Source organism: Pseudophryne corroboree, chromosome 1, assembly GCF_028390025.1.
Source record: "Pseudophryne corroboree isolate aPseCor3 chromosome 1, aPseCor3.hap2, whole genome shotgun sequence".
In the NCBI taxonomy this organism is placed as follows: domain Eukaryota; kingdom Metazoa; phylum Chordata; class Amphibia; order Anura; family Myobatrachidae; genus Pseudophryne; species Pseudophryne corroboree.
Window position 1 is genome coordinate 1,010,779,581 of NC_086444.1, and position 288,358 is coordinate 1,011,067,938.

General features: G+C 46.1%; 2 protein-coding genes across 9 annotated transcripts in view; one reads left to right on the forward strand and one right to left on the reverse strand.

Moving 5' to 3' along the window:
• Positions 1 to 100,599: 100,599 nt before the first annotated feature.
• FBXO8 (F-box protein 8) lies at positions 100,600 to 231,855 on the reverse strand. Of its 4 annotated transcripts, none has more exons than XM_063920641.1 (6): positions 231,524 to 231,855; positions 152,216 to 152,529; positions 117,330 to 117,456; positions 115,203 to 115,321; positions 111,975 to 112,171; positions 100,600 to 101,224 (listed from the first exon to the last, which is right to left on the reverse strand). In XM_063920641.1, exons 2-6 carry the CDS (start codon positions 152,515 to 152,517, stop codon positions 101,037 to 101,039), a joined length of 933 nt encoding a protein of 310 aa, XP_063776711.1. In that variant the 5' UTR covers positions 152,518 to 152,529; positions 231,524 to 231,855; the 3' UTR covers positions 100,600 to 101,036. The 4 variants fall into 4 exon arrangements, with proteins under 4 accessions (XP_063776711.1, XP_063776712.1, XP_063776714.1 ...); XM_063920642.1 differs by having other exon boundaries at positions 152,216 to 152,526; positions 231,524 to 231,854; XM_063920644.1 differs by lacking the exon at positions 231,524 to 231,855 and adding an exon at positions 181,200 to 181,489 and having other exon boundaries at positions 152,216 to 152,526.
• Positions 231,856 to 279,475: 47,620 nt separating this feature from the next.
• The window catches only part of CEP44 (centrosomal protein 44), a 214,529-nt gene continuing 205,646 nt past the window's right edge, over positions 279,476 to 288,358 (forward strand). The window contains exon 1 of one of the 5 annotated variants that reach the window (XM_063920646.1): positions 279,476 to 279,774. The gene's annotated coding sequence lies outside the window, so the exon portion shown is untranslated. Of the gene's footprint in view, positions 279,775 to 279,929; positions 280,097 to 288,358 lie in introns of those variants that run through there. The other 4 variants (XM_063920645.1, XM_063920649.1, XM_063920648.1 and 1 more) reach the window with 4 other exon arrangements.

Sequence of the window (288,358 nt, forward strand, 5' to 3'; positions counted from 1 at the left end):
CACCCGATCACTTTGATCAATGACTAATGACTGGCCAGCTCTGGGAGCAAGATGGGCCTCGCCATCTAAGGGACCTGCATTTTACCTTAGGGAAGTAGGACTGACCCCATGTATGTGAAGCTACATCATTATGCCATCTGAGCCAGTCTGACTGGGGTGTCCTGCCAGCTATAAGCACCAATGTTCAATGCCGCATACTGCCTCTAATTCATAGACTGCTGTCTGTGAACTAGAGGCAGCTCACGGCTGGTGTAACTGGCAATGCCAAAGCCTGTGTGATCGAATGTTAAGCTGAGGAAAGCACAGGGTGATGGGGGTCCTCTCAAAGACAGAGCAGAGGTCGATGTATAACCCGAAGACCAACTAAGTCCTCCTGTAACCCACTGCCTCTCCCTATCACCCACTGACATGTGACATATTGTGAACTTGGGGAGGGGGTGGGAGGAGGACGTGGACCCAAAGCTTATTTTTGCACTAGGGCCCATCGTTCACATGTTCCATCTCTCCTTCTGTGTCATACAGAATCTACTGCTATAGAGGTAGGCTTTGTACCAGAGGAAGGGGGTATTGTAAAATGTTTGTGCTGTGTGTTTTACCCCACTGTCAAACATGAATAAATGTTGCTAAGTGCAGCCTTTTCTGAAGCCTGTGAGTGTCCTGGCTGTTTTTCTGCTACTGTTTGATGGATTTATGATGGAGGATACAGGTTCCTGCAGTGCAGGCTGTGAGATGACTTCAGTGTTTGATGTGGAAAGTGGAATATTTTTGTTACCTTGTATGTAGACCTGTGTAAAATGTGGACACCCACATGGTTAGCAAAACTGGTTATTTAGTCGCTGGCCCAAACAGCAGCATGACACAAGGCCCAGTCAGTGTGATCTCTTGTGGCCACACACATATGCAGATTGTAGGCAGCAGCTGATCTTATTGCTCTGAGGTATTTTGAATTTCATTGGGATGGAAGAAACCCAAAAGCAGCAATTTAAGGGCACAGTGAATTGTTGGAAGAAGAACAAAAACAGCAATTAAAGGCAAAGTGCAAACTTCTCTTTGACAGTATTGTGGCACGATTCACGTTTGTAAGTAAAGCAAAAAAGCACATAATTTTGTGTCTGGAACAAACCATGTTGCCATGCAAGGGGAGCAAATAATTTTTTTTTTCTGTGCAGGGTAAATACTGTCTGTTTTTGCATGTAGCCCACAAACATTAATGGCCCCATACACTAGTACGATAATGCCCGATTTCATCTGATTTCGACCTTTCGGGCCGATAAATCGGATGAAAAGAGGAAAATCTGATGTGTTTTACATCCGATCCGATGCGCGGTCCCGTGAGCATCGGATCGGAGCCCCTAGGTCGTTCAGGGCCCCATACACTACAACGAGGCTAAAGTCGGATGCAATTTCCCTTGAGCCACCCGGCAGCTTTCCGGGCGGCAGGATCGCATACGATACATCGTATGTGGCCCTCTTGCATACAATGTATCGTATGCGATCCTAGTCATGCCTGTGGGATCCGACATATCACGAGTGCAGCACTAACGATCTAAGGGCTCCGATCCGATGCTCACGAGACCGAGCATCGGATCGGATCGGATGTAAAACACATCCGATTTTCCACTTTTCATCCGATTTATCATCCCGAAAGGTCAAAATTGGATGAAATCGGGCATTATCGTTCTAGTGTATGGGGCCCGTAGTGCTGCACTCATGTCGGATCCCGCAGGCATGGCTGGGATCGCATACGATACATCGTATGCAAAAGGACCGCATACGATGTATCGTGTGCGATCCTGCTGCCCGGGAAGCTGCCGGGCGGTTCATGGGAAATCGCATCTGACTTTAGCCTCAGACATGTCGCTGTAGTGTATGGGGCCCTTTAGACAGATTTATTTATACACTGCAATTTAATACTAATTATATATGGCTGACTGTATGGTTAAATGGTGGCTGCACATCATTATGCTGTCACAATGATGGACCTATTTTTATGTGTATGCCTGGAGCTGTAGCCCAGTCCACTCCATTGTAAATCTGGAACTTGGTGGAGTGAGAGCACTACTTGCTTAGTACTCAGTAACATAAGTATATCTAAACCGGGTCCAGGGTGTGTGGTTCATATGGGTTCCTGGGACCAGGGAGACTTCAGACCACACCACACACCCTACACCTAAAGCATGCCTGGCCAACCTGTGGCCCCTGACCCCCACCCCCATGCCAATGTCACAACAATGCCCCCTAGGGGAACGGGAGAAAGAGAGAGAGAGGTCAGGCAGGCATGGTCGGACCGAACGAGGGGCCGGCCGCAGCAGCTGCATGACATCACACACAGCCGCTGCGGGCCGGGGAGCGATGAGTGGCTCCCTGCCAGCACGCTAAAGCTGCGCTGGTCGGGAGCTACTCTTGAAGTGCAAAGGCATCGCCGCTGTGCGATGCCTTTGCACTTCTGCGGGGAGGGGGGCAGCACTGACATGTGGGGCAGGATAGCCCTGTGCTAGGCGTCCCCCCGCATGTCAGTGTGAATGATCATAGCTGTGCTAAATTTAGCACAGCTACGATCATCTCGGAATGAGAGAGAGGGAGATAGTGTCAGGGAGGGAGAGAGATATTGTCAGAGAGAGAGAGAGACAGTGTCAGGTAGAGAGAGTTTGAGTTTCAGGGAAAGAGAGAGAGAGAGTATACGAGAGAGAGAGAAGGAGAGACAGTGTCAGAGAGAGAGAGAGTGTGCTGATTACAGCAGAGGTCTCAGATGGGGGTGGGCACTACACGGCAATAGGCCCTGCTCCCTAAATGCCCGTGAATTGCAGCACTGCTTTTCTCTGTTGTTGGGACGTGGAGTTGGCCAGGTAGGGCCCTCCCTCCTTGCAACACCCTCTGCACGGCTGCAGCCTGTGGGGGAGCAGAGGGGGGTGGATCTATCGACGGTGGTTGTATTCCCATGGGCAGGTGTGAAGGGAGAGCAGGCCTTGGAGGCAGTCCATGACAGCGTGCAGGGAAACTGCGGGCCCTTGAAGCAGCCAGGGCCCCATAGCAGCTGCACGCCCTGCACCCTGGGTAGTTACGCCACTGGTTATTACTTGTGCCAGCCCTTAGAAATAAAGTAAGTGCCGGAGACTGTGGAAACTTTTTGTTCTGCTTTTGGCTGTTGAATATTTCAAATCAGCGCAGCTAGTGGGAGTTACTGGATTAGCCTTGTCAGAAAAATGAGTGAGAAACTCGTACCTGTACAAGTGTTCAGTGAGTGTGGGCAATTTGGTTACAAAGTATGCAAAAAAAATGATCAGCATACAGTGCCTTGCTAAAGTACTCTCCCACTTTGCATTTTTCATGTTTTTTTGCCTCACAACCTGGAATTAAAATGGATTGTTTGAAGGTTTGCATCATTTTATTCACAGAACATGCCAACAACTTTGAAGATTTTTTTTTGTGTGATGTAAACAACAAATAGGACAAAGTAACAGAAAACTTCAGCGTGCACAACTATTCACCCCCCTAAAGTCAGAACTTTGTAGAGCCACCTTTTGTGGCAATTACAGCTGCAAGTCGCTTTGGATAAGCCTCTATGAGCATGCCACATCTAACCACTGGGATTTTTGCCCATTTTTTTAAGGCAAAACTACTCCAGCTCCTTCATGTTGGATGGTTTCCGCTAGTGGACAGCAATCTTCAAGTCTGACCACAGATTCTCAATTGAATTGAGATCTGGGCTTTGATTAGACCATTCCAACACATTTAAATGTTTCCCCTTAAATCACTCAAGTGTTGCTTTAGCAGTATGCTTTGGGTCATTGTCCTGCTGATATGTGAACCTCCATCCCAGTCTCGAATCACAGGCAGACTGAAATAGGTTTTGCTCAAGAATATCCCTGTATTTAGCGCCATCCATTTTTCCCTCAACTTGAAACAGTTTCCCAGTCCCTGCTGCTGAAAAACATCCCCATAGCATGATGCTGCCACCACCATGTTTCACTGTGGGGGTGGTGTTCTTAGTGTGATGGGATGTGTTGGGTTTACGCCAGACTTAGCGTTTTCATTGGTGGCCAAAAAAAGTTCAATTTTAGTCTCACCTGACTAGCGCACCTTCCTCCATACATTTGGGAAGTCGTCCACATGCCTTTTGGCAAATTCAAAACATGCCTTCTTATTTTTAACACTAAGTAATGTCTTTCATCTGGCCACTCTTCCATAAAGCCCAGCTTTATGGAGTGTACGGCTTATTGTGGTCACATGTGCAGATACACCAGTCTCTGCTGTGGAACTCTGCAGCTCCTTCAGGGTCTCTGTGCTGCCTCTCTGATTAATGCCCTCCTTGCCCAGTCTGTGAGTTTTGGTGGCAGGCCCTCACTTGGCAGGTTTGTTGTGGTACCATGTTCTTTCCATTTGGAGATGATGGATTTGATGGTGCTCCGGGGGATCATCAAAGATTTGGATATTTTTTTATAACCCAACCCTGACTTGTACTTCTCAAAAACTTTGTCTCTGACTTGTTTGGAGAGCTCCTTGGTCTTCATGGTGTGATGCCTCTTGTTTAGTGGTGTTGCAGCCTCTGGGAGCTTTCAGAAAAGTTGTGTTTATAGTGACAGGTCATGTGACACTTAGAGTGCACACAGGTGGACTTCATTTCACTAATTATGTGATTTCTGAAGGTAACTGGTTGCACCAGAACTTTTGAGGGGCTTCATAGCAAAGGGGGTGAATACATATGCACATGCCAATATTCAAATTTTTATTTAAAAAATAATAATTTTTCATATAAAATTTTCTCAGTTCACTTTACCAACTTAGACTATTTTGTGCATATCCATCACATAAAATTCAGATTAAAAAAATTATTAAATTACAGGTTGTAATTTAACAAAATAGATAAAAAGCCAAGGAAGGTGAATACTTTAACAAGGCACTGTATACTGTAATTCAGTTTGATACATATGTTGCAATAGGCATTACATCACAGAGTGAAATACAGTATTGAGTCCAAAAAGTCACATTCACATAAACAGTTATGAATCCTGTAGCAAGACTTAGCAGTAAGCAAAGAAGAGGTGCTTCTAAAATGTGTGATAATTGTACAATTTTATCCATACATGTCACAACACCTAGCACAGGGGATAGCAGTGCCGTAACTAGACATTTTTGCGCTGTGTGCAAGAAACAGCATTGGTGCCCCCCCCCCCCCCCATATATAAAACAGGGCCAGTGGGGCCACAGGCACGTGCAAAAAATGTAGGGGAGTGGCTTTGTGGGGAAGGGGCGTGGTCACAAAATAATAATTCAAGGGAAGACAGCGAGAGACAAGACGTGGGGGAGAGAACGAAAGATGAGACATGGAGGAGAAAGAGATGCATGGGGTAGACAGCAAGAGACGAGACGTGGGGGGAGAGCGAGAGACAAGACACGGCGAGAGCGAGAGAGACGAGATGCGGGGAAGAGCGAGAGAAGAGACATGGGGGAGAGCGCAAGAGAGAATAGATGTGGGGGAGAGAGTGAGAGAGACGAGACATGGAGAGAGCGAGAGAGATGAGAGAGATGACACGCGGGGGAGAGCGAGAGAGAGACACGAGACGCAGGGGAGAGCGAGAGAGACGAGATGCGGGGGAGAGCGAGAGCAACACGCGGGGGAGAGTGAGACGCGGGGGAGAGCGAGAGAGACGAGACGCGGGGGAGAGCGAGAAAGACGAGATTCCGGGTAGAGCGAGAAAGACGACACGCGGGGGAGAGCGGAAAGAGATGAGACGCGGGGGATAGCGAGATGTGGGGGAAAGTGAGCGACAAGATGTTGGGGGAGAGTGAGACATGGGGAAGTGAGTGAGATGTTGGGGGTAGAGAGTGAGGTGGGGAGAGAGATGGGGGTGGGGGAGAGAAAGGGACTAAGAGGGGGAGCACCACAGAAAAAAAAACTGCAATCTAAAATAACCCACATTTCAGTGTGTGACCGACCTGCAGCTTGGTGCTCTCATAGTCGCAGGCTCACAGCTCTTGCCTGTGTGGTGGAGGCAGAGCAGGTGTCGCAGCCGGCTTCCACGGCATTTTAGGTGCGAGGACGAGCCACCAGTGAAGCTGCCGTATGGCCATGGGACATGTACAGGATGACGGGGGGGGGGCGGTGGAATCCAGGACTGCGGGCCGGCTAGAGTAGCGCCAGAGTATGGGGTGTAGCTGCCGGGGAGCACAGGGTGGCGTCAGCAGCGTGCACTATACCAGCGGTTTCCAGAGTGTTATGAATAGCGCAGCGCGCCGCACACACTGGAGCTTCTAGCGCGCATATATCTGTAGCAGCAGGCCGGGAACAGGAGAGGGAACCAACGGGCGAGAGGCACTGGGGATCAGATAGAGATTGGGAAGGTGCTATTATACGTTACATTGCAGCAGGAACATACAGATCACAAACGTGGCCGGTTCCGCCCTCAGGACGCCTGCGCTGTGTGCGTTGCCCCTTCCGCACACACCTAGTTACGGCACTGGGGGATAGCCTATAGATACAGTATATATCCCGTGATTAGCTGTTTAGTTTAGAAAAAGTAGCTATGCACCTGCCAATGGGCTTGACAGAGAAAACACTCATTGCAACTTTAGGACACCATTGAAGAAATATAATCAAAATGATTGAAAATACATTACATACTGTAGCATAAAGGACCTTATGCACCCGTTAGCTCCTTGACATATAAATAGCTTTACATTAATACACTCCTGTGAAGTAAGACTGTTTTTGTGGACTAGTTGCAAAAATGAGATTTCATTTTCCTGAGTGAAATTGAAGAAATTAGATAGAAGTATGCATAGAGTAGAGTACATTTCCAATTAGCAAAATAACTTTGCATCAGATTAGCTCTTGTATTATACTTTTAATGGAATACAGTTTTCACCTTTCACATTTCTGCATTTGATCATGTGATGAATTTATATGAAGGTATATGAATATTATCTTCCATGGCCAAAATGGTATGCGGTTAACTTACTGGCTGTCGGGATCCCGGAAGTAAGGATACCGACACCAGAATCCTGACAGTTTGGGAAAGCCGGCGGTCGAAATACCAACCCAAGCCTGGTATTCCCACTCAGGTGATGGCGTGGGAAATATAATAGTGTCCAGGCCCAAAGCGTGGTGAGTGCAGTGATCTACCGGGATTCTGGCTATCGGGTTCCCTGCGTCAGTCTCCTGATCGCCGGGATCCCATAACGATCCCGGACAAAACAAATTCTGGAGTTTGCATCTTATTAGAGTTCACAAATCTCATGACTGCAGAAAATGTTGCGTTTAAATGAGTTCAGTGTGATGTTGGCAAACCTTTTACTGGCGATCTATCAATCCACACCCATTGATGTTGATTATGTAACTTTGTCTAATGGATTATGATGAATCTGACGCAGGCATAGATGGATCAGCATGGCCAGTGCTTGTGTGTTCGGTGCCCCCCTGCAAACTATAAATCTGTGCTCTCCCTACCACCTATGCTTTAGAATGGCACATTGCATACCGAAGACATGCGCCGCAAAAAAGGGATGAGATATCCCAAGGAAGGTGGGTGGCCACACAATAGTAATGCCATCTCAAATTACAACACAAAGTAGAACAATTTTATTCACAGTACACCAAACGTAGTGCCCCTGATTCATATTACACCACATAGTACTGACCCTTATTCACATTACGCCACACAGTTGTGCCCCTTATATACCCTATGCCACACAGCAGTGCCCCTTATATGCAATGCCTACAGTAGGAGTGCCCCATATACACGTAGTGCCTGGAGTAGTAGTGCCCCTTATACACAATTGACTCAGTAGTAGTGCTGCTTATACACATAGTGCCCACAGTAGTAGTGCCATTTATACTCATAATGCCCACAGTAGTAGTCCCCCTTACACATAATGCCCACAGTAATGCCACTTACACATTATGCCACCCAGACACAGCAGAGGTGGATCCAGAAAAAATGACATAGTGGGCACCATGATAGGGGAAGGGGAGAAGGTTAGTGGCACTTGGTACCAGAAAAGGGGCATGTACTCACTACAAGGGGCATGGCTGAGGGACATACACAGGGTGCCATACACAAGGTGACAGAGAGACATACACAGGGTGACATACACAAGGTGATAGAGAGACATACACAGGGTGACATACACAGGGTGACATACACAGGGTGACATAGGGACATACACAGGGTGACAGTGGCACATGCACAGGGTGACAGAGGGGCATACACATGGTGACAGTGGCACATATACACAGGGTGATAGAGGGACATATGCATGGGGTGACAGGGGGATAAATACATGGGGTGGCTGAGGGACAAACGCAAGGTGACAGAGGGACATATAAGTGGTGACAGACGGACAAACAGTACACATGGTGACAATGCATGTCCCCCTCCCCCCTCTAAATCCAATTTGGATAGCCCCCGTAGAATGTTTTTCCCTCACCCCATTAGCCACTGACCTGGCTGGCCACCACTGCAGTGTGTTTCCTGGCTGCACTGGGTCCCATGCTGTGTGTACTGGCTGGCTGGAGTAAAGTGTCATTGAAAGCAGGCAGCGTCTGTTGGGGCTCCAGCAAGGCACTGGGTCCTAGTGCCTGGTCGCTTTCTGACTCCCTTCCGGCAGGGCTACAGTAATTCACAGGTGCAGCCAGGAGGAGCGGAGACGGAGGGGGAAAGGGGGTTGGAGAGCCATGCTTCTTGACTGACGCAGCCCAGGGCCGTCTTTTCGTATGGGCTCAATGGGCTCTTGCCCAAGGGCCCCAGGAGTAAAAGGGCCTTAGGCTGATAGCTGAGGGTCCCCTCTTTCCAGGGGTACCAGATTTTTGAAAATCGGCCCTGGGGAACCGGAGATATCTGACTTCAAAGCAGTGGTCCCCATCCAAGCCTCTTAATTGCTCTTCCCAGCCAGATATCTCGAGTTCTGTCTGACTTAGAGTAGTTCTGAGGGTATACTCTAAAAGCTGTGACTCTCCCCATTCACTGGACACTGGCAGCTTGTCTCTACTATGCCCAGAACCAGAGATATCAGCCTTCCAGCAGCTGGTGCCTGCTCCAGCTCCACACGCCTGGTATGCAGTTTTATATTTTCGTTGGTGGATTGCTCTGGTTCCTGACCTCTGATCCCCAAGTCCCCAGTACCTCCTGAACGGTGTCCCCAGTACCTCCTGACAGGTGTCCCCAGTACCTCATGAAAGGTGTCCCCAGTACCTCCTGAAAGGTGTCCCCAGTATCTCCTGACAGGTGTCCCCAGTACCTCCTGAAAGGTGTCCCCAGTACCTCCTGAAAGGTGTCCCCAGTACCTCCTGACAGGTGTCCCCAGTACCTACTGAAAGGTGCCCCCAGTACCTCCTGAAAGGTGTCCCCAGTATCTCCTGACAGGTGTCCCCAGTACCTCATGAAAGGTGTCCCCAGTACCTCCTGAAAGGTGTCCCCAGTACCTCCTGAAAGGTGTCCCCAGTACCTCCTGAAAGGTGTCCCCAGTATCTCCTGAAAGATGTCCCCAGTATCTCCTGACAGGTGTCCCCAGTACCTCCTGAAAGGTGCCCCCAGTACCTCCTGAAAGGTGCCCCCAGTACCTCCTGAAAGGTGTCCCCAGTACCTCCTGAAAGGTGTCCCCAGTACCTCCTGAAAGGTGTCCCCAGTATCTCCTGACAGGTGTCCCCAGTACCTCCTGAAAGGTGTCCCCAGTACCTCCTAAAAGGTGCCCCCAGAACCTCCTGAAAGGTGTCCCCAGTACCTCCTGAAAGGTGTCCCCAGTATCTCCTGACAGGTGTCCCCAGTATCTCCTGACAGGTGTCCCCAGTACCTCCTGAAAGGTCTCCCCAGTACCTCCTGACAGGTGTCCCCAGTACCTCCTGAAAGGTGTCCCCAGTACCTCCTGAAAGGTGCCCCCAGTACCTCCTGAAAGGTGCCCCCAGTACCTCCTGAAAGGTGTCCCCAGTACCTCCTGAAAGGTGTCCCCAGTACCTCCTGAAAGGTGTCCCCAGTATCTCCTGACAGGTGTCCCCAGTACCTCCTGAAAGGTGTCCCCAGTACCTCCTGAAAGGTGTCCCCAGTATCTCCTGAAAGGTGTCCCCAGTACCTCCTGAAAGGTGGGACTCTCTAGTTTTTTTTTTTATCCCATTAAAGCTAAGAAATCTATTTCCAGGAACTGGAGATATTTGCAGTAAAGCAAGCTGCCATCACACAAGAAAATTATGAATATTAAGCCCACTCAAATATTGACCCCTCTCCTGTGTATTACACCCCCTACCACCCTGGAAGTCAAGTACTGCGGCCCCTTCATTCAGCACAATGCCCCTTCTACAGTTTAGCCCCATCTGTGCAGTAAAGGAGTAATTAGCAGAAATTATTTCTCCAATTCCTACATGCTGAGCGGAAGTTAGAACACCCCCTACCACCCGAGGGACATCACAGCTGCCGCTGATAGCACCCTCCACCCCTACCGCTGATGGGTGGGCAGGGGTCCCAGTGCATTGCTGTGCCCAGGGGCCCACACTGCTGTTAAGACGGCTCTGACGCAGCCGGCACCTCTGTCTGTCATAGAGTTTGACAGGCACAACTGCGGCTGACAGCACTACATGTCACCACAGACAGCGGCAGGGTAGCAGAGCAGGAAGAGAGCCTCTACAGGTCGGAGTCTCCCTGAATTGCATGTTCTTGCTGAGCGGTTAGTGCCGGGCCTGCCTGCAAACATATATACTGTATAGGGTGTAAAATCCAAACAGAAATTAGCGATGACACTCTGGATGCCAAGGTTTTTCATAGGTTGTACTTTCAGCAAATAAAATAAAGACACCAAAATATTTTAGAATATTGCAGTTTGCATTACATCATCGGTCTACAACTAATGTCCAATTTTCATTGTATAGATTTGAGTTGTTTTAGTGTTTTGTTTTTTTAATCCCAATCCCAGATTATAGTTTGGTAATCTTGAACTCTCGGGATCTGTAAATAATTTTGGGACTGGAATCCCTAGCTGTGAGACAATGTAAAACAAACTCCATTTGTGAACCAAATCTTTGATTTTACAAACACTATAAATGCATGACCAATAGGGTGATCTGGGGGACCATAAGTGAGAGACTGTACAGACTTCACCTCCCCTCATGGACCTCCAGTGTCCTTGCATTATACTACTGTACTGTAGTAGGTGTTGATGTACTTGCAGTCTACAGGTTCCTAAGAACCAGGTTTACGTATATAAGACTAATGCAGAATTTCTTACAGAGCGGCCGCAATTACAGTCGTACTGCATGCTGATCTGTATATATGTGCCCACATTACCCCTAGCCATCATCATTGCAGAATGCCCTTGCACCAGCCCCATACCTAGTGTATGAGTTCCATGTGAAATCAGACAGCAGTTTGTTGCATCCACTGTACACACCCTCAGTACACATGTGAATGTCCCATTTCCACTCAGTTATACCGATTGAGCCATAAGTAGAGATGTGACTGAGATACAGTACATATGACTGAATCCCCAGTAAGCATTCGCTCAGCTGTAGAGTATGGGCAGTGTGATAAATCCCAAATTCCTTGCACAAAATGGACCTGCATGAAACTCTGCATCACACCATGGGGGTCATTCCGAGTTGTTCGCTCGCAAGCTGCTTTTAGCAGCTTTGCACACGCTAAGCCGCCGCCTACTGGGAGTGAATCTTAGCTTATCAAAATTGCGAACGAAAGATTAGCAGAATTGCGAATAGACACTTCTTAGCAGTTTCTGAGTAGCTCCAGACTTACTCGGCATCTGCGATCAGTTCAGTGCTTGTCGTTCCTGGTTTGACGTCACAAACACACCCAGCGTTCGCCCAGACACTCCTCCGTTTCTCCAGCCACTCCTGCGTTTTTCCCAGAAACTGTAGCGTTTTTTCACACACACCCATAAAACGGCCAGTTTCCGCCCAGAAACACCCACTTCCTGTCAATCACATTACGATCACCAGAACGAAGAAAAAACCTTGTAATGCCGTGAGTAAAAAACCTAACTGCATAGCAAATTTACTTGGCGCAGTCGCACTGCGGACATTGCGCATGCGCATTAGCGACTAATCGCTCCGTTGCGAGAAAAAAATAACGAGCGAACAACTCGGAATGACCCCCCATGTGTATCTCCAACTCTGTGCCATTTGCATTCATTTATATAGTGTTTATTATATCGGGATGCGGTCAATATAACGCCTGTTGGGATCCCGGCGTCCAGCATCCCAACGCCGGAACCCTGACAGATGTGTAAATACCAATGGCCGGAACCCCGACAAAAGCCTGGTACTCCCCCTCTGGTGGTGGTCCACTTCACCACCCGAGAGGGGATAGAATAGTGTGGTGAGTGAAGCTCGCCACTGGGGCTAAATTATGGCGAGGGCAGCGAGCCCTAGAGGGGACTCGTTGTGCTCGCTGCCAGGATTCCGGCTGTCGGGATTCCGGAATCGGTCTCCTGACTGCAAGGATCCCATACCGAATCCCACTGCACTAATAGTAACGATTGACACTGGATGATATAATGGTTCCCGGCGGCCAGGATCCCAGTGGTCAGGAGACTCCCCGAGTGCTATCAATTGTTTACGTGCTACGTTTTCCATTTTTGTGACCAGGAGAGCAGCTCTATTTTCAGTAAACTAACTCAAAAAATGTTATGGTTTATTCAAAAAGCCATTTTACGGGTGTCAAAGTTTGTTTATTTGTCGAATGGGCTCTTAGCCAGAAAACAGTGAAATTTGTAGAAATCTAAAGTTTTTTTAAATCGATCTGCTAACATGTAGGCTGTACTCTGTATAAATACCATGTATGGAGAGGTACAATGAAAATCATGGAGATCCTTGTATTTCCACTTCTCTAATATATGACACTTGGATAATATAAATCAGGTAAAGGAAACACCATAAAATGACCCCTCTGTTACATAACACACTACTGGGCTGTTTACATCTACAGAGCCTCTTATAATCCACTAACATTAGTGCTAGGAAGCTAGACAAGCAAAGGATTTATAACACTTGCTAATATTTATGAGGGTCTTAGCTCTCTGACTACTAAGTCTGGAGCAAAGTTCAATCTTTGTTAATACAAAATCAGAAATGATGATCCTCTTTGTGCACTTAGGGTTTGGCCCAGTGACTATATCATTGTCAGTTGGTCTGTTGCCACGCAGCTTCACAGAAGTGCATGGAAATCGTGCATAGTACACCAACCCCACCTGGTTTCAGTATCATACATCAGTGGAAGAAATGTGGTGTCGGCGACAGAGCCTGTGTTCTCCTCAATAATAATCATGGATGACAATTTCCTTCATAGCAGCAGATGTATCAATTATCAGGCTTTTAGCCCGTACAGTATCATTTCTTATGCTTGCAAGTCACAAGGATAATAAATTATTTTTTCACCAGAATATATTAAAAATCCACACCTGGAGCAGCTGTTGCAAAAAAGCTGTCCCGACAAAATGTTTCAATTACTTTCAAAGTTGCTTTATTGTAGCAGTGAAAGTCATCCAATCACTGTGCATGCATCAATCACAGTCATCCAACCACTACACACACGCCAACCACAGTTTGGGCATTTGCAGGAAGACAGCGGTTGGACAGGTTAGCATTACTGCCTCACAACACTGAAGTCATGGGTTCAATTCCCACTATGGCCCTAACTGTGTGGTGTTTGTATATTCCACAAAAAAATGTTACAGATATTTGTATCTATTTTAGAACTGCTATGTTGGACACAACTTGAGAGCAGGGAAAAATGACAGATACAGTGGAGGGATCTGAAAAAAGATCCCCTTCGTGCTTTATTCTTTTACAAAGATGGATTTTGACAGCTCTAGACACTGTAATCTATCGCATTCAAACTCAGAAACATTCTTTTCAGATGTTCTTACATTTCAATAATATTGAAAGAACCATTGTGTTCTATTGTTACGGTAAGATTATGCAATAAATTGCTGGCATTTAGATAATGTAGAAGATACTTGCGATATCTCCTATGTTTCAGCATTAATGCATAGATGTGCTACAGTATATACAGTGCTTGTGCACTGCAAAATGCAATAAAGGAAGTCTGGAGTGATTAAGCCCCTACCAATACCAACTCTGTTATCTGTCAGAGTGATCCGATGGCAGGGGCAGATTGGTCATAGGGCTCACAAGGAAGGTTCCTGGTAGGCTGATGTGTCTGTGGGGCCTGTTTTGTGTGTTGTCATGTGGTCCCCACCCCACATGACAGGCGGCCCACCACACCCAGTACACTGCATTGTCCCCATTCATTCTGTTATTTTATCTCTGCAGGGGATCGGTATGATTTACCTACAATCAAAATAATTCCGGTCAAAATACATACAACAATTGACCTATGGTCAAAATACCGACATGGTCAAAATACCGACATTAAAGTTGTCGACATTGTCAAAATACCGACATTTAAAATATCGACATTTAAAATATTGACAGGTCAAAAAGTAGACACAAGTTTTTGAAAACAATTGGTGTGTATATCAACATAGGTCGACATGGACACCATATAACTACTGCGTCCCCTCTCATGGCGAGCGCTGCACTCAGCACACTATTATATTCCACGTATGAACAAGTCGGTTTCAATGAAAAAATCATGAAAAACTCATGACGATTTTTTGACATGTCGATATTTTAAATGTTGGTATTTTGATCATGTCAACATTTTTAATGTCGGTATTTTGACCATGTCTGTATTTTGACCTTGTTGGTATTTTGACCATCAGGATTTTGATTGTAGGTAAATTGACTGCATCCCCTTTGCAGTGTATCATCTCTGCCACCCAGTGATGCTGCCATGGCAGGGTCTGTTGCCTCATAGGGCCTGATTGTATGCAATTGCAGTCTTCCTTGCGTCTTTTGCTGCAGACCAGGGGCAGATTGAGAGCTAAAAGTGGCCCTGTAAAATTTTGTAGAAGTGGCTGGACATGGACAGCACAAGAGGTATAACATACAGTATAGTATGTTATGCCTCTTGTGCTGTCCATGTCCAGCCACTTCTACAGAATTTTACACACCCTGCCACGTTCCATCTTCAATGCTCTTACTGAGGGAAGGAGGTTTTTGCCCAAAATCTCACGATACATGGCCCCATTTATCCTCTCCTTAATACGGATCAGTCGTCCTGTCCTCTTTGCAGAAAAGCAGCCCCAAAGCATGATGTTTCCACCCCCATGCTTCACACTGGGTATGGTGTTCTTGGGATGCCATTCATCATTCTTCTCCCTCCAAACACGGCGAGTGGAGTTTATACCAAAAAGTTCGATTTTGCTCTCATCTAACCACATTAAATTCTCCCAATCCTCCTCTGGATCATCCAGATGGTCACTGGCAAATTTTAGATGGGCCTGGATATGTGCTGGTTTAAGCAGGGGGACCTTTCGGGCGCTGCATGATTTCAATCCATGACGATGTAGTGTGTTACTAATGGTAACCTTTGTGACTGTGGTCCCAGCTCTCTTGAGGTCATTGACCAGGTCCCCCATGTTGTTCTGGGCTGATTCCTCACCGTTCTCAAGATCATTGATACCCCACGAGGTGAGATCTTACATGGAGCCCCAGGTCACGGGAGATTGTCAATGATCTTGTATTTCTTCCATTTTTTAAAAACTGCACCAACAGTTGATCTCTTCTCACTAAGCTGCTTGCCTATTGTCGAGTAGCTCATCCCAGCCTTGTGCAGCTCTACAATTTTGTCCCTGGTTTCCATAGACAGCTCTCTGGTCTTGGCCATGGTGAAGAGGTAGCAGTCTGTCTGTTTGAGGGTGTGGACAGGTGTCTTTTATACAGATAACCAGTTCAAACAGGTGCCATTAATACAGGTAACGAGTGGAGGATAGAAGAGCTTCTTAAAGAAGAAGTAACAGGTCTGTGAGAGCCACAAATCTTGCTGCTTGGTAGGTGTCCAAATATTTATTTTCCACGAGAATATACAAGTAAATTGTTTAAAAATCATACAATCTGATTTCCTGTTTTTTTTTTTCAGATTCTGTCTCTCACAGATGAAGTGTACCTATGATGGAAATTACAGACCTCTCTCATCTTTTTAAGTGGGTCAGCTTGCACAATCGGTGGCTGTCCAAATACTTTTATGCCCCACTGTATTTGCACAAATGCATACCATATATAGTATATATCGTATAGTATATATACACACCTCTATGCTACCTCTGGTATGCACTGATATATAATATATACAGAATTATATACTTTACACCCATCTATATATATTCTATACATAAATAAATGACTGCCGACAAACATGGCAGCCAAGCACGAATGAATACACTATTGGAGAACATTATTGCCCTAAATTCCCATGTTTTATTTAGAAAAAAGCACCTATGTCCAATCGATCACTCACGTGTTTAATCTCGGACAAACACGGGTGAGACACAGAGCATAGTAAATTTACTCCAAAATGTTTACAACTCCTTTTAGTACATATGTGTATGGAGCCTCACTGTCACTGACAGGCTTGGAAAAGCGGATAGTAGAATCATTCAGTACAACTGGTGGCTCCAAAGGTTGGGCTACAATCCAGTCCAAAATTCAAATAGGGGAACAACACCAACTGCCACCCCATGCACTGCCAAACATCTCTGGCCGGCACTCACTGGCAGTTGGTGTGGCTTCCCTATTTGAATTTTGAACTGTGCTGCAGCCACAACTCTAGAGCTCCATTGACCCCTTCCTTTCCCTATGTCTAGCCGCAGTCATTTGGATGCCTCTGTGTATTTCTCAGTCTCCTCCTCCTGTTGCAGGTGCTGTAGCGGGTTACAACAGTGTGGCCAGGAGATTTACGCTGGCTCCAGGAATGGTGTGCCAGTCTTTTTTATTCTCTGCTGACAAAGGCACAGGTCGTGACAGCACGTGTTGGTGGAAACCTGCACCTGAATCCGCATATCCAAACCACTGACAGCACGGCGCTAGTACTTCAGGTGTAGTTACAGTCAAAGAATTGGGGTCACTACAATAGGGACACTAATGTATAGTGCAGTGGTTCCCAAACTTTATTGAATCACGGCGCCCTAGAGTATTATAATTTTTTTCACGGAACCCCTAGGCCAAACGTTTCTTATTGAGAAATTTAGAAAGAAATATTAAATTACTTTAAGTAAATTGTGTTTATATGTCATCCTTAGATTTAATTGTGTGGTGAAGGATAGGATTTGCTTCTGTTTGTCCACATATTTTATGATTGGCAGCTACCGGCACTGGTTTTGTCTATTACATTGACCATAAATAATTTGAATTGGTCATGGACCACCAATCCAGGGCACCCCTGCAAGTGACCTGAGGTACCCCAGGGTGCCACGGCACACAGTTTGAGAACCACTGGTATAGTGAATGGATGATGGAAGATGGAAGAGAAATTGCTTCCCCTCAGCTGGATATATTGAAGCAGTCTGTTGATAAATGCAGCACTGCTGCATTATACTGCAAGGAGAATGTGTCAGATTATTACCCACCACCCCTTCATCCTACACAACCTCAGCTTTCTGTTATGCTTGATAGATTCAGAAATAATTTCTGACAACTATTAATTTATTTATTTTTAAATCATATAGTGCATTTATATCATAAAGCTGCTATTTGTGAGCAAGTGTGGTAATATTTATTACATATACAGTACACACAAGTAACCAGGGAAACAATATTTAAAATGAGATGCAGAGATGCTGTGCTGGCATATTTCTCTAATATTCTTTTTCAATGATTAAATCCAAATGATACAGTTTCTTTTAGAAGATACTGTTGCCCTGGTTTTACTGATCATCATAGACTGTTTTAAGAAGGTTCAAAGCTCCAGCCACCGTCCATTTGTCATGTTCAGAAGAATATCAAGAAGGAATACAGGCTTTGTAGAACCAAGTAATATGTCTACATCAAAGGTCTGCAGAAGATTCAAACAACATTCTGTACATGCTGTTATCAGAAGGTTATAACCCAGGAGAACAAAGGCTGGAGCCCTAGTTCATCAAGGGCAGATGAAGGGTCAATGTTTAGCAAATAGGTAAGAAATAAGCAAATATTTCCCCCTTCCTTTTCTCTCTCTCTCTCTCAACTACATATATAGTGTGTGTGTGTATATATATATATATATATATATATATATATATATATATATATAAAAGAAAATTTATGTATAAGAAAGAAGAAATATTAAGAAATATTCTGTGCTACTGTTTACAATATTACAACATAATAATAATAATAATAATAATCTATTATTATTATTATTATTATTATTATTATTATTATTAGCAATAAAAAAACGTACACTAAGAGGGCACTGATAGTGTAGTAAGTAGAATAATATCCCATATACTGGAAATATGTCAAATAATATATGTGTACCTAAAATAAACTTGATTGTTTTTTGTGTGTTTTTGCAATGACCTTGATCCAACCAAATAGTCCTTGGTACTACATTGGGGTTGCTATATTTAAAAAATAAAAATCCTGGGTGTGTGACCAATTTTGGGAGTGTGGTCAAATCCATGGCATGGCCACGCCTCCTCTCCCCAAATAAAAGTTTTAAAAATACTATTTTAAAATATTTAAAAAATACACAGACACACTGTACCGCAACCCGGGAATGTCACTGTGTGCCCTCCTCCTCCTTTCCCAGTTCTGGGAGAAATGTTCCTTGCTGGTATACTGTAACTAACACAATGGGAAAAATAGGAATCCCTGACCACCAGCACAGCACACACTCCAGCTATTCTGTGCCTGTACATTCCTACTCCCCAGTGTTGTGCAGCTGTAATTTTCCCATATTCATCTGCCCCTCCTGAGCGGAGTGACTGGCTGCCCATCATCTATTTATGCCACACATAGCGAGGCTGAAGCAGTTGCGGGAGAGCTGGGCACCTTTTGTTCTGCAGGCATATGGGGAAAAGAGGCAAAGAATGAGGAAGTGCTGACATCAGAAATGATGGGGCTCTGGACTGCCCCCACCCCCGAACTCCCACCTCCTCGCTCTACTCATTGACCTGCCTCCTACTCTGGCCGTTGTTTTCAGTGTTCCTGGTGAAGTATCTGTGTTTTGGATCTGCCACTGGTTACAGCATCCATGGATAAACAGCACCAGTGGCATTTTGAATCTGGTGCAGGCCATGAGCCAATCAGAGCTGATGGACTGGCAGCCAATCGGGAGCAGCCACAGCGGCACTCACTGTTGATTGCAGGGTTAGCCCATCTTCAGCCAATACACCACAGCTGCCCCACCAGCCTTTCCCCTCTGAATCCCAGGACAAATGGGCTTCCTGAAAATTTTCAAGGTGCTGGGACGGACACCCAAAAAACAGTATGTTCCTGGGAAATCCAGGGCATATAGTATACCTATACTAGATCCACACAGCTTTTTGGCCTGTGACAATACCATTTCAACAGAAACAACCCATAGGCCACTGGGGGATATCCAATTAGCCCCAATAAAACATCGGAGACGAAATACTGATGTTTTTCACAATTTTCCCTATGTTTCACCGATATTTTTTTATAGGCTATCCTCATAGATTGCCTGTAAAAAAATGCCCTTTCTCCTGAAAACACACAGGTTCAGTGAAACAGGGCTATTTCCGTGGATTTTGGTTTCACCTGCCTTAGGCAGATGAAACAAAATCTCTGAGAAGCCGCGGCGTACTAGCAGTGTCTTATGTCCGCAGCAGGCTGGGTCTGCAGTGAGGGTGCCGAGGCCCGGGAGCCGGCACTCAGTAGAGCCGGAGCAGCGCCGGATCCCCATCTTCCCCTGACCCCGGCGGCGGTTATATGACAGGGGAGCCAGAGGCCAGCAATGCATCGGGAGCTGTCAGGAGTCGGCACCCGTGAAGCATCAGAAGCCCCAATAAACTGCTGCTCGTGCCGGGTTATTGGGGTTAATAGGTTAGCCCCCGACAGGACAATTAGCCCCAGTAAATTACCGGGCTAATTGGATATCCCCCATAGTTTAGTATTTTCGGATTGTGTTATTATAAAATTAATGGGTTTAAAAACTCTTAGAAACAGTAATTGTAGAAGTGCATGTAACAAAATCTAATTTGTGATACAATGGAAATGGCCACAAAGGTCTAGTCCAACAGGCCAACCAATCACCCGATGTGTTTCATTGCATTCACAACTTCCTCAGGGATATACTGCTACTAGGCATAGTCAGTTGCTCTGTGTGGTAAACATGTTTAGAAGTAATTTCCCTGGAGCATGCTCAGTACTTCTGCCCCTCCACGTAACTGTTGATGTGAGGAATGAGTTCCCTATGTAAGCATCTGAGTGATGTTTTCTATATCATTAGCTTGTGTCAGTCTTCCAGCATCTCACTAGTCTACATTTATTATTGATTATTTATGTATTATACTGGTTTGCGTGATGGAGGTAGGGATCCTATAGATTGTAAGCTTTATATCTGTCTGCTTTTACCCAGTTTTGTTCTATTACTGTTGTTCTAATTGTAAAGCACAACGGAATATGCATCAGTTTGTGCAGTCTCTGCTCAGCCTAGGACTTACTTAGCTGCTGTGAGTGTTTGCTGATGATCAGGGCCATAGCTGACGTCAGACACCCTCCCTGAAAATGCCTGAGCCCGCCTGCGTTTTTCCGGACACTCCTGTAAAACGGTCAGTTGCCACCTACAAGAAGGCCTCTTCCTGTCAATCACCTTGCAATCACCCGTGCGATCGCTTTTTTTGCACCATCTAATCGCTATGTCGTCCGGCGCATCGGTGCATTGAGGTGCATGCACAGTTCAGATCTGATCGCCCGCTATGAGAAAACGCACAGCAGCGATCAGGTCTGAATTACCCCATAAGTCCTCAAGTTACCCTAACAGTCCAGGTTTTAAAGATATCCATGCTTTTGCATATAAGAATGCGCAGCACATTTTATTAGGGTGTGCGGCGCTGGAGGGACATGTCTAGCACCGCCCATTGGGTGTGTCTCGCACCGCCTATCATGTGTGTCTATCACTACTGTACATAATTTAACGCCATCCTGAGATTAACTACGTTATGACTATGGTGGCATTCTCATAAAATAGGGTTTTTACGATCGCTATCCCCCACAGCCTCTAACTGGTTTTCGAAAAGTTTTACTGTGCGTATTTGCAGTGTCAGAGACTTAGGAGGAGGACTCCCCTGATGTTACTGGGATGTAACTTGCAGGGACAGCAGTTTTCGCTGCTGCTGTCCTTCCTCTGCCCCTCAGTAATTTCCTCAGCCCCTCATCAGTGTCCACAGCCACTCACAAGTGTCCACAGCACCATCCTCAGTCCTCTTTACCATCCTCAGCCCCATCTTCAGCCCTCACCACCTTCCTCAGCCCCTCATCCCCTTCCTCAGTACCTCATCACCTTCCTCAGCCCCTCATAAGCATTCGCAGTCCTCATCGGCATCCTCAGCAACTCATCAGCATCCACAGCCCTTCATAACCATCCACAGCACCTTCCTCATCACCTTCCTCAGCCCCTCACCACCTTCAGCCCATCTTCAGCCCATCTTCAGCCCTCATCACCTTCCGTAACCCCTTCCTCAGCCCTAATCACCTTCATTAGCATCCTCAGCACCTTCTTCAGCTCTCAGAATTTCTACAGCATCTACCACCCCTCATTAGCATCCACAGTGAGTGTACTTATGGCGACATTACCATCCTCTCCTGGCTCACCTCAGAGAATAGAGGTTAGATGGTGGTGCCAGGGCCACCTTTTCATATGGGCTCAAGGGGCACTTACCCATGGGTTCCAGGAGTATAACAGCACTAGGCTGATAGATGAGGGTCCCCTATTTCTAGGGGTACCAGAATTTTTAAAATCGGCCCTGGGAAACCGGAGATATTCGTCTTCAAAGCAGCGTTCCCCATCTGAGCCTGTTAATAGCTCTTCCCATCCAGATATTTTGGGTTCTGTCTGATTTAGAGCTGTGACTCTTTCCTTTCAGTGGACACTGGCAGCTTGTCTCTACTATGCTCACAAAAAGAATATCAGCCTTCCAACAGCTGGTCCCTGCTCCAGCTCCACTCGCCTTGTATGCAGTTTCAGATTTTCACTGGTGGATTGCTCTGGCTCCTGAACTCTAATCCTTAAATCCCCAGTGCCTCTTAAAAGATGGGAATTTAGTTTTTTATCCCATTGTAGGCCATTTCCAGGAACTGGAGATATCTGCAGTCAAGCAAGCTGCCCTCCCACCAGAAAATTATAAATATTAACACCCCCTACCACCATGGAAGTGATGTACTGGTGCCACTTCATTCAGCCCAATGCCCTATTCCACAGTTTAGTGTTCTCCCTCCCACACCATCTCACATCTGTGCAGTAAAAGAGTAATTAGCAGAAATTACTGCTCCAGGTCCTACATGCTGAGCAGAAAATAGAACACCCCTTACCACCCTGGAAGTCATGTACCAGACAGGGCCTCTTCATTCATCCCAATGACTCCTTCTACATGTTAGTATTCTCCCTCTCGCCCCATCTCCCACCACATGTGCAGTAAAAGAGTAATTAGCAGAAACTACTGTTCTTGGTCCTACATGCTGAGCAGAAGATAGGACAACCCCTACCACCTGTGGAACATCAAAGCTGCCGCTGATAGCACCACCCACCCCTACCACTGGAAGATGGGTAGGGTCCCCAGTGCATGGCTTTCCCAGGGGGCTAAACTGCAGTTAAGACAGCCCTGGGCAGTGCTGCTCCTCTCCGTATTTCTGGCCCAACATGACATCATGGCTCATACTGTTCTTCCCGCTGAGCAGGTCCACCGCTCGGCACTAGCCAATACTGTAACATCTTTATACTGCCTGCCGAGCAGAGCGCCAGGGTATAGACCAGAGCCAGATTATCATCTCATGGGGCCAAAGGAATGATATAGTTTCAAGGCCCCCACCACCATTGATCAACTCGCAGCTGAACGCAAAGCTTAAAAAGCACCTCCTCCGCTACAAATGGTAAAAATATATACACATCCAGCAGACTCAAACCTCTGAGTATACACCCATTTGGCTTTACACCATTTTTTATTTAAAAAATAAACTTTATATCCATGAAGTGACCCATCTGCAACTTTGAAGTCATTTATTGCACCACCGAAACCAACCAGTTACACATTTCCTTCACTACTGTATATGTCCCCTCTGCTTCTCTGTGTCCCATAGTGCCCTCTATCTGTGACCCCTTCTGCCTGCATCTCTGTACCTCTATCCATTTCCCCTCTGCCTCCCTGTGCCTCTATCTGTGACCTTGACCCTTTTTGCTTCCTCTACCTAAGGCTGCATACACACAGTGCATTTTTCCGTGCAATATGGACTATATAGTCCAAATCGCACGGAAATATAGTGCATATCGCACCGTGTGTATAAGCTTGCGATGCCGATGTGTGTTCCCACGGGATCGGCATTGCAAGAAAATATAGTGTGTGCAAGTGGGGACAATACCGACTATATGCATCCAGCCACAATATAGTCAGTATCGCTCAAAAGCCGTGTCTATGCAGCTTTACTGTGCATCTATATGTGCATAGTTTTGCCTCTCTGTGCCCTTTCTGCCTCTTTTGCTATTTTCATTTCCATAACCTCTGCCAGTTTTCTGCACTCTCCTGTCTTTAACTCCCTTTGTGGTGTCTCCCAGCCACAATGGCACCCCTAACTTGTTGGATGTAACTTTTAGTCTACTCACCTGCTTCAGTAGTGTCCACAGCCTGTTCAGCCTGTGCAGTGTTCAGTTCCCCAGTCTGTGGTGCTTCAGTTAGCAAATCCCAATCTCCCACTGGTCAGTTTGCGTACTGACGGTCTCCCGTGACTACAGGTGACCTGCTCCTCCCCCCTCTGTGCTGCCCAAGCAAGTCACATCACCTTGCCATTGAGCCACACTTGCTGGCAGTGGAACCCAGTGGCGGCAACTAACCTTTTTCTGACTCCCTTATACCATTGGCTCCAGAGCCCCAGCTCTGCCCACACACCCACTATCTCTCCTACTAGAGGAGTGCTGCAGATAGCTCCACCCAGCACTTCCCTTCTGTAAGCCCGGAGTCACTCTAATTTGTATTACATTTAAAAGGCACAGATGCTGTAATTAACTGACTCATGTACTAATAAGGTGTCCATTCATTATTGTAAGTAACCAGTAGCAACAACCTTATAACCCTAATGAAATAAACACAAAGACAACAACTGCTTGGATTAAAGGTCACAGCTTTTATTAATTATGACCAAATTAGAATTTCTAAAATGTGGCTAGGAAGATATTACACAATCAGCTCCAGCCAACCTAAAGTATACATAAGATGAGAGATGACAAAAACATCCCTCCTAAGGAAGTGCTGTGAAGGACTTATCTCCCCTTACCCTGGCACGTCCCAAGGGTCACCACAAGGTAACGCCCAGGTCCCCTTACCTAAGAAGGACACCTCGCCTAATTGTGAAGGAGTAAGTGCCCCACAGCAACCTCTTGTGTCACATGTGGCCACTGATCTGCCACTCTAAAATCACCATACTAACCAACTATTCCAAAAAAGAAAAATTTTCTTTAAGAAAAAGGCTCTCCTATTTGTCAGATAAGTGGTTAAGCAGGGATATCTTTAAACACTGGACTGTCAGGGTATCTTGAGAACCACTGTTCTAGACCACAATTTAAAACCATTCTTCAGATGTCAATGGTTTTTCATCAGAACTTGTATCGACCACTCAAGGACATCCACTTGAATGTTGATTCATTTCAAAGTTGCTTTGGTCCTGTGTGTGCAAAAGGTATAATTTAAGTTGGATAGAAATAGGTCTTACTGGTTTAGAAATTGTTGGGGGTTTAAATACCTGTATGGACCAACTTCCTCCTTATACAAAGAAACCCGTTGGTTTTGAAACGTGTTGGTAAGGAGGAATGGGAGCTCAGTGGACTCTTGCTGTGGTATCTTATCTTTCCGGGGACGCCTGTGGAAATATCATTTATGCGTTTTTTTGTCTGCTTGCATGTAGACAAAAGCCTTTGGTAAGAGTCCACTTGGACCCACTGTTTGAAGGATTTTTTATGGATGTTTTATTTATTAAATTTGATAAGACACTATTAGAAGCATTTCTTTTTCATATACATGTTTGGCTGATTGCTGGTGGATATCGAAGCTGGTACTGACCGCCCCCTTACAAATGTGCTAAAGTCTACATTATTGGTAGACCACCCGTGAGGGTAAGAGTTTATGTATTTGGATTCCATGAATTAAATAGCGGTGGAAACTACAGGGTTACACTATTGGTTCATTTCCTTCTCTTACATGTTACCTTTGAATCGTACTGGAGGATCACATTTGGATTAACTTGGAACCAGCAGTGGCCACTTTTACATATTTGAATGGTCTATATTTGGTAACATTTTTTCCACTGAAAGTATTTTGTGGGAATTTTATGTGTATAGCGTCTGATATACTCAGAGTTTTTCTGTAACAAAAAGTTTCCTGGAGATAAAGGGTGATATCTATTCACTGGGTGTGGGCTGCTTACATACACTAGCGCTAGTGGTTCTAACTAATATTTCCATACACTGGTATAATTTAAGCAATATTACCCTAAGCCAAAGGTTCCCAAACTCATTACAGTTCAGGTTTGATGGATAGCCATGATTGAGCACAAGTGGTTTAAGTAGTACCTCATTCAATATGATTTAATCATTTGGACTCAAGCATGGATAGCCTTAAAACCTGGACTGTAATGGCTGAGTCTGGGAAGCTGTGCCCTAAGCTTATTCCCCCCACCTCCTCAAAACACACTAACAATCCAGATTTTAAGGATAGCCATATTTGAACACATGTGACTTAGGGGCAGATGTATTGACCTGGAGAGGGCATAAGGAAGTGATAAACCAGTGATATGTGCAAGGTGATAAAGGCACCAGCCAATCAGAATCTGTTAATTTAAATCTTGGAGCTGATTGACTGGTGCCTTTATTACCTTGCACATATCACTGGTTTATCACTTCCTTATACCTTCTCCAGGTTAATACATCTGCCCCAATCTGCCCCTTAATTAGTACCTCAGTTATTTTGATTTGCCCATCTGTGCTCAAGCATGGCTATCACTAAAACCTGGACTGTTAGTGTGCCTTGAGTACCGAGGATGGGAAACACTGCTTTTGATGATAACTCTAGTTGAGTCAATGGTCTCACAGTACCTGAAGATGGAAGTTATATTCCTAGAATCATAAAACAGAGTATCTGTAACTAGCGCAAGAGTAAGACACTGGACATTAACACTGGAGAGCACCCCAGTGCCCCAAGTGGATCAAAGCAAACAGAATAACAAACAATGCAGTTGCAAGCATTTATTTCTTGAAAGTGAGATATTCAGAGCTACACCACATGGAAGTTCGCTATGGAGAAGCAGCTGAAGCGGGAAAGGCTGTGGAATACTACAAATAATCCAGGGAACAATCCAAATCCTGATGATGTGGCTAAGGCTATGGGAACCATAGTTCTGGCTGTATAGCAGCACATTTATTCCATAATTCACAGAAAAGTGTGAGCACTGAGCACATATGGATAGCCTTGGAAACAGCTTATGACGAAAAGGGTCTGGTGAAGAGGATAAATCTGAAGTGTGAATAAATGTAAAGAGATGAATGAGTGTATTGATAGGATATTATCCATAGATACGCAATTGACATCAGTAGGAGTCTAAGTGGGCAATGAGGAGGTAGCGATGGTAGTGCTGTAGAATTTAACAGCTCAGTTTGATTTTTTTAGTAGTAGCTTTAGTCAAGTGCGACTAAGATATCAATGGAGAACTAAACTGTTGCAATTCCAAAAATGCAAACTGGTTGAGACCAATGCAAATAGTTTTGTGCTACTCACAAGGGACACTAAGGGACACTACGCCTAAAAAGCCTAAGTTCCATGACCACTGGTCTTTTGCTTACCAGTTTTATTATTTAGTCTGATTTTATGTAAACTTCATAGATCTACAATGGACCAGTTGGGTAGGGTTGCATTTCAGTTCCTGCACATCCATAGCCTCTGGTTTCTCCTGTAGTTTCAACTGCGCAATTTTACAAGGTGTGGCCGAAAGATGGTGCTCAGTGGCTTATCCATCCATGTTTGGTTGCTTTAAGTATGCTGGTTAAACAGCATTGCACTCAATTTTTTAGAATAAGGTCAGCGAATTGTACAGCAGTGGTGGGTTCTTCCATTAACTCCATAACGCAGTTAGGTCAGTGGTAGTCATCAGTGCACAAGAGCTATTTAAGGGGGGGGGGATAAGTTACCTAGTTATTGGCACTTCCTGTAAGTTGTTTTGAGACCTTAAGCCTCCTGCAATGTGGGGGAATGACGCTTTTTCAATTTTTGCCCTCAAAGAGGATTTTGTGGTTTTCACCTTTAGCTGGGTCACACATTACCTATTATCCCCTTCCTTGGCTAGGTTATTTCATGTCTTATTTAATCGCTGATGTCAGGATCTTTTTTCAGAGGCTTAAATGGGACGTCATGTTGGGTGTGTCTTGTGGGTCACTCCTAAACTTATTGGACCAGTTGGCAGCTCATAAGGCCACCTTTTACCTTGGTTCCACTGAAGCACAATGGCTTGGCATGAGGGAGTTGAGATGGGGTGGTATTTTAGACTGCACCTGAATGGCAAAAGGAAAGTTTATGGCACTAATTAGTGATTCACTAAGCAGGGTAGGGGGTGACTTGGGTATGTATAAGGGCATTGCGCTTATCAGTGTTATAAAATGGGATCTACAGGTGCTCCCTGTCCATTGACCACAAGCAGTGTTAGCGTGGTCTGATATCATTTAGTGCAGGAAAACCACACACAGAAAAAAAACTCTGTCATAAAAGCGCACAAGAAAAATGCCCACATGGAAAAATGCACACATGGAAAATTAACCACATGGACAATTACTCACAGAAAAATTACCACATGGAAACACGCCCATGTGGAACATTGCTCACACTTCTCTATCAAAGACCGGACAGTAAAATTCCTATCCAAAAGTCATAAATTTGGACATTCCTACAAAGTATAGTCAATTGATTCTTCACAATTCAGGTGCAGATAATCCAGACAGAATTCTGGTTTCGGTGATAGAGATCTTATGATCGAATTGAACATAGAAACCATCTATGGAGAAAGCCCCTTTGATAAAGTGCCATATATGTTTTACTAGGTTGGGTATGGGATATTGGCAGTCAGGATGCCGGCGGTCAGAATACCGACACCAGCAACATTTCCCGTATGCCGTGATGTCAACTACATCCCGTTTTACCTACTGTACATATGGCACGCCAAGGTGGGAAATAAAAAAAAAAGGGTACATTTGAAGCATGGTGGAAAGTAGAGACACGCAAAGTTCTGCAAATTTCTATACTTTAATTATTTGCATATCCAAAACATACAGTCCTATGACATCATATGCATGCCCCTAAACTCACATACAGTGCTCTCCCTGGTACTGACGTCTAGAGCCATTTGACTAATAATAAATAATTATGATAAATATACAATATAAACATTAATATAAAATTATCTGCAAAGAGGGTACAAGAAACTACAGAGTAGTTTATAGAATGTAAAATCACTAAAACACAAATAATCTGACCTCTGCAACTTCCCAAATATGTCACAAGAGAGCATAAAAATAGACATATAGTAAAGGCCTGTATAAAATAAATAAATGAATAAATAAATAAATACAATAAAATTAATAACATGCCATGGATAATCAAGGATTTGAAAAAGAACATTGGTATCAAAGACAGATTATGTCAGTGGTTCCCAAACTTTTTTGAATCATGGCGCCCTAGAGTATCAGAATTTTTTCATGGCACTCCTAGGCCAAAAGTTTGTTATTGAGAAATTTAGAAATGAATATTAAATAAGTAAATTATGTTTATATGCCATCCTTATGTTCAATTGTGTGGTGAGGAACAAGAATTGCCTCTGTCTGTCCACATATTTTATGATTGGCAGCCACCAGCATTGGTTTTGCCTATTACATTGACCATAAATAATTTGAATTGGTCCTGAACTACCAACCCAAGGCACCTCTGCAAGTGCCCTGGTGCATCCCAGGTGCCATGGCACACAGTTTGAGAACCACTGGATTATTTAAAAGAGTAAATAAGGATGATTAATTTTAAAACATTGATAAATGAAGTGAAAAGGTTAAATTGATTAACCATAAACACTTGATCATGATCCTTAACAATATTTAAAGAAAATAAATTAAAACCTACTAAAATATACAATAATAATGGAAATCTGTTTGACAGAAAGAAAAATAGCCAAAATATAAAAAATTTCTTAACAATGCCTGACATTGCAATTCCAGTTGTTCCACAAGTACAGTCACTAGAATAAAATCAACATTTGATAAGTAAATAAATAAGCTAACAATAAATATAAACTGTCCACTGTTCTTTTAATAATACAGAGTTTCAGGAGTAAAGTCGGATACTGAATTTTAATATGTAAAGAAAAATATATGGTATGCACATGTGTCTACATACATCTTTGCTATATTCCACCATGTATGGCACGGTTTTGCATGTCATAGACTCAGTGATTTAGTCATGCCTTGTGATTTTTCTTAATTTGCTTCTTTAATATTATTATTATTATTATTATTATCCTTTATTTATATGGCGCCACAAGGGTTCCGCAGCGCCCAATTACAGAGTACATATGCACATAATCAAAACAGGAAAACAGTGACTTACAGTTGAAGACAATATAGGACAAGTACAGGGTAACTAAGCATAACTACACCAGTAAACATAGAGATAAGTTCCAGGTGGCCAAAAAACTGCGGGATCTGGGCAGTTGAGGATTATTAAAGTAAGAAACGTATAAGCACATGAGGGAAGAGGGAACATTGGTAAATATGTTACTTTATACATATTCTATTATGGCAAACACATTTTAAAATCCATACACTCGCTTCTCGTGAAAAACAGCTTAACCGTGTTTTGCAAGTTGTGCCATATTGAGCAAAAAAGCAAAGATGTACGTGGACACATCTGTAGCGCCGAGATCACTAGTGAGCATGTGTTGGAGCCAACTTGAGACTGTGTAGGACTATTGTGTGATGGGGTGGGAGACAATGGGCCTAATTCAGACATGTTCACTCGCTAGGGTTTTTTTGCAGTCTTTCGTTCGAATAGCCGCCGCCCATAGGGGAGTGTATGTTCGCTTTGCAAGTGTGCGAACGCATGTGTAGCAGAGCTGTACAAACAGATCTTGTGCAGTCTCTGAGTAGCCCAGGACTTACTCAGCCGCCTCGAACACTTCAGCCAGTCCGGGACCGGAATTGACATCAGACACCCGCCTTGCAAACACTGGGACACGCCTGCGTTTTTCCAACCACTCCCAGAAAACGATCAGCTGACACTCGCAAATGACTTCTTCCTGTCAATCTCCTTGCGAACGCCTGTGCGAATGGATTCTACACACAAACCCATCGCTGAGCGGCGATCCGCTTTGTACCCATGCGACGCGCCTGTGCATTGCAGGGCATACACATGTGCAGTTTAGACCTGATCGCAGGCTGTATGAAAACGCAGCCTATCGATCAGGTCCGAATTAGGCCCAATGTCTCATGCTTAACTCCAGAGACCTGCGATTACCTGCAATCTACAATGTGTTCCAGCATGTCTGCACCACTGTCCGTTTGCAACATACACTTCCGGCTAGCGAGCTGCATGAAACCCTGCTCAGTTCAAGCTATGCTCCATCACCAGTGTACATGTAACAGTGAGTACAGCTGTACCTGCTATTAATAAACCAACACCACTGGTTAAAGTTTCTAGGCTGTTCATAGTTGCAGTCATCAGCTGGTATATGCCTACATAACTGCTATATCAACACCTGCATGCATGAAATGAGAGGGGATACACAGGATGGAGTGAGGGACTGGTGGAGTGGGAGGCGGAGCCATATGCTGGGTGGAGTGGGAGGCGGAGCCATATGCTATGGCGGAGCCATACTAGCTTGGAATGACAACCCCTGTACACTATATAGAGCTGTAGCTCCACAGACAAAAAACAAACAAACCCAGGGATTTGGCCAGACTTCAAACTGTCTTATTTGGACCACATGGAGGATTTGTCAGAGAAACTATATGCAGGGTGTATATTTACTAAGCAGTAGATTATTAAAGCAGCCGCTTGACACTGGTTCTGGCTGCGGGAGTTAAATGTAAAACGCTTCTGGTTTACTTCAGGTTAAACCACCAACGAATTACCAAGATCAGGAGACAGATCCGACTACATTCTTTTTCCACACTGACTACACTGACATTATATAGGTCAGTGTGGTACAACATAATTTTTGGTAAATTGGACATACCTTACCACAGGGGCCTGCACTTTGTCACTGGTCTCCTCATCTCCATACATCACTGCATATTATATGGGGCCTAAAGTAAGTTCTCTAAACATAGAGAACCATCACATGCAGTCTACCACAGTATATGGTTAACTCTCTGTCTTCCAATGTGCCTGGCCCTAGAACCTACTGCACTGTATGTCCACAAAACCTGTATACTGAAATCTCTGGAAGTGCCTGATGTGTTTTAGGGGAGCCTCACAGCCTGGTGCTGTTATTGTGGGATGTTGTACAGAAATCACTGAAACTGAAGACTCTTGCTAGTATTACTGTGGTTAAAAGATGTTTAAATAAAAACATTACAGCAGCCTATAACTGCCTTCAATGATCTCTGTTTTTTTCCCTTTATTTTTTCCCATTCTTGCATCAGTGTATACAGTAACTAGACTCTGAGATACTTACTTGTCTGTTACTTTAACATCTTACTTTCCCTGGCTTATCTATTCCTCGTCTATGTAGTCTGGAACTCTTTTTAAGCTTACTGCACAATACTTTGCATTTAGAATCTACTTTAATCATACCTCCCAACTGTCCCAATTTTCGGTGTGGGGGCATACCTCCCAACTGTCCCAATTTCAGCAGGACAGTCCCGCTATTCAGACACTGCCCCGCTGTCCCTACCGCGGGTCGCAGTGTCCCGCGGGCTGGGGGGCAGTTGGGAGAACTAGTGATCACCGCTGCTCAGCTTTGCAAAGCAGCCGGTGATCACTGACTAGATGCCGTGCGCATGTGCGGGGAGAAGAGAAAGGGGCTGCCCAGCTGCTCGGGGAGCGCTGGGCATGCACCCAAAATAACAAAAACGGGGGTCATGGTGCGATGCCCAGCTCCATTTAGCGAGGCCCCACCCCCTTTATGACCGTAACTGCAGCACGGCATGTCCCGCTCTGGATGCAGCACAAGTTAGGAGGTATGGGGGGGCAGTTGGGAGGTCCTCGACTACACGCTGCTCAGCTGTAGAGCAGCATTGAATAGACGCTGTGCTGTCTATTTACTACAGTCAAGGTGACTGGGGGCATGCCAGCAGCTCACAGAGCGCTGGGCATGCCCCTAAAGTGATGCATAATAGGAGGCATGGCTTGTGATCACAGAAATCTCATGAGGCCACGCCCCTTTTCCGGAGCGTGCGAGTGTCCCTATTTGCTTATGAACAAAGTTGAGAGGTATGCCTTAGCTAATCTGTTGCACTATAACACCTTTACTTACAGGAACACTGAGCCCCCTATGTTATATTTGGTTCCATTTCTGAATGACTTCCTACTGTTTTGTGCATACCATATCGACTTTATTTTACCTGAATCAGAATTTTTTGTTATTTACTCTACCTATAGCAGCTATTCTTATTCTGTATTCAGTATACAGATTCCACAGCGCTTTACAGAGAGTATTTTGGTCATTCATTTCACTCACTACCAATCTATATACATACAACCAAAAGGGTCAATTTTTTTATTGGGAAGCCAATTCATGTTTTTAGATTGTGGGAAGAAGCCAGATTACCCAGAGGAAACCCATGCAAGCAAAGGGAGAATATAGAACCTCCACACATTTAGGGCCATGTTGGGAATTGAACTCAAGACATCAGTGCTCTGAGGTAGTAAATGCTAACCATTACATCAACCATGTTGCCAGTTACATTACTAAGGGCCTAATTCAGACCTGATTGCTGTGCTGCAAATTACACTGTCCTGCGATCAGATAAGCGCCGCACAGGGTGAGTGAAAATTCCCCCCGTGCAAGTGTGTGATTGCATGTGTACGCTGTGCGAAAATTCCCCTCAGTCAGCAGACAGCTGCAAAACCGTTCACACCACACTCACCATCTAATGTTTTTCCCATTCTGTGCAGTGTGTGCAGTCTGTGCATAGCTCAATACTTACTCCTCCAGTGCGAAGGAATCAGGTCTGAATCGGGCCCTAAGTGCTGAGATCACAGAGGCCTTGTTGAAGCCCATATAGTAGTAAGTACTGTGGTCACAGAGGTATTATTACAGCCTATATCATACTTGCCCAATCTCCCGGATTCTGCGGGAGACACCTGGCTTCTTGGGTATTCTCCCGCAGCCCCGGAAGAGTGGGCACCTCTCCCACATTCTGTCAACTTCTTAATGAAGTTGGCCGAACAGGGAGATAAATACAGATAAACAGTGGTCTTGGCGGGGCCTAATGATGCGATTATTTGCTGATCACGTCATTTTAGCTCTGACCCTATGCAAACATGGCCAAACTCACCATTGCCCCCATGGTTGAGGGGGCTGGGCCCTAATGACGCAATTAGCCCGCCCCGCCCCCATTGGTACCCACCTGCTTCTTCTCTCATGGCATCTCCCGGAGAGGAGATTAGTAATGTCGGCAACTATGGCCTATATACTGTACATTAGCAAATTCTAAGGTCACAAAGGCATAACATTAGTAAGCAGTAAAGTCACAGAGGCATTATAACAGCCTCTATAGCAGTATGTACAGATGTCAGAGAGACATTATTGAATACTATGCAGCAGTAAGTACGGATGTCACAGAGCTATTACTGCAAACTATGCAACAGTGATTACTGATATCACAGAGCTAATATTACAGCCTACAGTATACAGTATGACATTTGATGTCATAGAGGCATTATTTCAGCCTATACAATAGTAAGTACAGAGGTCACAGAGCTATTATTGCAGCATATACACCAGTAAGTACAGAGGTCACAGAGCTATTATTGTAGCGTATCCAGCAGTAAGTACTGAGGTCACAGAGACATTATTTCAGCCTATACACCAGTAAGTACAGAGGTCACAGAGCTATTATTGCAGCATATACAGTAGAGATGTGTACTTGAAATTTTTCGGGTTTTGGTTTTGGGTTCGGTTCCGCGGCCGTGTTTTGGGTTCGACCGCGTTTTGGCAAAACCTCACCAAATTTTTTTTGTCGGATTCGGGTGTGTTTTGGATTCGGGTGTTTTTTTAAAAAAACCCTAAAAAACAGCTTAAATCATAGAATTTGGGGGTCATTTTGATCCCAAAGTATTATTAACCTCAAAAACCATAATTTCCACTCATTTTCAGTCTATTCTGAACACCTCACAATATTATTTTTAGTCCTAAAATTTGCACCGAGGTCGCTGGATGACTAAGCTAAGCGACCCTAGTGGCCGACACAAACACCTGGCCCATCTAGGAGTGGCATTGCAGTGTCACGCAGGATGGCCCTTCCAAAAAACACTCCCCAAACAGCACATGACGCAAAGAAAAAAAGAGGCGCAATGAGGTAGCTGTGTGAGTAAGCTAAGCGACCCTAGTGGCCGACACAAACACCTGGCCCATCTAGGAGTGGCACTGCAGTGTCACGCAGGATGGCCCTTCCAAAAAACACTCCCCAAACAGCACATGACGCAAAGAAAAAAAGAGGCGCAATGAGGTAGCTGTGTGAGTAAGCTAAGCGACCCTAGTGGCCGACACAAACACCTGGCCCATCTAGGAGTGGCACTGCAGTGTCACGCAGGATGGCCCTTCCAAAAAAACACTCCCCAAACAGCACATGACGCAAAGAAAAAAAGAGGCGCAATGAGGTTGCTGTGTGAGTAAGCTAAGCGACCCTAGTGGCCGACACAAACACCTGGCCCATCTAGGAGTGGCACTGCAGTGTCACGCAAGATGGCCCTTCCAAAAAACACTCCCCAAACAGCACATGACGCAAAGAAAAAAAGAGGCGCAATGAGGTAGCTGTGTGAGTAAGCTAAGCGACCCTAGTGGCCGACACAAACACCTGGCCCATCTAGGAGTGGCACTGCAGTGTCACGCAGGATGGCCCTTCCAAAAAACACTCCCCAAACAGCACATGACGCAAAGAAAAAAAGAGGCGCAATGAGGTAGCTGTGTGAGTAAGCTAAGCGACCCTAGTGGCCGACACAAACACCTGGCCCATCTAGGAGTGGCACTGCAGTGTCACGCAGGATGGCCCTTCCAAAAAACACTCCCCAAACAGCACATGACGCAAAGAAAAATGAAAGAAAAAAGAGGTGCAAGATGGAATTGTCCTTGGGCCCTCCCACCCACCCTTATGTTGTATAAACAGGACATGCACACTTTAACCAACCCATCATTTCAGTGACAGGGTCTGCCACACGACTGTGACTGAAATGACGGGTTGGTTTGGACCCCCACCGAAAAAGAAGCAATTAATCTCTCCTTGCACAAACTGGCTCTACAGAGGCAAGATGTCCACCTCATCATCATCCTCCGATATATCACCGTGTACATCCCGCTCCTCACAGATTATCAATTCGTCCCCACTGGAATCCACCATCTCAGCTCCCTGTGTACTTTGTGGAGGCAATTGCTGCTGGTCAATGTCTCCACGGAGGAATTGATTATAATTCATTTTAATGAACATCATCTTCTCCACATTTTCTGGAAGTAACCTCATACGCCGATTGCTGACAAGGTGAGCGGCGGCACTAAACACTCTTTCGGAGTACACACTTGTGGGAGGGCAACTTAGGTAGAATAAAGCCAGTTTGTGCAAGGGCCTCCAAATTGCCTCTTTTTCCTGCCAGTATAAGTACGGACTGTCTGACGTGCCTACTTGGATGCGGTCACTCATATAATCCTCCACCATTCTTTCAATGGGGAGAGAATCATATGCAGTGCCAGTAGACGACATGGCCGTAATCGTTGGCAGGTCCTTCAGTCCGGACCAGATGTCAGCATCAGCAGTCGCTCCAGACTGCCCTGCATCACCGCCAGCGGGTGGGCTCGGAATTCTGAGCCTTTTCCTCGCACCCCCAGTTGCGGGAGAATGTGAAGGAGGAGATGTTGACAGGTCGCGTTCCGCTTGACTTGACAATTTTCTCACCAGCAGGTCTTTGAACCCCAGCAGACTTGTGTGTGCCGGAAAGAGAGATCCAAGGTAGGTTTTAAATCTAGGATCGAGCACGGTGGCCAAAATGTAGTGCTCTGATTTCAACAGATTGACCACCCGTGAATCCTTGTTAAGCGAATTAAGGGCTCCATCCACAAGTCCCACATGCCTAGCGGAATCGCTCTGTGTTAGCTCCTCCTTCAATGGGGTAAATTTACTAAGCTCCCGATTTTGACCGAGATGCCGTTTTTTCATCAAAGTGTCATCTCGGTAATTTACTAAGCACTAATCACGGCAGTGATGAGGGCATTCGTAATTTTTTGCAAGTTCAGGTAAAAAATTACGAATGAATACACCATCGGTCAAAACGCGGCTGTTTAAGTATGAATCTCGGTCATTTACTAAGAAGTGCAAAGCAAAAAAAGAACAAACACTGCCGTGAAAAATTACAACTCGTAAAAAAGTACTAAAAAAAAACAGACCTGCTTTTTTTATTCGTGATTGGATAGGCATGCACGGATCCATGAGATCCGTGCATGTATATCAGTGGGAAGGGGTGGGAAAGTGCTTATTTTTTCAAAAAAAATTGCGTGGGGTCCCCCCTCCTAAGCATAACCAGCCTCGGGCTCTTTGAGCCGATCCTGTTTGCAGAAATATGGGGGGGAAAATGACAGGGGTTCCCCCATATTTAAGCAACCAGCATCGGGCTCTGCGCCTGGTCCTGGTCCCAAAAATACGGGGGACAAAAAGAGTAGGGGTCCCCCGTATTTTTAAAACCAGCACCGGGCTCCACTAGCTGGACAGATAATGCCACAGCCGGGGGTCACTTTTATATAGTGCCCTGCGGCCGTGGCATCAAAAATCCAACTAGTCACCCCTGGCCGGGGTACCCTGGGGGAGTGGGGACCCCTTCAATCAAGGGGTCCCCCCCCCCAGCCACCCAAGGGCCAGGGGTGAAGCCCGAGGCTGTCCCCCCCCATCCAATGGGCTGCGGATGGGGAGGCTGATAGCCTTTGTTGTAAAAGAAAAGATATTGTTTTTAGTAGCAGTACTACAAGGCCCAGCAAGCCTCCCCCGCATGCTGGTACTTGGAGAACCACAAGTACCAGCATGCGACGGAAAAACGGGCCCGCTGGTACCTGTAGTACTACTAAAAAAATACCCAAAAAAAGACAAGACACACACACCGTGAAAGTATAATTTTATTACATACATACACACATACATACATACTTACCTTAAGTTCCCACGCAGGTCGGTCCTCTTCTCCAGTAGAATCCCTCTCATTCTCTAGTAATTGTTTTTCCTTTTTCTCTAATCTTCATATGTCCCCCAACTGGCTCTGGATATAGTTTCATCTTGTTTATAATATGAAACTATTGGAGTAGAACTATCTATTATAACAAAATGGGTGCTAGTTATATGGGGGACATAAGAAGTAGATATAAAACCTTAATATAAGATAGATAAAGTAAGTGGCTAATCTAGAATAGAATAAAATATAAATTTATAGGGGGGAGTTCTGTGTTGGAGGCGGAGTGGTGTTTGAACCCGGGCCGGCTGGCTGTGGGTCGGGAGCTCTCTCCACCAGGCTAAACCCTGGGTGAATAATGAGAAGAGAACAGTAGTATCTTTTCTTTTACAACAAAGGCTATCAGCCTCCCCATCCGCAGCCCATTGGATGGGGGGGGGACAGCCTCGGGCTTCACCCCTGGCCCTTGGGTGGCTGGGGGGGGGGGACCCCTTGATTGAAGGGGTCCCCACTCCCCCAGGGTACCCCGGCCAGGGGTGACTAGTTGGATTTTTGATGCCACGGCCGCAGGGCACTATATAAAAGTGACCCCCGGCTGTGGCATTATCTGTCCAGCTAGTGGAGCCCGGTGCTGGTTTTAAAAATACGGGGGACCCCTACTCTTTTTGTCCCCCGTATTTTTGGGACCAGGACCAGGCGCAGAGCCCGATGCTGGTTGCTTAAATATGGGGGAACCCCTGTCATTTTTCCCCCCATATTTCTGCAACCAGGATCGGCTCAAAGAGCCAGAGGCTGGTTATGCTTAGGAGGGGGGACCCCACGCATTTTTTTTTGGGATTTTACATTGTTTAATTAAAAAAAAAAAAAATAAGAACCCCAGCACGGATCACACAGATCCGGCCGAGATTGATTGTAAAAAAAAACGGCAGTGTTTTGCTAATCACTGCCGTAAAAATAGGTAAAAAAAAACGAATGACATCGACATCGGAAGAAAAGAAAAACCCGAATACGACAGCTTAGTAAATCCATCGTAATCAATTCAAAAAGTTGCCGTTTTACACTGTCGATGTCATTCGTGATTGAACTTTGACCTTTTTTCGGAAATTACGAATCTTAGTAAATTTACCCCAATGTCTCCAGCTTCTTCTGCAAAAGCCTGATGAGGGGAATGACCTGACTCAGGCTGGCAGTGTCTGAACTGACTTCACGTGTGGCAAGTTCAAAGGGCAGCAGAACCTTGCACAACGTTGAAATCATTCTCCACTGCACTTGAGACAGGTGCATTCCACCTCCTATATCGTGCTCAATTGTATAGGCTTGAATGGCCTTTTGCTGCTCCTCCAACCTCTGAAGCATATATAGGGTTGAATTTCACCTCGTTACCACTTCTTGCTTCAGATGATGGCAGGGCAGGTTCAGGCGTTTTTGGTGGTGCTCCAGTCTTCTGTACGTGGTGCCTGTACACCGAAAGTGTCCCGCAATTCTTCTGGCCACCGACAGCATCTCTTGCACGCCCCTCTCGTTTTTTAAATAATTCTGCACCACCAAATTCAAGGTATGTGCAAAACATGGGACGTGCTGGAATTTGCCCATATTTAATGCACACACAATATTGCTGGCGTTGTCCGATGCCACAAATCCACAGGAGAGTCCAATTGGGGGAAGCCATTCCGCGATGATCTTCCTCAGTTGCCGTAAGAGGTTTTCAGCTGTGTGCGTATTCTGGAAACCGGTGATACAAAGCGTAGCCTGCCTAGGAAAGAGTTGGCGTTTGCGAGATGCTGCTACTGGTGCCGCCGCTGCTGTTCTTGCGGCGGGAGTCCATACATCTACCCAGTGGGCTGTCACAGTCATATAGTCCTGACCCTGCCCTGCTCCACTTGTCCACATGTCCGTGGTTAAGTGGACATTGGGTACAGCTGCATTTTTTAGGACACTGGTGAGTCTTTTTCTGAGGTCTGTGTACATTTTCGGTATCGCTTGCCTAGAGAAATGGAACCTAGATGGTATTTGGTACCGGGGACACAGTACCTCCAACAAGTCTCTAGTTGGCTCTGCAGTAATGATGGATACCGGAACCACGTTTATCACCGCCCAGGATGCCAAGGCCTCAGTTATCCGCTTTGCAGCAGGATGACTGCTGTGATATTTCATCTTCCTCGCAAAGGACTGTTGGACAGTCAATTGCTTGGTGGAAGTAGTAAAAGTGGTCTTACGACTTCCCCTCTGGGATGACCATCGACTCCTAGCAGCAACAACAGCAGCGCCAGCAGCAGTAGGCGTTACACGCAAGGATGCATCGGAGGAATCCCAGGCAGGAGAGGACTCGTCAGAATTGCCAGTGACATGGCCTGCAGGACTATTGGCATTCCTGGGGAAGGAGGAAATTGACACTGAGGGAGTTGGTGGGGTGGTTTGCGTGAGCTTGGTTACAAGAGGAAGGGATTTACTGGTCAGTGGACTGCTTCCGCTGTCGCCCAAAGTTTTTGAACTTGTCACTGACTTATTATGAATGCGCTGCAGGTGACGTATAAGGGAGGATGTTCCGAGGTGGTTAACGTCCTTACCCCTACTTATTACAGCTTGACAAAGGCAACACACGGCTTGACAAATGTTGTCCGCATTTCTGTTGAAATACTTCCACACCGAAGAGCTGATTTTTTTGGTATTTTCACCAGGCATGTCAATGGCCATATTCCTCCCACGGACAACAGGTGTCTCCCCGGGTGCCTGACTTAAACAAACCACCTCACCATCAGAATCCTCCTTGTCAATTTCCTCCCCAGCGCCAGCAACACCCATATCCTCCTCATCCTGGTGTACTTCAACACTGACATCTTCAATCTGACTATCAGGAACTGGACTGCGGGTGCTCCTTTCAGCACTTGCAGGGGGCGTGCAAATGGTGGAAGGCGCATGCTCTTCACGTCCAGTGTTGGGAAGGTCAGGCATCGCAACCGACACAATTGGACTCTCCTTGTGGATTTGGGATTTCGAAGAACGCACAGTTCTTTGCTGTGCTTTTGCCAGCTTGAGTCTTTTCATTTTTCTAGCGAGAGGCTGAGTGCTTCCATCCTCATGTGAAGCTGAACCACTAGCCATGAACATAGGCCAGGGCCTCAGCCGTTCCTTGCCACTTCGTATGGTAAATGGCATATTGGCAAGTTTACGCTTCTCCTCCGACAATTTTATTTTAGATTTTTGAGTCCTTTTTTTTACTGATATTTGGTGTTTTGGATTTTACATGCTCTGTACTATGACATTGGGCATCGGCCTTGGCAGACGATGTTGATGGCATTTCATCGTCTCGGCCATGACTAGTGGCAGCAGCTTCAGCACGAGGTGGAAGTCGATCTTGATCTTTCCCTATTTTTGGAACCTCAACATTTTTGTTCTCCATATTTTAATAGGCACAACTAAAAGGCACCTCAGGTAAACAATGGAGATGGATGGATACTAGTATACTTATGGATGACGAGCGACTGCCGACACAGAGGTAGCTACAGCCGTGGACTACCGTACTGTGTCTGCTGCTAATATAGACTGGATGATAATGAGATAAAATTCAAATATATATATATATCACACTAGTACTGCAGCCGGACAGGTATATATTATGTAATGACGGACCTGCTGGACACTGTCTGTCAGCACTGCAGACTCCTAAAGTAAGCTACTAGTATCAAGAAGATAGAAAAAAAAAAACCACGGGTAGGTGGTATACAATTATGGATGGACGAGCGACTGCCGACACAGAGGTAGCTACAGCCGTGGACTACCGTACTGTGTCTGCTGCTAATATAGACTGGATGATAATGAGATAAAATTCAAATATATATATATATATATCACACTAGTACTGCAGCCGGACAGGTATATATTATGTAATGACGGACCTGCTGGACACTGTCTGTCAGACTCAGCACTGCAGACTCCAAAAGTAAGCTACTAGTATCAAGAAGATAGAAAAGAAAAAAAAAACACGGGTAGGTGGTATACAATTATAGATGGACGAGCGACTGCCGACACAGAGGTAGCTACAGCCATGGACTACCGTACTGTGTCTGCTGCTAATATAGACTGGATGATAGTGAGATAAAATTAAAATATATATATATCACACTAGTACTGCAGCCGGACAGGTATATATTATGTAATGACGGACCTGCTGGACACTGTCTGCAGAATGCGTTTATAAAAACACCACACGACGAGTGTTTAACTTTTTCAGGCAGACAATCACAATATACTGGTGGTCAGCAGACAATCACAATACTGGTGGTCAGTGGTCACTGGTCAGTCACACTGGCAGTGGCACTCTGGCAGCAAAAGTGTGCACTGTATTTAAAATATGTACTCCTGCTATAACTGCTCCCCAGTCTCCCCCACAATTAAGCTGTGTGAGCAGTGAGCACTCAGCACAGTCAGATAATGATATACAGTATTACATATGATGCAGCACACTGGGCTGAGCACAGATATGGTATGTGACTGTGTCACACTGTGTATCGTTTATTTTTCAGGCAGAGAACGGATTAATTAAACTGGTGGTGGTCACTGGTCACACTATCAGCAGCAAGTAGTACTCCTCCTAATAATATGCTCCCAAAAATGAGTGTCTCTCTCTAGTACTCTAGTCTAAACGGAGAGGACGCCAGCCACGTCCTCTCCCTATCAATCTCAATGCACGTGTGAAAATGACGTTCGGGCGCGCTCGGGTTAACCGAGCAAGGCGGGAAGATCCGAGTCGCTCGGCCCCGTGTAAAAAAACCTGAAGTTCGGGCGGGTTCGGATTCCGAGGAACCGAACCCGCTCATCACTAATATACAGCAGTAAGTACAGATGTCACAGAGTCAGTATTGCAACATATACAACAGTAAGTACTGAGGTCACAGAGCCATTATTTCAGCCTATACACCAGAAAGTACTGAGGTCACAGAGCTATTATTGCAGCCTATAGAGCAGTAAGTACTGAGGTCACAGAGCTATTATTTCAGGCTATACACCAGTAAGTACTGAGGTCACAGAGCTATTATTGCAGCCTATAGAGCAGTAAGTACAGAGGTCGCAGAGCTATTATGGCAGCATATACAGCAGTAAGTACAGATGTCACAGAGTCAGTATTGCAACCTATACAACAGTAAGTACTGAGGTCTCAGAGCCATTATTTCAGCCTATACACCAGTAAGTACAGAGGTCACAGAGCTATTATTGCAGCATATACAGCAGTAAGTAGTGATGTCACAGAGTCATTATTTCAGCCTATACACCAGTAAGCAGGGCCGGCTCCAGGCATGTTTGAGACGAGTGGCCACGCAGGGCGCCCGGCTAGTAATTGCGCACGACTATGTCAGTGATGCTGCGGTGCAGAACGTTGCAGACCCCTCGGTGCTGCACATTGGCAGATTTACCAGTGGGTGGAAAGGGAAATCGCCCCCCCTACACCTACCCCCACAGATTTGGAAGCCAGGTTCCGCCGGGTAGGTCCACTCCTGACTGTCTCCTGACTGTCTCCCGTGCTTCCGCCTGCCAGCGCCTGCCACGGCCGCGACAATGCATGATGATGATCATCTGACTGTGTGAGTCTGACTAGTGCATACCTCCCAACTGTCCTGATTTTCGCGGGACAGTCCCTTTTTTTGGGTCTGTCCCGCTGTCCCTCCCGTGGGCCACAGTGTCCCATGGTGGTGGGGAGGGCAGTTTAGAGGCTCGTGATCACTCGCTGCTCTGCTTAGTTGAGTGCAGAGCAGCGTCTATTCCAGTGAGCTAGAGGGCTGGCCATGCCCCCTCAGTGACGAAAACGAGGGCGTGGTTCACGATCACGGACCCTCTGCAAAGCCATGCCCCATTCCACATAGGCCATGCCCCCTTTTTTGGCACGAGCGCACTACATGCACCAAGATGTCCCTCTTTCATGTACTTCAATGTTGGGAGGTATGCTAGTGTCAGACACAATGTGAGAGACCCGGACCGTCAGCACGGTAACCGCGTCATGGCCGCGGTCTGCCACCGCCGCTGAGAGTCTAAAACTCTGTCTGAGTGGAAGGCACCCCCGCGGCCGTGCCGAGGCAGTGTCACTCAATTTTTCAGTTCTTCTCTGCGCCCGCCTCACCCCCCTCTTCCCCTGGCCTGGGCACTGGCCTTGTTCCGCTCCTCCTCCTCTTAAATATAATTAAGCCTCTGTGCAATGACAGACTCCATCAGAGTGCCAATTCCACATCAGCGGAGTGGACCGTGCTGAGTAAGTTGTTGGGCCATCTAGTATAGAGAGTGAGATAGGTCTCAGTACTTTCAACATGTGCTAGTAGTTTTGCTTCCTCTTCCGAACATAGTATCTGGACACTCATGGACATCAATATATGCACTGATTGGCATTTTAGAAGTCTGTCACTCAACATTAGATTAGACAGATGAACACTAAATGTAATAAATGTGTAGAAAACTTACGTACCTAACACCAGTGAGAGTGCCCCCTCAGCACAGCAGTGTATTACCTGAACAGTACAACAAAGCCTCACATTTCTCATACTTGCTGCACTGCCAGTAAGTTCTGATGTTTCAGAGACAATATTGCAGCCTATGCAGCAGTAAGTACTGAGGTCACAGAGTCAGTATTGCAGCCTATAGAGCAGTAAGTACTGATGTCACAGAGCCATTATTGCAGCCTATAGAGCAGTAAGTACTGAGGTCATAGAGCCATTATTGCAGCCTATAGAGTAGTAAGTACTGATGTAACAGAGCCATTATTGCAGCCTATAGAGCAGTAAGTACTGAGGTCATAGAGCCATTATTGCAGCCTATAGAGTAGTAAGTACCAATGTCACAGAGCTATTATTGCAGCCTACAGTGCAGTAAGTACTGATGTCACAGAGCCATTATTGCAGCCTATAGAGCAGTAAGTACTGAGGTCACAGAGCTATTATTGCAGTGTACAGAGCAGTAAGTACTGATGTCACAGAGTCATTATTGCAGCCTATAGAGCGGTTAGTATCGATGTCACAGAGCCATTATTTCAGCCTATAGAGCAGTAAGTACTAAAGTCAAAGAGCCATTATTGCAGCATGTGCAGCAGTAAGTACTGATGTCACAGAGCCATTATTGCAGCCTAGAGATCAGTAAGTACTGATGTCACAGAGCCATTATTGCAGCCTAGAGATCAGTAAGTACTGATGTCACAGAGCCATTATTGCAGCCTATGGAGCAGTAAGTACAGAGGTCATACAGCCATTACTGCAGCCTATGCAGCAGTGAGTACTGAGGTCACAGAGCTATTACTGCAGCCTATAGAGCAGTAAGTATTGATGTCACAGAGCCATTATTTCAGCCTATAGAGCAGTAAGTACTGAGGTCATAGAGCCATTATTGTAGCATATACAGCAGTAAGTACTGATGTCACAGAGCCATTTTTGCAGCGTATACAGCAGTAAGTACTGATGTCACAGAGCTATTATTTCAGCCTATAGAGCAGTAAGTATTGAGGTCACAGAGCTATTATTGCAGCGTATACAGCAGTAAGTACTGATGTCACAGAGCCAATATTGCAGCATATACAGCAGTAAGTACCGATGTCACAGAGCCATTATTGCAGCGTATACAGTATTGAGTACTAAGGTCACAGAGCTATTATTGCAGCGTATACAGAAGTGAGTACTGAGGTCATGGAGCCATTATTGCAGCCTATGCAGCAGTAAGGACTGATGTCACAGAGCCATTATTACAGCCTATAGTGCAGTAAGTACTGATGTCACATAGCCATTATTGCAGCGTATACAGTAGCAAGTACTAAGGTCACAGAGCTATTATTGCAGCGTATACAGCAGTGAGTACTGAGGTCATAGAGCCATTATTGCAGCCTGTGCAGAAGTAAGTAAGTATTATTGCAGCCTATAGAGTAGTAAGTACTGATGTCACAGAGCTATTATTGCAGCCTATAGAGCAGTAAGTACTGAGGTCATAGAGCTATTACTGCAGCGTGTACAGCAGTAAGTACTGATGTCACAGAGCCATTACTGCAGCCCATGGAGCAGTAAGTACTGAGGTCACAGAGCTATTATTGCAGCATATACAGCAGTAAGTATTGATGTCGCAGAGCCATTATTGCAAGCTATAGAGCAGTAAGTATTGAGGTCACAGAGCCATTATTGCAGCCTATACAGCAGTAAGTACTTGGGTCACAGAGTCAGTATTGCAGCCTATAGAGCAGTAAGTACTGAGGTCACAGAGTCAGTATTGCAGTGTATACAGCAGTAAGTACTGATGTCACAGAGGCATTATTGCAGCCTATACAGCAGTAAGTATTGATGTCACAGAGCCATTATTGCAGCCTATAGATCAGTAAGTACTGATAATGTCGATTATCTTTACAGGAATAAAAGCTATATCTTAAACACACCGTCAATACACTTTAAACCTTTAGCCGCTGCGGCCGCTATACTTAATTCACACTACGCACCTTTTACGCTATTAAACCTTCTACAGCAATGCTATGCAATAATAGTACACTTTAAACCTTAGCAGGGCAATGAGCACACGACACCAATTGTGAGTTTACCGCTGGGTTCCGACACCACAGTGGATTATTTCTGAAAGGGGGTTTACAATACAAATTATACGCTACAATACAAGACAATATATATAACAGAATAATGGCTACAGTCAATGGCCCTCATTCCGAGTTGTTCGCTCACTGCTAATTTTAGCAGAATTGCTAATAGGCTAAAATCCGGCAGTTCCGCGCATGCGTATGCATCTCAGGGCGCACGCGCTAAGCAAATTTACACAAAACTATGCTATTTTACTCACAGGCGAACGAAGCTTTTCAAACGCTCTGCTGATTGACAGAAAGTGGGAGTTTCTGGGTGGAAACTGGCCATTTTCAGGGAGTGTGCTAAAAAACGCAGGCATGCCAGGTAAAAACGCAGGAGTGTCTGGAGAAACGGATGAGTGGCTGTTCGGACGCTGGGCGTGTTTGTGACGTAAAACCAGGAGCTAAACGGACTGAGGTGATCGCAATCTAGGAGTAGGTGTGGAGCTACTCAGGAACTGCAAGGAATTGCTTTCGTTAGCAATTCTGCTAATATTAGCAGAATTGCTAATCTTTCGTTAGCAATTGCTAATCTTTCGTTAGCAATTCTGCTAAGCTAAAATACACTCCCAGAGGGCGGCGGCTTTGTGTTTGCATTTCTGCTAAAAGTAGCTAGCGAGCGAACAACTTGAAATGAGGGCCCATGTACATACGTGAGAATATTCGCGTGCGCTTCCTGGTCCAGTCCTCCGTAATCAAATAGATAATGTTGTGAGTCTTGTGTCTGGCCGGCCTGCAGCAGGCTTTATTTATACAAGTCTTCCAAAAGCAATACAATGGATACTGTAATCCCTTTGTCCATTGGACACATGGATGCACTTTTACAGTACAGGAGAGGTCATAGGTTGATTAGAAAAGGTAGGCGATGTCTTTCTCAACTGCTCTTGTGGGTGGTCCCCTCTGGATTCCCGCCGCATACATAATATACAGTAAATACAGTTTATATCTATATTCTGCTTCTGCACATAACTATCGCAGGAACATGCGATCTTCCGCAGACCAACACCGGAATGTTTCCCTTAAAATAACCTACAGCTGGATACCAAATACCACCTTATAACCTTAGTCTGTCCCCTCTTATCCTGTAAAGGTGAATCCCTTTGTTCTGCAACCATTTAAACAGCTATAACTTTCTGATGTGGTGCAAGGAGACTATGTGTACATTGTGCACTATTTGGATTAAATATGTAATGTGTTCTGATGGCCCTCCATGCGTACAAAAACTCTGCCGTAAATACCCATACCACGCGCCGATGCGCAGGACCGCAGGAGCGACCATACGCAAAGTGCGTACATGTGCACGCACTGCAGAACAAGTGCACGCGCAGTGGGCATGTGTGTGAAGTTTATACGTGCTGTGTGTTCTGCAATATTTTTCGACTTTGACAGTACTGAGGTCATAGAGCCATTATTGCAGCCTATGCAGCAGTAAGTACTGATGTCACAGAGCCATTGTTGCAGCCTATAGATCAGTAAGTACTGAGGTTACAGAGCTATTATTGCAGCATATACAGCAGTAAGTACTGATGTCACAGAACCATTACTGCAGCCTATCCAGCAGTAAGTACTGATGTCACAGAGCCATTACTTCAGCCTATAGAGCAGTAAGTACTGAGGTAACAGAGCTATTACTGCAGAGTATACAGCAGTAAAGTACTGATGTCACAGAGGCATTATTGCAGACTATAGAGCAGTAAGTATTGATGTCATAGAGCTATTATTGCAGCATATAGAGCAGTAAGTACTGATGTCACAGAGCTATTATTGCAGCCTATGCAGCAGTAAGTTCGGATGTCACAGAGCTAGTATTGCAGCCTATACAATAGTAAGTACTGATGTCACAGAGCTATTATTGCAGCCTATACAATAGTAAGTACTGATGTCACAGAGCTATTATTGCAGCCTAAACAGCAGTAAGTACTGATGTCACAGAGCTATTATTGCAGCAAATACAGTAGTAAGTACTGAGGTCACAGAGCTATTATTGCAGCCTAAACAGCAGTAAGTACTAATGTCACAGAGCCATTATTGCAGCCTATAGAGCAATAAGTACTGAGGTAATAGAGCCATTATTGCAGCCTATAGAGCAGTAAGTACTGAGGTCATAGAGCCATTATTGCAGCCTATAGAGAAGTAAGTACCGATGTCACATAGCTATTATTGCAGCCTATAGTGCAGTAAGTACTGATGTCACAGAGCAATTATTGCAACCTATAGAGCAGTAAGTACTGAGGTCACAGAGTTATTATTGCAGTGTACAGAGCAGTAAGTACTGATGTCACAGAGTCATTATTGCAGCCTATAGAGCGGTAAGTATTGATGTCACAGAGCCTTTATTTTAGCCTATAGAGCAGTAAGTACTAAAGTCAAAGAGCCATTATTGCAGCATGTGCAACAGTAAGTACTGATGTCACAGAGCCTTTATTGCAGCCTAGAGATCAGTAAGTACTGATGTCACAGAGCCATTATTGCAGCCTATAGAGCAGTAAGTACAGAGGTCATACAGCCATTACTGCAGCCTATGCAGCATTAAGTACTGAGGTCACAGAGCTATTACTGCAGCCTATAGAGCAGTAAGTATTGATGTCACAGAGCCATTATTTCAGCCTATAGAGCAGTAAGAACTAAGGTCACAGAGCTATTATTGCAGCGTATACAGCAGTAAGTACTGTTGTCACAGAGCCAATATTGCAGCATATACAGCAGTAAGTACCGATGTCACAGAGCCATTATTGCAGCATATACAGTATTGAGTACTAAGGTCACAGAGCTATTATTGCAGCGTATACAGAAGTGAGTACTGAGGTCATGGAGCCATTATTGCAGCCTATGCAGCAGTAAGGACTGATGTCACAGAGCCATTATTACAGCCTATAGTGCAGTAAGTACTGATGTCATAGAGCCATTCTTGCAGCCTATACAGCAGTAAGTACTGATGTCACAGAGCCATTATTTCAGCCTGTAGAGCAGTAAGTACTGATGTCACAGTCTCACAGAGCCATTATTTCAGCCTGTAGAGCAGTAAGTACTGATGTCACAGAGCCATTATTTCAGCCTATAGAGCAGTAAGTACTGAAGTTATAGAGCTATTATTGCAGCCTATAGAGTAGTAAGTACTGATGTCACAGAGCTATTATTGCAGCGTATACAGCAGTAAGTACTGAGGTCATAGATCCGTTATTGCAGCCTATGCAGCAGTAAGTACTGATGTCACAGAGCCATTACTGCAGCCTATAGAACAGTAAGTACTGATGTCACAGAGCCATTATTGCAGCATATACAGCAGTAAGTACTGATGTCACAGAGCCATTATTGCAGCGTATATAGTAGCAAGTACTAAGGTCACAGAGCTATTACTGCACCGTATACAGCAGTGAGTACTGAGGTCATAGAGCCATTATTGCAGCCTGTGCAGAAGTAAGTATTGATGTCACAGAGCCATTATTACAGCCTATAGAGCAGTAAGAACTGAGGTCATAGAGCCATTATTGCAGCCTATAGAGTAGTAAGTACTGATGTCACAGAGCTATTATTGCAGCCTATAGAGTAGTAAGTACTGATGTCACAGAGCTATTATTGCAGCCTAAACAGCAGTAAGTACTGATGTCACAGAGCTATTATTGCAGCCCATGGAGCAGTAAGTACTGAGGTCACAGAGCTATTATTGCAGCATATACAGCAGTAAGTACTGATGTCACAGAGCTATTATTGCAGCGTATAGAGCAGTAAGTATTGATGTCGCAGAGCCATTATTGCAACCTATAGAGCAGTAAGTACTGAGATCACAGAGCCATTATTGCAGCCTATACAGCAGTAAGTACTTGGGTCGCAGAGTCAGTATTGCAGCCTATGCAGCAATAAGTACTGAGGTCACAGAGTCAGTATTGCAGCCTATAGATCAGTAAGTACTGAGGTCATAGAGCCATTATTGCAGCCTATGCAGCAGTAAGTACTGATGTCACAGAGCCATTGTTGCAGCCTATAGATCAGTAAGTACTGAGGTTATAGAGCTATTATTGCAGCATATACAGCAGTAAGTACTGATGTCACAGAGCCATTACAGCAGCCTATGCAGCAGTAAGTACTGAGGTAACAGAGCTATTACTGCAGAGTATACAGCAGTAAAGTACTGATGTCATAGAGGCATTATTGCAGCCTATAGAGCAGTAAGTATTGATGTCATAGAGCTACTATTGCAGCATATAGAGCAGTAAGTTCAGATGTCACAGAGCCAGTGTTGCAGCCTATACAATGGTAAGTACTGATGTCGCAGAGCTATTATTGCAGCCTATACAGTAAGTACTGATGTCACGGAGCTATTATTGCAGCCTATACAGTAAGTACTGATGTCACGGAGCTATTATTTCAGCCTATAGAGCAGTAAGTACTGATGTCACAGAGCTATTATTGCAGCCTAAACAGCAGTAAGTACTGATGTCACAGAGCTATTATTGCAGCAAATACAGCAGTAAGTACTGAGGTCACAGAGCTATTATTGCAGCCTAAACAGCAGTAAGTACTGATGTCACAGAGCTATTATTGCAGCGCATACAGCAGTAAGTACTCATGTCAAAGAGGTATTATTGCAGCCTATACAGAAGTATTGATGTCACAGAGCTATTATTTCAGCCTATAGAGCAGTAAGTACTGAGGTCATGGAGCCATTATTGAAGCCTATGCAGACGTAAGTACTGATGTCACAGAGACATTGTTGCAGCCTATAGAGCAGTAAGTACTGAGGTCACAGAGCTATTATTGCAGCATATACAGCAGTAAGTACTCATGTCACAGAGCCGTTATTGCAGTGTATACAGCAGCAAGTACTGAGGTCACAGAGCTATTATTGCAACGTATACAGCAGTAAGTACTGATGTCACAGACAGTAGCGGATCTTGCCACGGGCAAGCAGGACTTTTGCCCGGGGCGCCGAATTCCGGAGGGCGCCAGCGCCATCCGGAGGGTGCCGCACCATGGCAAGATCCACTACTCTGTGCTCCCCGCTGGCCGCTGTGTCCCCCTGTCCCCCGCTGTGAAGGGAAACTAGACGCTACGTGTCTAGTTTCCCTTCATGTAGAGGACTTTTGCTGTGCGGTGCGCGATGACGACATCGCGCACCGCACAGCATTGTGGGACTGACAGACGCTAGGGGTCATGATTGACCTCTAGTGTCTGTCATCCGAGGAAAGGAGCGGCGCCGGAGGAGATCTGCAGCGGTCGGGAGCGGGGATAGTAAGTATTTTTTTTTCTTTCAGCGGCGCTACTCCACTGTACAGGGGGCGTAACTGACCACGCCCCCTGTATGAAGCCACGCCCCCATTTTCCGCCCTGGGCGCCAAAGGGTCTAGAACCGGCTCTGGTCACAGAGCCATTATTGCAGCGTATACAGTAGTAAATACTGAGGTCACAGAGCTATTATTGCAGCATATACAGCAGTAAGTACTGATGTCACAGAGCCGTTATTGCAGTGTATACAGCAGCAAGTACTGAGGTCACAGAGCTATTATTGCAACGTATACAGTAGTAAGTACTCATGTCACAGAGCCATTATTGCAGCCTATAGAGCAGTAAGTACGAATGTCACAGAGCCATTATTGCAGCCTATACAGCAGTAAGTACTGAGGTAATAGAGCTATTATTGCAGCGTATACAGCAGCAAGTACTGATGTCACAGAGCCATTATTGCAGCATATACAGCAGTAAGTACTGAGGTCACAGAGCTATTATTGCAGTGTATACAGCAGTAAGTACTGAGGTCACAGAGCTATTATTGCAGCATATACAGCAGTAAGTACTCATGTCACAGAGCTGTTATTGCAGTGTATACAGCAGCAAGTACTGAGGTCACAGAGCTATTATTGCAACGTATACAGCAGTAAGTACTGATGTCACAGAGCCATTATTGCAGCGTATACAGCAGTAAGTACTGAGGTCACAAAGCTATTATTGCAGCATATACAGCAGTAAGTACTGATGTCACAGAGCCGTTATTGCAGTGTATACAGCAGCAAGTACTGAGGTCACAGAGCTATTGTTGCAGCATATACAGCAGTAAGTACTCAAGTCACAGAGCCATTATTGCAGTCTATAGAGCAGTAAGTACTGATGTCACAGAGCTATTATTGCAGCCCATGCAGTAGTAAGTACGGAGGTCACAGGGCCATTATTTCAGCCTATAAAGTAGTAAGTACTGCTGTCACAGAGCCATTATTGCAGCCTATAGAGCAGTAAGTACTGATGTCACAGAGCCATTATTGCAGTGTATAAAGTAGTAAGTACTGATGTCACAGAGCTATTATTGCAGTGTATAAAGTAGTAAGTACTGATGTCACAGAGCCATTATTGCTGCCTATAGAGCAGTAAATGCTGATTTCACACAATTAGCAGGCAGAGATGTAGCCTAGTTAGAGCACAGTGTGATTGTAGTAACCAAGGTCTTCCGCTATTATAATAATATATAAGTGAATAAATAAAGCACTGAAGCAAAAGGATTATTTTTTTCTTTTTATATAAAGACTCCCTAAAATTCCTTTTTTAACAATGAATTAAAATGAAATAACAATTTTTTGTGGCATAATCCAGAGAGAATAAAACATAAAAAAAAACTCTAATACACAATATCTGCTCCTTTGAGCCCCAGAGCTGAATGACATTCTCTGCAATTGACGGGCCCATAGCCAGTCAGCCAAGAAGAAGTAGCTAGTATCAGAAACTGATTGTGATTCTGGCAAATCAGGCTGAAATTATACATCTTCGTATGCACCTTAACACTTTCAATTGCTCTTGAAGGTTCCAATTGCTGCAATGGTGGAAGCATTATTGCCTCCTGAATGATTGACAGGTGCACAGTGAGTGTAGTCACTACCCTTTACAGGTCTGGTACAAGTCTCTTTTCACCCTAGGCAAAGCTTCAACATAGTGCCCCCTAGCTTGCAACCCCAGCACCCCACCACCTCCCAGAGGGTGGCCACTAGGTGGATGCTGTCGGTCAGAATACCAACAGTGGCATCCACCATAATACCCATATTTTGAATGGAATTAACTAACCTTACCCTAACCCTCCCACCCGCAGCCTAACCCTAACACTCCCCGGCATACGAACGTTCAGGATGCCAACTACAACCCTTTCATTGTTTGTGTATACTACATACATATTTACACACAGACATTATATATATGTTTGTATGCTCCTTATTTTGTTACATCCCCACATCTGTAAATTCATTATTGACCCGCATACAGAGTCTGCATTAGTTTTTTGTTAGATGAATTCAGTTGTGCCCTCCAGTGGCCGGCGCACCTAGGCAGCCACCTAAAGCTGCCTAATAGTAGAGCTGACCCTGACTCTTTAACATTAATGGGCATCTTGCAGGGAATGGGCATGACAAGCCCACTGATAGAAAACTCCAGCCCTAATAGTAGAGTGAATCAGCAAATCACCATGCTGAACCATTGGATTCTTAGGTGATTTGGACTGTACGTGAGTGATGTTGCAGAAAAGTTAAAAATAACTTTTGAATTTTGTCTATTTTTAGTTTCAGGTGGCGTTACCTTTATAGATAAAGACAGTCATGAGTAGGGTATAGACTGTGATTATCCTTTAGGTTATTATACATAGTGTAAATTACATTAGGAATTTATTTCTCTTTCTCTCTATTTCATCATTATGAAAATCATGTAATTAAACATTTATTATAAAAGGTATCTATTATATATAACCTTAAAATTATTATCCTTTAATGGCTACAGTGGATATTATTTTACTATATATATATTCTATAGTCTCTCTTGGAACTTATGGTTACATCTTTTGGAATGTATTAATGGTTGGCGCAGTCGTTAAACCAATGGATTCACCACAGAGTCCACTGGCGCTAGTTTGCATGTAGATCTTTGTTATAATGGTACCTCAAAAATAAAAACATATATACAAGCAATCATAGTGTAGTATATAAAATGAAGTATCACATATATCAATTTATGAATATGAACCTGTCAGCCTTGTACCAAAACTGGTGGTCTACGTGACAAGTAGACATAAATCACTTTATATTGAGCAGGTATCCTCCCGAACAAATGATGATTATCGGATCCTTTCCACCAAAACACTTCTTCCCAAGGATTCTCACACATATAAAAATAGATTTTCTATAATAGCGTAATATTGTTTATTCCTATAAAAGACAAACACAATCTAAGAACATGAACAGAGGTTAGTCTCTCACCCTTTGATTAGGTCTTCTGATGGTAGGTGAGAGAAATACCCCTGGCGACAATTCCTCCTGGCCAGAAGGAATTGTCACCAGGGGGATTTCTCTGACCTACCATCGGAAGACCACATGTTCCAGGGACGATTGGGTTTTGTGCGGTCTGATATTAAGCTGTTTACGTCTACTTTCCAGGTAGACGTAATCAAAGGGTAAGAGACTAACCTCTGTTCATGTTTTAGATTGTGTTTGTCTTTTATTGGAATAAACAATATTACAACAATATTACGCTATTGGAGAAAATCTTTTTTTATATGTGTGAGAATCCTTGGGAAGAAGTGTTTTGGTGGAAAGGATCTGATAATCATCATTTATTCGGGAGGATACCTGCTCAATATAAAGTGATTTATGTCTACTTTTCACGTAGACCACCAGTTTTGGTACGAGGCTGACAGGTTCATATTCATAAATTGATATATGTGATACTTCATTTTATATACTACACTGTGATTGCTTGTATATATGTTTTTATTTTTGAGGTAACATTATAACAAAGATCTACATGAAAACTAGTGCCGGTGGACTCTCTGGTGAATCCTTTGTTTTTTATGTAATTTAAGTGTGGGGTGACACTTTTTTTACACCAACGGGACTACTGGGATGCTAGTGTGAGCACACCTCATTTTATCTATCTTTTTGATTTTGCAAACCGTAAGAGACAGCATAGGATACACCAAACTGGACACTCCTGCAGTGTGGGAGGGATGTGTGTCCTACATGGTAGGAGTGGTAAGCCTTCACAGCTACAAGTAATAATACCAGTATAAAAACCCTGATTTCAAGACAAATCTCAGCATTTGGAAAAGAAACAGTGTGAGTTTTGTTAACTGTAGAATCCATTGCAATATTAGTCCTGAAATACAAAACTGTAACCAATAATTGTATAACGCTCTTAATTCCAAACAATAAGCACATGGCACTAAATGCTTATCATGGGGTTAAACACTGTGAGGCCTATTGACATTACCTGTCAACAGTACTGAGACAATGCTACTGAGATGTACCTGGCATCAGTTAGGCAGTTTATTTTTCTCAGAGAACACTGTTTTGGGCGACAGAGTGGCGTCCGGTTATTTCAAGTTGTTGTGCTGACATACTGCAGTGATGCTGAAGGCAGGGAGTCTGAGAAAATCTCATTAATCATTTTAAATTAAATCCAACCTTCCTGTCTCGCAGTGGCAAGAAGAAAGCCAACATCTGCAATTACAACTTCTCTCCATGAAAGTTGTGTGCCCTTTTTTATTTTTGCTCTTCGGTTTAATTGGAAATGGAGGAAAATCATTCAAATTTGAAAAAACAAACAATTGCCAGGATACAAATTACATAGCAAAATGAATGAGACGATCACATTTCCCTTCTGAAGAGAAACCCTTTGCTCTTAGATGAACATTTCCTCCCCTCTCCATTCAAAAAGCAACGGTAGGTATCGGATTTCTGCTTTCCCAGATACCAAACCATGTCACCGAACTGCGGTCAGGCTGGTTTGTATAAATGTACAGTAACTACACTGAGTATATTCTTGCAGGAAAACATTTTCCTTCTTCTTAGAACCCAGAAGTTAATTCACTTTGAAAGTGTTTAAAATAGAGAAAAATAAAAGAATCAGTGTTTGCCCAAGAATCCTGAAATTCCACCTTCTGTCAACCTGAACGTATAATATACCCATGGGAGAAGCAGGAAATCCTCTGTGCCTGTCCTTTGTCCGTGTAATTGTATTTGTGAGATTGTAAAAGGACAATTATAAAGTGTGCCCAGGAGACTATATTAGAATCCACAAAACTAAGTCACTCTATAAATGTAGCCAGAGATTCCAATATAACTAGATACCTGGTATGCAGCATACACACACACACACACACACACACACACACACACACACACACACACACACACACACACAAATTGTTTTATAATACAACAAATGCTATTAATAAGGATATAAACATAATCTGGTAAATACATTTTTTTTTAATCACATTTCAAAGAAAAAAACAAAATTCACTAGTGTCCACTGGTTTGAAAGTGCCTTATGATAATAGGATTTTAATTACCTACCGGTAAATCCTTTTCTCGTAGTCCGTAGAGGATACTAGGGTTCCATTTAGTACCATGGGGTATAGACGGGTCCACTAGGAGCCATGGGCACTTTAAGAATTTGATAGTGTGGGCTGGCTCCTCCCTCTATGCCCCTCCTACCAGACTCAGTCTAGCAAACTGTGCCCGAGGAGAAAGGACATACTTCGAGAGAAGGATAGATAGGAACAGTGGTGAGATTCCGAACCAGCACGCACAACAATAGGAAAGCCAAGCTAACCAAACTTGATACAGGAACAGCAACGGCTGAACCAACATTACTTAACCAAGTAACAGTGCAGGAATAACGGAGCACCGGGCGGGCGCCCAGTATCCTCTACGGACTACGAGAAAATGATTTACTGGTAGGTAATTAAAATCCTATTTTCTCTTACATCCTAGAGGATACCGGGGCCCATTTAGTACCATGGGGATGTACCAAAGCTCCCAAACTGGGTGGGAGAGTGCTGAGGTTTCTGCAGAACTGATTGACCAAACTGAAGGTCCCCAGAGGCCACAGTATCGAACTTGTAAAACTTTGCAAACGTGTTCAAACCTGACCAAGTAGCTGCTCGGCAGAGCTGTAAAGCCGAGACACCCTGGGCAGCCGCCCAAGAAGAATCCACTGACCTAGTAGAGTGGGCTGTACAGATTTTGGACATGGCAAACTTGCCGTGGAATAAGCATGCTGGATAGTAAGCCTGACCCAGCGTACAATTGTCTGCTTTGAAGCAGGACACCCAATCTTATTGGGATCATAAAGAACAAACAGCGAGTCCGTCTTTCTGTGACGAGCTGTTCTATTCACATACACCTTCAAAGCCCTCACGACATCCAAAGTAGCAGAGGTGTCAGTGACAACCGGAACCACAATAGGTTGGTTGATGTGAAACGCAGACACCACCTTAGGAAGAAATTGCTGACGAGTTCTGAGTTCAGCTCTATTCTCATGGAAAATTAAATAGGGACTTTTGTGAGACAAAGCGCATAGCTCCGACAAACGTCTTGCTGAAGCCAAGGCCAACAGTGTGACGGTCTTCGATGTAAGATATTTTACGTCCACTTCCTGTAACGGTTCAAACCAGTCCGATTGGAGGAAATGCAGCACCACATTGAGATCCCAAAGTGCCGTGGGAGGCACAAAGGGAGGTTGGATGTGCAGAACACCTTTCAAGAACGACTGGACCTCAGGGAGAGAAGACAATTGTTTCTGAAAGAAAATGGACAAGGCCGAAATCTGGACTTTTATGAAATCCAGACGTAGGCCCACGTCCACTCCTGCTTGTATAAAAAGTAGGAAATGTCCCAGATGGAATTCCACCGCAGAAAATGTTCTGCTCTCACACCAAGAGACGTTTTTCTTCCAAATACGATGATATTGCTTAGACGTTACCCCCTTCCTGGCTTGGATCATAGTCGGGATAACCTTGTTAGGGATCCCTCTCCTGGTTAGAATCAGCCGTTCAACTTTCATGCCATCAAACAAAGCCGCAGTAAGTCCTGATAAATGAACTGGCCCTGTTGCAGAAGATCCTTGCGAAGAGGAAGAGGCCACGGATCTTTGAGGAGCATCTCCAGAAGGTCCGCGTACCAGGTCCTTATTGGCCAGTCCGGAACAATTAGAATTGCCTGAACCTTTTCCCTTTTTATTCTCTTTAGAATTCTTGGGATCAGAGGAAGTGGAGAAAACACATACACCCTCTGATAGACCCATGGAGTCGTCAGGGCATCTACCGTCATCGCCTGTGGGTCTCTCAACCTGGAACAATACCGCTTGAGCTTCTTTTTGAGACAAGAGGCCATCATGTCGATCTGTGGATATCCCCATCGACTTGTCAAGCACCTGAACACTTCTGGGTGAAGGCCCCATTCCCCCAGGTGCAGGTCGTGTCTGCTGAGGAAGTCTGCTTTTCAGTAGTCTACTCCTGGAATGAAGACCACTGACAACACCACAGCATTTCTCTCTGCCCAGAGGAGAATTCTTGACACCTCTGACATTGCTGCTCTGCGTTTCGTTCCGCCCTGTCAGTTTATGTACGTTACTGCTGTGACATTGTCAGACTGTACCTGAATGGCCCGATCTTGAAAAATATGGGAGGCCTGCAGAAGGGCGTTGTATATGGCACTGAGTTTCAGAATGTTGATTGGAAGGATGACTTCTCGACTGGACCATCTTCATTGACACTGCACCCCCTGAGTGACTGCTCCCCAACCTCTGAGGCTTGCGTCTGGGGTTAACAAAATCCAATTCTGAATTCCGAACCTCTGACCCTCGACGAGGTGAGAAGTCTGTAGCTACCACAGAAGGGAGATCTTGGCTTTTGGCGAAAGACGGAACCTCCGGTGCATGTGAAGATGCGATCTGGACAATTTGTCCAACAGATCGAGCTGGAAGGATCTTGCTTGAAACCTTCCGTATTGAAGAGCCTCGTATGAGGCCACCATTTTCCACAGAAGGCGAACGCACAGATGACCCGATATCCGGGTTGGCTTCAGGACATCCCGAACCATTGACTGGATCAGTAATGCCTTTTCCAATGGAAGGAACACCTTCTGCGACACTGTATCCAGTATCATTCCTAGGAATGGGAGCCTCCGTGTTGGCTCTAGGTGAGATTTCGGAAGGTTCAGAATCCACCCATGATCCTGGAGAAGTTTGGTTGAGAAAGCAATGCTGTCCAGCAAACTTTCCCTGGATGGTGCTTTTATCAGGAGATCGTCCAGGTAAGGAATCATGTTCACTGCTTGTTTGCGGAGTAGAAACATCATCTCTGCTATCACCTTGGTGAACACCCTCGGTGCCGTGGAGAGACCAACTGGCAGGGCCTGGAACTGGTAGTGACAGTCCTGTAGTGCAAACCATAGGTAAGCCTGATGAGGCGGCCAGATTGGAATGTGAAGGTATGCATCCTTGATATCCAGAGACACTAGGAACTCCCCCTCCTCCAGACCTGAGATCACTGCTCTCAGAGACTACATCTTGAATTTGAACACTTGTAAGTACAGGTTCAACGACTTGAGGTTCAAAATTGGTCTTACCAAACCGTCTGGTTTCGGTACTACAAACAAGTTGGAATAGTACCCCTTGTTTAGCTGATGAGGTGGAACTGGAAAAATTACATGAGTCTCTGCCAGTTTTTTGATGGCATGTTGTAAAGTTATACTTGCCTCTTGTGAAACTGGCAAGCCTGATTTGAAGAATTTGTGAGGTGGGAGCCCTTGGAACTCCAGTCTGTAGCCCTGGGAAACAAGATTTATGACCCAGGTATCCTGGCATGAATTTGACCAGATTTGACTGAAGAATTGTAGGCGAGCTCCCACCTAACAGCCTTCCAGGCATTGCGGTGTCAAAGTCAGAAAAATATCACGCTGCACATTGCCATATATGCACCTCATGAGTGTGCCCGCTGCACGAGCATGAGCTCTCCCGTGCGTGCGTATACTCGCGGTCGCGTGCACTCGCAGGCGCGCGGTATGCGCATTTACGGTAGAGTTTGTGTGCGTCTAGCGGGCGACTCAATCGTAACATATTTTAGTCATATAATGTATTTTGTAGATTATGGTCCCTTTGATAGAATCTGAAAGTTTAGTTAATATAGCATGTTCGGGGACAAAGAGATTCCTCTTTGTTTGATACGAAGGGTCAGACAGGGGTTACACAGTGGTGTTTAGTATCCATCGGAAGAGAATATAATTAGCAATATTCCGGTGTTGGTTTGAAGCGGATTACTCGCTCGTGCGTATAGTTATGGACATAAGAAGTTTATGGACATTTACTATATCTGCACTTTATTATCCATGCGGCGGGAAACCCAGTTTCCCTCCCACCTGAGCAGTTTGAAATAGTCACAGCCCACCTGTATGAACCAACCTATGACCTTTTGTTATAATGCAGAGACGAATTCCTGTGTCCAATGAACAATAAGAATGTAGGGACCATTGTACTGTACTGTCTGTAAGTGTATATAAAGACAAGCCGATGTGGGCCAACTCTCTACTCTTTTCAACGGTTCTCATCACTGATAATCGGGAGCTGGATATCCAGAAAGGCGCTTGCGATTGTTCCCCTTGTGCGTAAGTTCTCTGCAACCATATTTATCTCCTATTTTGTTGTAAGCCATTCTCTCTCTCCTTCCCCCTTAAATGTAATTGTGTCTTTGTTGTATTTTAACGTGTAGTAACTCGGTTAGGTATTTTTATGTTAGTTTGGTAGTGTATAACTTGTATTGTGTATTCTTTTGCGATTGAACGTTCATTCCTTTCCTTAAAAGGTGTTAGACCCTTAGACCGGTATTTGAGTGTTTATTATATTGCTAAAAGGTTCTCAGAGCGTAAGAATTGCTCATACAGCTTTTAAACTAACAAGGTTACACTGTGTTGCATTTACACCTTATCACTGCACAAAGGTTTAACTCTGTGAGCGTCAGTGCCGCTCGTGATCTCCTCGTGGTCTCGAGCGTTTGCTACGCTGCTAGCGTATCATTACGTTAGTCGGCAGCCTATAGCGTGCTTGCCTTTACGCTTTAAGCCGTGAGCGAACGTGCCGCTCGTGCGTCTCGTCCACGGCCACGCGTTTGTACGCTACTTGCGTACTCTTACGGTATTCCATACGCCAATTGCGTACTGTGTTCATTAACCTTTTATCGTGTTTGATATAGGATATATAATAGGCTTTAACAATTGGCGACTCGCCCGCTCTTCACATATCTGCACTAGGTAATTTCAGCAGACATTATCGGTCAGCAAAAGGCGGGAGGTAATATTCCTCGTAGTGCTGACCAGATAAGCGTCTGCTTCGCTTAGTAAGGAGTGCTGAAGGAATCCGGAACCGGAAGGTAGGAACAGTACGTTATTGTCTTTTAAAACCTGTTTAGTTTCTGTTTTGCGTACGTACGCATAAGCACACACACCTGTATTTCTTGCTTAGTAGTATTTTCACATATCACCTTCCTGTTTGCCATTTCACAATTGATAACGTGCTGAGAAAGATTTGTTGCTATTGGTAGTTAAAAGTTAATATTAATACGTTAAGGAGTAATTTGTAATACACGCGCACGGCTTGCCTAAAATACAAGGAAGTCTGGTGTGGTGTCAGTGAATGATTACTGTTAAAGATCATTCACATTGATAAACGTGTAGTGTGTTACCGTGGACGTACTTGGTCTGCGTACACGGGTCCTTACAAGGGCAGGGCGTATGCAACGCAAGGGTCGACGCACGGAGCGTATATTACGCAACGGAGCGTACGGATACGCCCACCGAAACTCAAATCGCACAATAGCATTGTTCTAGTGGGGGCGGTATAGTATAGCCACGCGATAATAGCACAAATTGATTTCAGTTTCCAAAACTTAGTTTAAATACCTTACTTTACTGTAATGCCTCTGGGGAGAGCTATCAGATTACGGGAAATGATTTTTCTGATCAGAAAACTATAGAATGATAGTGGGTTGAAAACGGTATGAGTGTATTGAACTCCTCTTGGTGAAGTCTTGGTGAAATCTTGGTGAAGTAAATCTTGGTGAAGTAAGTCTTGGTGAATCACGGTACGTGATGAGCACGGTCTAGGTGAAAACGTGCGACGGAGTGTGATAAAGTTTTCGTTGTATTATGCTCTGGCTGTTTTGGAGCACAGTAGGGAGACTCCAATGATCCTACAATTTATAGGCAACAAGTGTCTATAAGTGGTACGATTGGACCGCACGGTTGTATGTGTGACCAATAACGCAACGTGATATGAGGTCATATATTAAATTGCCCCCATGCGTGTTGTAGGGAGCACATGCAAGTGTGATTTGTGTAAAAAAAAAAGGAATTTTCGCTGGTAGGGCCTGCAACGATTACGTGGGTCTGCTAAAAGGGGCGGATTCGTTGTACTCGGAGCAGAAGAAGCTGGTGGTAGAGCTTGGAGAACTTCCACCGTAGACTTCTGTGTTTGGTGCATTTTAGGAAGTTTTTCTGTGTTAAAAAGGTCCACAATGGCAGCCAAGTGCACAACACAGGGACGTTTAGCAGTCAGGGTTCAGACTGAAGAGGCTTGCAGACCCCGAGGGTCTGCTCGGTTAGTAATGTGGGGGAGGTATGGTCCCCACACTGAGACCTTTTGTGACGAATGGACACGAATGACTGTGGGGGATAGAGCACAATTTCCTGGGATAGGTAGTTTTGACTCAGAGGTATTGCATAATTTAAGGCGAAGGATCTGTCTCATAAAATCCTGGAAACAACGAATTAGACATTATGATTGTTTACAGTTATGGCAACAGGAAAGTGAAATGCAAAGAAATTTAACTTACATATCTGACTCTCATCTTGGGAGGAGAGACATGGCAATGGAGAGGATTATGGCTGCAGAGAATGGCACGATGGTGTACGATAAAAATGCACTTAGTAACTGTATTAAGACTGAAAGTAACAATTGTAATAAATGTAACAAGAATAATCGTAATACTGTTAAAAGTACAACTATTAACCCATGCAAGTTGCACCCCATGTTAAACTTCCCTCAGGATCACCAGCAAGAAAGTGGGCCCAGCACGATGTCGGCACCTTTTCCAGCAGCCATCACACAAGACATCCAGGTGGACGCGACCAATTCGGTAAAGGCAGTAATCAAACCCCCTAACGGAGGGTCAGGTGAGGTCATGTCCACAGGTACGTATGGTGATATACATCACGCACAAACAAATGTACCTCATATTGTAGAACCAACTCAGAATGACGTTATTGGACTTAATCCTGTCAGGGTAATTGCAGTACCAAATGGGAAAACTGACACTTCAGGAGTCACTCCTGTCAGGAACATCGCCATGCACTGCCCCTTTTCCCGAACAGAATTAAGAACAATTTTGTCTGAATTTCCTGACCCTAGGAAAGACTTAGTTGCATGTCAAAAGTATATTAGAGAGCTAGGAAATTCTGCAGAGCCAAATAACAAAGATTGGAGGACAGTTTTGAGGGCATGTTTACCCCCCGATGTCGACTCAGTGAAATTTATCGCTGACTGTAAACTAGATGAAGAAATACCACTAACAGACGAGTATAATCAGGATAATGTAAAGAGAATCAACTTACAGTTAGGAGTATATTTCCCTGCAGTGGTAAAGTGGAATAAAATCTTTTCAATAAAACAAAAAGAAGGTGAATCCACACCAGAGTATTTTCACCGGGCTCTGCAGGATATGGCTAGGTACACTGGTATAGATGACATTAAAACTAATGTACACCACAGAGAAGTAGCTGTGTCCGTATTAATGGACGGCTTAAAAGACACACTAAGAATCAGGGTACAAACCTCTCTACCTCACTGGAGAGGTATCTCGGTGGCTGCATTAAGAGAGTCTGCTATCGAGCATGACCGTAATATCCAAAGAACCAGGGAAGCACAGGGAGAGCGGTTGATGGTGATGAGCATCCAAGCATTAGAGGAGGCATCAAATCGACCGAAACCCCAGGCCACTGGCACATGGAGGAAGCCAAGGGTTTGTTATCTTTGTAAAAGAGAAGGGCATTATGCCAGCAACTGTAACAGCCCACATAAAGTCAGACCCCCTAGACATGAATATGAGCAAAGTTATGACACACCAAATTATAATCAGGGATCACATAGGAAGAATTTTGGGCCACACCCATGATATGTAGTCAGGAAAGGTGATCATTAGGACTGATGATTAGCCTGAGGTAACGGTTAAAAAATTGGGAGGTCATTCCCTGAAGACACAGGAATGACCGGGGTAAAATTTGTAAAGTATCTGTAAAATGTTTTTTTTTTCTCCCCATCTCTGACGGTCATCGGCAGGACTCAAACATTACATAGCTACTTGGTCTTTGCAGAAGTCTACCAAACCCCAGCATGACCTACCCGCATCAATGTATCCTGGCCAGATACAAAGGGTGGAGTTTGGAAATGCTGGTGGGAGGGACTGCGCAAAGATACCATTGGACATGTAGGTGTGACAGCCTGATGATGAACGGAAAAACTGACAATGTTTTTTTTCTCTCCTGAAAAAAAATGTTTGAAAAATGTTTTTTTTTCTGTTGTTGTTTATTGTTGATTTATGTGATGCATATATATATGAACGGTTCTCTCTCTCTCGTTGTTTTTCTCTCTCTCTCTTCTTTCTCATGTTCTCATAACGTTACAGATGGTATGTCACACATTAGTTGGACAAATGGTAATAAAAGATTTATTCTCCTTACAGAAAGAGCGCTGAGCTAGAAGAAATATTGTATCACCAGAATGTTTAGAAGACTGAGAGACAGCACCTTTGAGATGACAGCAGAACAAGAAGAACAACAAGACTAGAGAACTAATTATCGTAACAAGTTTCTCTCCCCCTCAAACTGTTTTTCTGTACCCCCATTACAAATTTCTCCTTTTCTCCTCCTGTAAGATGGACTTGCCCCAAGAGACTGTGATATGGATTTTCCTGTTGACCATGATGTTGACCAGAGCAGTCTGTTTCGGTGAGAGTACCAGTGAGGTCGAGAAAGGATCTAGAAAGGTTCTGATGACAGAGACAGAGGCGTAAATTTCCAATAGAAGCACAATCACAGAGCAAAGGCGAGTACCGGAAACGATCTAGCAGCCATGTTATTTGTAAACATTGTGAAGGATTGTTAGCTGAAAAGAACTGCATCTGTAGACACTGTGACAGTAGAGTTGAGGATGGGTGCATCAAGAAATGTCAGTCCAGTTTTAACATTAACATGGACCGGCATCCATTGGGTGACTATCACTCATTAGTGGGTAAGGTGTTAAACCAAACAGATTGTTGGGTATGCTCTCAAGTACCTCAAGGCCATAGCAAATCAGGATTAGTGCCATTCCCTTTAACTATAGGGGAGGTACTTGAGCTAAGTGGTGGGAGGCCGGTGGACAGGAGGTTTAATATCTCCAGTCCTCCTAGTTTGAAGCTCCACCAATATCATGTGGATAGTGTCACAACTGAGGGTCTGAGCTGACGGGAGGCAGCCTCAGTTGTAGGGGCTGAGATGTAACGGAACCTGGGAGGTTGTATCAGACCCCTAGACATGTAAGTAACATGTAGAATAACTGCCCGAAGGCGTGACCACGACAACCAGGATAAAAGTCAATGATGTTTATTATGACAAACTCCGTAACACAGCAGCAGTAAAAGGAAACATAAAAGTCAACAGAGGATAAATACAATTCCTGGGTACTACAGGGTGGCAAGGGCCACAGGCACTGGTAGTGTGAGACAGTTCTTATAATCTTTTAGTTGGAAAGTCCTTACCAGGCCTGACTGTAGCAATGGAGAGAACCCAGGATCGTACCAGCTGATGTTCCAGGAAAGGCTGGGCTGCTGAAGGTAAAACGGCTGCTGTGGATACTGGCTGGAACCAGACTGTTGTTGGTACGGAGTGGATACTGGCTGGAACCAGTTAAATAATAAACGAACTTGAGAGCGATGAAATAATAATGAAGTTTGGAGTTTGAGAGCGGTGAAATAATAATACCGGTGGAGAGTGGTAAACTGCAGAAAAGGACACCGGCCCTTTAAGAGAAGCTGTACACTGCTGGAAGCTGGGCTGGAAGCAGGTGATTGTTTGAGAGCGGTGAAATAATAATACCGGTGGAGAGTGGTAAACTGCAGAAAAGGACACCGGCCCTTTAAGAGAAGCTGTACACTGCTGGAAGCTGGGCTGGAAGCAGGTGATTGTTTGAGAGCGGTGAAATAATAATACCGGTGGAGAGTGGTAAACTGCAGAAAAGGACACCGGCCCTTTAAGAGAAGCTGTACACTGCTGGAAGCTGGGCTGGAAACAGGTGATTGTTTGAGCTGGAAACAGGTGAGTCCAGAATGGATCGGAGAGTCAGGCTACACCGCAGATGGAATGCTGGTGCGGGTCTCTATAGCAGAAGTCTGGAGACAGGAGCTGGAACCTGGAAGACAACCACAGGAGAGAGACAAACTGGAACTAGGTTAGACAACCACAGGAGAGAGACAAACTGGAACTAGGTTAGACAACCAAAGCACTGACGCCTTCCTTGCTCAGGCACAGCATACTTATACCTGCAGCAAGGAAGGGGTTGGCTAGGCAATTATGCAAATCAACAATACAGACAGCAGATTGGTGGAAATAATCAGATGACAAAATCCAAGATGGCTGCGCCCATGCAGACACTTGGAGGGAAGTTTGGTTTGTAATCCATGTGAGAATTGAAACAGTAATGGCGACGCCGGCCACAGGAGACAGGAGACGCCAAACTGACAAGCGCACATTTAACCACGCGGGCACAGCGGAGGCCGCGGCTGATGAAATCACCACTCTGACATTCTGCATGTGGAAACTCAGGAACAGCGGGATCCGGTCCTGGAACGCTGAGCCAGCCTTAGGAGGCATCTGAAGGGTAAGTAATGGCGTCCAGATACCCGGATCGTGACAGCACCCCCCCCTTTAGGAGTGGCCCCAGGACACTTCTTAGGCTTTAAAGGAAACTTTGCGTGGAAATTTCGGACCAAGGCAGGAGCATGGACGTCTGAGGCATTGGTCCAAGAGCGTTCTTCAGGACCATAGCCCTTCCAGTCAATGAGGTATTGTAACTGACCGTAACGGAAACGTGAGTCCAAAATCTTGGCCACCTCGTACTCGACTCCCCGTTGAGTCTGAACTTTGGGAGCTGGAGGAAGTGCGGAATGAAACCGATTCAGGATCAGCGGTTTCAACAAAGAAACATGAAATGTCCTGGGTATTTTCAAGAAGGATGGTAACTGTAACCTGTAGGCAACAGGATTGATGACTTGTTCAATCTTGAAGGGTCCGATGTAGCGAGGTGCAAATTTCATGCTGGGAACTCTCAACCTCAAATTCTTCGTGGACAGCCACACACGATCACCCACCTTGAGAGCAGGAACCGCTCTACGCTTCCTATCGGAAAACTTCTTATACCTGAATGAGGCTTTAAGCAGGGCTGCGCGGACGTTCCTCCAGTTATTTGAAAACTGACGCAAGGTGACATCCACTGCTGGAACAGAAGTTGCGGGAAGCGGTTGGAATTCTGGGACTTTAGGGTGGAATCCATAATTAATGAAGAATGGTGTAGAAGAAGATGAGGAATGGTATTAATTGTTGTGGCTGAACTCGGCCAAAGGAAGGAGTTGAACCCAGTCATCTTGAGAGGAAGACACATATATACGGAGGAAGGCCTCCAAGTCCTGATTCACCCTCTCGGTTTGACCATTGGTCTGAGGATGGTAAGCCGTGGAAAACTTTAACTTGACTTGGAGGGCTTGACACAAACTTCGCCAAAATTTGGCTACAAATTGTACTCCACGATCCGAGATGATCTCTTCAGGAAGACCGTGAAGTCGGAAGATCTCTTGTATAAACACTTGAGCCAACTTGGAAGCTGACGGAAGACCGGTGAGAGGGATGAAATGTGCCATCTTGGTGAACCGGTCAACTACCACCCAGATGGTATTAAACTTGTTGCAGATAGGTAGATCGGAAACAAAGTCCATCGACAAATGGGTCCAAGGTCGACGGGGAACAGATAATGGAACCAGTTGCCCCGCAGGCGACTGGCGGGAGACTTTGTGTTGGGCACACTTTGGGCAGGAGGCAATAAATTCCATAACGTCCTTCTTCAGAGTTGGCCACCAGTAGGACCTAGAAATAAATTCAAGGGTTTTCTGAATGCCTGTATGTCCAGCAAAACGGGAAGCATGGGCCCAATGCATGAGCTTCTTCCTTAGAACTGGCTTAACAAAACTTTTCCCTGGTGGAGGCGTAGAGTCCATCCCTACCGTGGAGAATGCCAACGGATTAATAATAGGATGCTTGTCTGCAGACTCGGACTCTTTTTCTTGCTCCCATGAGCGGGAAAGGGCATCGGCCTTACGATTCTGAGAACCCGGACAGAACTGGAGTTTAAAGTCAAACCTAGAGAAGAAAAGTGCCCATCTGGCCTGACGAGGAATCAGACATTGTGCGCCTTTGAGATATAAAAGATTTTTGTGGTCGGTAAGTATGGTGATTGAGTGGGAAGCTCCCTCCAACAGGTATCTCCACTCCTCCAGAGCGAGCTTGATGGCTAGCAACTCCTGATCGCCAATGGCATAGTTGCGCTCAGCTGGGGAGAACTTCCGGGAGAAGAAACTGCAAGGATGTAGATGTCCATCTTTGGCCCTCTGGGATAACACTGCTCCTACTCCAACGGAGGAGGCATCTACCTCTAAGATAAAAGGAGAGTCGGCGTCGGGCTGTTTCAGAACTGGTGCAGAGATGAACCGTTGCTTCAGAAGGTGAAAGGCCTGTGTAGCTTCCTCGGACCACTTGGACGGATTAGCACCTTTCTTGGTTAATGCAGTGATAGGCGCCACGATGGTGGAAAAGTCTCGTATAATATTTCTATAATAATTGGCGAACCCTAAGAACCTCTGGACCCCTTTGAGGCTTAAGGGTATAGGCCAATTCTGGATTGCTTGGAGTTTCTCAGGATCCATCTCTAGTCCGGAACCGGACACAATGTAACCTAGAAACGGAATGGTTTTAACTTCAAACACACACTTCTCCAATTTACAATAGAGGTGATTGACACGGAGACGGGAAAGAACCTCTTTTACCCAGAAACGATGATCTTCGAGATTATTAGCAAAGATGAGGATGTCGTCTAGATAAACCACGACATGGCGGTACAAGATGTCCCTGAAAATCTCATTCACGAAGTGCTGGAAGACTGCTGGAGCGTTGCTCAATCCGAAGGGCATGACGAGGTACTCATAATGTCCGTCACGGGTGTTAAAGGCGGTCTTCCACTCGTCACCCTCACGGATTCGGATGAGATTGTAGGCACCCCTCAAGTCCAGCTTTGTGAAAATAGTTGCACCACTAACTCTATCAAAGAGCTCGGTAATCAGGGGTAAAGGGTATCGGTTCTTGACGGTAATGTCGTTCAGACCTCTGTAGTCGATGTACGGACGCAGACCACCGTCTTTCTTCTTAACGAAGAAGAAGCCTGCGCCGGCTGGAGAAGAAGATGGTTGGATGAAACCCTTCGCCAGGTTCTCTTTGATGTACTCTTCCATGGAGTGTGTCTCAGGCAGAGACAACGGATAAGTTCGGCCTCGCGGTGGAACCTTCCCTGGAATGAGGTCGATTGGGCAGTCCCATTCTCTATGAGGAGGAAGGATATCAGCAGAGGCTTTACTGAACACGTCCGTGAAGTCTTGATATGGAGGAGGCGGAACATCAGATGACCTGGGGAAGGAAGAACAAACAGGAAGAACTTTGGCTAAACAAGTCTCAGCACAGGAGGGACCCCATGCCAGTATTTGCGTAGTCGTCCAGTCAATTGATGGGTTGTGGAGACGGAGCCATGGAAGGCCTAAAACCACTGGATGTGTGGCTCTTGGAATCACTAAAAAAGAAATATACTCAGAATGAAGAACTCCCACTCTCAGACGAACTGGAAGAGTCCTTAAGGAAATGACTGCGTCAAAAATCTTGCTGCCATCCACGGCAGTCAAAGAGATGGACGAGGACAGTCTCTCGGTGGGTAGGGACCACCGTTTAACATAAGCTTCGGTTATGAAATTCCCAGCTGCTCCGGAATCAAGGAGGGCAATGACGTTCCTGTAACAATGAGCAATTTGGAGCGACACTGGGAGGTTACAGTCATGAGGAGATGGAGAGGAGATCATTACTCCTAGCCGGCCCTCTCCTTGGCGAGCTAGGATCTGGAGTTTCCCGGACGTTTGGGACAGGCATTGATAGTGTGCGACGGAGCTGCACAGTAGAGACAGAGAGACTCAGAGAGACGTCTTCGGCGCTCAGCGGGAGATAGACGGGAACGACTAATTTGCATAGGCTCATCCTTGGATGGAGATGGTTGACGAGGAGGAGGAGCAGAAGATTTAGGAGTAGATGATCTTCCTCGCTCGGTTGCTCTCTCTCTGAAACGTAGATCAACCTTCGTGCAAAGAGAAATTAGCTCATTCAACTTAGAGGGCAAGTCTCTGGTAGCTAACTCATCCTTGATGCGTTCTGATAAGCCATGCCAGAATGCAGCATACAGGGCCTCGTCGTTCCATGCCAGTTCGGATGCCAGGATTTTAAACTGTATAAGATACTGTCCCACAGTACGTGTTCCCTGGCGTAAACGGAGAATCTCAGATGAAGCAGATGTTATCCGGCCTGGCTCGTCGAAGATGCGCCTGAATGTAGCTACAAAGTCAGTATAGGAGGATAGCAGGGGATCAGACTTCTCCCATAAAGGTGATGCCCAGTCAAGGGCTGAGCCACTGAGAAGGGAGATGATATAGGCAATTTTGGTACGGTCACTGAAGAAATTGCCAGGTAGAAGCTCAAAGTGGATTTCACATTGATTGAGAAATCCCCTGCAGAACCTTGGAGATCCATCAAATTTTGCTGGCGTTGGAAGATGAAGATGTGGACTGGAAATGGGGAAGGTGGGTGGGGTTACAGCTGGTGTCACTGTAGTGGACGCACCAGACGTGCCCGGTCCACGGAGGGTCGTTTGAATCCCATCCAGCCGTGTAGAGAGATCCTGGAGACAGCGGATGATGTGGCCCTGTGCAGCCTCCTGATGTTCAAGTCGGGCTGCCAGTTCTTGCATCGGCCTGGCCGCTTGATCCTGGTCTCCGGCTGGATTCATTAGGTCAGTGCTACCTGTCACAACTGAGGGTCTGAGCTGACGGGAGGCAGCCTCAGTTGTAGGGGCTGAGATGTAACGGAACCTGGGAGGTTGTATCAGACCCCTAGACATGTAAGTAACATGTAGAATAACTGCCCGAAGGCGTGACCACGACAACCAGGATAAAAGTCAATGATGTTTATTATGACAAACTCCGTAACACAGCAGCAGTAAAAGGAAACATAAAAGTCAACAGAGGATAAATACAATTCCTGGGTACTACAGGGTGGCAAGGGCCACAGGCACTGGTAGTGTGAGACAGTTCTTATAATCTTTTAGTTGGAAAGTCCTTACCAGGCCTGACTGTAGCAATGGAGAGAACCCAGGATCGTACCAGCTGATGTTCCAGGAAAGGCTGGGCTGCTGAAGGTAAAACGGCTGCTGTGGATACTGGCTGGAACCAGACTGTTGTTGGTACGGAGTGGATACTGGCTGGAACCAGTTAAATAATAAACGAACTTGAGAGCGATGAAATAATAATGAAGTTTGGAGTTTGAGAGCGGTGAAATAATAATACCGGTGGAGAGTGGTAAACTGCAAAAAGGACACCGGCCCTTTAAGAGAAGCTGTACACTGCTGGAAGCTGGGCTGGAAGCAGGTGATTGTTTGAGAGCGGTGAAATAATAATACCGGTGGAGAGTGGTAAACTGCAGAAAAGGACACCGGCCCTTTAAGAGAAGCTGTACACTGCTGGAAGCTGGGCTGGAAGCAGGTGATTGTTTGAGAGCGGTGAAATAATAATACCGGTGGAGAGTGGTAAACTGCAGAAAAGGACACAGGCCCTTTAAGAGAAGCTGTACACTGCTGGAAGCTGGGCTGGAAGCAGGTGATTGTTTGAGCTGGAAACAGGTGAGTCCAGAATGGATCGGAGAGTCAGGCTACACCGCAGATGGAATGCTGGTGGGGGTCTCTATAGCAGAAGTCTGGAGACAGGAGCTGGAACCTGGAAGACAACCACAGGAGAGAGACAAACTGGAACTAGGTTAGACAACCACAGGAGAGAGACAAACTGGAACTAGGTTAGACAACCAAAGCACTGACGCCTTCCTTGCTCAGGCACAGCATACTTATACCTGCAGCAAGGAAGGGGTTGGCTAGGCAATTATGCAAATCAACAATACAGACAGCAGATTGGTGGAAATAATCAGATGACAAAATCCAAGATGGCTGCGCCCATGCAGACACTTGGAGGGAAGTTTGGTTTGTAATCCATGTGAGAATTGAAACAGTAATGGCGACGCCGGCCACAGGAGACAGGAGACGCCAGACTGACAAGCGCACATTTAACCACGCGGGCACAGCGGAGGCCGCGGCTGATGAAATCACCACTCTGACATTCTGCATGTGGAAACTCAGGAACAGCGGGATCCGGTCCTGGAACGCTGAGCCAGCCTTAGGAGGCATCTGAAGAAGTAATGGCGTCCAGATACCCGGATCGTGACAGATAGATCCCTAGTATGTTTTAACATTTCCAATCCCTGAAAGCCGGGAAATTGGGAAGTGTCATGGAATAACCAAACCATGACCTTTTCATACAGAGCCGATAGAATGCCTACAGATACAGAACTTATACGCCACATAGCCGGTAGTGGAAAATATTTCCGATATAGGTATACCCTAGGAAGTAGGATCATGAGAGTTGGAGAAGTATCACCAGGATACTGTGCACATATCGTACAAACTGATACGTGTACTAAACAGATGGGAGAATTAGGGTTAGGAGATTTCATATGGAAAATGTGTAATATGGTAATGTCCTACTCCGTCCCATATGTTCTCCCCGATGATGCATATTTCATATGCGGGAGGAAGGCGTATAAGTGGCTTGCCCCAAACTCAGAAGGGTTATGTTATATTGGAAAAGTACTGCCTGAAGTAATGACCGTATCCCACACTAAAATGAAGGATATTCACCGCAGTGCCCAAGCTCCTTATACTCACACTCATTACGAGCACATCGTTAAACGGCACCTAATAGAAAGAACAGAGCATCCGGCCTCTGACCTGATCCATGAATCCACCGGGATTCAATTCCTAATCGCGTTAGATATCACTCGTACCGCCAGAGGAGTGATAAATTATAAATATATATCTGCGCTTGCAAATTTATTAGACAATATCACTGAAATGTATGATGACACATTCAGGTATACCGGAAGGGAGCTCCAAGCTTATAAAACAGAACTGGTTCAGCATAGGATGATTCTTAATTATCTCACGGCAGTGACGGGTGGATATTGTGTCACACTGGCAACGCAGTACGGCGTAAAATGCTGCACTTATATTACGAATAGCACCGAGAACCCGGTCGAGGTCATAGACCAAAAGATGGACGACATTCTCCAATTAAAGTGGGAATTCCGCAGGAGACACAATCTCACCATAGCTGCTGTGGGTAATGAGCTGACCGGTTGGGTGTCATGGTTGAACCCGCGAAATTGGTTCTCTGGTTTAGGAGAATGGACCCAAGGTATTATCATGGATGTAGGGAAATTTCTTTTGTGTATTCTGGGTGTCATCATATTGGTCGGTCTGATATTTAGATGCGTTCGGATTTTAACAAAGTGTAAACGTAGCGCCCGAGTGATGAGTTTAAGAAGTGAAGATACTGTAATAACAACGACTGATTTGGTTTATGACCCAACGATAGAGACAATGTTGTGATGAAAATGTGATTCCACGGTCCGTTTCTTTCACCCGTTTCTCCTTTGTTTTCCTCCAAGGTACAAAGACATCCGCTTGGAAGAAGAATTTGACAACCTTTTACACAGACAACTGATGGACTATGCCATAGACCCCCCATATCCCTAGTACCTTTAATTTTACGCTAGCCCAACACTTTTTGTAAGTCTATGGACATTGAGAAAGCTTTTGCTCGCACTTTGGCAAAAGCCCAAGGAGACTACAGTCAACATGTACATCGAGACAAGACAAGACAAGACACAGACAAGACCTCAATCGGCAAATGTATATTAAACTCACATAGTTTATGACTGCATTTACCATAATTGCTCCTTATCTTCATCTCTACAACCTTCAGGTAATAACACACATAGTCGATAGGGAATATAGGCACAGATATCAGCACTCACATATACCCCTATTCATGTATCATCAACTAAAATGTGCTCCCCCATTTTGTTGCAACCAAAAGCCGAAAAGAGCTCGGTAAAGTTTGACAGCCCATCCACAGACCCGTACCACGGGATAAGAAGGAATTCAAATGTATACTTCACAATACCTCGAAGCTTGATTTAAAACACGTACGGCACGATGATACATGACCCCCCAAACATGGATTCATACACACATGCTTCTGCTATCTCACTAGGTCATACCGTTTTCCCACCTTCTCCTCTTCTCCCCTACCCAATCATAGAAATGTATTATACATGACATATATTTTTCTCTTTTTGAACTGTTTTAGGAAGTGGCAGTTATTGGTGACTGCCAAAGGGTGGACTGTCAAAGTCAGAAAAATATCACGCTGCACATTGCCATATATGCACCTCATGCGTGTGCCCGCTGCACGAGCATGAGCTCTCCCGCGCGTGCGTATACTCGCGGTCACGTGCACTCGCAGGCGCGCGGTATGCGCATTTACGGTAGAGTTTGTGTGCGTCTAGCGGGCGACTCAATCGTAACATATTTTAGTCATATAATGTATTTTGTAGATTATGGTCCCTTTGATAGAATCTGAAAGTTTAGTTAATATAGCATGTTCGGGGACAAAGAGATTCCTCTTTGTTTGATACGAAGGGTCAGACAGGGGTTACACAGTGGTGTTTAGTATCCATCGGAAGAGAATATAATTAGCAATATTCCGGTGTTGGTTTGAAGCGGATTACTCGCTCGTGCGTATAGTTATGGACATAAGAAGTTTATGGACATTTACTATATTTGCACTTTATTATCCATGCGGCGGGAAACCCAGTTTCCCTCCCACCTGAGCAGTTTGAAATAGTCACAGCCCACCTGTATGAACCAACCTATGACCTTTTGTTATAATGCAGAGACGAATTCCTGTGTCCAATGAACAATAAGAATGTAGGGACCATTGTACTGTACTGTGTGTAAGTGTATATAAAGACAAGCCGATCTGGGCAAGCTCTCTACTCTTTTCAACGGTTCTCATCACTGATAATCGGGAGCTGGATATCCAGAAAGGCGCTTGCGATTGTTCCCCTTGTGCGTAAGTTCTCTGCAACCATATTTATCTCCTATTTTGTTGTAAGCCATTCTCTCTCTCCTTCCCCCTTAAATGTAATTGTGTCTTTGTTGTATTTTAACTTGTAGTAACTCGGTTAGGTATTTTTATGTTAGTTTGGTAGTGTATAACTTGTATTGTGTATTCTTTTGCGATTGAACGTTCATTCCTTTCCTTAAAAGGTGTTAGACCCTTAGACCGGTATTTGAGTGTTTATTATATTGCTAAAAGGTTCTCAGAGCGTAAGAATCGCTCATACAGCTTTTAAACTAACAAGGTTACACTGTGTTGCATTTACACCTTATCACTGCACAAAGGTTTAACTCTGTGAGCGTCAGTGCCGCTCGTGATCTCCTCGTGGTCTCGAGCGTTTGCTACGCTGCTAGCGTATCATTACGTTAGTCGGCAGCCTATAGCGTGCTTGCCTTTACGCTTTAAGCCGTGAGCGAACGTGCCGCTCGTGCGTCTCGTCCGCGGCCACGCGTTTGTACGCTACTTGCGTACTCTTACGGTATTCCATACGCCAATTGCGTACTGTGTTCATTAACCTTTTAGCGTGTTTGATATAGGATATATAATAGGCTTTTACAGCGGTCCACCGTCATGCTGAAGTCTTTGAGGAAGCAGAGTCTGAGCTCTGTTCCTGAGCACCTGCTGTTGCTGGTTTGCGTGGGTTACCTCTTGCGCCGCTGGAGGACATAGAAGCACCTCCGGATTTACCCTTGAATTTGGCTGTCCGAAAGGACTGTAACTTAGAAGCTGAATAAGTCTTCTTCGTTGGGGGGGGGGGGGCCTGCGGAAGGAAGATACGTAGACTTACCTGCAGTAGCTGTGGAGATCCATTGGTCTAAATCATCTCCGAACAAGGCCTCTCCTGTGAATGGTAGGCCTTCCACACCTTTCCCGTAATCTGCTTCAGCAGTCCACTGGCGTAGCCACAAGCCTCTGCGTGCAGACACTGCCATAGCGGTGGTGCGTGCGTTAAGCTCGCCTATTTCCTTTATGGCTTCCACCATAAAGTTCAGAGTCCTGTATATGCTGCAGGAGTAAGACAACATCCCCCCTAGATAAGGAATCTAACCCCTCAATTAGGTTACCTGACCATTTTGCAATCGCTTTAGTGATCCACGCACATGCAATAGTGGGTATTTGGGCATCCCCAGCAGCTGGGTACAATGATTTGAGTGTAGTCTCAATTTTACAATCATCCGTGTCTTTTAGGGAGACTGCACCAGGAACAGGCAATACAATTTTTTTGTGACAGCCTAGAGACTGATGCATTGACTATCAGCTGATTTTCCCATTTTTTCCTCCATGATTATCCTCTAAAAGAAAAGGAAAAGATGAGAGTAACCTTTTAGGGATCTGAAACTTCTTACCAGGATTAACCCCAGGTTCTTCAAACAGGGTATCCAATTTCTTTGACACAGGAAAAGTGACTGAGGACTTCTTTTTTACATTAAAATAAGAATCCTCACACTCCTCTGACACCTTATCAGCAATATGCAGAACATCTTTCATAGTCTCTATAAGAGCCTCTATTCCCTGTGACAGAGCTGCATCCCCCCTTCTGAGTCCACCTCCCTCTCCTCCATGTCTGATCTGTCAGCGTTAGAGTCAGACTGCAGGATATGGGCCAGAAAATAGGATTTTGGTACTTACCAGGTAAATCCTTTTCTTTGAATCCATAGGGGGCACTGGAGTACTCTAGGGATATGGACGGTTCCACAGGAACTAGGCACTGAATAAGTTAAGATTTGAGACTACTTCTCCCCTCCATATCCCCGAGTACCTCAGTGTTTTTTTACTGAGCCGAACAGGAGCTATAGAGGTTAATGGAGAATTACATATAACAAATGGACAACAATAAAGTTGACACATAACGTTACTGACAACTATCAGCTGATACCAACCCAATAAACTTGCTAATTTGAACCAGTTGGCGATAGTGTGTTACCATAAGATCCCCTGAACTTACCACAAGCCAGGAAAACTGCTCTGGGTGGGCGTCCAGTGCCCCCTATGGATTCAAAGAAAAGGATTTACCTGGTAAGTACCAAAATCCTATTTTCTTTTTCATCCACTAGGGGTCACTGGAGTACTCTAGGGACGTACCAAAATTTCCCCCCTGGGCGGGAGAGCTGTTTGGCACCTGTAACACTAGACGGCCAAAGCTAGATGCTGATGCCGCAAAAGTATCAAACTTGTAAAAGCGCACAACCATGTGCACTGAAGACCATGTAGCCGCACTGCAAAAGCTGTGTCGTAGAACTCCACGACCAGCTGCCCATGACATTCCCGGAGAACATGTGGAATGAGCTGTTACTGATGTAGGCGGCTGTAACCTAGCATGAAGGTAAGCCTGACGTATGGTCAGTTTTATCCATCTGGATAAGATCTGCTTAGAAGGTGGCCAACCCATCTTGGCCGCATCATAGAGGATAACAACGTATCCGTCTTAGGAACTGTAGACGTTCGGAATACATAAACGCGTAATGCGCGTACCCCAACCAAAATTCCAGAATCTCCTGTTAACACAGGAACTACTATTGGATGATTGATGTGAAAAGAGGACCCTACTTTTGGTAGGAAAGCGGGATTCGTCCAAAGTTCCGCTCTGTCATTATGAAACACTAAATACGGTGGCTTGCATGACAAGGCACTAGAGATGTGCACCGGAAATTTTTCGGGTTTTGTGTTTTGGTTTTGGGTTCGGTTCCGCGGCCGTGTTTTGGGTTCGAACGCGTTTTGGCAAAACCTCACCGAATTTTTTTTGTCGGATTCGGGTGTGTTTTGGATTCGGGTGTTTTTTTTTTTAAAAACCCTAAAAAACAGCTTAAATCATAGAATTTGGGGGTCATTTTGATCCCAAAGTATTATTAACCTCAATAACCATAATTTCCACTCATTTTCAGTCTATTCTGAACACCTCACACCTCACAATATTATTTTTAGTCCTAAAATTTGCACCGAGGTCGCTGGATGACTAAGCTCAGCGACCCAAGTGGCCGACACAAACACCTGGCCCATCTAGGAGTGGCACTGCAGTGTCACGCAGGATGGCCCTTCCAAAAAATACTCCCCAAACAGCACATGACGCAAAGAAAACAAGAGGCGCAATGAGGTAGCTGTGTGACTAAGCTCAGCGACCCAAGTGGCCGACACAAACACCTGGCCCATCTAGGAGTGGCACTGCAGTGTCAGGCAGGATGGCCCTTCCAAAAAATACTCCCCAAACAGCACATGACGCAAAGAAGAAAAAAAAGAGGGGCAATGAGGTAGCTGTGTGACTAAGCTCAGCGACCCTAGTGGCCGACACAAACACCTGGCCCATCTAGGAGTGGCACTGCAGTGTCAGGCAGGATGGCCCTTCCAAAAAACACTCCCCAAACAGCACATGACGCAAAGAAAAAAAGAGGCGCAATGAGGTAGCTGTGTGAGTAAGCTCAGCGACCCTAGTGGCCGACACAAACACCTGGCCCATCTAGGAGTGGCACTGCAGTGTCACGCAGGCTGGCCCTTCCAAAAAACACTCCCCAAACAGCACATGACGCAAAGAAAAATGAAAGAAAAAAGAGGTGCAAGATGGAATTGTCCTTGGGCCCTCCCACCCACCCTTATGTTGTATAAACAGGACATGCACACTTTAACCAACCCATCATTTCAGTGACAGGGTCTGCCACACGACTGTGACTGAAATGACGGGTTGGTTTGGACCCCCACCAAAAAAGAAGCAATTAATCTCTCCTTGCACAAACTGGCTCTACAGAGGCAAGATGTCCACCTCATCATCATCCTCCGATTCATCACCGTGTACATCCCCCTCCTCACAGATTATCAATTCGTCCCCACTGGAATCCACCATCACAGCTCCCTGTGTACTTTGTGGAGGCAATTGCTGCTGGTGAATGTCTCCATGGAGGAATTGATTATAATTCATTTTAATGAACATCATCTTCTCCACATTTTCTGGAAGTAACCTCGTACGCCGATTGCTGACAAGGTGAGCGGCGGCACTAAACACTCTTTCGGAGTACACACTTGTGGGAGGGCAACTTAGGTAGAATAAAGCCAGTTTGTGCAAGGGCCTCCAAATTGCCTCTTTTTCCTGCCAGTATACGTAAGGACTGTCTGACGTGCCTACTTGGATGCGGTCACTCATATAATCCTCCACCATTCTTTCAATGGGGAGAGAATCATATGCAGTGACAGTAGACGACATGTCCGTAATCGTTGGCAGGTCCTTCAGTCCGGACCAGATGTCAGCATTAGCAGTCGCTCCAGACTGCCCTGCATCACCGCCAGCGGGTGGGCTCGGAATTCTGAGCCTTTTCCTCGCACCCCCAGTTGCGGGAGAATGTGAAGGAGGAGATGTTCCGCTTGACTTGACAATTTTCTCACCAGCAGTTCTTTGAACCCCTGCAGACTTGTGTCTGCCGGAAAGAGAGATCCAAGGTAGGTTTTAAATCTAGGATCGAGCACGGTGGCCAAAATGTAGTGCTCTGATTTCAACAGATTGACCACCCGTGAATCCTTGTTAAGCGAATTAAGGGCTCCATCCACAAGTCCCACATGCCTAGCGGAATCGCTCTGTGTTAGCTCCTCCTTCAATGTCTCCAGCTTCTTCTGCAAAAGCCTGATGAGGGGAATGACCTGACTCAGGCTGGCAGTGTCTGAACTGACTTCACGTGTGGCAAGTTCAAAAGGTTGCAGAACCTTGCACAACGTTGAAATCATTCTCCACTGCGCTTGAGACAGGTGCATTCCACCTCCTATATCGTGCTCAGTTGTATAGGCTTGAATGGCCTTTTGCTGCTCCTCCAACCTCTGAAGCATATAGAGGGTTGAATTCCACCTCGTTACCACTTCTTGCTTCAGATGATGGCAGGGCAGGTTCAGGCGTTTTTGGTGTTGCTCCAGTCTTCTGTACGTGGTGCCTGTACGCCGAAAGTGTCCCGCAATTCTTCTGGCCACCGACAGCATCTCTTGCACGCCCCTCTCGTTTTTTAAATAATTCTGCACCACCAAATTCAAGGTATGTGCAAAACATGGGACGTGCTGGAATTTGCCCATATTTAATGCACACACAATATTGCTGGCGTTGTCCGATGCCACAAATCCACAGGAGAGTCCAATTGGGGTAAGCCATTCTGCGATGATCTTCCTCAGTTGCCGTAAGAGGTTTTTAGCTGTGTGCGTATTCTGGAAAGCGGTGATACAAAGCGTAGCCTGCCTAGGAAAGAGTTGGTGTTTGCGAGATGCTGCTACTGGTGCCGCCGCTGCTGTTCTTGCGGCGGGAGTCCATACATCTACCCAGTGGGCTGTCACAGTCATATAGTCCTGAGTCTGCCCTGCTCCACTTGTCCACATGTCCGTGGTTAAGTGGACATTGGGTACAACTGCATTTTTTAGGACACTGGTGAGTCTTTCTGAGGTCTGTGTACATTTTCGGTATCGCCTGCCTAGAGAAATGGAACCTAGATGGTATTTGGTACCGGGGACACAGTACCTCAAACAAGTCTATAGTTGGCTCTGCAGTAATGATGGATACCGGAACCACGGTTCTCACCGCCCAGGATGCCAAGGCCTCAGTTATCCGCTTTGCAGCAGGATGACTGCTGTGATATTTCATCTTCCTCGCAAAGGACTGTTGGACAGTCAATTGCTTGGTGGAAGTAGTAAAAGTGGTCTTACGACTTCCCCTCTGGGATGACCATCGACTCCCAGCAGCAACAACAGCAGCGCCAGCAGCAGTAGGCGTTACACGCAAGGATGCATCGGAGGAATCCCAGGCAGGAGAGGACTCGTCAGAATTGCCAGTGACATGGCCTGCAGGACTATTGGCATTCCTGGGGAAGGAGGAAATTGACACTGAGGGAGTTGGTGGGGTGGTTTGCGTGAGCTTGGTTACAAGAGGAAGGGATTTACTGGTCAGTGGACTGCTTCCGCTGTCGCCCAAAGTTTTTGAACTTGTTACTGACTTATGATGAATGCGCTGCAGGTGACGTATAAGGGAGGATGTTCCGAGGTGGTTAACGTCCTTACCCCTACTTATTACAGCTTGACAAAGGCAACACACGGCTTGACAAATGTTGTCCGCATTTCTGTTGAAATACTTCCACACCGAAGAGCTGATTTTTTTGGTATTTTCACCAGGCATGTCAATGGCCATATTCCTCCCACGGACAACAGGTGTCTCCCCGGGTGCCTGACTTAAACAAACCACCTCACCATCAGAATCCTCCTGGTCAATTTCCTCCCCAGCGCCAGCAACACCCATATCCTCCTCATCCTGGTGTACTTCAACACTGACATCTTCAATCTGACTATCAGGAACTGGACTGCGGGTGCTCCTTCCAGCACTTGCAGGGGGCGTGCAAATGGTGGAAGGCGCATGCTCTTCACGTCCAGTGTTGGGAAGGTCAGGCATCGCAACCGACACAATTGGACTCTCCTTGTGGATTTGTGATTTCGAAGAACGCACAGTTCTTTGCTGTGCTTTTGCCAGCTTAAGTCTTTTCATTTTTCTAGCGAGAGGCTGAGTGCTTCCATCCTCATGTGAAGCTGAACCACTAGCCATGAACATAGGCCAGGGCCTCAGCCGTTCCTTGCCACTCCGTGTGGTAAATGGCATATTGGCAAGTTTACGCTTCTCCTCCGACGATTTTATTTTAGATTTTTGAGTCCTTTTTTTACTGATATTTGGTGTTTTGGATTTTACATGCTCTGTACTATGACATTGGGCATCGGCCTTGGCAGACGACGTTGATGGCATTTCATCGTCTCGGCCATGACTAGTGGCAGCAGCTTCAGCACGAGGTGGAAGTCGATCTTGATCTTTCCCTATTTTTGGAACCTCAACATTTTTGTTCTCCATATTTTAATAGGCACAACTAAAAGGCACCTCAGGTAAACAATGGAGATGGATGGATACTAGTATACTTATGGATGACGAGTGACTGCCGACACAGAGGTAGCTACAGCCGTGGACTACCGTACTGCGTCTGCTAGTATAGACTGGATGATAATGATATAAAAAATATATATATATCACTACTGCAGGACAGGTATATATTATATAATGACGGACCTGCTGGACACTGTCAGCAGCAGACTCCTAAACTACTAGTATGAAGAAGATAGAAAAAAAAAACCCACCACAGGTAGGTATACAATTATGGACGAGCACTGCCGACACAGAGGTAGCTACAGCCGTGGACTACCGTACTGCGTCTGCTAGTATAGACTGGATGATAATGATATAAAAAATATATATATATATCACTACTGCAGGTATATATTATAATATAATGAATGACGGACCTGCTGGACACTGTCTGTCAGCAGAATGCGTTTATAGAATAAAATAAAAAAACACCACACGAGTGTTTAACTTTTTCAGGCAGACAATATACTGGTGGTCACTGGTCAGTCACACTGGCAGCAAAAGTGTGCACTGTTATGTACTCCTGCTATAACTGCTCCCCAGTCTCCCCCACAATTAAGCTGTGTGAGCAGTGAGCACTCAGCACAGTCAGATATACATAGATGATACTATCATGCAGCACACTGAGGCTGAGCACAGATATGGTATGTGACTGTGTATCGTTTTTTTTCAGGCAGAGAACGGATTTTAAATAATAAATAAAACTGGTGGTCACTAGTATAACTATCAGCAAAACTCTGCACTCTCTGAGTACTCCTAATGCTCCCCAAAATTACTAAAATTAAATTACTAGTAAATCAAGTGTCTCACTCTCTATCTAAACGGAGAGGACGCCAGCCACGTCCTCTCCCTATCAATCTCAATGCACGTGTGAAAATGGGGGCGACGCGCGGCTCCTTATATAGAATCCGAGTCTCGCGATAGAATACGAGCCTCGCGAGAATCCAACAGCGGGATGATGACGTTCGGGCGCGCTCGGGTTAGCCGAGCAAGGCGGGAAGATCCGAGTCTGCCTCGGACCCGTGTAAAAAGGCTGAAGTTCGGGGGGGTTCGGATTCCGAGGAACCGAACCCGCTCATCTCTACAAGGCACCCAAATCTGAAACCCGCCCTGCCGAAGCTAAGGCTAGGAGAGAAATTGTTTCCCAAGTGAGAAACTTAATATCCACTTGTTGTAAGGGTTCGAAATAAAAAGACTATAAGCAATCTAAAACCAGATTCAAGTCCCATGGCGCAGTAAGTGGAGTGAAATGGAGGCTGTACTTTGAGGACACCCTGCATAAAGGTGTGTACCGACGGCAATAGAGCCAATCTTCTTTGAAAATAAATTGACAAAGCAGATATCTGCACCTTTAGTGTGGATAAACGCCGACCTCTACTAACCCCATCTGTAGACATAACAAAAAAGATGATGTCGGAACTTCCGAACTTTACACCAACCTATATAGGCACGCCAAATTCTGTAATAATGAGCTGCCGTAACTGGCTTACTAGCATGTAACATGGTTGGTATAACCTATTCTGGAATGCCCTCTCTTTTTAAGAGGGCTGTCTCAACAGCCACTCCGTCAACGCCGCCGCGCTAAATCGGAGAAAAAGAACGGACCCTGTTGTAACAGGTCCGGACGCAGTGGGAGCGGCCAAGGAACGTCCGCGAGTAGACCGCGAAGATCCGAAACCAAGCTCTCCGAGGCCAATGAAGCGCCACTAGTATGACTGTGGCGGACTCTCTTTTGATCCGTTTTAGCAACAGAGGGAGCAGCGGAAAATGGTGGAACAGATACACGAGACTGTATGGCCACGTGATTGTGAGAGCATCCACCGCCACTGCCTTTGGATCTCTCGTTCTGGACGCGTACTGGGGCGTTTGATAATTGTGGCGAGATGCCATCCGGTCCACTTGCGGGTAACCCCACCTCTCGACCAACATGTGAAACACTTCTGGATTTAATGCACATCCTGGATAAAAAAAATCCCGACAGCTGAGATAATCCGCCTCCCAGTTGTCCACTCCCGGAATGAATACTGCCGACAAAATCACCTCGGCCCAATTGAGGATTCGAGCTACTTCCCGTATGGCCATGCGGCTTTTCATTCCTCCTTGTTTGTTGATGTATGCGACCGCCGTCGCGTTGTCTGACTGCACCTGAACAGCCTGAGCCTGCAGCATGTGCACTGCTTGTTGTAGCGCATTGTAAATTGCCCGGAGTTCCAGGACATTTATAGACAGCAATCTTTCGTGATCCGCCCAGAGACCCTGGAGCTGAAAATTTTGAACTACAGCTCTCCAACCTCTGAGACTCGCGTCCGCCGTGAGAATTATCCAATTCCAGGCGCCAAACCGTTTCCCTGCGGTTAGATTCTGTACCTTGAGCCACCAGAGTAGCGACACTCTGGCCTTTGGAGACAACCTCACCCTGCGGTGAATCTGCAGAAGCGAGCCCGACCATTGTGCGAGCACATCCAGTTAAAAAGGACTTGAGTGAAGTCTTCCGAACTGAAGCGCTTCAAAAGCCGCCACCATTGTGTCTAATAGGCGAATGCACAAATGAACAGAGACTGTGCGTGGCTTAAGCACTAATTGTACCAGATGACGAATGACCTGTACTTCTGTTCGGGTAGGTAAATTCTTTGATTTACCGTATCGAGAATCATACCTAGGAAGTGAAGTCGTTGAGACGGAATCTTTTAGGAATTCGCGTAGACAATGGTAGGAAAACAGATCCCCCCCCCCCCCCACCTGGTCTGTGATCTATTCTCGTCTGGAACGTAGCCAAAGTGGACGTTGTGTGCCACTAGCGAAGCTGAAACGCAAGAACCAACTGCCAACGTCACAGAAGCTGTAGGCAGCAAGAAGTGTAAGGTGGTCTTTATTTAGGGCAAACCTGAACTGGAGTGCCCTGCCACTACAGCCTTGTTACCTCAAACCCTTACCAAAGCAGGGCGAAGCAACAGCCGTAGTGCTGTGTAGGGTACACTCCGATAGGTAGTTAAACGGCCAATAATTGCAATTGTCTCTCATTGGAAATTGTTCAGCCTTCGCTGAGAACCTAACGTACTGGCCTGGTGCTATGAGGGCTGGCGGCGAATCGACCGCAACAATTTAGCTGAAAACAGTAAAAATAATTTTTTTTTTTTCCCCCTCAGGCAGTACATGTGCCCGCATTTCCACCCAAAGAGGACCGGTAAGGGTCTGTCTGTGCAGTCGTATTTGTCAGACACACTGTGTGACTGACTCTGCAGCGAAGCTGCTTGTTTGACTATGCATTAGACTTAGTGATAATGTACCCCGACCATTAAGTACACCACGGAAGTAATCTGTGTATAAACCTGCATTACCGTGCATGTGGTTACCAGCAATAGTGAATCTTCCTGTAGAGACATGCTGTCAAAAACAATTAATAAATTAATAAATTAAATTCCTAACAACCCCCCGCTCCCCCAGAGGCTGAGTGTTGTAGGGCAGCAACCTCCTGCAAAGAACCAGGAAGTAATGTAAAAAATGGTGTCCTACCATGTTTTCTTTTTTTTTTTATTATTATTTTTTTTTAAATATATTACACCTGTTAAACCAGGATCGGAACCAGTGTCCATGTAATCACAAAGTTCACTGTGGGCGGGAAGCCTAACCACTTGGCTACAGAGCCACCTGTAAAAATAATAAGCAAAGCTGCTGTTTAAACATCAACTCTGGTGATGAAATGGTTGCTGTAGTGACTTGCAATCCAGTTGGGACCTGAACCCACAATCCCTGGTTTAGGAGGGCAGAGTCCTATCCATTAGGCCACTGGGGATCTGGGGAGGTGAGGCCTGAACTCACAATGTTTGCAGTGCTCAACAGATACTGTTTAATAAGCACTGTGTGCCGACCAACTGCGTCACTGTAGTCTTGCTTATTGAAAAATAGATTTTTAATGTCAGCATATTATATATATATATATATATATATATATATACACACACACACACACACACACACACACACACACACACACACACACACACATATAACAATGTATATTCACACATACTCAGACCTTACTATATATATATATATATATATATATTTCATATATGCATACATACACATATATATTATATACCCATATACATATATCCAGATATATCCTGATTCAGAGGTATAATAATTTTAAGAAGTCTGAAACTAAATGTGACCACTCACAGGCTTAAAAAAAAACCCTGAGATGTCTGCTGCTTAACCGCAGCTTAGTTAATGGGTCCCGTATCCAGTGTGGTGTGGCTGTAGATTTAAAAGTACCTACAGCACCTTGTATTCCCAGGTGGGTAACCAGGCCCAACACTGCTCAGCTTCCAAGATCAGATGAGATCGGGCGTATCCAATTGTGGTGTGGCTAAGTGAATTAAGCAAAGCTGCTGCAGGTGAGCCTGAACTCACAATGCTTGCAGTGCTCCACAGATACTGTTTTATAATCACCATGTGCTGACCAATTGTATAACACATCTTACTTTACAACAGTGAACAAAGACAGTATTTGGCTGACCACAGCCATGATTCAGATTTGCAGTCTTTGGGATAATATCATTATAAACAGTTATGATAAGAATAATAGTCTTTGCTGGTGTCTTACTCATTATACAGACAGACAATACAAAAAACAACTTGCGCAAGCAATATGCCTGATTCCAAATTCCCCTTAACACCCCTGCGCCTTCAATGGAGGAGAGATGTAATACAGGAAATTCTGGAAAAACAACAGGAAAAATAAACGTTATGGTAAGAACTTACCGTTGATAACGTGATTTCTCTTATGTCCACAGGTATCCACAGGATAACATTGGGATATTGTCGAGCGACAGCGAAAATGGCACCAACACGGTCACGAGCTTTCTGGCCTCCCAGGATGCATTGGGGCCTCCACTATATAGTCCCGCCCACTGACTCAGTCAGATCAGTTCTTTCCACAGCGATTTTAGGCAGGAACATTAAGTAGAGACCTGTACAGGCGATAAGAACACACATGCACACCCTTCCATACAAGGAGGAAGAGGTTTTTAGTGTTTGTCTAGAGTCTCTAATCAGATGCGTCAGGGTGGGATCCTTGTGGATACTTGTGGACATAAGAGAAATCATGTTATCAACGGTAAGCTCTTACCATAACGTTTATTTCTCTGGCTGGGTCCACAGGATTATCCACAGGATAACATTGGGATTCCCAAAGCCATTTTAGTGGTGGGGACGCTCCTGATTGCACAGGAGGACCTTTCGCTCGAAGTCTGCGTCATGAGAGGCAAAAGTATCCAAGGCATAATGTCTGATGAATGTGTTTATGGAAGACCATGTGGCTGCCCTACATATCTGTTCTGCTGATGCACCCTGTTGTGCTGCCCAAGAAGGACCTACCTTACGTGTAGAGTGTGCAGAGACATTAGCCGGAATAGGGAGATCTGCATGAGAGAATAAGCTTCAGATATTACCATTCGGAGCCATCTCGCCAGCGTCTGTTTACTAGCAGGCCAACCTCTCCTATGGAATCCGTAGAGGATGAAGAGGGAATCTGTTTTCCTGATGGCACTAGTACGATCTATGTAGATTTTTAAAGCCCGGACCACGTCCAGTGACGCTTCTCCCGCAGATAGTCCCGATACCTGAAAAGCTGGGACTACAATCTCTTCATTCAGGTGAAACTTTGACACCACCTTTGGAAGATAACTAGATCTCGTTCTGAGAACTGCTCTGTCTGGAAAAAAACTTAGGAAAGGAGACTTACATGATAATGCTCCTAAATCTGACACTCTCCTGGCTGACGCCATTGCCAGTAAAAAAAGAACTTTAACAGTTAACCACTTAAGATCCGCTCTCTCAAGCGGTTCAAACAAAGGACCCTGGAGAAATTTAAGAACTAAATTCAAATCCCAGGGAGCTGCAAGAGGAACAAATGGAGGTTGAATATGTACTACTCCTTGGAAAAATGTACGTACATCCTGTAGGTCAGCAATCTTCTGCTGAAACCATACAGTCAACGCTGAGACTTGCACCCTCAAGGAAGCAACCTTCAACCCTTTATCCAATCCTGCCTGCAGGAAATCCAAAATTCTAGCTACTTTAAAAGATCTCGGATTGTAATTTTTTCCAGAACACCAATGAATATAGGCTTGCCATATTCTATGATATACACGGGCCGAAGAAGGCTTTCTTGCTCTAAGCATGGTTTGGATTACTTGCTTTGAAAATCCTTTAGCCTCTAAGATAGAGGTTTCAACAGCCACGCCGTCAAAGACAGGCGATCCAGATGACTGTGACAACAAGGACTCTGCATTAACAGATCTGGACGTTGAGGGAGCAGTATCGGTGCTTCCACGGACATTCTCAACAGATCTGTGTACCAATGCCTTCTTGGCCAAGCTGGAGCTATTAGAATGATTGCTCCTTTTGCCTGTTTTATCTTTCTCACTACTCTGGGTAACAGAGATATTGGAGGGAACAGATATGCCAGCTGAAACCTCCATTCCACTGACAGTGCGTCTACCAGGACCGCTCCTGGGTCCCTTGCCGCTTCCCAATTTAGTACACCCGGGACAAATACTGCTGACAATGCCGGGAGATGGAGTTCCGCCCATTTTAGAATGGAAGTTACTTCCTCCATCAGACTCTTGCTGTGAGTTCCTCCTTGATGATTGAGGTATGCTACTGCCGTCGCATTGTCTGAGCGGATCTGGACTGGTCTTCCTTGTAGATTGTCCTTTGCCTGAACTAGGGCCAAGTAAATGGCTCTTATTTCTAACAGATTTATCGGCAGGCGACTTTCCCTTGCGGTCCATTTTCCCTGGAACCATAGGCTTCCGAGTACCGCCCCCCAGCCTTGCAGGCTGGCATCTGTCGTCAGGACTTGCCACTCTTTTATCCAAAAGGGTCTCCCCTTGTTTAAATGGTCTGTCTGTAGCCACCATGCTAGAGACCTTTTTACATTTACTGGAATCTTTATCATCTGTTTTTTTATTGTTTGATGATTTCCGTTCCATTTGGTCAAAATGAAATGCTGCAATGGTCTGGAGTGGAATTGCGCATATTCCACCATGTCGAAGGTTGATACCATCAGACCCAACAGTCGCATTACTGCATGGACTGACATTGTCTGGGCTTGCAACGCTTCCTGAGCCATGACCTGCACCTTGACTATTTTCTTCTCTAGTAAGAGAACTCTCTGTAGGTCTGAATCCAATATGGCTCCCAAATGAACCATCCGCTGTGACGGATTCAGGGACGACTTCTCCCAATTTATGAGCCACCCGTGTCTCTGTAAACAAACTATTGTCTGTTGGAGATGGCTCAACAGTAAATCTTGCGACTGTGCTAAGATTAATAGGTCGTCTAGGTATGGGAATATTCTTATTCCTTGTTTGCGCAGACAAGCTGCCATAACCACCATGATCTTGGTAAACACCCTGGGTGCTGTAGCTAGCCCGAAGGGCAGAGCTTGGAACTGGAAGTGTTCCTTGAGGATGGCAAACCTGAGGTAACACTGATGTGATAGTACTATAGGCACATGTAGGTAAGCATCCCGTACATCCAGAGATACCATATAGTCTCCCGGTTCCATAGCCAACCTTATGGAGCGTAACGTCTCCATGTGGAACTTCGGGATCCATATGTAATTGTTCAACATCTTCAGATTTAGAATTGGTCGATATAACCCATTTGGTTTCTGGATCAGAAACAGATTGGAGTAATACCCCTGTCCCTTTTGTGATGGAGGTACTGGGACAATCACACCTGACTGCAGTAATCTTTGGACTGCTTCTTGCAGGGCATTGGCCTTCGACTCTATACGAGACGGGCTGGTGCAAAAAAATCTTTGAGGAGGCTGCCTCCTGAATGGGAACCCATACCCCTGAGATACTACCTTCTGCACCCAGGCATCTGTTGTTGACTGTTGCCATGTGTGTGCAAATTGCAGGAGTCGGCCCCCAACCCTGGAATCCTCCAGGCGGAGGCCCGTCTCTTCAGGCTGAGGGTTTCTGTTCAGGTTTGGAAGCTGGCTTTTTGCTAGCCCACTGCTTCCTACCCCTTTTAAACCGGGGTTGTTTAGGGTCCTCTTTACCTTTCGCTTTGCTTTGTCAGCGAAATGAGCGAAATTTTTAACCCTTGGACTTAGGGTTAGAGGTAGCCGGAAATCTGACCTTCTTCGATTCACCCTTTGACTCTAGGATATCCGATAAAGGTTTTCCAAATAATATATTACCCACGAAAGGCAATGCTTCCAATTCCTTCTTGGACTCCGCATCTGCCTTCCAGGTCCGTAGCCAGACTGCTCTGCGAGCGACTACTGCCAGGGCTGAAGCTTTAGAAGCAACAGTGCCTACATCAATGGCTGCTTCTTCTAAATACTGGGCAGATTGTCTTAAACGGCAAAGACGATCCTCTTGCTCCCTAGTAGGAGAGGGGATGTCATTCTCTAGTTCCTCTATCCATTCGCCCATTGCCTTTGCTACCCAGGCCGAAGCCATAACAGGTCTTACCACTGCACCCACAAGAGAAAAAATATTTTTCAATAGGCTCTCCACCCTCCTGTCTGTGACATCATTCAAAGAGGTAGATGACAATGGCAAAGCAGATTTATGCACGAGTCGCAGAACATGTGCATCTACTTTTGGAGGAACTTCTCTCTTCGAACAATCTCCAGCAGGAAATGGATAATAAGAATCCCATCTCCTAGGAATCTTATACTTTTTACCGGGCGCTGCCCAAGACTCATCCATCATTTCCGTCAACTCCTCTGACGCTGGAAATTCAGCTTTCACTGACTTTGTTCGTTTGAATACAGGTGCTTTTGCTTTTAACGCTGTCTTGGCTGGTTCTTTCAGAGAAAGCACAGCCTTTACTGCCTTAATGAGTTCAGCTACATCATCTGAACTAAAGCTCTGCGACTGATCATCATACGGAGTTGAATCTATTGTTTCCGCATCATCATCCGATGTATCCTCTTGTGTAGTCTGCCATACAGACGTATCTGTCCTAGTCTTACCTGCCCCTTGGTTGCTTGTAGAAGCTACTGGAACCAAACCATAGGAAGGGAGCTGCATGTATGGGTTCATAGTGTAACCTAACCCTTGAGGTGGTGCTACTGGAGCTAACCTGTCCGCTATTGAAGACAGAGTTTTTGCGAACATATTCCATGGTGGCTCTACTGGAGGTTGAACTAACTCCTGTTTTTTACTTCGCTGAAAAGCGAAACAGTTTGCACACAAACCCTCATAAGTGACCAATTGAATCATATCAATTACCCCTGACTTACAAGATAAGCATGTTAGGGCTATGGGAGTGCTTGACAAATTCTCCTCATCACTTTTGCCGCTCACAGACATTTTTTCTGATATTGACTACACAATTTTGTGACTGAAAAACACCCTATAATCAGTATATAGAGGTGAAATCAATCTGACCACGGTGCACCTGATTTGAGGGTCAGAAGAGGACTGACATTACACAGAAATGTCAGCACACATACTAGCAGTCAGTCACATGTTAAAGCATTAGACATTGTCATATGAGAATACAACCTCCATAATAACTTATACATAAGTAGGAAAATTGTACTTCTGTTAAACTGGTTCTTTTTTCAACATAACATGCAGAAAACACAGTAATATACAGGTCTCATATGCAATAGGTACTAAAAAATAACAATGCACACTAAGAAGTAGAAGGAATTTTTAGTACTGTATACCCTGCCTCCAGAGAGCGGGATACAGGGATACTCACCACACTTCCATATCCAAGCAAAGACGCTCGTAAGACGCTGAGTGGATTCAGACGCTACTGGTGTACACTGCCGCTCTTGGTAACTGATAACGGACACGGACGTTCACCAACGGACACGGACGCTGAGCTACTCCACGTGCATGCAGACGCTAAAGGCCTGCGACTCGGTCTGGGCGGGTTTATATCCAGTGTACACAACCGCAGCGTCTAAGCTGCGTCAGAGTACCCTCGTGGTAGCGTCTGAGCCGGAAGTGAGGTCATTCAGTTCATGAAACGAGAGACACGCGGGAACTGGCCATGAACTCGGAGGAGGGACGGCCAGGAGAGCGTCTGAAACCCCCTGTTGACTTAAACTCCCAGGATCGCGGCCTCACCTAGTCCTGGCACCTATGATCCCCAGAGCGTAGCGCTGTCACACTCGAGATGTTCGGCGCACCAACACACGGTTTGTAGTCTCCACCAAATCAGTGTAGCTGTGTCCTGACCCCTCTAGTAAGAGGAAGTCCATAGACTCACCGTCTCCCCATGCTCCGGCCTCAGCCTGGTAACGTCTGCTGGACCTGCTAGAACATCCGACACAGACGGCCGTCGAGACAGCACTGTACCGCGAAGGTAAGCGTTGTTGCGACCCGGTGGGGAGTTGTTGAAGCGACTGTCTAATATGCGTTTAAGACGCTGTTAAGAGAAGTCGCTCAAACCAAAACAGTAAGTCTATAAAAATAAAGTAATGAAAACTTGAGGCTGCTTTCTCAGCAGCCCTGTGACCATGCGGCTTCCTGCCGCACCAAGCAAAAAACTGATCTGACTGAGTCAGTGGGCGGGACTATATAGTGGAGGCCCCAATGCATCCTGGGAGGCCAGAAAGCTCATGACCGTGTTGGTGCCATTTTCGCTGTCGCTCGACAATATACCAATGTTATCCTGTGGATAATCCTGTGGACCCAGCCAGAGAAATGGTTAAATATGCAGACTTATAATTATGTAAGCAGATTTAATAAACATACTATGTTGCATTCAAACCTGCACATATATGAGCAGCATGTATCCTGTTTAACAAAGACTTAATAGCCTATTGTAATACATATGCAGCGCTGCTGTATTCCAGTAAACATACTTTCTTTTATCAACAAGAGTTGAAACATGAGATTTTATCCAGTGACCCTGACATTTCTGTGTGCAGGGAACATCACTGTGGCATCAAAGTTACTCACTAGGCTATGGAGCCTGCCTTTTACAAAAACTCTCATTTGTGTGTCCCCCCCCCCCGCCCCCCCCGTGCTCCGTGTATCGTTCTCTATACACGGAGCCGGGCTATGGAGGAGAGGGAGCCGGAAGCGGCATCGAGGGCCGGGGAGCGCGCTGCATAGAGCCGTGGAGCGGCCTATGCATAAATCAACGTGGCCGGCGCGGCTTAGAGCGGCGGGGGACACAGCATAGACAGCGGCGCTGGAAACAGCGGCGGGCGGCTGAAGGCAGCGGCGGGCGGCCACACACACACAGTATCCCACACAGCGGGGCGGCAGCGTGAGCTGACCGCCCCGTTCAACATACCTGGACCCTGTGGTGAGGGCTATGACGGGGCTTCTCTATAAGTTCCGTCCAGCCTTTACTGCAGGTTTTAGACCTGCCGGTGGCAGTGAGGGAGCTCTTTTTAGAGAGGTCCGACACCCACAGCTGCTTCAGCAGCTTCCACTATCCCGAACCCTCGCCTTTCTGGAAGGGGGGAAAGGATGTGGAACATTGAAAAATCAAAAATAAATCCAATAACTGTGGAGAAACTCCACAGGCCTAGTTGCTCGGTGAGCACCGAAAAAACACTGAGGTACTCGGGGATATGGAGGGGAGAAGTAGTCTCAAATTTTAACTTATTCAGTGCCTAGTTCCTGTGGAACCGTCCATATCCCTAGAGTACTCCAGTGGCCCCTAGTGGATGAAAAAGAAATCGCTTTTGTGGAAAATGGAGGGGATTGAGACGCTGTCTTGGGGACTGAGTCTTTGTTCATAAACTCATCCACAGTCTGTTTTAAGTATTGCGTCTCTTTCTCATTGCGGGACAATTTTGTAGAAAGAGTTGAGATCATTCCCTTAAGAGAATTAGCCCATTCTGGTTCACCCTGAGTACCCAGTAGTGAGCCCCCTCGTGAAGAGGAACACTCTGCGGTACAAGACACACACTCTTTGCCTGACATAATGTAATGTGACAGCACACACACACACACAGAGGAAAGGTTAAGCACAATTAACCCACAAAGAGCCCTTCAGGGAGACACAAAGTTGTTTGGAGCCAGCCCCCACCGCGCCCTTATCGCTAATGCCAAGCTTAGCCGGGTCACAGACTAAGTACCTCGATAGGGTACTTAGTACACTAGTAATCGCTTCTCCCCCTGCTATTTGACCCCCTGGTACCGCTGAGGTAAACCTGTAGTGACACTGGAGGAGCTGCGCGTCCCTGTCCTGTCAGCATCTGTCTCCACTGCAGAGGGAAAATGGCGCTGGTGAGCTGCTGGATCCTCTCATAGTGAAGCCCCGCCCCTTCAATGGCGCGCAGTCTTCCCACTTTTTTTATACTGGCTGCGGAATCTTGTGCTTAAAATGGAGAAAACCGTTTTAAGGCTGTTGTGCCAGTATGGGTACTGTGTACAGTGTATGGGGACGCAGTTGTGTATTGTATCTGGAGACGCATTCTGCTACCCAATCATAGGGCTATATTGACAGGAGACTAATTCTATACTTCAAAACTGTATACGTTGGATTATTATTATTTTTATATTAATACTTACATAGAGGATCTTTTTTTCGGGATGTAGTCGGGTTCCTGCCGGTCAAAATACAGACACCGGGATCCCAACCGCCAGCGCCGCCACAGCTATTCCCACTCCTGGGTGTCTACCACACCCATGGAGTGGGAACAGAACCCGTGGCGAGTGAAGTGAGCCACCAAGCCCGCAAGGGGCTTCGTTCCACCCACTCCCCCCCCCCGCCAGCATTCTGAAGGTCAGGATTCTGGCGTCGGTATTTTGATTGCCAGGATCCCATACCAAACGCCTTTTTTCTCCAGTGTAGCTGAAATACTTTTAATTTGCAGAATAAAACAGGATACAAAATAAACATATAAAATAATAACAGAACACAGAGGAGAAACCAAAGCATTTTGATTATGAAAAGTATATTAAATGACGGATAAGTAAACAAGTCAGTATTGAATCTGTTTTTTTATCAATTTCTGAGAGGTCTGGCAGACTGTGCAAGGTGCTGAGTTGCAAAGATTAGGAGTCATTAAACTAAGATGCCCCTCCCCCCAATATAAATAAAAAGTAATGTTAATACTTGTGTGTATCAAAGTAACTTAAGAGTATCTAGGATTCTTTATATGTATGGTTCCAAATGTCATTAAGCAACTCAGGAGACCACCGGTCACAATACCGGCACCTACATCCCGCCCACCCACAATCCCGACAGTCGGCATGCCGACTAAGAGGTCCACAACACCCAAAGAGTGGGAATAGAACCTCTGGTGTGCGCAGCAAGCCACCGAGCCCATAGTGTGGTGAGCCCAGCGAGCCTGCAAGGGGCTTTGTTGTGCTCACCCCCCGCTGGGCATCTCAATGCCAGGATGCCGGTGTCTGTAGGTGACCGGCGGTCAAGCAATACACACCCCTGCTCAACTGTGTACCAGCTACAAGCAGTGTGTGTTTTTCTGGGAGATCTAGGTATTCTGCATTGCAGTAGTCAGAGTGTGAGGACACAAATGCATGGATGAGTGTATTTAGATCTCAGAGTCCACAGATTAAGAGTCAGCTCCCCACGTAACTTCTCTATTGCTTCCAGTTCATTGATTACATCACTCTCATTTCTTCCACATCTAGCGCCAACATATGAGCATGCCATCTATTTAGGATTGCAGATAAAGGCTACACGAGCCCAGACTACAGGCACAGACATTACCGCCTTAACAGCATTGTTGGCCCTGGACAAAGCAATGCTCTGGGGTCCCTATCCACCCATTCACGGGAACCAATAAAAAATGTTTTCAATAATATGCCCCTCCTGCGATCCCACACCATCTCTCACTACATGCTTCCGTACAGTGAATGGCTATCAGCACTCTGTTGATAGAGCTCCAGCCATCCACCATTCTGACAGCCATTCAATGTCTGGCTGAAGGATGGGAGGCAGGTACAGAATGCTGCATCACCGCTATGATTGTGTGACCACCCCTGCTCAGAGGCTCCTAGAATTGTTGGGCCCTGGACAGCTGTCCAGTGTGCCTATACATTAGGATGGCGCTGGGCACATGAATGGTGATCATCATCTAACAGACCTGCTGCATCAAATTACTATGCTCTAAGAGCTATTTTGAATGACTTGTTGTTCCTTAGACCCATAGATGATATTTTAATATAGCCTTTAAGTATCCAATTGTCTAATCAAAGGTTATTGCACACTTCCAGTATATCTTTCTGTATCTGTGTTATTATTGCAAATGCTGATACATTTTATGCCAAATCCTCATACCTGCTGTTACAATATTGCTATTTTAGCACTCTACTTTATTTGTACTGGCAGCTTCTATTGTGGTTTAAGTATTTTTAATAATGATTGACACCTGATGAATTGATGTAATTAAGGTGTATTCTACTTATGTGAGTTTATAGTAAAATAAATAACACAGCGCTTACTATCAATTAAAACAGACAGGTGTAAATGTAAAAGCAATTAATGAAAAGTTTTATAAAAATATGCACTTTTAAAAAGGGAGAAACCTCTACCTCAAATTAATAACAATCAATCAGTTGATTATTATTTAGGAGTTTATAAAAAGAGTCCTTGATAAATGTGGGATTAAGGACAAGTCACCATTTAATCCAGTGGTAGGTGGACTTTTAGTGCAAATAGCCTTTCGCTGTAGGGACTGTAACTTCCATATAATTACCAGTCCTGGAGTGTCAATAATGAATGCCCATAGGTGATGGTCTAGTTGGCAGTGGCTCCAGCACACAATAGTAGGGTTTCTGATGGATACTCCTTTTATAACAGCAAACACCAAGGCTCCGGTATAATCCGTCCACGTTTTTTACCTTTGAAAAAGCTGTCCTGTGTGATAGTGAAACGTGTAAGGAGTACAACTGGGACCTGTGGACAATCACCTACATCCAGATTCTTTGGACCATGGACGGATTATACCGAAGCCTTGGTGTTTGCTGTTATAAAAGGAGTATCCATCAGAAACCCTACTATTGTGTGCTGGAGCCACTGCCAACTAGACCATCACCTATGGGCATTCATTATTGACACTCCAGGATTGGTAATTATATGGAAGTTACAGTCCCTACAGCGAAAGGCTATTTGCACTAAAAGTCCACCTACCACTGGATTAAATGGTGACTTGTCCTTAGTCCCACATTCATCAAGGACTCTTTTTATAAGCTCCTAAATAATATTCAACTGATTGATTGTTATTAATCTGAGGTAGAGGTTTCTCCCTTTTTAAAAGTGCATATTTTTATGAAATTTTTCATTAATTGCTTTTACATTTACACCTGTCTTTTTTAATTGATAGTAAGCGCGGTGTTATTTCTATTACTATTTGTTGTTTGGGTCGACTAATCAATTTTATCAGCTGCTTAGAAAAACCAGCTCGGACTAAGCGCGTGGCTATTTTGCTTCTAGGAGCAAAATATCTATTCCTACAAAAGGTATGCGAGTTTATTCTTGTATACATTTTTATATTTTTTGCTTTTTACAATGTTATCATTAAAACAATTAACTAGATAATCTTTTGCAAGGTTTCCGGGTATGTGACACCAGCACCAAACAAAATTGCTTTGGTCTTTAGATAAAAAGTCACAAGCATGCAACTGGCGAAGGACGCAGACACAGACAAGGCTGCATGTGAATCAGAACCAGGGCCCTCATTCCGAGTTGTTCGCTCGGAGTTTTTCATCGCATCGCAGTGAGAATTCTCTTAGTGCGCATGCGCAATGTTCGCACTGCGACTGCGCCAAGTAACTTTACTATGAAGAAAGTAAGTTTACTCACGGCATTTTCATCGCTCCGACGTTCGCATTGTGATTGACAGGAAATGGGTGTTACTGGGCGGATGCACGGCGTTTTAGGGGCGTGTGGCTGGAAACGCTACCGTTTCCGGAAAAAACGCAGGAGTGGCCGGAGAAACGGTGGGAGTGCCTGGGCGAACGCTGGGTGTGTTTATGACGTCAGCCAGGAACGAAAAGCACTGAACTGATCGCACAGGCAGAGTAAGTCTGAAGCTACTCAGAAACTGCTAACTCGTTTGTAATCGCAATATTGCGCGTACGTCGGTCGCAATTTTAAGAAGCTAAGATTCACTCCCAGTAGGCGGCGGCTTAGCGTGTGTAACTCTGCTACATTCGCCTTGCGAGCGAACAACTCGGAATGAGGGCCCAGGCCTGAAGTGTCTCCACAGAATGCATTGCAGTTGTTTTAGTGCTGTTATTTTGTCTTATGTCGTTTGTATTCTTTCCAGGTTGTCTTTTCTTGATTCTTCTGGTGTCTCCTGTATTTGGTTGTTTCCTTATTTTCATAATTTTATTCCTTGTCGCGCTCTTTTCCCGCATATTCCTGCTAATATGTCCTGTCCCAAAAGGTTTGCACCACTCTTGCCAGCTGGCAGTGGATTCTAGGCCTCTCACTTCCCCCACCACATGACCTGTAAATGGCAGGCATTGCTTCAAGTGGGCGGTGCCTTGGCGGTCACCTTTTGCCCTTGCTCCAGAGGACTATGAGTATACAACTGTCATGGCTGGTCCTTTTCTTTTGGGCGATTATGAATCAGCCGAGGACCACAGTGCAGTTTCCGACTCCATTTTCAGCAGCAATTCTTCCGGGCAGGCTTAGGAAAATATTGTGTTAGTTGACTCAGCAACAAGCGAAACATCAGACATCTAAAGGGTCCTCCAAAGGTATAGAAACGACAAAGGTGGGGGGAGGGTATATGATTTACTGCACTAATATTGAATGTTTTAATTATGTGGACAGCGCTGTCTGTTTGCAGATACTGATGAGGTCAACTGAAGTAAGACTTGTAGGCTTCAAGGGCAGCAGATACTAAGGATTAGGAATTCTATAGAAGTTAATTGAATTGGCTATTAAGAATGTTTGTTTTCACATTACTTGTATTTATGGCCGAGTGTACAACTCAGTATACTGGAATACACGGTTATAGCCTGTTCATCAAGGCAAAAGGGATGACTTAGTGTCACTAAGACGAGTTTAGAACAGCGGTTCTCAAACTTTGTCCTCAGGACCCCACACAGTTCACCCGGCAGGTGCTCAGGTGTATTCATTACTCACTGACACATTTTAAAACATCCAAAGGTGGAGCTTATTTCACTTGTGATTCTGTGAGGAGACCTGGGAAACATGAACTGTTTGGGGTCCTAAGGACAGAGAGTTTGAGAACCTGTGATATAGAAAAAAAGGTTTTGAAGTTTTGGTTTCAAGGACTTTGGTTGGAAATAAATCTGCATCAGTCTTCCACTGGATGTTAAACATGATAGCAAAAGTTTACACTGAGCCAGCTTTTAGGCATCTTGCCTGGCCCTTATATACATTGATTTCTGTATTGATACAACCACCTCTATTCATTTACATATTCTTTTAGTGTCTTTGCTTGCGATTGTTTAACTCACAGGTTCTCAAACTCGGTCCTCAGGACCCCACACAGTGCATGTTTTGCAGGTCTCCTCACAGATCACAAGTGAAATAATTAGCTCCACCTGTGGATCTTTTAAAATGTGTCAGTGAGTAATTAATACACATGTGCACTTGCTGGGTTACCTGCAAAACATGCACTGTGTGGGGTCCTGAGGACCGAGTTTGAGAACCACTGGTTTAACTCATCACTTATTATATCCAGTGACTTGTATTCCCCACACTGAAAAAATAAATGGTGACAGGTGCTTTAAAATTATATTTTCTGGTTGATTTAGCCAACGCGACACCATTTTAGAAAATCACAATCAATTACACTTCCCCTCTCTTACTTCCTCCGGTTAATTGTTATTTCAGCCTGCAAATTAGTTTTAGCTATCATGCAAGTCTTCCACCATCGCCTTTCATGACTGCAATTCCCTTCTCCTTCAGATCACCAATACGGAAGGATGCTCACAGGCACACATTACAAAGAGACCAACATTTGCTGCCAGAGTTTGAAAAGCAACACTGGTCCTTGGTCATCTCCATGGATGAGTTAATTTCCGAGGTGTTACAACTGAGAAACGACCAATTATCTGCATTTATAGTCCGATCAGAGACATCTAACCCAATAAGGACATACTGTAGTGTGTGGCTACTTTTATGAATAGCAGGGGGATTAATTTGTGCAAGTTCCAGAACATCCATTGTGCATAAGTATTGGCCAAGGTGGCGAGAAAGATCATCTTTCCACATAAAAAAAAACAGAGGTGAAAGTTTGTTGTACGCTCTTAACATATGATCATATACTATCCCAATTTCATGCAAGTATATTTCTTTTACCAATAGATTGATATTTGCAATTTTATGCAAATCGTGGCACTATACATATATCACAGTACATTATTATGTCCTGGAATATATGTTCTCGCTTCTCTTTTACTATTAAAAATCATTCAAACTACAAAAATCAGGAGGCACAGAAACTTTAGTTAAAATACTTTACATATTTAATATTTATATTATAAATCTCTTTAGTTTAGTATGTACAAATTACAAGATATTTTAAAAAAAACAAAATAATGCATTGGTAAACGCTTTTAAAATACAAAATGTAGTGTTTATATCCAACACCCTGAAGAAGGCCTACATTGTAAGGTCAGTTTAACAGTCATAAATGGCTAAATCAGTCTAATGGCACGGCTTTGTGCAAACATGATACGCAAAACTATTAACCAAATAATAATTCTGCAAGAAATGTCACTTTCGAAGGTAGATTTCTAAGAAAAGACAGAACACACCATTAGATTGTAGGCAGAGGTTAGCATGACCAGCACTATCTTAACCCCCTTATTTGCCAACTGGGACAATGTTGTAGGGAGATGTAGTAGTAGATACTAATGTAAAACACAGAGACTGCGCTTCTAGACAGCAACATGGCCGACAAGATAAATGTTGTCATAAAGATGGCCTACAAATTCTTCACTAATATTCTGAGCAGCACGACGTGTGTTTCTGATAAACTCTCTCTTTGACATTTTGTTCTTCACATGAGGACTGGCGAGGTCGATGGAAAGCAGAATCAAAGAATAGCACAGGACATACACGGCATCTAAACAAAAACATAAAAGAAAAAAACAACTAACATTAATTTAAAAAACAAAACAAAAAAAGAACATTGTACAAAAAAAAAAAGCTTGAACAATGCAGGTCATAAATAATGTGACTGACAACATATATTTTAAATATTAACAATTTGAAGTGTTTTGTTAATTACAAAATCCATATGCACTTGCATTATCATTACGATTGTGTGTATTCAAACAACGGGCCCAACCACCTCATATCATTGCTGATTTCATTTTATTTTTAAATGATCAAATGCTTAATGAGAATTGCTAAATATATATATATATATATATATATATATATATTTTTTTTTTTTAACTCCCAATTAAAATACTTAAAAATGTGTTGTAATAACAAAAAAATTTGGATGTTATGTAGCGCAATGCTAATTATACTAAACTACATGCAAAGCCTTAGGTATGCTAATAATAAGAAATACAGTCGAACCTGGATAAGTGGGACCTGGATAAGTAGGAAGCATCTATTACTGGCACTAATTGTGAGGTTCTGGCATTTGCGCACCAAAAACCTCTGTTAGTAAGTCTGTCAAACCTCTTTAACCGAGACTGAGTTTTCTCGATTATTAGGAATAATCGCCTCTATAACTGAGACGATTGCTGTTAGTACCGCTATGAGTGAGATTTTTGCGGTTTATTAACCTCTATAAATCAGACGACCGCCTTTAGAACCTCTGTAACTGGGATTAGTACAGGTTTTGACAAGTCTCTATATGACACCCCACTCAAGTACCCTGTATCTGGACTTACAGGGGTATCCCCTTTACACATGACTTTCATAGAGCCACTGAGTGGGAAGAGTTTAGGACCCAGAAGCTGGCAGATGAAAGCAACATGTGCACACATCAAAGAATGAAAGTGAAACTAAAAGAGGCTGATGGAGATGGAGCTGAGAAAGCCCTCTATAAAGGAGACAAACACTTCTTGAACCTGGATAAGTGAGAAACCAGATAAGGGAGATACCTGTTTAAGTGAGACTAAATGTGCGGTCCCTTGAGATCCCACTTAACCAGGTTTGACTGTACAAGCTCATTTTAATGTTTACTTAAGCAGGGATAAGTTATTTGTTCTTTTCAATACATTTCTTATTTTGCCCCATAATCTTTAATCAAGAAGCATGCATAGAAGAGGATGTGGTTCGCTGGTCACTATACCGACGTTGGGATCCCAACCAATTAACAGCCCGGCAGTCAGCATGCCGACTGATAGGGACTATTCCCACTCTGCGAGTGTCCACGACACCCATAAAGTGGAACTAGAACCTGTGGCGAGCGCAGCAAGCCACCGATCCCGCTGCATGGCAAGTGCAGCGAGCCCGCAAGGGGCTTTATTGTGCTCGCCCCCGCTGGCAATCTAAAGCTCAGATCCCGGCGTCGTTATGGTGACCGGAACCCAACCCGATAGAAGTGTGTGAAAGATTTGCTAGTCTTCAAACAAAAAACAGGGAAACAATAGTATACGAAATTCAGCTTTTCAGACTGATCCATATTATTTAGCTCTTAGTCATGTTAGAATGCTGCGTCATTTGGCACTTATCAAAATATTGAACTCAGACCTGAGACAAACTATGTCAAAAGAGATAACAATAAAAAGGAGAATCATTTTCCAAAGACATAACCAAACTGGGAATTATAACTGCTATTATATGTTATATAACATATTAATAAAATTAATGTACACATATTTCAATTCACTGTACAAAGTTAGCATGTGTATATTCTGCAATGTACTGTATGTTGGGTATTGCATTGTGATGGCTCTAGCCTTAGCTGGTAGTATGACTTCAGCAATGGAGTGGAGGTTGGGGGTGATTAGGACAGCGGAGTCTTTATTTATTATATTGAAATGAGTCCTCATGTCTGATTACACCACTGGCGTGGCCATTTATAACTAAGAAGCAAGGTTTAGAATTGTTAATAATCTATGAATTCTGCAGGAGCGCACTTGGGAAATGGTAGAAAGAAAACATTTGGCATATAGAAAAGCGCAGCTACAAAGACAAGCAAATGTATACATGTACAGTGCCTTGCTAAAGTATTCACCCCCTTTGCATTTTTCATGTTTTATTGCTTTACAACCTGGAATTAAAATGTATTGTTTGAAGGTTTGCATCATTTCATCCACAGAACATGCCAACAACTTTGAAGATTTTTTTATTTTTTTTATTGTGAAGCAAACAACAAATAGGACAAAATAACAGAAAACTTCAGCGTGCATAACTATTCACCCCCTAAGGTCAGTACTTTGTAGAGCCACCTTTTGCGGCAATTACAGCTGCAAGTGGCTTTGGATAAGTCTCTATGAGCTTGCCACATCTTGCATCTGGAATTTTTGCCCATTCCCCAAGGCAAAACTGCGCCAGCGCCTTCATGTTGGATGGTTTCCGCTAGTGGACAGCAATCTTCAAGTCTGACCACAGATTCTCAATTGGATTAAGATCTGGGCTTTGATTAGGCCATTCCAACACATTTAAATGTTTCCCCTTAAACCACTCGAGTGTTGCTTTAGCAGTATGCTTCGGATCATTGTCCTGCTGGAAGGTGAACCTCTGCCCCAGTCTTAAATCACAGGCAGACTGAAACAGGTTTCGCTCAAGAATATCCCTGTATTTAGCACCATCCATCTTTCCCTCAACTCGAAACAGTTTCCCAGTCCCTGCTGCTGAAAAACATCCCCACAGCATGATGCTGCCACCACCATGTTTCACTGTGGGGATGGTGTTCTTGGGGTGATGGGATGTGTTGGGTTTGCGCAAGACATAGTGTTTTCCCTGATGGCCGAAAAGTTCAATTTTAGTCTCATCTGTCCAGAGCACCTTCCTCCATACATTTGGGAAGTCGTCCACATGCCTTTTGGCAAACTCAAAATGTGCCTTTTTATTTTTAACACTAAGTAATGGCTTTTTTCTGGCCAGTCTTCAATAAAGCCCAGCTCTATGGAGTGTACGGCTTATTGTGGTCACATGCGCAGATACACCAGTCTTTGCTGTGGAACTTTGTAGCTCCTTCAGGGTTACCTTTCGTCTCTGTCCTGCCTCACTGATTAATGCCCTCCTTGCCCATTCTGTGAGTTTTGGTGGCCGGCTCTCTCTTGGCAGGTCTGTTGGGGTACCACTTTTCCTTTCCATTTGAAGATGATGGATTTAGTATCCAGACTCTAGTTCGACAGTAACTAGGTCGACATGAGTTTTTCACGTTTTGATCTTTTTCATACTTTACGATCCACGCGGACTATGATTGGGAATAGTAACCTGTGCAAGCGCAGCGGTAGCAGAGCGAGGCACCTTGCCTGAAGCATGGCGAGTGAAGCGACCCATGCGAGGGGCACGGTGCACTAATTGAGGTTCCCGGTCACTGTACAGAGAAAACGACACTTTAAAAAAAAAACCTCATGCCGACCTGTCGCCTACAGCATGTCAACCTACAGACCCTGTCGACCTAGCATTCCTGTCGACATACAGTGGTCGACCTAGTTGCTGTCGACCCTCCATACCACAACCGATGGATTTAATGGTGCTCCGGGGGATCATCAAAGATTTGGATTTTTTCTTTTTATAACCCAACCCTGACTTGTACTTCTCAACAACTTCGTCCCTGACTTGTTTGGAGAGCTCCTTGGTCTTCATGGTGTGATGACTCTTGCTTAGTGGTGTTGCAGCCTCTGGGAGCTTTCAGAAAAGTTGTGTTTATACTGACAGGTCATGTGACACTTCGATTGCACACAGGTGGACTTCATTTCACTAATTATGTGACTTCTGAAGGTGATTGGTTGCACCAGAACTTTGGAGAGACTTCACAGCAAAGGGGGTGAATACATATGCACATGCCAATTTTCAAATTTTTATTTATAAAAATTATTCTTTATATAAATTTTTCTGATTTCACTTCACCAACTTAAGACTATTTTGTGCAGATCCATAACATAAAATTCAGATAAAAAATAAATAAAAAAAATTAAATTACAGGTTGTAGTGTAACAAAATATGTAAAAAGTCAAGAGGGGTGAATACTTTAGCAAGGCACTGTACACTGAGCAACACAGAAGACATCTCCAACAATAACTGTATGCAGAGCACAAACTGTTGCAGCACAGTCTGGTAGTACCAGGAACACTGCGGCTTAGACAGAAGTCCTAAAAACTCAAATATACACAACAGAGATAGGATAGCTTCAACACATGAATAAATGGGTGCCAAATTTGGCACAGTAACAGATGATCTTTGGAATGTGCTTGTCTCTATTTTACAACTAATATTTTATACATTTGACATTTTGCCTACCCCATCTGTTTTCACTTGTATTCAAATGTAACTAGGTCTCTACCTTCACCCACAGCTGCTGTAACACAATGACCCCCAATTCAACCAATAGCTTTATTTTCTAAAGTTTCTTGAAATCTAAAATAAACTTAATTTATTGTAAGGGAAAATAGAGAAGTCTGCAGTTAAAACTTTATATTTGTTGTTACACACTAGCAATAAATTTTATTCAAGGAATTAAATACTCTTTCATTTTATTGTAGTTGAACCTAGTCTCATGACTAGAAAAAAATAGGAATTTAATACCTACCGGGAATTCCTTTTCTACTAGTCCGTAATGTGGATACTGGGGTCTTGTACTTTAGTTCCATGGGGTATAGATCGGGTCCACTGGAGCCTTGGCACTTTAAAACTTTTAGTGTGTGTATGTGTGTGTGCTGGCTCCTCCCCTCTATGCCCCTCCAACCAGACTCAGTCTAGGAAAACTCTGCCCGAGGAGACGGACATAATCTGAGAGAAGAATAATACAACAGCAGTGTGGCAACAAGCCAACACACAACCAGAAACTAAAGGAGGGCGCTAACCAGAACAGCGGATAGTAACCCAACCAAACCCCCGATAGCACAGCTATCCCAACATAATGGGACCGCAAAGCCGGTTCAACCCAATACTTACACAGGTAAGCAGGAACGAAGCACTGAGGCGGGCGCCCAGAATCCATACGGACTAGGAGAAAAGGAATTACCGGTAGGTATTAAATTCCTATTTTTTCTTACGTCCTAGTGGATACTGGGGTCTTGTACTTTAGTACCATGGGAAAGTCCCAAAGCTCCAAAACGGGTGGGAGAGTGCTAAGACCCCTGCAAAACCACCTGACCAAACTGAAGGTCATCCTTGGCCAAGGTATCGAACCTACAGAATTTGACAAACGTGTTCGAACCAGACCAAGTTGCAGCTCGGCACAATTGTAGGGCCAAAACACCCCGGGCAGCCGCCCAGGAAGAGCCCACAGACCTCGTCGAGTGGTCTTGAATAGACATCGGCAAAGTATAGGCCTGTTGAATGGTCAACCGATGCCAACGAGCAATAGATTGGTCGGCCAGCTTCTGAGCAATCTTAGAGGCATCATAAAAGGACAAACAGCGAGTCAGATTTCCGATGATGGGCCGTCCTTTTGACATACATCTTCAGAGCCCTGATCAAATCCAAGGACTCAGGAACAACGGAAGTATCAGACCACACTGGAACCACAACAGGCTAATTTACATGAAAAGCTGACACCACCTTAGGCAAAAACTGAGGATGGGTCCTAAGTTCTGCCCTGTCTTCATGAAAAATCAAGTAAGGGCTCTTACAAGATAAGGCCCCTAATTCAGAGACACGCCGGGCAGACGCCAAGGCCAACAACATCACCGTTTTCCAGGTGACAAACTTTAACTCCACCCTATTTAAGGGTTCAAACCAATCCGATTAGAGAAAGGACAGAACCACATTGAGGTCCCACGGAGCCGTGGGAGGCACAAAAGGTGATTGTATATGAAGAACACCCTTGAGGAAAGTCTGTACTTCAGATAACACGGCAAGTTATTTCTGGAAGAAAATAGAGAGCGCAGACATCTGGAATTTGATGGAGCCTAAACATAGGCCCATATCCACTCCCACTTGCAGGAAAAGTAGAAAATGACCGATTCTAAACTCCATAAGAGACACCTTTCTAATTTCACACCAGGAAACATACTTTTTCCAGATACGATGATAGTGCTTCGACGTAACCATCTTCCTGGCCTGGACCATGGTGGAAATAAACCTGGGGGGGGGGGGGGGGGGGGGGAAGAGACCTTTTCTTGCTAGAATCTCCCTGTCAACTTCCAAGCAGTCATGCGTAGCCGCTGTAAGTCTGGAAAAACGAACGGACCTTGCTGAAGATCTTCTAGGGATCCTCCAGAGACATGGTCAGGAGGTCAGAGTATCACGGCTGCCGAGGCCAATCCGGGGCAATTAGGATTGCTTCAGTGTTTTCCCTTCTTAGTCTTTTGAGAACCCTTGGGATTAGCAGAAGCGGAGGGAACAGTTACACAAACTGGTACAGCCATGGTATCGTCAGCGCGTCCACTGCTACAGCCTGTGAATCCCTTGTTCTGGAACAGTAACGGCACAGCTTCTTGTTGAGACGAGAAGCCATCAGATCTATCTGCGGACAGCCCCACCGGTGAAGTAACTGTTAAAACACCTGGGGATATAGGCCCCATTCCCACGGATGGAGGTTGTGCCTGCTGAGGAAGTCTGCTTCCCAGTTGTCCACTCCTGGAATGAATATGGCCGAGATGGCCCTTGCGTTGGCCTCCACCCAGAGGAGGATTTTTGACACCTCTCGCATCGCCGCTCTGCTTCTTGTTCCCCCTTGTCGGTGTATATACGCCACCGTCGTGGCCTTGTCCAATTGAACCTGGATTGCCTGACCCTTCAGGAGAGGGGAGGCTTGTAGAAGAGCATTGTAAAACACCCTGAGTTCCAGGATGTTTATCGGTAAAGACAATTCCTGGACTGACCATAACCCTTGGAACCGGGCCCCTTGGGTCACCACTCCCCAAACCCAGAGGCTGGCATCCATTGTCTGTAGAATCCACGAATGGATTTTGAAACTTCTACCATCTACCAGGTGAGGAATCTGAAGCCACCATGATAGAGAAGTCCGGGCTTTTGGAGACAGGGTCCCTTCCTGATGCATGTGCAGGTGAGACCCCGACCATTTGTCCAGCAGATCCAGTTGAAACGGCCGGGCATGAAACCTGCCTTATTGGATTGCTTCGTAAGCAGCCTCCATCTTGCCCAGTAATTTAATGCAAAGATGTATAGACACCTTGCGAGGACTGAGCACTGAGCGGACCGTAGCCTGGATAGTCAAAGCCTTGTCTATCGGGAGAAACACCTTTTAAGATACTGTCCACTATCACTCCAAGGAACTGAAGAGGTTGGGTCGGTTCCAGGCGAGATTTCTTGAAATTGAGGATCCACCCATGATCCGTGAGTAGGCGGGTAGTCAGATCGATGCTGTGTAGCAGACGTTTCCTGGACACAGCCTTTATGAGGAGATCGTCCAAGTAGGGGACTATGTTCACTCCCATACTGCGCAGTTGTAGCATAATTTCTGCCATGACCTTCGTGAAGACCCTCGGAGCTGTGGATAATCTGAAAGGTAAGGCCTGAAACTGGAAATGGTTGTCCAATATGGCAAACCTTAGGTAAGCCTGATGAGGGGGCCACATAGGAATGTGAATGTAAGCATTCTTGACATCCAGAGACACCAGGAACTCCCCCTCCACCAGAGTGGACACCACCGCCCTCAGAGACTCCATCTTGAATTTGAACACCCACAGATACGGGTTGAGAGACTTCAGACTCAAGTCTTTTTGTCGTTCTTAAACCAGACGGTTCGGTGCACCCCATCTTGAGTAAAAACCCCTGGTGCATAGCAGAGGGGGTACAGGAACCACCACCCCTGTCTGCAAAAGTTTTTGAATAGCCTCTTGCAAGGTAATTTTTGCTGCAGGTAAAGCTGGTAAGCCAGACTTGAAAAACCTGTGAGGAGGGAGCATTTGGCATTCCAGCCGGCATCCATGGGAAATGAGGTCCCTCACCCAAGGATCCCGACAGGATTCCGCCCACATGTGGGCAAAATGTTGAAGGCGAGCACCTACCTGAAAGTCGCCTTGCTGCTGGGGCCGTCACGCGGAGAGTTTGGCGGCAGGGGATATGGCGGTCTGGTCCAGGGAGACGGCAGGAGCAGGTTTACGGGACTTACCACGAGAACCTTTGGAGGTGGTGGAGCCCCCATGGCCCCTGCCTCTGAACCTTGCCACACAAAAGGACTGCAAGGAAGGCCCAGTGTAAGAACGTCTAGCAGGTGCCGCAGCAGACGGCAGGTAGGTAGGCTTACTCGCCGTTGCTTGGGAGATCCACTTATTCAATTCGTCTCCAAACAAGGCATCACCTGTAAAGGGAAGATTTTCAACACCCTTCTTGGAATCATCGTCCGCCGTCCATTGATGTAACCATAGAGCTATGCACGCTGAGACCGCCATACAAGTAGTGTGGCCATTTATTTTACATAACTCCTTTATAGCCTCACTCATAAAATTTGCAACATCTTGTATGTGTTGCAGCAGTGTCACTACCTCATCTCGGGGGAGAGAGTCTAAACCATCAATAATGGTATCAGACCACTTCACCACCACCCAGGAGATCCACCCACAAACAATTGTAGAGCGTTGTGCTGCTCCAGCTGCCGTATATATTGCCTTGAGCGTTGTCTCAATTTTACGGTCAGCTGGCTCCTTTAGGGATACCGCCCCAGGAACCGGCAGCACCAATGTTATTGACAGTCTGGATACCGAGGTATCGACAGACGGTCGGTTTTCCCATACCTTCCTATCATCCTCGGGAAGTGGGAAGGTAGATAAAAACCCCTGAGGAATCTTACATTTTTTTCAGGATTTAAACAAGCTTCCTTGGCTAGGGAGTTTAACTCCTTAAACACCGGAAAGGTAGCTGAACTCTTGGGTCTAACATTAAAATATATCTCCTCTTCCGGTTCCGCCTCCAGAATGTGAAGGACCTCCCTTATAGCAAAAATGAGGGCCTCCGCCCCAGGGGACAGAAAACTGTCCTCGTCCATATCATCATCATCATCATCCACATCTGGCTGATCAGAATCAGTATCAAGGATTCTGTAGCAAGGAGTGTTTGTGTGAAGCCACTAGAGGGGGTTGTGAAGCCTTCTTGGAATCTGTTGCCCTAGCCACACAAATCTATGGAGTGTTTTAACACCTGCTTTTCTCTCTTAGCTGCTGCTAGCTCAGTATTTACATTGTGAATCATGCTTTTAAAGCTATCCAACCAGTCAGGTGCCTGTGAGCTGGTTCCCTGAGGAGACCAGGAACATTGCCCACACATGATAGACCCAGCAGAAGACGGGGTAAAATTACAAGCAGCACACATAACTAAGTTCTCAGACATGATACAGTACAAAAAAAAAAAAACAGCTAAATACCCCACACAGACCCAAGAAAGCCCTTTGGAGTGACACAGAGGAGCGGACCCAGCACACAAAACACAGCAGCACAAAGCGTGTATGTAGTGTATATAATAACAGTGCAGCGGCTCTACCGCTCACTCCCTGGCTATGACCCCCTGGTACCAGTTCCGACAGCCTGTTAAAGCGTGGGTCCTGGAGAAGCAGTGTGCCTGCAGCCTTGATGATCCGCAGCAGCAAAGAAATGGCGCCTTCCTGCCGCTGGTCCCTCTCCGGGAAGCCTTGCCCCTCACAATGGCGCACAGTCCCTTTCAATTTTATACCGGCAAAAGGTATAAAACACTATTTCTGTACTGTATACTGTAAGCTTGCCCTATAGATTGTAAGCTTGCGAGCAGGGCCTTCCTACCTCTATGTCTGTCTGTTTTTACCCAGTTTTGTTCTATTACTGTTGTTCTAATTGTAAAGCGCAACGGAATATGCTGCGCTATATAAGAAACTGTTAATAAATAAATAATAATAATAATAATAATAATAATAATACAGTGCACACAAAGCCTTACAGACTGTGAGCACTGCGGGGCTAGCAGCCCTGAGCCAGTTTGTCCGCGTTGGGCACCGCAGCTCCGGGCCCACGACCTGTTGCCATTCCACACCGGGTACCCGCTAACTGGGACCCCGGTGTAACACTCACCGCACCAGCATCTTCGGCATCTGTTAGACGGTGGCGGCTAGCTGCCGGCGTGGGCACACATACTAACGATGTGTGATGAGTACCTCGGTGTCCTGTCAGCTGGGATTAAAAACCATTAACCCTCAGGAGGTTGGTTTGGTCCCCCCTCTAAGTCCAACGAAGCAGGTAGTCTGTCTGCCAAGCAGAGCTACCTGAAAATAATAAACTACATTTAAAGTAAAGAAAAAATCTCTGGCGCTCCAGAGAAGAAGTGCACCATGCTTCTCGGGCACATTTTTGTAAACGGAGTCTGGTAAGAGAGGCATAGAGGGGAGGAGCCAGCACACACATACACTAAAAGTTTTAAAGTGCCAAGGCTTCAGTGGACCCGATCCATACCCCATGGTACTAAAGTACAAGACCCCAGTATCCACTAGGACGCAAGAGAAAAAAAAAAAGTAATTCAAATAAATATATATATATATATATATATATACACATACATATACACACACACACACACACACATATATATATATATTTATATATATATACACACACACACACACAGAAGGTCCACAGGTCAGAAAATGTCAGAATTGTTGACATACTGTACTATTTGAAAGCTTAATTCCCCTTATACACATATGGGCGTTAGTATAAATTACGTTCCTTCTTTCCATTAAGTGTAACACCAAAGACTGCATTATGGTCTCCAAGGTTATAATCCCCAACACTTGGCATTTTCCTTACCAGGGCTAAGACCAAGGTCTCGTGCCAGTGCAGGGTTACAAGCACAAAATCGGTGAGAGAATTTAGTAATGAGTGTTTCGAGGTATTCACCGCGTTCTTCTGGTGCGTGTATATGTCGGAAAAATTCTCTCAGTGCATTTGGTAGAAACTGATTACTGAAGTTGTGCAATGTCACTAGATCGTCCAATACATCTCGCCTAAAAAAAATTAAAAAAATTAAATAGTTGATTGTGTTTTTTGATTATAAAACCAAAAATGTTAAGAGAAAGAATATACACTATAGCTACTTTAGTAAAATAGAGAACATGCAAGTCCAAAACATTTTCTCACCAAGTAACAGGACAATACAGTATTTATTTTGCATATAAATAATTGTAAATCCTAACCATACATTGCATCTATGCTCAAGATATGTAACTATGGGTCAAATACCCTAAACTGTTCCATAGTTATTGCAAAAGGAAGATCATTAAACTTTTTGGATGTGCAAAGTTTTTTAGTAGGAACTGATGTGCTCTCTTCTTTTAATACATAAACCTGGCTGCAAAAGGTGGTGTCCCGCTGGACCTGGGGTGGCCAACCAGTCAGAGGCAAAGAGCCCAAAAATATCTGTAGTAAAGCTTAAGAGCCAATATAATGCGCTCGTGGAAAAATGGGGCGTGGTCTAACTGGCACAAGGCCAAGCTCCATTTATGTGCGCCCACCTTCAGTATTGAGGACTGTAGGAGTACGACCATGTGTCACACCCCCGTTTTTAGTCACACTGGGGGCGAGAAACACTGAAACAATCCAGATCAACCATAAAATATACTGAAACAAGCCATTCTCCCCCTTCATGCTGCGTCCCTCAGCCCGCTTCCCCTTCGCTCTGCACCCCTCAGCCCGCTCCCCCTTCGCTCTGTGCCTCTCAGCCCGCTCCCCCTTCGCTCTGCGCCTCTCAGCCCACACCCACGCCCCCCCTCCTTCACTGTGTCTCTCAGCATCCTTCCACTCCCCCACCCCCCCCTCCTCCGGTCACCGGTAACTAGCCGCCCTCACCTGTATAACTGTGAGCTGGCAGACAGTGACTGAGACCAGACAGGTCTGGGTGGAGACTGTCAGCAGTGGACGGCTGCGGGAGCCACATCAGGCTGAAGAAAGAGCCAAACGCGGCTCAAGAACCGCGGGCTGGCCGTTTGGGTATTCCTTGTGCTTTACTCTCCAGCACGCTTTCACAGTTGCTTATGACATAGCTCTTCATTATAAAAAACTCAGATACCACGTAAAATTGAAAAGGTCATGCGAGTAATTGTATACTTTTAAAATATCTAAAATAATCTCTAAACATACAGATCTGTCCTCATAGACTGTAGCTCTAGTTGTGGCACATAGCCGCTGTCTGTGCACTAGGTCCCGGACAATTCGGCGGTGCACCTTTCTTTGCGTGAAAAGTGCTTCTTAGTCACACAAATAACACATATGAGAGACAAAACTACTTTGATTTACTGCACTGATCAATTTGATGTGTGACATTTGCATATCTGTGTGCAAATGAGTCTGAATCTATATACAAAGTGCTACAATGCAGAGGCTGTGGCTTTTTCTCACACAAAGTTCCGATGTGCATCATATGAAAAATTTTAAGAAAACGATGGTACGCTTCACCTCTAAGGGCAGCTACATTTGGGAGAAAATATATAGAATTTACTAAATCATATTTTTTTCATATGCATTGTACATGGAGTTTTCCCCATAGGAAATGAGGGTCACCCACCACGTCTCTCCCCATCTTGTGAACATTTAGCCAACATTATGGTTCAGCATTAGTTCACCTTTACAGTATAGTGCAAAGCTAGATTCTACACACAGATTTTCAAAATAAAATCTGCACTTATTTTTAATTTCTACATGTTTAAATGAAACGCATAAAGTATAGGAGTAATGGTAGCCCAAAAAGGAATACCATTTTGAAATCCAGAAACTTTACGGATATAACGGGGTGACCCCTGTGTTTATTGATGCCAGGGTGGGTGGCCGGGCGAGCTGGCCATTATTTCATGCTTTCAAACAAGGGTGCCCCCGGGGGGAAAGTGACAGGATGAGGGAGACTGTACACTTTTAGTGCCCTCCCCCATCTGCTCTCTACTGGTATTTTTCTGATGCAGGTTTATATTCTAACTCAAGAGTTTTGCAAACTCCACATTTTCAGTTCAGATTTTAAGGATATCTATACTGATCACATGTGACTTAAATAGTATCCCAGTCAATCTGAATTACCATTTGGAATGAAGCAAGGATATCCTAAAAACATGGACCGCAATGGCAGTTTTAGTTCTAACTACTAAGTGCAGCATCCTTTGAAAGAGAGCAAAATCCTCTTTAAAATAAGGTATCCTAGAATGTATTGAAGAGAGGATGGGGAAAATATTGCTAATATACCTGGACTTAAGGCCCATACACACTTGACGATAAAATGAACGACGTCGTTCATTTCAGCCCTCATCAACGACGTCGCTCATTATATCGTCAAGTGTGTATGCATCCGACGACCACCGATGCGCGGCCCCGCGGGACGTTAACGACCCTCGCTTATCTGTGGAGCATGTATGCTCAATTTCCACTATGGTCGTTACCGACCAGAGACGTCGTTGAATGTGTATGGTGTGAAAGACCAACGACCAACGACCAAGCCACTGTTCACCAGCCCTGTTCCCAGCTCATTATTTTAATAAACTGTTCAGCTTGGATGCTTCAACGATGAATGGTCTATGGTCTTTGGCCTTTGGTCTTTCGTCTTTGGTCGTTGGTAGTGTGTATGCTCATGTCGTTTGCTCAGCTGTTCAAGGGAAGTTCAAGGGAAGTCGTTAACGACGGTCGTTAACGATGTGTGCATCGTCAAGTGTGTATGGGCCTTAAAGTTCTGGAGTGCAAGGGTGTTCTCTGATGACACAAGAAAATAACTTCTCATGGTTCACACATTAATGCTTTCTTTAACTATTTCCTGGCTTTAAAAAATGTCTGCGGTGTTTCATGTGAAAGGACATCGTTTTACGGCTTTACTGTTCCTCCAGCATATACTGGGTCTAAGAGACAGCAACTAAGATGCGTCCCACTCATCATTAGCAGTTAAGGAGTTAAAGAAACACTGGACACGAAATGTAATCTATTTTAAACAAAAGTTCACTACTAAAAAGAACTACTTAGAACAAAGGAAACCAAATACTAAGAACACTTAGAGACTGCACTTACCTTTCATCAAGATATATCCTCAGGTTTTTCCAGTTGAGCGTTCTGGTATAAAAGATAAACTTTGCTATTTCTTTTGGTGAGTCGTCTAGTATACCCCTGGATAAAAAATATTCAATTCCCTGAAATAAAAAAAAAATAAAAAAAATAAAAAAAAGAAGACCACAGAAATTTGTCATAAAAAGGTTTCTTACACTTCATTTACAAAAACGTTTTTCTGTTCTATAGCTGTGTAATCAGCTGTATTAATGGGATGCGGTCAGGATCCCAGCGTTCGGAAATCCCGACACTGACTGTAATAATGACCCCCGGGTCATGGATTACAATACCGGCGCTGGTATCCCAACCAAGGAATTGTTATGGTTAGGTTGCAGGGAGGCGGGGTTAGGGTTAGGCAACAGCACAGAGGTTTAGGGTTAGGCTGCGCGTGGGGGAGGGTAAGGTTTAGGCTGCGGGGAGGGAGGGTAAGGGGATTACGTACCTTTCTACGAGTGATGTTTATACACCAAGTACAAGATACATACACACAAACACACACACATATATATCTATATATATGTCTAGATATATGTCTAGATATATCTATATCAGTTGTCATGGAAGGACTGTTGTTATAAAAGAACCATTTTGGTTGTTTCCTGGCCAAGCAAACACATTATACTTTGCTTATCCATGTATATAGGTGACATCATCAGGTGATGAACAAGAAGATCATACAGGTGCAGTACATTGGATTTAAATAATAATAATAAATAATATTTATATAGAGCTCTTTCTCCAGTAGGATTCAAGACGCTTAACAGATACATAGCATAATATAGTACAGAAAACAATGAACTACAGAACAGCTTTTCATAAAATACAGAAGCATGTAGATACTAAAGGGACATTATGGAAATGCCTGAGTAAACAGGAAAGTCTTGAGTCTACTTTTGAAGTATTCTACAGTTGGGGCCTCTCGCACTGTGCGGGGAAGTGAGTTCCATAGAGACGGAGCTGCATGACTAAAAGCTCGACCACCAGATGAATTACGGGAGATTCTAGGTACTGCTAAAAGTCCTTCATCTACAGATCGCAGTAATCGAGTGGGACAGTAAGGAATCAGAAGCTGCTTTAGGTACCTTGGGCCCTGGTCATGTAGTGCTTTGAAACTAAGTGGGACATGTACTAAGCAGTGATACAAGTGGAGAAGTGAGCCAGTGGAGAAGTTGACCATGGCAACCAATCAGCATTGACGTAACATTTAAAATTTGCATACTATAAAAGTATACAGAGCAACTGATTGGTTGCCATGGTCAACTTCTCCACTGGCTCACTTCTCCACTTTTATCACTGCTTAGTACATGTCCCCCTCAGTAAGCCAATCTTGAAGATGATTCGCCATCTTACAGGCAGCCAGTGAAGGGAGTAGAGGATGGGCGTTATGTGGCTAGAACGGGGCTGGTTGGTTAACATTCTGGCAGCTGTGTTTTGTACCAAATGAACACTGCTCTCCAGCATTGGTCTGGTAGACTTATTTCCGGCTGCAAACAATGCTATATCTATCACGGTCGGATATCCAGTTGCCAAATAACCACTAACTGCCTGTGTGTGCAGTCACCTTGCAAACAAACTAAACATGCGCATGGTGAAATTGTAAAGAGGATCCCATCAGCCCATGTGCCAGAATCTGACTGTGTATGACCAGCTTTGAATTATTTTCTTACTGTGATGCAAATGGGAGGCCACATAGCATTACAAGAAGCAAACCCAAGTTTATGATCACACATATGCAAAAGCTTCAGATGAGACTGCGTTTGTCTTGATGCAAGAAAACTGCATTACAGAAAGAAGAAATAACTTTCACTTCTGTAATACAGACCATTGCTACTGGAAATTTGAACAATACGATGGGACAGATGTATTAAGCCTGGAGAAGTGATAAAGCAGTGATAAGTGCAAGGTGTTAAGTCAGCTCCAAACTGTCAATTTACATATTCCAGCTGATTGGCTGGTGCGTTATTACCTTGCACATATCACTGCTTTATCACTTCTCCAGGCTTAATACATCTGCACCAATGTTCTGCATTTTGGTGCTGCTATGTAACACGTGCAAAAAAAATTCCTGAAATAAAAGAATCCTTCTCTTACCTCATGTGGGTTAGCATTAAAGGTTAGACTTCCTTCATCAAGGCGCATGTAGAGATTTCTATAAGAAAATCCTGGCGGGTGCCTTTTGTTGTATATGGAACAATGTCCCCAAGTAGTTCTGCATAATCTAAACATAAGGAAAGATAGCATATTGTTAGGCACAGTTTTCTCATGTTAAAAATACACCCTCTTTCATATAAGAGACATATGGGCATGTAAAAATAAAATAAGCTCCTATATAAATGTATTCACAACTGTCTATAGTGACGAAGTGTACTTTTGCCATATTTAGTTAAAATCATGTATTTCTGTATTTAGCAATTATTAGATATACCTGTACTTAAGATTTTCTGCACTGATGAGCTTAAACTGGGACCTTTTCAAGATGCTCCTTAATAGGTTTAAATTGCGAATACCAATTTACTACGTATACTGCTTCTATAGATGTTGACAGACGTGCTCAAACATAATTTCATGAAAGTCTTCCTTGTATACTTTTAGATTACATTATTAACTAAAGGTTTGGTGAATCTAATTTCAAAATAAATGGAAACGGTCCAGAATTGCAGGCAATTACTAAAAAGCCCCATAGATCAAAGTCAACAAGATAATGAAATACAGTACTTAAATACTGCAACAGGAAATGAAGATACAACACTGCCAAAAACAAACATAATACAAAATCAAACACATCACACACACCAGGGAATAGGGATTCTAGTGGCTGTTCCAGTCTAACTTTATAATGGGAAGTGTGTCAAAACAGATGTTCAAACATGGAACATGAGGTTATTTGGATTAATAATAATTTGGATTTACCCATACATGAACGGTGAACAGAAATTGGATGTTTTCTGTAACAGTGGTATTAAAACGCCTTACAAAAGTAAAGTTAAATAAAACTTTTTTTTCTCTAAGCACTTTCACAGTACTCATTTAGTGATTTTTGCTGCTTTATGAAGTTCACGATAAATGTAATGGCACAAACTTAAATCAAAAAGTTGAATTGTAATATGTACACAGTAGAGGTATGCAATGGAAACACTTCCATTCCATCGCAGCTGATCGAACTGAAGATTTAGGGCAGAATTCAATTTGTCGTGTAGATTACCGTGGGCAAATTGATCCCCCAGAGTTATCGGGGATTGTTTTTCACCTGCCTCAGAAGGTCGAAAAAGATCCCTGATAAGTTGCGGGTTAACAGGTGCCACGACCCTGTTAACGCACGAATCCGTGAACTTTTCAGTTAATGAGTGCTAACACGGCTATTAGGAAAAATCAGGAGTACAACTGAATAGCCCCGGGTGTTAAAGCCAGAGGCTACCTCCCATTTTGGGATCAGTACTAAATCCCGCTGGATGGGATCCCGGCGGTCGAAATACCGACGCCGGAATCCCGACCACACAATCCCGACAGGGGTGGCGAGCGGAACGCAGCCCCTTGCGGGCTCGCTTTGCTCGCCATGCTGCCTCGCCACGCTGCGGGCACGGTGCTTTGCTACGCTCGACACACTATTATATTCTCCCTCTATGGGTGTTGTGGACACCCACGGAGGGAGAATATGTCGGGATTGTGCTGGTCGGGATTCCGGCGTCGGTATTTCGACCGCGGGATCCCGTCCAGCGGGATCTTGACCGCCTCCCCCCATTTTACCCACGGGTAATTGCATTGCCCCTTAGGCTGCTTGCAAATGGGTGTTCAAATAAAATGTTAAAATAGGATTTTAATACCTACCGGTATATCCTTTTCTCTTAGTCTGTAGAGGATGCTGGGGTCACTTCAAGAACCATGGGGTATAGACGGGATCCGCAGGAGACATGGGCACTTTAAGACTTTCAAATGGTGTGACCTGGCTCCTCCCTCTATGCCCCTCCTCCAGACTCCAGTTTAAGGAACTGTGCACAGGGAGACGTACATTTCGAGGAAAGGATTTATTATTAAACCACGGTGAGCATCTTACCAGCTCACACCTCAAGTATGCCGCAGAACGTGGCATTCAACAGAACACAAGCCAACGGCAAGAACAATTGCAGCACCTGGCTGACAAGAAACGTAACACAACATGTGTGTAACCACAAATAATCACTGCAGATATAGTACGCACTGGGACGGGCGCCCAGCATCCTCTACGGACTAAGAGAAAAGGATTTACTGGTAGGTATTAAAATCCTATTTTCTCATACGTCCTAGAGGATGCTGGGGTCACTTCAAGAACCATGGTGTTATACCAAAGCTCTAGAATGGGCGGGAGAGTGCGGACGACTCTGCAGTACCGAATGACCAAACGTGAGGTCAACCTCGGCCAAGGTATTAAAACTGTAAGACATAGCCCAATTTTTTGCTAAATAGCTGCTCGGCAAAGTTGCACTGCCGAGACTCCCCGGTCAACCGCCCCGGACGAGCCCACCTCTCTAGTAGAATGGGCCCCTACCTATTTCGGTAACGGCAATCCTGCCGTGAGATGAGCATGCTGAATCGTACCACAGATCCAACGCACAACGGTCTGCTTGGAAGCAGGACACCCAATCTTGCTGACAGCAAACAGGACAAACAGAGACTGTGTTCCTAAACGGAGCCGTCCTGGCGCCATACGTTTTTAAAAACTATGACCACATGCAGAGACTTCGATTCAGCGAAGGCGTCCATAGCCACAGGCACCACCGTAGGTTGGTATATGTGGAAAGAAGAAACCACCTTCGGTAGAAATTATTGACAAGTTTCCAACTCTGCTCTATCTTCATGGAAGATCAAATAAAGCCTCTTGTGAGGCCAGACCGCTAACTTAGACACTCGCCTTGTGTATGCCAAGGCCAACCTGACGACCACTCTACCAGTGAGGAGTTTCACCCCGCCTTACGTAAAAGTTCGAACCAATGTAACTGAAGGAACTGCAACACCCCATTAAGATCCCCTGGTGCCACTGGGGCACAAAAGGAGGTTGGTGTTATGATTCCCGTACTCCAGACCAGAGGAGATCTTATGGCAGAGGTCTGGGTACTGGAAAGATATGCTGGTTACGGGAGCAGGAAAGCCTAGTAACCCCTGGCGCCCTAACTCCGTTGTCTCGCCCGTGTTGTCAGAAATCCCCTGCGAGACTATGGTTGCTTGAGCCCATGGCAGCCGCGTTCGAAGGGCGGATTATGTCTGCCCAACCCCGATGCCCCCTCAGGTCTTAATGGGAGACAAAGGGAAATCCGAGACAGGGTGATAACAAGGGGCCCTCTGACTAAGCAACCAGGCCAGGGGTTACAAGCTATCTAACTTAACCAAAAGTATGTGCGGACAAACCGCCAGGGAAAAGGACAACCAAAAGATCCCCTGATCCGTTACTCCTATCCAGCACCGCTGGATACCAGAGTGGATCTGTGGGAGCGGAATCCTCCGCAAAAACTCCGGAACACAAAGAAACTAAATAATAAATAGTAAGCGGTCAGGCCGCAACACACGGCTACGCCGTGACTCACGAACACCACAGGATGTTAAAAGGTGCTCGGTCGGACTCCAGGAATAGATGACAAATTCCGAGTACTGGATCACTGAGGACAGGAACAACCGGATTGAGCAGGACTGGAAACTCTCTGTAACAGACTCAGCAAACAGGAAGCTATCACCGGCGTCTGTAAGAAGTCCTGAGAGTGCCTTTATTTGGGAACCCTCCAATCAGGATCCAGACAGGGTAATAAACATCATGCCGTGCAGCTGCATGCTGCACGGCCAGGATACAAATGAACTCATTATCTAGACCTAGCAACGGGGAACGCGGTCCGACAGTGGCGTCCCCGTTGCTATGGTCTGAGCGGCTCCGTGCGCCCGGCGTCTAGCGTTGCTAGGGAGCCGGCGGCTGTGTGCCTGCGGCGTCCCTAGTTGCTAGGCGCCGGGCCGCACTGACGGGCGGACCCTCGGCGCCTAACAGTTGGATGTGCAACACTCCCTTCACGACAGTCTGAACTTCTGAAAGGGAGTCCAATTGATTCTGAAAGAAAACCGATAAGGCCAATTTTGATTGCTGAAACTCTACCGTAGGCGTCTTCTTGGATTCACACCAAGAAACTTATTTTCCCCAAAACGGTAGTAATGTGTAGCCGTTACCCCCTTTTCTAATCCGAATAAGTGTGGGAACTACTTCCGTGGGAATACCCTTACGGACTAAGATCTGGTGCTCAACCGCCATGTCGTCAAACGCAGTCGCGGTAAGTCCTAATACACGCATGGCCCCTGCCGCCACAGGTCCTCGCGCAAAGGAAAAGGCCAGGGATCTCTTAGGAGTAATTCCTGAGATCTGGATACCAAGCTCTCCTTGGCCAGTCTGGGACCATGAGACTCGCCTGAATTTCCTTTTTATGAACCCATAACTTTTGGAATGAGAGAAAATGTAGGGAATATATATATATATATATATATATATATATATATATATATATATATATATATATATATATATATATATATATATACATACACACACACATATATATATATACACACACACACACACACACACACACACACACACATACATACATACATATACACCGACTGAAAACACCCACGGTGTCACCAGTGCCTTCACTGTTCCTGTTTGAGGTCCCTTGACCTGGAACTCTTGAAGAAATCCCAATGACATGTCTTCGAAGACTACTTGGAAAAGGTCTCACCTCTCCTGGAAGGAGATCATCTGCTGAGGAAGTCGGCTTCCCAGTCGTCCACTCCTGGAATGAACATTACTGACAAAACGCTTGTATGTTTTTCTGCCCAGCGGAAAATCCTTGTGGCTTCTGCCATTGCTGTTCTGTTTTTCGTTGTAGAAAATCGCTGTAAACGGCCCATAATTCTAGACCGTTAATGTGATGATCAGTTTCCTAACTTGACCATCTTCCTTGGAAGTTTTCCTCTTCAGTGACTGCCTCACAGCCTCGGAGGCTTGCATCCGTGGTCACTAGGATCCAGTCCTGGTTCCCGACCCTACGCCCCTCTAGGAGGGGAGAACTGCACAGCCACCACAGGAGTGAGATTCTGGTCTTGGAAGACAGGATTATCCTCCGGTGTAAGTGTAGGTGGGAACCGGACCCCTTCTCCAACAGGTCCCTCTGGAACACCCTGGCATGGAACCTGCCAAATTGAGTGACCTCGTAGGCCGCAACCATCTTTTCCAGCAACCAAATGTATTGATGAAATTACACTCTTGCTGGTCTCGGAATTTGTTTGACCAGATTCTGGATCTCCAGAGCATTTTCCTCGTAGTTCTGTATCTAGTATTATTCCCAAAACAGACAACCGCGTCGTCGGGACCAACAGTGATTCTGGCAAGTTCAGGAGCTAACTGTTGTTGAAGAACGGTCAGGGAGAGTGCAGCGTTTTGCACCAACTGGTTCCTTGAACTCGCCGTTATCAGGGGACCGTCCCAGTACGGGATAACTGTGACTCCTTACTAGCGACGGAGAAGCATCATTACCACCATCACCCTGGTGCAAATCCTTGGAGCTGTGGACAGACCCACGGCAACGTCTGAAATTGGTAATAACACCCCTGAATTGCAAACCTCAGGCAAGCATAATGCGGAGGTTCTTTATGGAATTTTTTATTTTTTTAGATTGGAGATCACTGCCCTGAGAGATTCCATCTTGGATTTTAATTTCTTTAAGTAGAAAATGAGGGATTTCAGATTTAGGATTGGTCAGACCGAGCAGTCTGGTTTCGGGACCACGAAGAGGCTTGAATAAAAACGTTCTCCCTGTTGTGACAGGAGAAAACCAGGTCAATGACCTGATACGAATACAACCTTAGTATTGTGTTGCATACTACCTCTCCGTCCGGAGGAGAATCTCTAATTTGAAAAATTGGTGAGGGGAAACGTCTGGAAACTCCAGTATGTACCCTTGGAACACTATTCGTAAAACCCATGGATCCAGGTCCGTTCCAGGAGTGACTGAAGAGTTTTTAGACGTGACCCCACCGATGTGGACTCCCGCAAGAGAGTCCCAGCGTGATGCGGTGGATGTGGCAGAACAGAGGATGATGTCTGTTCCTGTGATCTTGAAGAGGTTGCGAACCTCTTCCCTTTTCTCCCTCCGCTATCTACAAAGAAAAAGGGGATCTGTATCTATTGGGCTGAGATGACTGCATCCGACAATGATGCGTCATCATCCGTTGTGAGGGAACATAGGGCAAGAAGGTAGACCTACCAGCGGCAGCTGTCGAGATCAAATTAACTAGGCCGTCACCAAACCAGGCTTCACCTTCATAGGGCAGAGACTCTATTTCTTCTCGAAGTCAGCATTAGCATTGCATTGGTGAATTCACAACGCCCTCCTAACCGAGACCGCCATGGAATTGGCCTGTGAACCCAATAGTCCTATATCCCTTGCAGTCGCACGAAAGTATGCTGCAGTGTTCTTGATATGACCCAACGTAAGGAGGATATCTGTATTGGATGACAAGGCATCCGACCAATATTTTGAATACTACTACTCCCCCATGCGCATGTAATGGCAGGTCTATCCAACGTACGCGTGGACACATAACCAGAAAATAACGTATCTTCCTGCATACGATCCGCTGTTTGTGACAGGGCCAAGTGCCGAACAGGGGGTGACTCCCACTTTATTCTGTCCGCGGCGGGAAAAGAATAAACAATCGGAATCAACTTGAGGATTTGAAACCATCTTGTCAGGGCTGACCTAGACTTTCTCACACAGAGCGCTCAGCACATGAGAAGGAGGAATGTTACCTTAGCTTTCATTATTATATATATATATATATATATATATATATATATATATATATATATATATATATATATATATATATTCCCACATATAGACCCCTTTGTCAGTAACAACAGGGTCCTCAGTGACGTTAATACGTCCTTAATTTGCACTAATCATATACTGAATGCTTTTATGGATCTAATCAGGAAACATTATGGTCGACATAGGAAACAGTATCCGTGTCGATATCAGGGAGTAATAACTGGGCAAAATAATCTTTTTTGCGACCCCCAGGGGTCTGAGGGAAATATAGCTATGAAACTCCATAGACATTTCTATGTCTGTGACACAGATTTTTGCAACCTTACTATATTATATATATATATATATATATATATATATATATATATATATATATAAATATCTCAAAAAAATAAAGGCAACACTAAAATAACACATCCTAGATCTGAGTGAATGAAATATTCTTATTAAATACTTTGTTCTTTACATAGTTGAATGTGCCGACAACAACATCACACAAAAATTATCTATGGAAATCAAATTTATTAACCCATGGAGGTCTGGATTTGGAGTCACACTCAAAATTAAAGTGGAAAAACATACTACAGGCTGATCCAACTTTGATGTAATGTCTTTAAAACAAGTCAAAATGAGGCTCAGTAGTGTGTGTGGCCTCCACGTGCCTGTATGACCTCCCTACAATGCCTGGGCATGCTCCTGATGAGGTGGCGGATGGTCTCCTGAGGGATCTCCTCCCAGACCTGGACTAAAGCATACGCCAACTCCTGGACAGTCTGTGTGCAACGTGGCGTTGGTGGATGGAGCGAGACATGATGTCCCAGATGTGCTCAATTGGATTCAGGTCTGGGGAATGGGCGGGCCAGTCCATAGCATCAATGCCTTCGTCTTGCAGGAACTGCTGACACACTCCAGCCATATGAGGTCTAGCATTGTCTTGCATTAGGAGGAACCCAGGGCCAACCGCACCAGCATATGGTCTCACAAGGGGTCTGAGGATCTCATCTCGGTACCTAATGGCAGTCAGGCTACCTCTGGCGAGCACATGGAGGGCTGTGCGGCCCCCCAAAGAAATGCCACCCCACACCATTACTGACCCACTGCCAAACCGGTCATGCTGGAGGATGTTGCAGGCAGCAGAACATTCTCCTTGGCATCTCCAGACTCTGTCACATGTGCTCAGTGAGAACCTGCTTTCATCTGTGAAGCGCACAGGGCGCCAGTGGCGAATTTGACAATCTTGGTGTTCTCTGGCAAATGCCAAACGTCCTGCATGGTGTTGGGCTGTAAGCACAACCCCCACCTGTGGACGTCGGGCCCTCATACCACCCTCATGGAGTCTGTTTCTGATCGTTTGAGTAGACACATGCACATTTGTGGCTTGCTGGAGGTAATTTTGCAGGGCTCTGGCAGTGCTCCTCCTGTTCCTCCTTGCACAAAGGCGGAGGTAGCGGTCCTGCTGCTGGGTTGTTGCCCTCCTACGGCCTCCTCCACGTCTCCTGATGTACTGGCCTGTCTCCTGGTAGCGCCTCCATGCTCTGGACACTACGCTGACAGACACAGCAAACCTTCTTGCCACAGCTCGCATTGATGTGCCATCCTGGATGAGCTGCACTACCTGAGCCACTTGTGTGGATTGTAGGGAGGCCATACAGGTACGTGGAGGCCACACACACTACTGAGCCTCATTTTGACTTGTTTTAATGACATTACATCAAAGTTGTATCAGCCTGTAGTGTGTTTTTCCACTTTAATTTTGAGTGTGACTCCAAATCCAGACCTCCATGGGTTAATAAATTTGATTTCCATTGATAATTTTTTGTGTGCTTTTGTCGTCAGCACATTCAACTATGTAAAGAACAAAGTATTTAATAAGAATATTTCATTCATTCAGATCTAGGATGTGTTATTTTAGTGTTCCCTTTATGTTTTTGAGCAGTATATATATATATATATATATATATATATATATATATTCACTCTAGGATTTTTTTAGGGCAGGGTGCTGAGCATTGAAGAGGGCACATTTTTATTTTGAAGGGCACATTTTTGATATGACGCTTTGCACACAAAGCATAGCGCATATGTTTATAGTTTTTGTACATACATTTTGCCCTTAGTAAATCATATACCCATGCATACATATAAGACACCTAACATCTGTACTGAGGAACATACTGTATATGTCCATTCTTCTTGAAAGATCGTCTGTAGCATATACATAAGTAGATAATTATAAATGTCTTTTCCAGTGCTGTAGTAGTTATAATCCGTATGTGTTATAAAACAAAAAAGTTAAACAATGGGTTAAAATATACAGGGAAAAAATAAGTCTGTTCTACTAGGGAAATACTGTAAGCAGTTCTTTCCCTCTTTATCAGAGTGCTGTGTTATTTACAGTGCCTCCTCTGCCATTCAGTTGGCTAAGGATAGAAATTGTGTTCCAATTTCAGAGGTGGGCAAGGAGTAGACGACAACATTGTAACATGCACTCTGACTGTTGCATTCTGTATACAAGGGGGCGATTTATAGTCCTGCAGGGTGCACTGAAAAAGGGCAGGGTGCTTATTCACATTTCAAAAATGGGCAGGGTGCAGCACCCTGCAGAAACAGCCTAGAAGGAACAGTACTTATTTATGCGAGGAAGTAGTCTGTAACCGATTAAAACATTTAAAGATTAATAAGTCACCAGGTCCCGATGGTATTCACCCAAGGGTTCTAATGGAGCTTCACTCTGAACTTGCAAAACCGCTATTTTTGATCTTTAAGGATTCAGTAATATCAGGTATGGTTCCCAAAGACTGGCGTATGGCGGAAGTAGTGCCTATATTCAAAAAGGGAAGTAAAGCTGAACCAGGTAATTAAAGACCAGTTAGTCTTACATCTATAGTGGGTAAAGTATTGGAAGGTATTCTAAGAGATAGTATTTAGAAGTTCCTTGAAGTCAATAAGGTCATTAAAAGGAATCAACATGGGTTTATGAAGGACAGATCCTGTCAAACCAATTTACTTGGCTTTTATGAAACAGTAAGCGCAAACCTAGATCAAGGTAAAGAGGTGGATGTAATCTTTTTAGATTTTGCCAAAGCATTCGACACTGTACCACACATGAGACTTATCTACAAGCTACAAGAATCAGGGCTAGGAAGCACAATATGCACTTGGGTCAAAAACTGGTTAGATAATAGGGAGCAGCGCGTTGTGGTTAATGGATCTTTTTCAACTTGGACTGAAGTGCTAAGTGGTGTGCCGCAAGGCTCAGTATTAGGACCGCTATTGTTCAATATTTTCATTAACGACCTAATAGAAGGTCTAGAGAGCATGGTGTCAATTTTTGCAGATGATACCAAATTGTGTAAAGTTATAAATGCGGAGGGGGATGCTGAGTCGCTTCAGAACGACTTAGTTAAATTAGAAGCTTGGGCAGCGAAATGGAGAATGCGCTTCAATACAGACAAGTGTAAGGTAATGCACTGTGGTAACAAGAACAAAAATAACACCTACCTAATAAATGGGGTAAAATTAGGGGATTCTGTACTGGAAAAGGACTTAGGTGTCCTCATAGATAGCAAACTAAGCAGTAGTACCCAAAGTAGGACTGCAGCAAAGAAGGCTAATAAGATATTAGCATGCATAAAACGGGGAATTGATGCTAGGGACGAGAGTATTATACTCCCGTTATATAAATCACTTGTGAGGCCACACCTTGAATACTGTGTACAATTCTGGGCACCTTACTACAAAAAGGATATCCTGGAGCTAGAAAAGGTTCAAAGGCGGGCGACCAAACTAATTAAGGGTATGGAGACGCTGGAATACGAGGAAAGGCTTGCAAGTCTAGGCATGTTTACACTGGAAAAATAAGATTTTACTTACCGGTAAATCTATTTCTCGTAGTCCGTAGTGGATGCTGGGGACTCCGTAAGGACCATGGAAAATAGCGGCTCCGCAGGAGACTGGGCACAGCTAAGAAAGATTTAGGACTACCTGGTGTGCACTGGCTCCTCCCACTAGGTAACAATAACTATATACAAGTATTGCAGACAGTCCGCACTTGGGATGGGCGCCCAGAATCCACTACGGACTACGATAAATAGATTTACCGGTGAGTAAAATCTTATTTTCTCTGACGTCCTAGTGGATGCTGGGGACTCCGTAAGGACCATGGGGATTATACCAAAGCTCCCAAACGGGTGGGAGAGTGCGGATGACTCTGCAGCACCGAATGAGAGAACTCAAGGTCCTCCTCAGCCAGGGTATCAAATTTGTAGAATTTTGCAAACGTGTTTGCCCCTGACCAAGTAGCAGCTCGGCAAATTTATAAAGCCGAGACCCCTCGGGCAGCCGCCCAAGAAGAGCCCACCTTCCTCGTGGAATGGGCTTTTACCGATTTAGGCTGCGGCAGGCCAGCCGTAGAATGCGCAAGCTGAATTGTGCTACAAATCCAGCGAGCAATAGTCTGCTTCGAAGCAGGAGCACCCAGCTTGTTGGGTGCATACAGGATAAATAGCGAGTCAGTCTTTCTGACTCCAGCCGTCCTGGAAACATAAATTTTCAAGGCCCTGACTACGTCCAGTAACTTGGAGTCCTCCAAGTCCCTGGTAGCCGCAGGCACCACGATAGGTTGGTTCAAGTAAAAAGCTGATACCACCTTAGGAAGAAACTGGGGACGAGTCCACAATTCTGCCCTATCCATATGGAAAATCAAATAGGGTCTTTTACATGATAAAGCCGCCAATTCCGACACACGCCTAGCCGAAGCCAAGGCCAAAAGCATGACCACTTTCCACGTGAGATATTTTAAATCCACGGTTTTAAGTGGCTCAAACCAATGTGACTTTAGGAAACCCAACACCACGTTGAGGTCCCACGGTGCCACTGGAGGCACAAAAGGAGGCTGAATATGGAGCACTCCCTTGACAAATGTCTGAACTTCAGGTAGTGAAGCCAGTTCTTTTTGGAAGAAAATCGACAGAGACGAAATCTGGACCTTAATGGAACCCAGTTTTAGGCCCATAGTCACCCCTGACTGTAGGAAGTGCAGAAATCGACCCAGCTGAAATTCCTCCGTTGGGGCCTTCTTGGCCTCACACCACGCAACATATTTTCGCCATATGTGGTGATAATGGTTTGCGGTTACTTCTTTCCTAGCCTCAATCAGCGTAGGAATGACTTCCTCCGGAATGCCCTTTTCCTTCAGGATCCGGTGTTCAACCGCCATGCCGTCAAACGCAGCCGCGGTAAGTCTTGGAACAGACAGGGCCCCTGCAGCAGCAGGTCTTGTCTGAGCGGTAGAGGCCATGGGTCCTCTGAGATCATTTCTTGAAGTTCCGGGTACCAAGCTCTTCTTGGCCAATCCGGAACAATGAGTACTCCTCTTCTCCGTATTATCCTCAGTACCATGAGTATGAGAGGAAGAGGAGGGAACACATAAACCGACCGGTACACCCACGGTGTCACTAGAGCGTCCACAGCTATCGCCTGCGGGTCTCTTGACCTGGCGCAATACTTTTGTAGCTTTTTGTTTAGGCGGGACGCCATCATGTCGACCTGTGGCCTTTCCCAACGGTTTACAATCATTTGGAAGACTTCTGGATGAAGTCCCCACTCTCCCGGGTGGAGGTCGTGCCTGCTGAGGAAGTCTGCTTCCCAGTTGTCCACTCCCGGAATGAACACTGCTGACAGTGCTAACACGTGATTTTCTGCCCATCGGAGAATCCTTGTGGCTTCTGCCATCGCCGTCCTGCTTCTTGTGCCGCCCTGTCGGTTTACATGGGCGACTGCCGTGATGTTGTCTGACTGGATCAGAACCGGCTGGTTTTGAAGCAGGGGCTTTGCCTGACTTAGGGCATTGTAAATGGTCCTTAGTTCCAGAACATTTATGTGTAGGGAAGTCTCCTGACTTGACCAAAGTCATTGGAAGTTTCTTCCCCGTGTGACTGCCCCCCAGCCTCGAAGGCTGGCATCCGTGGTCACCAGGACCCAGTCCTGTATGCCGAATCTGCGGCCCTCTTTGAGATGAGCACTCTGCAGCCACCACAGCAGAGACACCCTGGTCCTTGGAGACAGGGTTATCAACCGATGCATTTGAAGATGCGATCCGGACCACTGGTCCAACAGGTCCCACTGAAAAGTTCTGGCATGGAACCTGCCGAATGGAATTGCTTCGTAGGAAGCGACCATTTTTCCCAGGACTCGCGTGCAGTGATGCACCGACACCTGTTTCGGTTTCAGGAGGCCTCTGACTAGAGATGACAGCTCCTTGGCTTTCTCCTCTGGGAGAAACACTTTTTTCTGGACTGTGTCCAGAATCATCCCCAGGAACAGTAGACGTGTCGCAGGAACCAGCTGTGACTTTGGAATATTCAGAATCCAACCGTGCTGGTGTAGCACCTCCTGATATAGCGCTACGCCGACCAACAACTGCTCTCTGGACCTCGCCTTTAGCAGGAGATCGTCCAAGTATGGGATAATTAAAACTCCCTTTTTTCGAAGGAGTATCATCATTTCGGCCATTACCTTGGTAAATACCCTCGGTGCCGTGGACAGGCCGAACGGCAACGTCTGGAATTGGTAATGACAATCCTGTACCACAAATCTGAGGTACTCCTGGTGAGGATGGTAAATGGGGACATGCAGGTAAGCATCCTTGATGTCCAGAGATACCATGTAATCCCCCTCTTCCAGGCTTGCAATAACCGCCCTGAGCGATTCCATCTTGAACTTGAATTTTTTTATATATGTGTTCAAGGATTTTAAATTTAAAATGGGTCTCACCGAACCGTCCGGTTTCGGTACCACAAACATTGTGGAATAGTAACCCCGTCCTTGTTGAAGTAGGGGCACCTTGATTATCACCTGCTGGGAATACAGCTTGTGAATTGCCTCTATCACAGCCTCCCTGTCTGAGGGAGTCGTTGGCAAGGCAGATTTGAGGAAATGGCGGGGGGGAAATGTCTCGAATTCCAGCCTGTACCCCTGAGATACCACTTGAAGGATCCAGGGATTTACTTGTGAGTGAGCCCACTGATTGCTGAAGTTTTTGAGACGGGCCCCCACCGTACCTGGCTCCGCCTGTTGAGCCCCAGCGTCATGCGGCGGACTTAGCAGAAGAAGCGGGGGAGGACTTTTGTTCCTGGGAACTGGCTGTATGCTGCAGCTTTTTTCCCCTACCTCTGCCTCTGGGCAGAAAGGACGCGCCTCTACCCCGCTTGTTCTTTTGGGGACGAAAGGACTGTACCTGATAATACGGTGCTTTCTTTGGTTGTGAGGGGACATGTGGTAAAAATGCTGACTTCCCAGCTGTTGCTGTGGAAACTAGGTCCGAAAGACCATCCCCGAACAACTCCTCACCCTTATAAGGCAAAACTTCCATGTGCCTTTTAGAATCTGCATCACCTGTCCACTGCCGAGTCCATAAACCTCTCCTGGCAGAAATGGACAGTGCACTTATTTTTGATGCCAGCCGGCAAATATCCCTCTGTGTATCTCTCATGTATAAGACAGCGTCTTTAATATGCTCTATGTTTAGCAATATAGTGTCCCTGTCTAGGGTGTCAATGTTTTCCGACAGGGAATCCGACCACGCAGCTGCAGCACTGCACATCCATGCTGAAGCAATAGCTGGTCTCAGTATAATACCAGTGTGCGTATAAATAGCCTTCAGGAGATGCTCCTGCTTTCTATCAGCAGGTTCCTTTAGGGCGGCCGTATCCGGAGACGGTAGTGCCACCTTTTTTGATAAGCGTGTAAGCGCTTTATCCACCCTAGGGGGTGTTTCCCAGCGTGACCTATCCTCTGGCGGGAAAGGGTACGCCATTAGTAACTTTTTAGAAATTACCAATTTTTTATCGGGGGAAGCCCACGCTACTTCACACACTTCATTTAATTCTTCAGAAGGGGGAAAAACTACTGGTAGTTTTTTCTTCCCAAACATAATACCCTTTTTTGTGGTACCTGGGGTCACATCAGAAATGTGTAAAACATTTTTCATTTCCTCAATCATATAACGAGTGGCCCTATTGGACATTACATTAGTCTCTTCGTCGTCGACACTGGTATCAGTATCCGTGTCGACATCTGTGTCTGCCATCTGAGGTAGCGGGCGTTTTAGAGCCCCTGATGGCCTTTGCGACGTCTGGGCAGGCACGGGCTGAGAAGCCGGCTGCCCCGCATTTTGCATGTCGTCAAATTTTTTATGTAAGGAGTCGACACTTTCGCGTAATTCCTTCCACAAGTCCATCCACTCAGGTGTCTGCCCCGCAGGGGGTGACAACACATTTATAGGCACCTGCTCCTCCTCCACATAAGTGTCCTCATCAAACATGTCGACACAGCCGTACCGACACACCGCACACACACAGGGAATGCTCTGACAGAAGACAGGACCCCACAAAGCCCTTTGGGGAGACAGAGAGAGAGTATGCCAGCACACACCAGAGCGCTATATAATACAGGGATTAACTAAATTATATCCCCTTATAGCTGCTATATGTATATTGCGCCTAAATTTAGTGCCCCCCCTCTCTTTTTTACCCTTTCTGTAGTGTAGACTGCAGGGGAGAGCCAGGGAGCTTCCTTCCAGCGGAGCTGTGAGGGAGAAATGGCGCCAGTGTGCTGAGGGAGATAGCTCCGCCCCTTTTTCGGCTGACTTTTCTCCCGCTTTTTAATGGATTCTGGCAGGGGTATTTATCACACATATAGCCTCTGGGGCTATATATTGTGATATATTTGCCAGCCAAGGTGTTTTTATTGCTGCTCAGGGCGCCCCCCCCCAGCGCCCTGCACCCTCAGTGACCGGAGTGTGAAGTGTGTATGAGGAGCAATGGCGCACAGCTGCAGTGCTGTGCGCTACCTTGGTGAAGACGGATGTCTTCTGCCGCCGATTTTCCGGACTCTTCTTGCTTCTGGCTCTGTAAGGGGGCCGGCGGCGCGGCTCTGGGACCGAACATCAATGGCCGGTTCCATGCGGTCGATCCCTCTGGAGCTAATGGTGTCCAGTAGCCTAAGAAGCCCAAGCTACCACCAGTTAGGTAGGTTTGCTTCTTCTCCCCTTAGTTCCTCGCTGCAGTGAGTCTGTTGCCAGCAGATCTCACTGTAAAATAAAAAACCTAAAATATACTCTCTCTCTAGGAGCTCAGGAGAGCCCCTAGTGTGCATCCAGCTCAGCCGGGCACAGGATTCTAACTGAGGTCTGGAGGAGGGTCATAGTGGGAGGAGCCAGTGCACACCAGGTAGTCCTAAATCTTTCTTAGCTGTGCCCAGTCTCCTGCGGAGCCGCTATTCCCCATGGTCCTTACGGAGTCCCCAGCATCCACTAGGACGTCAGAGAAAGAGGAGATTAAGAGGGGACATGATCAACATTTACAAATATATAAGGGGACATTATACAGATCTTGCGCAGGACCTGTTTTTGGTTAGATCAACACAGAGAACTCGTGGACACTCGCTCAGGTTGGAGGAGAGGAGATTCTGCACAATACGGCGTAAAGGCTTTTTTACGGTAAGGACGATACGGGTTTGGAATTCCCTGCCTGGGGGAGTTGTAATGGCAGACTCAGTCAACACCTTTAAGAATGGGTTAGATAAATTCCTAATTGAGAAGGATATCCAGGGTTACGTGGCAATAGTCACGCACTATGGTTATTATAAAAAAGAGGGGTAAAACGTAACGGCAGTCTTCAACTTCAGTCCAAATTTTCTACAAAATAATCGTGCATAGGAGACCACAAATAGGTTGAACTCGATGGACAATTGTCTCTTTTCAACCTTAGATACTATGTTACTATATATATATGGCTGAATGTTTTTTACCAAGAGGAGAATATAGTAGGGACACAGTCGTGTGGGGGTGGCCCTGTCGGCACCACTAATATCTGACTGGGTAAAAATTGGCATGATAATGTGATGCATATCAGAAAGGCTCTGTGTGTGTGTGTGTATGTATGTATGTATGTATGTATGTATGTATGTATGTATGTATGTATGTATGTATATATATATATATATATATATATATATATATATATATATATATATATATATATATATATATATATATATATACATACACACACACACACATACATACATACATACACACACACAGAGCCTTTCTGATATGCATCACATTATCATGCCAATTTTTACCCAGTCAGATATTAGTGGTGCCGACAGGGCCACCCCCACACGACTGTGTCCCTACTATATTCTCCTCTTGGTAAAAAACATTCAGCCACCGACATGTTGACACAACTACCAAGCCCCATCAGGAGTCGGCGGTGCCGACAGGGTCACTCCCACAGCCGTTTGTGGGAAGATCACTCAGCCTCAGACATGCCGACACACGTGTACCAAACATCCACCGACACACCGGGCATACAGGGGACAGACCCACAGTAAAGTCAGTCAGGGAGACACAGATGTAGTTTGCTAGCTCACAACCCAGCACTCAATCTCAGTTCTGAAAACCGTTATATAATGCCCAGACCTGTAGTGCTTTTAGATTGCTGTGCGGTACCTCAGAAGCCGTCACTGAAGTCTTCTTTTCTTCTTCTACTCACCTGTCTTCTGACTTCTGGCTCTGCATGGGGGGTGACGGCGGGCTCTGGGAATGAACCCCTAGGCGTACCTAGTGTTCCAAACCCTCAGGAGCTAATGGTGTTCTGTAGCCAAAGAAGCTGAGCCTTTAAACTCACTAGAAGTAGGTCTGACTTCTCTCCCCTAAGTCCCACGAAGCAGGGAGACTGTTCCCAGCAGCCCCGCTGAAAATAAAAAACCTAACAAAGTCTTTTCAGAGAAACTCAGTAGAGCTCCTCAGTGTGCATCCAGTCTGCCTGGGCAAAGATCAAAACTGGAGTCTGGAGGAGGGGCATAGAGGGAGGAGCCAGGTCACACCATTTGAAAGTCTTAAAGTGCCCATGTCTCCTGCGGATCCCATCTATACCCCATGGTTCTTGAAGTGACCCCAGCATCCTCTAGGACATATGAGAAATATGCATTCTTGAAACCTTTTTAACATGCTGGGAGATGAAGGATACAAAAAAGAACGGAATGGAAAACATTTTTACACACACAGGGCCTGATTCAGAGTTGTACGCTAATGCTGCAGAAGATGTTATATTTAACTCAGAGGAAGTTCGAAAATATGCGAATGTAAAAGTCACCAGGATTTGCATAGAGATGCCCACCGGAGCCTTCTCAGCTGTCCGCAAGTACGTACACAGTCGCAGAATCAGCGGGATGGAAAAGCGTAGCTACAGCTGTATAAGAGCTTTCATCATGCAATTTTATTAGGGGAGCGTCTGATTCATTTACTAGATTTTTGTTCCAACAAGACAGATTGGGCAATCAATCTTTAGGGGTACGGCCAGCATTAGTCTGATAAAAAACTCCTTCCTTTTCGTGTTCCACAACTTTAAGGATGCAGCTAGGCCTTATAACGAGCTTAGACCATGCTAATGTGAGGAAAGGGATGGATCTATTATTGCATTCTTCTTTGGGAAACAAACCCATTCCCGGAACTGTGGCAGGCCTTCACCCTACTACAGAAACGGTGATCATACATCATAATGTAAATCTACTTATCTTTACATATAAAAGAATACAAGCTAATCAGCCACAGAGGATGAATCTAACGTCTGCTAACCACCCCCCACCCTTTGGATGTCATTACAGATGTCAGCTTTCAAACCAGCAACAGGGAAGATATCATTGTACGATATAATATGCACTTACATTTTAGCCATGAATACGTCGGTAAACAATAAATGTGTGAACATTGTAAAGGTGGATACACACCTGGACGAAATCGGCACGATATGTAGTTTTCTGTCTGAATCGGAATGACTTATAGTTCATATTGGGCAGTGTGTATGCCCGATTGTGCATTCCTGCTGGTCACGTGCAATATCTTTTGGTCGGCCACGCTGCATGGCCAACTAGAAGATATCTCATACGATCCTGTGCAGTATATTGGAAGATGGAACAGTGGGGGTAATTCCAAGTTGATCGCAGCAGGATTTTTTTTTAGCAGTTGGGCAAAACCATGTGCACTGCAGGGGAGGCAGATATAACATGTGCAGAAAGAGTTAGATTTGGGTGGGTTATTTTATTTCTGTGCAGGGTAAATACTGGCTGCTTTATTTTTACACTGCAAATTAGATTGCAGATTGAACACACCACACCCAAATCTAACTCTCTCTGCACATGTTAAATCTGCCCCCCCTGCAGTGCACATGGTTTTGCCCAACTGCTAAAAAAAATCCTGCTGCGATCAACTTGGAATTACCCCCCGTGATCACTCCGTCCTTCATTAAATATTTTTTATGTGTACCGCAGATACGATATGTTAGCCTGCGGCCGGCATATCAGGCATGTACATGTGTAGCCAGCATAACTGTGTTTTCCAACTCCAGTCCTCAGGGAACCCTAACAGGGCCTGTTTTCCAGGTCTCCTCACAAAATCACAAGTGAAATAATTAGTGCCACCTGTGTATGATTTAAAATGGATCAGCCAGAAATGAGATAAGGAAACCATGCACTGTTAGGGTTTTCTGAGTACTGGAGTTAGAAAACACTGTCCTAATAATAGGGGACATTTGTGCAAGATAAGTCCATAGGCACATCTTGCTTGTTAATGTCATCTTGCACAGAAGACTCAGTCGTGCTGTGTGTTTCTCGCCATTTGGTACAAAGACATTAGGTGTATACGGACACATCTGTAAACACATTTTTTTCCCCATGAAAGCAGTTCAGGATCAACAAATGCCTAAATTGCTTCCAACTCTGCATCAGGTACATTTTGTCTCCCAAACACTCAATTAAATGTTGGGCCTAATTACACAATGCTTTATTAATGTCCCTCCAGGAATTTTGATGGGCAGGGCACCGGTATGTCGGCGCACGCCCAAATGAGGGCGCAGCCCCGTCAGCATCACTAATGGGGGCGGCGCTCTCAACATGACTAATGGGGGTGTGGCAGCCCTCGCGACGTCACTAATGAGGCATGCATCACCCCGCAACGTCACTAAAAGGGCGTGCCACATCTTGTGACATCCCTAATGGGGTGTACCCACCTAGCTGAATCAATCATGCCCTGCAACTACGGAAGTGCTGAGCTGTCCCCTAGCTCTATATACAATGTGAATATATGCTGTGCGCTATTCACACGGCGGCTGGCTATTTTAGTAATGCGCCACTAAAGGGCTAAAACAGCCTAGCTTGAACACTTCTTTATAATAGTATTACTTTTCTTTCATTATAACCTACAGCTTACAGGACCCGGTCATCTTCTGTATCACTGTTATGTTCATGTAGTGACATCATTGCAATGCTTCAGTTGCATCCAATTAAAAATCATCATAATAATAATAAATAAGATTTTACTTACCGATAAATCTATTTCTCGTAGTCCGTAGTGGATGCTGGGACTCCGTAAGGACCATGGGGAATAGCGGCTCCGCAGGAGACAGGGCACAAAATAAAAGCTTAAGGATCAGGTGGTATGCACTGGCTCCTCCCCCTATGACCCTCCTCCAAGCCTCAGTTAGGATACTGTGCCCGGACGAGCGTACATAATAAGGAAGGATATTGAATCCCGGGTAAGACTCATACCAGCCACACCAATCACACCGTACAACTCGTGATCTGAACCCAGTTAACAGTATGATAAACGCAAAGGAGCCTCTGAAAAGATGGCTCACAACAATAATAACCCGAATTTTTGTAACAATAACTACATACAAGTATTGCAGACAATCCGCACTAGGGATGGGCGCCCAGCATCCACTACGGACTACGAGAAATAGATTTATCGGTAAGTAAAATCTTATTTTCTCTGACGTCCTAGTGGATGCTGGGACTCCGTAAGGACCATGGGGATTATACCAAAGCTCCCAAACGGGCGGGAGAGTGCGGATGACTCTGCAGCACCGAATGAGAGAACTCCAGGTCCTCCTCAGCCAGGGTATCAAATTTGTAGAATTTAGCAAACGTGTTTGCCCCTGACCAAGTAGCTGCTCGGCAAAGTTGTAAAGCCGAGACCCCTCGGGCAGCCGCCCAAGATGAGCCCACTTTCCTTGTGGAATGGGCTTTTACTGATTTTGGCTGTGGCAATCCTGCCACAGAATGTGCAAGCTGAATTGTACCACAAATCCAACGAGCAATCGTCTGCTTTGAAGCAGGAGCACCCAGCTTGTTGGGTGCATACAGGATAAACAGCGAGTCAGATTTTCTGACTCCAGCCGTCCTGGAAACATATATTTTCAAGGCCCTGACAACGTCAAGCAACTTAGAGTCCTCTAAGTCCCTGGTAGCCGCAGGTACCACAATAGGTTGGTTCATGTGAAATGCAGAAACCACCTTAGGTAGAAATTGAGGACGAGTCCTCAATTCCGCCCTGTCAGAATGAAAAATTAAGTAAGGGCTTTTATATGATAAAGCCGCCAATTCTGAAACACGCCTGGCTGAAGCCAAGGCTAACAGCCTCGACACCTTCCATGTGAGATATTTTAAGTCCACAGTGGAAAGTGGTTCAAACCAATGTGACTTTAGAAAACTCAACACAACATTGAGATCCCAAGGTGCCACTGGAGGCACAAAAGGAGGCTGTATGTGCAGCACCCCTTTTACAAATGTCTGAACTTCAGGTACTGAAGCCAGTTCTTTCTGGAAGAAAATCGACAGGGCCGAAATTTGAACCTTAATGGACCCTAATTTTAGGCCCATAGACAGTCCTGTTTGCAGGAAATGAAGGAAACGACCCAGTTGAAATTCCTCTGTAGGGGCCTTCTTGGCCTCACACCACGCAACATATTTACGCCAAATGCGGTGATAATGTTTTGCGGTTACGTCCTTCCTGGCTTTGACCAGAGTAGGGATGACTTCTTCTGGAATGCCTTTTTCCCTCAGGATCCGGCGTTCAACCGCCATGCCGTCAAACGCAGCCGCGGTAAGTCTTGGAACAGACAAGGCCCCTGCAGTAGCAGGTCCTTTCTTAGAGGTAGAGGCCACGGTTCGTCCGTGAGCATCTCTTGAAGTTCCGGGTACCAAGTCCTTCTTGGCCAATCCGGAACCACGAGTATAGTTCTTACTCCTCTCCTTCTTATGATTCTCAGTACTTTTGGTATGAGAGGCAGAGGAGGGAACACATACACTGACTGGTACACCCACGGCGTTACCAGAGCGTCCACTGCTATTGCCTGAGGGTCCCTTGACCTGGCGCAATATCTGTCCAGTTTTTTGTTTAGACGTGACGCCATCATGTCCACCTTTGGTTTTTCCCAACGGTTTACAATCAGGTGGAAGACTTCTGGGTGAAGTCCCCACTCTCCCGGGTGAAGGTCGTGTCTGCTGAGGAAGTCTGCTTCCCAGTTGTCAACTCCCGGAATGAACACTGCTGACAGTGCTATCACATGATTTTCCGCCCAGCGAAGAATCCTTGCAGCTTCTGCCATTGCCCTCCTGCTTCTCGTGCCGCCCTGTCTGTTTACGTGGGCGACTGACGTGATGTTGTCCGATTGGATCAACACCGCCTTACCCTGAAGCAGAGGTTTTGCTTGACTTAGGGCATTGTAAATGGCCCTTAGTTCCAGAATGTTTATATGAAGAGATGTTTCCATGCTTGACCACAAGCCCTGGAAATTCCTTCCCTGTGTGACTGCTCCCCAGCCTCTCAGGCTGGCATCCGTGGTTACCAGGATCCAATCCTGAATGCCAAATCTGCGGCCCTCTATAGATGAGCACTCTGCAGCCACCACAGGAGAGACACCCTTGTCCTTGGCGACAGGGTTATCCGCTGATGCATCTGCAGATGCGAACCGGACCATTTGTCCAGTAGATCCCACTGAAACGTTCTTGCATGGAATCTTCCGAATGGAATCGCTTCGTAGGAAGCCACCATTTTTCCCAGGACCCTCGTGCACTGATGCACTGAGACCTGGCCTGGTTTTAGGAGGTTCCTGACTAGCTCGGATAACTCCCTGGCCTTCTCCTCCGGGAGAAACACCTTCTTCTGGACTGTGTCCAGAATCATTCCTAGGAACAGTAGACGTGTCGTTGGAATCAGCTGCGATTTTGGAATATTTAGAATCCACCCGTGCTGACGTAACACTACCTGAGATAGTGCTACTCCGACTTCTAACTGTTCCCTGGATCTTGCCCTTATCAGGAGATCGTCCAAGTAAGGGATAATTAAAATGCCTTTTCTTCGTAGAAGAATCATCATTTCGGCCATTACCTTGGTAAAGACCCGAGGTGCCGTGGACAATCCAAACGGCAGCGTCTGAAACTGATAATGACAGTTTTGTACTACAAACCTGAGGTACCCTTGGTGAGAAGGGTATATTGGGACGTGGAGATAAGCATCTTTGATGTCCAGAGACACCATATAGTCCCCTTCTTCCAGGTTCGCTATCACTGCTCTGAGTGACTCCATCTTGAATTTGAACCTTTTTATGTAAGTGTTCAAGGATTTCAGATTTAAAATTGGTCTCACCGAGCCGTCCGGCTTCGGTACCACAAACAGCGTGGAATAATACCCCTTTCCCTGTTGCAGGAGGGGTACCTTGATTATCACCTGCTGGGAATACAGCTTGTGAATGGCTTCCAAAACTGCCTCCCTGTCGGAGGGAGACTTTGGTAAAGCAGACTTCAGGAACCGACGAGGGGGAAACGCCTCGAATTCCAGTTTGTACCCCTGCGATACTACCTGTAGAATCCAGGGATCCACTTGCGAGTGAGCCCACTGCGCGTTGAAATTCTTGAGACGGGCCCCCACCATATCTGAGTCTGCTTGTAAAGCCCCAGCGTCATGCTGAAGACTTGGCAGAAGCAGGGGAGGGCTTCTGCTCCTGGGAAGCGGCTGCACGGTGCAGTCTTTTTCCTCTTCCTCTGCCCCGGGGCAGAAAGGAGTGGCCTTTTGCTCGCTTGTACTTATGGGAACGAAAGGACTGAGTTTGAAAAGACGGTGTCTTTTTCTGCTGATGTGAAGTGACCTGGGGTAAAAAGGTGGATTTCCCAGCCGTTGCCGTGGCCACCAGGTCCGATAGACCAGCCCCAAATAACTCCTCCCCTTTATACGGCAATACTTCCATGTGCCGTTTGGAATCCGCATCCCCTGACCACTGTCGCGTCCATAACGCTCTTCTGGCAGAGATGGACATAGCACTTACTCTTGATGCCAGGGTGCAAATATCCCTCTGTGCATCACGCATATATAGCAATGCATCCTTTAAATGTTCTATAGTTAACAAAATATTGTCCCTATCCAGGGTATCAATATTCTCAGTCAGGGAATCCGACCATGCGACTCCAGCACTGCACATCCAGGCTGAGGCGATTGCTGGTCGCAGTATAACACCAGTATGTGTGTATATACTTTTTAGGATATTTTCCAGCCTTCTATCAGCTGGTTCTTTGAGGGTGGCCGTATCAGGAGACGGTAACGCTACTTGTTTAGATAAACGTGTGAGCGCCTTATCTACCCTAGGGGGTGTTTCCCAACGCGCCCTAACCTCTGGCGGGAAGGGATATAATGCTAATAATTTATTAGAAATTAGCTGTTTTTTATCGGGGGAAACCCACGCTTTATCACACACCTCATTTATTTCCTCTGACTCAGGAAAAACTATTGGTAGTTTTTTCACACCCCACATAATACCCTTCTTTGTGGTACTTGTAGTGTCAGAAAGGTTCAATGCCTCTTTCATTGCCGTGATCATGTAACGTGTGGCCCTACTGGACATTACGTTTGTCTCGTCACCGTCGACACTAGACTCAGTATCTGTGTCAGGGTCTGTGTCGACCCACTGAGGTAACGGGCGTTTTAGCGCCCCTGACGGTGTCTGAGACGCCTGGACAGGCACTAATTGATTTGCCGGCTGTCTCATGTCGTCAACAGTTTTTTGCAAATTGCTGACATTATCACTTAATTGTTTAAATACAATCATCCAGTCAGGTGTCGACTCCCTAGGGGGTGACATCACCAACACAGGCAACTGCTCCGCCTCCACATAATTTTCCTCCTCATACATGTCGACACACGCGTACCGACACACAGCACACACACCGGGAATGCTCTGATAGAGGACAGGACCCCACTTAGCCCTTTGGAGAGACAGAGGGAGAGTCTGCCAGCACACACCCAGCGCTATATATATATATACAGGGATAACCTTATATAAGTGTTATTCCCTTATAGCTGCTGTTATTATCGTCATTTGCTGCCAAAAATGCCCCCCCCCTTCTCTTTTTTACCCTGATTCTGAAGCAGGACTGCAGGGGAGAGTCAGGGAGCCGTCCTTCCAGCGGAGCTGTGAGGGAAAATGGCGCTTGTGTGCTGAGGAGATAGGCTCCGCCCCTTCACGACGTCCTTATCTCCCGCTTTTTTGTGTAAAAATGGCAGGGGTTAAAATACATCCATATAGCCCAGGAGCTATATGTGATGTATTCTTTTTGCCACCTAAGGTATATACTGTTATATTGCGTCTCAGGGCGCTCCCCCCCAGCGCCCTGCACCCTCAGTGACCGGAGTGTGAAGTGTGCTGAGAGCAATGGCGCACAGCTGCGGTGCTGTGCGCTACCTTAGTCTGAAGACAGGATGTCTTCTGCCGCCGATTTCACCGGACCTCTTCGTCTCTTCTGGCTCTGTAAGGGGGACGGCGGCGCGGCTCCGGTGACCCATCCAGGCTGTACCTGTGATCGTCCCTCTGGAGCTAATGTCCAGTAGCCTAAGAAGCCCAATCCACTCTGCACGCAGGTGAGTTCGCTTCTTCTCCCCTTAGTCCCACGATGCAGTGAGCCTGTTGCCAGCAGGACTCACTGAAAATAAAAAAAACCTAAACTAAACTTTTATTCTAAGCAGCTCAGGAGAGCCACCTAGATTGCACCCTTCTCGGCCGGGCACAAAAATCTAACTGAGGCTTGGAGGAGGGTCATAGGGGGAGGAGCCAGTGCACACCACCTGATCCTTAAGCTTTTATTTTGTGCCCTGTCTCCTGCGGAGCCGCTATTCCCCATGGTCCTTACGGAGTCCCAGCATCCACTAGGACGTCAGAGAAATAATAATAATAATAATAATAATACTTCTTTTTCAGGTAATTTAGATTACAAAAGGCTCATCATTATATGTTCTAATGCACGCGTGATACAGTCAATTCTCTATTACATTTAGCCTATGCTAATTAAAAATAATCCTGAAAGCTTTCCAATTATCGAAATGTACTAAAGCATAAAAATGTAAATTTAGCTACATTTAGAAAGAAATTGACTGGAATTTTTCAGTCTTCAAAATTTGCAAGTGACATTAAAAATATTTTGCAGATCACATGCTTTACTTTTATTGCTTTTCAGCATAGTGAGGTTTCACAAGAAAATATATCACTCTTATTCCTGAAATGTAATGTTATTCTCCCTGTTTTATGAAATTGCAATCCCAGTATATTCACTGTGTCTCTGGCACTGTTAGGGAACCTCAGCTCTATTTGCATCAGACCCCTAGAGACGGTGAGAGGGTCTTCTGCCAATAACAGCCCCCCGCTGTTCCTTTAGTGTACAAGGTACACACCGGTGCTTAGGCTGCCACCTGGATTTAAACCTCTAGCATTAGGGGCTCACGCAATAGGCTGGACACCACAGGGTAATTAGCCAGGAGTATAGCAGCTGGCAAAGCTTAAATTAATTGCAGGCAGACCTGGCAAGGTATGCTGACTGGGGTTCACAACAGGATAATGGTTTATGAAGTTATAAAGTGATAGTTGCAGGTGAACATGGCCAGGCAATTGCTAACTGCTAGAAACAATCAGGAGCTGGGTGTGTACTGGGATCTGAAGCAGAGTACTGACAGCATGAACCTAACTGCAGGAAGACTTGCTGGATGAACTGTGTAACTAGGCCGCAGTCTGCAATAATAGACAGAATACACACAAAGTGACAGCGACTTTAGTGCAGATTCAGTTGTACTGGAGATACTGTAGATAACCACAGACTTGTGACTATGGGCACAGCTGGAGTGAATTTATTTTGCGGTTGGCAACCACGGACGCACAGGCTGGATGTCCACAGAACCAGAGCTGACAGGGTATATTCACAGAGATATGGCAGGAATCTGGACACGGATCAGGACCAGACATGAGAGTAACTGGAGGATCACAGCAAAACAAGGACATGGAGGAGGAACGGACACAGGATAGCAGGTACAGGGCAGAATCCAACAGGGCACAGGTGCAGAACTGGCAGGGACAGCACACTGCGGACTGAGGCAGGATACAAGAATATGAGAACACAATGACACAGGAACAAACTGGGAGACTGGGAACTGTACAGGGTACAGTGACCACGTGACAAGCTCACTAGTCATTAACTAGGGAGTAACACCGGCCGACCGGAACTGGCTTGAATCCTTAATGAAAGGGAGCCAGACCAATCACAAGAGACATCAGGCTGAGGTCATGTAACCAGGTAATTCCAAACAGGTGAGCTGCTACATGTAGGAGCCAGCATCCTAGTTACTAGGAGAGAACTGGAATACAGACAGGAAAGAGTCGCAGTGGTGACTAATAACAGGAACATTAGTTAGGGCTATAACCCAATGGCGGATTCAGAGGGGATGATAGCCTCCTTCCACACTATCATTGGTGGATGATTGGTTCCATCAATCAACCAGTGTGCTATTGAGGCTGACTGCTGCAATGCTGTGCTGGAGAATAGAGCTTGTCTGCCAGGTATAATGAATCCACATAAAGAATAAAAGTCGGCAGTTCGACCGAAAATCTAAGCAAGTTCAAACATCAAGTGAACTGGAAAACCATCAATAAAAAAAAGAAAAAAAAAAAAGAAGAAGAGAATGAACCATTACCCGACTTTACAAGAATAAAATAAAAACAATAGAATTATTAAAATAAAAAAGTAGTACAAAATAACATTTGACCTTACTGTTTCAGTAGAACAAAATAGTTTTGACAATCGTGACCCTTAAAATAACTGCTTCCAGCTTCTATGCAAAATTTAGTATCATTCTTCCCAGCGACATTTCTTGAATTCTTAAATATAAATCTTCCATATATTGTGGCATTTAAGCCACATCTGATTCCAATCATTCATGTTTCACATCAATCACTTTTAGTAATCTGAGTAGCGGGTTAAAATCATAGCGAGCACTTCAATGTTGGTGCTCGACATAATTGACCTTTGACGTACACCTCAGATATTATGTGGGCTTTTCTGTGTATTTATAGAATACAGTTTCCCACTGTTCTTACCTATGATCCTACCTCTGTTCCCATAGCAGCAAACCACAAACATCTCTGGAGAATCCCTTGCTCTCAGTTTTCATGAAATCAGTACCATGCGTTTATTACAAAAGAAATACAAGGAAGAAATAGAATAGACAGATTTAAAAAAAAATAAATAAAAAAAAAAATGTGCAGAAGACACTGGTTATATATGTTGGCTTTACATTTTTTTGCAAGGAATATCACTGTAGGAAGGCTTGACGTGTTAAGAAAAGATTTGATTGAATACTGGACAAAATCAGTAACATGGAACTTATATAACCTCTACAGACATCGGAGAGAACAACGCAACGGAAATACTTTGGACTGCGAATGAATATTACATAGTAATGTATTTAATGACCATCACATTGGGGGACGTCAGTATGATAGAACTTAAAGTGAAATCGTTCACGTGTAACCTCTTGGCCATTTCCCATAGAAGTGGGATCACCCTTCCCCTGGCTACTTAGAAGGTCAAGCTGCTTCTAGGTATGTTCATCTACTATCAATACTAAAGGGTCTATTTACTAAGCCTTGAATGGAGATAAAGTGGATGGAGATAGTACCAGCCAATCAGCTCGTAACTGTCATTTTTTAAACTCAGCCTGTGACATGGCAGTTAGGAGCGGAATGGCTGATACTTTATTTCTTACCACTTTATCTCCATCCAAAGCTTAGTAAATAGACCCCTAAGCCTTTGTCAGTTTGCAGTTACTGATGACATCAGTTAATACTCGCACATCAGGATTTCAAAAATCAGAAATAAATTAATAATTTCGAGATTTTCTCCTTTAAAGTGTGATTCTTATCAAGTAGCTTCCCATAAATAAATATGATGTTTGGGGTTCTTTCAAAAAGGAGTAAAATTGCAAAACATTACCCAATTTCCTCCATTATACTGTATGCAGTTTAAAAACTAGTGTGCTACCATGCTTCATTACACTGTTATCAGTAGCTACCATTACAATAAAAATCTATAAAAACAAGTTTGCCACTCTGCTAGGGAGGCTGGTAGCCCGCACACTCCACTAACGCGTTTCGACTTTACTGTAACTTTTTTTAAGGTTTTCTGTTTAATTTTATGTGAGCGAACTTTGCACAGAGGGGGAAAAGTCTGGAAAATACATCCAGTCATACATATATGATGGACTACTATAATCTCAATGTTTATGTTTGTTCATCAATTTTGACGACATTTCAATGTATTATCAGTGTTCAGTTCTATCTGAAACTTGACAGAGTGCCAAACTTGTAGAGATTTTTATAGTCATTGTTTGGAAGATTAGGTAGTACTCTTCTCTACAAGTGGCTGCATAAGTGACTTTTACTTGGTACTCTTTTATAGGTTTACTTTTTGTAAGTAGCTACCAGTCTAACATCTACTTGCTTTCATAAGAAAATTAGCACAAAAGCTTCTACTAAAGCTGTGTCCATACACACCAATCCTGCTGCTAAATCCAGGGCTGTTGTGATTTAGCTGTTCAATGCGACTTTTTCTTAAACTATTAATCTCAATCTAGGACTTTATACAAATTCCGTTGTGGCAAAAATACTAATCCTACTGTAAGTACTTACTACACTATACGTCAATTTGTATGCGACTGAGGGTGGTATCCAATCAAGCATGCTAAAACATCGGGTGTGAAAACTTCAGTTTTTCAGTTTTTTTTTGTTTGTTTTTTCCACAGGCTATCCAATTAGATCGCCAGTACAAAAAAAGAAATGTCTCACAAAAGCACACAGGTTCAATGAAACGGGATCAGTATGAAATGCCAGCTGTCAGGATCCCAGCAACCAGTAAACCGACTGCCTCCCAGTAAAACCTGTGAGTTTTCGCAGCTGCAGCCCTGAAAAACGGATCTGCTTTTGGGGCTTTTGTTTTGCCAGCCCAAGGCTAATTGGATAGCCTCCAGCGAAACAATTACCAGCGGTTAAGTACCAGGGGTAATTGGATACCCGCCTATGACTCAAAGTTCATGAAAAAGTATGCACGCATGCAGCGCCGGAGCTAGGGTGTTCAGCGCCCCCCTGCAAACTATAAATTTGCGCCCTTACTTTACAAAGGGACAGTGCTAGTCAAAAAAGGGGTGTGGTCTCACAAGGAAGGGGCATGGTCACACAATGGTACCCCCATTTCAAGTTACACTACACAGTAGCAGCATCTTATTCACATTACACTGCAATTAGTAGTGCTGTTTATACACATAATGCCCAGAGCAGTAGTGCCGCTTGTTCATAATGCCCCCAGTAGAGGCGCCGCTTACACATAACAACCCCAGTAGTGGCGCTGCTTACACACATAATGCCCCCCAGTAATAGTGCCATTTACACACATAGGGGCTAGTTCAGGTTGGATCCCAAATTGCGATCCAACCGGGATTTTTACGATGGCCCCTGCGCATGCACCCACACTTTCTGCGGGGGGGGGAGGGGGGCACAGAAAAAGCGATCGCCTCTGCCTGTCAATCAGGCAGATGCGGTCACGGGGCAGGGGGGTGGCAACGCTCCGTTTCTAGGGAAGAGACGGAGCATTGCGGGGCGACCCGGGTGGTGCGGCACAAACGGGGCGTGGTCGCGGTGGCTGAGTGACATCACACACAACCACTGCGACAGGTAAGATGGTGCCGGGAGTCCTGCGGCCGCAGCTAAGCTGCGCCGGCAGGAGTCATCCTTAGTTACTGCTGATAAGCAGAAATTGCGAAGCGATCACAATTTCTGCTTGTTGAAGGGGTGGGAGGTGCCGGTCACAATGCTGGGAGGCCCCCAGAATGCTAGGAAAAGGATAACAAATTCTGCTGATTAGCAAAATTTGCTATCCTTACTTGAATTAGCCCCATAATGCCTCCAGTAGAGGCACCACTTACACATAACGACCCCAGTAGTGGCGCTGCTTACACATAATGCCCCAGTAGTAATGCCGCTTATACATAACACCCCAGTAGTAGTGCAGCTTATGCATAACGCCCCAAGTAGTAGCGCGGCTTACGCACAACTCCCACAAAAGTGGAACTTATTCACATTTTGCCCCCCCCCCCCCCAATCCCGTTCCCCACACACATACATACATACATACACACATACACACTGTCCATGTAACCCCGCCTGCTCTGTCCATGGTCAACACTGTCCTTTCGCCAGGGGGAGGAGAGGAGGCTTCATGCTGTCGGCGCCGCTGCCTGTCATACAGTGTGACAGGGGAAGCAGCCGGCAGCAGCAGTGGGGACAGGGCGGCACAGCAGCAGGGAGAAAGAGCGCCTCTCCTGCCTGGTGCCTACCTGCTCTGCATCCCTTTGCTGAGCGGGTGGTGCCAGGCCTGCACGCATGGGAATGGCTACCAGTGGCTGAGCATCTAAGTTGTGCCAGGCATCTTAAATCATATGGCGTAAAAAGTAAAGCTAAATAAAAATATAAAAACAAAAACCAACAACAACAACAACAGTTAATTTGCTTAGACTTAAGTATTATTTAAATTGGATACAGTGCCTTATCCATGGCAAGTATTTGTCAACAAACAGATTATGAGAGAGCTGTAATAAAAAGTATTCAACCACACTGGCCAAAATTGGATGTAGTAAACAAACAAAAAAAATAGTATAAAAAAAGCAATCAATCAATCTTAGTAAGTTTAGATAACATTTTGTCTTGATTTATGTTTCCTTACAGATTTTGAGGACCCCAAAAGTGATTTCTGAATTTTAATTACTTGTAAGGATAAGAGGAAAGTTCATTTCAGTGCATATCTATGCATAGAAGAACGATGAAGCTAAAGCCAGGGTTAATGGCGTTGTAAAAAGAGTTCTAGACATCAGTACACAAATGAAGGTCAATGAACTGGTAGAGTCAAAGTGTAAGGCGATCATACACACACACACACACACACACACACACACACACACACACACACACACACACACACACACACACACACACACACACACACGCTCTCTCTCTTCCTGGAAGCATTGTGCAATTTACACTGTCCAATGTAATATGAATGGATCCTTATAGATTTGATCCACTGAACTAGCACATTTTATAATAAAAATAGGAGTAAACTTAAAGCATAAACTAAAAACATGTAATTGCACCAATAAGAGATTGTGACAAAAAAAGACTGATGCTGATCGAGCAGGCAGAGATTAAAGAACACATTTGGGATAGCACTCAAACACACAATATTACCGCATTTACAGGAATATCCTTGAATCAGCTTTACATTTCTAATAGAACTAAGAGGGTACAGAAATCCTATCAAATGGTTTCATGCACAGACATAATGAGGGGTGGCTATAGGGCCTAATTCAGACCTGATCGCTGTTGTGCGAAATCGCACAGCGGACGATTATCGAATGACTATGATGCACCGCAATGCGCAGGCGCAACGACAGAGTTACAGAATGGTGCGAAAATTTTGATCGCTAGGCGTACGCAAGGTGATTGACAGGAAGCAGACGTTTGTGGGTGGTAACTGGACATTTTCTGTGAGTGTCAGGAAAAACACAGGCGTTCCCAAGCATTTTCAGGGAGGGTGTGTGACATCAACTCCGGCCCTGAACAGCATAATTGTATCGCACTGTAGGAATAAGTCCTGGGCTGCGCACAGACTGGAACAATCATTCCATGGTGAGCGAGTTGCGAACGGATTTGCAGATGTCTGCTGAAGTTTTCGCAAGGCGTACGCATGCATTCGCACACTTACATGGGGCAGGTTTTCACTCTCTATGGGCGGCGACTATCTGATCGCAGCGCTCTACAAATTTGCAGAGGAGCGATCAGGTCTGAATTAGGCCATAGTGCAAAAGTAAAATGCAGTGTTGTAAACAACAAGCAGCCATATCATTGCTTTGTATTTTCTAAAACCACACTAAAAAAACAAAAACAAAGGTGCTTTTAGAATCCAACCGATTGCGACGTCCACCTTTGGGCCTAATTCAGACCTGATCGTAGCAGCAAATTTGTTAGCAGATGGGCAAAACCATGTGCACTGCAGGGGGGGCAGATATAACATGTGCACTGCAGGGGAGGCAGATATAACATTTGCAGAGAGAGTTAGATTTGGGTGGGTTATTTTGTTTCTGTGCAGGGTAATACTGGCTGCTTTATTTTTACACTGCAAATTAGATTGCAGATTGAACACACCACACCCAAATCTAACTCTCTCTGCACATGTTATATCTGCCTCCCCTGCAGTGCACATGGTTTTGCCCAGTTGCTAACAGAATTCCTGCTGCGATTGAGTTCAAACTGAAATCTAAATTGCCGTGTAAGAATCAAGCAGCCAGTATTTATCCTGCACAGAAACAATATAACCCGCCCAAATCTAACTGTCTCTGCACATGTTATCTCTGCCCCCCCCCCCTGCAGTGCACATAGTTTTGCTCATCTGCTAACAAATTTGCTGCTACAATCAGGTCTGAATTTAGGTGGTCATTCAGAGTTGATCGCTCGCTAGCAGTTTTTAGCAGCCGTGCAAACGCTATGCCGCCTCCCACTGGAAGTGTATTTTAGCTCAGCAGAAGTGCGAACTAAAGGATCGCAGAGCGGCTACAAACATTTTTTATGCAATTTCAGAGTAGCTCTAAACCTACTCAGCGCTTGCGATCACTTCAGACTGTTTAGTTCCTGTTTTGACGTCACAAACACGCCCTGCGTTTGCCCAGCCACGCCTGCGTTTTTCCTGGCACGCCTGCGTTTTTTCGATCACTCTCTGAAAACGGCCAGTTGTCACCCAGAAACGCCCACTTCATGTGAATCACTCTGCGGTCAGCAGTGCGACTGAAATGCTTCGCTAGACCCTGTGTGAAATTACATCGTTCGTTGTGATAGTACGTCGCGCGTGCGCATTCCGCCGCTACGCAGAAGTGCCATTTTTTGCCTCATCGCTGCACAGCTAACGAATGCAGCTAGCTATCAACTTGGAATGACCCCCTTAGGCCCTTTAATTACCCAGATGTCATGAATGTCCCGCATTTTCTCAGGGCAGCATTAGCACTGAAAGCTTGTACGATTGCTTGCTGCTAGGTCTCATGGGAAACCACTTCTGTGCCCCTACTCACTTGTTTGTGTACACACTATGGGCCGGATGTAATGCCGCCCGAACTTGGACATTTTTTTTTTTAAAGGGGCAATCACATACAAGGCAAAACCATGTCTTGTAAGTGACTGCCCCTTTAAAACAACGTCCACATTCATCCGGCATCCCGCACGGCCACCAAACTCGGGCGTCATTACATCCGGCCCTATGTTTCTTTATGCTTATAAGGAACAGAAGTTTTGGCATGATGGTAAGGACTAAGGCCCTTGTATATGGCAAATATAGCAAGACTGGTAATGTTCCCGTCCACTGTACCTGCAGTATTTCTCATTACTTATCAACAAAACCCTGCCAACTTGCTCTACCATTGACCGATTGATTTATTGATTAACTAAGTATCCATAATTCCTAGTTAGACATCCATGTATACATACATACATACATACATACAATGTACGAGCAGTAGAAGCAAGCCCTATGACAGAGAGAAGACTTGCTACTCTGAATCTCATCAGGGTACAGTGGTAATTAAAGAAAAATAAAACTACATCAATACATTTGTTACTGTCCTGTAATCGGTAGTACAAAAGTATCAGCTGAAATATTTCTTGGTAACACCCACACTGCCAGGTACACTAATAGCATACAACGCTGCCAGAAAGCGAGGGTGTGGAGAGTGCTGTAGTAAATCCTATCAGCCGTAATAATACAGTATATTCATTTGTGAAAAAGTGTATTTAGTTATAGAACTGCTTCCTAAATGCCAACTCTTATGCTACAGCTTAACTTCCCCATTCCCACTGTGGCTCCACTGTCTCTATATTAAACACTTACCCTTGCCAAAGCAGTTCATCGTTGGCCAGGTCTTGCCATACACATGATGCCAGGCACAAGTCAGTTGCATTGAGATAGGATAAAATAGTAAGGCTTAGCTCTGGTGGCAACATTTCAAGATTAATAAATCCTTGTTCATCCTTTCCTTTTCTAGCTTTCAGTAGCTGATAGAGGTCTACGCCGCCCTGTGTGTGTCTCCGATGGTTCATATCGTTGTCATTATCTGCGGACAGGTAGCTCTGTTCAATGTATCCTTGTTGAAATTGCTGGTTTCTTGCAACTCTCCAAAGACCTTGACCCATCTGTGAATCCTGCTAAACGCAAATTTAAGGAATATTAGTATATAACAGTTACAAGATATACTAGATTTTTTTTCTTAAACAATATGAAATAAAAAAAATAAAAAAAACCATAGTAAAAGGTCAAAAAAGACTTCACTTCTATAGCGCATGACTAGATTTGCTAAAACACTACACGAGTTAAGATGGCCATACGCCTTCAGATTATCTGTTCAACCAACCAATCAATCAATTTGCTAGCTGGAACGAAAATCTCGTAATGTATGAGAACAAATCACAATCGACCGTTACTGAACATTGGAAACAGGCTAAACTAATAATTCAGGCAAATTGGTTAAATCCATTTAATTTAATCAATTTGAATGATTGTTTTCGTCAGTTTTCCAGTGTTTGGGATCAAACACCTATCATTCGACATCAACATTACCAGATTTTTGTTCCAACCAGCTAATTGGTTGCTTGGTTGGACAGATAATCTTAAGGTGTATGGCCAGCTTTAGAGATAAGAAAATGATTGCTTTAAAAAGGTGCCAAGTGAACTGGACAAGTTTGCCATGTTCTATTTTAAAAAGGCAGTACCTGGATCCTTACAGACAGATTTTTTTATTCTAGGATGAGGTCAAAACATAAAATAGGATTTTAAATACCTAAATACGGTAAATCCTTTTCTCGTAGTCCATAAGGGATAATGGGGACAGATTAGTACGATGGGTATAGACGGGTCCAAAGCAGCCAGTGTGCTTTAAATTTCTTCAACTGGGTGTGCTGGCTCCTCCCCTCTATGCCTCCTCCTACAGCTCAGTAATAGGTAAACAGTGCACGAAGGAGAATGACATACTTGACAGAAGGAATATAACAACAAAAAGTGTGGTGAGATTTTCACACCAATATATAAAACTTAGCCAGCAACATCTGGCAACATTAACAGCAACAGCTGAACAGGAACACACAGAGAACCTGCAGAAAGTCACCGCACAGAGGGCGTCATTCAGAGTTGATCACACGCTGCCGGTTTTCGCAGCGCAGCGATCAGGTAAAAAAACGGCAAAACTGCGCATGCATATGCACCACAATGCGCACGCGCGTCGTACAGGTACAAACAGCATCGTTGCTGTGCAATGCTTCTAGCGACGAATCCATTCGCACAGCCAATCGCAAGGAGATTGACAGGAAGAGGGCGTTTATGGGTGTCAACTGTCATTTTCTGGAAGTGGTAGGGAAAACGCTGCAGTGATCAGGCGTTTGCAGGGCGGGTATCTGACGTCAATTCCGGAACCTCCGACGCTAGAATCATCGCACAGGATAAGTAACTACAAAGCTGGTCTTGTTTTGCACAAAATGTGTTTGTACCGCTCGGCTGCACATGCGATCGCACACTTGCAAAGCTAAAATACACTCCCCCGTGGGTGGCGACAATGTGTTTGCATGGCTGCTAAAAGTAGCTAGTGAGCGAACAACTCGGAATGAGGGCCAGAGGCGGGCACCCAATATCCCTTATGGACTACGAGAAAAGGCTTTACCGGTAGGTATTTAAAATCCTATTTTCTCTAGCATCCATAAGGGATACTGGGGACAGATTAGTACGATGGGGATGTTCCAAAACTTCCAGAACGGGCGGAAACAACTGCTGTACCGCCTGCCCAAACTGGGTATCCTCTTTGGTCAGGGTATCAAACTTGTAGAACTTCACAAAGGTGTTCTTCCCCGACCAGGTAGCAGCTCGGCATAGTTGCAGGGCCGAGACTCCACGGGCAGCCGCCCAGGAAGAGCCCACGGATCTTGTAGAGTGGGCCTTCAGAGGCTACGGAACCAGTAAGGCTGCCAACGCATAGGCCTGTTGGATAATAAGCCTAATCCAACAAGCAATAGACTGCTTAGAAGCAGGGCAACCCTTTTTCTGCGCATCATAGAGCACGAACAAGGAATCAGTCTTTCTGATCCGAGCCGCGCGCACAGCATCCAATGCCTCCAGAGGAGCAGACGTGTCAGAACTGGACGGAGTCACGATACGTTGATTCAAGTGAAACGCGGAGACTACCTTCAACAGGAACTACTGTCTAGTCCTGAGCTCCGCTCTGTTCTCGTAAAAGAACGAGGACTTTTGCATGACAAGGCCCCCAATTCTGAGACACACCTAGCAGAAGCATCACCGTTTTCCACGTGAGGTACTTATCTTCTACTGTCGTCAGAGGTCAAACCAGGAGGACTACACTACATCCAGATCCCAAGGTGCTGTAGGCGGCACAAATGGAGGTTGTATGTGAAGCACCCCTTGCAAGAAGGTCTGAACTTCTGGCAACAGAGCCAACTTCTTCTGGAAGAAGATGGAAAGAGCTGAAATTTGGACTTTAATGGATCCACTCCAGCCTGCAGGAATCGTAGGAACCTTCCCAAGTTGAATTCTGCAGAGGGATATGTGCGTTCCTCTCCGACAGATATGATGACAGTGTTTTGACGTCACAGGTTTTCTGGCTTGCACCATAGTGGCAATGACCTTTTTGGAAAGCCCTTTGTGAGCTAGGATGTTCCGCTCAACTTCCATGCCGCCGTAAGTCCGGGTAGACGAATGGTCCTTGTTGAAGAAGATCTCTTCTTAGCGGTAGAGGCCAAGGGTCTTCTACGGACATGTCCAGAAGAGCCACATACCACGTTCTTCGGGGACAATCAAGATTGCTCCCACTCTTTGATGTCTGATTCGCTTGAGCACCCTTGGGATCAGCGGAATCGGAGGAAACATGTAGATCAGCTGGTAAGGCCAAGGCGATGTCAGCGCATCCACTGCGCTCGCCTGCGCTCGCTAGCCTAGAAAAAGTCCAAAAAAAACGAAACACGTGTCGGTGGCGCTATGGCCGCTACCTGGTCTCATTAATATACTATATTTCAATAATGTCTTGCTATGTAAATGGGTCTAACATAATAACAATGTGTAATACTGGTGTATAACACTGCTGATAGGAGTCATGGCACTGCTGATAGGAGACATGCAATACAAGAGTGCTGTGACAATGAAGTGATTTCCCTGAAAAATAATGAGAGAGCAAACTAGTGTATATATTGATTAACTATGCTAATATCTATTTGACCATATATACTAGCAGCTCCACTTAATTATATGTGAACCTGACTGGTGTGCTGCAGCACCTATTAAATAGCTAGCCAATATCGGACATTTGTATGTCTATGTTTCACACAGTTGCCAGCATTTAACATATAAGCAGCCTAGTGATTACATGTGAACACAGTGACAGGGGATACACTCAGGGACTCTATTGAACAGTTACATTGTATCTACTTGTGAGTAGCATAGCTATTTGCCAAAAGTTACAATTGTATCCATCTGTAATAGATGAAACTACTGCTGGAGGGATAACATGATAAGTTACCATATAAGAGCAGCTCACAGTGTACAGAGAGACTGAACAATTTGTAACAGGAGATGTTCAATTCAGAGTGTTGGAACAATTAAGTGATTCCCCTGAAAATTAATGAGAGAGACTATTGTTGCACATATTGATATTATGTTAATACTTACCTGACTGTGCATACACTCAACTGCATATGAACATGAGTGGTGTGTATATGTAGATTAATTTAGAGTGTAAAATTCAACAGCTGCAGCACCCATTAATTGGCAAAATAGCCAGCCAATACTTGATATCTATCTGTTAGTGCTGTATATCTGCTAGTAATTAAAATAAGATATAAGCAGCTCAATGGTCATACATATGAATTCAATAAAAGGGGATATATTTAGTGACTCCATTTAATAGCCACACTATTTATTTGTGAGCAATACAGTTACTTGCTGAAAGTTTAATTTGTATCCATCTATAATAGATGAAACTACTGTTGGAGTTGATCACTATACAAGAACTACTTATACATACAGAGGGACTGTATAATCTGCACTATGGCTGTAAGCTATATGAGCATTTATTATGAATAAATAGAGCTATTATTGAACGGTTGCTATAACAAACAGTATGCAATAACATTTACCTATTTATAATAAATGCAGCTACTGGAGAAGGGCTATTACGCTGAGCAAAACCCAAACATTAACCTCTGTTTGTTCCAATACAGGTGATTTACTCAATAAAAATATATATAAATGTATTGCTATCAACAGCATAACTGCGGTACTCAGTCTAGGGGCCACATCAGTCTAATTCATATTATACTGTATGGGAACCTATTAATATCAGATCTCCAGTGGTAATCATACAGCTTTTTGAATTAATTTCTGGGGCTTCATACGAGAATCGTTTAGATACCAAACTAATTAAACTGATCACAGTCTTACTATTATATTGCAAATAGACTGTTGATCAGTTACCCTAGAACAGTGGTTCTCAAACTCGGTCCTCAGGACCCCACACAGTGCATGTTTTCCAGGTAACCCAGCAGGTGCACAGGTGTATTCATTACTCACTGACACATTTTAAAAGGTCCATAGGTGGAGCTAATTATTTCACTTGTGATTCTGTGAGGAGACCTGCAAAACATGCACTGTGTGGGGTCCTGAGGACCGAGTTTGAGAACCTGTGCCCTAGAACATTTAAGATCCATAGTAATACATTATTAAATTGAATAAATAAGAGACATGACACAGGTAGCGAGCTTTTGGTTTTAAAATTAACTTTATTTAGTAATTTATTCACTATATAATTAGTGTAATTTTGGTGTATTGTACTGTCTTATGTCGTGTTTGGACAATCTTAATGGACCTAATAAAAGTTAAATTTTAAATTTCAATATCTCATGTGCGCCAACAAAGAGACATTCTTTTCCTCTTTTTTCCTCTGTACAATATAATTGTCTCTGGTAGCACCCCCGAATATCCAGTAATAAGCGACTGATTCACTAATGGATATTAACCGGGTCCTCTCTTACTCCTTTAATTTAACACTACTAATTATTTAGCTTGTGCAGAGCTTATCCTATTTCCCCATTCCTTTTATGCTCCAAACGTGTTCGTCCCAGACCAAGTAGCTGCTCGGCAGAGTTGCAACGCTAAGACACCCCGGGCAGCCGCCCAGGAAGAGCCCACTTTACGAGTAGAGTGGGCCTTTACGGAATTCGGACACGGCAAATCCTGCCGTGGAATAAGCATGCTGGATAGTGAACCTGATCCAGCGTGAAATCGACTGCTTAGAAGCAGGACATCCAATTTTCTTTGGATCATAGAGGACAAATAGAGAGTCACTTTTCCTATGACAAGCCGTCCTCTTCACTTAAATCTTCAAAGTCCTCACTACATCCAAGGCCTTTGAAGCAATTGAGGAGTCAGTAGCCACTGGCACCATAATAGGTTGGTTGATGTGGAAAGCCGACACAACCTTAGGTAGGAACTGTGGACGAGTCCTAAGTTCCGCCCTGTCTTTATGGAAGACCAGATAGGGGCTTTTACAAGATAAAGCCCCCAATTCCGACACGCGTCGTGCAGAAGCCAAGGCCAACAAGGTGACCGCCTTACACGTGATAAACTTGAGATCAGCCTCCTGTAGAGGCTCAAACCAAGCAGACTGCAGGAACTGCAACACCACATCAAGATCCCATGGAGCCGTAGGTGCCACCAAGGGAGGCTGGATGTGCAGAACCCCTTTCAAAAAGGTCTGAACCTTAGGAAGAACAGTCAATTGTTTTTGGAAGAAGATGGACAAAGCAGAGATCTGGACCTTGATGGAGCCCAGTCTCAGTCCAATATCCACCCCTGCTTGCAGGAAAAGGAGAAAACGTCCAAGTTGAAACTCCACCGCCGGAAACTTCTTGGCCTCACACCAAGAAACATATTTCTTCCAAATGCAATGGTAATGCTTAGACGTTACCCCCTTCCTGGCCTGTATCAGGGTAGGAATGACCTCACTCGGGATACCCTTCCGAGCTTAGATCTGGCGTTCAACCGCCATGCCGTCAAACGAAGCTGCAATAAAGTCTTGATAAGCGAACGGCCCCTGCAGAAGCAGATCCTCCCGAAGAGGTAAAGGCCGTGGATCTTCCAGCAGAAGATCCAGCAGATCCACGTACCAAGCCCTCCTTGGCCAGTCCGGATCAATGAGGATTGCCAATACCTTTGTTCTTCTCACGAGCTGAAGAACCTTTAGTATCAGAGGAAGTGGAGGGAACACATACACTGACTTGAACACCCACGGTGTTACCAGTGTGTCCACTGCAACTGCCTGTGGGTCTCTGGACCTGGAACAGTACCTCTGTAGCTTCTTGTTGAGGCCCCACTCCCCTGGATGGAGATCGTGTCTGCTGAGGAAGTCTGCTTCCCAGTTGTCTACGCCCGGAATGAAGATTGCCGACATCGCCACCGTATGCCTTTCTGCCCAGATGAGGATTTATGACACCTCTGCCATGGCAGCTCTGCTCTTCGTTCCGCCTTGTCGGTTTATGTAGGCCACTGTGGTCACATTGTCCGACTGTACCTGAACAGCCCGATCCTGTAGAAGGTGTGCTGCTTGCAGAAGGGCGGTGTAAACGGCCCTGAGTTCCAGGATGTTTATTGGGAAAAGCGACTCTTGATCCGACCATCGTCCCTGAAAGGTTTCCCCCACAGAGCGACTGCTCCCCAACCTCTTAGACTTTCATCTGTGGTTAAAAGGATCCAGTCTTGAATTCCGAACCTTCTCCCTTCCAGAAGGTGTGGAAGTTGTAGTCACCAGAGAAGTGAAATCCTAGCTTTCGGAGACAGGCGTATCCTCTTGTGCATGTGTAGGTGAGAGCCCGACCACTGGTCCAATAGGTCCAGCTGAAAGGGTCGAGCATGAACCTGCCGTACTGTAGAGCCTCGTAGGCAGCAACCATCTTCCCCAGAAGGCGTATGCATTGATGAAACAATACCCGGGCACGCTTTAGGACCTCCCAGACCATTGCTTGAATCACCAACGCTTTCTCCACCGAGAGAAATACCCTCTGCACTTCCATGTCGAAGATCATTCCCAGGAAAGACCGCCGCCTTTTCGGCTCCAGATGAGATTTTGAAAGGTTTAGGATCCAACCGTGCCTCCTGAGCAGCCGCGTCGTGAGCGCGATGAAAAGCAACAACCTCTCCCTGGACGACGCCTTGATCAGGAGATCGTCCAGATATGGAATTATGTTAACCCCCTGTTTGCGGAGAAGAACCATCATCTCCGCCATCACCTTGGTGAAGATCCTCGGTGCTGTGGAGAGGCCAAAAACCGATAGTGATCGTCCATCAGGCAAACCGGACATATGCTTGATGCGGCGCCCAAATGGGAATGTGGAGGTAAGCATCCTTGATGTCCAGGGACACCAGGAACTCCCCCTCCGACAGTCCTGAGATGACAGCTCTCAGAGATTCCATCTTGAATTTGAACTCCCTGAGATAAGGATCAAAGATTTTAAGTTTAGAATAGGCCATCCGGTTTCGGTACCACGAAAAGGTTCGAATAATAACCCTTGTTCCGCTGCTGAAATGGGACCGGAACAATGACCTCTGACATCACCAATTTTCTGAATGCCTCCAGAAAAATTATCCTGTCTGCCAGCAGGGCTGGCAAGCCTGACTTGAAGAAACGGTGAGGCGGGGGATCTTGAAACTCCAGTCTGTACCCCCTGGACACTATATCCAGAACCCAGGGGTCCAGACCCCACGACACCCAGACGTGGCTGAACTGCCGGAGTCTTGCCCCCACCTGACCTTCCTCCAGGCCTAGCTGTCCACCGTCATGCGGAGGACTTAGGGGTATCAGAAGCGGGCTTCTGGGCCTGGGAACCTGCAGGAGCACGTTTCTTTCCTTTGGCACGACCACCTCTGAAGGTGTTCGAAGGCTTATTCTTTCTAGGCCTCGCGGGCCAAAAGGACTGTGACGGCTTCTTCGTAGCTGGTGCAGCTGAGGGGAGAAAAGGAGACTTACCCGCGGTAGCCGTGGCAATCCACGCATCCAGCGCCTCCCCAAAGAGAGCCTGACCCTTGTATGGTAGGCCCTCCACACACTTCCTGGATTCCGCGTCCGCAGACCAGTTGCGCAGCAAGAGACCTCTGCGAGCCGAGACGGACATGGAGGAGATCCCTGCAGCCATGGAACCCAGGTCCTTCATGGAATCCACCAGGAACCCTGCAGAATCCGGAATATTACGTAAAAATAAATCAACGTCACCTTTGTCCAGCGTAGTCGATTCCTCCTGCAGAGTGATTGACCACCTGGCAATAGCTTTAGCAATCCAAGCCCCGGCTATAGTAGGCCGCAATATAGCCCCTGAAGCCGTGTAAATGGATTTCAGCGTAGCATCCACCTTGCGATCTGCCGGGTGCTTTAACGCGGTAGATCCCGGGACCGGTAATACCACCTGCTTGGACAGCCTGGATACAGAGGCGTTGACTATCTGTTGGGACTCCCATCTCTTTCTATCTTCCTCTGGGAAGGGAAAAGCCACCAAGACCCTCTTGGGAATCTGGAATTTCTTTTCCGGAGTTTCCCATGCCTTTTCAAAGATAGCATTCAATTCTTTGTATGCCGGGAAGGTGAGGGGGGGCTTCCTATTATCCGTAAAGAAGGCCTCCTCCACCTGTTCCGGAGCGGTGTCCGAAATGTGTAAAACATCCCTAACAGCCTCAATCATCAACTGCACCCCCTTGGCAAGTGATGCCGTCCCCCTCAACACATCCCCATCACCGTCAGAGTCGGTGTCCGTGTCATCCTGCATAATTGCAAGCGCACATTTATGAGAATGTACCGCAGGGGACCCTAAGGAGGCAGAATCAGACCATACCACCATAGAGGACTGGAGGACCTGAGTGGCATGCTCAGTCCTAGCAACCCTATCAGAAATCTGAGAAATAGTCCCCCTCAGAGAGACTAACCATTCTGGCTCTCTAGCTGGGATCTGCGTTAAAACAGTGCAATCCTGATTACATGGAATGGAGTCTTCCTGGGAAGACAAATCCTCTGCAGCATATGAAACAGTGTCCCTAGACATGTTGTTACACACACTCAAACACCCCACCCTATTATGTAGACAGAGTTTCCCCCCCAAGAATGGCAGAGAGACACAGAGATTGGAGCCAACCCACACACAGCGCTTTTCAGGTAAAGGGAGTCCCTTCCCAGCGCTGACTGTGCCCCTTAATAGGTGACACAGCCTTTAAGCAGCCTCCCCTCCCTTCTACAGCCCCCTGGTACCGTACAGACTTCTGGAGAAAGCTCTGGAAAGACCTGGATCCAGTGAACCGTGACTGCAGGCAGGAAAAATGGCGCTGAACGCTGCTGGGTCCACCCTAAGGTGAAGCTCCGTCCCCTTCAATGGCGCCGTCTTCCCGCTCACATAAGGATTATACTGGCCCAGAGGATTGTGCTGACCTGGATCCGCCGACCCCGACATGCCTGAAACGACCAGTGTAGGGTCCGGAGCTGGCCCAGCGCGTCCCTCCCAGCGCTGCAGCAAGGTACCGCTGAGCCTTCCAGGAGCGCGGGTAAGACCGCGCTCCTGACGCTGTAGCCGCCCTCTTCACACTGTCCCCCCGCTTGCAAGGGGGGACAGTGACTCACTCGCAACTCTTCAGCTCCTGAGGGGGTGGCGGCTGGCTGCCGGGGCGAGCGTACCCTGTGGCGGGGAGCGATCAGACCCCTCTGAAGCCAACGTCTAGTCAGTGGGAGCAGTGGCTCAAGATCACTGCTCCCCCCCCGTAGTCCCACGCTGCAGGGAGGCCGTCGCCAACAGCCTCCCTGTAAAATAAAAATCTGAAAAGGAAGAAAAATACTCTTTACCAAGAGAACTCTGTAGAGCTCCCCTAGCTGTGACCGGCTCCTCCGGGCACATTTTCTAAACTAAGTCTGGCAAGAGGGGCATAGAGGGAGGAGCCAGCCCACACTTTTAAACTCTTAAAGTGCCAATGGCTCCTGGTGGACCCGTCTATACCCCATGGTACTAATATGGCCCCCCACATCCTCTAGGACGTAAGAGAAATAATAATCGTAATGTCTCCTAATAATCTATTAGGGTATATGAATTTCATATGGACTTCCATTTAAATAGATATGAATTACACAGAAATGACTGATTCAGAAATATTCTCATCTGTGTCTACACGGAGTTCATCTTGCAGGAAATGCTTGATGTCAAGTATAAATATTTAAAGAATGTGTTCCAGAAAGTAAACTTTGAAGAAAACTCTCAGTTCAAGAAAGTCTTTGAAGAGTCCTGCCCTTAAAAAATACCATTGTACTAGATTTCACAATATATTTCAGATTTCATAAAAATATTAATGTTAAATATTATGCCGCAGCCCTTAAATGACTGATCTGCATAACAATTACTATTCTGCAGCTAGTAGGACACCCAATAAATACTATAATAAAAAAAATAAGATTTTAAACCTACCGGTAAATCTATTTCTCCTAGTCCGTAGAGGATGCTGGGGACTCCGTAAGGACCATGGGGTATAGACGGGCTCCGCAGGAGATAGGGCACCTAAAAAGAACTTTGACTATGGGTGTGCACTGGCTCCTCCCTCTATGCCCCTCCTCCAGACCTCAGTTAGAGAACTGTGCCCAGAGGAGATGGACAATACAAGGCAGGATTTAGCAATCCAAGGGCAAGATTCATACCAGCCCACACCAATCATACCATGTAACCTGGAACATACATAACCAGTTAACAGTATGAACAAAAAACAACAGTAACGGTCCAAGACCGATGTCAACTGTAACATAACCCTTATGTAAGCAACAACTATATACAAGTCTTGCAGAGTTTCCGCACTGGGACGGGCGCCCAGCATCCTCTACGGACTAGGAGAAATAGATTTACCGGTAGGTTTAAAATCTTATTTTCTCTTATATCCTAGAGGATGCTGGGGACTCCGTAAGGACCATGGGGTTTATACCAAAGCATCCAATCGGGCGGGAGAGTGCGGACGACTCTGCAGCACCGACTGAGCAAACGCTAGGTCCTCATCAGCCAGGGTATCAAACTTGTAGAATTTAGCAAAAGGTGTTTGACCCCGACCACGTCGCCGCTCGGCAAAGTTGTAAAGCCGATACGCCTCGGGCAGCCGCCCAAGAAAAGCCCACCTTCCTAGTGGAATGGGCCTTAACCGAATTTGGTACCGGCAATCCAGCCGTAGAGTGAGCCTGCTGAATCGTATTACAGATCCAGCGAGAAATAGTCTGCTTTGAAGCAGGAGCGCCAATCTTATTGGCCGCATACAGGACAAACAGAGCCTCTGTTTTCCTAATTCTAGCCGTCCTGGCTACATACATTTTTAAGGCCCTGACTACGTCCAGGGATCTGGAATCCTCCAGGTCACCGGTAGCCACAGGCACCACTATAGGTTGATTCATATGGAACGACAAAACCACTTTAAGCAAAAATTGCGGACGTGTCCTCAATTCAGCTCGATCCACATGAAAAATCAGGTAGGGGCTCTTGTGTGATAGAGCCGCCAATTCTGACACTCGCCTTGCTGATGCTAAGGCCAACAACATTACCACCTTCTAGGTAAGAAATTTCAACTCAAGCTTGTTAAGCGGTTCAAACCAGTGTGATTTTAGGAACTGCAACACCACGTTCAGGTCCCATGGTGCCACTGGAGGCACAAAAGGGGGCTGGATGTGCAGCACTCCCTTTACGAACGTCTGGACTTCTGGAAGAGAAGCCAATTCCTTCTGAAAGAAAATCGAGAGGGCCGAAATCTGTACCTTAACCGAGCCTAATTTCAGGCCCATATCCACTCCTGTCTGTAGGAAATGGAGAAGACGACCCAAATGAAAATCTTCAGTAGGTGCATTCTTGGTCTCACACCAAGACACATACTTTCGCCAGATACGGTGATAATGGGGGTAATTCCAAGTTGATCGCAGCAGCAAGAAAGTTAGCAATTGGGCAAAACCATGTGCACTGCAGGTGTGGCAGATATATCATTTGCAGAGAGAGTTAGATTTGGGTGGGTTATTTTATTTCTGTGCAGGGTCAATACTGGCTGCTTTATTTTTACACTGCAAATTAGATTGCAGATTGAACACACCCCACCCAAATCTAACTCTCTCTGCACATGTTAAATCTGCCTCCCCCCTGCAGTGCACATGGTTTTGCCCAATTGCTAAAAAATTTCCTGCTGCGATCAACTTGGAATTACCCCCAATGTTTTATCGTCACCTCCTTCCTAGCCTTTATTAAAGTAGGGATGACCTCTTCCGGAATCCCCTTTTTTGCTAGGATTCGGCGTTCAACCGCCATGCCGTCAAACGTAACCGCGGTAAGTCTTGAAATACACAGGGCCCCTGCTGCAACAGGTCTTCCCTCAGAGGAAGAGGCCAGGGATCTCCTGTGAGCATCTCTTGTAGTTCCGAGTACCAAGCCCTTCGAGGCCAGTCTGGGACAACGAGTATAGTCTGTACTCTTCTTCGTCTTATGATCCTCAACACTTTCGTGATGAGAGGAAGAGGAGGGAACACGTAGACCGATTCGAGCACCCACGGTGTTACCAGTGCGTCTACTGCTACTGCCTGAGGGTCCCGAGACCTGGCGCAACACCTCCGAAGTTTTTTGTTGAGGCGTGACGCCATCATGTCTATTTGAGGAGTTCCCCAAAGACGTGTTATGTCTGCAAAGACTTCTTGATGAAGTCCCCACTCTCCTGGATGGAGATCGTGTCTGCCGAGGAAGACTGCTTCCCAGTTGTCCACTCCCGGAATGAAGACAGCCGACAGAGCGCTTACATGATTTTCCGCCCAGCGAAGGATCCTTGTGGCTTCCACCATCGCGACTCTGCTTCTTGTCCCGCCTTGGCGGTTCACATGAGCCACTGCTGTGACATTGTCTGATTGAATCAGAACCGGAAGGTTTCGAAGAAAACTCTCCGCTTGTCGAAGGCCGTTGTAAATGGCTCTGAGTTCCAACACATTGATGTGTAGACAGGACTCCTGGTCTGACCAAAGACCCTGAAAAGTCTTTCCCTGTGTGACCGCTCCCCATCCTCGGAGGCTCGCGTCCCCTGATGGGGGGCATATATGGGGACATGAAGGTACGCATCCTTTATGTCCAGAGACACCATAAACTCCCCCCTCCTCCAAGTTGGCTATTATTGCTCTGAGAGATTCCATTTTGAATTTGAATCGTTTTATGTACAGGTTTAGGGATTTCAGATTCAAAATCGGTCTGACCGTACCGTCCGGTTTCGGGACCACAAATAGGGTTGAATAGTAACCTCTTCCCTGCTGGTGCAGGGGAACCTTGATTATCACTTGCTGTATACACAGCGTTTGAATTGCAGCTAACACTACATCCCTTTCCGATGTGGAAGCTGGTAGGGCCGATTTGAAAAATCGGCGCGGGGGCACCTCCTCGAATTCCAATTTGTAACCCTGGGAAACTATTTCCAAAACCCAAGGATTCAGGTCCGAACTGACCCAGGCCTGACTGAAAAGTCGAAGACGTGCCCCCACCGGTGCGGACTCCCTCATGGGAGTCCCAGCGTCATGCTGTGGGTTTTGGAGCAGCCGGGGAGGACTTTTGTTCCTGGGCACCTGACGAAGCAGGTGCTCTCTTGCCTCTGCCCTTACCTCTGGCGAGGAAAGAGGATCCCCGACCTCTTTTGGACTTGTGCGACCGAAAGGACTGCATCTGATAGGGTGTTGCTTTCTTTTGCTGTTGGGGAATATATGGTAAAAAATTTGATTTACCTGCTGTAGCTGTGGAAACCAGGTCCGTCAGCCCATCCCCAAACAATACATCACCCTTATAGGGTAGTACTTCCATATGTTTTTTGGAATCCGCATCACCCGTCCATTGGCGAGTCCATAAGGATCTTCTCGCTGAGATAGACATGGCATTGGCCCTAGACGCTAGCAAACCAATGTCCCTTTGAGCATCCCTCATAAATAAGACTGCGTCTTTTATATGGGCTAGAGTTAGGAATATAGTATCCTTATCCATAGTATCAAATTGATCTGTCAGCTCATCTGTCCAAGCTGCAATTGCGCTACACACCCATGCCGACGCAATCGTCGGTCTTAACACAGCACCCGTATGAGATTAAATACCCTTTAAGGTAGTTTCTTGCCTGCGATCTGCAGGGTCCTTAAGGGCCGCTGTGTCAGGAGACGGTAGCGCCACTTTCTTGGACAAGCGCGTCAGGGCCTTGTCCACAGTGGGGGGTGATTCCCAAATCTCCCTGTCCTGCTTAGGGAAAGGGTAAGCCATAAAAATTATTTTGGGGATCTGCGGTCTCTTATCCGGAGTCTCCCAAGCTTTTCCAAAGAACTCATTTAATTCATGAGATGTGGGAAAATTAATAATCTGTTTCTTTTCCTTAAACATGTGTACCCTTGTGTCGGGGACCGAGGGTTCATCCATAATAGGCAACACATCCCTTATTGCCACAATCATACACTGAATGGTTTTAGTCACCCTAGGGTGCAATTTTACTTCGCCATAGTCGACACTGGAATCAGAATCCGTGTCGGTAGTAGTGTCTTGTGTTAAGGGACGCTTTTGAGACCCCGACGGGCCCTGTGAGTCGGTTCAATCTGAGGATTGACCGCCTGATGTCCCCCCTAAACCAGCCTTATCAAGCATTTTATGTAAAGATGCCACACTTGCATGCAACGTATGCCACATGTCCATCCAATCTGGAGTCGGCACAACCGACGGGGACACACCACTCATTTGCTCCACCTCCTCCTTGGAGAAGCCTTCCGCCTCAGACATGTCGACACACACGTACCGACACCCCACACACACAGGGAGTTACCTATAAGGGGACAAAACCCCAACCAGGCCCTTAGGAGAGACAGAGAGAGAGAGTATGCCAGCACACACCCAGCGCTTAAAAACACTGGAATATATGACCAGATAGCGCTGTTATATGTATTTAATTGTAATCTCCACTCACTGCGTCGCCAAAGTGCCCCCCTCCTCTTTTTTCCAGCCTGTGAAGCTCAGCAGAGGAGAGAACAGGGAGCCAGCGTTTCCTCATGCAGTCTCTGTGGAGAAAATGGCGCTGGTTAGTGCTGAGGATCAAGCCCCGCCCACCCGACAGTGGGCTTCGGTCCCATCAACTTTCTATAGAAAAATGGCGGGGGTTACCGGATTTACTGTGCCACAGCCTAATCCATGCTTATCAATGCCAAATATGAGGAATATTGCTGCCCAGGGCCCCCCCCCCTGCGCCCTGCACCCTTCAGTGCCTGCTTGTGTGTGTGTGACTGGGAGCAATGGCGCGCAGCTTACCGCTGCGCGCTTACCTCATGAAGATCTGATGTCTTCTGCCGCCTGATGTCTTCTTTGCCTTCTCATACTCACCCGGCTTCTATCTTCGGCATCTGTGAGGAGGACGGCGGCGCGGCTCCGGGACGAACCCCAGGTGAGACCTGTGTTCCGACTCCCTCTGGAGCTAATGGTGTCCAGTAGCCTTAGAAGTAGTGCCCAACTTAACAAGCCAGCTCTGCTTCTCTCTCCTCGGTCCCACGATGCAGGGAGCCTGTTGCCAACAGGACTCCCTGAAAATAAAAAAACCTAACAAAATTATTTTTCCACAGAAAACTCTGGAGAGCTCTCTGCAGTGCACCCATTCTCCTCTGGGCACAAGATCTAACTGAGGTCTGGAGGAGGGGCATAGAGGGAGGAGCCAGTGCACACCCATAGTCAAAGTTCTTTTTAGGTGCCCTATCTCCTGCGGAGCCCATCAATACCCCATGGTCCTTACGGAGTCCCCAGCATCCTCTAGGACGTAAGAGAAACAATATGATCCAATAATGGCGCTGATCAAGGAGATTGAAGCAGCCCCCAAGCCTAAACATATTAAAATAACAATCAAGAAAAACAGTGCTAAAAGGCAGGACCGTAACTACCTGTGTGCCAGGTGTGCTTGGCACACAGCGCAGTTGCCCTGAGGGCGCAACGGCATGTAATGAGTCAAATTGACTCATTACATGCCGCCTCTGCTATGTGCGCCGCGCTGTGGAGGAGAAAGCAGCGCCGGGCAGCGGAGAAGGAGGAGGGGGGACGGGGACCGAAGCCGCAGCAGCACAATGTAATTGGTAGTAAGCGCCGCTGCAGCTGTCCCCTCTCCTTCTGTATTGGCTGCCCGGCGCTGCTGTGGATGCTGGGATGCGGTTCCTTCATCCCAGCATCCACAGCAGCGCCGGGCAGCCAATACGGAAGGAGAGAGGACAGCTGCAGCGGCGCTTACTACCAATGAAATAGTGCTGCTGCGGCTCCAGTCCCCCTCCCTCCTCCTCCTTCTCCCCTGCCTCTGGAGCTGCCACGAGGAGCTTGACTGCCAGCGGGAGAGATGGTAAGTATCTCTCTCTCTCTGTCTCTCTCTATCTTGTCTGCCGTTATGTGTAAAAAAGGGGGACTGGCTGCTGTTATGTGTAAAAAGGGGGACGCTGTCTGCCGCAATGTGTAAAAAGAGGGACTGGCTGCCGTTGTGTGTAAAAAGGGGGACTGTGCATGCCGTAATGTGTAAAAAGGGGGGCGCTGTCTGCCGTAATTTGTAAAAAGGGAGGCGCTGTCTGCCGTAATGTGTAAAAAGGGGGGCGCTGTCTGCCGTAATGTGTAAAAAGGGGGGCGCTGTCTGCCGTAATGTGTAAAAAGGGGGGCGCTGTCTGCCGTAATGTGTAAAAAGGGGGGCGCTGTCTGCCGTAATGTGTAAAAAGGGGGGCGCTGTCTGCCGTAATGTGTAAAAAGGGGGGCGCTGTCTGCCGTAATGTGTAAAAAGGGGGGCGCTGTCTGCCGTAATGTGTAAAAAGGGGGGCGCTGTCTGCCGTAATGTGTAAAAAGGGGGGCGCTGTCTGCCGTAATGTGTAAAAAGAGGGGCGCTGTCTGCCGTAATGTGTAAAAAGGGGGGCGCTGTCTGCCGTAATGTGTAAAAAGGGGGGCGCTGTCTGCCGTAATGTGTAAAAAGGGGGGCGCTGTCTGCCGTAATGTGTAAAAAGGGGGGCGCTGTCTGCCGTAATGTGTAAAAAGGGGGACTGGCTGCCGTAATGTGTAAAAAAGGGGGACTGTGCCTGCCGTAATGTGTAAAAAAGGGGGACTGTGCCTGCCGTAATGTGTAAAAAAGGGGGACTGTGCCTGCCGTAATGTGTAAAAAAGGGGGACTGTGCCTGCCGCAATGTGTAAAAAGGGGGACTGGCTGCCGTTATGTGTAAAAAGGGGACTGTGCCTGCCGCAATGTGTAAAAAGGGGGACTGGCTTCCGTTATGTGTAAAAAGGGGGACTGTGCCTGCCGCAATGTGTAAAAAAGGGGGCGCTGTCTGCCGTAATGTGTAAAAAGGGGACGCTGTCTGCCGCAATGTGTAAAAAGGGGGACTGGCTGCCGTAATGTGTAAAAGGGGACTGTGCTTGCCGCAATGTGTAAAAAGGGGGACTGTGCCTGCCGCAATGTGTAAAAAGGGGGACTGGCTTCCATTATGTGTAAAAAGGGGGACTGTGCCTGCCGCAATGTGTAAAAAAGGGGACTGGCTGCCGCAATGTGTAAAAAGGGGGACTGGCTGCCGTTATGTGTAAAAAGGGGGACTGTGCCTGCCGTAATGTGTAAAAAGGGGACGCTGTCTGCCGTAATGTGTAAAAATAGGATTTTGGTACTTACCAGGTAAATCCTTTTCTTTGAATCCATAGGGGGCACTGGAGTACTCTTGGGATATGGACGGCTTCCACAGGAAGAAGGCACTGAATATATTAATTTTGAAACTACACCTCCCCTCCATATCCCTGAGTACCTCAGTGTTTTTTACTGAGCCGAACAGGAGCGATAGAGAGGTTGACAATGGAGAATTACATAAAACATAACGGACAACAATAAAGTTGACACAACATTACTGACAACTAAACAGTTGACACCATAACCGATTAGAACTTGTTAATCTGAACTAGTCAGTGAAAATGTGTTACCATAAGATCTACTGAACCTACCCCAAACCAGGTAAACTGCTCTGGGTGGGCGTTCAGTGCACCCTATGGATTCAAAGAAAAGGATTTACCTGGTAAGTACCAAAATCCTATTTTCTTTTTCATCCACTAGGGGTCACTGGAGTACTCTTGGGACGTACCAAAGTTTCCCCCGTCGGCGGGAGAGCTGTTTGGCACCTGTAACACTAGGCGGCCAAAGCTAGATGCTGAGGCCGCAAACGTATTAAACTTGTAGAAGCGCACAAACGTGTGCACCGAAGACCATGTAGCCGCCCGGCAAAGCTGTGTCGTAGAAGCTCCACGACTCGCTGCCCATGACGTTCCCACAGCAAGTGTGGAATGAGCTGTTACTGATGTAGGCGGCTGTAACCTAGCATGAAGGTAAGCCTGACGTATGGTCAGTTTAATCCAACTGGATAAGGTCTGCCTAGAAGCTGGCCAACCCATCTTGGCAGCATCATAGAGAGCAAAACAACGTATCCGTCTTACGAACGGTCGACGTTCGGGATACATAAATGCGTAATGCGAATACCACATTCAACCTACCAGAGTCTCCTGTTAACACAGGAACTACTATTGGTTGATTGATGTGAAAAGATGACACTACCTTTGGTAGAAAAGCGGAATTCGTCCGAAGTTCCGCTCTGTCATCATGAAACACTAAATACGGATGACTTGCACGACAAGCACCCAAATCTGAAACACGCCTTGCTGACGCTAAGGCTAAAAGAAAAATTGTTTTCCCAAGTGAGAAATTTAATATCAACTTCTAAAAACCAGATTCAAGTCCCATGGCGCAGTAGGTGGAGTGAATGGAGGCTGAACTCTGAGGACACCCTGCATAAAGGTGTGAACCGACGGCAATAGGGCCAATCTACTATGAAAATAAATTGACAACGCCGATATCTGCACTTTTAGTGTGGATAAACTCAGACCTCCATCTAACCCCATCTGTAGAAATAACAAAAGACGGGATAACTTAAAAGATGATGTCGGAAACTTCCGAGCTTCACACCAACCTACATAGGCACGCCAAATTCTGTAATAATGAGCTGCCGTAACCGGCTTCCTAGCTCGTAACATGGTTGGTATAACCGATTCTGGAATGCCCTCTCTTCTTAAGAGGGCTCTCTCAACAGCCACCCCGTCAAACGCGGCCGCGCTAAATCGGGGTAAAGGAATGGACCCTGCTTTAACAGGTCCGAACGTAGTGGGAGCAGCCAAAGACCGACTGCGAGTAGACCGCGGAGATCCCAGAACCAAGCTCTCCAAGGCCAAAGAAGCGCCACTAGTATAACTGTGACGGACTCTCCTTTGATCCGTTTTAGCCACAGAGGGAGCAGCGGAAACGGTGGAAACAGATACACGAGACTGTATGGCCACGTGATTGTGAGAGCATCCACCGCCACTGCCTTTGGATCTTTCGTTCTGGACGCGACCTGGGGCGTTTGATGATTGTGGCGAGATGCCATCAGGTCCACCTGCGGGTAACTCCACTTCTGGACCAGCATGTGAAACACTTCTGGATTTAATGCCCATTCTCCTGGATGAAAATTCCGACGGCTGAGATAATCAGCCTCCCAGTTGTCCACTCCCGGAATGACTACTGCCGACAATATCATTTGGTGATACTCGGCCCAATAGAGGATTCAAGCTACTTCCCGCATTTCCATACGGCTTTTCGTTCCTCCTTGTTTGTTGATATATGCGACCGCCGTCGCATTGTCTGACTGCACCTGAACAGCCTGAGCCTGCAGCCTGTGCACTGCTTGTCGTAGCGCATTGTAAATTGCCCGGAGTTCCAGGACATTTATAGACCGCAATCTTTCGTGATCCGCCCAGAGACCCTGGAGCTGATAATTCTGAACTACAGCTCCCCAACCTCTGAGACTCGCGTCCGCCGTGAGAATTATCCAATTCCAGGCGCCGAACCGTTTCCCTGCGGTTAGATTCTGTACTTTGAGCCACCAGAGAAGAGACACTCTGGCCCTTGGAGACAACCTCACCCTGCGGTAAATCTGCAGATGCGAGCCCGACCACTGTGCGAGCACATCCAATTGAAAAGGACGTGAGTGAAGTCTTCCGAACTGAAGCACTTCGAAAGCCGCCACCATTGTGTCTAATAGGCGAATGCACAAATGAACCGAGACTGTGCGTGGCTTGAGCACTAATTGTACCAGATGACGAATGACCTGTACTTTCTGTTCGGGTAGGTAAATTATTTGATTTACCGTATCGAGAATCATACCTAGGAAGTGCAGTCGTTGAGACGGAATCTTTCAGGAATTCGCGTAGACAATGGTAGGAAATCAGATTTCCCCCCCCACTTGGTCTGCGATCTATCTCGTTTGGAATCCGACTCCGCCTGTTAGGAACGTAGCCAAAGTGGACGTTATGCGCCACTAGCGAAGCTGAAAACGCAAGAACCAACTGCCAACATCCAAAGAAGCTGTAGGCAGCAAGAAGTGTAAGGTGGTCTTTATTTAGGGCAAACCTGAACTGGAGTGTCCTGCCACTACAGCCTTGTTACCTCAAACCCTTACCAAAGCAGGGCGAAGCAACAGCCCTACTGCTGTGTAGGGTACACTCCGATAGGTAGTTAAAACGCCCAATAATTGCAATTGTCTCTTATTGAAAATTGTTCAGCCTTCGCTGAGAACCTGACGTACTGGCCTGGTGCTATGAGGGCTGGCGGCAAATCGACGGCAATCTAACTGAAACAGTAAAAAAATAAAAAAAATATTTTTATTTTTTCAGGCAGTACATGCCCCCGCATTCCCCCCAAAGAGGACCGGTAAGGGTCTGTCTGTGCAGTTTTTACGTAGAGTACTAACCACTATACGATCACGGCAACTTAAACGAGCCAGGTAGGAGACAAACCTACAATCTCCACTGGCCCAGATTCGTATTTGTCCGACACACTGTGTGACCGACTTTGCAGCGAAGCTGCTTGTTTGACTATGCATTAGACTTAGTGATCATGTACCCCAACCAGTAAGTACACCACGGAAGTAACGTGTGTATAAACCTGCATTACCGTGCATGTGGTTACCAGCAATAGTGAATCTTCCTGTAGAGTCATGCTGTACAAAAAATAAGAATTTACTTACCGATAATTCTATTTCTCGTAGTCCGTAGTGGATGCTGGGGACTCCGTCAGGACCATGGGGTTTAGCGGCTCCGCAGGAGACAGGGCACAATAATAAAAGCTTTAGGATCAGGTGGTGTGCACTGGCTCCTCCCCCTATGACCCTCCTCCAAGCCTCAGTTAGGATACTGTGCCCGGACGAGCGTGCATAATAAGGAAGGATATTGAATCCCGGGTAAGACTCATACCAGCCACACCAATCACACCGTACAACCTGTGATCTGAACCCAGTTAACAGTATGATAACAACGAAGGAGCCTCTGAAAAGATGGCTCACAACAAGAATAACCCGATTTTTGTAACAATAACTATGTACAAGTATTGCAGACAATCCGCACTTGGGATGGGCGCCCAGCATCCACTACGGACTACGAGAAATAGAATTATCGGTAAGTAAATTCTTATTTTCTCTAACGTCCTAAGTGGATGCTGGGGACTCCGTCAGGACCATGGGGATTATACCAAAGCTCCCAAACGGGCGGGAGAGTGCGGATGACTCTGCAGCACCGAATGAGAGAACTCCAGGTCCTCCTCAGTCAGGGTGTGCCCCTGACCAAGTAGCAGCTCGGCAAAGTTGTAAAGCCGAGACCCCTCGGGCAGCCGCCCAAGATGAGCCCACTTCCTTGTGGAATGGGCTTTTACTGATTTTGGCCTGTGGCAAGCCTGCCACAGAATGTGCAAGCTGAATTGTACTACAAATCCAGCGAGCAATCGTCTGCTTAGAAGCAGGAACACCCATCTTGTTGGGTGCATACAGGCTAAACAGCGAGTCAGATTTTCTGACTCCAGTCGTCCTGGAAACATATATTTTCAGGGCCCTGACAACGTCAAGTAACTTGGAGTCCTCCAAGTCCCTAGTAGCCGCAGGTACCACAATAGGTTGGTTCATGTGAAAAACAGAAAACACCTTAAGGAGAAATTGAGGACGAGTCCTCAATTCTGCCCTGTCAGAATGAAAAATTAAGTAAGGGCTTTTATATGATAAAGCCGCCCATTCTGACACACGCCTGGCTGAAGCCAGGGCTAATAGAATCTTCACCTTCCATGTGAAATATTTTAAATTTCACAGTGGTGAGTGGATCAAACCAATGTGACTTTAGGAAACTCAAAACAACATTGAGATCCCAAGGTGCCACTGGGGGCACAAAAAGGAGGCTGTATATGCAGTACCCCTTTTACAAACGTCTGAACTTCAGGCACTGAAGCCAGTTCTTTCTGGAAGAAATTCGACAGGGTCGAAATTTGAACCTTAATGGACCCTAATTTTAGGCCCATAGACAGTCCTGTTTTCAGGAAATGTAGGAACGACCCAGTTGGAATTCCTCTGTAGGGACCTTCTTGGCCTCACACCACGCAACATATTTTCGCCAAATGCGGTAAAAATGTTTTGCGGTTACATCCTTCCTGGCTTCGACCAGGGTAGGGATGACTTCATCTGGAATGCCCTTTCAGGATCCGGCGTTCAACTGCCATGCCGTCAAACGCAGCCGCGGTAAGTCTTGGAACAGACCAGGCCCCTGCTGGAGCAGGTCCTTTCTTAAAGGTAGAGGCCACGGTTCTTCCGTGAGCATCTCTTGAAGTTCCGGGTACCAAGTCCTTCTTGACCCATCCGGAACCACGAGTATCGTTCTTACTCATCTCTTTCTTATGATTCTCAGTACTTTTGGTATGAGATGCATAGGAGGGAACACATACCCTGACTGGTACACCCACAGTGTTACCAGAGCGTCCACCGCTATTGCCTGAGGGTCCCTTGACCTGGCGCAATATTTGTCTAGTTTTTTGTTCAGGCGGGACGCCAACATGTCCACCTTTGGTTTTTCCCAACGGTTTACAATCATGTGGAAGACTTCCCGCTGAAGTCCCCACTCTCCCGGGTGGAGGTTATGCCTGCTGAGGAAGTCTGCTTCCCAGTTTTCCACTCCCGGAATTAACACTGCTGAGAGTGTTATCACATGATTTTTCGCCCAGCGAAGAATCCTTGCAGTTTCTGCCATTTCCCTCCTGCTTCATGTGCCGCCCTGTCTGTTTACGTGGGCGACTGCCGTGATGTTGTCCCACTGGATCAATACCGGCTGACCTTGAAGCAGAGGTCTTGCTAAGCTTAGAGCCTTGTAAATTGCCCTTAGCTCCAGTATATTTATGTGGAGAGAAGTCTCCAGACTTGATCACACTCCCTGGAAATTTTTTCCTTGTGTGACTGCTCCCCAGCCACTCAGGCTGGCATCCGTGGTCACCAGGACCCAGTCCTGAATGTCGAATCTGCGGCCCTTTCATAGATGAGCACTCTGCAGCCACCGCAGAAGAAAACACCCTTGTCCTTGGAGACAGGGTTATCCGCTGATGCATCGGAAGATGCGATCCGGACCATTTTCCCAGCAGATTCCACTGAAAGGTTCTTGCGTGAAATCTACCGAATGGGATCGCTTTGTAAGAAACCACCATTTTTCACAGGACCCTTGTGCAATGATGCACTGATACTTTTCCTGGTTTTAGGAGGTTCCTGACTAGCTCGGATAACTCCCTGGCCTTCTTCTCCGGGAGAAAACATCCTTTTCTGGACTGTGTCCAGAATCATTCCTAGGAACATTAGACGTGTCGTCGGAAAAAGCTGCGATTTTGGAATATTTAGAATCCACTCGTGCTGTCGTAGAACTACTTGAGATAGTGCTACTCCGACCGCCAACTGTTCTCTGGACCTTGCCCTTATCAGGAAAGCGTCCATCTTTCTTTTAGGAAGAATCATCATTTCAGCCATTACCATGGTAAAGACCCGGGGTGCCGTGGACAATCCAAACGGCAGCATCTGAACTGATAGTGACAGTTCTGTACCACGAACCTGAGATACCCTTGGTGAGAAGGGCAAAATTTGGACATGTAGGTAAGCGTCCCTGATATCCAGTGACACCATATCGTCCTGGTTCGCTATCACTGCTCTGAGTGACTCCATCTTGATTTGAACCCTTGTATGTAATTGTTCAAATCTTTTAGATCTCACCGAGCCGTTTGGCTTCAGTACCACAATATAGTGTGGAATAATACCCCTTCCCTTGTTGTAGGAGGGGTACTTTGATTATCACCTGCTGGGAATACAGCCTGTGAATTTTTTTCCCAATACTGCCTCCCTGTCGGAGGGAGACGTTGGTAAAGCAGACTTCAGGAACTTGTGAGGGGAAGATGTCTCGAATTTCCAATGTACACCTGGGATACTACGTGTAGGATCCAGGAGTCCACTTGCGAGTGAGCCCACTGCGTGCTGAAACTCTTGAGATGACCCCCCACCGCACCTGAGTCCGCTTGTATGGCCCCAGCGTCATGCTGCGGACTTGGCAGAAGCTGTGGAGGACTTCTGTTCCTGGGAATGGGCTGCCTGCTGCAGTCTTCTTCCCTTTCCTCTAACCCTGGGCAGATATGACTGGCCTTTTGCCCGCCTGCCTTTATGGGTACGAAAGGACTGAGACTGAAAAGACTGTGTCCTTTTCTGCTGAGATGTGACTTGGGGTAACAAAAGTGGATTTTCCAGCTGTTGCCATGGCCACCAGGTCCGATGGACCGCCCCTTTATACGGCAATACTTCCATGTGCCGTCTGGAATCTGCATCACCTGACCACTGTCATGTCTATAAACATCGTCTGGCAGATATGGACATCACATCTACTCTTGATGCCAGAATGCGCATCTCTCATATATAGAAATGCATCCTTAAAATGCTCTATAGTCAATAAAATATTGTTCCTGTCAAGGGTATCAATATTTTCAGTCAGGAAATCCGACCAAGCCCCCCCAGCGCTGCACATCCAGGCTGAGGCGATTGCTGGTCGTAGTATAACACCAGTATGTGTGTATATACTTTTTAGGATATTTTTCAGCTTCCTATCAGCTGGCTCTTTGAGGGCGGCCGTATCTGGAGACGGTAACGCCACTTGTTTTTATAAGCGTGTGAGCGCCTTATCCACTCTAAGGTGTTTTTCCCAACTCGCCCTCACTTCTGGCGGGAAAGGGTATACCTCCAATAATTTTCTATCGGAGGAAACCCACGTATCATCACACACTTTAATTTATCTGATTCAGGAAAAACTACAAGTAGATTATTCCCACCCTACATAATACCCTTATTTGTGGTACTTGTAGTATCAGAAATATGTAACACCTCCTTCATTGCCCTTAACATGTAACGTGTGGCCCTAAAGGAAAATACGTTTGTTTCTTCACCGTCGATACTGAAGTCAGTGTCCGTGTCTGTGTCGACCAACTGAGGTAAATGGGCGTTTTTACAAGCCCCTGACGGTGTCTGAGACGCCTGGACAGGTACTAATTTGTTTGCCGGCCGTCTCATGTCGTCAACCGACCTTGCATCGTGTTGACATTATCACGTAATTCCTAAATAAGCCATCCATTCCGGTGTCGACTCCCTAGAGAGTGACATCACCAATACAGGCAATTTGCTCCGCCTCCTCACCAACATCGTCCTCCTACATGTCGACACACACGTACCGACACACAGCACACACACAGGGAATGCTCTGATAGAGGACAGGACCCCACTAGCCCTTTGGGGAGACAGAGGGAGAGTTTGCCAGCACACACCAAAAACGCTATAATTATACAGGGACAACCCCTTATACAAGTGTTTTCCCTTATAGCATTTTCACATATGTAATCATATCGCCAAATAAGTGCCCCCCCTCTCTGTTTTAACCCTGTTTCTGTAGTGCAGTGCAGGGGAGAGCCTGGGAGCCTTCCTCACAGCAGAGCTGAGCAGGAAAATGGCGCCGTGTGCTGAGGAGAATAGGCCCCGCCCCCTAAAACGGCGGGCTCTTCTCCCGGAGTTTGTGAGATCTGGCAGGGGTTAAATACATCCATATAGCCTCAAGGGCTATATGTGATGTATTTTAGCCATAAAAAAGGTATAATACATTGCTGCCCAGGGCGCCCCCCCCCCCCCAGCGCCCTGCACCCTCAGTGACCGCTGGTATGAAGTGTGCTGACAACAATGGCGCACAGCTGCAGTGCTGTGCGCTACCTTATGAAGACTGAAAGTCTTCTGCCGCCTGTTTCTGGACCTCTGGACCTCTTCAACTTCGGCATCTGCAAGGGGGGTCGGCGGCACGGCTCCGGGACGAACCCCAGGGTGAGACCTGTGTTCCGACTCCCTCTGGAGCTAATGGTGTCCAGTAGCCTAAGAAGCAAATCCATCCTGCACGCAGGTGAGTTTACTTCTCTCCCCTAAGTCCCTCGTAGCAGTGAGCCTGTTGCCAGCAGGACTCACTGAAAATAAAAAACCTAACTTAAACTTTTATTCTAAGCAGCTCAGGAGAGCCACCTAGATTGCACCCTTCTCGGCCGGGCACAAAAATCTAACTGAGGCTTGGAGGAGGGTCATAGGGGGAGGAGCCAGTGCACACCACCTGATCCTAAAGCTTTTATTATTGTGCCCTGTCTCCTGCGGAGCCGCTAAACCCCATGGTCCTGACGGAGTCCCCAGCATCCACTTAGGACGTTAGAGAAACAATTAATAAATTAAACTCCTAACAACACCCCGCTCCTCCAGAGGCTAAGTGTTGTAGGGCAGCAACCTCCGGGAAAGAACCAGGAAGTAAAGTTAAAAAATGGTGTCCTACCATGTTTTTTTTTTTTTTTTTAAACACCTGTTAAACCAGGATCTGAACCAGTGTCCATGCAATCACAATGTTCACTGTGGCCGGGAAGCCTAACCACTTGGCTACAGAGGCACCTGTAAAAACAATAAGCAAAGCTGCTGCAGGTGAGGCCTGAACTCACCATGTTTGCAGTGCTCAACAGATACTGTTTAATAAGCACTGTGTGCTGACCAATTAGTCTTGCTTACTGCAAAATAGATTTTTAATGTCAGCATATTATATATATATATATATATATATATAAATATATCTACACATACATACAACAATGTATATTCACACATACTCAGACCTTAATATATATATATATATATATATATATATATATTTTTTTTTTTTTTTTTTCCATATATGCATACATACACATATATATTATATACCCATATACATATATCCAGATACATCCTGATACAGAGGTATAATAATTTTTAGAAGTCTGAAACTAAATGTGACCTCACATAGGCTTAAAACCTGAGATGACTGCTGCTTAACCACAGCTTAGTTAATGGGCCCTATCTAGTGGCCGGCGCCGGGAGCGCGCTCTTGGGAGCGGGCTCTGGAGAACTATCATGACTGTAAAAACCTATGGTAGGTTTAGATTGATAGTGTAAGCCCAAACTGAGCTAACCAGAATGTATCTTTTTTTTTTTTTTTTAACAGTTTAAACTAGCATGCATTAGTATGCAATCTAGTTGGATCACCAGTCTCCCCCAGATGGCAAACAATATGCAACACTGCTTAGCTTCCAAAATCAGATGAGTTTGGGTGCATCCAGTGTGGTGTGGCTGTAGATTAAAAAAATACCTACAGCACCTTGTACTCCCAGGTGGCTAATCAGGCCCAACACTGCTTAGCTTCCAAAATCAGATGAGATTGGGCGTATCCAGTGTGGTGTGGCCAAGTGAATTAAGCCAAAGCTGCTGCAGGTGAGACCTGAACTCACAATGCTTGCAGTGCTCCACAGATACTGTTTTATAAGCACCATGTGCTGACCAATTGTTATAACATATCTTACTTACAACAGTGAACAAAGCCAGTATTTGGCTGCCACGGCCATGATTCAGATTTGCAGTCTTTAGGATAATATCATTATAAATAATAGTAAGAGAAAGTGTATATCCATGTTTTAGACATGGCAGGGAAACTGCTTATTAGTAATTGCTGGTGTCTTACTCATGCAGACAGACAATACAAAAAATACAAAGACAGACAACTTGCGCAACTCAGTAAATAGCACTAAGGTGTCTCTATAAATATATATCTGGCCAAGTGCCGTGCACGCCAGCAATATGCCTGATCCCAAATTCCCCTTAACACCCCTGCGCCTTCAATGGAGGAGAGATGTAACACAGGAAATTCTGGAAATACAACAGGAAAAACAACAAGAAGCATGGTTAATATGTCCCCATGCTCACAGTATAACACAAAGTGCCGACTTATAATTATGTAGGCAGATTTCATAAACATCATATGTTGCACTCAAACCTGCACATATAACTTGTATCCTGTTTTAACAAAGACTTCATAGCCTATTGTAATACATATGCAGCGCTGCTGTACTCCCTTTATCAATAAGAGTTGAATCATGAGCTTTTATCCAGTGACCCTGACATTTCCGTGTTCAGGGAACATCACTGTGGCAGCAAAGTTACTCACGAGGCTATGGAGCCTACCTTTTGACTCTCATTTGTGTGCCCCCCCGTGCTCCGTGTACCGTTCTCTATACACGGAGCCGGCTATGGTGGAGAGGGAGCCCAAGCGGCATCGAGGGCCGGGGAGCGCGCTGTATAGAGCCGTGGAGCGGCCTATGCATAAAACCATGTGGCCGACGTGGCTCAGAGCGGCGGGGGAGACCGCCTAAACAGCGGCGCTGGAAGCGGCGGCGGGTGACTGACGGCAGCGGCGGGCTGCCACACACACACACACACACACACACACACACACAGTATCCCACACAGTGGGGCGGCAGCGTGAGCTGACCGCCCCGTTCAACATACCTGGACCCTGTGGTGAGGGCTATGACGGGCCTTCTCTGTAAGTTCCGTCCAGCCTTTACTGCAGGTTTTAGTCCTGCACGTGGTAGTGAGGGAGCTCTTTTTAGAGAGGTCCGACACCCACAGCTGCTAAAGCAGCCTTCACTATCCCAGGAGGTCCGACACCCACAGCTGCTAAAGCAGCCTTCACTATCCCAGACCCACGCCTATTGGAAGGGGGGAAGGGATGTGGTAAATCGTTGAAAAAAGAAAAAACTTAGAAAAAATTCCTTCTAACTGTGTTGAGCACAGAAAAACACTGAGGTACTCAGGGATATGGAGGGGAGGTGTAGTTTCAAAATTAATTTATTCAGTGCCTTCTTCCTGTGGAAGCCGTCCATATCCCAAGAGTACTCCAGTGACCCCTAGTGGATGAAAAAGAAAAGGGGGACTGTCTGCTGTAATGTGTAAAAGTGGCTCTACATGGTGTAGTAATTTGAATAATGGAGACTACTGCCGTTTCTTGCACACAGCGCTAAAATGCCTAGTTACGGCACTGCTAGAAGGTATTTAGTAAAAATATATTACTAAACATGAAATAATGCATATGGCTTGTGGATTAAATAGATCACATATTTAACTAGCATCAAAATAACCATATATACATAACAATCAGAAAAAAAAATGAAGAATCCACATATGTAGTCGGTATGTGCAGCTGGATTGCCTTGATCGCAACCTAATAATAATAATAATAATAATAATAATAATAATAATAATAAGGCTAAGTCCAGCTGAATTACAGCCTCAAGTGCTTCTAAGGAAACCGAGGGGCAATATCAAGCAAGGCTGAGCGTGACCCCATCAGGGCCGTAACCAGGCATTTTGGTGAGCTGTGCCAGAAAGAGAATGTGTTCTCCCCCTTCCCGATTCAAAACAGGAACAACGCTAGCTGAAGGCGCTGGGCAAAAATATAGGGGCGTAGCTTTATGGGGAAGGGGCGTGGCCACAGTATAGTACCAATTCACATTACACCACACAGTAGTATCAGTTATTCACATTACACAGCACAGCAGTACCCCTTATACACATTACACCTGACCATACCGTAGTACCCTGGCCCTTATACACTTTAAGCCGCACAGTACAGCCGCTTAAACATATTATACCACAGTAGAGCTTGTCCTCCTCATTCCTTATGCACCCTCCCCCCCCCCCTCAGCTGCTGTGCATCATCATCATTACTCCTCCTCGTTATTTCAACGCCTCATTATCAATCCTCCCCATTCATACTTAGTAGCCAGGACCCAGGAAGCACTGGGGTGGGTGAGGCAGAAACTGCAGGCATAGAATTGTCATCCAGCAGTGGACTGGGATCAGTAAGGGTACAGAGGTAACGGGGTGAGTGGAGGGTGCCCAGGTCAAGGTTCAGGGGGACAGGGACAGTGTGAGAATACAGCACGCCTTTTAAAAGGAGATCACCAAAATTCTTGCAGACATTTAGTAGGAAGAAACTAAGCAGGGCAATGGCCAGATCAGAGTCTGCAGCAAGAGCCAACAAGGAAATAGGAGCCACACATTGTGCTCCTCTTACCCTTCAGCAGCAGTGAAAGAGTTAAGCCGTCCAGACAGCAGGAGGAGTCCCCGAACAGGTGGTCACCCAACACCTGCTTACTGTACCTGGCTTTTCTGGAAGCTCGCAAATGCACCCAGGGCGCCATCGGTGAGCTTGACTTAAAAGACGGACACACTGCCTTCGACCCACCAGCAGGACAGCCCGTAACTCCATTCCTCCTGCAGCGCCTGCATGACGTCTCTCCCTTCTGACTGCAGGAGACAAGGGAACTGGGAGGGGGCGGAGCACATGGGCGGGCAGTTATCAGCGCTACCTGCTGTAATGTATATAGTGCTACAGACATTGCAACAGGCAGTGGCGGGTGGATGCAGGTGCCGGGTCACAGTGGATGTGGGGGTGCAGCCAGTTCTCCGCTCACAGGGCATATGTAAAAATAAGAATTTACTTACCGATAATTCTATTTCTCGTAGTCCGTAGTGGATGCTGGGGACTCCGTAAGGACCATGGGGAATAGCGGCTCCGCAGGAGACTGGGCACAAAAGTAAAGCTTTAGAACTACCTGGTGTGCACTGGCTCCTCCCCCTATGACCCCCCTCCAAGCCTCAGTTTGGATACTGTGCCCAGACGAGCGTACACAATAAGGAAGGATTTTGAATCCCGGGTAAGACTCATACCAGCCACACCAATCACACCGTACAACTCGTGATCTAAACCCAGTTAACAGCATGATAACAGAGGAGCCTCTAGAAAAGATGGCTCACTACAGCAATAACCCGATTTTTTGGTAACAATAACTATGTACCAGTATTGCAGACAATCCGCACTTGGGATGGGCGCCCAGCATCCACTACGGACTACGAGAAATAGAATTATCGGTAAGTAAATTCTTATTTTCTCTAACGTCCTAAGTGGATGCTGGGGACTCCGTAAGGACCATGGGGATTATACCAAAGCTCCCAAACGGGCGGGAGAGTGCGGAGGACTCTGCAGCACCAAATGAGAGAACTCCAGGTCCTCCTCAGCCAGGGTATCAATTTTGTAGAATTTTACAAACGTATTTGCTCCTGACCAAGTAGCTGCTCGGCAAAGTTGTAAAGCCGAGACCCCTCGGGCAGCCGCCCAAGATGAGCCCATCTTCCTTGTGGAGTGGGCATTTACAGATTTTTGGCTGTGGCAGGCCTGCCACAGAATGTGCAAGCTGAATTGTACTACAAATCCAACGAGCAATAGTCTGCTTAGAAGCAGGAGCACCCAGCTTGATGGGTGCATACAGGATAAACAGCGAGTCAGATTTTCTGACTCCAGCCGTCCTGGAAACATATTTTCAGGGCCCTGACAACGTCTAGCAACTTGGAGTCCTCCAAGTCCCTAGTAGCCGCAGGCACCACAATAGGTTGGTTCAGGTGAAACGCTGAAACCACCTTAGGGAGAAACTGAGGACGAGTCCTCAATTCCGCCCTGTCCGAATGGAAAATCAGATAAGGGCTTTTACAGGATAAAGCCGCCAATTCTGACACGCGCCTGGCCCAGGCCAGGGCCAACAGCATGACCACTTTCCATGTGAGATATTTTAACTCCACAGATTTAAGTGGTTCAAACCAATGTGACTTTTGGAACCCAAAAACTACATTGAGATCCCAAGGTGCCACTGGAGGCACAAAAGGAGGCTGTATATGCAGTACCCCTTTTACAACGTCTGAACTTCAGGGACTGAAGCTAGTTCTTTTTGGAAGAAAATTGACAGGGCCGAAATTTGAACCTTAATGGACCCCAATTTCAGGCCCATAGACACTCCTGTTTGCAGGAAATGTAGGAATCGACCCAGTTGAATTTCCTCCGTCGGGCCTTACTGGCCTCGCACCACGCAACATATTTTCGCCAAATGAGGTGATAATGTTTTGCGGTTACATCCTTCCTGGCTTTGATCAGGATAGGGATGACTTCATCCGGAATGCCTTTTTTCCTTCAGGATCCGGCGTTCAACCGCCATGCCGTCAAACGCAGCCGCGGTAAGTCTTGGAACAGACAGGGTCCTTGCTGGAGCAGGTCCCTTCTTAGAGGTAGAGGCCACGGATGCTCCGTGAGCATCTCTTGAAGTTCCGGTTACCAAGTCCTTCTTGGCCAATCCGGAGCCACGAATATAGTGCTTACTCCTCTCCATCTTATCAATCTCAGTACCTTGGGTATGAGAGGCAGATGAGGGAACACATACACTGACTGGTACACCCACGGTGTTACCCGAGCGTCTACAGCTATTGCCTGAGGGTCCCTTGACCTGGCGCAATACCTGTCGAGTTTTTCCCAACGGTTTATAATCATGTGGAAGACTTCTGGGTGAAGTCCCCACTCTCCCGGGTGGAGGTCGTGTCTGCTGAGGAAGTCTGCTTCCCAGTTGTCCACTCCCGGAATTGCTGACAGTGCTATCACATGATTTTCCGCCCAGCGAAGAATCCTTGCAGCTTCTGCCATTGCCCTCCAGCTTCTTGTGCCACCCTGTCTGTTTACGTGGGTGACTGCCGTGATGTTGTCCGACTGGATCAACACCGGCTGACCTTGAAGCAGAGGTCTTGCTAAGCTTAGAGCATTGTAAATGGTCCTTAGCTTCAGGATATTTGTGAAGTGATGTCTCCAGGCTTGACCATAAGCCCTGGAAATTCCTTCCCTGTGTGACTGCTCCCCAGCCTCGCAGGCTGGCATCCGTGGTCACCAGGACCCAGTCCTGAATGCCGAATCTGCGGCCCTCTAGAAGATGAGCACTCTGCAACCAACACAGGAGGGACACCCTTGTTCTTGGTGACAGGGTTATCCGCTGATGCATCTGAAGATGCGACCCGGACCATTTGTCCAGCAGGTCCCACTGGAAAGTTCTTGCGTGGAATCTGCCGAATGGGATTGCTTCGTAGGAAGCCACCATTTTACCCAGAACCCTTGTGCATTGATGCACTGAGACTTGGCTCGGTTTTAGGAGGTTCCTGACTAGCTCGGATAACTCCCTGGCTTTCTCCTCCGGGAGAAACACCTTTTTCTGGACTGTGTCCAGGATCATCCCTAGGAACAGAAGACGAGTCGTCGGAACCAGCTGCGATTTTGGAATATTGAGAATCCAATCGTGCTGCCGCAACACTACCTGAGATAGTGCTACACCGACCTCCAACTGTTCCCTGGATCTTACCCTTATCAGGGAATCGTCCAAGTAAGGGATAACTAAAATTCCCTTCCTTCGAAGGAATATCATCATTTCGGCCATTACCTTGGTAAAGACCCGGGGTGCCGTGGACCATCCATACGGCAGCGTCTGAACTGATAGTGACAGTTCTGTACTATAAACCTGAGGTACCCTTGGTGAGAAGGGTAATTTTGGACATGAAGGTAAGCATCCTTGATGTCCCGAGACATCATGTAGTCCCCTTCTTCCAGGTTCGCAATCACTGCTCTGAGTGACTCAATCTTGAATTTGAACCTCTGTATGTAAGTGTTCAAAGATTTTAGATTTAGAATCGGTCTCACCGAGCCGTCCGGCTTCGGTACCACAACAGTGTGGAATAATACCCCGTTCCCTGTTGCAGGAGGGGTACCTTGATTATCACCTGCTGGGAATACAGCTTGTGAATGGCTTCCAAAACTGTCTCCCTGTCAGAAGGAGACATCGGTAAAGCCGACTTTAGGAAACGGCGAGGGGGAGACGTCTCGAATTCCAATTTGTACCCCTGAGATATCACCTGAAGGATCCAGGGGTCTACTTGCGAGTGAGCCCACTGCGCGCTGAAATTCATTGAGACGGGCCCCCCACCGTGCCTGATTCTGCTTGTAAAGCCCCAGCATCATACTGAGGGCTTGGCAGAGGCGGGAGAGGGTTTCTGTTCCTGGGAACTAGCTGATTTCTGCAGCCTTTTTCCCCTCCCTCTGTCACGGGGCAGAAATGAGGAACCTTTTGCCCGCTTGTCCACGAAAAGACTGCGCCTGATAATACGGCGTCTTCTCATGTTGAGAGGCGACCTGGGGTACAAACGTGGATTTCCCAGCTGTTGCCGTGGCCACCAGGTCTGAAAGACCGACCCCAAATAACTCCTCCCCTTAATAAGGCAATACTTCCAAATGCCGTTTGAAATTCGCATCACCTGACCACTGTCGTGTCCATAACCCTCTACTGGTAGAAATGGACAACGCACTTAGACTTGATGCCAGTCGGCAAATATTGCGCTGTGCATCACGCATATATAGAAATGCATCTTTTAAATGCTCTATAGGCAAAAATATACTGTCCCTATCTAGGGTATCAATATTTTCAGTCAGGGAATCCGACCACGCCAACCCAGCACTGCACATCCAGGCTGAGGCGATTGCTGGTCGCAGTAGAACACCAGTATGTGTGTAAATACATTTTAGGATACCCTCCTGCTTTCTATCAGCAGGATCCTTAAGGGCGGCCATCTCAGGAGAGGGTAGAGCCCTTACAAGCGTGTGAGCGCTTTATCCACCCTATGGGGTGTTTCCCAACGCACCCTAACCACTGGCGGGAAAGGATATAATGCCAATAACATTTTAGAAATTATCAGTTGTTATCGGGGGAAACCCACGCATCATCACACACCTCATTTAATTTCTCAGATTCAGGAAAACTACAGGTAGTTTTTCCTCACCGAACATAATACCCCTCTTTGGTGGTACTCGTATTATCAGAAACGTGTAAAACATTTTTCATTGCCTCCATCATGTAACGTGTGGCCCTACTGGAAGTCACATTTGTCTCTTCACCGTCGACACTGGAGTCAGTATCCGTGTCGGCGTCTATATCTGCCATCTGAGGTAACGGGCGCTTTAGAGCCCCTGACGGCCTATGAGACGTCTGGACAGGCACAAGCTGAGTAGCCGGCTGTCTCATGTCAACCACTGTCTTTTATACAGAGCTGACACTGTCACGTAATTCCTTCCAACAGTTCATCCACTCAGGTGTCGACCCCCTAGGGGGTGACATCACTATTACAGGCAATCTGCTCCGTCTCCACATCATTTTTCTCCTCATACATGTCGACACAAACGTACCGACATACAGCACACACACAGGGAATGCTCTGATAGAGGACAAGACCCCACTAGCCCTTTGGGGAGACAGAGGGAGAGTTTGCCAGCACACACCAGAGCGCTATATATATATATATATACACACACACACAGGGATAACCTTATATAAGTGTTTTTCCCGTTATAGCTGCTGTATCTTTAATACTGCGCGTAATTAGTGCCCCCCCTCTCTTTTTTAACCCTTTCTGTAGTGTAGTGACTGCAGGGGAGAGCCAGGGAGCTTCCCTCCAACTGAGCTGTGAGGGAAAATGGCGCCAGTGTGCTGAGGAGATAAGGCCGCCGATAAGGGGGCGGAGCCTATCTCCCGTTTTTCTATGTATTCTGGCAGGGGTTAAATGCATCCATATAGCCCAGGAGCTATATGTGATGCATTTTTTGCCATCCAAGGTGTTTTTATTGCGTCTCAGGGCGCCCCCCCCCCCCCCCCCAGCGCCCTGCACCCTCAGTGACCGGAGTGTGAAGTGTGCTGAGAGCAATGGCGCACAGCTGCAGTGCTGTGCGCTACCTTGTTGAAGACAGGACGTCTTCTGCCGCCGATTTTCCGGACCTCTTCTGTCTTCTGGCTCTGTAAGGGGGCCGGCGGCGCGGCTCTGGGACCCATCCATGGCTGGGCCTGTGATCGTCCCTCTGGAGCTAATGTCCAGTAGCCTAAGAAGCCCAATCCACTCTGCACGCAGGTGAGTTCGCTTCTTCTCCCCTTAGTCCCTCGATGCAGTGAGCCTGTTGCCAGCAGGTCTCACTGAAAATAAAAAACCTAAAACTAAACTTTTCACTAAGCAGCTCAGGAGAGCCACCTAGTGTGCACCCTTCTCGTTCGGGCACAAAAATCTAACTGAGGCTTGGAGGGGGGTCATAGGGGGAGGAGCCAGTGCACACCAGGTAGTTCTAAAGCTTTACTTTTGTGCCCAGTCTCCTGCGGAGCCGCTATTCCCCATGGTCCTTACGGAGTCCCCAGCATCCACTTAGGACGTTAGAGAAATACCTTTAAACCTGACTCCTATACCCACATAGATTTTTAATTTCAATTCTATACCAAAGCCCACACATATTTAGCCTGTAATTTCAGCTAAATATAATATTTCTCTAACGTCCTAGAGGATGCTGGGACTCCGTAAGGACCATGGGGATAGACGGGCTCCGCAAGAGACATGGGCACTTTAAGAAAGACTTTGGATCTGGGTGTGCACTGGCTCCTCCCTCTATGCCCCTCCTCCAGACCTCAGTTTGATACTGTGCCCAGTGGAGACTGGGTGCATTTCAGGGAGCTCTCCTGAGTTTCCTGTAAAGAAAGTATTTTAGTTAGGTTTTTTTATGTTCAGGGAGCCTGCTGGCAACAGACTCCCTGCATCGAGGGACTGAGGAGAGAGAAACAGACCCACTTCTCTGAGTTTCAGGGCTCTGTTTCTTAGGCTACTGGACACAATTAGCTCCAGAGGGATCGGTACGCAGGTCTCACCCTCGCCGTCCGTCCCAGAGCCGCGCTGCCGTCCTCCTCGCAGAGCCGGAAGATAGAAGCCGGGTGAGTATGAGAGGAAAAGACTTCAGAGGCGGCAGAAGACAGCTTGATCTTCAAAGAGGTAACGCACAGCAGTGAAGCTGTGTGCCATTGCTCCCATTCACCTCACACACATTGGTCACTGAAAAGGTGCAGGGCGCAGGGGGGGGCGCCCTGGGCAGCAATATAAACCTCTCCTGTGGCAAATGTACATATATACATGTACAGCTGGGCACTGTACATGTATATAAAGAGCCCCCGCCATGTTTTTAAGAATTTTGAGCGGGACAGAAGCCCGCCGCCGAGGGGGCGGGGCTTCTCCCTCAGCACTCACCAGCGCCATTTTTCTCCACAGCACAGCTGAGAGGAAGCTCCCCGGACTCTCCCCTGCTTGATACCATGGTGAAAGAGGGTTTTAAAGTAGAGGGGGGGGCACATAATTGGCGCATATACATACTTGAAAAGCGCTACTGGGTAAACATTCTGTGTTTTTTCCTGGGTCATATAGCGCTGGGGTGTGTGCTGGCATACGCTCTCTGTCTCTCCAAAGGGCCTGCTGGGGAACCTGTCTTCAGAAAAGAGCTTCCGTGTGTGTGTGTGGTGTGTCGGTACGCGTGTGTCGACATGTCTGAGGTTGAAGGCTCACCTAAGGAGGAGGGGGAGTGTATGAATGTAAGGTCTCCGTCGGCTGCGCAGACACCTGACTGGATGGATATGTGGAATGTTTTAAGTGCTAATGTTAATTTATTGCACAAAAGATTAGACAAAGCTGAAGCTAGGGTACAGTCAGGGAGTCAACCCATGTCTGTCCCAATGTCGCCGGGACCTACGGGGTCTCAGAAGCGCCCACTATCCCAAATAGTAGACACAGATACCGACACGGATTCAGACTCCAGTGTCGACTACGATGATGCAAAATTACAGCCAAAAGTGGCTAAATGTATTCGATATATGATTATTGCAATAAAAGATGTTTTGCATATCACAGAGGAACCCCCTGTCCCTGACACGAGGGTACACATGTATAAGGGAAAGAAACCTGAGGTCACCTTTCCCTCCTCACATGAGCTGAACGAATTATGCGAAAAAGCGTGGGAAACTCCAGACAAAAAACTGCAGATTCCCAAAAGGATTCTTATAGCGTATCCTTTCCCGCCAAAGGACAGAATACGGTGGAAATCCTCCCCTAGGGTAGACCAGGCTTTGACACGCTTATCAAAAAAGATAGCGCTCCCATCCCAAGATACGGCTACCCTCAAGGATCCTGCTGACCGCAAGCAGGAGGTTACCTTGAAGTCCATTTACACACATTCTGGTACGATACTCAGACCGGCAATTGCGTCGGCCTGGGTTTGTAGTGCTGTAGCAGCATGGACAGATTCCTTATCAGCGGATATTGAGACCCTTGATAAGGATACCATTTTAATGACCCTAGGGCATATAAAAGATGCTGTCTTATATATGAGGGATGTTCAAAGAGACATTAGTTTACTGGGTTCCAGAATAAACGCTATGTCTATTTCTGCTAGGCGAGTCTTATGGACCCGACAGTGGACAGGTGATGCCGACTCAAAGAGGCATATGGAGTTTTTGCCTTACAAGGGTGAGGAATTGTTTGGAGAGGGCCTCTCGGACCTCGTCTCCACAGCTATGGCAGGTAAATCGAATTTTTTGCCTTATATTCCCTCACAATCTAAGAAAGCGCCTCATTATCAAATGCAGTCCTTTCGTTCAAATAAAAGCAAAAGAGTACGTGGATCGTCCTTTCTTGCCAGAGGTAAGGGCAGAGGGAAAAAGCTGCACAACACAGCTAGTTCCCAGGAACAGAAGTCCTCCCCGGCCTCTGCAAAATCCACCGCATGACGCTGGGGCTCCCCTGAGGGAGTCCGCTCCAGTGGAGGCACGTCTTTGACTTTTCAGCCACATCTGGGTTCACTCACAGGTGGATCCCTGGGCAATAGAAATTGTTTCCCAGGGATACAAGCTGAAATTCGAAGAGGTGCCTCCTCGCCGGTTTTTCAAATCAACGCTACCGACTTCTCCCCTGGAAAGGGAGATCGTGTTACATACGATTCACAAATTGTGTCTTCAACAAGTGGTGGTAGAGGTTCCCCTGCTTTAAAGAGGGAAGGGGTACTACTCAACTCTGTTTGTGGTCCCGAAACCGGACGGTTCGGTCAGACCCATTTTGAATTTAAAATCCCTGAACCTTTACTAAAACGGTTCAAATTCAAAATGGAATCGCTAAGAGCGGTCATCGCCAGCCTGGAAGGGGGGGATTTTATGGTATCTCTGGACATAAAGGATGCATACCTGCATGTTCCCATATATCCTCCTCATCAGGCGTACCTGAGATTTGCGGTACAGGATTGTCATTACCAATTTCAGACGTTGTCGTTTGGGCTTTCCACGGCCCCGAGAATTTTCACCAAGGTAATGGCGGAAATGATGGTGCTCCTGCGCAAGCAGGGTGTCACAATTATCCCGTACTTGGACGATCTCCTCATAAAAGCGAGATCACGGGAGAAGTTGCTGAACAGCGTATCACTTTCACTGAAGGTGTTACAGCGACACGGCTGGATTCTCAATATTCCAAAGTCGCAGCTGAATCCTACGACTCGTCTGCCCTTCTTGGGCATGATTCTGGACACAGACCAGAAAAGGGTTTTTCTTCCGATAGAAAAAACGCAGGAACTCATGACTCTAGTCAAGAACCTGTTGAAGCCAAAACAAGTGTCAGTACATCATTGCACTCAAGTCCTGGGAAAAATGGTGGCGACGTACGAAGCCATTCCCTTCGGCAGGTTCCATGCAAGGACTTTCCAATGGGACCTATTGGACAAATGGTCCGGGTCACATCTGCAAATGCATCAGCGGATCACCCTGTCCCCCAGGGCCAGGGTATCTCTCCTGTGGTGGCTGCAGAGTGCTCACCTACTAGAGGGCCGCAGGTTCGGCATTCAGGATTGGATCCTGGTGACCACGGACGCGAGCCTCCGAGGTTGGGGAGCAGTCACACAGGGAAGAAATTTCCAAGGTCTTTGGTCAAGTCAAGAGACTTGTCTTCACATCAACATCCTGGAACTAAGGGCCATATACAACGCCCTACGTCAAGCGGTGAGCTTACTTCGCGACCGACCAGTTCTGATCCAGTCAGACGTCACCGCAGTAGCTCATGTAAACCGCCAGGGCGGCACAAGGAGCAGAGTGACGATGGCGGAAGCCACCAGAATTCTTCGCTGGGCGGAGAATCATGTAAGCGCACTGTCAGCAGTGTTCATTCCGGGAGTGGACAACTGGGAAGCAGACTTCCTCAGCAGACACGACCTGCATCCGGGAGAGTGGGGACTTCATCAGGAAGTCTTCGCACAGATTGCAAGTCGGTGGGGACTGCCCCAAATAGACATGATGGCCTCCCGTCTCAACAAAAAGCTACAAAGGTATTGCGCCAGGTCAAGAGATCCTCAGGCGGTAGCTGTTGACGCCCTAGTGACACCGTGGATGTTCCAGTCAGTCTATGTATTTCCTCCTCTTCCTCTCATACCCAAGGTGTTGAGAATAATAAGAAAAAGAGGAGTGAGAACAATACTCATTGTTCCGGATTGGCCACGAAGGACCTGGTATCCGGATGTGCAGGAAATGCTCACAGAAGATCCGTGGCCTCTTCCTCTAAGACAGGACCTGTTGCAACAGGGTCCCTGTCTGTTCCAAGACTTACCGCGGCTGCGTTTGACGGCATGGCGGTTGAACGCCGGATCCTAGCGGAAAAAGGTATTCCGGATGAGGTCATTCCTACGCTAATAAAGGCTAGGAAGCACGTGACATCTAAACATTATCACCGAATATGGCGAAAATATGTTTCTTGGTGTGAGGCCAGGAATGCTCCTACGAAAGAATTCCATCTAGGCCGTTTTCTTCACTTCCTACAAACTGGAGTGAATTTGGGCCTAAAATTAGGCTCCATTAAGGTTCAGATTTCGGCCTTATCCATTTTCTTTCAAAAGGAATTGGCCTCTCTACCTGAAGTACAGACTTTTGTGAAGGGAGTACTGCATATTCAGCCTCCTTTTGTACCTCCGGTGGTGCCTTGGGACCTTAACGTGGTGTTAAGTTTCCTTAAGTCACATTGGTTTGAACCACTTAGAACAGTGGAGTTGAAATATCTCACTTGGAAGGTGGTCATCTTTTTAGCCTTGGCTTCGGCTAGGCGAGTTTCGGAATTAGCGGCTTTATCACAAAAAAGCCCCTATCTGGTTTTCCATATGGATAGAGCGGAATTGCGGACCCGTCCTACATTCCTACCTAAGGTGGTCTCATCCTTTCATATGAAACAAACTATTGTCGTGCCTGTGGCTACACGTGACTTGGAGGATTCCGAGTCCCTTGATGTGGTCAGGGCTTTGAAAATTTACGTGGCCAGAACGGCTAGGATCAGAAAAACAGAAGCACTGTTTGTCCTGTATGGAGCCAACAAGGTCGGCGGCCCTGCTTCAATGCAGACTATTGCTCGCTGGATCTGTAACACGATTCAGAAGGCGCATTCTACAGCAGGATTGCCGTTACCAAAATTGGTTAAGGCCCATTCCACTAGGAAGGTGGGCTCGTCTTGGGCGGCTGCCCGAGGGGTCTCAGCACTACAGCTGTGCCGAGCTGCTACTTGGTCGGGGTCAAACACCTTTGCAAAGTTGTATAAGTTTGATACCCTGACTGAGGAGGACCTCCTGTTTGCTCAATTGGTGCTGCAGAGTCATCCGCACTCTCCCGCCCGTTTGGGAGCTTTGGTATAATCCCCATGGTTCTTACGGAGTCCCAGCATCCTCTAGGACGTTAGAGAAAATAAGATTTAAACCTACCGGTAAATCTTTCTCTCGTAGTCCGTAGAGGATGCTGGGCGCCCGTCCCAAGTGCGGACTTCTTCTGCAAGACTTGTATATAGTTTTGCTTACATAAGGGTTATGTTATAGTTTTCATCGGTCTTGGACTGATGCTTTGTTGTTTTCATACTGTTAACTGGTTAGTATATCACAAGTTATACGGTGTGATTGGTGTGGCTGGTATGAATCTTGCCCTTGGATTAACAAAAATCCTTTCCTCCTACTGTCCGTCTCCTCTGGGCACAGTTTCTCTAACGGAGGTCTGGAGGAGGGGCATAGAGGGAGGAGCCAGTGCACACCCAGATCCAAAGTCTTTCTTAAAGTGCCCATGTCTCCTGCAGAGCCCGTCTATCCCCATGGTCCTTACGGAGTCCCAGCATCCTCTACGTACTACGAGAAAAAGATTTACCGGTAGATTTAAAATCTTATTTTCACAATCGCACACAGATATGCAAGCGTTGCGTATCAAATTAATCAGTGCAGTCTCATGAAGAGGCACTGTCGCAGTGTGTTGTAACTAAGCCGCAAATCCAGGTAAAAAAAATAAATACTAAAATATATATTATATATATATATATATATATATATATATATATATATATATATATATATATATATATATATATATATATATATATATATATATATATATATAAGTCCGGCACTCCATACTCCACAATAAACTGCGTCGGTGCCCTCAAAGGATGGTTTGTATAATATGCAGAGGTGCGGCTCTCAGACTTGAAAAAAATGACACTTAGATCTGTGTTGACTTCACCACAGATCTAAGTGTCATTTTTTTTCAAGTCTGAGTGCCGCACCTTTGCATGTTTAGAGAGATATATATATATATATATATATATATATATATATATATATATATACATACATACATATATATACACACACACACACACACACACACACACACACACTACACACACACACATTTTATTTATTAATTGTATGCTGCCCTCTCTGATAGTTGCTGAGCGTGTGAAGACACTGACCACCGATGTCTGCATCTATCTTTTCAAAGTACTTCTGGTGCACAAATGAATGTTTATTGTCACACTGCCCAGAAACCTGGTTGTTTGGGGACAAATACTGTAAATATGGCCAGATTGTAAAGCATGTACTCTGTACTGCATTGGCATTAATTACCTAATTGCGCAACTTAAAATTTAGCTAGAATTTAGAGCTTTGCTGCTGAATAATACAAGTGTGTGACTGTAATTTCTGTCCCTGTGTATTCATCATTGTATAGTACATTCTACCTAAGAATCCTTCTTGGTTTTCTCTAGCATTGCTTAACAAATTATATTCTGTAACTTCTGCAATACAAAGGCACTGTATTGCTTTTTGATATGTCTACGATTTTAGAAGGGTAGACGAGTGTGCTAAATATAGATCACAGGCAATCTGATCTTACAGAATTACCGCGTATGTAGTCTTGGCTGGCACTTTTTAGAAGTGAGACACTGTGCAGACCTCACTGTCCCATACATTTGTGACAGCCGAGAGAGGTGAAATGAGGTAGAGACTGTTTACATTTGAACAAGAGTACAATATTGTTTAGATGGTAGGGGAAAAAGGTACAGTAAACAGATGCAATTACCATGGTGAACAAAGAGTGAGCTAGACTGAAAGCCAACAGAACTAAAAGCTACAGGCTGGAGTTCTACAAACATTTAATATAATCGAATCAGATTCAGAGCTTGATGGGAATTCTGAAACCTTCTATAGCCACCACTGTAGGACTTTATTTTTTAATATAATCTGAACTGCAAAATACATATTTTGCTTGCTGCAAAATAACTGTTTAAATGCCTTACAGGAAACAGGCTAAATGCCGGCACTATGCAAGATTTTGACCATAAACTGTCAGAAGAAGCGGGTAGTGGTCCTGTGAAACGCATAAAAATTCATGCAGAAATATATATATATATATATATATATATATATATATATATATATATATATATATATAATATAATATACATACACACTGCTCAAAAAAATAAAGGGAACACTAAAATAACACATCCTAGATCTGAATGAATGAAATATTCTTATTAAATACTTTGTTCTTTACATAGTTGAATGTGCTGACAACAAAATCACACAAAAATTATCAATGGAAATCAAATTTATTAACCCATGGAGGTCTGGATTTGGAGTCACACTAAAAGTTAAAGGGGAAAAACACACTACAGGCTGATCCAACTTTGATGTAATGTCCTTAAAACAAGTCAAAATGAGACTCGGTAGTGTGTGTGGCCTCCACGTGCCTGTATGACCTCCCTATAACGCCTGGGCATGCTCCTGATGAGGTGGCGGATGGTCTGCCTTTGTAACAGTTTTGACTTCGCAGGCGTCCCTGCAATGTGTACTATCTCGTGAACTGTCCGTTCAGTTTATGGAAGAAGGAATGGTAAAATGTTACCTCAGTTGTTTAATCATTCCGGGCTGTCCCAAAGATCACAGATGTCACCACAATAATTATTGGACAGATGTTATGTACTTTTATCCTTCCTTTAAGCAACGGAATAACTCAGCAGTCTCTGTATGTAATATATGAGGGCGTTCAGGTGTCAGAGTGTCCATATATCAGCACAACGGCATTCTCCATGCGGTTATATCGAGCTGATAATGAAATCCTCCCGTTAGCCCCAGGTGCCGCAACTGCCTCTATTTAAGATGTAATTTAAACTCAGATAAGGGAGCGCACTCCTTATTCCCCCTTAGCACTGGGGTCTGGATAACCGGGTACTGAGTGGAATAATGTAGTGGAGGCAGCAAGCGTTTCCTTGAATAATTAAATATGCCGGCCGGCTATAAACTCACTCGTTCCACATACGCGTTTCTCCGCCTTCATGTGTCCTCGGCGGCTTCCTCAATGTGAGTCTGTTTCTGATCGTTTGAGTAGACACATGCACATTTGTGGCTTGCTGAAGGTCATTTTGCAGGGCTCTGGCAGTGCTCCTCCTGTTCCTCCTCGCACAAAGGCGGAGGTAGTGGTCCTGCTGCTGGGTTGTTGCCCTCCTACGGCCTCCTCCACGTCTCCTGATGTACTGGCCTGTCTCCTGGTAGTGCCTCCATGCTCTGGACACTACGCTGACAGACACAGCAAACCTTCTTGCCACAGCTCGCATTGATGTGCCATCCTGGATGAGCTGCACTACCTGAGCCACTTGTGTGGGTTGTAGACTCCGTCTCATGCTACCACTAGAGTGAAAGCACCGCCAGCTTTCAAAAGTGACCAAAACATCAGCCTGAAAGCATAGGAGCTGAGAAGTGGTCTGTGGTCACCACCTGCAGAACAACTCCTTTATTGGGGGTGTCTTGCTAATTGCCTATAATTTCCACCTGTTGTCTATTCCATTTGCACAACAGCATGTGAAATTGATTGTCAATCAGTGTTGCTTCCTAAGTGGATAGTTTGATTTCACAGAAGTGTGATTGACTTGGAGTTAAACAACACAATGTAAGTGTTCCCTTTTTTTTTTTTTGAGCAGTGTATATACAGGTTGAGTATCCCATATCCAAATACTCCGAAATACGGACTTTTTTGAGGGAGAGAGAGATAGTGAAACCTTTGTTTTCTGATGGCTCAATGTACACAAACTTTGTTTAATACATAAAGTTATTAAAAAATAAGATTTTACTCACCGGTAAATCTATTTCTCGTAGTCCGTAGTGGATGCTGGGACTCCGTAAGGACCATGGGGATTAGCGGCTCCGCAGGAGACTGGGCACAACTAAAGAAAGCTTTAGGACTACCTGGTGTGCACTGGCTCCTCCCACTAAGACCCTCCTCCAGACCTCAGTTAGAATACTGTGCCCGGAAGAGCTGACACAATAAGGAAGGATTTTGAATCCCGGGTAAGACTCATACCAGCCACACCAATCACACCGTACAACTCGTGATACTATACCCAGTTAACAGTATGAAATATAACTGAGCCTCTCAACAGATGGCTCAACAATAACCCTTTAGTTAGGCAATAACTATAAACCAGTATTGCAGACAATCCGCACTTGGGATGGGCGCCCAGCATCCACTACGGACTACGAGAAATAGATTTACCGGTGAGTAAAATCTTATTTTCTCTGACGTCCTAAGTGGATGCTGGGACTCCATAAGGACCATGGGGATTATACCAAAGCTCCCAAACGGGCGGGAGAGTGCGGATGACTCTGCAGCACCGAATGAGCAAAGGCAAGGTCCTCCTCAGCCATGGTATCAAACTTGTAGACTCTTACAAAAATGTTTTAACCCGACCAAGTAACAGCTCAGCAAAGTTGTAAAGCCGAGACCCCTCGGGCAGCCGCCCAAGAAGAGCCCACTTTCCTCGTGGAATGGGCTTTTACAGATTTAGGGTGCGGCAGTCCAGCCGCAGAATGTGCAAGTTGAATCGTGCTACAGATCCAGCGAGCAATCGTCTGCTTAGAAGCAGGAGCACCCAGCTTGTTGGGTGCATACAGGAGAAATAGCGAGTCAGTTTTCCTGACTCCAGCTGTCCTGGAAACATACTTTTCAGGGCCCTGACTACATCCAGTAACTTGGAATCCTCCAAGTCCCAAGTAGCCGCAGGCACCACAATAGGTTGGTTCACATGAAAAACTGATACCACCTTAGGAAGGAATTGGGAACGAGTCCTCAATTTCGGGTTATCCATATAAAATACAGATAAGGGCTTTTGTATGACAAAGCCGCCAATTCTGATACACGCCTGGCCGACGCCAAGGCCCACAGAATGACCACTTCCCACGTGAGGTATTATAGCTCCACGGATTTAAGCGGCTCAACCCAATGCGACTTCAGGAAATCCAACACCACGTTGAGATCCCACGGTGCCACTGGAGGCACAAACGGGGGCTGACTATGCAGCACTCCCTTAACAAAAGTCTGAACTTCAGGCAGTGAAGCCAGTTAAATTTTGGAAGAAAATCGATAGAGCCGAAATCCGGACCTTAATGGAACCCAATTTTAGGCCCATAGTCACCTCTGACTGTAGGAAGTGCAGAAATCGATCTAGCTGAAATTTCTCCTTTGGGCCTTCCTGGCCTCACAGTACGCAACATATTTCCGCCATATGCGGTGATAATGGTTTGCGTTCACTTCTTTCCTAGCTTTAAATAGCGTAGGGATAACTTCCTCCGGAATTCCCTTTTCCTTCAGGATCCGGCGTTCAACCGCCATGCCGTCAACGCAGCCGCGGTACGTCTTGGAACAGACAGGCCCCCCTGCTGCAGCAGGTCCTGTCTGAGCGGCAGAGGCCATGGGTCCTCTGAGATCATTTCTTGGAGTTCTGGTTACCAAGCTCTTCTTGGCCAACCCGGAACAATGAGTATAGTTCTTACTCCTCTCCTTCTTATTATTCTCATTACCCTGGGTAAGAGAGGCAGAGAAGGGAACCCATACACCGACTGGTACACCCACGGTGTTACCAGAGCGTCCACAGCTATCGCCTGAGGGTCCTTGACCGGGTGGAGGTCGTGTCTTCTGAGAAAGTCTGCTTCTCAGTTGTCCACTCCGGGAATGAACACTGCTGACAGTGCTAACACATGATTTTCCGACCATCGGAGAATCCTTATGGCTTCTGCCATCGCCATCCTGCTTCTTGTGCCGCCCTGTCGGTTTACATGAGCGACCGCCGTGATGCAGGGGTCTAGCCTGACTTAGGGCATTGTAAATGGCCCTCAGTTCCAGAATATTTATGTGTAGGGAAGTCTCCTGACTTTTCCATAGCCTTGGAAGTTCCTTCCCTGTGTGACTGCCCCCCAGCCTCGAAGGCTGGCATCCGTGGTCACCAGGACCCAGTCCTGTATGCCGAATCTGCGGCCCCCTAGAAGATGAGCACTCTGCAGCCACCACAACAGCGACACCCTGACCCTTGGAGACAGGGTTATCCGCCGATGCATCTGAAGATGCGACCCGGACCACTTGTCCAACAGATCCCACTGGAAAATCCTTGCATGGGACCTGGCGAATGGAATTTCTTCGTAAGAAGCTACCATCTTTCCCAGGGCTCGCGTGCATTGATGCACCGACACCTGTATACGTATTAGGAGGTCTCTGTCTAGAGACGACAACTCCTTGGACTTCTCCTCCGGGAGAAACCCTTTTTATCCTGTTCTGTGTCCAGAACCATACCCAGGAACAGTAGACGCGTCGTAGGAACCAGCTGCGACTTTGGAATATTCAGAATCCAGCCGTGCTGTTGTAGCACTTCCCAAGATAGTGCTACTCCAACGAACAACTGCTCCCTGGACCTCGCCTTTATAAGGAGATCGTCCAAGTATGGGATAATTATTTCGGCCATTACCTTGGTAAATACCTCGGTGCCGGGGACAGACCAACGGCAACGTCTGGAATTGGTAATGACAATCCTGTACCACAATATTGAGGTACTCCTGGTGAAGAGGGTAAATAGGAACATGCAGGTAATCATCCTTGATGTCCAGTGATACCATGAAAATCTCCAGGTTTGCAATAATCGCCCTGAGCGATTCCATTTTGAACTTGAACCTTCGTATATAAGTGTTCAAGGCTTTCAATTTTAGAATGGGTCTCACCGAACCGTCTGGTTTCGGTACCACAACATTTTGGAATAGTAACCCCGGCCTTGTTGAAGGAGGGGTACCTTGATTACACCTGCTGGAAGTACAGCTTGTGAATTGCCGCCAGTACTACCTTTCTCCGAGGGCAGCAGGCAAGGCTGATGTGAGGTAACGGCGAGCGGGAGTCGCCTCGAACTCCAGCCTGTATCCCTGTGATACTATTTGCAGAACCTAGGGATCCACCTGTGGGCAAGCCCACTGGTCCCTGAAGTTCCCGAGACGCGCCCCTACCGCACCTGTCTCCACCTGTGGAGCCCCAGCGTCATGCGGTGGACTCAGAGGAAGCGGGGGAAGATTTTTGATCCTGGGAACTGGCTGCTGGTGCAGCTTTTTCCTTCTTCCCTTGTCTCTGTGCAGAAAGGAAGCGCCTTTGACCCGCTTGCTTTTCTGAAGCCGAAAGGACTGTACCTGAAAATACTGTGCTTTCTTAGGCTGTGAGGAAACCTGAGGTAAAAAATTTTCTTCCCAGCTGTTGCTGTGGATACGAGGTCCCAGAGACCATCCCCAAACAATTCCTCACCCTTATAAGGCAGAATCTCCATGTGCCTTTTACAGGCAGCATCACCTGTCCCCTGCCGGGTTTCTAATACCCTCCTGGCAGAATGGACATTGCATTAATTCTGGATGCCAGCCGGCAAATATCCCTCTGTGCATCCTTTATATATAAGACGACGTCTCTAATATGCTCAATGTTAGCAAAATATTATCCCTGTCTTAGAGTATTAATATTATCTGACAGGGTATCAGACCACGCTGCAGCAGCACTATTTATGCTGAGGCAATTGCAGGTCTCAGTATATAACCTGAGTGTGTATATACAGACTTCAGGATCGCCTCCTGCTTTTTATCAGCAGGTTCCTTCAAGGTGGCCGTATCCTAAGACGGCAGTGCCACCTTTTTTTGACAAACGTGTGAGCGCCTTATCCACCCTAAGGGATATCTCCCAACGTGACCTATCCTCTGGCGGGAAAGGGTACGCCATTAGTAACTTTTTAGAAATTACCAGTTTCTTATCGGGGGAACCCACGCTTCTTTACACACTTCATTCATTCATCTGATGGGGGAACAAAACACTGGCTGCTTTTTCTCCCCAAAAATAAAACCCCTTTTATGTGGTACTTGGGTTCATGTCAGAAAATGCGTAACACATTTTTCATTGCCGAGATCATGTAACGGATGTTCCTAGTGGATTGTGTATATGTCTCAACCTCGTCGACACTGGAGTCAGACTCAGTGTCGACATCTGTGTCTGCCATCTGAGGTAACGGGCGTTTTTTGAGCCCCTGATGGCCTTTAAGACGCCTGGGCAGGCGTGGGCTGAGAAGCCGGCTGTCCCACAGCTGTTACGTCATCCAGAGAGAGTATGCCAGCACACACCAGAGCGCTATATAATGCAGGGATTAACACTATAACAGTGATTTTTCCCCCAATAGCTGCTTGTATACATATATTGCGCCTAAATTTAGTGCCCCCCCTCTCTTTTTAACCCTTTGAGCCTGAAAACTACAGGGGAGAGCCTGGGGAGCTGTCTTCCAGCTGCACTGTGAAGAAAAAATGGCGCCAGTGTGCTGAGGGAGAAGCCCCGCCCCTTTTTCGGCGGACTTTCTCCCGCTTTTTCTGGAATAGTGGCAGGGGTAATTTTACATCTATATAGCCTCTAGGACTATATATGATGTAGATTTGCCAGCCAAGGTGTCATGTATTGCCAGCAGATCTCACTTTAAAATAAAAAACCTAAATATACTTTCTTTCTAGGAGCTCAGGAGAGCCCCTAGTGTGCATCCAGCTCAGCCGGGCACAAGAATCTAACTGGAGGAGGGTCTTAGTGGGAGGAGCCAGTGCACACCAGGTAGTCCTAAAGCTTTCTTTAGTTGTGCCCAGTCTCCTGCGGAGCCGCTAATCCCTATGGTCCTTACGGAGTCCCAGCATCCACTTAGGACGTCAGAGAAATATTGTATTAAATGACCTTCAGGCTGTGTGTATAAGGTGTATATGAAGCATAAATGAATTGTGTGAATGTAGACACACTTTGTTTAATGAACAAAGTTATAAAAAATATTGGCTAAAACTACCTTCAGGCTGTGTGTATAAGGTGTATAAGTAACATAAATGTATTCTGTGCTTAAGGGGGGTACTCACGGGAGAGATGTGTGCTGAGCGATCTTAACACAGACCGCTCAGCACACATCTCTCACCCCGCTCAGCACAGCGCGATGTGCTGAGCGAGGGGGAAAGCCGACGGGGGGCCGCTCACTTCACACAACGGTGAAGTGAGCGACCCGCTAGATTGAGCCTGCATGCAGGCTCAATCTAGCATCGGCGATAGCGATGCGCGGGGCCGCGCATCGCTATCGCTGGAGGGCATACACACAGCAGATCCGTGCTTAAAATCTAAGCAATCTAGCAAGATTGCTTAGATTTTAAGCACGGATCTCTCCGTGTGTACCCCCCTTTAGATTTAGGTCCCATCACCATGATATCTCATTATGGTATGCAATTATTCCAAAATACGGAAAAATCCCATATCCAAAATACCTCTGGTCCAAAGCATTTTGGATAAGGGATACTCAACCTGTACATATATATATACATATATATATATATATATATATATACATACATATATATACATACATATATATATATATACATACATATTATATATATATATATATATATATACATACATACATATTATATATATATATATATATATATATATATATATATATATATATATATATATATATATATATCTCCATTAGGTCCACACTCACTGCTGCAGTCCACAACATAGGCGGTGCTCCATAAAGGGCTCCAGAAGAAGTCCGAAATATATCCAGGAAAATACAGGCACTCACCACTTCCTTGTTGAAGAAAAGATTTATTACCACTCACAGATGTGTCTCACATAGAGACGGTCAACAGCGTGTCAGCAAATTGTGTCGACGTTTCGGCTCCATCTGAGCCTTTTTCAAGACAGGTTAAATCACAACAGGTACAAAACCCAGCAGCCTGTATGTATGTATGTATGTATGTATGTATGTATGTATGTATGTATATATATATATATATATATATATATATATATATATATATATATATATATATACATATACATACATACACACACATATATCTCTATATATATGGCAGGTACAGACCATAAAATAAAAAAAACAATGGTACTGTACAGGCCAAAAAGGTACAGTTGGAGGGTATGCTAGTTTGATATAAGCTTTCATAAGCAAATGACTGTACACATTTGACACTACTAAAAGACATGGGGCCTAATTCAGATATGATCGCAGCACCAAATTTGTTAGCAGTTGGGCAAAACCATGTGCACTGCAGGGGGGGGGGGGGGGGGGGGGGCAGATATAACATGTGCAGAGAGAGTTAGATTTGGGTGTGGTGTGTTCAAACTTAAATCTAAATTGCAGTGTATAAATAAAGCAGCCGGTATTTACCCTGCACAGAAACAATATAACCCACCCAAATCTAACTCTCTCTGCACATGGTATATCTGCCTCCCCTGCAGTGCACATGAATTTGCTAACACATTTGCTGCTGTGATAAGATCTGAATTAACCCCATGGTTCCTCCACCAGTCTGATACTTACAGGCTACAAGTGTTTTCGCACTTCTCATGCACTAGAGCCAAGTATACTCCACTACGGATGATTCAGAGTGTTACATAACGCAGTCAAATCTCTACTTGTGGCAGGAGGGTCGTAAGTGGGTGTTGGCGGGATATTTGAATACAGACAATGTTTACCAAGGGCGTTTTGGCACAACTGTGGGCGATGGAGAGTTGAATGTACGTGAAGATACGCTAGTTCTGAGATTAATTTCTTGCACCAGGGGTGAAGCTGGTGCACACTGGTAATGATGACCGCTATGAAACCAAGTGCTTGGATAGGGGTGGTACGGCAGCATAGGTGGTACTGGAGAATATTCACAATGTTATACACGCACACAACCAACTCTAGAGTGCCTACTACTGTTAGCACCAGTCACCAATATTCATTACACGGCTGCAGAAGATTGAGCAAGTTACTCAAGTATTAGACATATTTTTGCCTAAAAGAAATGTCTAATTCCCCCCCCCCCCTTCATCCCCCAATAAAAAGTAAAATTGCGTTTCTGCCCACTATATTTCAAGCAAGTTCTGTCTTTAACAATATTGCCTCTTTAAATATAGTGGACAAACCAATGGAAGAACTGGCAGCTTTGAAAATAGACTCTTCGTAAATTTAGCCTTAAAATATCACAATCCAGTAATGCACGGGAAGCCTCTCTTGGCAACTGTATACCTATTTAACAGATCAAATCAAGAAAACATGATTCCAGCTGTTGGGTTGCAGAGTTATCAGTTCATGCTCTTGTGATGGGCTACCGACGCTGACCAATCGCATCGACTTTCATTCTGAACTCTAATAGAAAAACAAGACACCCTTGATAAACAGAACTGAAATTGTAACCCAGACACAGAAAAAATGCAAAAGATGAAATAAAATGTTATAAAATGTAAACTAAATCACACATGATCATAGCTGAAAATGAGGACGAGACAGCAGAGAGTGCAAAAATCATGCTCTAGAATGCTGCTCAATGTCTACAGGTAAACACTGTGGATGTAAAGCAGCAACATAGGATAGCTTGGGCAGCCATATTTACTACCTTACGCCAATGCAAGTGTCCGTACTGCTTCCTGCACTGTTTTCCCATCTACAGCTATCAGTATTTGCACTTATGCCTATCCCATGCTGGGGGTAAAAGAACCATCAGAAACAGGTATCCCAACAGCATATGTACGAATCACAATAGCACAGAAGTCTGGCTACAAGACCACGACATGGATCTCTTCTCTGCGGTCACAAACAGGCCACCCAGTTACAGCCAGAAATGCCGACAACTGTCCGCGTATGGAGCCTTTGCCAAGGTGCATATGTGTAGTGTGGTGCATGCATCATTTGTTTAAAAAAATGACGAATGAAGCAGAATTCTGATAGATAAGTCTGCTTGTGGGCCTACGTTCAGGGTAAATACAACATAATTAATTTACATCTTTATATGTAGAAGGCAGAGGATCCCAAACTTTTCTGACTCACAGCGTCCTAGAGGATCAGAACTTTTTTTTCACGGCACCCGTTTCTTGCTGAGAAATTCAGAAAGAAATATTAAATAAAATAAATTGGGTTTATAGGTCATTCGTAGGTTCAGTTGTGTGGTGGGGGACAGGATTAGCTTCTGTTTGTCCACATACATTATGATTGGCAGCCACAAATACTCGTTTTGCCTATTACATGGACCATAATAATTTGAATTGGTTCTTGACCACCAAGCCAGGGCACACACAGTTTGAGAACCACTGGTATAAGGAATCAAACCATAGCAATGAAAATGCTTATGTTAAAACACCACAGAAAAGGTATCATGTCATATAATTGTGTGCTTTACATTCACACTGACTGAACCTCTCAATCCCATTTGCAATGATGAAGTAACTCCTGAATCAAGAATTGGAGACTCGCTGTTCTACTTGTCGAAGAGGCAAAGTAAATAGGGGAACTTTTACTACTGTGTATAGCTCTCTTTTAATCCAAGCAAGCATTTAGTGTGCCTAGTGGGCGATTCAAGTGTTTCTTATGGGCACCCAAAGAAATAAGCACCTATGAGAGCCATTCAATTGTTGCTCTTATAGAGTGCTGATTACTTTATATGTGCCCAATTAGATGGCAGCTAATGCCGTCTAAAGTCCTGGCTAGGACACACAAACTCCCATTTCGGTGCCTAAACCAAATAGATTTTGCACATTTCTCTGTGACGCCTCAGGATGCAGCAAGACGAAATGTCTACCCTATTTGGCTAACAGGCATCTAAATGGAGCAACAACTGAATTGCTCCATTTTACACCCCCTAGAGGAAGCCGTGGGAGAAAGCATTTGTCTCTCCCCCCTAGTGTCTATTAACGTTTGTCTTGTTATAACTTATGTAGATGGAAGAGGGTAAATTTACTAAAGCAACTTTTTTTTTTTTTAGGTGGTTTTCCAAACCCCTGATTTACTTAAGTCAAACCACTGTAAAACCAGTTTAGAAGACTTGGGCAACATTTATTATTTTATGGCTATATAAATGGTGCACACATCAGAAAAATGACCAGTTCATTAACACTGCTACTTTACAGTAATTGTTAAATATTGCTCTCTTAATAAAATTAAAGACTTATCAATGTTATCGGCTTACTCATTCAATACATGATTGCCCTCTTTATAAGTGTATTGTGATTGCTTGCCTTCTGATTGGCTAGAGAGATACATTTTTAGGAGTTTTGACCAAAACACCAACAGTTTGGGACATTGATGACGGCTTTCAAACTTCATCAAAACCGCTGAATAGTGACGTCAGTTTTATGCTTCAAACTGCCGGCAATGTACTGTACGTCAGTTTCAAACCCCCAGCAAATCTGCTGTTTAGTAAATTTACCCCCAGGTATCAGCTAACATCAACATCAGCTAGATCAACATTAGCTAGATATCAATATTAATATTGTTCTGGAGACATATGCAGTATATAGATCCCACTCAGTGTTGGGGCTAAAATGAAAGGGCATGTTTTTGAACCCCCATAAAGGGACAGGACACTCAAACAAATAGAAAATCAACGCCAGTGAAAATGTGAGTGGGCATGATAACATTAAAACTGGTTTCTATCACCATGCCCCTTTCCATTCACTATACTAGTATTTATTAGCATTATTGTAAGTCTTATTTAATATATCACAGCGACTTTTGTAAAGAGGCGTCGTGTAGCTCAGAAAATCTACAAAAGAATCTTGTGTTAATTTACAAAGCCTTATACAGTAAGAGAAAGATCCTGCACATACTGTATGTGTTTTCTGTTTAGCATCTCATCAGTTAACTAACAATACTTTTATTTTTGTCCCAAAGGTCAAGGTTTATTGTACAATGACTGGTGTTAGAGACAGATACATATCACCAAGAGCTGTAGGCGGACAGCATAATTAGCTACTATTTCTAGACGTCAATAACTTGGTATATTTGCATAGTGGTGCTGTGTACTCTTATGGGCCCTACACACTGGCCGATATTTTGAAAGATATGAACGATCTCGTTCATAAATGAACGAGATCTCGTTCATATCTTTCAGTGTGGAGACTTAAGCGATGAACGATGCGCGTCCCCGCGCTCGTTCATCGCTGGTCTCCTGTCGGCTGTGCATGCAGGCCAATATGGACGATCTCGTCCATATTTGCCTGCACGTCTATGGAGCCGGGTGACGGGGGGAGTGAAGAAGCTTCACTCCCCCCGTCACTGCCCCCCCCGCCGCCGGGTCGCTCGTCGGCCGTATCGGCCGTCGGGCACCTCGGCCAGTGAGTAGGGCCCATTATTATCCATGTCTATGCAACCAGTTGTTTATGTTTTCTTTACCTACGGTGCCACAAGGCAGAGGTTCGCTCTTCATAAACACATGACAATGCACAATGTGGGCTTGATTCTGCGTTAGAAGAAAATAAAACACAGGAGCAAATAAGGAACAGTTTGCACCTGGAACAAACCCTGCTGTAAATGCATTTACTTTTTTGCATGTAAGGAAAATAATGGCTGCTTTTGCATGTAGCAAATAAATACTGGGCAGTTTTGTATGAACACTGAAATTTTGAATTAAGCTAGAACACGCTATTCCCAACTCTAAATCTCTGCATACTTTAAATTTGCTCCACTATAGGTGGTTTTGTCCAGGTGCAAATTGCTCTTATTTTTGGCACTAATTTAGCATCAATCCCAGTATGTCAGGATGTCAGCATCAGAAATTTAACATTGCTAATAGAGCTGACCGCCATACAAGAATTAATGGAAAACAAAAAGTTGGACAAACCAAAAATGTATGTATAAATAAGATTTTACTCACCGGTAAATCTATTTCTCGTAGTCCGTAGTGGATGCTGGGAACTCCGTAAGGACCATGGGGAATAGACGGGCTCCGCAGGAGACTGGGCACTCTAAAAGAAAGATTAGGTACTATCTGGTGTGCACTGGCTCCTCCCTCTATGCCCCTCCTCCAGACCTCAGTTAGGATACTGTGCCCGGAAGAGCTGACACAATTACTCGTAATACTATACCCAGTTAACAGTATGAAATATAACTGAGCCTCTCAACAGATGGCTCAACAATAACCCTTTAGTTAGGCAATAACTATATACAAGTATTGCAGACAATCCGCACTTGGGATGGGCGCCCAGCATCCACTACGGACTACGAGAAATAGATTTACCAGTGAGTAAAATCTTATTTTCTCTGACGTCCTAGTGGATGCTGGGAACTCCGTAAGTACCATGGGGATTATACCAAAGCTCCCAAACGGGCGGGAGAGTGCGGATGACTCTGCAGCACCGAATGAGAGAACTCAAGGTCCTCCTCAGCCAGGGTATCAAATTTGTAGAATTTAGCAAACGTGTTTGCCCCTGACCAGGTTGCAGCTCGGCAAAGTTGTAAAGCCGAGACCCCTCGGGCAGCCGCCCAAGATGAGCCCACCTTCCTTGTGGAATGGGCTTTAACTGATTTAGGATGTGGCAATCCAGCCGCAGAATGCGCCAGCTGAATTGTGCTACAAATCCAGCGAGCAATAGTCTGCTTAGAAGCAGGAGCACCTATTTTGTTGGGTGCATACAGGATAAAAAGCGAGTCAGTTTTCCTGACTCCAGCTGTCCTGGAAACATAAATTTTCAAGGCCCTGACTACGTCCAGTAACTTGGAATGTTCCAAGTCCCTAGTAGCCGCAGGCACTACAATAGGTTGGTTCAAGTGAAAAGCTGATACCACCTTAGGGAGAAACTGGGGACGAGTCCTCAATTCTGCCCTATCCATATGGAAAATCAGATAAGGGCTTTTACATGACAAAGCCGCCAATTCTGACACTCGCCTGGCCGAAGCCAAGGCCAATAACATGACCACTTTCCACGTGAGATATTTCAGATCCACAGTTTTAAGTGGCTCAAACCAATGTGATTTCAGGAAACTCAACACCACGTTGAGATCCCAAGGTGCCACAGGAGGCACAAAAGGGGGCTGAATATGTAGCACTCCCTTTACAAAAGTCTGAACTTCAGGCAGTGAAGCCAGTTCTTTCTGGAAGAAAATCGACAGAGCCGAAATCTGGACCTTAATGGAACCCAATTTTAGGCCCATAGTCACGACCGACTGTAGGAAGTGCAGAAAACGACCCAGCTGAAATTCCTCTGTAGGGGCCTTCCTGGCCTCACACCACGCAACATATTTTCGCCAAATACGGTGATAATGGTTTGCGGTTACTTCTTTCCTTGCTTTTATCAGCGTAGGAATGACTTCCTCCGGAATGCCCTTTTCCTTTAGGATCCGGAATTCAACCGCCATGCCGTCAAACGCAGCCGCGGTAAGTCTTGGAACAGACAGGGCCCCTGCTGTAGCAGATCCTGTCTGAGCGGTAGAGGCCAAGGGTCCTCTGATATCATTTCTTGAAGTTCTGGGTACCAAGCTCTTCTTGGTCAATCCGGAACCACGAGTATCGTTCTTACTCCTCGCCTTCTTATTATTCTCAGTACCTTTGGTATGAGAGGCAGAGGAGGGAACACATAAACCGAATGGTACACCCACGGTGTCACTAGAGCGTCCACAGCTATCGCCTGAGGGTCCCTTGACCTGGCGCAATATCTCTTTAGCTTTTTGTTGAGGCGGGACGCCATCATGTCCACCTGTGGCCTTTCCCAGCGGTTTACCAACAGTTGGAAGACTTCTGGATGAAGTCCCCACTCTCCCGGGTGTAGGTCGTGTCTGCTGAGGAAGTCTGCTTCCCAGTTGTCTACTCCCGGAATGAACACTGCTGACAGTGCTATGACGTGATTTTCCGCCCATCGGAGAATCCTTGTGGCTTCTGCCATCGCAATCCTGCTTCTTGTGCCGCCCTGTCGGTTTACATGGGCGACTGCAGTGATGTTGTCTGACTGGATCAGTACCGGCTGGTTTTGAAGCAGGGGCCTTGCCTGACTTAGGGCACTGTAAATGGCCCTCAGTTCCAGAATATTTATGTGTAGGGACGACTCCTGACTTGACCAAAGTCCCTGGAAATTTCTTCCCTGTGTGACTGCCCCCCAGCCTCGAAGGCTGGCATCCGTGGTCACCAGGACCCAGTCCTGTATGCCGAATCTGCGGCCCTCTAGAAGATGAGCACTCTGCAGCCACCACAGTAGAGACACACTGGTCCTTGGAGACAGGGTTATCAGTCGATGCATCTGAAGATGCGATCCCGACCACTTGTCCAAGAGGTCCCACTGGAAGGTCCTTGCATGGAACCTGCCGAATGGAATTGCTTCGTATGAAGCCACCATTTTTCCCAGGACTCGTGTGCAGTGATGCACCGATACCTGTTTTGGTTTCAGGAGGTCTCTGACTAGAGATGACAGCTCCTTGGCTTTCTCCTGCGGGAGAAACACTTTTTTCTGTTCTGTGTCCAGAACCATCCCCAGGAACAGTAGGCGTGTGGAAGGAACCAGCTGTGACTTTGGAATGTTTAGAATCCAGCCGTGCTGTTGTAGCACTTCCCGAGATAGTGCTACTCCGACCAACAACTGCTCCTTGGACCTCGCCTTTATAAGGAGATCGTCCAAGTAAGGGATAATTAAAACTCCCTTTTTTCGAAGGAGTATCATCATTTCTGCCATTACCTTGGTAAAGACCCTCGGTGCCGTGGACAGTCCAAACGGCAGTGTCTGGAATTGGTAATGGCAATCCTGTACCACAAATCTGAGGTACTCCTGGTGAGGAAGGTAAATGGGGACATGCAGGTAAGCATCCTTGATGTCCAGGGATACCATGTAATCCCCCTCGTCCAGGCTTGCAATAACCGCCCTGAGCGATTCCATCTTGAACTTGAATCTTTTTATGTATGTGTTCAGGGATTTCAAATTTAAAATGGGTCTCACCGAACCGTCCGGTTTCGGTACCACAAACAGTGTGGAATAGTAACCCCGTCCTTGTTGAAGTAGGGGCACCTTGACTATCACCTGCTGGGAATACAGCTTGTGAATTGCCTGTAGCACAGCCTCCCTGCCCGAGGGAGTTGTCGGCAACGCAGATTTGAGGAAACGGCGGGGGGGGGAGACGCCTCGAATTCCAGCTTGTACCCCTGAGATACTACTTGAAGGATCCAGGAATCCACCCGTCAGCGAACCCACTGATCGCTGAAATTTTTGAGGCGGCCCCCCCACCGTACCTGGCTCCGCCTGTGGAGCCCCACCGTCATGCGGCGGATTTGGAAGAAGCGGGGGAGGACTTTTGTTCCTGGGAACCTGCTGTTTGTTGCAGCTTTTTTCCCCTACCTCTGCCTCTAGACAGAAAGGACCCGCCTTTTCCCCGCCTGTTTTTCTGGGGTCGAAAGGACTGTACCTGATAATACGGCGCTTTCTTAGGCTGTGAGGGGACATGGGGCAAAAATGCTGACTTCCCAGCTGTTGCTGTGGAAACTAGGTCTGAGAGACCATCCCCGAATAATTCCTCACCCTTATAAGGCAAAACTTCCATGTGCCTTTTTGAATCTGCATCCCCTGTCCACTGCCAAGTCCATAAGCCTCTCCTAGCAGAAATGGACAATGCACTTATTCTAGATGCCAGCCGGCAGATCTCCCTCTGTGCATATCTCATGTATAAGACTGAGTCTTTTATATGCTCTACGGTTAGCAATATAGTGTCCCTGTCTAGGGTGTCAATATTTTCCGACAGGGAATCTGACCATGCAGCAGCAGCACTGCACATCCACGCTGAAGCAATAGCTGGTCTCAGTATAACACCAGTGTGTGTATATATAGACTTCAGGATAGCCTCCTGCTTTCTATCAGCAGGTTCCTTTAGGGCGGCCGTATCCGGAGACGGTAGTGCCACCTTTTTTGACAAACGTGTGAGCGCTTTATCCACCCTAGGGGGAGTTTCCCAACGTGACCTATCCTCTGGCGAGAAAGGGGACGCCATTAGTAATTTTTTTGAAATTACCAATTTTTTATCGGGGAAAGCCCACGCTTCTTCACACACTTCATTTAATTCTTCAGATGGGGGAAAAACTATTGGTAGTTTTTCTCCCCAAACATAATACCCTTTTTTGAGGTACCTGGGTTTATATCAGAAATGTGTAATACCTCTTTCATTGCCTCAATCATGCAACGAATGGCCCTAGTGGACATTAAATTTGACTCTTCGTCGTCGACACTGGTATCAGTATCCGTGTCGACATCTGTGTCTGCCATCTGAGGTAGTGGGCGTTTTAGAGCCCCTGATGGCCTTTGAGTCGTCTGGGCAGGCACGAGCTGAGAAGCCGGCTGTCCCGCATTTGGCATGTCGTCAAATTTTTTATGTAAGGAGTCGACACTTGCACGTAATTCCTTCCATAAGTCCATCCACTCAGGTGTCTGCCCATCACATTTATAGGCATCTGCTCTGCCTCCACATAAGCCTCCTCATCAAACATGTCGACACAGTCGTACCGACACACCGCACACACACAGGGAATGCTCTTAAAGGAGACAGGACCCCAGAAAAGCCCTTTGGGGAGACAGAGAGAGTATGCCAGCACACACCAGAGCGCTATATAATGCAGGGACTAACTGAATTATGTCCCCTTATAGCTGCTATAAGTTATACTGCGCCTAAATTTAGTGCCCCCCCTCTCTTTTTTACCCTTTCTGTAGTGCAGACTGCAGGGGAGAGCCAGGGAGCTTCCTTCCAACGGAACTGTGAGGGAGAAATGGCGCCAGTGTGCGAGGGAGATGGCTCCGCCCCTTTTTCGGCTGACTTTTCTCCCGCTTTTTTATGGATTCTGGCAGGGGTAATTACCACATATATAGCCTCTTTTGCCAGCCAACGTGTTTTTATTGCTGCTCAGGGCGCCCCCCCCCAGCGCCCTGCACCCTCAGTGACCGGAGTGTGAAGTGTGTATGAGGAGCAATGGCGCACAGCTGCAGTGCTGTGCGCTACCTTGGTGAAGACTGAAGTCTTCTGCCGCCGATTTTCCGGACCATCTTCATGCTTCTAGCTCTGTAAGGGGGACGGCGGCGCGGCTCCGGGAACGAACACCAAGGACGGGTCCTGCGGTCGATCCCTCTGGAGCTAATGGTGTCCAGTAGCCTAAGAAGCCCAAGCTAGCTGCAAGCAGGTAGGTTCGCTTCTTCTCCCCTTAGTCCCTCGTTGCAGTGAGCCTGTTGCCAGCAGGTCTCACTGTAAAATAAAAAACCTAACATATACTTTCTTTCTAGGAGCTCAGGAGAGCCCCTAGTGTGCATCCAGCTCGGCCGGGCACAGAAATCTAACTGAGGTCTGGAGGAGGGGCATAGAGGGAGGAGCCAGTGCACACCAGATAGTACCTAATCTTTCTTTTAGAGTGCCCAGTCTCCTGCGGAGCCCGTCTATTCCCCATGGTCCTTACGGAGTTCCCAGCATCCACTAGGACGTCAGAGAAATTGTAAAAATTAATAGTATATTATAATACAAATTCAAGGAGACTATTAATGGCTATACCTTATCTTAATTTTAATGGTCCGCTTAAAATAAAGAGGATATGTTTTACTTAATTCTAAAAACGCTGCAAAAAGTGAGACTCAACCTTTTTGAGTATACACTGTATATAAAATATATTTTTTTTTTTCCATTTTAGGTTCTTGTGGAAATATTGGTGCATCTGTGTGAAAATGAGATACCATTTTACAGTGCAGAATACAGAAGCAGATTTCTTTTTTCTTTTTTTTTTTTTTTAACGACTTCATTAACCTACATTGAGCACAATCCATGTGGACAGACTGTGTGCCCTTAATCCATGCCTGGATTTGCTGTACATAAGCCTCTGCTTAGAGACAAGAGACAAACAAACCTACTCTCTCCTTGCAATGTCTTTCAGCCAATAGGCATGTGTATGGCTTCATGTAGAAAAAATGCCTCTACACATTTGAAATAGAATCATTAATTTATTAAAATTGTGCTCTTTGTAAAAGTAGGGGGGAATTCAATTGTTGGATGGGAATTTAGCGAGAGCTTTTCATTTAAAAGGCGAGTGGATGAAGGTGTTACTGTATGTCATTTTTCTGAAAAAATTTGTTTTTGTCAATAAATCCTAGAGCTACAGTTTCTCTCCTGGTGACAATATCACCTGCCCAACGTATCTAGGAGCTTGGTTATCTGCCGTATGGCTCGGTCTTGGCAACCTGTGACTTCTTCGTGTTCCCAAAGATCAAGCGCAAGATGTGTTGGATTAGTTTTGAGTCCGAGGAAACTGCAGTGGAGACCTCGATCCAGCACATAGGAGACATACCTGCTATAGACTCGTCCAGCTGATTCACCAAGTGGTTTAAGCGCATCCAACTTTGCGTAGACCCCTCTCTTGAATACTTTGAGAAAATGTAATGTTCACTTTCTTTTGTAAATATAATACTTTTTGTGCATCGGGAAATTGATTGCACACCGATGGACAAATGTACAGTAACATAATACCTTCATCCACTTGCCTCTTCCCTGACGGACAATTTTTAATGTCCGAATGCACAGGATTAACCACATTAGGCAGCTTCTCCCATGCTAAGTGTTGGGCCTGCAGCAGTTATGGTCCACCCGGAACCAGCCCTGAAGCCCTACTTTATGCTGGCTTCTGCTTGCACCTCAGGAGGGTAAGAGCAGAAATTTGCTATAAGTTCAACATCGGGGCCAGTCGTGCAAATAAAATAAGGCAGGAGCTAAATGCACAAACTAATGAATCGCTCCTGTAGTAACAATGAAAACGGTCTTACAATATAGTAGATTTCTAATTTCAGTCTTATTTGTTTGTATATAATTTACTACAACCATTAGTGAATTGTTTTGTCTTGTCCTTTTGGTATTTTTTCAATCCCATACATTTATAACTACAAAGGTAGCTGAACAATTTTAATATTTACTGCCCATGAATACAGATAAAACAGCTCTGGCAATAAGAAAGCATCCAATGGACACAGATGATTAGAGTCATATACAAGAAAATACAGGGAATACAACACTTTGGCGGCAATTCAATTCAGAGTGAACCGTCTCCGGAACAGCCGGATTTATGCCACTAGTATTTTTCCTAAGTTTCTCTGGCACCCCATCAATATGCAAGGGAAAAATAAGAATTTACTTACCGATAATTCTATTTCTCGGAGTCCGTAGTGGATGCTGGGGTTCCTGAAAGGACCATGGGGAATAGCGGCTCCGCAGGAGACAGGGCACAAAAAGTAAAGCTTTTCCAGATCAGGTGGTGTGCACTGGCTCCTCCCCCTATGACCCTCCTCCAGACTCCAGTTAGGTACTGTGCCCGGACGAGCGTACACAATAAGGGAGGATTTTGAATCCCGGGTAAGACTCATACCAGCCACACCAATCACACCGTACAACTTGTGATCTAAACCCAGTTAACAGTATGATAACAAAGGGAGCCTCTGAAAGACGGCTTCCTACAACAATAACCCGATTTTTGTAACAATAACTATGTACAAGTATTGCAGAATAATCCGCACTTGGGATGGGCGCCCAGCATCCACTACGGACTCCGAGAAATAGAATTATCGGTAAGTAAATTCTTATTTTCTCTATCGTCCTAGTGGATGCTGGGGTTCCTGAAAGGACCATGGGGATTATACCAAAGCTCCCAAACGGGCGGGAGAGTGCGGATGACTCTGCAGCACCGAATGAGAGAACTCCAGGTCCTCTTTTGCCAGGGTATCAAATTTGTAAAATTTTACAAACGTGTTCTCCCCCGACCACGTAGCTGCTCGGCAGATTTGTAATGCCGAGACCCCTCGGGCAGCCGCCCAAGATGAGCCCACCTTCCTTGTGGAATGGGCATTTACATATTTTTTGCTGTGGCAAGCCTGCCACAGAATGTGCAAGCTGAATTGTACTACAAATCCAACGAGCAATAGTCTGCTTAGAAGCAGGAGCACCCAGCTTGTTGGGTGCATACAGGATAAACAGCAAGTCAGATTTCCTGACTCCAGCCGACCTGGAAACTATATTTTCAGGGTCCTGACAACATCCAGCAACTTGGAGTCCTCCAAGTCCCTAGTAGCCGCAGGCACCACAATAAGCTGGTTCAGGTGAAACGCTGACACCACCTTAGGGAGAAACTGGGGACGAGTCCACAGCTTTGCTCTGTCCGAATGGACAATCAGATATGGCTTTGTGAGATAAAGCCGCCAATTCTGACACTCGCCTGGCCGAGGCCAGGACCAACAGCATGGTCACTTTCCATGTGAGATATATCAAATCCACAGATTTGAGTTGTTTAAAACAATGTGATTTTAGGAATCCCAAACTACGTTGAGATCGCCCAGTGCCACTGGAGACATCAAAAAGGGGTTGTATATGCAGTACTCCCTTAACAATTTCTGGACTTCAGGAACTGAAGCCAATTTCTTTCTGGAAGAAAATCGACCGGTCGAAATTTGAACCTTAATGGACCCCAATTTGAGACCCATATACACTCCTGCTTGCAGGAAATGTAGGAATTAACCTAGTTGAAATTCTTCCGTGGAGCCTTCCTGGCCTCACATCATGGAACATATTTTCACCTAAGCGGTGATAATGTTGTGCGGTCACCTCCTTCCCGGCTCTGACCAGGGTAGGGATGACCTCTTCCGGAATGCCTTTTTCCCTTAGGATCCGGCGTTCACCCGCCCTGGCGTCAACGCAGCTGCGGTAAGTCATGGAACAGACATGATTCTTGCTGAATCAAGATCCTTTCTAGTATCTCTTGAAGTTCCGGGTACCAAGTTCTTCTTGGCCCAAACCGGAACCCCGAGTATAGTTCTTACTCCTCTCCTTCCTATCATTCTCCATACACTGGGTATGAAAGGCCGAGGAGGGAACACATACACCGACTGGTACACCCACGGTGTTACCAGAGCGTCCCAGCTATTGCCTGAGGGTCTCTAGACCTGGCGCTTCATGTGGGACGCCATCATAACCACCTTTGGTCTTTCCCAACGGTTTACAAACATGTGGAAACTTCCAGATGAAGTTCCCACTTTTCCGGGTGGAATTCATTTATGCTGAGGAAATCTTCCTAGTTGTCCACTCCCGGAATGAACACTGCTGACAGTGTTATCACATGATCTTTCGCCCAGCGAAGAATCCTTGCTGTCATTGCCCTCCTGCTTCTTGTGCCGCCCCGTCTGTTTACGTGGGCGACTGCCATGATGATGTCCTACTGGATCAGCACCGGGTGACTTTGAAGCAGAGGTCTTCCTAGGCTCAGAGCATCGTAAATTGCCCTTAGCTCCAGTATATTCATGTGGAGAGAAATCTCCAGACTTGACCACACTTCCTTGGAAATTTCTTCCTTGTGTGACTGTTCCCCAGCCTCTCAGGCTGGCATCCGTGGTCACCAGAACACAGTCCTGAATGCTGAATGTGCTGCCCTCTAGAAGATGAGCACTCTGCAGCCCCCACAGAAGAGACACCCTTGTCCTTGGAGACAGGGTTATCCGCTGATGCATCTGAAAATGCGATCCGGACCATTCGTCCAGCAAATCCCCCTGAAAAGTTTTTGCGTGAGATCTGCCGAATGGAATCGCTTCGTAAGAAGCCACCATTTTTCCCAAGACTTCTGTGCATTGATGCACTGATACTTGGCCTGGATTTAGGAGGTTTCTGACTAGGTCGGATAACTCCCTGGCTTTCCCCTCCAGGAGAAATACCTCTTTCTGGACTATGCCAAGAATCATTCCTAGGAACAGCAGACGTATCATCGGAAAACAGCTGCGATTTTTGGAATATTTAGAATCCACTCGTGCTGTCGTAGAACTACTTTAGATAGATCATTTCCGACCTCCAACTGTTCTCTGGAAACTTGTCCCTTTCAGGATATCGTCCAAGTAAGGGATAATTTAGATGCCTTTCTTCTTTTAAGAATCATCTTTTCGGCCATTACCTTGGTAAAGGCCCGGGGTGCCGTGGATAATTCAACGGCAGCGTCTGAAACTGATATTGACAGTTCTGTATCACGAACCAGAGGTACCCTTGTTGAGAAGGGCAAATTTGGACATGGAGGTAATCCTTGATGTCCAGGGACACCATATAGTCCCCTTTTTTCCGGTTCTCTATCACTGCTCTGAGTGACTCCATCTTGATTTGAACCTTTTTATGTAAGTGTTCAAAGATTTCAGATTTAGACTATGTCTCACCAAGCCGTCTGGCTTCAGTACGACAATATAATGTGGAGGACTAATACCCTTTTCCTTGTTGTAGGAGGGGTACTTTGATTATCACCTGCTGGAAATACAGCTTGTGAATTTTTTCCCAATACTGCCTCCTTGTCGGAGGGAGCCGTTGGTAAAGCAGGCTTCAGGAACCTGCGAGGAAAAAATGTCTCGACTCTCCAATCTGTACCCCTGGGATAATACTTGTATGATCTAGGGGTCAACTTGCGAGTGATCCCACTGCGCGCTGAGACTCTTGAGACTACCCCCCCACTGGTGGAGGGCTTCTTTTCCTGGGAAGGGGCTGCCTGCTGCAGTCTACTTCCCTTTCCTCTATGTCTGGGCAGATATGACTGGCCTTTTGCCCGCTTGCCCACATGGGAACGGAAGGATTGAGGCTGAAAAGACAGTGTCTTTTTCTGCTGAGATGTAACTTGGGGTAAAAAGGTTGGATTTCCCAGCTGTGGCCGTGGCCCCCAGGTCCGACGGACCGACCCCAAATAACTCCTTCCCTTTATACGGCAATACTTCCATGTGCCGTATGGGATCTGTATCACCTGACCACTGTCGTGTCCATGACATCTTCTGGGAGATATGGACAACGCACTTATCTTTATGCCAGAGTGCAAATATCCCTCTGTGCATCTCGCATACATATATATAGAATGCATCCTATTAAATGCTCTATATCAATAAAATATTTTTAGTCAGGGAATTCGACCAAGCCAACCCAGCACTGCATCTCCAGGCTGATGGCGATCGCTGGTCGCAGTATAACCACCGTCTGTGTGTATATACTTTTTAGGATATTTTTCCAGCTGCCTATCAGCTGGCTCCTTAAGGGCGGCCGTATTTGGAGACGGTAACGCCACTTGATAAGTGTGTGAGCGCCTTATCCACCCTACTGGCGCCTTATCCACCCTACACCCAACGCGCCCTAACTTCTGGCGGGAAAAGGTATAACGCCAATATTTGCTATCGGGGTAAACCCACGCATCATCACACACTTCATTTTATTTTATCTGATTCAGGAAAAACTACAGGTAGTTTTTTCACTTCCACATAATACCCTTTTCTGTGGTACTTGTAGTATCAGAAATATGTAACAGCTCCTTCATTGCCCTTAACGTGTGGCCCTAATGAGGAATACGTTTGTTTATTCACCGTCGACACTGGATTCAGTGTCCGTGTCTGTGTCTGTGTCGACCGACTGAGGTAAATGGGCGTTTTTTATAAAAAAACCCTGACGGTGTTTCTGAGACGCCTGGACCGTTACTAATTGTTTGTCGGTCGTCTCATGTCGTCAACCGACCTTGCAGCGTGTTGACATTCTCACGTAATTCCCTAAATAAGCCATCCATTCCGGTGTCGACTCCCTAGAGAGTGACATCACCATTACAGGCAATTTCTCCGCCTCCTCCAGCATCGTCCTCATACATGTCGACACACACGTACCGACACACAGCACACACACCTGGAATGCTCTGACAGAGGACAGGACCCCACTAGCCCTTTGGAGAGACAGAGGGAGAGTTTGCCAGCACACACCAAAAAAACGCTATAATTACATAGGGACAACCTTATATAAGTGTTTCTCCCTAATAGCATCTTTATATATATATTTATATCGCCAATTTGTGCCCCCCCTCTCTGTTTAAACCCTGTTTCTGTAGTGCAGTGCAGGGGAGAGCCTGGGAGCCTTCTCTCCAGCCTTTCTGTGAGAGAAAAAATGGCGCTGTGTGCTGAGGAGATAGGCCCCGCCCCTTTTACGGCGGGCTCGTCTCCCGCTCTTTAGTGAAGTTTGGCAGGGGTTAAATATCTCCATATAGCCTCTGGGGGCTATATGTGAGGTATTTTTAGCCAGTATATAGGTTTACATTTGCCTCCCAGGGCGCCCCCCCCCAGCGCCCTGCACCCTCAGTGACAGCGTGTGAAGTGTGCTGAGAGGAAAATGGCGCACAGCTGCAGTGCTGTGCGCTACCTTTAGAAGACTGTCAGAGTCTTCAGCCGCCGATTCTGGACCTCTTCTAACTTCAGCATCTGCAAGGGGGCCGGCGGCGCGGCTCCGGTGACCATCCAGGCTGTACCTGTGATCGTCCCTCTGGAGCTAATGTCCAGTAGCCAAGAAGCCAATCCATCCTGCACGCAGGTGAGTTCACTTCTTCTCCCCTCAGTCCCTCGTTGCAGTGATCCTGTTGCCAGCAGGACTCACTGTAAAATAAAAAACCTAAGCTAAACTTTCTCTAAGCAGCTCTTTAGGAGAGCCACCTAGATTGCACCCTTCTCGGCCGGGCACAAAAATCTAACTGGAGTCTGGAGGAGGGTCATAGGGGGAGGAGCCAGTGCACACCACCTGATCTGGAAAAGCTTTACTTTTTGTGCCCTGTCTCCTGCGGAGCCGCTATTCCCCATGGTCCTTTCAGGAACCCCAGCATCCACTAGGACGATAGAGAAATAAGTGCAGATTGCGTGCCCCGTAATAGACAGCAATATGTGCAGTCAGGCAATATGATGATGACTAAAGGCACATTGCACTAAACAGAATTCCCCCTTCTGCCATACCAATCTAAAGGCCTTTTGCGGGCAATACATCTAAGGCCCTATTACCCATTCTGCCAATCTGATCTGTTATTGATCGGAAATCAGGAAGAAAAAAAAACAGCATTTTAAAAACCCTTGACTCACTGATTGTGAATTTTTTTTTGGTAAGGATTGGTATCTAAGGAATTTCCAACATGTTGTAATTACCCAACCCCAGCAGAACAGGGAATTCGGGAAATCCGTCATAGATGTATGGACCCCATTACTTTACAAAATTATTAAATTTTTAAATATCACTGAAGGAAAGCAGAAAATAAAGCAATACATTCAGTTGATAAAAGGTGCATACAAAAGCTCTAGACTCTAAAGTTACCTAAAAGAAGCTGCCTATTTAAAGTACATCAGGAGTATGGCATGGACAATGGCAGAAACAATCCCACTTCAGACTTTCCCTAATCCATGGACACGGTGTTGTTTACCTTCTCTTAAAGTCCTAGCAAAGAGCCAGGTGATAAACCTAGTGTACTCATTACAGTTGAAGGTGTGCTCCTACAGAATGACCTAGATTTAAGGAATGCAGAATTAAATGCAGAGTTCACATGGTCTATGCTATAATACCTACAAAAATTTTAATGTGATTTATGAACAGTAGTAATGGAATGAAAGCAATTATCTTCTGTACTGAAAGAGAAATATATATCCCCCCCTAGTGACTGCAGGTGAAACAACAAATTCAACGGTATTACAATCTTATCTAAAATTAAAATACTTCTTTAAAAACCTTAGTGCAGTTTAGAAGTAGTGCACATTAGTACAGGTTGAGTATCCCATATCCAAATATTGTGAGATAGTGAAACCTTTGTTTTCTGATGGCTCAATGTACACAAACTTTGTTTCATACATAAAGTTAGTAAAAAATAAGAATTTACTTACCGATAATTCTATTTCTCGGAGTCCGTAGTGGATGCTGGGGTTCCTGAAAGGACCATGGGGAATAGCGGCTCCGCAGGAGACAGGGCACAAAAAAGTAAAGCTTTTACCAGATCAGGTGGTGTGCACTGGCTCCTCCCCCTATGACCCTCCTCCAGACTCCAGTTAGGTACTGTGCCCGGACGAGCGTACACAATAAGGGAGGCAATTTGAATCCCGGGTAAGACTCATACCAGCCACACCAATCACACCGTACAACTTGTGATCTAAACCCAGTTAACAGTATGATAACAGAAAGAGCCTCTTAAAGATGGCTCCTTAACAATATAACCCGAATTTGTTAACAATAACTATGTACAGTATTGCAGATAATCCGCACTTGGGATGGGCGCCCAGCATCCACTACGGACTCCGAGAAATAGAATTATCGGTAAGTAAATTCTTATTTTCTCTATCGTCCTAAGTGGATGCTGGGGTTCCTGAAAGGACCATGGGGATTATACCAAAGCTCCCAAACGGGCGGGAGAGTGCGGATGACTCTGCAGCACCGAATGAGAGAATTCCAAGTCCTCTTTTGCCAGGGTATCAAATTTGTAGAATTTTACAAACGTGTTTTCCCCCGACCACGTAGCTGCTCGGCAGAATTGTAATGCCGAGACCCCTCGGGCAGCCGCCCAAGATGAGCCCACCTTCCTTGTGGAATGGGCCTTAACAGATTTAGGCTGTGGCAGGCCTGCCACAGAATGAGCAAGTTGAATTGTGTTACAAATCCAACGAGCAATCGTCTGCTTAGAAGCAGGGGCACCCAACTTGTTGGGTGCATATAGTATCAACAGCGAGTCAGATTTTCTGACTTCAGCCGTCCTTGAAATGTATATTTTTAAGGCTCTGACAACGTCCAACAACTTGGAGTCCTCCAAGTCGCCAGTGGCCGCAGGCACCACAATAGGTTGGTTCAGGTGAAACGCTGATACCACCTTAGGGAGAAAATGCGGACGAGTCCTCAGTTCTGCCCTATCCGAATGGAAGATTAGATAAGGGCTTTTATAAGATAAAGCCGCCAATTCAGATACTCTCCTGGCGGAAGCCAGGGCCAGTAACATAGTCACTTTCCATGTGAGATATTTAAAATCCACCTTTTTCAATGGTTCAAACCAATGGGATTTGAGGAAATCTAAAACTACATTTAGATCCCACGGTGCCACCGGAGGCACCACAGGAGGCTGTATATGCAGTACTCCTTTAACAAAAGTCTGTACCTCAGGAACTGAGGCCAATTCTTTTTGGAAGAATATTGACAGGGCCGAAATTTGAACCTTAATAGATCTCAATTTGAGACCCATAGACAATCCTGATTGTAGGAAATGTAGGAAACGACCCAGTTGAAATTCCTCCGTCGGAACACTCCGATCCTCGCACCACGCGACATATTTTCGCCAAATGCGGTGATAATGTTTCGCGGTGACTTCCTTCCTTGCCTTAATCAAGGTAGGAATGACTTCTTCTGGAATGCCTTTCCCTTTTAGGATCTGGCGTTCAACCGCCATGCCGTCAAACGCAGCCGCGGTAAGTCTTGAAAGAGACAGGGACCCTGTTGTAGCAGGTCCCTTCTCAGAAGTAGAGGGCACGGGTCGTCCGTGACCAACTCTTGAAGTTCCGGGTACCAAGTCCTTCTTGGCCAATCCGGAGCCACTAGTATTGTTCTTACTCCTCCTCACCGTATAATCTTCAATACCTTTGGTATGAGAGGCAGAGGAGGAAACACATATACTGATTTGTACACCCAAGGTGTTACCAGTGCGTCCACAGCTATTGCCTGTGGATCTCTTGACCTGGCGCAATACTTGTCCAGTTTCTTGTTGAGGCGAGACGCCATCATGTCTACCATTGGTCTTTCCCAACAGTTTATTAGCATGTGGAAGACTTCTGGATGAAGACCCCCTTCTCCCGGGTGAATATCGTGTCTGCTGAGGAAGTCTGCTTCCCAGTTGTCCACGCCCGGGAAGAACACTGCTGACAGTGCTATTACGTGATTCTCCGCCCAGCGAAGAATCTTGGCAGCTTCTGCCATTGCACTCCTGCTTCTTGTGCCGCCCTGTCTGTTTACATGGGCGACCGCCGTGATGTTGTCCGACTGAATCAACACCGGTTTTCCTTGCAGGAGTGGTTCCGCCTGGCTTAGAGCATTTTAGATTGCTCTTAGTACCAGAATGTTTATGTGAAGAGACTTTTCCAGGTTCGTCCATACCCCCTGGAAGTTTCTTCCTTGTGTGACTGCTCCCCAACCTCTCAGGCTGGCGTCCGTGGTCACCAGGATCAAATCCTGTATGCCGAATCTGCGGCCCTCCAATAGATGAGCCTTTTGCAACCACCACAGAAGATATACCCTTGTCCTTGGCGACAGGGTTATTCGCAGGTGCATCTGAGGATGCGACCCTGACCATTTGTCCAACAGATCCCTTTGGAAAATTCTTGCATGGAATCTGCCGAATGGAATTGCTTCGTAAAAAGCCACCATTTTTCCCAGGACTCTTGTGCATTGATGTACAGACACCTTTCCTGGTTTTAGGAGGTTCCTGACAGGTCGGATAACTCCTTGGCTTTTTCCTCGGGAAGAAAAACCTTTTTCTGAACCGTGCCCAGAATCATCCCTAGGAACAGCAGACGTATCGTCGGAAAACAGCTGCGATTCTTGGAATATTTAGAATCCAGTCGTGCCGTCGAAGAACTACTTTAGATAGTGCTCTTCCGACCTCCAACTGTTCTCTGGAACTTGCCCTTTTTAGGTCGTGCAAGTAAGGGATAATTTAGATGCCTTTTTTCTTTGAAGAAACATCTTTTCGGCCATTACCTTGGTAAAAAGGCCCGGGGTGCCGTGGATAATTCAAACGGCATCGTCTGAAACTGATATTGACAGTTCTGTACCACGAACCAGAGGTACCCTTGATGAGAAGGACAAAATTTGGACATGGAGGTAATCCTTGATGTCCAGGGACACCATATAGTCCCCTTTTTTCCGGTTCGCTATCACTGCTCTGAGTGACTTTATCTCGATTTGAACCTTTTATGTAAGTGTTCAAAACATTTTAGATTTAGACTATGTGTCACCAAGCCGTCTGGCTTCAGTACCACAATATAGTGTGGAAAAATAATACCCTTTTCCTTGTCGTAGGAGGGGTACTTTGATTATCACCTGCTGGATATACAGCTTGTGAATTGTTTCCAATGCTGCCTCCCTGTCGGAGGGAGCCGTTGGTAAAGCAGACTTCAGGAACCTGCGAGGAGAAGATGTCTCGACTCTCCAATCTTTACCCCTGGGATAATACTCGTACGATCTAGGGGTCAACTTGCGAGTGATCCCACTGCGCCCTGAGACTCTTGAGACTACCCCCCCACCTTGAGTCCGTTTGCACGGCCCCAGCGTCATGCTGAGGACTTGGCAGACGCGGTGGAGGGCTTCTTTTCCTGGGAAAGGGCTGCCTGCTGCAGTCTACTTCCCTTACCTCTATGTCTGGGCAGATATGACTGGCCTTTTGCCTGCATGCCCTCATGGGAAAGGAAAGATTGAGGCTGAAAAGACGGTGTCTTTTTTAGCTGAGATGTAACTTGGGGTAAAAAAGGTTGGATTTCCCAGCTGTTGCTGTGGTCCCCAGGTCCGATGGACCGACCCCCAAATAACTCCTTCCCTTTATACAGCAATACTTCCATCTGCCGTATGGGATCTGTATCACCTGACCACTGTCGTGTCCCTGACATCTTCTGGGAGATATGGACAACGCACTTATCTTGATGCCAGAGAGCAAATATCCCTCTGTGCATCTCACATACATATATATAGAATGCATCCTATTAAATGCTCTACATGAATAAAATATTTTCAGTCAGGGAATCCGACCAAGCCAACCCAGCACTGCATCTCCAGGCTGATGGCGATCGCTGGTCGCAGTATAACCACCGTATGTGTGTATATACTTTTTAGGATATTTTTCCAGCTTCCTATCAGCTGGCTCCTTGAGGGCGGCCGTATCTGGAGACGGTAACGCCACTTGATAAGCGTGTGAGCGCCTTATCACCCTAAGGGGTGTTTCCCAACGTACCCTAATTTCTGGCGGGAAAGGGTATAACGCCAATATTTGCTATCGGGGTAACCCTACGCATCATCACACACTTCATTTTATTTTATCTGATTCAGGAAAAACTACAGGTAGTTTTTTCACTCCCACATAATACCCTTTCTTGTGGTACTTGTAGTATCAGAAACACGTAACACCTCCTTCATTGCCCTTAACGTGTGGCCCTAATGAGAAATACGTTTGTTTATTCACCGTCGACACTGTATTCAGTGTCCGTGTCTGTGTCTGTGTCGACCGACTGAGGTAAATGGGCGTTTTTAAAACCCCTGACGGTGTTTCTGAGACGCCTGGACCGGTCCTAATAGATTGTCGGCCGTCTCATGTCGTCAACCGACCTTGCAGCGTGTTGACATTCTCACGTAATTCTCTAAATAAGCCATCCATTCCGGTGTCGACTCCCTAGAGAGTGACATCACCATTACAGGCAATTTCTCCGCCTCCTCACCAACATCGTCCTCATACATGTCGACACACACGTACCGACACACAGCACACACACCGGGAATGCTCTGACAGAGGACAGGACCCACTAGCCCTTTGGGGAGACAGAGGGAGAGTCTGCCAGCACACACCAAAAACGCTATAATTATATAGGGACAACCTTATATAAGTGTTTCTCCCTTATAGCATCTTTTATATATATACAATATCGCCAAAATCAGTGCCCCCCCTCTCTGTTTTAACCCTGTTTCTGTAGTGCAGTGCAGGGGAGAGCCTGGGAGCCTTCTCTCCAGCTTTTCTGTGAGAGAAAATGGCGCTGTGTGCTGAGGAGATAGGCCCCGCCCCTTTTTCGGCGGGCTCGTCTCCCGCTATTTTTGAAGTTAGGCAGGGGTTAAATATCTCCATATAGCCTCTGTGGGCTATATGTGAGGTATTTTTTTTGCCTCTAATAAGGTTTTTATTTGCCTCTCAGAGCGCCCCCCCCAGCGCTCTGCACCCTCAGTGACTGTTGTGTGAAGTGTGCTGAGAGGAAAATGGCGCACAGCTGCAGTGCTGTGCGCTACCTTTATGAAGACTCAGGAGTCTTCAGCCGCCGATTTTGGACCTCTTCTCTCTTCAGCGTCTGCAAGGGGGCCGGCGGCGCGGCTCCGGTGACCATCCAGGCTGTACCTGTGATCGTCCCTCTGGAGCTAGTGTCCAGTAGCCAAGCAGCAAATCCACTCTGCACGCAGGTGAGTTCACTACTTCTCCCCTAAGTCCCTCGTTGCAGTGATCCTGTTGCCAGCAGGACTCACTGTAAAGTAAAAAACCTAAGCTAAACTTTCTCTAAGCAGCTCTTTAGGAGAGCCACCTAGATTGCACCCTTCTCGTTCGGGCACAAAATCTAACTGGAGTCTGGAGGAGGGTCATAGGGGGAGGAGCCAGTGCACACCACCTGATCTGGTAAAAGCTTTACTTTTTTGTGCCCTGTCTCCTGCGGAGCCGCTATTCCCCATGGTCCTTTCAGGAACCCCAGCATCCACTTAGGACGATAGAGAAATATTGTATTAAATGACCTTCAGGCTGTGTGTATAAGGTGTATATGAAACATAAATGCATTCTGTGCTTAGATTTAGGTCCCATCGCCATGATATCTCATTATGGTATGCAATTATTCCAAAATACGGAAAAATCCGATATCCAAAATACTTCTGGTCCCAAGCATTTTGGATAAGGGATACTCAACCTGTATTAATTTGTGCATGCGGTAACATTCAGGACCAGTTTCCCACCTGAAAAATAGGGCAGGGCAAAATAGAAGACTGTCCAGTCCAAACAGAAGGAGGTCCAGCAATGCTGTGTCGCCGCCCACCCAACACCTGTCGCTGTCAATCATCTTGTGGTCACATCTTTCGGTGATGCGACCACAGTGTAAATGACCACGCAGGCATGATGCAGCCGCTACGCATGCGTAGTTGGCTGATGTATGGCAAACTGCGAAGCTGCAGATTCTGAATAGGGTTCTAAGGCTGCTCATCACCTCTGTTATGTGCGCCAGCGGCCACTAGAGGCTGACCCACGGACAAAACGACTCCAAAAGTGTCTCTATATATCTATAGCTTTATATAAGGATAACAATGCTGCTCATCTCTGTGGTGCCGCCAGCGGAGACTGGAGGCCACCCAACGGAACTCCATACACTGCACCCCATACCATATACTGCCCCTATATTAACTGCACTGCCATCCTCTTCCATATTCTGCCCCTACATGCACACACTATACTATGCTGCAACCACAGGTTACTTGCCATTCCGGAACTCAGCAACAAGTAGCAGCAATAACCAGGAAACGGATGCAGAAACCACCAGGCACTCCCGCAGCTCTCAGATAGGAGGCACCAGGGACACGCATGGCCACTTATTGGCGGGGGGAGAAGGTGAACCAGTCCGGCAGAAAGGGGCGAGACCCTGTGTGGGATGAACAGTGCAATGACTGGGAGGAGGAGCGGGTCAGTGCTGAGGATGCAGATAATGCGGGTAAGGACTCAGATGCTTTATATATACTGCATGCCGGTGGAGGGGCAGGGTCCCTCCCACACCCCACACAGGCCATGCCTAGTCCCTTCCGGACAGCTGGTGGTGGCTATTTGTGTCCTATACCCCCAGACCGGCCAGGAACTGTGCGGGAACTGGTGAGCTTACACTTGCCAGTACTGGTGTATATAGTGCAGTATCATGATAGCCTGCCCAATACAGATATACAGCATCTATAATTATATATATTATATTATCTCTAACATCACACACACGCTCAGCATGATAGAGCCAGGCTCCCAGGAGCAGGACTTCCAGAAACTCTATGCTTTTTAACCAGGGCACAACGAAGTTTGTGTGCCAGGTCACCATGGTGACTAGAAAATACACCTTGGTAATAACATTTTGTCAAAACCCAGTTAAGTTTATAAGCTTTGCGGCATTGTGGAAGTGACAAAGTATGTATTATATACCCTTCCCCCCGCAGGTTGATTAGCTTGGAAACCATTATAAAGAGAGAAGACGGAAAAACACATTATATACAACATAAAAGACAGAATAGAAAGTCAATGATATGGGGCAGGTAAGTAGATAATTTACTTAAATGATCCTCATGGCCTAAGGTTTTAAAAAAACAGTACTTAGTAGGAGTTAGTCTTTTAAATGGAAGGAAATAGAGTTTACGTAGAAATGGCATTCAAAAAAGCAATAACATGAAATTATTAAACAATAGAAAAAAAAATGTACATCACATACACCCACAGAGCTCATATGTTTTTCAATTATTTATGATATTACAAAATGTCACTTTTAATGGGTGTACTATAATTTTGGGTGCACCTAAATATTTAACTTAAAATAAATGGTTTCATAACTGTAAAATAAATCAAATACTGTAGCTTTATGATATCTAATGAACTTATTGTTAGGTTTGCTTTCTAAATCAGTGGATCTCAAACTCGGTCCTCAGGACCCCACACAGTGCATCTTGTCCAGGTCTCCGCACAGAATCACAAGTGAAACAACTAGCTCACTCTGTTGAGCTTTTAAAATGTGTCAGTGAGTAATGAATACATGTGCGCACCTGTTGGGTGACCTGGAAAACGTGACCCGTTTGGGGTCCTGAGGACCAAGTTTGAGAATCACTGGTTTAGAATGCAAACCTAAGAACAAGTTTATTACATATTGTAAAGCTACAGTATTTATTTGACTGCTAATATAACATTAGTTAAATATTAAGGGTTTGATTGGAAGTGCGAGGCAGCTCATATTGCAAGTGTGGTGGCCACACTTATGGCAGCTCCAAACTCGCAGATTTTTTAATATCAGCCCCATAGGGGCAATTAATTACATTGACAACCAAATATTAAAACCCAAATATAACAACTCAATAACAAGCCGTTACATCAACATTTTTAGAATATGTTATAACATGACTTACTTGTTTGAAAAAACAAAATTAAATAAACCGATCAGAAAAAGAATTCTTGGGCAGGATCTGCTGACATAGTGGCCGATTTGGTAAGCATACACACTTACCAATCGGGCACTTGATATGTCTGTGCAGACATCACAGCTGGGCGGGCATTTGAATTTGCTCACCCAGTTGTGATGTCAGTCCCTGAAGCCAAGGTACACACAGCCAGACATGCCTATATATTTAGCATTGGCTGTGCTGCAGGGTAGGCACTATACTGTATGTATGTGAACAACGTCATTCACAGACATATCGGATGTACACACCTGCTGACTGGCTACCGATATATAATTCGCTGCTCAAACAAATGCTGCATCGATCTTGTGGGTACTTAGCCTAACAAAGTAGTTGCATAATTTGGCTTTTAATGGTCTGGTTAATCGTGCGTGCGATTAACATTTATTTTGCTACACCATGTTATTGTAGAATAAGCAAAACATTTATAAAGTAAAGTAAATAAAAAAAATAAAAAAACACACAAGCACAAGAGAAAAGTTCCTGTGCCCCTTACGATAATCGGAAAGAAGCAGCTACACATGCCATGTACACAAAATACTATGCATACCATAAAGGTCATATAGCCAGGGATATATATAGCCAGGGATAGACCTGACAGCAGTCACCAGGCTGGGAGGGGGAGGTCAGGTGATGGGTGATCTATGGGGGCTGCTCCTGCTATAGTTAAACAACTTTGCCGACCCACAGAGCAGTAGCTGATGGCAGCCTGCGTAGAAGTGCCCCCCCCCCCCAAAGACACACTGCCAGCACAATAGAAGGTACTAGTGTAACAAATGGCCAGGGTAAGGGGTCACCTATGTAATGTTTACCTCCCAGTGTATTACTGGGCACTGGAGACAGAAACAACACACAATAAATACAGACCGACGACGTGCAGTGTGATGCCAACTTACACCGATCCCATCGGCCGATCCCTCCTCCGCTCCCCACTCCCTCTCTCTCCTCTGCTGTCAGCAGCTTCTTAATCTCCCAATGGATTTTGTTTCCTCTCCTTTACACCAAGTCACGTGACCGTGATGTCACCCGACTACGAGAAGGTGGTTGGGTCAAAAGTGCTCGCTTTTCCAAGTCCGCTGTTCGCAATTGGTCGCAGCCTAGTGTCAGGGTGCAGGAAGCCTCTTGCTGTGTTGTTGCCACGGTAACGCCGCCCCAAGCGGCTCTCTGTGTGGTTGTGTCATCAGGAGGACTCCGCCCGCTGTCAGTGTGCATGCAAACTCTTCCAACTCCGCTCTGTGTGACAGGGCACGTTATGGCTAGTAGCAGGCAGGGCAGGAAGTGGTGTCCATGCTGTTATCATGCTGTTACTAGCGAGGATGTGATGTCACTGGTGCTACACACCTGTGCTATGCTGTACTGTAACACACCTGTAACAGCACTCTCTATACAGTCACACCCATCCTTTCCATACACCCTACACTGCATAATAAGCTGGCCATATATACTGACAATCATCAACTATACAGTATTATATATATATATATATATATATATATATATATATATATATATATATAAAATATTATTTATCTATTTTAAGCAAGAATGTATTCTATAGACCTATGCTTCGTCAAGTTTTGAAAAATACCCCCCAAAATAATAATCATGGGATAGGAACACAATTGACCACACAATGCAGAGCATATAGGGGTCATTCTCAGTAAAGCAAGCAACATCGTATCTAACATACCATATTACAATGCAAGTGGAAAAATATGTTTCTCTTACGTCCTAGAGGATGCTGGGGACTCCGTAAGGACCATGGGGTATAGACGGGCTCCGCAGGAGACAGGGCACCTAAAAAGAACTTTGACTATGGGTGTGCACTGGCTCCTCCCTCTATGCCCCTCCTCCAGACCTCAGTTAGATCTTGTGCCCAGAGGAGAATGGGTGCACTGCAGAGAGCTCTCCAGAGTTTTCTGTTGAAGAAGAATTTTGTTAGGTTTTTTATTTTCAGGGAGTCCTGTTGGCAACAGGCTCCCTGCATCGTGGGACCGAGGAGAGAGAAGCAGAGCTGGCTTGTCAAGTTGGGCACTGCTTCTAAGGCTACTGGACACCATTAGCTTCAGAGGGAGTCGGAACACAGGTCTCACCTGGGGTTCGTCCCGGAGCCGCGCCGTCGTCCTCCTCACAGATGCCGAAGATAGAAGCCGGATGAGAAGGCAGAAGACATCAGATCTTCATGAGGTAAGGCGCGCAGCGATAAGCTGCGCACCATTGCTCCCAGTCACACACACACAGAGCAGCACTGAAGGGTGCAGGGCGCAGGGGGGGGCGCTCTGGGCAGCAATAAACCTCACATTTTGGGCAAATGCAGATTGATTAGGCTGCGGAGGCAGTAAATCTATGATCCCCCGCCATTTTTATTGAAAAATCACTGGGACCGAAGCCCGCCGTCGGGTGGGCGGGGCTTGATCCTCAGCACTAACCAGCGCCATTTTCTCCACAGAAGCTGCATGAGGAAAACGCTGGCTCCCTGGTCTCTCCCCTGCTGAACTTCACAGGCTGGAAAAAAGAGGAGGGGGGCACATTAGCGACGCAGTGAGTGGAAATTGGCATATTATATATAGAAAAGCGCTATCTGGTCATATTTTTCCAGTGTTTTTAAGCGCTGGTGTGTTCTGGCATACTCTCTCTCTGTCTCTCCTTAGGGCCTGGTTGGGGTTTTGTCCCCTTATAGGTTAATCCCTGTGTGTGTGGGGTGTCGGTACGTGTGTGTCGACATGTCTGAGGCGGAAGGCTTCTCCAAGGAGGAGGTGGAGCAAATGAGTGGTGTGTCCCCGTCGGTTGTGCCGACTCCGGATTGGATGGACATGTGGCATATGTTGAATGCAAGTGTGGCATCTTTACATAAAAGGCTTGATAAAGCTGAATTAGGGGGGACATCAGGGGGTCAATCCTCGGATTGGACCAACTCACAGGGCCCGTCGGGGTCTCAAAAGCGTCCCTTAACACAAGACACTACCGACACGGATTCTGATTCCAGTGTCGACTACGACGAAGTAAAATTGCACCCTAGGGTGACTAAAACCATTCAGTGTATGATTGTGGCAATAAGGGATGTGTTGCATATTGAGGATGAACCCTCGGTCCCCGACACAAGGGTACACATGTTTAAGGAAAAGAAACAGATTATTAACTTTCCCACATCTCATGAATTGAATGATTTCTTTGGAAAAGCTTGGGAGACTCCGGATAAGAGACCGCAGATCCCCAAAAGAATTTATATGGCATACCCCTTCCCTAAGCAGGACAGGGAGATTTGGGAATCACCCCCCACTGTGGACAAGGCCCTGACGCGCTTGTCCAAGAAAGTGGCGCTACCGTCTCCTGACACAGCGGCCCTTAAGGACCCTGCAGATCGCAGGCAAGAGACTACCTTAAAGTGTATTTATTCTCATACGGGTGCTGTGCTAAGACCGACAATTGCGTCGGCATGGGTGTGTAGCGCAATTGCAGCTTGGACAGATGAGCTGACAGATCAATTTGATAATATGGATAAGGATACTATATTCTTAACTCTAGCCCATATTAAAGACGCAGTCTTATTTATGAGGGATGCTCAAAGGGACATTGGATTGCTAGCTTCTAGAGCCAATGCCATGTCTATCTCAGCGAGAAGATCCTTATGGACTCGCCAATGGACGGGTGATGCGGATTCCAAAAAACATATGGAAGTACTACCCTATAAGGGTGATGTATTGTTTGGGGATGGGCTGACGGACCTGGTTTCCACAGCTACAGCAGGTAAATCAAATTTTTTACCATATATTCCCCAACAGCAAAAGAAAGTAACACCCTATCAGATGCAGTCCTTTCGGTCGCACAAGTCCAAAAGAGGTCGGGGATCCTCTTTCCTCGCCAGAGGTAAGGGCAGAGGCAAGAGAGCACCTGCTTCGGCAGGTGCCCAGGAACAAAAGTCCTCCCCGGCTGCTCCAAAACCCACAGCATGACGCTGGGGCTCCCCTGAGGGAGTCCGCACCGGTGGGGGCACGTCTTCGACTTTTCAGTCAGGCCTGGGTCAGTTCGGATCTGAATCCCTGGGTGTTGGAAATAGTTTCCCAGGGTTACAAATTGGAATTCGAGGAGGTGCCCCCGCGCCGATTTTTCAAATCGGCCCTACTAGCTTCCACATCGGAAAGGGATATAGTGTTAGCTGCAATTCAAATGCTGTGTATACAGCAAGTGATAATCAAGGTTCCCCTGCACCAGCAGGGAAGAGGTTACTACTCAACCCTTTTTGTGGTCCCGAAACCGGACGGTTCGGTCAGACCTATTTTGAATCTGAAATCCCTAAACCTGTACATAAAAAGATTCAAATTCAAAATGGAATCTCTCAGAGCGATAATAGCCAACATGGAGGAGGGGGAGTTTATGGTGTCTCTGGACATAAAGGAAGCGTACCTTCATTTCCCCATATATGCCCCCCATCAGGAATACCTGAGATTCGCTGTACAGGATTGTCATTACCAATTTCAGACGTTGCCGTTTGGACTCTCCACGGCCCCGAGGATTTTCACCAAGATAATGGCGGAAATGATGGTGGTCCTGCGCAAGCATGGAGTCACAATTATCCCATACTTGGACGATCTCCTGATAAAAGCGAGATCAAGGGAGAAATTGCTGAGCAGTGTGGCGCTCTCTCTGAGAGTGCTCCAGCAACACGGTTGGATTCTAAATCTACCGAAGTCACAGTTGATTCCGACAACTCGACTACTGTTCCTAGGTATGATACTGGATACGGAACAAATGAAGGTCTTCCTCCCAATAGAGAAAGCCCAAGACATCCAGAACATGGTCAGAGACCTGCTAAAACCGAAAAGGGTGTCAGTTCACCAATGCACTCGAGTTCTGGGGAAAATGGTGGCGGCCTACGAGGCCATTTCCTTCGGAAGGTTCCATGCAAGGACTTTTCAATGGGACCTTCTGGACAAGTGGTCCGGGTCCCGTCTGCACTTACATCGGAAAATAACTCTGTCCCCAGGGACCAGAGTGTCCCTCCTGTGGTGGTTGCAAAGTGCTCACCTCCTGGAGGGTCGCAGGTTCGGAATTCAGGATTGGATCCTGGTTACCACGAACGCGAGCCTCCGAGGATGGGGAGCGGTCACACAGGGAAACATTTTTCAGGGTCTTTGGTCAGAACAGGAGTCTTGTCTACACATCAATGTGTTGGAACTCAGGGCCATTTACAACGGCCTTCGACAAGCGGAGAGTTTTCTTCGAAACCTACCGGTTCTGATTCAATCAGACAATGTCACAGCTGTGGCTCATGTGAACCGCCAAGGCGGGACAAGAAGCAGAGTCGCGATGGCGGAAGCCACAAGGATCCTTCGCTGGGCGGAAAATCATGTAAGCGCTCTGTGTTAGGCGCCGGGGTCCGCTCGTCGGTGCGGCCCGGCGCCTAGCAACCAGGGACGCTGTGCGCGTACAGCCGCCGGCTCCCTGGCAACGCTAGACGCCGGGCGCACGGAGCCGCTCTGACCTTAGCAACGGGGACGCCACGTTCAGCCGCGTTCCCCGTTGCTGGGTCTGTCCTGATTACCTCATGGTGTGCTGGCCGTGCAGCATGCAAGCTGCATGGCATTTCAGTTGATTACCCTGTCTGGATTTTGATTGGAGGGTTCCTGAATAAAGGCACCCTCAGGACTCCTTACAGACGCCGGTGATAGCTTCCTGTTTGCCTGTGTCTGCTACAGAGAGTTTCCAGTCCTGCTCAATCCGGTTGTTCCTGTCCTCAGAGATCCTGTACTCGGAAGTTTGTCATCTGTTCCTGGAGTCTGACCGAGCACCTTTAACATCTTGTGGTGTTCGTGAGTCGCGGCTCAGCCGTGTGTTGCGGCTTGTCCGCTTACTGTTTATTATTTAGTTTACTTGTGTTCTGGAGCTTTTGCGGAGGATTCCGCTCCCACAGATCCACTCCGGTATCCAGCGGTGCTGGATAGGAGTAACGGATCAGGGGATCTTTGGTTGTCCTTTTCCCTGGCGGCTAGTCCGCACATACCTTTGGTTTAAGTTAGTTAGCTTGTAACCCCTGGCCTGGTTGCTTAGTCAGAGGGCCCCTTGTTATCACCCTGTCTCGGACTTCCCCTTGTCTCCCTTTAAGACCTGCGGGGGCATCGGGGTTGGGCAGACATAATCCGCCCTTCGAACGCGGCTGCCATGGGCTCAAGCAACCATAGTCTCGCAGGGGATTTCTGATAACACGGGCGAGACAACGGAGTTAGGGTGCCAGGGGTTACTAGGCTCTCCTGCTCCCACAACCAGCTTATTTTCCCTGTACTCAGACCTCTGCCATAAGATCTCCTCCGGTCTGGAGTACAGGAATCATAACATTATCACCGGCCAGACAAAAGAAAAAATTTTTTTAATTAACAGGAGTTCATTTTTTCACTTATTCAGTTGGGAGATTTTGTCGGCCTCATGAATCCCGCCGGTATTGGGCCAAATCCTGGCCAGCTTCTAGTTAGTCAGATTCAAGAACTTACTCAGATGGTTCAGGATCTGTCCCTCCGGGTGAGGTCACAGGAAGATCTGTTACGGACTTCCCCGAGGGTCATCCCTGAACCAAAAATGCATCTGCCTGACCGTTTTTCTGGGGATAGAAAACAGTTTTTTAATTTTAAAGAGTCTTGTAAACTTTATTTTCGTTTAAGACCAGTCTCCTCAGGTACGGAGGCTCAGCGGGTTGGAATTATTATTTCTCTGCTTCAGGGGGATCCTCAGACCTGGGCTTTTGGTTTAAAGACAGACGATCCGGCCTTATCGTCTGTAGACGCCTTTTTAAAATCTTTAGGGCTATTGTATGATGACCCTGATAGAGAGGCGTCCGCTGAGAGTCAGTTGCGTGCTCTTAGACAGGGTAGGAATCCCGCAGAGAATTATTGTACGGAGTTTCGCCGTTGGTCGAACGACTGTGGATGGAATGACCCAGCTCTGCGCAGTCAGTTTCGCCTCGGCTTATCTGAATCTATAAAAGACAGTCTCCTTCAGTATCCCGCTCCTGAGACTCTCGATAAACTCATGGAGCTCTCTATTAAGATAGATCGTCGGCTCAGAGAGCGGAGGGCTGTAAAAGGGGCATCTGTCGGGTCTACTCCTTGTGTGCTTTCCATTCCTGTAGACATGGAGGAGCCTTTGCAGATAGGTCTCTCCAAACTGTCTCCTGAAGAAAGAACCAGGAGGCAAAATTCTGGTCTTTGTTTATACTGTGGAGGTAAGGGACATTTTGCCCGTAGTTGTCCGAACAAATCGGGAAACTTCCTGACCAAGTGAATTGTGAGGGGGTTCACTTTGGTCTGCAGCTCATCTCCTCAAATAACTCACTGTCAGTTCCTGCTAAAGTTTCCTTTGGCAGCCTCTGTTCCTCGGTCTCTGCTTTTGTGGACAGTGGAGCTGCAGGGAACTTTATGGATTTAACATGGGCCAAGGCCTTAGGTATTCCTCAGTTAACCTTGGGTAGGTGTGTCACCATGCATGGTTTAGATGGGAGTCCCTTGTCCAATGGGGTTATTTCTCTAGGTACACCTCCTGTTTTACTCTCGGTGGGAGCCCTGCATTCTGAAAAGATTGAGTTTTTCCTTACTCATTGTCCAGCAGTTCCTGTGGTTCTGGGTCACCCTTGGCTGGCCTTTCATAATCCCATCATTGATTGGCAGTCGGGGGAGATCTTACAATGGGGTACCATCTGTAATAAAGAATGTATTACGCTTCCTATCCGAGTAGCTGCCGCCGTTCCTGCACCCATTCCTGAGGAATATCAGGATTTTGTTGACGTGTTTTCCAAGGGCAATGCGGATATTCTGCCTCCCCATAGGCCTTACGATTGTGCCATTGAGCTAATTCCTGGTGCCACGTTGCCTAAAGGAAGGTTATATGCATTGTCTGGTCCTGAAACTGTGGCCATGAATGAGTATGTGAAAGAAAGCCTTGGGAAAGGTTTTATCAGGCCATCTAAATCCCCTTTAAGTGCAGGTTTCTTCTTCGTAGAGAAGAAGGATGGTTCACTCAGAGCCTGCATTGACTTTAGAGCTTTGAATAAAATCTCAGTAAAGAATACTTACCCTCTGCCGCTGATCTCTGTCCTCTTTGATCAGCTACGTTCGGCTGTGATTTTTTCTAAGATTGACCTTAGAGGAGCATATAACCTCATCAGAATCAAGTCAGGGGATGAGTGGAAAACGGCATTCAGTACTCAATCAGGCCACTATGAGTATCTGGTTATGCCATTCGGCCTGTCAAACGCTCCGGCAGTTTTCCAGGATCTCATTAATGATGTGCTCCGTGAATTTCTTGGAAGATTCGTTGTAGTCTACTTAGACGATATTTTGATATATTCTGACTCCGTAGAACAACATGTTACCCAGGTGCGTCAGGTGCTAAAGAAATTACGTGAAAATCACCTATATGCCAAACTGGAGAAGTGTGAATTTCATGTCACGGAGGTATCCTTTTTAGGGTACATTATTTCCCCTCGGGGATTCCGTATGGAACCAAAGAAGCTCCAAGCCATCCTTAGTTGGGCGCAACCCACCAACTTAAAAGCAATTCAGCGCTTTTTAGGGTTTGCGAACTACTATAGAAGATTTATTCACTCTTTCTCTGACCTAGTTGCTCCCATTGTGGCACTTACTAAGAAGGGAGCAGATCCTACCAATTGGTCATGTGAAGCTGAGTTATCTTTTCAGGCCTTGAAACAAGCCTTTGTCTCAGCCCCTGTCCTTAGACATCCCAACCCAGAATTGCCTTTCATTGTTGAGGTTGATGCCTCGGAGGTTGGAGTTGGGGCTATCCTTTCTCAGAAGGATCCAGATTCCCTTGAATTACATCCTTGTGCCTTTATGTCCAGGAAATTCTCATCTGCAGAATCCAACTACGATGTTGGTAACCGGGAATTGCTGGCTATTAAATGGGCTTTCGAGGAGTGGAGGCATTGGCTTGAAGGAGCGACCCATACCATTTCAGTTTTGACTGATCACAAAAATCTTCAATACATTGAATCTGCTAAACGACTGAATGCCCGGCAGGCTCGTTGGGCTTTATTTTTTACTCGTTTCAAATTCATTATCACCTTCAGGCCAGGTTCCAAGAATACTAAGGCAGATGCCCTGTCACGCAGTTTTCTTCCAGTTCAAGACAATAGTCCTGTTACTCCCATACTTCCGTCTTCAGTCATTCGGGCAGGCCTCACACAGGATGTATTTACCCAGTTAAAGCTGCTTCAACATCAAGCTCCTGGAAATACTCTTGCTGGTCGTCTTTTTGTCCCTGAGTTTTTGAGAGCTACTGTTTTGGCGGAGTTTCATGATAGCAAGGTTGCCGGGCATCCGGGAATCGCTAAGACTTTGGAATTAGTCTCCCGCTCAGTATGGTGGCCTGGTCTTTCCAAAGACATTAAAGACTTTGTTTTTTCTTGTCAGGTCTGTGCACAGCATAAAGTTCCCCGTTCTTTGCCTATAGGTCAACTTATGCCCTTGAATGTTCCCCTTAGGCCATGGTCGCATATCTCCATGGATTTTGTGGTGGACCTCCCTCTGTCAGCCGGATGCCGAGTCATATGGGTGGTAGTGGATCGTTTTAGCAAAATGGCCCATTTCATTGCTCTTCCCCGATTGCCATCTGCCCAGGGATTGGCAGTCTTGTTCCTCCGCCATGTTTTCAGACTCCATGGCTTACCCACTGATATTGTTTCTGATAGGGGTCCACAATTCATTGCACAATTTTGGAAGTCTTTTTGTGCTTCGTTAAAGATGAAATTATCTTTAACGTCCGGTTATCATCCCCAATCCAATGGGCAGACTGAGCGAGTTAACCAATCTCTAAAACAATATTTGCGTTTGTACTCGGCCAAACTCCAAAATGACTGGTCTGAGTTTCTTCCATTGGCGGAGTTTGCTTATAATAATGCCTGTCATTCCTCCACCAATGTGTCTCCATTTTTTGCAGTTTTTGGTTTTCACCCCAGAGCTAATTCATTTTTTCAACATTCCTCTGTCTCCTCTCTGGCCCTGACCTCTCATCTTAAACTTATTTGGAAAAAAGTGCACTTGGCTCTCAGAAAAGCAGCATTCCGGGAAAAAAGATTTTCTGACAGGCTCCGGCGGCCGTGCACTTTTAAAGTAGGAGACAGGGTGTGGTTGTCGACTCGCAACATTAAACTTCGACAAACCTCAGCCAGATTGGGTCCTAGATTTATTGGACCATTTCTCATTATCAAAAAAGTCAATCCAGTTGCTTTCCGGTTACGTTTACCAAAAACTTTACGGATCGGAAATACCTTCCATTGCTCATTACTGAAACCATATGTTTCGTCCAGTAGATTTCCTCGTAAAATATCTCAGGGGAGATCACCAATAAATGTACAGGGTCAGCAGGAGTTCTTGGTGGAGAAGGTTCTCGATTCCAAGTTGTCCCGGGGTCGGCTTTATTTTTTGGTACATTGGAGAGGTTATGGGCCAGAGGAAAGGTCTTGGGTCCTGGATGAGGATCTTCATGCCCCGAGGCTCAAAAGGGCATTTTTTCGAGAATTTCCTCAGAAACCCGGCTTTAGGGGTTCCTTGACCCCTCCTCAAGGGGGGGGTACTGTTAGGCGCCGGGGTCCGCTCGTCGGTGCGGCCCGGCGCCTAGCAACCAGGGACGCCGTGCGCGTACAGCCGCCGGCTCCCTGGCAACGCTAGACGCCGGGCGCACGGAGCCGCTCTGACCTTAGCAACGGGGACGCCACGTTCAGCCGCGTTCCCCGTTGCTGGGTCTGTCCTGATTACCTCATGGTGTGCTGGCCGTGCAGCATGCAAGCTGCACGGCATTTCAGTTGATTACCCTGTCTGGATTTTGATTGGAGGGTTCCTGGATAAAGGCACCCTCTGGACTCCTTACAGACGCCGGTGATAGCTTCCTGTTTGCCTGTGTCTGCTACAGAGAGTTTCCAGTCCTGCTCAATCCGGTTGTTCCTGTCCTCAGAGATCCTGTACTCGGAAGTTTGTCATCTGTTCCTGGAGTCTGACCGAGCACCTTTAACATCTTGTGGTGTTCGTGAGTCGCGGCTCAGCCGTGTGTTGCGGCTTGTCCGCTTACTGTTTATTATTTAGTTTACTTGTGTTCTGGAGCTTTTGCGGAGGATTCCGCTCCCACAGATCCACTCCGGTATCCAGCGGTGCTGGATAGGAGTAACGGATCAGGGGATCTTTGGTTGTCCTTTTCCCTGGCGGCTAGTCCGCACATACCTTTGGTTTAAGTTAGTTAGCTTGTAACCCCTGGCCTGGTTGCTTAGTCAGAGGGCCCCTTGTTATCACCCTGTCTCGGACTTCCCCTTGTCTCCCTTTAAGACCTGCGGGGGCATCGGGGTTGGGCAGACATAATCCGCCCTTCGAACGCGGCTGCCATGGGCTCAAGCAACCATAGTCTCGCAGGGGATTTCTGATAACACGGGCGAGACAACGGAGTTAGGGTGCCAGGGGTTACTAGGCTCTCCTGCTCCCACAACCAGCTTATTTTCCCTGTACTCAGACCTCTGCCATAAGATCTCCTCCGGTCTGGAGTACAGGAATCATAACACTCTGTCGGCTGTCTCCATTCCGGGAGTGGACAACTGGGAAGCAGACTTCCTCAGCAGACACGATCTCCATCCAGGAGAGTGGAGACTTCATCAAGAAGTCTTTGCAGACGTAACACGTCTTTGGGGAACTCCTCAAATAGACATGATGGCGTCACGCCTCAACAAAAAACTTCGGAGGTATTGCGCCAGGTCTCGGAACCCTCAGGCAGTAGCAGTAGACGCTCTGGTAACACCGTGGCTGTTCAAATCGGTCTACGTGTTTCCTCCTCTTCCTCTCATCACAAAAGTGTTGAGGATCATAAGACGAAGAAGAGTACAGACGATACTCGTTGTCCCAGACTGGCCTTGAAGGGCCTGGTACTCGGATCTACAAGAGATGCTCACAGGAGATCCCTGGCCTCTTCCTCTGAGGGAAGACCTGTTGCAACAGGGGCCCTGTGTATTTCAAGACTTACCGCGGTTACGTTTGACGGCATGGCGGTTGAACGCCGAATCCTAGCGAAAAAGGGGATTCCGGAAGAGGTCATCCCTACTTTAATAAAGGCTAGGAAGGAGGTGACGGTAAAACATTATCACCGTATCTGGCGAAAGTATGTGTCTTGGTGTGAGACCAAGAATGCACCTACGGAAGATTTTCATCTGGGTCGTCTTCTCCACTTCCTACAGACAGGAGTGGATATGGGCCTGAAATTAGGCTCTGTTAAGGTACAGATTTCGGCCCTCTCGATTTTCTTTCAGAAGGAATTGGCTTCTCTTCCAGAAGTCCAGACATTTGTAAAGGGAGTGCTGCACATCCAGCCCCCTTTTGTGCCTCCAGTGGCACCATGGGACCTGAACGTGGTGTTGCAGTTCCTAAAATCACACTGGTTTGAACCGCTAAACAAGGTTGAGTTGAAATTTCTTACCTGGAAGGTGGTCATGTTGTTGGCCTTAGCATCAGCAAGGCGAGTGTCAGAATTGGTGGCTTTGTCACACAAGAGCCCCTACTTGATTTTTCATGTGGATCGAGCTGAATTGAGGACACGTCCGCAATTTTTGCCTAAGGTGGTTTCATCATTCCATGTGAATCAACCTATTGTGGTGCCTGTGGCTACAAGTGACCTGGAAGATTCCAGATCCCTGGACGTAGTCAGGGCCTTAAAAATTTATATAGCCAGGACGGCTACAATTAGGAAAACAGAGGCTCTGTTTGTCCTGTATGCGGCCAATAAGATTAAGGCTCCTGCTTCGAAGCAGACTATTGCTCGCTGGATCTGTAATACGATTCAGCAGGCTCACTCTACGGATGGATTGCCGGTACCAAATTCGGTTAAGGCTCATTCCACAAGGAAGGTGGGCTCTTCTTGGGCGGCTGCCCGAGGCGTCTCGGCATTACAACTTTGCCGAGCGGTGACTTGGTCGGGGTCAAACACTTTTGCTAAATTCTACAAGTTTGATACCCTGGCTGATGAGGACCTAGCGTTTGCTCAGTCGGTGCTGCAGAGTCATACGCACTCTCCCGCCCGATTGGATGCTTTGGTATAAACACCATGGTCCTTACGGAGTCCCCAGCATCCTCTAGGACGTAAGAGAAAATAAGATTTTAAACCTACCGGTAAATCTATTTCTCCTAGTCCGTAGAGGATGCTGGGCGCCCGTCCCAGTGCGGAAACTCTGCAAGACTTGTATATAGTTGTTGCTTACATAAGGGTTATGTTACAGTTGACATCGGTCTTGGACCGTTACTGTCGTTTGTTCATACTGTTAACTGGTTATGTATGTTCCAGGTTACATGGTATGATTAGTGTGGGCTGGTATGAATCTTGCCCTTGGATTACTAAATCCTGCCTTGTATTGTCCATCTCCTCTGGGCACAGTTCTCTAACTGAGGTCTGGAGGAGGGGCATAGAGGGAGGAGCCAGTGCACACCCATAGTCAAAGTTCTTTTTAGGTGCCCTATCTCCTGCGGAGCCCGTCTATACCCCATGGTCCTTACGGAGTCCCCAGCATCCTCTACGGACTAGGAGAAATAGATTTACCGGTAGGTTTAAAATCTTATTTTTTTATTATTCTTTTTATTTTTTGCATGCAGGGCAAATACTGGCTTCTTTGCATGTAGCCCACAGTCACCGGACAGCTTTATTTTTATACAGCAGTTTAGATGGACACAAAATTCTCCCAAATCTCAATCTCTCTGCACATTGGGGGTAATTCTGAGTTGATCGCAGCAGGAACTTTGTTAGCAGTTGGGCAAAACCATGTGCACTGCAGGGGGGGCAGATATAACATGTGCAGAGAGAGTTAGATTTGGGTGGGGTGTGTTCAATCTGCAATCTAAATTGCAGTGTAAAAATAAAGCAGCCAGTATTTACTAGAGATGAGCGGGTTCGGTTTCTCTGAATCCGAACCCGCACGAACTTCATGTTTTTTTTCACGGGTCCGAGCGACTCGGATCTTCCCGCCTTGCTCGGTTAACCCGAGCGCGCCCGAACGTCATCAGGACGCTGTCGGATTCTCGCGAGGCTCGGATTCTATCGCGAGACTCGGATTCTATATAAGGAGCCGCGCGTCGCCGCCATTTTCACACGTGCATTGAGATTGATAGGGAGAGGACGTGGCTGGCGTCCTCTCCGTTTAGAATAGATTAGAGAGACACTTGATTTACTAATTTTGGGGAGCATTAGGAGTACTCAGTACAGTGCAGAGTTTTGCTGATAGTGACCAGTGACCACCAGTTTTATTTATAATCCGTTCTCTGCCTGAAAAAAGCGATACACAGCACACAGTGACTCAGTCACATACCATATCTGTGTGCACTGCTCAGGCTCAGGCCAGTGTGCTGCATCATCTATTATCTATATATAATATTATATATATCTGATTATCTGTCTGACTGCTCAGCTCACACAGCTTATAATTGTGGGGGAGACTGGGGAGCACTACTGCAGTGCCAGTTATAGGTTATAGCAGGAGCCAGGAGTACATAATATATTATATAGTGAGTGACCACCAGACACACAGTGCAGTTTATTTAATATATCCGTTCTCTGCCTGAAAAAAGCGATACACACAGTGACTCAGTCAGTCACATACCATATCTGTGTGCACTGCTCAGGCTCAGGCCAGTGTGCTGCATCATCTATATATATTATATATCTGTCTGACTGCTCAGCTCACACAGCTTATAATTGTGGGGGAGACTGGGGAGCACTACTGCAGTGCCAGTTATAGGTTATAGCAGGAGCCAGGAGTACATAATATTATATTAAAACAGTGCACACTTTTGCTGCAGGAGTGCCACTGCCAGTGTGACTAGTGACCAGTGACCTGACCACCAGTATATATAATATTAGTAGTATACTATCTCTTTATCAACCAGTCTATATTAGCAGCAGACACAGTACAGTGCGGTAGTTCACGGCTGTGGCTACCTCTGTGTCGGCACTCGGCAGCCCGTCCATAATTGTATATACCACCTAACCGTGGTTTTTTTTTCTTTCTTTATACATACATACTAGTTACGAGTATACTATCTCTTTATCAACCAGTCTATATTAGCAGCAGACACAGTACAGTGCGGTAGTTCACGGCTGTGGCTACCTCTGTGTCGGCACTCGGCAGCCCGTCCATAATTGTATATACCACCTAACCGTGGTTTTTTTTTCTTTCTTTATACATACATACTAGTTACGAGTATACTATCTCTTTATCAACCAGTCTATATATTAGCAGCAGACACAGTACAGTGCGGTAGTTCACGGCTGTGGCTACCTCTGTGTCGGCACTCGGCAGCCCGTCCATAATTGTATATACCACCTAACCGTGGTTTTTTTTTCTTTCTTTATACATACATACTAGTTACGAGTATACTATCTCTTTATCAACCAGTCTATATATTAGCAGCAGACACAGTACAGTGCGGTAGTTCACGGCTGTGGCTACCTCTGTGTCGGCACTCGGCAGCCCGTCCATAATTGTATATACCACCTAACCGTGGTTTTTTTTTCTTTCTTTATACATACATACTAGTTACGAGTATACTATCTCTTTATCAACCAGTCTATATATTAGCAGCAGACACAGTACAGTGCGGTAGTTCACGGCTGTGGCTACCTCTGTGTCGGCACTCGGCAGCCCGTCCATAATTGTATATACCACCTAACCGTGGTTTTTTTTTTCTTTCTTTATACATACATACTAGTTACGAGTATACTATCTCTTTATCAACCAGTCTATATATTAGCAGCAGACACAGTACAGTGCGGTAGTTCACGGCTGTGGCTACCTCTGTGTCGGCACTCGGCAGCCCGTCCATAATTGTATATACCACCTAACCGTGGTTTTTTTTTCTTTCTTTATACATACATACTAGTTACGAGTATACTATCTCTTTATCAACCAGTCTATATATTAGCAGCAGACACAGTACAGTGCGGTAGTTCACGGCTGTGGCTACCTCTGTGTCGGCACTCGGCAGCCCGTCCATAATTGTATATACCACCTAACCGTGTTTTTTTTTTCTTTCTTTATACATACATACTAGTTACGAGTATACTATCTCTTTATCAACCAGTCTATATATTAGCAGCAGACACAGTACAGTGCGGTAGTTCACGGCTGTGGCTACCTCTGTGTCGGCACTCGGCAGCCCGTCCATAATTGTATATACCACCTAACCGTGGTTTTTTTTTCTTTCTTTATACATACATACTAGTTACGAGTATACTATCTCTTTATCAACCAGTCTATATATTAGCAGCAGACACAGTACAGTGCGGTAGTTCACGGCTGTGGCTACCTCTGTGTCGGCACTCGGCAGCCCGTCCATAATTGTATATACCACCTAACCGTGGTTTTTTTTTCTTTCTTTATACATACATACTAGTTACGAGTATACTATCTCTTTATCAACCAGTCTATATATTAGCAGCAGACACAGTACAGTGCGGTAGTTCACGGCTGTGGCTACCTCTGTGTCGGCACTCGGCAGCCCGTCCATAATTGTATATACCACCTAACCGTGGTTTTTTTTTCTTTCTTTATACATACATACTAGTTACGAGTATACTATCTCTTTATCAACCAGTCTATATATTAGCAGCAGACACAGTACAGTGCGGTAGTTCACGGCTGTGGCTACCTCTGTGTCGGCACTCGGCAGCCCGTCCATAATTGTATATACCACCTAACCGTGGTTTTTTTTCTTTCTTTATACATACATACTAGTTACGAGTATACTATCTCTTTATCAACCAGTCTATATATTAGCAGCAGACACAGTACAGTGCGGTAGTTCACGGCTGTGGCTACCTCTGTGTCGGCACTCGGCAGCCCGTCCATAATTGTATACTAGTATCCAATCCATCCATCTCCATTGTTTACCTGAGGTGCCTTTTAGTTGTGCCTATTAAAATATGGAGAACAAAAATGTTGAGGTTCCAAAATTAGGGAAAGATCAAGATCCACTTCCACCTCGTGCTGAAGCTGCTGCCACTAGTCATGGCCGAGACGATGAAATGCCAGCAACGTCGTCTGCCAAGGCCGATGCCCAATGGCATAGTACAGAGCATATCAAAACCAAAACACCAAATATCAGTAAAAAAAGGACTCCAAAACCTAAAATAAAATTGTCGGAGGAGAAGCGTAAACTTGCCAATATGCCATTTACCACACGGAGTGGCAAGGAACGGCTGAGGCCCTGGCCTATGTTCATGGCTAGTGGTTCAGCTTCACATGAGGATGGAAGCACTCTGCCTCTCGCTAGAAAACTGAAAAGACTCAAGCTGGCAAAAGCACCGCAAAGAACTGTGCGTTCTTTGAAATCCCAAATCCACAAGGAGAGTCCAATTGTGTCGGTTGCGATGCCTGACCTTCCCAACACTGGACGTGAAGAGCATGCGCCTTCCACCATTTGCACGCCCCCTGCAAGTGCTGGAAGGAGCACCCGCAGTCCAGTTCCTGATAGTCAGATTGAAGATGTCAGTGTTGAAGTACACCAGGATGAGGAGGATATGGGTGTTGCTGGCGCTGGGGAGGAAATTGACCAGGAGGATTCTGATGGTGAGGTGGTTTGTTTAAGTCAGGCACCCGGGGAGACACCTGTTGTCCGTGGGAGGAATATGGCCGTTGACATGCCAGGTGAAAATACCAAAAAAATCAGCTCTTCGGTGTGGAGGTATTTCACCAGAAATGCGGACAACAGGTGTCAAGCCGTGTGTTCCCTTTGTCAAGCTGTAATAAGTAGGGGTAAGGACGTTAACCACCTCGGAACATCCTCCCTTATACGTCACCTGCAGCGCATTCATAATAAGTCAGTGACAAGTTCAAAAACTTTGGGTGACAGCGGAAGCAGTCCACTGACCAGTAAATCCCTTCCTCTTGTAACCAAGCTCACGCAAACCACCCCACCAACTCCCTCAGTGTCAATTTCCTCCTTCCCCAGGAATGCCAATAGTCCTGCAGGCCATGTCACTGGCAATTCTGACGAGTCCTCTCCTGCCTGGGATTCCTCCGATGCATCCTTGTGTGTAACGCCTACTGCTGCTGGCGCTGCTGTTGTTGCCGCTGGGAGTCGATGGTCATCCCAGAGGGGAAGTCGTAAGCCCACTTGTACTACTTCCAGTAAGCAATTGACTGTTCAACAGTCCTTTGCGAGGAAGATGAAATATCACAGCAGTCATCCTACTGCAAAGCGGATAACTGAGTCCTTGACAACTATGTTGGTGTTAGACGTGCGTCCGGTATCCGCCGTTAGTTCACAGGGAACTAGACAATTTATTGAGGCAGTGTGCCCCCGTTACCAAATACCATCTAGGTTCCACTTCTCTAGGCAGGCGATACCGAGAATGTACACGGACGTCAGAAAAAGACTCACCAGTGTCCTAAAAAATGCAGTTGTACCCAATGTCCACTTAACCTCGGACATGTGGACAAGTGGAGCAGGGCAGGGTCAGGACTATATGACTGTGACAGCCCACTGGGTAGATGTATGGACTCCCGCCGCAAGAACAGCAGCGGCGGCACCAGTAGCAGCATCTCGCAAACGCCAACTCTTTCCTAGGCAGGCTACGCTTTGTATCACCGCTTTCCAGAATACGCACACAGCTGAAAACCTCTTACGGCAACTGAGGAAGATCATCGCGGAATGGCTTACCCCAATTGGACTCTCCTGTGGATTTGTGGCATCGGACAACGCCAGCAATATTGTGTGTGCATTAAATATGGGCAAATTCCAGCACGTCCCATGTTTTGCACATACCTTGAATTTGGTGGTGCAGAATTTTTTAAAAAACGACAGGGGCGTGCAAGAGATGCTGTCGGTGGCCAGAAAAATTGCGGGACACTTTCGGCGTACAGGCACCACGTACAGAAGACTGGAGCACCACCAAAAACTACTGAACCTGCCCTGCCATCATCTGAAGCAAGAAGTGGTAACGAGGTGGAATTCAACCCTCTATATGCTTCAGAGGTTGGAGGAGCAGCAAAAGGCCATTCAAGCCTATACAATTGAGCACGATATAGTAGGTGGAATGCACCTGTCTCAAGTGCAGTGGAGAATGATTTCAACGTTGTGCAAGGTTCTGATGCCCTTTGAACTTGCCACACGTGAAGTCAGTTCAGACACTGCCAGCCTGAGTCAGGTCATTCCCCTCATCAGGCTTTTGCAGAAGAAGCTGGAGGCATTGAAGAAGGAGCTAAAAGGGAGCGATTCCGCTAGGCATGTGGGACTTGTGGATGCAGCCCTTAATTTGCTTAACAAGGATTCACGGGTGGTCAATCTGTTGAAATCAGAGCACTACATTTTGGCCACCGTGCTCGATCCTAGATTTAAAGCCTACCTTGGATCTCTCTTTCCGGCAGACACAGGTCTGCTGGGGTTGAAAGACCTGCTGGTGACAAAATTGTCAAGTCAAGCGGAACGCGACCTGTCAACATCTCCTCCTTCACATTCTCCCGCAACTGGGGGTGCGAGGAAAAGGCTCAGAATTCCGAGCCCACCCGCTGGCGGTGATGCAGGGCAGTCTGGAGCGACTGCTGATGCTGACATCTGGTCCGGACTGAAGGACCTGACAACGATTACGGACATGTCGTCTACTGTCACTGCATATGATTCTCTCAACATTGATAGAATGGTGGAGGATTATATGAGTGACCGCATCCAAGTAGGCACGTCACACAGTCCGTACTTATACTGGCAGGAAAAAGAGGCAATTTGGAGGCCCTTGCACAAACTGGCTTTATTCTACCTAAGTTGCCCTCCCACAAGTGTGTACTCCGAAAGAGTGTTTAGTGCCGCCGCTCACCTTGTCAGCAATCGGCGTACGAGGTTACATCCAGAAAATGTGGAGAAGATGATGTTCATTAAAATGAATTATAATCAATTCCTCCGCGGAGACATTGACCAGCAGCAATTGCCTCCACAAAGTACACAGGGAGCTGAGATGGTGGATTCCAGTGGGGACGAATTGATAATCTGTGAGGAGGGGGATGTACACGGTGATATATCGGAGGGTGAAGATGAGGTGGACATCTTGCCTCTGTAGAGCCAGTTTGTGCAAGGAGAGATTAATTGCTTCTTTTTTGGGGGGGGGTCCAAACCAACCCGTCATATCAGTCACAGTCGTGTGGCAGACCCTGTCACTGAAATGATGGGTTGGTTAAAGTGTGCATGTCCTGTTTTGTTTATACAACATAAGGGTGGGTGGGAGGGCCCAAGGACAATTCCATCTTGCACCTCTTTTTTCTTTTCTTTTTCTTTGCATCATGTGCTGATTGGGGAGGGTTTTTTGGAAGGGACATCCTGCGTGATACTGCAGTGCCACTCCTAGATGGGCCCGGTGTTTGTGTCGGCCCCTAGGGTCGCTAATCTTACTCACACAGTCAGCTACTTCATTGCGCCTCTTTTTATCTTTGCGTCATGTGCTGTTTGGGGAGGGTTTTTTGGAAGGGACATCCTGCGTGACACTGCAGTGCCACTCCTAGATGGGCCCGGTGTTTGTGTCGGCCACTAGGGTCGCTAATCTTACTCACACAGCTACCTCATTGCGCCTCTTTTTTTCTTTGCGTCATGTGCTGTTTGGGGAGGGTTTTTTGGAAGGGACATCCTGCGTGACACTGCAGTGCCACTCCTAGATGGGCCCGGTGTTTGTGTCGGCCACTAGGGTCGCTAATCTTACTCACACAGCTACCTCATTGCGCCTCTTTTTTTCTTTGCGTCATGTGCTGTTTGGGGAGGGTTTTTTGGAAGGGACATCCTGCGTGACACTGCAGTGCCACTCCTAGATGGGCCCGGTGTTTGTGTCGGCCACTAGGGTCGCTAATCTTACTCACACAGCTACCTCATTGCGCCTCTTTTTTTCTTTGCGTCATGTGCTGTTTGGGGAGGGTTTTTTGGAAGGGACATCCTGCGTGACACTGCAGTGCCACTCCTAGATGGGCCCGGTGTTTGTGTCGGCCACTAGGGTCGCTTATCTTACTCACACAGCGACCTCGGTGCAAATTTTAGGACTAAAAATAATATTGTGAGGTGTGAGGTATTCAGAATAGACTGAAAATGAGTGTAAATTATGGTTTTTGAGGTTAATAATACTTTGGGATCAAAATGACCCCCAAATTCTATGATTTAAGCTGTTTTTTAGGGTTTTTTGAAAAAAAACACCCGAATCCAAAACACACCCGAATCCGACAAAAAAAATTCGGTGAGGTTTTGCCAAAACGCGTTCGAACCCAAAACACGGCCGCGGAACCGAACCCAAAACCAAAACACAAAACCCGAAAAATTTCAGGCGCTCATCTCTAGTATTTACCCTGCACAGAAACAAAATAACCCACCCAAATCTAACTCTCTCTGCAAATGTTATATCTGGCCCCCCTGCAGTGCACATGGTTTTGCCCAACTGCTAAAAAATTTCCTGCTGCGATCAACTTGGAATTACCCCCCTTGTAAATCTCCCCCACCTGCAATGTAACATGGTTTTACCAAGGTGCACAGTTACATGCTGTGTTTTGTACCCAACTCAGAATAAGCCTCAGCATACTGACCGGCGAAACCCCACTTTCGACAAGCAGAAATTGCGATCGCTTCGCAATTTCTGCTTGTCAGCAGAATCTAAAGATGACTCCTGCTGGCACAGCAGAGCTGCGACCGCAGGAGTCCCGGCGCCATTTTACCTGTCACAATGGCTGCGTGTGACGTCATGTAGCCACTGCGACCACGCCCCGCCCCCAATACGCCCCTATTTGCGCCACACCGCCCACTTTTTTGAGCAGACCCGCCCCCACAATGCTCCGTCTCGTCCCTGGAAATAGAGCGTTGTTTGCCCCGCGACCGCCTCTGCCTGATTGACAGGCAGAGGCGATCGCATTTTCTGCGGACCCCCCGCAGGATGGCGCCCGCGGGGCGAACGTAAAAATTCCGGTTCGATCGCGATTTGCGATCCAACCAGAATTAGCCCCTGAATGTACTATTTATGTGATATCACTTTGTTATTAGTACAACATTATTATTACTTTTCTCTGACGTCCTAGTGGATGCTGGGGACTCCGAAAGGACCATGGGGGATAGCGGCTCCGCAGGAGACTGGGCACAAAAGTAAAAGCTTTAGGACTACCTGGTGTGCACTGGCTCCTCCCCCTATGACCCTCCTCCAAGCCTCAGTTAGATTTTTGTGTCCGAACGAGAAGGGTGCATACTAAGGGGCTCTCCTGAGCTGCTTAGAGTAAAAGTTTAAAGTAGGTTTTTTATTTTCAGTGAGACCTGCTGGCAACAGGCTCACTGCACCGAGGGACTAAGGGGAGAAGAAGCGAACTCACCTGCGTGCAGAGTGGATTGGGCTTCTTAGGCTACTGGACATTAGCTCCAGAGGGACGATCACAGGCCCAGCCATGGATGGGTCCCAGAGCCGCGCCGCCGGCCCCCTTACAGAGCCAGAAGACTGAAGAGGTCCGGAAAATCGGCGGCTGAAGACGTCCTGTCTTCAATAAGGTAGCGCACAGCACCGCAGCTGTGCGCCATTGCTCTCAGCACACTTCACACTCCGGTCACTGAGGGTGCAGGGCGCTGGGGGGGGGGGGCGCCCTGCATATAGCTCCTGGGCTATATGGATGCATTTAACCCCTGCCAATTTTTCCTTAAAAAAGCGGGAGAAAGGCCGCCGAGAAGGGGGCGGAGCCTATCTCCTCAGCACACTGGCGCCATTTTTTCCTCACAGCTCCGTTGGAGGGAAGCTCCCTGACTCTCCCCTGCAGTCCTGCACTACAGAAACAGGGTAAAACAAGAGAGGGGGGGCACTAATTTGGCAGATAAATCTATACAGCAGCTATATAAGGGAAAAACACTTATATAAGGTTATCCCTGTATATATATAGCGCTCTGGTGTGTGCTGGCAAACTCTCCCTCTGTCTCCCCAAAGGGCTAGTGGGGTCCTGTCCTCTATCAGAGCATTCCCTGTGTGTGTGCTGTGTGTCGGTACGTTGTGTCGACATGTATGAGGAGGAAAATGGTATGGAGGCGGAGCAATTGCCTGTATTAGTGATGTCACCCCCTAGGGAGTCGACACCTGACTGGATGGTCTTATGGAAGGAATTACGTGATAGTGTCAGCACTTTACAAAAGACTGTTGACGACATGAGACAGCCGGCAAATCAGTTAATACCTGTACAGGCGTCTCAAACACCGTCAGGGGCTCTAAAGCGCCTGTTACCTCAGATGGTCGACACAGACCCAGACACAGACACTGACTCCAGTGTCGACGGTGAGGAAACAAACGTATTTTCCAGTAGGGCCACACGTTACATGATCACGGCAATGAAGGAGGTTTTGAACATTTCTGATACTACAAGTACCACAAAAAAGGGTATTATGTGGGGTGTGAAAAAACTACCCGTAGTTTTTCCTGAATCAGATGAATTAAATGAGGTGTGTGATGAAGCGTGGGTTTTCCCCGCTAAAAAACTGCTAATTTCTAAAAAATTATTGGCATTATACCCTTTCCCGCCAGAGGTTAGGGCGCGTTGGGAAACACCCCCTAGGGTAGATAAGGCGCTCACACGCTTATCAAAACAAGTGGCGTTACCGTCTCCTGATACGGCCGCCCTCAAGGAACCAGCTGATAGGAAGCTGGAAAATATCCTAAAAAGTATATACACACATACTGGTATTATACTGCGACCAGCAATCGCCTCAGCCTGGATGTGCAGTGCTGGGGTGGCTTGGTCGGATTCCCTGACTGAAAATATTGATACCCTGGACAGGGACAATATATTATTGACTATAGAGCATTTAAAGGATGCATTTCTATATATGCGAGATGCACAGAGGGATATTTGCACTCTGGCATCAAGAGTAAGTGCGCTGTCCATTTCTGCCAGAAGAGGGTTATGGACGCGACAGTGGTCAGGTGATGCGGATTCCAAACGGCATATGGAAGTATTGCCGTATAAAGGGGAGGAGTTATTTGGGGTCGGTCTATCGGACCTGGTGGCCACGGCAACGGCTGGGAAATCCACCTTTTTACCCCAGGTCACCTCTCAGCAGAAAAAGACACCGTCTTTTCAGGCTCAGTCCTTTCGTCCCCATAAGGGCAAGCGGGCAAAAGGCCACTCATATCTGCCCCGGGGCAGAGGAAGGGGAAAAAGACTGCAGCAGACAGCCTCTTCCCAGGAACAGAAGCCCTCCCCCGCTTCTGCCAAGTCCTCAGCATGACGCTGGGGCCTTACAAGCGGACTCAGGCACGGTGGGGGCCCGTCTCAAGAATTTCAGCGCGCAGTGGGCTCACTCGCAAGTGGACCCCTGGATCCTGCAGGTAGTATCTCAGGGGTACAAATTGGAATTCGAGACGTCTCCCCCTCGCCGGTTCCTGAAGTCTGCTTTACCAACGTCTCCCCCCGACAGGGAGGCGGTATTGGAAGCCATTCACAAGCTATATTCCCAGCAGGTGATAATCAAGGTACCCCTCCTACAACAGGGAAAGGGGTATTATTCCACGCTGTTTGTGGTACCGAAGCCGGACGGCTCGGTGAGACCTATTTTAAATCTGAAATCCTTGAACACTTACATACAAAGGTTCAAATTCAAGATGGAATCACTCAGAGCAGTGATAGCGAACCTGGAAGAAGGGGACTATATGGTGTCTCTGGACATCAAGGATGCTTACCTCCATGTCCCAATTTGCCCTTCTCACCAAGGGTACCTCAGGTTTGTGGTACAGAACTGTCACTATCAGTTTCAGACGCTGCCGTTTGGATTGTCCACGGCACCCCGGGTCTTTACCAAGGTAATGGCCGAAATGATGATTCTTCTTCGAAGAAAAGGCGTCTTAATTATCCCTTACTTGGATGATCTCCTGATAAGGGCAAGGTCCAGAGAACAGTTAGAGGTCGAAGTAGCACTATCTCAAGTAGTACTACGACAGCACGGATGGATTCTAAATATTCCAAAATCGCAGCTGATTCCGACGACACGTCTGCTGTTCCTAGGGATGATTCTGGACACAGTACAGAAAAAGGTGTTTCTCCCGGAGGAGAAAGCCAGGGAGTTATCCGACCTAGTCAGGAACCTCCTAAAACCAGGCCAAGTGTCAGTGCATCAATGCACAAGGGTCCTGGGAAAAATGGTGGCTTCTTACGAAGCGATTCCATTCGGCAGATTCCACGCAAGAACTTTTCAGTGGGATCTGCTGGACAAATGGTCCGGATCGCATCTTCAAATGCATCAGCGGATAACCCTGTCTCCAAGGACAAGGGTGTCTCTCCTGTGGTGGTTACAGAGTGCTCATCTTCTAGAGGGCCGCAGATTCGGCATTCAGGACTGGGTCCTGGTGACCACGGATGCCAGCCTGAGAGGCTGGGGAGCAGTCACACAGGGAAGAAATTTCCAGGGCTTGTGGTCAAGCATGGAAACGTCACTTCACATAAATATCCTGGAACTAAGGGCCATTTACAATGCCCTAAGTCAGGCAAGGCCTCTGCTTCAGGGTCAGCCGGTGTTGATCCAGTCGGACAATATCACGGCAGTCGCCCACGTAAACAGACAGGGCGGCACAAGAAGCAGGAGGGCAATGACGGAAGTTGCAAGGATTCTTCGCTGGGCGGAAAATCATGTGATAGCACTGTCAGCAGTGTTCATTCCGGGAGTGGACAACTGGGAAGCAGACTTCCTCAGCAGACACGACCTCCACCCGGGGGAGTGGGGACTTCACCCAGAAGTCTTCCACATGATTGTGAACCGTTGGGAAAAACCAAAGGTGGACATGATGGCGTCCCGCCTCAACAAAAAACTGGACAGATATTGCGCCAGGTCAAGGGACCCTCAGGCAATAGCTGTGGACGCTCTGGTAACACCGTGGGTGTACCAGTCAGTGTATGTGTTCCCTCCTCTGCCTCTCATACCCAAGGTACTGAGAATCATAAGAAGGAGAGGAGTAAGGACTATACTCGTGGCTCCGGATTGGCCAAGAAGGACTTGGTACCCGGAACTTCAAGAGATGCTCACGGAGGACCCGTGGCCTCTACCTCTAAGAAAGGACCTGCTCCAGCAGGGACCCTGTCTGTTCCAAGACTTACCGCGGCTGCGTTTGACGGCATGGCGGTTGAACGCCGGATCCTGAAGGAAAAAGGCATTCCGGATGAAGTCATCCCTACCCTCATCAAAGCCAGGAAGGATGTAACCGTGCAACATTATCACCGTATTTGGCGTAAATATGTTGCGTGGTGTGAGGCCAGGAAGGCCCCTACAGAGGAATTTCAACTGGGTCGTTTCCTACATTTCCTACAAACAGGACTGTCTATGGGCCTAAAATTAGGGTCCATTAAGGTTCAAATTTCGGCCCTGTCGATTTTCTTCCAGAAAGAACTGGCTTCATTTCCTGAAGTTCAGACGTTTGTCAAGGGGGTACTGCATATACAGCCTCCTTTTGTACCTCCAGTGGCACCTTGGGATCTAAATGTAGTTTTGGGATTCCTAAAATCACATTGGTTTGAACCACTTTCCACTGTGGACTTAAAATATCTCACATGGAAGGTGGTAATGCTGTTAGCCCTGGCTTCAGCCAGGCGTGTCTCAGAATTGGCGGCTTTATCTTATAAAAGCCCTTACCTAATTTTTCATACGGATAGGGCAGAATTGAGGACTCGTCCTCAATTTCTCCCTAAGGTGGTTTCAGCATTTCACTTGAACCAGCCTATTGTGGTGCCTGCGGCTACTAGGGACTTGGAGGACTCCAAGTTGCTGGACGTAGTCAGGGCCCTGAAAATATATGTTTCCAGGACGGCTGGAGTCAGAAAATCTGACTCGCTATTTATCCTGTATGCACCCAACAAGGTGGGTGCTCCTGCTTCTAAGCAGACTATTGCTCGTTGGATTTGTAGTACAATTCAGCTTGCACATTCTGTGGCAGGCCTGCCACAGCCAAAATCTGTAAAAGCCCATTCCACAAGGAAAGGGGCTCATCTTGGGCGGCTGCCCGAGGGGTCTCGGCTTTACAACTTTGCCGAGCAGCTACTTGGTCAGGGGCAAACGCGTTTGCTAAATTCTACAAATTTGATACCCTGGCTGAGGAGGACCTGGAGTTCTCTCATTCGGTGCTGCAGAGTCATCCGCACTCTCCCGCCCATTTGGGAGCTTTGGTATAATCCCCATGGTCCTTACGGAGTCCCCAGCATCCACTTAGGACGTTAGAGAAAATAAGAATTTACTTACCGATAATTCTATTTCTCATAGTCCATAGTGGATGCTGGGCGCCCATCCCAAGTGCGGATTGTCTGCAATACTTGTACATAGTTATTGTTACAAAAATCGGGTTATTATTGTTGTGAGCCATCTTTTCAGAGGCTCCTCTGTTATCATGCTGTTAACTGGGTTCAGATCACAGGTTGTACGGTGTGATTGGTGTGGCTGGTATGAGTCTTACCCGGGATTCAATATCCTTCCTTATTGTGTACGCTCGTCCGGGCACAGTATCCTAACTGAGGCTTGGAGGAGGGTCATAGGGGGTGGAGCCAGTGCACACCAGGTAGTCCTAAAGCTTTTACTTTTGTGCCCAGTCTCCTGCGGAGCCGCTATTCCCCATGGTCCTTACGGAGTCCCCAGCATCCACTACGGACTATGAGAAATAGAATTATCGGTAAGTAAATTCTTATTATTACTGTATTACAAATCATACATTATTATTATTATTATTATTATAATTGATTTGTATAGTTTCACAGTGCTCCGACTCACCAGACAGTAGTGATAGTAGGATGTGGCCGAAGCAGAGACTGAGGTAAGTCTCTGAAAACAAAGGGGGGTTCTGGTTTGTCAGATTTTGGTAGGACTCATGTAATTCGAGACCTGAATTTTTTGTTTAGCCATTTCTGCTATAAATGAAGATCAGAATATCAAGGAAGTTTGGTCAGTGGCAGCTGCTGCCCATGGGCTGTAGCGCAGACCACACATAATATATATATATTTCTGCTGCGGGGTACACTGGGCTCCACATCGGGTGTAGAGTAGGATCTTGATCCGAGGCACCAACAGGCTCAAAGCTTTTGACTGTTCCCAAGATGCACAGCTCCGCCTCCTCTATAACCCTGCCCACATGCACAGGAGCTCAGTTTGTAAGTTGGTGCCATGCAGTAAGCAGGCACTTAACAGGAGGGCTGCCTTAGGCAGCCTATTCATTGCTTTAAATTGAAAGAAAAAGAAGATTCTTCTGTCAAGACTACAAGGGCTGCAGCAGGTAAAGTCTCACAGACTTTCCTGCTTGCAGCTCCGTCACCGCAGCGGCGCTGTATACTCCCGCGCCCTGATTGCCGGGTCACTGCAGCGGAGGCGCCAGTTCCTTCAATCGTGAGTCACACACATGCCGCCGTCCTCCTGTATCATGGGGCCGCAGGTACGGGGGAGGTAAGGGGCTTCTGTGCCCGCACTTTACCGCTATCCAGCGCGGCTGTTGGAGGCGGGCCGCGCGCGCGCTGGCGTGGACACTTATTACTGGGCAGCTGCTCCACTAGCCACCAGGGACACTTAAAGGGTACAGGTCTGGGGGGCTTTTACTGTACGTTAACCCCGTTTTTAACTGCCGCAGCGCCCGGTGGGGATGCCAGCAGGGGGAGCAGGTCGGACCGGAGGCCCCTCCCCCCAGCCCCAGGGCGCCATTTCTACAAGTGTTCCCGTCCTGGAGCTGCTTTCCTCTCCCTCACTCCCGGCCAGCAGCCATCACTGATAGAGCTGTACTGTTCCTGGGACTGCTGTGGCAAATCCTCCTCTGTAGAACCACCTGACTGCCAGTGCTGTGCTTCCTACAGGACACTTAAGTATTCTACCTGTCACTGGGACAATGTTAGTTAAGAAAGAGTGCATACATTCAGGGTTGTGTGGTACAAACACTCTGTGATATACATCCAGGGCCGGCTCTACCATTAGGCAGCTTTAGGCGGCTGCCTTGGGGCGCCGGCTCCTGGGGGGCGCCACTAAATTCATCTAGCAAAAAACTGAAGGATGACTCTGTGTGCGGCCTCCTCCTTACACTGCGCTGGCTGCTGCTGCGGGTCTAATTAGGTGCAGCCGTCACCATCAGGCTGTACCACAGAGTGCCTCAGCACTTCCTCCGTGCTAACAAGTGTAACATCATGTCATATGAAGGCACATAGGAGGCGGATGTAACTATGGCTCCCAAAGGGGCGCCCCCATGGCCGCTCCTCATAGTCCTGATGCAGGCCCCTGGATCCCAACTCTTCAGCAGCAAGCAGCACCTGACTACATGTCTGCACCTGCAGCGTCGCTGTAATGCTGCTGCCGCCTGTAAGATGAGCCGTACCAATTATGAGAGAAAACAAGGAAACAACTATTAGGTAAGTAACCCATGGGGATTTCTGCAGGACCACAGGAGTACACACTTTACATCCTGGTGGGTGGTTTGCTCTTGTAAACAGCATAATAGGGAAACACAGGCACTGGGGTATAATACAGTACATATGGAGGAGTGGGGTTCAGTAATGAACTTACAGATGGGGGGATGGAACACAATAAGGAGCATAAAAATATATGTATATAATGCTGTATGTATGTATACACATACAATTAAATATCCCACCAGACCCCATATACAGATGCAATGTATACAAGATAGATAGATAGATAGATAGATAGATAGATAGATAGATAGATTATTCCAGCACTCAGCAAAAAAAAATTAAATTGGCCTCAGTGTTCTATACAATTGCCAACATGCCAGCTAGCATGTATACATAGGCAGAAAGAACGGTCATCACTCAAGGATTTGAAAGTAAAAGTACTGGCTAAAATTTACTAAGAATTCGAGTTTGTCCGATTTGTGTTTTTTTTTCTAAGTCCCAATTCGGGAATTCACTAAGCACCAATCTCGGCAGTGTTTGGACTATTCGTAATGGTTTGATTAGCAAAGTTCAGAAATACGAATGAATAGACCATCGGTCAAACGCGGCTGTTATTTCATACAATACGGGAATTCACTATTCATTCGTATTTGGGTGTTAGTCTCTGAGTGGTCAAATGCGGTCGTATTTTTATGCGATTCGTTAAAAAAATCTGCAAAAAAATAGACCTGCTTTTTTCAGCCGTGTTTACATGTGCTGACACTTACAAATCATTCACACCTGACTTATCATGCCTATAAAAGGGACACAAACTTGTCTCATCCAAAATAATTTATTGCCTTATGTTTGCTGGAGTAAATTTGGACTTTTAAAATTCAATACACATTTTTCAACATATATCCATTATTACACACATTAGTGTTAAAAGTGGCCCAGACGGCATTGGTTCTCCGATCTCCTGGGTCTCTCGCGGGATCGTCCCTTTCTACTTCCACAACGTCCGGACCACCTCATTCAGGGCCCTTGTGTTTACCAGGATTTGGCCCGTCTGGCTTTGACGGCACGGCTCTTGAAGCTTCCGTCCTGAGGGCCAAGGGTTTTTCTGAGGCGGTCGTTCAAACTATGTTGAAGGCCCGTAAGCCGGCTTCTGCTCGGATTTACTATAGGGTATGGAATGCTTACTTTACTTGGTGTGCGTCTCACAATCATGACGTTTTCATGTTTAGTACGGCCAAACTATTGGCCTTTCTACAACAGGGCCTGGACTTAGGCCTGCGTCTGGCCTCCCTCAAGGTTCACATCTCTGCCTTGTCGGTTTGGTTTCAGAGAAAAATTGCTACCCTACCTGATGTACATACATTCACTCAGGGTGTGTTGTTGATTCAGCCTCCTTATGTGCCACCTGTGGCTCCTTGGGACTTGTCGGTGGTTTTGGAGGCCTTGCAAGAGTCTCCGTTTGAGCCTCTTGCCTCTGCTGACCTTAAGTGGCTTTCCCTTAAGGTCCTGTTCTTACTGGCGATTGCTTCAGCTAAACGGGTGTCAAAGTCAGAAAAATATCACGATACACACTGCCATATTTGCACCTCATAGGTGTCCCTGCTGCGCATGCGTGCGCTCTCCCGTGCGTGCGCATACTCGCTGTTGCGGGCACCTGCGGGCGCACGGTATGCGCATTTACGGTAGAGATTGTATGCGTCTAGCGGGCGACTCTTTCGTTACATATTTTCACCATATAATGTATTTTGTAGATTATGGTCCCTTTGATAGAATCTGAAAGTTTGGTTAATGTAGCATGTTCATGGACAGAGAAGTCCCTCTTTGTTTGATACGAAGGGTCAGACAGGAGTAATACAGTGGTGTTTAGTATCCATCGGAAGAATATTTAATTAGCAATATTCCGGTGTTGGTTTGAAGCGGATTAATCGCTCGTGCGAATAGTTATGGACATAAGAAGTTTATGTCCATTTACTATTATTTGCACTTACTTATCCATGCGGCGGGAAACCTAGTTTCCCACCCACCTGAGCAGTTGGAAATTGTCACAGCCCACCTGTATGAATCAACCTATGACCTTTTGTTATAATACGAGGAGGAATTCCTGTGTCCAATGAACAATGAGATTGTAGGGACCATTGAATTGTATTGTGTGTGGGGCATAAATAAACAAGCCGATCACATCCAGCTCTCACTCTTCAACGGTTCTCATTGCTGATAATCGGGAGCTGGATGTCCAGAGGCGCATGCGATCGTTCCCCTTTGTGCGTAAGTTTTCTCCGCAATCATATTGTCTTTCTTGTTATTCTGAGCCATATCTCTCTCTCTCTCTCTCTCTCTCTCTCTCTCTTCTCTCTCTCTCGTTTCTCTTATATAGTTATTGTACTGATATTGTATTTCATGTGTAGTTATCTGGTTAGTTAGTCTATGTTATATTGTAGTGTATGACTTGTATTGTATTATTCTTTTTCAAGCATAACAATCATATAAGGCGTTAGACCCTAAGTACGGTATCTGTGTATTTCTTATAGTGTTAAGTATTCTCAGAGCGCTTTAAAGTTAATAAGGTTACACTGTGTTGCATCCACACCCTATCACTACACCAAGGGTTACTGCATAATACACTGTTTTATGGTATAGTTATAAAGGTTTAACATTGTGAGCGTCTGCACCGCTGGTGATCTCCTCGTGGTCCCGAGCGTCCGCTACGCTGTAGCGAATCATTACGTTAGTCGGCAGCCAATAGCGTGCCTGCCTGTGATCTCCTGGCCGTAAGCGAACGTGACGCTTGAGCGTCTCGACTACGGCTAAGCGATTGTTACGTAACGTGCGTACCCTTACGGTACTCCATACGTCAATAGCGTACAGTGTTCTTAGACCTCTTAAAGAGTTTTAAATAAGATAAATTTTCAGCTTTATCAATAGGCTGCTCGTCCGTCCTTCACATATCTCTGCTAGGTAATTTCAGCAGACATTATCCATCAGCAAAGGGCGGGAGATCATATTCCTCGTAGTGCTGTCTGGATAAGCGTCTGCTTCGCTTAGTAAAGGGTGCTGAAGGAATCCGGAACCGGAGGTAAGAACAACACGCTAGTGTCCTTTAAAACTGTTTATTTCTGTCTTGCGTACGCACGCACATATCTGCATTTCTTTTTCATTCGTGTATTTTCATATCACTCTCCTGTTTGCCATTTTATAATTGATAAAACGTGCTAAGAGAGATTTGTCGCTATTTTATAGTTAAAGTGTAAAAGTAATATATTAAGGGATAAAGTGTAAAAGCACACACGCAACTCTACCTAAAGGTACAAGGAGAGATTGGTGTGGTGCGCGGTAGACGATCGAGGATCATCTACATTGATAAACGTGTTAGTTGTGTTACGGTGGATATTTGCTGTGCGTACACGTGTCTCTAACAAAGAGTGAGACTCGCGTACGCAACTCAAAGGCCGACGCACGCAGCGTATATTACGCAACGGAGCATCCGGGTACGCCCACGTCACTCAAATCACACGGTAGTGTTATTTTAACAGGCGAAAAGGTGGCAACGCGATAAATAGCGCAAGTTTATTTTAGTGTCCGAAATTTAGACTAACAGATCCTTCTCCAAATTTACAACACATCTGGTTTAAAGAAAATTTCTGCGCAGAAATAGAAATAGAAACAAAAGTGTACATGTGGTGAGTGAGTGTTTGCAATTATATAAGTTTTTACAATTTTGGGGATTGAACCACAGAAATCATCGAGTTCTCGTGAAATTACATACGTGTAAGTGACATACATGGTGGCTAGGGAGGCATCCCTTGCTAAACATATAAAGAGCATTAGAGTGTAGCAGACCAGGAGGTCATACTGTAACAGACCAGGAGGTCAGACCAGGAGGTCGCATAACAGACCAGGAGGTCCAGGTACAGCAGACAAGGAAGTCCGCTATAAATAAGAGAAAATGGCACAACCCAGGGGGTTGGTGCAAAACCCATATAGGCCAATAAAGCTCAGGCTGAAGGAATTCGCAGCTGCTGAATGTCGATTCCACTGGTCGCTCCGTACATAAGATTAGTTGCTTATGTACTGAACGATTGTACCGCACGTAATTGTGTGCATTAGTTAGTAACTTGACCTAGTACCATTTGTGTACAACAAGGGTCATAAACGCTATTTGTACATTCTAACGTGATTTGTGTAATTTTTTTATTTTTAAAAGGGAAGTTCGCTGGTCACTCAGGAATTATCCAACAACCCCACAGTTACTGGAAAGGGTTAATGCTCTGCGGATCACACTCACATGTTCCAGTAAACAAAGGTTCATAGGGGCCCTAGGTCGAGTACGCCAGCGCTAAAGCAGTGTGTGGGCGTATTGGTCGGCGTGGGCGAGTAAGTGGGGTACTCGGTAAACCACCACCGTCAACCTATCTTTGAATATTTTGGTTTTTTGTAAGGGTTCGCTGAAGACCCTGATATAAAAGGTCAGAGGTAGAGCAAGCAACACCTGCAAATTATGGGGGCCAGTTGTTCAGGAAGGGGGCGATCAACCTCGGTTCGGGTTGATTTAGTGAACCGACCAATCGGGTCGGCAAGGTACGTAATGTGTGAAAAATACGGCTCACACACAGAAGTTTTATGTGATGAATGGGAGAGAATGACGGTACATGACGGGGAGAAATTCCCAAGAGTAGGCAGCTTTAGCCCAGAAGTGTTACAAAATCTAAGGAGAAGGATATGTCTCATTAAATCAACAAAGAGACGAATCCAACATTATGATTATTTGCAGCTATGGCAACAGGAGGGTGAAATACAGAGAGGATTGGCTCAGGCGGCGGGATCTAATCCTATCAGGAAACTGGTAGCCACGGCCCCGCCGCCACCATACATATCAGGAGAGAAATTGGTTGCGGAGAATGACGCATCAGGGGGTAACAAACAGGCACTTAGCAACTGTATAAATGTTAAGGATAATGTTAATAAGTTAACCAATGCAAGTATTAACCCGTGCAAGTTGTACCCTGTTTTGAACTTTCCCCAGGAGTGTGATCAAGAAGACGAAGCATCAACAATATCGGCGCTCTCTCTAGCAGCCACCATATCAGAGACAACAGTAGGCACGGCCCAACCCTTAAGATTAGTAACAAAGGCCCCTAGCGGAGGGACAGGTGAGGTCGTATCAACAGGTAAGTACGGCACCATACACTATGCTGAAACCATTTCACCACAGACTGTAGAATCTACACAGAATGAGGTTATTAAACTTGCTCCCGTGAGGGTAATAGCAGTTCCAAATGGGAAAACGGACACTACAGGAGTCACTCCTATCAGGAACATTGCCATGTACAGCCCGTTTTCCCGAATGGAATTAAGAACCATAGTGACTGAATTCCCTGATCCTAGAAAAGATCTAGTTGCTAGCCAGAAATACATCAGAGACCTAGGGAACACTTTAGAGCCCAATAACAAAGACTGGCAGATATTGCTGAGGGCATGTTTACCCTCCAATGTCGACTCAGCTCAATTTTTAGCTGATTGTGGATTGGATCAGGATGTACCCCTTACAGATGTGTACAACAAAGACAATGTAAAAAGAATAAATTTACAGTTAAAGGAGTATTTCCCAGCTGTAGCCAAATGGAATAGAATTTTTTCCATTAAACAAAAAGAGTCAGAAACAGCTGCTGATTATTTTCACCGGGCATTATTAGAAATGGCAAAATACACTGGCATAGAGGACATTAGGACCAATGCAAATCATCAAGAAGTAGCAGTATCTGTGCTAATGGATGGTTTAAAAGAAGCATTAAAGACAAGGGTACAGACCACGCAACCATGTTGGCGAGGTCTGTCGGTGGCTACTTTGAGAGAGGCTGCTATTGATCACGACCGGAATATCACCAGACACAGGGAGTCACAAGGTGATAAGTTAATGGCCGTAAGTATACAGGCCCTGACCACAAAGCAGCCTTTGTATAGATCACCAAACCCTGTGGGTAAGTCGAATGTGGTAACATGTTATTTTTGTCATAAACAGGGACACATAGCACGAGACTGTAGAGCGAAAAATTCACAAAGATCATACCAACCCCCTAGACAACGACATGACACACGAAATTGGGATCAGGGTCCACAGAGACGGAGTTATGAGCCACATACAGGGGAAACAAAAAGATATCCCCCAAAAGGAGACTGGCAAACTTCTGGCAGTTCCCATTTAACCCCTTCACAAGTAGTTGCTGCCAGCGGGATTCAGGGAGGTCACCATACCCAATAGGGGTGTGGCCATACCTGTAATCTGCAGCCAGTAAAATTGATTGCAAATCTTGGAAGTGAACCCGAAATTGCAATCAATGTAGCTGGTAAATCATTAAACTTTCTTGTAGATACGGGGGCGGCCAAATCAGTGATAAATTCGACAGTGGGCATGAGAACCACTGGTAAGACAACTCCAGCCATAGGAGTAACGGGAGTAGTCCAGCATTACCCTGTTAGCAAACCAGCCGAGATTACAATAGGGCCTTTACATACCAAGCATTCCTTTTTGCTGGCTGCATCGGCACCGACTAATCTCCTGGGAAGGGACTTATTGTGTAAAATGGGGTGCGTCATTTATTGTACTCCTGAAGGTGTATTCTTGGACATACCTGAGAATCACGCTCAGGAAGTGCGAGACATGTTAGACTCCCCATCAAAATTAATGTCACATACCATTATGACAAATAGGACTCCATCCCAAGTAGAAGAAATGACATCCCAGATACCAGAGTCACTTTGGACTAAAGATGGACAGGACACTGGATTAATGGCAAACGTAGCTCCGGTAGTTGTACAAGTAAAAGATGGTAGGATAGCTCCAAAAATCCCACAGTACCCTCTGAAGCCAGAGGTGGAGTTAGGAGTGTATCCCGTAATAGAGCGCTTGCTACAACAGTGCATTCTGGTAAGAACGTCCAGCACTGCCAATAGTCCCATCTTCCCTGTAAAAAAGAGTGGGGGGAGGGGTTACCGGCTAGTGCAGGATCTAAGGGGGATTAACAAAATAGTTGAGAGTCAGTTCCCCGTAGTGCCAAATCCAGCTGTCATCCTTATGCAAATCCCTCCCACTGCGAAATTTTTCACTGTTATTGACCTCTGCTCCGCTTTCTTTTCGGTACCTCTGCACCCTGACAGCCAATATTTGTTTGCATTTACATACAGAGGAGTCCAATACACATGGACTCGATCACCACAAGGTTTCATAGACAGTCCAAGTATATTTTCCCAGGCTTTGCATGATTGTTTACAGTCTTTCCAACCAGAGAGTGGATCAGTATTGATACAGTATGTGGATGATTTACTACTGTGTTCAGATTCATTGGAAGCATCCCTGAAGGATACGAAACAGCTCCTGTTTCATCTTTCAGACACAGGACACAAGGTTTCCAAAGACAAGTTACAATTATGCCAAACTAAGGTAAAATATTTGGGACACTGTCTAACACAAGGACTGAGACACCTGACCGCTGATAGAATTCAAGCAATTAGAGACATGACTCTGCCTCAAACCCAGCAACAGATCAGAACGTTTTTAGGAATGTGTGGGTATTGCCGTAACTGGATCCCAGGGTTTTCCATTCTAGCGTTACCTTTGCAGGAGATGGTCTCCTCAAATAAACCTGATCGGATTTCGCATACAGACGAGTCCGAGATGGCATTTGAGAGACTTAAACAGTGCCTAACGCAGGCACCAGCATTAGGTATGCCAGACTATGGGAAACCCTTTGAGCTGTACGGAACAGAAAGTGCTGGTTGCGCGGCAGGGGTCCTAACCCAAAAGCACGGTGATGCCAGCAGGCCAGTAGCATACTACAGCGCTCAGCTAGATACGGTAGCGCGATCCCTCCCCACATGCTTGCGAAGCGTTGCTGCGATAGCATTGCTAGTAACGAAAAGCGAAGATGTAGTGCTAGGTCACAACCTCACAATTCATACACCACATGCAGTGTCAGCCTTGCTAAATTCTGCCCAAACCAGGCACGTCTCATCAGCGCGGTTTACAAGATGGGAATTGGCACTAATGGCCCCCGTAAACATCACCATAAGGAGATGCAGTGCATTAAATCCTGCAACATATCTCCCAGGTGTGCCTGGACAGGCACAAAGGGTGGAGGATGAGAGTGGTGGGGAAGGAGAATTTAATACAAAGGACGACACACATGATTGTATGGAATATTTGACCCAAAATTTTACCGCAAGGCCTGACATCAGTGACAACCCACTGGAAGATGTAGATCTAACTTTCTACACGGACGGTAGTTGTCACAGACAGTCAGACTCGGGAGACTTGTGTACTGGAGACGCAGTCGTAGATGACCAAGGCACCATAGAAGCGGAACCGCTAGGCCCACCTCACTCAGCCCAGGTTGCTGAACTGGTCGCCCTAACCAGAGCATGTGAATTGGCTAAGGGCAAATCAGCCAATATCTACACCGACTCTAGATACGCATTCGGGGTAGTCCATGATTTCGGAGCCCTATGGCGCCTCAGAAATTTCATGACGGCAGCTGGTACACCGGTAGCGCATGCAGCTCACATCAAAAGGCTTCTAACAGCGATACAGGAACCCGACAGAGTGGCTGTTATCAAGTGTAAAGCACACACATATAGCCAGGACCCAGTATCACTTGGTAACAGCCGAGCAGACGAAGCTGCTAAATTAGCAGCTGGTACCCCCAAACAGACAGACACCACACAACTGATGGTATTTAATACCATCAACACACAGAAGTTGTGTGAGATGCAAAATTTGTGTTCCACACAGGAAAAGGCAGTCTGGAAGGCAAAGGGATATGGCCAGGAGTCCTCAGGACTCTGGACGGATGGACAAGGTAAACCAGTGGCCCCCAGAGCATATCTTCCATGTTTAGCTGAGGCAGCCCACGGGCTGACTCATCTGGGCAAGGAGGGAATGTGTAAGTTGGTAAGAGCATATTGGTGCGCCCCAGGATTTTCATCCCATGCAGGTAAGAGAGCAATGTCATGCCTTACCTGTTTGAGAAAGAATATCAGAAAGGCAATACCAACAGAACCATCTCATATCCCACCTACAGGCGGACCTTTTCAGGTAATACAGATTGACTTTATTCAATTACCCCCTTGTCGAAATTTGAAATATGTACTTGTTTGTATAGATGTATTCTCAAATTGGGTCGAAGCATTTCCTGCGGCCACAAATACCGCTATGTTTACTGCTAAGAAAATTGTGCAGGAATTTGTATGTAGATATGGTATCCCTAGAATAATTGAAAGTGATAGGGGTACCCATTTTACAGGTGATGTCTTTCAAGGAATGTGTAAGTTGATGGGAATTGATAGCAAGCTGCACACTCCATACCGTCCACAGGCGAGTGCGAAGGTGGAAAGAGTGAACAGCACTATTAAAAATAAACTGAGCAAAGTTATGGCAGAGACAGGATTGACATGGCCAGAAGCTTTACCCATTGTACTGTACAGCATCAGAACCACTCCCAGGTCCCCTCTTAATCTGTCCCCCTTCGAAATCTTGTTTGGTCGACAACCGCATGTTATGATTAACCCTCAGGATGATTTGAAGTGTAACAATGAAGTGACTGTAAAATACTTGATTAACATGAGTAAACAGCTAAGGAATCAAAATGATAATTTGAAGTTGGTGATTCCTGATTTACCAGATAGTAATTGTCATGACATTGAACCTGGGGATTATGTAATGATACGGAATTTTCTACGCTCAGGTTGCCTTATTGACAGATGGGAAGGACCATACCAAGTCTTATTGACTAGCACTACAGCATTGAAGGTTGCCGAGAGAGAGACTTGGGTTCATTCGTCCCATTGTAAGAAGGTTGCTGATCCAGAGAGGTCCCGTGATAAGGAACAGACGGTAGAGGAAGTTGTATCACTGGAGTGTCTGTTCCAGGAGGACTGAGGCGGCACCTGAGCATTGAAAATCACAAGATCAAAAGCAGTTGTCGATCCCCTGTTCCCTTTTATTGTTTTTCTCCACTTCCCATCCCCTCTCCCTCAAATTATTTTTCCCCCTTCTCATTCTTCTTCGTTTCCTCCTATAAGATGGACTTGCCCCAAGAGACTGTGATCCGGATTTTCCTGTTGACCATGATGTTGACCAGAGCAGTCTGTTCCGGCGAGAGTACCATGGAGGTCGAGAGAGGTTCTGGAATGGGTTCTGAAGACAGAGATGGAGGCGTAGTTTCCCAAGAACAACATAAGCAACAAGCAAAGACAACTGATGGATTAAAGAAGAAGTTTTGACAACCTTATACAAAGATATTTGATGAACTATGCCATAGACCCCCAGTTTCCCTAGAAATTTTAAAATTACGCTAGCCCAACACTTTTGTAAGTCTATGGACATTGACAAAGCTTTTTGCCCACACCATTTTGGCAAAAGCACAAAGAAGACTGCATTCAACAGACACCGAACAAGACTTCAACCGACAAATGTTCATTAACCTGACATAGGATACCACTGCATTTACCGTAATTATGTATTTTCTTCATCTCTACAACCTTCAGGTAATTACACACATAGTCGATAGAGAATACAGGCACAGATATCAGCAATCACATATTCCCCCATTCATGTATCATCAACTAAAATGTGCTCCCCATTTTGCTACAACCACAGCCGAAGAGAGCTCGGTAAAGTTTGACAGCCCATTCACAGACCCGTACCACGGGATAAGAAGGAATTCAAATGTATACTTCGCAATACCTCGAAGCTTGATTTAAAACACGTACGGCACGATGGTACATGACCCCCAAACACGGATTCATACACACATGCTTCTGCTATCTCACTAGGACATACCCTTTTCCTACCTTCTCCTCTGCTCCCCTACCCAACCATGGAAATGTATTTACACTTGACATATATTTTTCTCTTTTTGAAATGTTTTAGGAAGTGGCAGTTATTGTTGACTGCCAAAGGGTGGACTGTCAAAGTCAGAAAAATATCACGATACACACTGCCATATTTGCACCTCATATGTGTCCCTGCTGCGCATGCGTGCGCTCTCCCGTGCGTGCGCATACTCGCTGTTGCGGGCACCCGCGGGCGCACGGTATGCGCATTTACGGTAGAGATTGTATGCGTCTAGCGGGCGACTCTTTCGTTACATATTTTCACCATATAATGTATTTTGTAGATTATGGTCCCTTTGATAGAATCTGAAAGTTTGGTTAATGTAGCATGTTCATGGACAGAGAAGTCCCTCTTTGTTTGATACGAAGGGTCAGACAGGAGTAATACAGTGGTGTTTAGTATCCATCGGAAGAATATTTAATTAGCAATATTCCGGTGTTGGTTTGAAGCGGATTAATCGCTCGTGCGAATAGTTATGGACATAAGAAGTTTATGTCCATTTACTATTATTTGCACTTACTTATCCATGCGGCGGGAAACCTAGTTTCCCACCCACCTGAGCAGTTGGAAATTGTCACAGCCCACCTGTATGAATCAACCTATGACCTTTTGTTATAATACGAGGAGGAATTCCTGTGTCCAATGAACAATGAGATTGTAGGGACCATTGAATTGTATTGTGTGTGGGGCATAAATAGACAAGCCGATCACATCCAGCTCTCACTCTTCAACGGTTCTCATTGCTGATAATCGGGAGCTGGATGTCCAGAGGCGCATGCGATCGTTCCCCTTTGTGCGTAAGTTTTCTCCGCAATCATATTGTCTTTCTTGTTATTCTGAGCCATATCTCTCTCTCTCTCTCTCTTCTCTCTCTCTCTCGTTTCTCTTATATAGTTATTGTACTGATATTGTATTTCATGTGTAGTTATCTGGTTAGTTAGTCTATGTTATATTGTAGTGTATGACTTGTATTGTATTATTCTTTTTCAAGCATAACAATCATATAAGGCGTTAGACCCTAAGTACGGTATCTGTGTATTTCTTATAGTGTTAAGTATTCTCAGAGCGCTTTAAAGTTAATAAGGTTACACTGTGTTGCATCCACACCCTATCACTACACCAAGGGTTACTGCATAATACACTGTTTTATGGTATAGTTATAAAGGTTTAACATTGTGAGCGTCTGCGCCGCTGGTGATCTCCTCGTGGTCCCGAGCGTCCGCTACGCTGTAGCGAATCATTACGTTAGTCGGCAGCCAATAGCGTGCCTGCCTGTGATCTCCTGGCCGTAAGCGAACGTGACGCTTGAGCGTCTCGACTACGGCTAAGCGATTGTTACGTAACGTGCGTACCCTTACGGTACTCCATACGTCAATAGCGTACAGTGTTCTTAGACCTCTTAAAGGGTTTTAAATAAGATACATTTTTGTCTCGGACTTGGGTGCCTTATCCTGTAAGTCTCCCTATTTGATTTTTCACCGTGACCCGGTGGTTCTTAGAACGCGGCCAGGTTTTTTACCTAAGGTGGTGTCTTTCTTCCACCTTAACCAGGAAATTGTGGTTCCGTCCTTTAATTCTCCTGAATTGTCTTCCAAAGAACGGTCTTTGGATGTGGTACGGGCTCTCCGTATCTATGTGAAGAGAACTTCCTCCTCTAGGAAATATGATTCTCTTTTTGTATTGTTTGGTTTTCACAAACGTGGCTGGCCTGCTTCCAAGCAGACTCTGGCCAGATGAATTAGAATGGTGATTGCACATGCTTATGTACTGGCTGGTCATCCAGTTCCTGCAACCATCAAAGTCCATTCTACTCGATCGGTTGGACTTTCTTGGGCGGCCCACCGTGGTGCGATCCTTGAACAATTGTGCAAGGCGGCTATGTGTTCCTCAGGGAACACGTTCATTAGGTTCTATGCCTTTGATATCGCCGCTTCCCAGGATGCTTCCTTTGGATGCCGGGTTCTTGTGCCCACTACAGTGTGTCCCCTCCCATAAGGAACTGCTTTAGGACATCCCCGATGTGAATCCTTGTGGAGCCCAGTGTACTCCGCAGCAGAAAACAAGATTTATGGTAAGAACTTACCGTTGTTAAATCTCTTTCTGCGAGGTACACTGGGCTCCACAAGGCGCCCACCCTGACACACTTAGCTTCTTTGGGTTGGTATTGGTATAGCCGCTGACACCCTTTCCTGTGGTGAGTGTGTGGTGTAATTGGCTACGAGCGATTGTCGTCTCTGGTACCTGCTACTGCATTGGGCTGGTTAACGAAACTGAGCTCCTGTGCATGTGGGCAGGTTATAGAGGAGGCGGCGCTGTGCATCTTGGGAACAGTCAAAAGCTTTGAGCCTGTTGGTGCCTCGGATCAAGATCCTACTCTACACCCCGATGTGAATCCTTGTAGAGCCCAGTGTACCTCGCAGAAAATTTTTGAGAAGCTGTCATTTACTGTCCCCCTGACATTCCTTCCAAATTCTTCAACAACTTTGCTTCCTCACTTACTCTTTTCAGACATTTCCTCCATTATCTCAGGTGATTACGACTTCCCAATAGATATCCCCACAAAACCCTCTGTCGCTAAACTCCTTAATCTCACGTCATCACTTGGTCTCTCTCAGTGGACCCCCTCACCCACTCATGTGAGTGGGCACCCACTTGATCTGGTCTTCACTCACCATTGTGATATTTCTGACTATTCAAGCTCCATAATACACCTGACAAATCTGGAGTTAAGGAGAATACCTTGGTGCTGAGTGCTCAGCTGGATGCGGTCAGTGTGACAGGAGTCTAGAAAGGGAAACTATTTCCAATTGACATTTCAGTAACTCAGTCGTCTTTGCAAATCCAGTCTCCTTTAAACTGCAAGGAGCTTCATTTACCAAAGGAGATCAAACTAGTTCCTGTACAGAACTTTTCTGGGGAAGGATTATATGTGCGGTAAAAGGCTGAATTTAGCTGCACTACAGAACTGATTCCAAATTTGAAGGAAATCCTGAAGTGTAAAGAAAAAAAAACACATTTTAGTGCAAGTCATGTGGAGATGTCCTCCTTATCCAGGAACAGTTATGAACAATTAATATATACATATGTTGAAAAATCTACTAATCACAACAGAGAAACTTTGAGGCAAAGTATTGTTTTTATCTCAGATTTATATAGCCACAGCGCACCTTTCAGATTGTCTTTTTTCTATACGTGTAACTGTTTTCCTCTCTGACGATCACCTGTTAACATAATCCTCTCTGCTTCACCACCTCTGCCTCCTAAGGCTAACATCACTAAGCGTAACATTTAGACTATCGACACCGTTTCCCTATCCTCCCTGTTCGATCCACTTCTCTCTCCTATTCTCTCTCTCTTATGCCCTTAACAAGCCACTTCTCTATACAATGCCTCCCTTACTTCTGCTCTTGACTCTGTTGCTCCAGGGACCACAATTCACCCTCACAGATCAACACCTCAACCCTGGCATTCCAAACTCACCAGATATATACAAAAATACTCACATAGCGCAGATCAACAGTGGAGGAGATCACGCTTTAAGGCGGTCTTCCTCCATTTCAAATTTATGCTCTCATCCTCCAGTACTGCCCTTTCCCTCTCTAAACAGTTGTATTTCTAGAGCAGCATCTGCGCCCAGTCTTAGAACCCCCGGCGTCTCGTTGCCACTATCAACTTCCTCCTCTGCTCACTCACACCTCAGCTACCCCCTCACTCTCTGCCCTTGACTTTGCCACCCACTTCACATTCAAAATTGACTTCATATGTCAGGACATCACATCCCACCAAACCTCAACAACCTGCCCCCCCACCATTCCATGACCACCCTTCCCCATCCTTCCTACCAACCCTTTTTCCCTGTATCTGGAGAGGACTTCATGGCCCTCATCCGGTCCTCCCCCCACACCACCTCATCATTTGACCCTGTCCCTAACACTTTCCAACTACCGACCCATGTCTCTCCTCCCTTTTGCCTCCAAAGTCTTTGAGCATATTGGGGTAGATGTATTTAGCCTGGAGAAGTGATAAAGTGGAAGGTGAATAACGCATCAGCCAGTCAGCTCCTATTATTTTTCAGACCCAGTCTGTAACTTAGAAGCTAATTGGCTGGTGCGCTATCACCCTTCACTGTATCACTTCTCCAGGCTTAATACATCTGTCTCATTTTCTGCAACCACCTTACTGGCTTTCTTTCCTCACACTCCCTGCTTAACTCACTTCAGTCTGGCTTCCGTCCTAACCACTCCACTGAAACTGCCCACATGAAAGTCTTCAATGACCTCCTTGCTTCCAAATCCAATCACTACTCACTGCTTATTCTCCTTGACCTCTCTGCTGCTTTTGACACTATGGACCACCCTCTCCTTCTGCAAATCCTTCACTTCCTTGGTCTGCGTGATACATACAAGGCTATTAACCAAACTGCACAATCATACATCTCCTCACTCATCTCAAAATATCTCCCTACCCGACCTCTCCGCTCTGCACAAGATCTGCGTCTCTCATCCACATGTATTTCCTGTTCCCACTCAAAATTACAGGACTTTACACGGCTTCACCCACTCTGTGGAATGCTCTCCGATGCACAATAAGACTCTCCTCTAGTCTCCAAACCTTTAAACGTGCCCTGAAAACTCACCTCTTCAGACAAGCCTACTAAATTCCAGACCCACCCACATAACCTTCAATGCTTCCCTATCCAATTACATCCTCTCTGTACAGTCCACATAACCTCACATATTTTGTCTTCCAACATTGCTGGGTGATCATATCATACAACCCATTAAGAACCTAGCAATCTGGTGGACCATTATGCGACAGGTAGCATCTATCCTTGTGTATCAATGCCTATTTCCCTATAGATTGTAAGCTTGCGAGCAGAGCCTTCCTACCTCTATGTCTGTCTGTGTCTTTGCCCAGTTTTGTTTTATAACTGTTGTTCTAATTGTAAAGCGCAACGGAATATGTTGCACTATATAAGAAACTGCTAATAAATAAATAAATAATACTGCTCTCTCCTGGCTGTCCTAGATCTCCCACTATTCCTTCTCTGTCTTCCCCCATGATTCCACCTCCCCCCCACACACACACTTTAACTAACAGCAGGTGTCCCCCAAGGCTCTGTTTTGGACCTCTGCTGATCTCTCTCTATGTGTTCTTTTTAGGTGAACTCATTCGCTCTTTTGACTTTATCATCTCAATGATGATTATACTCAAATCTACCTTTTGTTTCCTGACCTCTACCCTCTCTCCTCACTCATATCTCCAACTGTCTCTGCTTCCTCTTCTTGGATGTCCCACCAATTTTTATGCTTAATATGTCTAAGACTGTGCTCATCTTCTTCCCATCCTCCCACATAACCTCACCTCCCACAATTTAATAATCTATCGATGGCACAACTATCTCCCCTAGCCCCCAGGTACGCTGTCTGCAGTTATTCTTGACTTCTTCCTCTCCTTTAAATCACACATTTATTACCTCTTGCAGTCCTGCAGCTTCCATCTCAAAAATATTTCCAGGATCAGACCCTTTCTTACCCTGTGTTAGGAAAAGGCTAGAGCCTTGTACTTGCTAGATTACGTGGAGTACTCCACTGTAAGACCTTGGACTTGTAGGATGCCGTAGAGAGCTCAAATAAAAGATCTATAGACTGGCAAGATGCCGTGGAGTACTTCAGAACTATTTGGGAACATAGCTTTCTTGGACTTGCTTGAAGCCGTGGGAAGCTCTAGTTTTATTAGGGTGAGACTCCTAGAACCTTCAAGAGGCGTTTAACCATTAGCAAACCCCGCTGTTCCCTTAGTGCTTGTTGCGCACATGGTAGTTAGGGGTCCCCCTGGACTTAATTCCTCTGGCAGTAGGAGCTCACCCAATAGACCGAAGACTCCCGATTACACAGAATAAAGACTGAAGAGAGAGGATACGGCAGTGTCTTGGTAGCTAAGACACAAATTGATGAGACTTTGGGACCACTGGGTCCAGCGTGATCCTCCCGTACCAGAGGTTGCTGAGAGGTAGGGGTAAATTTACTAAACCTTCTAAAACAGAGAATTGGTGATGTTGGCCATGCAACCAATCAGATGCTGTCTTTCATTTTCTAAAAGACAATAGAGAAATGATAGACAACATCTGCTATGGCCAACATCACCAATTTAATATTTTAGAAGCTTTAGTAAATTTACCCCGTAGAGTAGGACGTCGGCAGATGCAGACAGACAGGATGCCAGGAACGGCTGCGGCTCAGCTGTGCAGGGTGACTGCAGTCTGGCTTGATATATAACAGCTGAAGTTGCTTGACCTTGCAGGACGTTAGCAGACAGGCCAGATATACAGGATTGACAGCAAACAGGACTGGTAAAAGCTTGGCCTTGTAGAATGTCAGCAAGCAAACCAGATATCCTGGAATGGGCGTAGACTTGACTTTGCAGAATATCAGCTGACAGACCAGGTATGCAGAATTGACCTAAGCTTGGCCTTGCTTGATGTTACGGACAGAGCAGGTGTGCAGGGTTGGCTGGAGCTTGGCACTGCAGGATGTTCGCAGACAGACCTGGCGTGCAGAAATGAAGGAAGCATGACCTTGAAAGATTTTAGCAGAGTGACCAGGTGTGCAAGACTGACCGGAGTTAAACCTCGCAGGATGATGTTAACCGACAGATCAGCTGTGCAGGATGTCAGCAGACAGACCAGGTTTTCGGAAACAGCTGCAGCAGACAAGGAAGCCAGGAAGATCCAAAGTACTTAACAGACCAACAAGGGCTTCCGCGGTAACTGAGGACTATAACCGGCAAGGATAGGCAAGAGTGTATGGGAGATATAGGGGAGAAGTGCAAATCCAGAGGCCAGCAGGAACAAGCCCCATTAGATTACTAACACCGTGCAGCTGAAGCTCTGCACGTCCCCACAGGCGGGCCGCAATTCCCCATGGCCGCTGTGATGTCCCAATGGGGACAAGCAATGGGCGGGACTATCGCTGAGCCGCCGCAGCGGCTCGTAACACCCTGGATGCTACTAAGACCCTGATCCACTCACTGGTTATCTCCAAACTGGACTATTCTAATCTCCTCCTATCTGGCCTCTGTGACAACTGCCTCTATCCATTCCAATCTATCCCCAATGCTGCTTCCTCACCAAACGAACTACGTCTGCCTCCCCTTCCCGTTCAGATAATATTCCAAACTTTTCACACTCGCTTATAAGGCCCTCACCCATTCCTCTCCCATTTACATATTTGACTTTATCTTTACACTCCTGTCTGTCCTCTTCACTCCACAAATGTACGCCGCCTCTCCTTCTGATTACTTCCTCCCATACCTGCCTTTGCACGTGCAGCTCCCCATCTCTGGAATATTCTACCTCTCTCCCTATAAGGCTCTCCACCTCTCTAAAAAAAACTTCAAACAGGCTCTCAAGACCCCCTTCTTCATCAAACCCAGCCATCTCGCATCCTAGCCCTCTGTTCCATGCTCACTGTCTACCACACCTGTTCACCCTTGTCTGTCTGCCCCTCCCCTTTAGAATGTAGGCTCTCATTCAACAATGTAACAATACATCAGTCATCCATACACACTGAACTGCATATGGGGGGTAATTCCAAGTTGATCGCAGCAGGAATTTTTTTAGCAGTTGGGCAAAACCATGTGCACTGCAGGGGGGGCAGATATAACATGTGCAGAAAGAGTTAGATTTTGGTGGGTTAATTTGTTTCTGTGCAGGGTAAATACTGGCTGCTTTATTTTTACACTGCAAATTAGATTGCAGATTGAACACACCCCACCCAAATCTAACTCTCTCTGCACATGTTATATCTGCCTCCCCTGCAGCGCACATGGTTTTGCCCAACTGCTAACAAAATTCCTGCTGCGATCAACTTGGAATTACCCCCATTGTGTGGGTGCGTAATATATCATTCGCAGACGCATTTAGAATGCAGAATATCGGATGTGACGACCACGATGTCAGCGAATTAAAGCACGCAATCACGGGTACACATGAGATGATTCCTATAATGTTGCCCCAATCTGTGAAATTGGACACTATGTTGTCTGTTATGTACCCAGCCTATAACCCGACTGCGGTTGTGGACATGCACTCTAGCTCCTCCTCTTGTCTGAGAATTTAAAAATGAAAAGCTGGTAACCCTAGCAACTCGTCCCCCACACTTTTATTTGAATAAACTTCTAAAATACAGTACAACCCATTATTTAGAGGGAAACCTGGAGCAATGAGGAAATAACGTAGGACAGTCTACGGATGTATTTGTTTAGGTCCAGTAACATCAGGCCAGAAGCCTAATCTATGACTGGTATTATTCATACTTGCCTACCTGACCCTCTCCATGAGGGAGAAAATGCTCTGTTCCTGGACTTTCCTGGTAATGTGTGATTGCCATCACCTGTGGTGAGCTAGTTAATGGATAAGAAAGGTGTTTCACCACAGGTGATGGCAATCACACATTACCAGGAAAGTCCAGGAACAGAGCATTTTCTCCCTCATGGAGAGGGTCAGGTAGACAAGTATGGTATTATTGCTGCCAGCTATCACTAGAGTACATGCAGGCAATGACAGTCAGAGCGATCAAGCGCCCAACGGTCAAATACCTACAATCACACCTCCCAACCGTCGCTGTGCCTCTAACCCAATCGCAGCGCTTCTTTCACTTCCATACACTGCTGGAGGATATTGTCAAGTGGATTGTTATTGGCAGACTTTCTGGACAGGTTTCTTATTGGCTGCGGGCGGTGCGGTGGGTGTGTGCGACCGGCTGGAAGCGCTGGGCTAGTGGGCTGTGAGTTGCTGGGTGGCTTCCGCTACTACAGGGCACAGGCTGAGGGAGATACTGATGCAACATCGTTATTGTACAGATCGGTGTGAGCGGCAGGTGGGTCTGATGGCGGCTACGGTATATATTCTGTTGGGCTTCATTCTATTGTCTAGGCGTGTCAGACACGAGCATGCTGGGAACTGTAGTTTCATTACCCTGTTATGCTATTTGCTCAAACACGAACTGTACATACCTGGCACTGGCAGTCAAACACTGTGGTGCTTATTTATCAAAAGCTCCCAGCTCTTCAGTCCAGCGAAGAAATACGTTTTAGCTTGGTTAGAGCAATGTTTAATAGCACAGCTGTTAGACAATAATGTAATGCAGCAGATATCTGTCGGTGTTCAGTACAAGAGCATTTTCAAGAAGCTGTCACCACAGTCTCTTATTATAGTGCTGGGTGAGTAGGGTAATTAGCAGGTCATTTCTATATGCTAATGCCATCAGAAGATACTGTTGTCAGCTCCTACCTATATACTTGGTGTCTAACCTGGAAATAAAGTGATCGTTAAAACATTAATGTCTGTACTGGCAATCACCGTACATTTATTGGAGGTGTATACCTAGTGGGAGTTTATTGATTATTACAAAAATGAATCTATAACCATCCATGAAGGAAGATATTAACAATGCTGTTTCTGCGTATGTACATAAATAATGTTGCACAAGCCGTGTTGGCGAGGCACCCATAGGCAAACGCAGGGGGGGGGGGGAATCCGGTTGCCTGGAAACCCCTCTCCTCTTGGCCAGAGACTCATTATGACAACAATAGCAAATAGAATATAATACGATTACTAGAGCTGCCGCCAAAACTTGCAGTTTAAGGGACAGCGGATCTGCTGCACATGCAAAGTGGTAGCAACTTCTACCAAGTCTGCTATGTGCGTGGATTTAACATAGTAGTATCATAGTATCTGAGGTTGAAAAAAGACAATTGTCCAGCGAGTTCAACCTATTTGTGGTCTCCTATGCATGATGATTTGTCTAAAATTTTGACTGATGCTGATGTCAGCCGTTGCATTTTATCCCTTTTTATAGTAACTATAGTGCGTGACTATGCACCATAACCCTGGATATCCTTATCCATTAGTAATTTATCTAACCCATTCTTAAAGGTGTTGACAGAGTCCGCCATTACAACTCCCTCAGGCAGGGAATTCCAAACACGTATTGTCCTTACCGTGAAAAAGCCTTTACAACGTATTGTGCGGAATCTCGTCTTTTCTAACCTGAGCGAGTGCTCACAAGGCCTATGTGTATTTGAACCCTCAATCAGTGCACTGGACCACAGAGTAGCTGCTAGGTAGAAGAGACAGTCTTCTTACAATGAGGTGGAAGAATGTGTGCTTTGAAAGTATAGTTCTGTCTCCTACTGGTTCTCTAATGTTTGTGGATTTATTCATTATGGGATATTTAACTTTACACGACCACTTATTTTATTTATATTAGTTAATAATTTTTTTGTAACAACCTATAATATAGACCAGTGGTCTCCTACCTTAAGTGCGGTATGAGCTATTCGAGAAAAATTAAACCTACTAAACCACTAAAATTTTTGGCAAAAAAAAAAAAAATCAGGCTAATAACCAAAAAATTGAAGGTCATTTAATGAAAATTAAATAAATGTTAGACAGAAAAATAACGATGGATTTAATTAATACAGTGATATTGTTGCTATGCTCGTGATCCAGTACATTATGCAAATGCCCGTGATACATTATGCCACACACCGCAATGCCCCTGCACATTATATGACACCGCAATGCCCGTGATACGTTATGCCACACACAGTAATGCCTGTGACACATTATGACTCCCCCCTGCAATGCCAGTGATACATTATGCTGCACACCGTAATGCACATTATACATTATGCCCCACAGTAAGGCTTCTAATTGCTTTTAAATTACCTGCTCATTATCAGGGGTCTCATGCTCTGGGTGTCATGCTCATTGCCACGGGTGTCAGACTCTGGGTGTCATGCTCATTGCCATGGGTTTCAGGCTTTATGTGTAATGCTCTTTGACAGGGGTGTCAGGCTCTGGGTGTAATGCTCGTTGCCACCAGAGTCAGGATCTGGGTGTGATGCTCGCTGACTGTGGTGTCAGGCTCTGGGTGTAATGCTTGTTGCCACGGGTTTCAATCTCTAGGTGTAATGCCTGTTGATAGTGGGGTTTCAGGCAGTGGGTGCAATGCTCATTGTCAGAGGGGGTGTCGGGGCAGAAGATGCAGCTTTGCAAAAGCTGCGTCTTCTCCCCGTGCTAAGCGCTCCTGGCACTTCCGGGTAGCGCTATAGCGCTGTGATTCAAGTTAGATGCTAGAGGTCAAGTATGACCTCTAGCATTTTCTAGCTCTGAGGCGGTGGAGTGCGGAGCCGCAGACAGACGGACGGGCTCAGGGGAGTCAAGCGAGGACTCCTCCTGAGGTTGGGCAGCAGGACGTCGGGGGTCGAGCTACCTGGATTGCGGCGGAGATGGGTTGGCGACCGCTGATATAGACCATCTATAGTGTTAAATATTAATACTGTATTCAGTACAGTATCCAGTGTATAAAAAGACCAATGTGTACATTAATGTCCAGAGTTGGTACTAGGTTCTTCTATTGCTTGCCAAAACTACAGCACTTGCTCCAATGTTCTTTCAGAGTGGGTGATTGTGGATTGTATTTCGAACCCCCCCCCCTGTAGAAATCCTGCGTTTGCCACTGGAAGCACCATCCAAAGTATTGTCCTCTTCATCCTAATTATAGAGTGCACTCAACTTTACCAAAGGATAGGACACTTTATCAGTAAAGAAGAAAATTGTACTCTATTGTTGAGTGCACACTACATGAGAAGGACAAATGGTTCATCCATACTGCCTTCAGTCAAATTCATTAGCCCAAACTAATATCTCTCTTCCACTGACAAGAAAATCCTTGGTTGCACATGAACCCGGGATTTTTGTCAGTGGAAACTGCTAATCCCGGGTCCAGTGATTGGGGAATCCAACCCTGCTAGCGAGAAGGGTTTTCCTGGGTAAGGCTCTGTGTAAACAGTTAACCTCGGTTTATCCGACCCAGGACCCATTTACAACATAGGAAGAACCGGCGCTTGGTTGCCGACCCAGTAAAAACCCAGGTCCATTCGACTGTCTCAAAGGGGTCGCATCTGAGCTAGATCTGTGTATAAAATCCCAGGTGTCACCTGGGATTTTGATCTGAAAGGGGTATTTTTGTAATAATACTGCCAGACAGAAGCTGGAGCTTCAAGCCTGACCCCAGCTTCTATACCCCTTTCACACTGCAGCCTGGACTGGGGTCGTCCCCATTTACACTGAATCCGTATCAGCCCTGCAAACTGTGTAGTCCTCAAAGTGGATGTCACAGGCTTAGGAGATCCGCCAGTCTGCTCCATTTAAGCATAACAAAAAATCCAGGTCTCACCTTTCAGACAGCAGGCAACCCGGCTGGACCAGGGAATAATTATGATAGTGACCAGAGTCGAGATCTCAGCAAGTCCACAGAGAAAGGACCCGGGTTGACTTGGCTTGCCTTGCCCTGGCAAATTCTGGGGTCAAATTCTCTGTCTGAAAGGGGTTTATTTAACTCTCTTAAAAATAAAAAAATAAAAAAATTCATTTTTCAATTGCACTATCTTCGATGGCTTTGATTAGAGCTCCTAACCAATGCTGTTCTAACTGAGGAAGAGGAATATAAAAATGAGTTTTGAATGATAGCCCCCATGTATTACCTAATGCAGGATACTTTTTGTTCATAATATCATAGCTCAAGCAGAAGATTGTGTTGTATTATTAAAAATAAAATAGTTTTTCTCTAACGTCCTAAGTGGATGCTGGGGACTCCGTCAGGACCATGGGGAATAGCGGCTCCGCAGGAGACGGCACAAAAATAAAGCTTTAGGATTAGGTGGTGTGTACTGGCTCCTCCCCCTATGACCCTCCTCCAAGCCTCAGTTAGGTTTTTGTGCCCGTCCGAGCAGGGTGCAATCTAGGTGGCTCTCCTAAAGAGCTGCTTAGAAAAAGTTTTTAGGTTTTTTATTTTCAGTGAGTCCTGCTGGCAACAGGCTCACTGCATCGAGGGACTTAGGGGAGAGAATTTCAACTCACCTGCGTGCAGGATGGATTGGATTCTTAGGCTACTGGACACCATTAGCTCCAGAGGGAGTCGGAACACAGGTCTCACCCTGGGGTTCGTCCCGGAGCCGCGCCGCCGACCCCCCTTACAGATGCTGAAGATTGAAGGTCCGGAAACAGGCGGCAGAAGGCTCTTCAGTCTTCATGAAGGTAGCGCACAGCACTGCAGCTGTGCGCCATTGTTGTCACACACTTCACACCAAGCGGTCACGGAGGGTGCAGGGCGCTGCTGGGGGCGCCCTGGGCAGCAATATTTAATACCTTTATGGCAAAAGAATACATCACATATAGCCATTGAGGCTATATGTATGTATTTAACCCATGCCAGTTATCTAAAACTACGGGAGAAAAGCCCGCCGAAATAGGGGGCGGAGCTTATTCTCCTCAGCACACAGCGCCATTTTCCTGCTCAGCTCCGCTGTGAGGAAGGCTCCCAGGACTCTCCCCTGCACTGCACTACAGAAACAGGGTAAAACAGAGAGGGGGGCATTTTTTTGGCGATATTTTGATATATTTAAGCTGCTATAAAGAACAACACTTATATAAGGTTGTTCCCATATATATTATATTATATTATAGCGCTTGGGTGTGTGCTGGCAAACTCTCCCTCTGTCTCCCCAAAGGGCTAGTGGGGTCCTGTCTTCGATAAGAGCATTCCCTGTGTGTCTGCTGTGTGTCGGTACGTGTGTGTCGACATGTATGAGGACGATGTTGGTGTGGAGGCAGAGCAATTGCCGATAATGGTGATGTCACCCCCCAGGGAGTCGACACCGGAATGGATGGCTTTGTTTATGGAATTACGTGATAATGTCAGCACATTACAAAAATCAGTTGACGACATGAGACGGCCGGCAAACCAGTTAGTACCTGCCCAGGCGTCTCAGACACCGTCAGGGGCTGTAAAGCGCCCTTTACCTCAGTCGGTCGATACAGACCCAGACACAGACACTGAATCTAGTGTCGACGGTGATGAAACAAACGTATTTTCAAGTAGGGCCACACGTTATATGATCACGGCAATGAAGGAGGCTTTGCATATCTCTGATACTGCAAGTACCACAAAAAGGGGTATTATGTGGGGGGTGAAAAAACTACCTGTAGTTTTTCCTGAATCAGAGGAATTAAATGATGTATGTGATGAAGCGTGGGTTAACCCAGATAGAAAAATGCTAATTTCAAAAAAGTTATTAGCATTATACCCTTTCCCGCCAGAGGTTAGGGCGCGCTGGGAAACACCCCCTAGGGTGGATAAGGCGCTCACACGCTTATCAAAACAAGTGGCGTTACCGTCTCCTGATACGGCCGCCCTCAGGGATCCAGCTGATAGGAAAATGGAAACTACCCTAAAAAGTATATACACACATACTGGTGTTATACTGCGACCAGCCATCGCCTCAGCCTGGATGTGCAGTGCTGGGGTCGTCTGGTTGGATTCCCTGACTGAAAATATTGATACCCTGGATAGGGACAGTATTTTATTGACTATAGAGCAATTAAAGGATGCTTTCCTTTATATGCGAGATGCTCAGAGAGATATTTGCACTCTGGCATCGAGAGTAAATGCGATGTCCATATCTGCCAGAAGGAGTTTATGGACGCGACAGTGGTCAGGTGATGCGGATTCCAAACGACATATGGAAGTATTGCCGTATAAAGGGGAGGAATTATTTGACGTCGGTCTATCGGATCTGGTGGCCACGGCAACTGCCGGAAAATCCACCTTTTTACCTCAGACCCCCTCCCAACAGAAAAAGACACCGTCTTTTCAGCCGCAGTCCTTTCGGTCCTATAAGAACAAGCGGACAAAAGGACAGTCATATCTGCCTCGGGGCAGAGGAAGGGGTAAGAGAGGGCAGCAAGCAGCCCCTGCCCAGGAAGAGAAGCCCTCCCAGGGTTCTGCAAAGCCCTCAGCATGACGCTGGGGCCTTACAAGCGGACTCAGGAGCGGTGGGGGGTCGACTCAAGAATTTCAGCGCACAGTGGGCTTGCTCACAGGTGGACCCCTGGATTCTGCAGGTAGTATCTCAGGGTTACAGGTTGGAATTCGAGAAGTCTCCCCCTCGCCGGTTCCTAAAGTCTGCTTTGCCAACGTCTCCCTCAGACAGGGCGACGGTATTGGAAGCCATTCACAAGCTGTTTTCTCAGCAGGTGATAGTCAAGGTACCCCTCCTACAACAGGGAAAGGGGTATTACTCCACGCTATTTGTGGTACCGAAGCCGGACGGCTCGGTAAGACCTATTCTAAATCTGAAATCTTTGAACCTGTACATACAAAAATTCAAGTTCAAGATGGAGTCACTCAGAGCAGTGATAGCGAATCTGGAAGAAGGGGACTTTATGGTGTCCCTGGACATAAAGGATGCTTACCTACATGTCCCAATTTGCCCTTCACATCAAGGGTACCTCAGGTTCGTGGTGCAAAACTGTCATTATCAGTTTCAGACGCTGCCGTTTGGATTGTCCACGGCACCTCGGGTCTTTACCAAGGTAATGGCCGAAATGATGATTCTTCTGCGAAGAAGAGGCGTATTAATTATCCCTTACTTGGACGATCTCCTGATAAGGGCAAGGTCCAGAGAACAGCTGGAGGACGGAGTAGCACTAACCCAACTAGTGCTGCAACAACACGGGTGGATTCTGAATTTTCCAAAATCTCAGTTGACCCCGACGACACGTCTGCTGTTCCTGGGAATGATTCTGGACACGGTTCAGAAAAAGGTATTTCTTCCGGAGGAGAAAGCAAGGGAGTTATCCGAACTTGTCAGGAACCTCCTAAAACCAGGGAAAGTGTCTGTGCATCAATGCACAAGAGTCCTGGGAAAGATGGTGTCTTCTTACGAAGCGATTCCATTCGGCAGATTCCACGCACAAACTTTTCAGTGGGATCTGCTGGACAAATGGTCCGGATCGCATCTGCAGATGCATCAGCGGATAACCTTATCGCCACGGACAAGGGTGTCTCTTCTGTGGTGGTTACAGAGTGCTCATCTGTTAGAGGGCCGCAGATTCGGCATACAGGACTGGGTCCTGGTGACCACGGATGCCAGTCTGAGAGGCTGGGGAGCGGTCACACAGGGAAGAAACTTCCAGGGAGTATGGTCAAGCCTGGAGATGTCTCTTCACATAAATATACTGGAGCTAAGAGCGATTTACAATGCTCTAAGCCTGGCAAAACCCCTGCTTCAGGGTCAGCCGGTGTTGATCCAGTCGGACAACATCACGGCAGTCGCCCACGTAAACAGACAGGGCGGCACAAGAAGCAGGACAGCAATGGCAGAAGCTGCAAGGATTCTTCGCTGGGCGGAAGATCATGTGATAGCACTGTCAGCAGTATTCATTCCGGGAGTGGACAACTGGGAAGCAGACTTCCTCAGCAGACACGATCTACACCCGGGAGAGTGGGGACTTCATCCAGAAGTCTTCCACATGATTGTGAACCGTTGGGAAAAACCAATGGTGGATATGATGGCGTCCCGCCTCAACAAAAAACTGGACAGGTATTGCGCCAGGTCAAGAGACCCTCAGGCAATAGCTGTGGACGCTCTGGTAACACCGTGGGTGTTCCAGTCAGTGTATGTGTTCCCTCCTCTGCCTCTCATACCAAAGGTACTGAGAATTATACGGCAAAAGGGAGTAAGAACGATACTAGTGGCTCCGGATTGGCCAAGAAGAACTTGGTACCCGGAACTTCAAGAGATGCTCACGGAGGATCCGTGGCCTCTACCTCTAAGACCGGACCTGCTTCAGCAGGGACCGTGTCTATTCCAAGACTTACCGCGGCTGCGTTTGACGGCATGGCGGTTGAACGCCGAATTCTAAGGGAAAAAGGCATTCCGGAAGAGGTCATTCCTACTCTGGTAAAAGCCAGGAAGGAGGTGACTGCACAACATTATCACCGCATTTGGAGAAAATATGTTGCGTGGTGTGAGGCCAGGAAGGCCCCCACGGAGGAATTTCAACTGGGTCGATTCCTACATTTCCTGAAAACAGGATTGTCTATGGGCCTCAAATTGGGGTCCATTAAGGTTAAAATTTCGGCCCTGTCGATTTTCTTCCAGAAAGAATTGGCTTCAGTTCCTGAAGTCCAGACTTTTGTAAAAGGAGTACTACATATACAGCCCCGGTTGTGCCCCCAGTGGCACCGTGGGATCTTAATGTAGTCTTGGATTTTCTCAAATCCCATTGGTTTGAGCCGCTCAAATCGGTGGAGTTGAAGTATCTTACATGGAAAGTAACCATGCTACTGACCCTGGCTTCAGCCAGGAGAGTATCAGAATTGGCGGCTTTATCATATAAGAGCCCATATCTAATTTTCCATACGGACAGGGCAGAACTGCGGACACGTCCTCATTTTCTGCCTAAGGTGGTGTCAGCGTTTCACCTGAACCAGCCTATTGTGGTGCCTGCGGCTACTAACGATTTGGAAGATTCCAAGTTGTTGGACGTGGTCCGGGCATTGACAATATATATTTCAAGAACGGCGGGAGTCAGAAAGTCTGACTCACTGTTTATATTGTATGCACCCAACA

Bases quoted from the DNA above. Each gene is read 5' to 3' on its own strand.
- FBXO8 (XM_063920641.1), bottom strand. From the start codon at position 152,517: ATGGGTCAAGGTCTTTGGAGAGTTGCAAGAAACCAGCAATTTCAACAA. The intron at 117,457-152,215 runs GTAAGTGTTTAA...CCTTATGTTTAG, and splicing joins GATGAACTGCTTTGGCAAGG to ATTATGCAGAACTACTTGGG. The intron at 115,322-117,329 runs GTAAGAGAAGGA...TTTTTATTTCAG, and splicing joins TTAATGCTAACCCACATGAG to GGAATTGAATATTTTTTATC.